At 37.0% G+C, this 288,358-nt stretch overlaps 3 protein-coding genes across 5 annotated transcripts; 1 reads left to right on the top strand and 2 right to left on the bottom strand.

Annotated features, from left to right (window-relative positions):
- The first annotated feature begins 8,088 nt into the window (after positions 1-8,088).
- Positions 8,089-38,548, top strand: LOC129371890 (versican core protein-like). The gene is made up of 14 exons (XM_055048738.1): positions 8,089-8,713; positions 9,352-9,600; positions 11,896-12,063; positions 14,766-15,181; positions 21,182-21,383; positions 23,335-23,484; positions 27,093-29,426; positions 29,524-29,637; positions 29,720-29,833; positions 32,701-32,859; positions 33,150-33,232; positions 35,606-35,750; positions 36,371-36,553; positions 36,648-38,548. Exons 1-14 carry the CDS (start codon positions 8,089-8,091, stop codon positions 36,803-36,805), a joined length of 5,100 nt encoding a protein of 1,699 aa, XP_054904713.1. The 3' UTR covers positions 36,806-38,548.
- A 1,482-nt stretch (positions 38,549-40,030) lies between these two features.
- Positions 40,031-50,453, bottom strand: LOC129371911 (hyaluronan and proteoglycan link protein 1-like). The gene is made up of 4 exons (XM_055048770.1): positions 50,209-50,453; positions 43,055-43,387; positions 41,653-41,955; positions 40,031-41,485 (listed from the first exon to the last, which is right to left on the bottom strand). The coding sequence occupies exons 1-4, from the start codon at positions 50,297-50,299 to the stop codon at positions 41,196-41,198; spliced, it is 1,017 nt and encodes a 338-aa protein (XP_054904745.1). The 5' UTR covers positions 50,300-50,453; the 3' UTR covers positions 40,031-41,195.
- A 49,653-nt stretch (positions 50,454-100,106) lies between these two features.
- LOC129371910 (EGF-like repeat and discoidin I-like domain-containing protein 3) lies at positions 100,107-224,274 on the bottom strand. 3 transcript variants are annotated; one of them, XM_055048767.1, is made up of 11 exons: positions 224,083-224,274; positions 223,871-223,957; positions 197,041-197,070; positions 189,173-189,301; positions 157,138-157,251; positions 147,894-148,075; positions 136,870-137,025; positions 136,008-136,152; positions 135,476-135,660; positions 110,602-110,757; positions 100,107-103,490 (listed from the first exon to the last, which is right to left on the bottom strand). In XM_055048767.1, exons 2-11 carry the CDS (start codon positions 223,932-223,934, stop codon positions 103,341-103,343), a joined length of 1,311 nt encoding a protein of 436 aa, XP_054904742.1. In that variant the 5' UTR covers positions 223,935-223,957; positions 224,083-224,274; the 3' UTR covers positions 100,107-103,340. The 3 variants fall into 3 exon arrangements, with proteins under 3 accessions (XP_054904742.1, XP_054904743.1, XP_054904744.1); XM_055048768.1 differs by having other exon boundaries at positions 224,126-224,274; XM_055048769.1 differs by having other exon boundaries at positions 197,041-197,067; positions 223,871-224,274.
- Between the last annotated feature and the right edge of the window lie 64,084 nt (positions 224,275-288,358).

Below are 288,358 nucleotides of genomic sequence, written 5' to 3'. Positions count from 1 at the left end.
GAAACGTCATCAGGTCCAGAGGAAAGTTCAAAATCTCCAGTTACAAGAGGAGATGGGACAAGTGAACCAACAAGTGAAATGTCTCACACACAAAGTGCATCTTCTACTGGCTCCTCATTGTTCAGCACTGAGAAGACAACAGATCTTCTACCTAGCATGACGACAGTGTTCAAACAGGTCAGACAACGAGACCTTCACTTTCCACTGTATCAGGCAGTACAGAAAGTCCTTCTGTTGCTTCTCCAGTAGATAGAGGCCAAACCATTGACATATCCACAGCAGCCTCCGCTGTTATCGAATTATCTTCATCTGATATTGTCAATGAGACAACAGGAAATTATCCAACAATTGGCACAAAGTCACCTTCAGTCTCAGAGACATACACATCTGAAACAGTGATGTGTCCAAAACTGCAGTTACGCCAGCCGTCTCACTCCTTAGCACAGCAAAACCAACATTGGCATCTCCTGAAACAGAACAAACTTTTACCACATCCCATTCTCAAACAAAACCTGCAACTGCATTTGAAATGTCAAGTTCCGCCATTACAGATAGAGGGAGCACAAATCCATATACTAGTGGATACCCTGGAGAAATGTCCAGCAAACACACTCCAAAAGGTTCCTCGTTAATCAGTCCAGAGACCACAACAGCAGAACAAGTTGGTAGCTTTTCAACAGAACAAAGAACTCTCCCTCAGTTTCATCCCTTTCTGAAAATCCAGAGATAAACCTTGGTGTTACTCCAGAATATATTGACGGTTCGGGAACTATGAGTACAGATTTGTTGACATCATCTATAACAGTTATTGATACATCTTCAAGTTTCTACAGTATTGACACAGCAACAATATCTCCTGAATCAGAGGCTTCCTCAGTGAGACCAGAACAAGGTACTTCTGGTGAAAACATCACAAAGTCTACTGACACACCCATCACTAAAACTACGGCTGGCTCTTCTGCTTTCAGTATTTTGTCCGTCTCGTCAACAAGAAAAGCGGAAACAAGTGATATTTCAAAAAAGATGTTTCTTCAGCTTCAACACTCCAGAGCACACAGGAACCATCGTTAATGTCATCTGAAACATACCAGACTTTAGCTACAGTGAATTTGCAGGAAACGTCATCAGGTCCAGAGGAAAGTTCAAAATCTCCAGTTACAAGAGGAGATGGGACAAGTGAACCAACAAGTGAAATGTCTCACACAGAAAGTGCATCTTCTACTGGCTCCTCATTGTTCAGCACTGAGAAGACAACATCTCTCTACCTAAGCATGACGACAGTGTTCAAACAGGTCAGACAACGAGACCTTCACTTTCCACTGTAACAGGCAGTACAGAAAGTTCTTCTGTTGCTTCTCCAGTAGATAGAGGCCAAACCATTGACATGTCCACAGCAGTCTCCACTGTTATCGAATTATCTTCATCTGATATTGTCAATGAGACAACAGGAAATTATCCAACAATTGGCACAAGTCACCTTCAGTCTCAGACATACACATCTGAAACAAGTGATGTGTCCAAAACTGCAGTTACGCCAGCCGTCTCACTCCTTAGCACAGCAAAACCAACATTGGCGTCTCCTGAAACAGAACAAACTTTTACCACATCCCATTCTCAAACAAAACCTGCAACTGCATATGAAATGTCAAGTTCCGCCATTACAGATAGAGGGAGCACAAATCCATATACTAGTGGATACCCTGGAGAAATGTCCAGCAACACACTCCAAAAGGTTCCTCGTTAATCAGTCCAGAGACCACAACAGCAGAACAAGTTGGTAGCTTTTCAACAGAACAAAGAACTCTCCCCTCAGTTTCATCCCTTTCTGAAAATCCAGAGATAAGCCTTGGTGTTACTCCAGAAGATATTGACGGTTCAGGAACTATGAGTACAGATTTGTTGACATCATCTATAACAGTTATTGATACATCTTCAAGTTTACACTATTGACACAGCAACAATATCTCCTGAATCAGAGGCTTCCTCAGTGAGACCAGAACAAGGTACTTCTGGTGAAAACATCACAAAGTCTACTGACACACCCATCACTAAAACTACGGCTGGCTCTTCTGCTTTCAGTATTCTGTCCGTCTCGTCAACAAGAAAAGCGGAAACAAGTGATATTTCAAAAACAGATGTTTCTTCAGCTTCAACACTCCAGAGCACACAGGAACCATCGTTAATGTCATCTGAAACATACCAGACTTTAGCTACAGTGAATTTGCAGGAAACGTCATCAGGTCCAGAGGAAAGTTCAAAATCTCCAGTTACAAGAGGAGATGGGACAAGTGAACCAACAAGTGAAATGTCTCACACACAAAGTGCATCTTCTACTGGCTCCTCATTGTTCAGCACTGAGAAGACAACAGATCTTCTACCTAAGCATGACGACAGTGTTCAAACAGGTCAGACAACGAGACCTTCACTTTCCACTGTATCAGGCAGTACAGAAAGTTCTTCTGTTGCTTCTCCAGTAGATAGAGGCCAAACCATTGACATATCCACAGCAGCCTCCGCTGTTATCGAATTATCTTCATCTGATATTGTCAATGAGACAACAGGAAATTATCCAACAATTGGCACAAAGTCACCTTCAGTCTCAGAGACATACACATCTGAAACAAGTGATGTGTCCAAAACTGCAGTTACGCCAGCCGCCTCACTCCTTAGCACAGCAAAACCAACATTGGCATCTCCTGAAACAGAACAAACTTTTACCACATCCCATTCTCAAACAAAACCTGCAACTGCATTTGAAATGTCAAGTTCCGCCATTACAGATAGAGGGAGCACAAATCCATATACTAGTGGATACCCTGGAGAAATGTCCAGCAAACACACTCCAAAAGGTTCCTCGTTAATCAGTCCAGAGACCACAACAGCAGAACAAGTTGGTAGCTTTTCAACAGAACAAAGAACTCTCCCCTCAGTTTCATCCCTTTCTGAAAATCCAGAGATAAGCCTTGGTGTTACTCCAGAAGATATTGACGGTTCAGGAACTATGAGTACAGATTTGTTGACATCATCTATAACAGTTATTGATACATCTTCAAGTTTCTACAGTATTGACACAGCAACAATATCTCCTGAATCAGAGGCTTCCTCAGTGAGACCAGAACAAGGTACTTCTGGTGAAAACATCACAAAGTCTACTGACACACCCATCACTAAAACTACGGCTGGCTCTTCTGCTTTCAGTATTCTGTCCGTCTCGTCAACAAGAAAAGCGGAAACAAGTGATATTTCAAAAACAGATGTTTCTTCAGCTTCAACACTCCAGAGCACACAGGAACCATCGTTAATGTCATCTGAAACATACCAGACTTTAGCTACAGTGAATTTGCAGGAAACGTCATCAGGTCCAGAGGAAAGTTCAAAATCTCCAGTTACAAGAGGAGATGGGACAAGTGAACCAACAAGTGAAATGTCTCACACACAAAGTGCATCTTCTACTGGCTCCTCATTGTTCAGCACTGAGAAGACAACAGATCTTCTACCTAAGCATGACGACAGTGTTCAAACAGGTCAGACAACGAGACCTTCACTTTCCACTGTATCAGGCAGTACAGAAAGTCCTTCTGTTGCTTCTCCAGTAGATAGAGGCCAAACCATTGACATATCCACAGCAGCCTCCGCTGTTATCGAATTATCTTCATCTGATATTGTCAATGAGACAACAGGAAATTATCCAACAATTGGCACAAAGTCACCTTCAGTCTCAGAGACATACACATCTGAAACAAGTGATGTGTCCAAAACTGCAGTTACGCCAGCCGCCTCACTCCTTAGCACAGCAAAACCAACATTGGCGTCTCCTGAAACAGAACAAACTTTTACCACATCCCATTCTCAAACAAACCTGCAACTGCATTTGAAATGTCAAGTTCCGCCATTACAGATAGAGGGAGCACAAATCCATATACTAGTGGATACCCTGGAGAAATGTCCAGCAAACACACTCCAAAAGGTTCCTCGTTAATCAGTCCAGAGACCACAACAGCAGAACAAGTTGGTAGCTTTTCAACAGAACAAAGAACTCTCCCCTCAGTTTCATCCCTTTCTGAAAATCCAGAGATAAGCCTTGGTGCTACTCCAGAAGATATTGACGGTTCAGGAACTATGAGTACAGATTTGTTGACATCATCTATAACAGTTATTGATACATCTTCAAGTTTACACTATTGACACAGCAACAATATCTCCTGAATCAGAGGCTTCCTCAGTGAGACCAGAACAAGGTACTTCTGGTGAAAACATCACAAAGTCTACTGACACACCCATCACTAAAACTACGGCTGGCTCTTCTGCTTTCAGTATTCTGTCCGTCTCGTCAACAAGAAAAGCGGAAACAAGTGATATTTCAAAAACAGATGTTTCTTCAGCTTCAACACTCCAGAGCACACAGGAACCATCGTTAATGTCATCTGAAACATACCAGACTTTAGCTACAGTGAATTTGCAGGAAACGTCATCAGGTCCAGAGGAAAGTTCAAAATCTCCAGTTACAAGAGGAGATGGGACAAGTGAACCAACAAGTGAAATGTCTCACACACAAAGTGCATCTTCTACTGGCTCCTCATTGTTCAGCACTGAGAAGACAACAGATCTTCTACCTAAGCATGACGACAGTGTTCAAACAGGTCAGACAACGAGACCTTCACTTTCCACTGTATCAGGCAGTACAGAAAGTTCTTCTGTTGCTTCTCCAGTAGATAGAGGCCAAACCATTGACATATCCACAGCAGCCTCCGCTGTTATCGAATTATCTTCATCTGATATTGTCAATGAGACAACAGGAAATTATCCAACAATTGGCACAAAGTCACCTTCAGTCTCAGAGACATACACATCTGAAACAAGTGATGTGTCCAAAACTGCAGTTACGCCAGCCGTCTCACTCCTTAGCACAGCAAAACCAACATTGGCATCTCCTGAAACAGAACAAACTTTTACCACATCCCATTCTCAAACAAAACCTGCAACTGCATTTGAAATGTCAAGTTCCGCCATTACAGATAGAGGGAGCACAAATCCATATACTAGTGGATACCCTGGAGAAATGTCCAGCAAACACACTCCAAAAGGTTCCTCGTTAATCAGTCCAGAGACCACAACAGCAGAACAAGTTGGTAGCTTTTCAACAGAACAAAGAACTCTCCCCTCAGTTTCATCCCTTTCTGAAAATCCAGAGATAAGCCTTGGTGTTACTCCAGAAGATATTGACGGTTCAGGAACTATGAGTACAGATTTGTTGACATCATCTATAACAGTTATTGATACATCTTCAAGTTTCTACAGTATTGACACAGCAACAATATCTCCTGAATCAGAGGCTTCCTCAGTGAGACCAGAACAAGGTACTTCTGGTGAAAACATCACAAAGTCTACTGACACACCCATCACTAAAACTACGGCTGGCTCTTCTGCTTTCAGTATTCTGTCCGTCTCGTCAACAAGAAAAGCGGAAACAAGTGATATTTCAAAAACAGATGTTTCTTCAGCTTCAACACTCCAGAGCACACAGGAACCATCGTTAATGTCATCTGAAACATACCAGACTTTAGCTACAGTGAATTTGCAGGAAACGTCATCAGGTCCAGAGGAAAGTTCAAAATCTCCAGTTACAAGAGGAGATGGGACAAGTGAACCAACAAGTGAAATGTCTCACACACAAAGTGCATCTTCTACTGGCTCCTCATTGTTCAGCACTGAGAAGACAACAGATCTTCTACCTAAGCATGACGACAGTGTTCAAACAGGTCAGACAACGAGACCTTCACTTTCCACTGTATCAGGCAGTACAGAAAGTTCTTCTGTTGCTTCTCCAGTAGATAGAGGCCAAACCATTGACATGTCCACAGCAGTCTCCACTGTTATCGAATTATCTTCATCTGATATTGTCAATGAGACAACAGGAAATTATCCAACAATTGGCACAAAGTCACCTTCAGTCTCAGAGACATACACATCTGAAACAAGTGATGTGTCCAAAACTGCAGTTACGCCAGCCGTCTCACTCCTTAGCACAGCAAAACCAACATTGGCATCTCCTGAAACAGAACAAACTTTTACCACATCCCATTCTCAAACAAAACCTGCAACTGCATTTGAAATGTCAAGTTCCGCCATTACAGATAGAGGGAGCACAAATCCATATACTAGTGGATACCCTGGAGAAATGTCCAGCAAACACACTCCAAAAGGTTCCTCGTTAATCAGTCCAGAGACCACAACAGCAGAACAAGTTGGTAGCTTTTCAACAGAACAAAGAACTCTCCCCTCAGTTTCATCCCTTTCTGAAAATCCAGAGATAAGCCTTGGTGTTACTCCAGAAGATATTGACGGTTCAGGAACTATGAGTACAGATTTGTTGACATCATCTATAACAGTTATTGATACATCTTCAAGTTTTACACTATTGACACAGCAACAATATCTCCTGAATCAGAGGCTTCCTCAGTGAGACCAGAACAAGGTACTTCTGGTGAAAACATCACAAAGTCTACTGACACACCCATCACTAAAACTACGGCTGGCTCTTCTGCTTTCAGTATTCTGTCCGTCTCGTCAACAAGAAAAGCGGAAACAAGTGATATTTCAAAAACAGATGTTTCTTCAGCTTCAACACTCCAGAGCACACAGGAACCATCGTTAATGTCATCTGAAACATACCAGACTTTAGCTACAGTGAATTTGCAGGAAACGTCATCAGGTCCAGAGGAAAGTTCAAAATCTCCAGTTACAAGAGGAGATGGGACAAGTGAACCAACAAGTGAAATGTCTCACACACAAAGTGCATCTTCTACTGGCTCCTCATTGTTCAGCACTGAGAAGACAACAGATCTTCTACCTAAGCATGACGACAGTGTTCAAACAGGTCAGACAACGAGACCTTCACTTTCCACTGTAACAGGCAGTACAGAAAGTCCTTCTGTTCCTTCTCCAGTAGATAGAGGCCAAACCATTGACATATCCACAGCAGCCTCCGCTGTTATCGAATTATCTTCATCTGATATTGTCAATGAGACAACAGGAAATTATCCAACAATTGGCACAAAGTCACCTTCAGTCTCAGAGACATACACATCTGAAACAAGTGATGTGTCCAAAACTGCAGTTACGCCAGCCGTCTCACTCCTTAGCACAGCAAAACCAACATTGGCATCTCCTGAAACAGAACAAACTTTTACCACATCCCATTCTCAAACAAAACCTGCAACTGCATTTGAAATGTCAAGTTCCGCCATTACAGATAGAGGGAGCACAAATCCATATACTAGTGGATACCCTGGAGAAATGTCCAGCAAACACACTCCAAAAGGTTCCTCGTTAATCAGTCCAGAGACCACAACAGCAGAACAAGTTGGTAGCTTTTCAACAGAACAAAGAACTCTCCCCTCAGTTTCATCCCTTTCTGAAAATCCAGAGATAAGCCTTGGTGCTACTCCAGAAGATATTGACGGTTCAGGAACTATGAGTACAGATTTGTTGACATCATCTATAACAGTTATTGATACATCTTCAAGTTTCTACAGTATTGACACAGCAACAATATCTCCTGAATCAGAGGCTTCCTCAGTGAGACCAGAACAAGGTACTTCTGGTGAAAACATCACAAAGTCTACTGACACACCCATCACTAAAACTACGGCTGGCTCTTCTGCTTTCAGTATTCTGTCCGTCTCGTCAACAAGAAAAGCGGAAACAAGTGATATTTCAAAAACAGATGTTTCTTCAGCTTCAACACTCCAGAGCACACAGGAACCATCGTTAATGTCATCTGAAACATACCAGACTTTAGCTACAGTGAATTTGCAGGAAACGTCATCAGGTCCAGAGGAAAGTTCAAAATCTCCAGTTACAAGAGGAGATGGGACAAGTGAACCAACAAGTGAAATGTCTCACACAGAAAGTGCATCTTCTACTGGCTCCTCATTGTTCAGCACTGAGAAGACAACAGATCTTCTACCTAAGCATGACGACAGTGTTCAAACAGGTCAGACAACGAGACCTTCACTTTCCACTGTAACAGGCAGTACAGAAAGTTCTTCTGTTGCTTCTCCAGTAGATAGAGGCCAAACCATTGACATGTCCACAGCAGTCTCCACTGTTATCGAATTATCTTCATCTGATATTGTCAATGAGACAACAGGAAATTATCCAACAATTGGCACAAAGTCACCTTCAGTCTCAGAGACATACACATCTGAAACAAGTGATGTGTCCAAAACTGCAGTTACGCCAGCCGCCTCACTCCTTAGCACAGCAAAACCAACATTGGCGTCTCCTGAAACAGAACAAACTTTTACCACATCCCATTCTCAAACAAAACCTGCAACTGCATTTGAAATGTCAAGTTCCGCCATTACAGATAGAGGGAGCACAAATCCATATACTAGTGGATACCCTGGAGAAATGTCCAGCAAACACACTCCAAAAGGTTCCTCGTTAATCAGTCCAGAGACCACAACAGCAGAACAAGTTGGTAGCTTTTCAACAGAACAAAGAACTCTCCCCTCAGTTTCATCCCTTTCTGAAAATCCAGAGATAAGCCTTGGTGTTACTCCAGAAGATATTGACGGTTCAGGAACTATGAGTACAGATTTGTTGACATCATCTATAACAGTTATTGATACATCTTCAAGTTTCTACAGTATTGACACAGCAACAATATCTCCTGAATCAGAGGCTTCCTCAGTGAGACCAGAACAAGGTACTTCTGGTGAAAACATCACAAAGTCTACTGACACACCCATCACTAAAACTACGGCTGGCTCTTCTGCTTTCAGTATTCTGTCCGTCTCGTCAACAAGAAAAGCGGAAACAAGTGATATTTCAAAAACAGATGTTTCTTCAGCTTCAACACTCCAGAGCACACAGGAACCATCGTTAATGTCATCTGAAACATACCAGACTTTAGCTACAGTGAATTTGCAGGAAACGTCATCAGGTCCAGAGGAAAGTTCAAAATCTCCAGTTACAAGAGGAGATGGGACAAGTGAACCAACAAGTGAAATGTCTCACACACAAAGTGCATCTTCTACTGGCTCCTCATTGTTCAGCACTGAGAAGACAACAGATCTTCTACCTAAGCATGACGACAGTGTTCAAACAGGTCAGACAACGAGACCTTCACTTTCCACTGTATCAGTACAGAAAGTTCTTCTGTTGCTTCTCCAGTAGATAGAGGCCAAACCATTGACATATCCACAGCAGCCTCCGCTGTTATCGAATTATCTTCATCTGATATTGTCAATGAGACAACAGGAAATTATCCAACAATTGGCACAAAGTCACCTTCAGTCTCAGAGACATACACATCTGAAACAAGTGATGTGTCCAAAACTGCAGTTACGCCAGCCGCCTCACTCCTTAGCACAGCAAAACCAACATTGGCGTCTCCTGAAACAGAACAAACTTTTACCACATCCCATTCTCAAACAAAACCTGCAACTGCATTTGAAATGTCAAGTTCCGCCATTACAGATAGAGGGAGCACAAATCCATATACTAGTGGATACCCTGGAGAAATGTCCAGCAAACACACTCCAAAAGGTTCCTCGTTAATCAGTCCAGAGACCACAACAGCAGAACAAGTTGGTAGCTTTTCAACAGAACAAAGAACTCTCCCCTCAGTTTCATCCCTTTCTGAAAATCCAGAGATAAGCCTTGGTGTTACTCCAGAAGATATTGACGGTTCAGGAACTATGAGTACAGATTTGTTGACATCATCTATAACAGTTATTGATACATCTTCAAGTTTCTACAGTATTGACACAGCAACAATATCTCCTGAATCAGAGGCTTCCTCAGTGAGACCAGAACAAGGTACTTCTGGTGAAAACATCACAAAGTCTACTGACACACCCATCACTAAAACTACGGCTGGCTCTTCTGCTTTCAGTATTCTGTCCGTCTCGTCAACAAGAAAGCGGAAACAAGTGATATTTCAAAAACAGATGTTTCTTCAGCTTCAACACTCCAGAGCACACAGGAACCATCGTTAATGTCATCTGAAACATACCAGACTTTAGCTACAGTGAATTTGCAGGAAACGTCATCAGGTCCAGAGGAAAGTTCAAAATCTCCAGTTACAAGAGGAGATGGGACAAGTGAACCAACAAGTGAAATGTCTCACACACAAAGTGCATCTTCTACTGGCTCCTCATTGTTCAGCACTGAGAAGACAACAGATCTTCTACCTAAGCATGACGACAGTGTTCAAACAGGTCAGACAACGAGACCTTCACTTTCCACTGTATCAGGCAGTACAGAAAGTCCTTCTGTTGCTTCTCCAGTAGATAGAGGCCAAACCATTGACATATCCACAGCAGCCTCCGCTGTTATCGAATTATCTTCATCTGATATTGTCAATGAGACAACAGGAAATTATCCAACAATTGGCACAAAGTCACCTTCAGTCTCAGAGACATACACATCTGAAACAAGTGATGTGTCCAAAACTGCAGTTACGCCAGCCGTCTCACTCCTTAGCACAGCAAAACCAACATTGGCATCTCCTGAAACAGAACAAACTTTTACCACATCCCATTCTCAAACAAAACCTGCAACTGCATTTGAAATGTCAAGTTCCGCCATTACAGATAGAGGGAGCACAAATCCATATACTAGTGGATACCCTGGAGAAATGTCCAGCAAACACACTCCAAAAGGTTCCTCGTTAATCAGTCCAGAGACCACAACAGCAGAACAAGTTGGTAGCTTTTCAACAGAACAAAGAACTCTCCCCTCAGTTTCATCCCTTTCTGAAAATCCAGAGATAAGCCTTGGTGTTACTCCAGAAGATATTGACGGTTCAGGAACTATGAGTACAGATTTGTTGACATCATCTATAACAGTTATTGATACATCTTCAAGTTTCTACAGTATTGACACAGCAACAATATCTCCTGAATCAGAGGCTTCCTCAGTGAGACCAGAACAAGGCTTCTGGTGAAAACATCACAAAGTCTACTGACACACCCATCACTAAAACTACGGCTGGCTCTTCTGCTTTCAGTATTCTGTCCGTCTCGTCAACAAGAAAAGCGGAAACAAGTGATATTTCAAAAACAGATGTTTCTTCAGCTTCAACACTCCAGAGCACACAGGAACCATCGTTAATGTCATCTGAAACATACCAGACTTTAGCTACAGTGAATTTGCAGGAAACGTCATCAGGTCCAGAGGAAAGTTCAAAATCTCCAGTTACAAGAGGAGATGGGACAAGTGAACCAACAAGTGAAATGTCTCACACACAAAGTGCATCTTCTACTGGCTCCTCATTGTTCAGCACTGAGAAGACAACAGATCTTCTACCTAAGCATGACGACAGTGTTCAAACAGGTCAGACAACGAGACCTTCACTTTCCACTGTATCAGGCAGTACAGAAAGTCCTTCTGTTGCTTCTCCAGTAGATAGAGGCCAAACCATTGACATATCCACAGCAGCCTCCGCTGTTATCGAATTATCTTCATCTGATATTGTCAATGAGACAACAGGAAATTATCCAACAATTGGCACAAAGTCACCTTCAGTCTCAGAGACATACACATCTGAAACAAGTGATGTGTCCAAAACTGCAGTTACGCCAGCCGTCTCACTCCTTAGCACAGCAAAACCAACATTGGCATCTCCTGAAACAGAACAAACTTTTACCACATCCCATTCTCAAACAAAACCTGCAACTGCATTTGAAATGTCAAGTTCCGCCATTACAGATAGAGGGAGCACAAATCCATATACTAGTGGATACCCTGGAGAAATGTCCAGCAAACACACTCCAAAAGGTTCCTCGTTAATCAGTCCAGAGACCACAACAGCAGAACAAGTTGGTAGCTTTTCAACAGAACAAAGAACTCTCCCCTCAGTTTCATCCCTTTCTGAAAATCCAGAGATAAGCCTTGGTGCTACTCCAGAAGATATTGACGGTTCAGGAACTATGAGTACAGATTTGTTGACATCATCTATAACAGTTATTGATACATCTTCAAGTTTATACAGTATTGACACAGCAACAATATCTCCTGAATCAGAGGCTTCCTCAGTGAGACCAGAACAAGGTACTTCTGGTGAAAACATCACAAAGTCTACTGACACACCCATCACTAAAACTACGGCTGGCTCTTCTGCTTTCAGTATTCTGTCCGTCTCGTCAACAAGAAAAGCGGAAACAAGTGATATTTCAAAAACAGATGTTTCTTCAGCTTCAACACTCCAGAGCACACAGGAACCATCGTTAATGTCATCTGAAACATACCAGACTTTAGCTACAGTGAATTTGCAGGAAACGTCATCAGGTCCAGAGGAAAGTTCAAAATCTCCAGTTACAAGAGGAGATGGGACAAGTAAACCAACAAGTGAAATGTCTCACACACAAAGTGCATCTTCTACTGGCTCCTCATTGTTCAGCACTGAGAAGACAACAGATCTTCTACCTAAGCATGACGACAGTGTTCAAACAGGTCAGACAACGAGACCTTCACTTTCCACTGTATCAGGCAGTACAGAAAGTTCTTCTGTTGCTTCTCCAGTAGATAGAGGCCAAACCATTGACATGTCCACAGCAGTCCGCCATGTTATCGAATTATCTTTCATCTGATATTGTCAATGAGACAACAGGAAATTATCCAACAATTGGCACAAAGTCACCTTCAGTCTCAGAGACATACACATCTGAAACAAGTGATGTGTCCAAAACTGCAGTTACGCCAGCCGTCTCACTCCTTAGCACAGCAAAACCAACATTGGCATCTCCTGAAACAGAACAAACTTTTACCACATCCCATTCTCAACAAAACCTGCAACTGCATTTGAAATGTCAAGTTCCGCCATTACAGATAGAGGGAGCACAAATCCATAACTAGTGGATACCCTGGAGAAATGTCCAGCAAACACACACTCCAAAAGGTTCCTCGTTAATCAGTCCAGAGACCACAACAGCAGAACAAGTTGGTAGCTTTTCAACAGAACAAAGAACTCTCCCTCAGTTTCATCCCTTTCTGAAAATCCAGAGATAAGCCTTGGTGTTACTCCAGAAGATATTGACGGTTCAGGAACTATGAGTACAGATTTGTTGACATCATCTATAACAGTTATTGATACATCTTCAAGTTTATACAGTATTGACACAGCAACAATATCTCCTGAATCAGAGGCTTCCTCAGTGAGACCAGACAAGGTACTTCTGGTGAAAACATCACAAAGTCTACTGACACACCCATCACTAAACTACGGCTGGCTCTTCTGCTTTCAGTATTCTGTCCGTCTCGTCAACAAGAAAGCGGAAACAAGTGATATTTCAAAAACAGATGTTTCTTCAGCTTCAACACTCCAGAGCACACAGGAACCATCGTTAATGTCATCTGAAACATACCAGACTTTAGCTACAGTGAATTTGCAGGAAACGTCATCAGGTCCAGAGGAAAGTTCAAAATCTCCAGTTACAAGAGGAGATGGGACAAGTGAACCAACAAGTGAAATGTCTCACACACAAAGTGCATCTTCTACTGGCTCCTCATTGTTCAGCACTGAGAAGACAACAGATCTTCTACCTAAGCATGACGACAGTGTTCAAACAGGTCAGACAACGAGACCTTCACTTTCCACTGTAACAGGCAGTACAGAAAGTCCTTCTGTTCCTTCTCCAGTAGATAGAGGCCAAACCATTGACATATCCACAGCAGCCTCCGCTGTTATCGAATTATCTTCATCTGATATTGTCAATGAGACAACAGGAAATTATCCAACAATTGGCACAAAGTCACCTTCAGTCTCAGAGACATACACATCTGAAACAAGTGATGTGTCCAAAACTGCAGTTACGCCAGCCGCCTCACTCCTTAGCACAGCAAAACCAACATTGGCATCTCCTGAAACAGAACAAACTTTTACCACATCCCATTCTCAAACAAAACCTGCAACTGCATTTGAAATGTCAAGTTCCGCCATTACAGATAGAGGGAGCACAAATCCATATACTAGTGGATACCCTGGAGAAATGTCCAGCAAACACACTCCAAAAGGTTCCTCGTTAATCAGTCCAGAGACCACAACAGCAGAACAAGTTGGTAGCTTTTCAACAGAACAAAGAACTCTCCCCTCAGTTTCATCCCTTTCTGAAAATCCAGAGATAAGCCTTGGTGTTACTCCAGAAGATATTGACGGTTCAGGAACTATGAGTACAGATTTGTTGACATCATCTATAACAGTTATTGATACATCTTCAAGTTTCTACAGTATTGACACAGCAACAATATCTCCTGAATCAGAGGCTTCCTCAGTGAGACCAGAACAAGGTATCTGGTGAAAACATCACAAAGTCTACTGACACACCCATCACTAAAACTACGGCTGGCTCTTCTGCTTTCAGTATTCTGTCCGTCTCGTCAACAAGAAAAGCGGAAACAAGTGATATTTCAAAAACAGATGTTTCTTCAGCTTCAACACTCCAGAGCACACAGGAACCATCGTTAATGTCATCTGAAACACCAGACTTTAGCTACAGTGAATTTGCAGGAAACGTCATCAGGTCCAGAGGAAAGTTCAAAATCTCCAGTTACAAGAGGAGATGGGACAAGTGAACCAACAAGTGAAATGTCTCACACACAAAGTGCATCTTCTACTGGCTCCTCATTGTTCAGCACTGAGAAGACAACAGATCTTCTACCTAAGCATGACGACAGTGTTCAAACAGGTCAGACAACGAGACCTTCACTTTCCACTGTAACAGGCAGTACAGAAAGTCCTTCTGTTGCTTCTCCAGTAGATAGAGGCCAAACCATTGACATATCCACAGCAGCCTCCGCTGTTATCGAATTATCTTCATCTGATATTGTCAATGAGACAACAGGAAATTATCCAACAATTGGCACAAAGTCACCTTCAGTCTCAGAGACATACACATCTGAAACAAGTGATGTGTCCAAAACTGCAGTTACGCCAGCCGTCTCACTCCTTAGCACAGCAAAACCAACATTGGCATCTCCTGAAACAGAACAAACTTTTACCACATCCCATTCTCAAACAAAACCTGCAACTGCATTTGAAATGTCAAGTTCCGCCATTACAGATAGAGGGAGCACAAATCCATATACTAGTGGATACCCTGGAGAAATGTCCAGCAAACACACTCCAAAAGGTTCCTCGTTAATCAGTCCAGAGACCACAACAGCAGAACAAGTTGGTAGCTTTTCAACAGAACAAAGAACTCTCCCCTCAGTTTCATCCCTTTCTGAAAATCCAGAGATAAGCCTTGTGTTACTCCAGAAGATATTGACGGTTCAGGAACTATGAGTACAGATTTGTTGACATCATCTATAACAGTTATTGATACATCTTCAAGTTTCTACAGTATTGACACAGCAACAATATCTCCTGAATCAGAGGCTTCCTCAGTGAGACCAGAAAAGTACTTCTGGTGAAAACATCACAAAGTCTACTGACACAACCATCACTAAAACTACGGCTGGCTCTTCTGCTTTCAGTATTCTGTCCATCTCGTCAACAAGAAAAGCGGAAACAAGTGATATTTCAAAAACAGATGTTTCTTCAGCTTCAACACTCCAGAGCACACAGGAACCATCGTTAATGTCATCTGAAACATACCAGACTTTAGCTACAGTGAATTTGCAGGAACGTCATCAGGTCCAGAGGAAAGTTCAAAATCTCCAGTTACAAGAGGAGATGGGACAAGTGAACCAACAAGTGAAATGTCTCACACACAAAGTGCATCTTCTACTGGCTCCTCATTGTTCAGCACTGAGAAGACAACAGATCTTCTACCTAAGCATGACGACAGTGTTCAAACAGGTCAGACAACGAGACCTTCACTTTCCACTGTATCAGGCAGTACAGAAAGTCCTTCTGTTGCTTCTCCAGTAGATAGAGGCCAAACCATTGACATATCCACAGCAGCCTCCGCTGTTATCGAATTATCTTCATCTGATATTGTCAATGAGACAACAGGAAATTATCCAACAATTGGCACAAAGTCACCTTCAGTCTCAGAGACATACACATCTGAAACAAGTGATGTGTCCAAAACTGCAGTTACGCCAGCCGTCTCACTCCTTAGCACAGCAAAACCAACATTGGCGTCTCCTGAAACAGAACAAACTTTTACCACATCCCATTCTCAAACAAAACCTGCAACTGCATTTGAATGTCAAGTTCCGCCATTACAGATAGAGGGAGCACAAATCCATATACTAGTGGATACCCTGGAGAAATGTCCAGCAAACACACTCCAAAAGGTTCCTCGTTAATCAGTCAGAGACCACAACAGCAGAACAAGTTGGTAGCTTTCAACAGAACAAAGAACTCTACCCTCAGTTTCATCCCTTTCTGAAATCCAGAGATAATGGTGTTACTCCAGAATATATTGACGGTTCAGGAACTATGAGTACAGATTTGTTGACATCATCTATAACAGTTATTGATACATCTTCAAGTTTCTACAGTATTGACACAGCAACAATATCTCCTGAATCAGAGGCTTCCTCAGTGAGACCAGAACAAGGTACTTCTGGTGAAACATCACAAAGTCTACTGACACACCCATCACTAAAACTACGGCTGGCTCTTCTGCTTTCAGTATTCTGTCCATCTCGTCAACAAGAAAAGCGGAAACAAGTGATATTTCAAAAACAGATGTTTCTTCAGCTTCAACACTCCAGAGCACACAGGAACCATCGTTAATGTCATCTGAAACATACCAGACTTTAGCTACAGTGAATTTGCAGGAAACGTCATCAGGTCCAGAGGAAAGTTCAAAATCTCCAGTTACAAGAGGAGATGGGACAAGTGAACCAACAAGTGAAATGTCTCACACACAAAGTGCATCTTCTACTGGCTCCTCATTGTTCAGCACTGAGAAGACAACAGATCTTCTACCTAAGCATGACGACAGTGTTCAAACAACAGGTCAGACAACGAGACCTTCACTTTCCACTGTAACAGGCAGTACAGAAAGTTCTTCTGTTGTTCTCCAGTAGATAGAGGCCAAACCATTGACATGTCCACAGCAGTCTCCACTGTTATCGAATTATCTTCATCTGATATTGTCAATGAGACAACAGGAAATTATCCAACAATTGGCACAAAGTCACCTTCAGTCTCAGAGACATACACATCTGAAACAAGTGATGTGTCCAAAAATGCAGTTACGCCAGCCGTCTCACTCCTTAGCACAGCAAAACCAACATTGGCGTCTCCTGAAACAGAACAAACTTTTACCACATCCCATTCTCAAACAAAACCTGCAACTGCATTTGAAATGTCAAGTTCCGCCATTACAGATAGAGGGAGCACAAATCCATATACTAGTGGATACCCTGGAGAAATGTCCAGCAAACACACTCCAAAAGGTTCCTCGTTAATCAGTCCAGAGACCACAACAGCAGAACAAGTTGGTAGCTTTTCAACAGAACAAAGAACTCTCCCCTCAGTTTCATCCCTTTCTGAAAATCCAGAGATAAGCCTTGGTGCTACTCCAGAAGATATTGACGGTTCAGGAACTATGAGTACAGATTTGTTGACATCATCTATAACAGTTATTGATACATCTTCAAGTTTATACACTATTGACACAGCAACAATATCTCCTGAATCAGAGGCTTCCTCAGTGAGACCAGAACAAGGTACTTCTGGTGAAAACATCACAAAGTCTACTGACACACCCATCACTAAAACTACGGCTGGCTCTTCTGCTTTCAGTATTCTGTCCGTCTCGTCGACAAGAAAGCGGAAACAAGTGATATTTCAAAAACAGATGTTTCTTCAGCTTCAACACTCCAGAGCACACAGGAACCATCGTTAATGTCATCTGAAAACATACCAGACTTTAGCTACAGTGAATTTGCAGGAAACGTCATCAGGTCCAGAGGAAAGTTCAAAATCTCCAGTTACAAGAGGAGATGGGACAAGTGAACCAACAAGTGAAATGTCTCACACAGAAAGTGCATCTTCTACTGGCTCCTCATTGTTCAGCACTGAGAAGACAACCTATCTTCTACCTAAGCATGACGACAGTGTTCAAACAGGTCAGACAACGAGACCTTCACTTTCCACTGTAACAGGCAGTACAGAAAGTTCTTCTGTTGCTTCTCCAGTAGATAGAGGCCAAACCATTGACATGTCCACAGCAGTCTCCACTGTTATCGAATTATCTTCATCTGATATTGTCAATGAGACAACAGGAAATTATCCAACAATTGGCACAAAGTCACCTTCAGTCTCAGACACATACACATCTGAAACAAGTGATGTGTCCAAAAACTGCAGTTACGCCAGCCGTCTCACTCCTTAGCACAGCAAACCAACATTGGCGTCTCCTGAAACAGAACAAACTTTTACCACATCCCATTCGCAAACAAAACCTGCAACTGCATTTGAAATGTCAAGTTCCGCCATTACAGATAGAGGGAGCACAAATCCATATACTAGTGGATACCCTGGAGAAATGTCCAGCAAACACACTCCAAAAGGTTCCTCGTTAATCAGTCCAGAGACCACAACAGCAGAACAAGTTGGTAGCTTTTCAACAGAACAAAGAACTCTCCCCTCAGTTTCATCCCTTTCTGAAAATCCAGAGATAAGCCTTGGTGTTACTCCAGAAGATATTGACGGTTCAGGAACTATGAGTACAGATTTGTTGACATCATCTATAACAGTTATTGATACATCTTCAAGTTTCTACAGTATTGACACAGCAACAATATCTCCTGAATCAGAGGCTTCCTCAGTGAGACTAGAACAAGGTACTTCTGGTGAAAACATCACAAAGTCTACTGACACACCCATCACTAAAACTACGGCTGGCTCTTCTGCTTTCAGTATTCTGTCCGTCTCGTCAACAAGAAACGCGGAAACAAGTGATATTTCAAAAACAGATGTTTCTTCAGCTTCAACACTCCAGAGCACACAGGAACCATCGTTAATGTCATCTGAAACATACCAGACTTTAGCTACAGTGAATTTGCAGGAAACGTCATCAGGTCCAGAGGAAAGTTCAAAATCTCCAGTTACAAGAGGAGATGGGACAAGTGAACCAACAAGTGAAATGTCTCACACACAAAGTGCATCTTCTACTGGCTCCTCATTGTTCAGCACTGAGAAGACAACAGATCTTCTACCTAAGCATGACGACAGTGTTCAAACAGGTCAGACAACGAGACCTTCACTTTCCACTGTAACAGGCAGTACAGAAAGTCCTTCTATTGCTTCTCCAGTAGATAGAGGTCAAACCATTGACATATCCACAGCAGCCTCCGCTGTTATCGAATTATCTTCATCTGATATTGTCAATGAGACAACAGGAAATTATCCAACAATTGGCACAAAGTCACCTTCAGTCTCAGAGACATACACATCTGAAACAAGTGATGTGTCCAAAACTGCAGTTACGCCAGCCGTCTCACTCCTTAGCACAGCAAAACCAACATTGGCGTCTCCTGAAACAGAACAAACTTTTACCACATCCCATTCTCAAGCAAAATCTGCAGCTTCATTTGAAATGTCAATTTCCGCCAGTACAGATAGAGGAAGCACAAATCCATATACTAGTGGATACCCTGGAGAAATGTCCAGCAAACACACTCCAAAAGGTTCCTCGTTAATCAGTCCAGAGACCACAACAGCAGAACAAGTTGGTAGCTTTTCAACAGAACAAAGAACTCTACCCTCAGTTTCATCCCTTTCTGAAAATCCAGAGATAAGCCTTGGTGTTACTCCAGAAGATATTGACGGTTCAGGAACTATGAGTACAGATTTGTTGACATCATCTATAACAGTTATTGATACATCTTCAAGTTTATACACTATTGACACAGCAACAATATCTCCTGAATCAGAGGCTTCCTCAGTGAGACCAGAACAAGGCACTTCTGGTGAAAACATCACAAAGTCTACTGACACACCCATCACTAAAACTACGGCTGGCTCTTCTGCTTTCAGTATTCTGTCCGTCTCGTCAACAAGAAAAGCGGAAACAAGTGATATTTCAAAAACAGATGTTTCTTCAGCTTCAACACTCCAGAGCACACAGGAACCATCGTTAATGTCATCTGAAACATACCAGACTTTAGCTACAGTGAATTTGCAGGAAACGTCATCAGGTCCAGAGGAAAGTTCAAAATCTCCAGTTACAAGAGGAGATGGGACAAGTGAACCAACAAGTGAAATGTCTCACACACAAAGTGCATCTTCTACTGGCTCCTCATTGTTCAGCACTGAGAAGACAACAGATCTTCTACCTAAACATGACGACAGTGTTCAAACAGGTCAGACAACGAGACCTTCACTTTCCACTGTATCAGGCAGTACAGAAAGTTCTTCTGTTGCTTCTCCAGTAGATAGAGGCCAAACCATTGACATGTCCACAGCAGTTGCCACTGTTATCGAATTATCTTCATCTGATATTGTCAATGAGACAACAGGAAATTATCCAACAATTGGCACAAAGTCACCTTCAGTCTCAGAGACATACACATCTGAAACAAGTGATGTGTCCAAAACTGCAGTTACGCCAGCCGTCTCACTCCTTAGCACAGCAAAACCAACATTGGCGTCTCCTGAAACAGAACAAACTTTTACCACATCCCATTCTCAAACAAAACCTGCAACTGCATTTGAAATGTCAACTTCCGCCATTACAGATAGAGGGAGCACAAATCCATATACTAGTGGATACCCTGGAGAAATGTCCAGCAAACAAACTCCAAAAGGATCCTCGTTAATCAGTCCAGAGACCACAACAGCAGAACAAGTTGGTAGCTTTTCAACAGAACAAAGAACTCTCGCCTCAGTTTCATCCTTTTCTGAAAATCCAGAGATAAGCCTTGGTGATACTCCAGAAGATATTGATGGTTCAGGAACTATGAGTACAGATTTGTTGACATCATCTATAACAGTTATTGATACATCTTCAAGTTTCTACAGTATTTACACAGCAACAATATCTCCTGAATCAGAGGCTTCCTCAGTGAGACCAGAACAAGGCACTTCTGGTGAAAACATCACAAAGTCTACTGACACACCCATCACTAAAACTATGGCTGGCTCTTCTCTTTCCGTCTGTCCGTCTCGTCAACAAGAAAAGCGGAAACAAGTGATATTTCAAAAACAGATGTTTCTTCAGCGGCAACACAGGAACCATCGTTAATGTCATCTGAAACATATCAGACTTTAGCTACAGTGAATTTGCAGGAAACGTCATCAGGTCCAGAGGAAAGTTCAAAATCTCCAGTTACAAGAGGAGATGGGACAAGTGAACCAACAAGTGAAATGTCTCACACACAAAGTGCATCTTCTACTGGCTCCTCATTGTTCAGCACTGAGAAGACAACCTATCTTCTACCTAAGCATGACGACAGTGTTCAAACAGGTCAGACAACGAGACCTTCACTTTCCACTGTAACAGGCAGTACAGAAAGTTCTTCTGTTGCTTCTCCAGTAGATAGAGGCCAAACCATTGACATGTCCACAGCAGTCTCCACTGTTATCGAATTATCTTCATCTGATATTGTCAATGAGACAAACAGGAATTATCCAACAATTGGCACAAAGTCACCTTCAGTCTCAGACACATACACATCTGAAACAAGTGATGTGTCCAAAACTGCAGTTACGCCAGCCGCCTCACTCCTTAGCACAGCAAAATCAACATTGGCGTCTCCTGAAACAGAACAAACTTTTACCACATCCCATTCTCAAACAAAACCTGCAACTGCATTTGAAATGTCAAGTTCCGCCATTACAGATAGAGGGAGCACAAATCCATATACTAGTGGATACCCTGGAGAAATGTCCAGCAAACACACTCCAAAAGGTTCCTCGTTAATCAGTCCAGAGACCACAACAGCAGAACAAGTTGGTAGCTTTTCAACAGAACAAAGAACTCTACCCTCAGTTTCATCCCTTTCTGAAAATCCAGAGATAAGCCTTGGTGTTACTCCAGAAGATATTGACGGTTCAGGAACTATGAGTACAGATTTGTTGACATCATCTATAACAGTTATTGATACATCTTCAAGTTTATACACTATTGACAGCAACAATATCTCCTGAATCAGAGGCTTCCTCAGTGACACCAGAACAAGGTACTTCTGGTGAAAACATCACAAAGTCTACTGACACACCATCACTAAAACTACGGCTGGCTCTTCTGCTTTCAGTATTCTGTCCGTCTCGTCAACAAGAAAAGCGGAAACAAGTGATATTTCAAAAACAGATGTTTCTTCAGCTTCAACACTCAGAGTACACAGGAACCATCGTTAATGTCATCTGAAACATACCAGACTTTAGCTACAGTGAATTTGCAGGAAACGTCATCAGGTCCAGAGGAAAGTTCAAAATCTCCAGTTACAAGAGGAGATGGTGAACCAACAAGTGAAATGTCTCACACACAAAGTGCATCTTCTACTGGCTCCTCATTGTTCAGCACTGAGAAGACAACAGATCTTCTACCTAAGCATGACGACAGTGTTCAAACAGGTCAGACAACGAGACCTTCACTTTCCACTGTATCAGGCAGTACAGAAAGTTCTTCTGTTGCTTCTCCAGTAGATAGAGGCCAAACCATTGACATGTCCACAGCAGTTGCCACTGTTATCGAATTATCTTCATCTGATATTGTCAATGAGACAACAAAATTATCCAACAATTGGCACAAAGTCACCTTCAGTCTCAGAGACATACACATCTGAAACAAGTGATGTGTCCAAAACTGCAGTTACGCCAGCCGTCTCACTCCTTAGCACAGCAAAACCAACATTGGCGTCTCCTGAAACAGAACAAACTTTTACCACATCCCATTCTCAAACAAAACCTGCAACTGCATTGAAATGTCAAGTTCCGCCATTACAGATAGAGGGAGCACAAATCCATACTAGTGGATACCCTGGAGAAATGTCCAGCAAACACTCCAAAAGGTTCCTCGTTAATCAGTCCAGAGACCACAAAAGCAGAACAAGTTGGTAGCTTTTCAACAGAACAAAGAACTCTTGCCTCAGTTTCATCCCTTTCTGAAAATCCAGAGATAAGCCTTGGTGCTACTCCAGAAGATATTGATGTTTCAGGAACTATGAGTACAGATTTGTTGACATCATCTATAACAGTTATTGATACATCTTCAAGTTTCTACAGTATTGACACAGCAACAATATCTCCTGAATCAGAGGCTTCCTCAGTGAGACCAGAACAAGGCACTTCTGGTGAAAACATCACAAAGTCTACTGACACACCCATCACTAAAACTACGGCTGGCTCTTCTGCTTTCAGTATTCTGTCCGTCTCGTCAACAAGAAAAGCGGAAACAAGTGATATTTCAAAAACAGATGTTTCTTCAGCTTCAACACTCCAGAGCACACAGGAACCATCGTTAATGTCATCTGAAACATATCAGACTTTAGCTACAGTGAATTTGCAGGAACGTCATCAGGTCCAGAGGAAAGTTCAAAATCTCCAGTTACAAGGAGATGGGACAAGTGAACCAACAAGTGAAATGTCTCACACACAAAGTGCATCTTCTACTGGCTCCTCATTGTTCAGCACTGAGACAACAGATCTTCTACCTAAGCATGACGACAGTGTTCAAACAGGTCAGACAACGAGACCTTCACTTTCCACTGTATCAGGCAGTACAGAAAGTTCTTCTGTTGCTTCTCCAGTAGATAGAGGCCAAACCATTGACATGTCCACAGCAGTCGCCACTGATATCGAATTATCTTCATCTGATATTGTCAATGAGACAACGCAATCTCCTGAAACTATGACGACTAAAATAAGCACAGATCCTGAAACTTCTGGAGAAGGCTCTGATGCTTTTCCTGTCAAGTCACTTGTGACCATTGCAACTGCATTCCCAACATCTGCTGTCTCTGACCCAAACCCATGAGCCCATCAACGCTTTCTCCGATTACTCCATCTATCTCATCATCAACAACTCCGTATGATCAGTATGAAGAAATGAATACAAAGATTTCAATTTTGGAATCCCTTCCTGTATTGAGTGGATCACTTATTCATCCTGACACAGCTTCGAAGCTCATTATCACAGATACAGAACATGCCGCACATTCTAATGTCACTGCTGAGTCAATGACGACAACAGGAAATTATCCAACAATTGGCACAAAGTCACCTTCAGTCTCAGAGACATACACATCTGAAACAAGTGATGTGTCCAAAACTGCAGTTACGCCAGCCGTCTCACTCCTTAGCACAGCAAAACCAACATTGGCGTCTCCTGAAACAGAACAAACGTTTACCACATCCCATTCTCAAGCAAATCTGCAGCTTCATTTGAAATGTCAATTTCCGCCATTACAGATAGAGGGAGCACAAATCCATATACTAGTGGATACCCTGGAGAAATGTCCAGCAAACACACTCCAAAAGGTTCCTCGTTAATCAGTCCAGAGACCACAACAGCAGAACAAGTTGGTAGCTTTTCAACAGAACAAAGAACTCTACCCTCAGTTTCATCCCTTTCTGAAAATCCAGAGATAAGCCTTGGTGTTACTCCAGAAGATATTGACGGTTCAGGAACTATGAGTACAGATTTGTTGACATCATCTATAACAGTTATTGATACATCTTCAAGTTTCTACAGTATTGACACAGCAACAATATCTCCTGAATCAGAGGCTTCCTCAGTGAGACCAGAACAAGGCACTTCTGGTGAAAACATCACAAAGTCTACTGACACACCCATCACTAAAACTACGGCTGGCTCTTCTGCTTTCAGTATTCTGTCCGTCTCGTCAACAAGAAAAGCGGAAACAAGTGATATTTCAAAAACAGATGTTTCTTCAGCTTCAACACTCCAGAGCACACAGGAACCATCGTTAATGTCATCTGAAACATACCAGACTTTAGCTACAGTGAATTTGCAGGAAACGTCATCAGGTCCAGAGGAAAGTTCAAAATCTCCAGTTACAAGAGGAGATGGGACAAGTGAACCAACAAGTGAAATGTCTCACACACAAAGTGCATCTTCTACTGGCTCCTCATTGTTCAGCACTGAGAGACAACAGATCTTCTACCTAAGCATGACGACAGTGTTCAAACAGGTCAGACAACGAGACCTTCACTTTCCACTGTAACAGGCAGTACAGAAAGTTCTTCTGTTGCTTCTCCAGTAGATAGAGGCCAAACCATTGACATGTCCACAGCAGTTGCCACTGTTATCAAATTATCTTCATCTGATATTGTCAATGAGACAACAGGAAATTATCCAACAATTGGCACAAAGTCACCTTCAGTCTCAGAGACATACACATCTGAAACAAGTGATGTGTCCAAAACTGCAGTTACGCCAGCCGCCTCACTCCTTAGCACAGCAAAATCAACATTGTCGTCTCCTGAAACAGAACAAACTTTACCACATCCCATTCTCAAACAAAACCTGCAACTGCATTTGAAATGTCAACTTCCGCCATTACAGATAGAGGGAGCACAAATCCATATACTAGTGGATACCCTGGAGAAATGTCCAGCAACACACTCCAAAAGGTTCCTCGTTAATCAGTCCAGAGACCACAAAAGCAGAACAAGTTGGTAGCTTTTCAACAGAACAAAGAACTCTCCCCTCAGTTTCATCCCTTTCTGAAAATCCAGAGATAAGCCTTGGTGCTACTCCAGAAGATATTGATGGTTCAGGAACTATGAGTACAGATTTGTTGACATCATCTATAACAGTTATTGATACATCTTCAAGTTTCTACAGTATTGACACAGCAACAATATCTCCTGAATCAGAGGCTTCCTCAGTGAGACCAGAACAAGGTACTTATGGTGAAAACATCACAAAGTATACTGACACACCCATCACTAAAACTATGGCTGGCTCTTCTGCTTTCAGTATTCTGTCCGTCTCGTCAACAAGAAAAACGGAAACAAGTGATATTTCAAAAACAGATGTTTCTTCAGCTTCAACACTCCAGAGCACACAGGAACCATCGTTAATGTCATCTGAAACATATCAGACTTTAGCTACAGTGAATTTGCAGGAAACGTCATCAGGTCCAGAGGAAAGTTCAAAATCTCCAGTTACAAGAGGAGATGGGACAAGTGAACCAACAAGTGAAATGTCTCACACACAAAGTGCATCTTCTACTGGCTCCTCATTGTTCAGCACTGAGAAGACAACAGATCTTCTACCTAAGCATGACGACAGTGTTCAAACAGGTCAGACAACGAGACCTTCACTTTCCACTGTAACAGGCAGTACAGAAAGTTCTTCTGTTGCTTCTCCAGTAGATAGAGGCCAAACCATTGATATGTCCACAGCAGTCTCCACTGTTATCGAATTATCTTCATCTGATATTGTCAATGAGACAACGCAATCTCCTGAAACTATGACGACTAAAATAAGCACAGATCCTGAAACTTCTGGAGAAGGCTCTGATGCTTTTCCTGTCAAGTCACTTGTGACCATTGCAACTGCATTCCCAACATCTGCTGTCTCTGACCCAAACCCCATGAGCCCATCAACGCTTTCTCCGATTACTCCATCTATCTCATCATCCACAACTTCGTATGATCAGTATGAAGAAATGAATACAAAGATTTCAATTTTGGAATCCCTTCCTGTATTGAGTGGATCACTTATTCATCCTGACACAGCTTCGAAGCTCATTATCACAGATACAGAACATGCCGCACATTCTAATGTCACTGCTGAGTCAATGATGACAACAGGAAATTATCCAACAATTGGCACAAAGTCACCTTCAGTCTCACACATACACATCTGAAACAAGTGATGTGTCCAAAACTGCAGTTACGCCAGCCGTCTCACTCCTTAGCACAGCAAAACCAACATTGGCGTCTCCTGAAACAGAACAAACTTTTACCACATCCCATTCTCAAGCAAAATCTGCAGCTTCATTTGAAATGTCAATTTCCGCCAGTACAGATAGAGGAAGCACAAATCCATATACTAGTGGATACCCTGGAGAAATGTCCAGCAAACACACTCCAAAAGGTTCCTCGTTAATCAGTCCAGAGACAACAACAGCAGAACAAGTTGGTAGCTTTTCAACAGAACAAAGAACTCTCCCCTCAGTTTCATCCCTTTCTGAAAATCCAGAGATAAGCCTTGGTGCTACTCCAGAAGATATTGACGGTTCAGGAACTATGAGTACAGATTTGTTGACATCATCTATAACAGTTATTGATACATCTTCAAGTTTCTACAGTATTGACACAGCAACAATATCTCCTGAATCAGAGGCTTCCTCAGTGAGACCAGAACGAGGTACTTCTGGTGAAAACATCACAAAGTCTACTGACACACCCATCACTAAAACTACGGCTGGCTCTTCTGCTTTCAGTATTCTGTCCGTCTCATCAACAAGAAAAGCGGAAACAAGTGATATTTCAAAAACTAATGTCCATACAGTAAACAACGACAACGAAAAGGCCATGCCTCAGACAACTTCTGAATCTGTTGGATTGTTTTCATTTATTTCATCATTTGAAGTCACTACAAGATTGAGCACTTATGAGCCTAACTTTTCTTTTACCAATGAAGAGGTGTTATCTCCTGAGACTGTTGATTTCAATGAGATGAAGAATTCAGCCTTTGGAGGATCTTTAGACATAAATTACACTAGTCCTAAAATACAAACAGAAGCTCAGCAACCCTTTCTTGAAACGTCTGCCCCGGCAATCAGTCCGGCAAGCTTATCAGATGCAAGGCACACTGAACTGACCACAAAATCTCACAATGACTTTTTTGTTGCTACAGATGAGGCTGAAACAAATGAGACTATGAGTCGATCATTAACAAGTTTTTCTGGTACACAACCCACGTTGACAAACAAAGAGACTACCGTTGTTGCCCTGGGTATTGGAAATGGTTCTTCTGATGCCAACCGCAATGAGTCAACATTTCAACCAGTTTCTAATTCTCTTTTTACTCCAAGATCAATATTTAATTTGAAACATTCCCACATCCCTGATGCTACTGGCTCTGTCACATTTACCCTCCCTCCCTCCACATTAGAATTGGCCACATCTTCTTCTACTGTGACTGAGAAACCAGTTGATTTTTCTTTGAGCAGCACCGTTCACTCAGTTTCCTCAATGTCAGTGTATAAGGAAAAAGATAGTTCAGATCATGGCTCAACAACTCTTGAAAGCTTATCTCCAGGAAATACACTTCCTCCTATACAGGCGTCTAGTACAATAAAATTAACAACTCACAAATCAAAATCATCTTCAGGCTTTACTTTAACAGATCATAGGACTGTAGGTGACCAAACCTTTGATATACTTACCTCAGACCAAGCCATGACCAACAATGCCACATTTGGAGTTACGTCAAATGAAACAGAAACCTTTGTTTCAGTTGAAACATTTGATGAACAGGTTTCCAAAAAAGGAGTTGAACAGTTGTCAAGTACAGAAACCCCCCTCAGTTTTGAACCAATAAATCATTCAGATCCAAGAACAAAAAGTCCAGATACAGATGGAGTGCCGACAGAAGAGGAAGCAACACAACCGTCTCATAGAACAGAGTATGTTATAAATGATCACACAGTTAATAGTTCTAGCAGTGATAGAAAATATATCCTATCAAAATCTACACCATCTACTGGTATTAGATATCACAATAACAAAGAACAACAGGTTGTAATTATGCCGAGTCACGACAAAACTGAGACTGGACATACAGCCCAAACTACTACTTTTTCAGAGAATTTCTCTGAAGAATTATCACCAGCCACAATTTACCCAATGCCTACAAATCATGAAAAACTTCCGGTTGAAGAATCAACCAGTTTTCATCCAGGTGATTATTCTTTGAGTCCAGTTGATTATGCTTTAGCAAGTCATGTGACAGCTCTCCCAAATCTAATTTCTGATGCAAACATTGGAAAACCATCATCCCCACAGAATAGCTTTTATCCTGAAAATGATCATTTTGCCCCAGTCAGTGGTACAGAAAACCAAAAACTTCTTCCATCTGTTTCTCAGTATAATGAAACCGCAGAATCAAACGCTAGTAATGAGGATATTTCCACCCTGTCCAAAGCATCTTCAAGTGAGTCTTCCCAGACTATATTCAAGTCAACTGCTACAACAATATCAAAGATAGAATTAATTAACCTTGAAAGCACCTTAGGGAGAACAATCAGTACAATTGATATCAGTACAGGTCATGAAGAAACTACCACAAGTGTTTATGGAGAATTAACAACATCAACAACACAATCACCAAACCAGGAAGAATTAGTTTCATCTTTAGCCACACAACCTTCATCCTTTTCTGAGGAAAAAGAAAAAGACGACAGGAAAATGTCAACATTTCCATTCCTTAATGGAAGAGACCCAGCAACAGAAGAAAGAACAACCCCCTCTGTCCAAATAAGACTGGATGTGGGCCACACAGTTGTTGGCGAGACTGTGGAAATTTCTGGTACCTTTTATTCAATTTATTTATTTTTTTTATCAATACAGCAAAGTGTTTATGCTCATAGAATTTTGCCTAAGTCTTTATAATTTCTACTCAACAGGAATGTATTCATGTAAGGAGAACATTTGTCTGAATGGAGGATCTTGCTTCAAGACTGGCAGCATCTATTCATGTAGCTGTTCTCCAGGTTACACTGGTCATCAGTGTGAAACAGGTATGACATTGGCCAATACTAGAAATTTTCTATCACATAAACTGGAAATTTACACCCTTGTTTTGACTGTGTTGTTCCCCAGACATTGATGAGTGCCAGTCAAATCCATGCCGTAATGGAGGCACATGTGTTGATGGGCTGGCTTCCTTTACATGTGTGTGTCTCCCAAGCTACTCTGGGCTTTACTGTGAGGAAGGTAAGTTCATTTTGAAGGGTTTCTCCTTGCCAACAAAGTCTGGTTATTAGAAATGCAACTTCCTCATCTTGTTGAGTATAGGTATTTATATGACATGATGGATTAATACATTTTTGAACAGCTTCTTTTGGGACTTACAATAAACTACTTATGATTCTAATACCATATGAACAAACCAGAAATTAAGTTAGTCTTATTCTAGATCCACCACTGACCGATGGTAAACAACGCCGTCTCATGTTTTGTTGTGTATATTTGGCTATCTATGACCTCCCTTTGGTGTCAGATAGTTGATATTTTTTGCATTTGTTACTACAGATACAGAGGTTGTTCAGAGAGAAAAACAGTCTCAATGTCAATTCAGAAATATGCCCACAGGTACCTACAAGGCTGAACAAAATTTTGAAATGCTTGCAAAAGATATTATTTAGAGCCTGAAAATAATCTGTTTTGCTGTGCATTCAACATCAATTCAGACAGTACAGGCTTTTGAATTTAGATAAAAATATCATAAAAAAAATTATATCCTAAACTTAGCTTTTTATCCCCATAATCAAGCTGTTTGTTTGGCAGTTAGTAATTTTTACAACTCATCAAATTAAGGAGTCTTAAAAATGCATGCAACAAATTTCACATTATTTCTCTGAAAATTCCAGATCACATTTAATTTCAATTTCAGCCAGTTGACTAACATTACTGTGAACCTTAATTTAACCAGAATAACAATGAACGGTGTCCAGTCCGACTTTATTTTTTTGAGTCTTATAGCCATGTGTACACAATATGAGTATTCACTACTTGTTTAAGGCCAATTTTACAGTCAGATCTACTTGGTCCCATTTAAACAAACTGAACTTATGTCCTTGAATAGTGTGATTTAGGTAGATGTGATATTAATTATGTCGTGGATCAAACAATCTAAAACTGATCATCTAAATACTGATGCTGTTTGTTTGCTTTTAGTGCGGTTACCAGTCAACCAAGGACAGTGAAAGTGAGCCGAAGGGATGAGCAGATTTTGCTCATATATTTTATAATCATGTGTGATCTGGAAAATGTTTTAAATCTTTCACAGCATCTGCATAACCCAGCAGTATGTCATAGTATGCCATTTTTTATTTTTTTTTATTTTGCTAAAACAAAATAAGTGCACAATATCTCATTTCGGATATCTAAAATGCAATTGGAAATTAGAGATAGATGTATTGTTTTGATTAAGTGTTAAAATGCCTTGCCACAGTAGCTTGAAATTTATTCAGTCCAGCATCTTCCAAAAGTTTCCCAAATGAATCAAACAGTTTTGTCTAATTTTAAGAGTGACCCACATCAGATGAACTTGGATTTTTTTTTTTTTTACCTTAATCCTCTTAGTCCCTAACCCTCTCATTCGGAATCTTGAGTAAAAGTGCTTAAAGCACCAGTCAACCACGCACAGTGCTTAAAGCACTTTTACTCAAGTTACTTAAGGCCTAACATTAAATTTTCAGAGATTTTAATATTTAAAATATAGAAGTTTGCCAAGCCAAGGCTAAGTTCAGGCAAAAGTATGATGTGCACAGATTTTACTCATCATGTTTTGCTCATCATATTTTCTTCCCTTCCTTTTTCTCTGTGTCCTTGCAAGATTACCGTAACTGTTCAACAACACAAACTTGATCAGAAATGTGTCAGAATGACCAGTGATGTGATGGCACACTAAACTAGTTCTCTTCACCGATGACTGTTTTACACTTCGGGACTTTCCTTATTCCTCAACGACCCTTTGCTCTCACGTTACATTAATTTACACCAGGACAAGACGTTACTTCAGAATTATAACTCAGCTTGCCTGGATTTTTTTCCATTCGCAAGAAACTTTCCAAAGACAACTGATCTGTTTCTTACTCATTTTGCTATTTATGTGGCCTCAATGTTGGCGCGCAAAACGTAGCTAAGAGAATACGGTTAAAGGGTTTTCAAAATAAAAGATCCTCCAGATCTTTTATGCATAAATCGATCTGAAGATCAGTTTTATGCATCTTCAGATATTGCATAAAATGAAAATATTTAATTATTTCTTTTACCAATTGGTCCACGGGCCGGAGGTCGGGAATGACTTATTTAGACAATTATCACTTTGAGGCTCATTGGATGATTTTTCTCACTTAGTAAACATGAAAAGCAAATTTTTGACTATTTCAACACACTGGGTTTCCATTTAAATCTTCACAACACATGTTGGACAAAGAAAAAACAAGAAGAAAATATTTATGACGGATTTCTCCCAACTAGCCTACACCCTAAATTTTGTGTGGATAGGCCCTCTTTGATTTCCGCCCACCCACATTATGTACCCAGATTCAGCTGTGTGGAAATATGTTGCCAAATGAAACGAGGGAACAACTAGTTCATGAAATAACATTAAAGTACGCTTGTAATACCTTTGGGGGTTTTGTTGTTGTTTCAGTAAGTGAAATATAGAGTGGTATGTGCAGAGTGACGCAAAAGTATACAAAACTCTGCCAAAATTACAAGTTTTCGGGAGAGGAATAATTAAAGTGATGATAGTTATAGATTTTTTTGACACTTCTGATTTGTACATTTGATTCCTACAGTTAAAGCCAACATTCAGAGATGAAAAGAGATTCATTGAAAATAATCTCACTTATGTTCTTTACATTTTCATAAAAATATAAAGAAGACATTCTCATTTTAGTCTTGAATGACCATAGTTGGCTTTATCTATACGTCCCTCTTTGTAAATTATGCAGTGTTACACATGTTTTCAAGTTCCAAGAGAGATTGGTGTTTTGTTAAAATAGGCACTTAAGTTATAAATTCTATAGTTCCTTCACACTAAAACTCCATCTCATCTTCTTTTCCACCAGATACTGAAATATGTGACTATGGTTGGCACAAGTTTCAAGGTCATTGCTACAGATTCTTCCCCCAGAGGAAAGGTTGGGACTCTGCAGAACGAGAGTGCCGCATTCAGGGAGCTCATCTCACCAGCATCCTTTCCCATGAAGAACAACAGTTTGTCAACCGTAAGCAGCACATTTATTTTATATAGAAAGTCCCTATGTCCAGGAACATGCTTTGCTTCATCATAATGTTTGCTGTTCATGAGAAAAGGGAAACGACATCAGGTATTTAATAAGTGCACAAAAAAAAAAGCCCAAACAGTGGCAGAACATATTGTGCAGGAAATAAAACAGACTGTAAAAATGCCTGTGATATCTTTATTTATTTATTTTTCCATTTTGTAACTGCACATTCTGAAAATTAGAAAATAAAAAACAATTGTAATCAGCTGTTTTTCCATCCTAAATGGCAGGTCTTGGACAGGATTACCAGTGGGTTGGCCTGAATGATAAGATGTTTGACAATGACTTCCGCTGGACTGATGGCAGCCCTGTGGTAAGACACTGACTTCTGACATATATCATTCTCCTTAAACATGGCCGTGTAAATATTTGGAAGTGATACAGATGACGGAGGGTGTGATCTAGGGAGAGTTGCTCCTTTAAGTGAGCTCTGGTTCCTTTCTCATGACTCTCACTCTTCTCCAGCTTGTATCCCTACACCCCTGTGACTATTCTGGTATTAAACCTGATGTAGATGAGGCTGTAAGGCACCTCTAAGTCACATTATGAGTAAAAGTCCACTCTATGGAAATCAGTTGGTCCAATAAGTGAAATTGAGAAACGTAGGCAAGGAAGGGTGCTTATTTTTCATGAAAGCACTGTTTACAAAACAGCTTAATCAGTGCATCACAAAAGTATTCACATTGAAATGTTTTACATTTTATGAGTTGGAATCCCAAACCACATAATGTATTATTCTAAAATTGGGCTTCCTTTATAGAAACAGATAAAAAATATGTGGACATTTTATATTTTTTTATAGGAATTATTCTGCATATCATCTTCTGTTATTGGATTTTGCTTATGACTTATGTGCTTATGTAAATGTCTTACCTCATTGTATTTTTTAGTTAAACACCAGTTTTTAACCATAAAAGTCATTGGTGCACTTTGATTCACAAAAGTTTGGCTCTTTGCCCAAGAATTTGTGTTTGTCTCTTACATTATGTCACGTAAACACATAAGGGAGATTGGCGCAGGTCAAAGTTGATGTCAAGATGGATGGAGCTAAAAAGAGGGCAATCTTGGAAGAAAACTTGCTTGAGGCTGCAAAAGTTTAAAACCAGGGGAGAATATAATTGTCTATGAGAACAGTGATCTTAAAGCTATAGCCATATGGACATAATTTTAAACAGTTTGTGGCATACATATTTCTTTCATTCTACAATGTGAATTTTATGCAGCAGTGAGTTTAATAAAGCCAATGTTGAAACAAACTCTAAGTACTTAAATAGGCTGTTTTCTACAAGCAGAGCATAAATGCAGACTACACTTTTCAGATGTAAAATTGGGATGAAACTCGGTGGTACATTATTTTGTGCTATAACAAAAAATTACTAATGTACATTGAAGTTTATGTTTGTAATTGACAATGCAAAATGTTGAAAGTGCATTTTTGCTGCAATTCCAGGTACTTTACAGAATAAAACCTCATTTCTTTCTCCATTTAATGTGATGATCCCACAAAAGTGGAGGTGCAGAGGAAGCTGAAAGGTAGCCTAAGGGTTAATAGATAAACAGTGACCAATTTGGAGGTGATGAGGTTGTGAATGAGGTTGTGTGAAAGGGTCTGGCAGGCGTGGAATTTTATGGTTCCTCTTTATCCTTTCTCCCTCCTGAGAGAACCCACCAAGCAGGCAGTGACATGGGGGAAGGGCCACCAAACAGACACACAGATGGACAGCACCTGTGCTCAAATTTAGGTTGGAAAAAAAAAATTGTCTTGAAGCACCCAAGGGCTTAAGTGGGTGGTCAACTCAACTCAATCTGTATAAATAGGATATTTTTAAACTGTGAAATTGTATTTAGAGGAAATCTGGTAATGCTAAGAAAGAGAACTGAAAAGATACTTGTTGAAATATCTTAGAATGCATGTTCAGATCAGGTTGGGGAGTTTGAATATTTTAATTGAGATGCAGACTTGTCAGGCAGTTGACGGGTCAGCCATTTGTTGGTCTGAGGTGAGCAGAGTAGGAAGTCAGAGTATGTTTGTTAACCATAATGACAGAGCTCCAGACCCTAGAGGGATGATGGCAAGAGATTGTGTGAAGGGTGGGGGGTCGTCACAGCTTTGAAGAAAGTGTTTGAACCTTGGACATGCTGAAAGACTACAGTTAGTATCAACTGCAGCCTAAATGGCTCTCAGCTTCACAGCTGTGTGTATACTGCATGGACACTCATACGCACATGTAGTGCTTTTTGCTGGCAAAAATCATAGGCATTCAACTGCTTGATGAAAAGTGTTCACAAAAAAATGTATAGTGCAACAACATGGATGCCAAACATACCACGGAGATAAAGTCACAATGTGATGGTATGTGGTTGTAGGCCCAATAGCTTTTTTAAAACGTTGTGACAAATTTGAAAAGCAAACTGGCTTTGCTGAGTCTAGGAGGCTCAAGTTAACACTGAGTTTACCCAGAGAGATCCAGCTTCCCCCTCTTGTGGACATTGACCAAATTGCAGTGGCTACAAAATCCTGATAAGAAAGGACAGTTTTTATTGGTGAAAAGAGCGTGCATGCCTGTTTATAGTCATACATCTGACATAACATTTGTGATTAAATGTGCCACCACAGAGCAACATTTTTAGCACAGATTTGTAGATCCTTGGAGGTTAAATATGAAATTCTCTGTTCAATTTTTAGCAATATGAAAACTGGAGGCCCAACCAGCCTGACAGCTTCTTTTCATCCGGAGAGGACTGTGTGGTGATGATTTGGCATGAGGGTGGCCAGTGGAACGATGTCCCATGCAACTATCACCTAACCTTCACATGCAAGAAAGGCACAGGTAATGAAAGAAAACTTTTTTATATCACACAACTTGCTAAAAAATGAAAACAATAATGTATCTTGTCATTGAATCTGATTCCCTGAAAGCAGAAAAAAAAGTAGTACATAATCTTCCTGCTATCCATATAACAAAACATTCATTTTTCTAATCTCTAAAACATTTTCTAGTTTATTGAGAAGCAAAAATAGATATGTTATTATTTTGATACCTTACTCACAAAATACAAAATGAACATTTTGTAAGACTACTAGATTGACTACTAAGACTACTAGATTGAGTGATCTTTTTAAAAATTCCATAAGTTTGGGGGAAATGTTTGGAGTAACACCGGGAGCGTGACAAGTTTGCTAGCTAACTGGTCAAATTAGCCACTGTAGTAACTACAGTACAACCAGCTATTTAAGAGATATGTTACTTGTAACTTGACTTTTGCAACTTGTCTTACATTGTTATGGGTTATTGCTTCTTTATGTAACCAGGTTATGTTACTAGTGGCTAGTAACATATGCGGATTTATTTGCACAGACTACATCCTTATGCTGCAAGGATTTTTAAAAATGTTACACACTTATTTGTTTGTTTCCTTAATAAAGTAATGTCACCCTTTGTTTTTCCAGTGGCCTGCAGCCAGCCTCCTGTAGTTGAAAATGCACGTACCTTTGGTGGAAAGCGGGAGAGGTATGAAATCAACACACTGGTGAGGTACCAGTGTCGAAATGGGTTCATTCAGAGACATGTTCCAACCATCCGCTGCCGTGGCGACGGACGGTGGGATACACCTAAAATCACCTGTATAAGCCGTAAGTATAATTATTAATCCTGCAAATGTAAGAATTTGCTCAAGATTTTGAAATTGTCTTATTTTCAGGAAATAAAACCCATTTTCTCTTTCAGCGTCGAGCTACCAGAGGTCCTTCATGAGGAGACATCAACCCCATGCTCTATACAGTATCAATAATTTCAAAAAATGGCAGGATGAGACCTTGCGCCACCACCATCAGCGCAACTGGGGAAGGAGAGACAGAACAGTACAAAAGAGGACAAAGCAATGATTTCCAAGAGGAATCAAGAACACTTGCCTGATGGTTGGAAGAAAGGAAGACCAGAAAAAAAAAATGCGTTAAAAAAAGCTCATCAACAGAAACCGAGGATAAACTGCAAGTTCCTTGTATTTACAATGACGATAACATCTTATAAAGTGCCTTTGAAATAATTTTAGCTGATGATTCATTTCAAGAAAGACTGCTACATTCATAGTGAGGACAAACTCTTTCAGCTGGCTTCTGGAAGCACAATGAGCTGTCTAATTTGATATTCTTTTATGTTTTTTTTTTTTTCATTTTATGTTGACTAATTCTATGAAACATTTATTGTTGCTGTCTGATGAATCAACTGTGCTATTTAAAGCCAATGCGACTGTCCAACATCTATAGAAAGAACATAATACAACTTATGTCACATAAAAATAATTTATTTTGTCGTCCTGTTTAATGTTGAAATGCATGAATGCATACGCATAAATATGCTTTCTCAATTTAATCAAAGACGCTAAATGTCATGAGTTGTAGTTTTTTCTCAGATTACAAATAGGGCTAATAATTAGAACAGTCCACAAGATCTTTGTTTTTTTAATATAAAGAGAAACTTTTTTCTTCACGAACAATAGACTAAAAAGGCTTGAAAAACATTGCTTGAAAGTATTTTCACAGGCAGTAACAACAAATAGCCTTTTTCTCACAGGGGAAATCTATTTGGTGGCAGCTTTCAAAGGTTTGAATTACCAGCTTTCCCTGTTTTCTTCTTATAAGCAACATTTATGTACATGTATGTATCGACAGAAGGTTCCAAATATTACTGGCCTCACTTTTTGTATGATACAGTTTTGAAAGGTTCCTCTCTGAGTACCTATTGACAAAACCTTTAAACGCAGACAGAAACTGATGTCATTCTATTTAAAAATGAGGGAAAAACCAACATGTGTAGCTCAAGCAGCCTGGATTTCTATTCAGCTCACAATCTTTGGTACACCATGTTTACATAACTGTTCTGCTGTTAATTGTCACACATGAAAAACAATCTTTTTTTCATGTGTTTTGCTTGTGTTTCACCATAAAAAAAATTCCTTTTAAAGTTTTCTTTTACTTTTTTTTTTTAAACTGTGCTTCACTGCTTTTGCTGCACATCAAATCATCCATTGAGAGAATGTATTTTTGTGAAACACTCAGAGACTTGAACACTAAAGCTGTTGGGGTGGAAGAGATACAAATAATTTATTTTCAAGCTGCTTTTTATCTCCTCGTGTGTTTTATACTGACAAGTAAAATGTGTTGATGTCACTGGTCCCAGGAGTGCTCTTTTTATGTGTATGTTCAATAGAAGACAAGACATGCTCAGAATGTCTAAACCTGATGCAATAAAGACAGAAATTTACTCATTTTATGCAGTTTAATCAGTTTATATCTCTTAATACCACAGTGAACCAAGAGACATGGAGGGCATAATAAGCAATAATTTTGTTCTGAAATAGTGACAAAATCAATTTTTACATGTGAATGGCTGTGTCTCTGCAACAGTTCTATTGGAGCGATGTTGCTTTATTTGGTCTGCCTGTGAATGTTTAAGTGCGTTTTTGCCCTATTGTGCACATAATATCATTTTATATTTATATAACAACTTTTTTTTTCTACTTTACAATGTGAATATATGAGATGTTTGTGAATTGTTTTATTTTTAAGAGTAAACTGTTTTTCCTTCTTTAACTCACCAAAGAACCAAATAAATATATGGATGTGTGATCATTTAGTTTGGTCCTTTATAATGTGTTTTAACATTGATGGTTTCTATTTCTTCACAGTGACTTATGAATTAGATATATGCTGGCCTTGCACAGGTTTCACCACCAGGTAGTGCTATTTGACTGAAATCCTTGGGCTTCCTCTCTGCTTGCATAGCATGTAGGGATTTAAATTTCAGTTTGAATCAAAAAAAATAACATAACAGTTTTTACAGCAATTCAGTGCCATTCAAATATAAGTGTATTGCAGAAGAAGGTTCAAATCCACGATCCTTTCTGTTATACAGAGAGGAATTAGAATTACTTTAGTGGTACAGAAAAGCATTACCTTGAATAAAGAGTTCTTGCTTTCTCGTAAACAAAGCAATTTTTAGGTTTTCAGTTTCTTTTCTGGCACAGCGCACTGTTACTGCTGAATTAACATTTAACCGGTTGATGCAAACGGTCCATGAGTTAACAGATGTTTATCACTTTAAAAGCTCAGTTTGCTGCCAAACAAGGCTTGACTTGTGATCAAGGACTTCTCCAAGGTTCCTGAGAGGGTAGTAGACTGGTAATCGTGTCATGAAATGCTGATGTCACAGTGGAAAATCTTACATCCCTTTGCCTGTGCAAGACTCTTTGGGGTTTATCAAGATTTCCAATTTTCTTTTAGAAAGGAAATGCACTCAGACCACGTCGGTGTAGACATGCAACACAGACATAAGCCCCAACCAACATGTCAATACTGTGTAATTCATGATTACATTTTGGGCAGTGTTGCTTCAGCAGGCTAGCTGAAAAGCTTGCATCACATTTTATTGATTGATACCAAGGAATGGAACTAAATATAAAAAGAAGGTTGTTTTTCTCTTGCAGTTCATTATTATTCACTCGTCTGCTCAAACAATAATCTTACATGTAAACAAAAACTGTAAGTATTTTCTAAATCATTTCAAAATACTTTTTTAAAAACTGTTTTAAAAGTCTGTCGTATTTTGCGCGTATTAACAGCGCACCACAACATATTCAGATTTTGTGACTTTTACCACGGGAATCCATTATGTATTTCAGTGTAGGAGTGTTGATTGATAACAGGTTCTACAAATTGAGCTGCAGCTTCTCCAGAATGACCATGGACCTTTAGGCTGCTTCTCTCATTATGACTCACTACTAACTGCAAATTAACTTCAGAAAGCAATTGGTGGTACTAGATTTTCAAATCAAACTATCAAACTAAAAGGCGAGAAATACAAATATCCACTATTTTTGTTTTTATTGGTGACGTTCAAGAAATTTTCCTCCATTCACAGTTCAACACCACTTTTTGTTGCTGTTTGTCATGTTGGACTTTGTGTTTGCAATGTGACAATATTTAAAGTGTGAATCGTTTTGCAAAAAGTTTTACATCATATCTATAACCGTCTGGTTTGTTGCTTTTAATTTCTGCATTCCAACATAAGATATGTTAATATATTTTTCAGTCAAGGAAACCCTGGAAAAAGCATTTTTAAAAGTTATATTTTTATTTTTAATTGCAACATTGTGAAACGGTACATGGTGTCATACAAAAATATCTTCATATTTTGTATGTCAAAGTGTGAGCAAATAAACATCTGCTCTACGTACAATATCTCAATAATCAAAGTTATAAAAACATTAAAAAGAAGAAAAAGACAAAACAAAATTTTCACTTGTCTTAATCACAACTGCACGTTTTAATAACTACTGATTGCTATCTTTAGGTGTTTTAAGTTTAGTTCTATATCAGATCGAAGGAGGATTATATGCTTTTCTTGCACAGTAAGTAGGAAAAAGCAAAATCTTTATATAGTAAAAAAGAAAAATCTGCAAGTAAGTCTGTAATTTGAACCATTTCTTTTCAAGAAACAGTGTAAAGTTATCAAAAATGACCAAATGTAAAAAAAAAAAAAAAAAAAAGTTAAATATTTATGTTAGATAATGGAAACAATGAATTGGAGTTAAACACTAACATCTGGACATTTGTCATTTCTTCCTAATCAAACAGAAATGCAGAACATATATATATATATATATAAAGAAGGAAACATCCATCAAATCTCTTTGCGGTTGACTTTCTCACAGCTTTTCTGGTCAAAGATACATTTTTGAGGTTTTGTAAATACATGTATGTTAATGTATATTAGAAAACAGCAATGAATCTAACTGGTTCCTTTTTGCAGTAATCTATGAACCAATAGCTCAACACCTGTAGGCTTGTTATGTTTATCACATTGAAATCAATTTATTTTGTTGATATGAATGCTTATGCAAAATAAAAATAGCATTGCTCAAGACACACTTGAAAGCAGCACACATTCTTTGAGCATAATTGCAGCCAAACCTTGAAAATGACACTTTTGTCAAAGACATACATTTTCAATTTTGCCCTTTACTAAACAGTCTTAATCAAGAGTGAACAGATAGAAATAAACAGAAAATATGCCCTAATTGCTTGTTACATTCTGTTGTTTATTGGATACTGATTTAGATTGCATGACACTAACATAAAAGCTATTATGGCATCGGAAAGGTAAGAAATTTGGACTATTTAAAATCCAACTCAATCTGCTTTAAAATTTTTTTTTTTTATGGCTGTTGTTGCTGCTCTTTGGTGTCTGTGGTTCACCTGCATGTTTTTCATTCTCTCACTCCTCAGCCTTGAAGCAGTAGACACCAAAAGACTTAACCTTTTTGTCTGGGAATCCAACAAAGCGCACTGCAGCCTCTGTGGGACTGCAGTTCTTCCGGGGCCTGGAAATAGGGTAGCGCACGCTTCCATCAGCCAACCAGCCAGCATCGCAGCGATCGTAGCCCTCGAGCTTCCAGGCGGCATACATCTGGCCAACCTTCGCAATCTCTGCATCGTCTTCTTGGCACGCCTGCACAGCCTCGTCAAAACTCAGCCTGTCTGGCTGGACCAACCAATAGAAACGACCTGGTAGCAGAGACAGCAAAAAAAAAAAAAAAAAAAAAACTGCTCAGAACTTCTTTTAATGTTTATGCATGCCTTGATAGGAAGGCTGTTTTTTCTGCATGTGAAATGAAATTTAATATATAAAGCTTTTACTGCAACTTGAAAATAAGATGGAGAAAAGAGCCTACCTTGGAGTTTGGAAGCAAAACAGAACACATCAAAGCGGCTCATCTGCTTGTTTCTGAAGCCATAGCTTCTGAGACCAGGGCTGCTGTTGACGCCGCCACAGGGTTGTCTGGGTTTGGTGATTGGATACTGTACAGTACCGTCATTCAGCCAACCAGCATTACACCAGTCCAGACCCTCTTTCCAGGCCTCTAGCAGCTGATCAAAGGAGGCAATTACAGCATCCTGACTTTCACAGGACTGCACAGCGTCATCAAAATTCAGGTTGTACCGCCCACGATGGGGAGAGTATGGGAATACAACACCTAAAAGACATGGAAAATGCTGTAGCAGAATATCCAAACCTTAGATTATTCTGTATTTGGAGCAACAGAACACATATTGTTTGGTAAGAGTTAAATGTTTATGATTATTTCTAATTTATTTACAGACTCAGTCAAGTCTGCACATATCTTATCACTTTAGAACCAATTTCTTTCAAACATGAATGCTTGAAAGCTTTTTAAGTAGCAATTAGCAATACATTAGGACACTCGAGATTGGTGTCCAGCAGATTGGTGTTCAATCTAGTACAACCCTCAAGATATGATTTATTTGTATGAAGTTAAACAATAATTTGTGTATTACAAACCACAAGTAGCAAAGTAGAAAAGATTTAAATGTATTTCTTTCAAAAGGTTCAAGATAGGTTTCAACACGGTTCCTCCAATACTATGAAACTCTACCATTCTCAACTTGATAATGCTGACTTGCTGGCTTTCTTTGGAGTGGATTTGTTCTAACACTCAACTATATTGTTGTAGGTAATTGTACCTCCAACACAATGACAATACTACTGAGGGAAATATGAGATTTGCTATTTGGACTAAGTGTGCTTGAAGATATTAGCATCGAGCTGCTAATTATTGCAGATTGGAGGTATATTTATTAAATTACTTTTGTCAGCTGGGGTTTTCTTCGATTTTGGTTTTGGTCTAAAAGTCTGTTCTTTATTGTCCAAAACAATCAAGGAAAGACAAAGACATCAGTTCCTCTGTTAACAGTCCTATGTTTCAATTGGCTATGTTTCATTCCCAGATCATTCAGACCCCTTCAAACCCCATTGAGCTGTTGTTTTGTTCCAATGTCCTTGTGAGGTTGGAATTAAATCTGAGAATAATGTTACATTGCACAAAACCATGTTCCAGTTGGAAGCTAGTTAGCCAGTGGGACTGGTGTAACCATACATACACCAGTTTTATATTAAATCCAAAACCCAGAAGAAATGTAAGGTGCAGAAAAGAGACATAACCCTACAGCCAGATGTAAATCCGGATTCTAGACATGCATTATAAATTATAAGCGGAATAGCCATTTATAAGCTGTTGATAAAGTGAATTAGTGTGTTCCTAAAACAGCATTTACCTTCAGTGAGACCATTTTCAACCTCTAAAATTACATCTTGAATAATGTCTTCCATCCCATTCATGATCTCACAGCGGTACCTTCCCATGTCCTCCTTGGAGACATCAGTTAACACCAAGGAGGCATCACCATTTTCTATGTCTAACAAAGAGGCACGGTTTTCAAAGTTTCCATAAGTCCTCTTGTGTAAACCCATGGATATAAGCACATCCTCATTTTGGGATTGATCTTCTCCCACTTTGATCCATGTGACTTTCAGACTTCCATAGAAAAACGTTTCCTCTGGCTGAAGTCTGCAGGGCAGGGTGACGTTTCCACCCAGCTCAGTCTTGACTAAAAAAGAGGAAAACATACAAAATAAAACAATATGTTAATCATACTTTGACTTTTAAAGTCTAAATGCAACCTTACTGCGAACATAGTTAAATCAAGAACTACACCAGCCTGAGTTTAAAGCCTGTGTGTAACCATAATTTGAAGTAGAGCATATGGTACAAACTACAAAACCAACCAAAACATGATCATCAATCTCAACTGTAAAGGCTGTGCAAGGAAACCATTAATCAGAGAAGCAGTCTGGAGATCCACACTTTTTGAAGAAATCTGTAAGGAGTTCAAATGAGCCACCAAACAGCAAAGAGTAAAAGAAAACACTACCGCTGAAGTGGTCACAAAATATGGAAAAGAACCTTGCAGGTTCTGCTTAGGGTGTCAAATCTGGCCTTGATAGACGGTGGCAGAACCCCAGTGGAGTAGCAGCTTTTGAGGCTTTGAAGGAGTTGATATAGGGGCAAAGCTTCTCAATCAAGCAAGACAATCATAGTAAACATACAGTTAGAGATAAATTACTTCCATCAACTAGGAGACACATAATACTGTGTGTGGAAAACAGTGATTACTTCATTGTGATTATAACTGAGTCAAGTAACTGTGTTACTTTAAGTTGTTATAGAAATACTCTATATATGAAACACATATAATCATGATGTAAAGATGAAACAGTTTGATTTTACATAATATGGGCCCTTTAAAGTTGATAGAGATCTACCACTTGAAACTTGCAGAGGTTATACAAAATATTAAATCAAATACAGGCTGAACTAGAAATGCATATATTGAATATATAAATTTTAATTTTCTTCTATCAGTCTGCTTTCATTTCACAATCATGCACATTGTTTTCATCTGTCATGTTAAAATCCAAATAAAATAGATTGAGGTTTGTGATAAAACGTGAAAAAGCTTGAGAGAAAAACTTTTGCCTGGTACTTCACAAACACTCTGTCCGTTGTTGAAAGATAAAAATGTAGAGCCATGCAGTGCACATGTTTGAAGACTTCTCTTGCCATTAAGTATTACATTCTGGAGTGCAAGTTTTACTGGGTTTCAGGCAGTCTGCAGTCCCTGGAATCAATCCTCTTCTTCAGTCTCCTTCCTGTGGCTGTCAGCTTTGGCAAGTGCAAGCTTTTGTTTCCTCAGCATTAGCTTCCAAAATGAAAACCTTTCCTTTTATGCACTCCATCTGATTTATGTTAAGTGTATTAAACATCTAATGAAGAACAGAAATATTTTCCTCAGGGCACTGCTTCCAAATCCTCACTGTCCAACCAACGCCACTCCTTAAGCTCCAAATCATGTCATCTTTTTCTCACCAATGGTTCCCATCATCTCCTTGGCCTCGCTGTTTAGACCTCACAGGGCTTGCTTACTTAAGAAGACCCCAGCCAGCAAGTGTTGTCCGAACCCAAGATATTACAAACAGCAGATGAACAGATGTCATGGACCTCTGACTTCACTCCACCTCAAACAGTTCTAAGCACATAAGGCTGTGTCATTCTGTCTTGCAAATCCAAGACAGATGATAGATCCATCCATGCTGTATTGATTGTGTTTGTCTAGTTTTCTGATCTTTGGTATAAACAATACCTATCTGTAAAATGACAGGTTTTATTTTTCTGGGAAAAGGATTCACTGCATCAATACATTCATAAAATAACTTAACATCCCTCTTCCTACCAGCCAGATCCTCCTGCCAACCTACACCCATAAACTCCCAATTCACACACAAGTCGTGTCTGTCTGATTAGTTTTGTTCTCCGTTTCTGCTTGAAGATGCCAGAATCTGTCTTGATGTTTCGTACCAAAACCATGTCTGGAATACTGGCTCTTCACAGCGAAAGGAACCTTGTCCTCCTGGATATAACAGGAAAGAAAAAAGGTTATTGGCTGTCTGCCTTAAGCTCTGCTCATTTCAAAACCTTTTCTCAGCATACACACACATGTAGACCAAGTGGTAGAAATAAGCTTCCAAAATACCCCACATCCAAACTTTGCTAGCTTCTTATGTTTTGTGTTACTGTTTGTTTTTATTTCCCAGCTTTCTGACTGCCTGGCAGCCTTGATGTGTTTCACATGGGTCTTGTTAACCTTGCTTTCCTTCATGTTATCGTCTCTCTTAGGCAAAAAATGTATACCAGTTAGTCCAATTATTGCCTTAGCAAGGTATGTTTTAATCAACATACCTTGACTTCAAACACAACTAATCTCCTAAAGTCCTGCTGCAGATGTTTAAAATTTGGGATTTAACCTAACATAAAACCAAACTTAATTTTTCATATTTTCATCACAACATATTAGGCGTCTGCCCTAAGCATGTTTGTAATTTTTTATCTTTGTGCTTGTTTTCATGTCTGTCCTGAATTTCAGTCTCATCTCTTGATTTGAAACTCACATATAATCTGTCCTAACACAATTAATCTATTCCAGAATAGTCATACAAAAGTGACATTTGAGATCTTTGGTAAAAAGCATTGATGAAAAAAATAATATCTAGGTCAATCCGACTTATCACATTTTACATTTTGTTTTTCATCCTAAGCTTGTGTTTATTAGTCACTGCTTCTTTTACAAACTGCAACACCTTCCAAGTAGTCAGCAAGATGCCAAGCATTTTATGAGCTATGAAGAGCCCTGCAGCTGCTTATTACTGATGTTTTTCAAAGAACTTGAATGTTTACAAGCTGGACGAAGATGGCTTTTGGCCTTTTTGCAAGTTAGAAATGACTCAACTCCTCCTGCCTGCTAAATTCTCTGCATGGGTAACTGTGGCAAGTGGAGTGACTGAAGACATGAGCAATCCAGAATAACTAACTGACTCATCAAAGCGCTACAGAAAAACATGACGTTAGTTAGCATCACCTCACTTAATGTGACGCCACCAACTTTACTGCCAACTCAAAACTTGAGGAAATTTGAGAAGACAAAGGGCTTCTTTGTACTGTCTTAGTTGACGCACTGTTAAGTCCAAATCAGAAATCCAGCTTCTACATCTGGTTTGTAAGTCTGAAACATGAGATGTAAGGAGCATTATAGTACCACTAAAGTGAGTCTTAGACTGGGGTGAAAACATGCTCTGCTGCAGTCACACAAATTTAAAAGTACCTTTTCGGCATAATTCTAGAAAAAAATAATTGACAACTTCATTAACTTATTTCTAAGTAAATAGATTCTTAATTAGCATGACATTTTCACACTGAGTAATCCACAAGATAAAAAAATATTATTCAATTAATTAGATGTTGAAGCTGCTGAAGTTGGATACAGATATGCTATTATATTTCTAAATGTTTAAGTGAGTCACATGGGGGAAATATAAAATTTAAACAATACAATTTCACCATAAACTCATCAAAGACCTCTGGCAGAGGGATCAAAAGAAGAGTAGGAAGAGTTGTCTGAGGGCTGAGAACCATTTGAAGAAAGTCTCAGAAAGGTCTGGTCTCTTTTTTTTGTAAACAATAAGCAATGCACTCCAGCATTCCTTCACATAAACACATTGCATAAGACTCCACAAGAAAGAGCAAGATAAGATAAAAAATGCTGCTGCAGAACAGTTGGACAGCCCAAGACCAAAACAGAACTTTTCACACATTTTTGTAGAATACATGGCATTGCACCATAATCCCAAATGTAAATATAAATAGAGGTGGAAACATAATCATATGCAAAGAAAAAAAAAGCAAAAAAAAAAAACAAAAAAACCCCACATTTTACTGGTACACTGAATGTAACTGAAAGAAGGATGAATTGAGAAATGTGCTAGGACATTCTTTGTAAAAATCTGAAAATAAAACAAGTCAGAATGATTATTTCAAACAGGCCAAATGGGGCTTTGATCGCTTAAATCTAGGAAAATGGAGGACATCATGCCAGTTCTAACGTCCTTATACTGGATCCCCATAGTTCAGAGAGGAGACCTTAAAATACTTGTTAGTTTGTAAATCCCTGATTGGCTTAGCACCAAAATACTATTGTTTACTGTATTTGTAATGCATAATACAGAAAATGCATTTGTAAGAATAGGTATGAATCTCATTTCAACAATCCATATGGCAGCTTTCTCAACATGTTATTCTCAAGACATCTTAAAGCTGTATTGTTTTAAAAATTTCAATAAGTGTTTTCAACAATTATTCCCTATGTTCTTTTACTTTTGTACATATAGAGTATTTTAATTTATAGACCAAATTTTGGTGGTTTCTTTATAAGTTCAGTGGTTATGGTGGTTGATACTGGCGTCTGGTTTAGATTTCATATCAGGAGTCCCTGTTAAACTATATTTACAGAGAAAACCTTGATGTGTTTTAGGACTTCCTTTTCCCACCGCTGAAACGGGCTGAGGGGAGTTATGTTTTTGAGACTTTGGTACCAGACAGAGACGGAGACATTAAAAGTAATTCCACGCTCTCTTCTGCTACCAAGGTCACCCCTGCAGAGAATGCTACTCTGATCACACAGGGAACATTTTGCTTGTAAAGCAATAGCCTGTGGGGTGTACCTTCATTCTTGCAGAAGTGGAGCCATTCTTTCGCCGACACACTTAACCCTCTAAAGCCAATTGCAGTCCTAAATGGTTTCATTTCAGATAAAAATGTGTGGTCAGTAGAACAAACATTTTTTTAAAGATGTAGATGCTAATGAAAACACAGCTAAGAACTAAGTGAACTAATGTGTGTAGGAATAAAGTAATCAAGACCTACTCACATTTTATTACCAAGCACAATTCTCTTTCACTCTGTAAAAACGCTGCATTAGCACATAATTGGAACCATCTGTTTCTTTGCAACGCTAAACTCTATCTTCCCAACATTGCCAGGTTCCAAGTCAAACTATTTTTCTGTATCCTAAAGCTGCGATGTTTTCATTTTGGAGTAGAATGACTAAATCTGGCCCAAATTTCCCCTTTAAAAAAAGCATCCAAGCATCATATAAACATCTTGATGTTTGTATGAGAGTATGTGTGCAGTGTGCCACACCCTTTTGTCAGAGAAGCAACTCATGAGATGACTTACAACATCCCAGAGCTTTGCTGTCCTCTGCTGCCAGCCAATTTGTGCTCAAGCGGAGAAAGGATTATTAACAAGCACAGCTGGGACAAACACAGCAAGCCAAGTCCTCCCCACTAATTCCAATAGTGTCTCCAGTGCTCTGTCCTGCAGAGCAAGCGCATATATAGTGTCTCTATGAGCACAATATGTGTGAACATGAGCTCACATGTGCAGTCAACATCAATTAGAGTTGGTTGTAGAATTTCACTACAATCAAATGATTATAAATGCAGGAGATTAAATGTGGTTCCATCGTCTCATTTCTGAGCCTAAACACGAATTGAACCCACCCATCGCCCAGTTCCAGCCAAGACCATTTTTTCCCACCAACTCCTAGCAACTGGGCCATGGCTCGGTAACCAAAAGCTACAGTAAGCATTCGACTTAACAGACTATTACCTCACAGGGAAAGACATAGTCATCTGGCTAGCATTCAGCATGGGACTCTATACATTTGGCTGTGGGTCGTTAATCTTTCCTCTACTCTTGTCAGGCTGCCTGTTGCCTTGACTCTTTTCCAAAAAATCCCAATGCTGCAGTGAGTCAGACGGTGTGAGGAAGCAGGCAACACCCCAATGATCAGACAGGGAGCTCTTACTACAAAAAATATGGCCCACAAATTACTTACTGAGCTGGCTGCAGATGAACAACGGCTATTGCACAATAAAGAACTAGGAGGCATTTAATAATATTTAGATACACGTATGCACACGCACAAAATGCTATGACATCACAGGCCTGTGAGAGAAATTTAAAGTGGATAAAAAAAAGGCCCAATCCCCTTATAGAGTGAAACACTTCTCTCAACAGGGTGGCCTTCTCCTCTGCTGCTTGGAAGACAGACAACGGAGAAATCCTTAGTTTCCCACTTACTGAGTCAGCTTGCTGGCTGCTAAAGAAGCATTGAATATCACTCAGCTTGCACAGCAAAAGGGAATTTCTGACTTCCCCTCTTTCTCTTTGCAGCACAAAAGCAGTTGCCCAATTTTGTAGCTCAGAGTTTCATCTGTAAACTCAAGGTGTCTTCCTGTGAGGAGAGGTAAATTGCACATTTCTGCATCCTCGTTAGTTCAATCCCTGTCAATTTGAAGCTCCACTACAAACATACACGTTACCATTTTAACTCTAGCAACTCTAGTCTACTCATAAATAAACTACTCTTACCTTTGTAATGAACCCTGGCATTTATTATGAGATGAAATAGTCATGCAGTGCTCAAGTCTTAATTCTAAATATTTATTTAATTAAATACTATTTTCTGAAAATGAATATGCAAGATTTCTATCAGTTGTCTACAGCAAATGATAGACAACTGAAATAAAAAAGACAGTTATTCTTTTACTGTTTAGCATTTCAGTGACCAAATAACAACCTCCACTAGCTCAGTTTCAAAGGTCTAGACAAGGTTCAATACCTGATACTAGCAGAAAAATTCTCATTCAGCAGAATGATAATTGTTGCATTGAATGACAGGATAATTTATTCACCAGCCACTGGGTAACGTGGTGGTCTGTATGCAAGTCAGTGAGTGAATGGTGAGTCACAGTATGTGTGGGTGTGTGGGTTACCCCAGAGACTAATCTGTTACACACTTCTACAATGGCCATGTTGATGCACAAGTTTATAGAGTGGTACCATTTTTACAAAGATTTAGCATCTGCCTGAACTTCTATATAGGCAGGTTTGTTCAAAAATAAATACATGAAATATCTACAATTAAAACAAAGCCATTGCATTTGCAAAATGTCTGCGTCATGTTAAACTTACCTGACATAAGGAGGGCAGGAGTTGCAGTTTGACAGTATGCACTGCCAGCCAGGGCCAGGGAAATCATTGTGATGCACAGGAGGCTTATCATTTTCTGTATTGTCCTCAGTTATTGCAAAGTAAAATAGTTCTTTAAAAAAAAAAAATCTGAAGATGCACTTTCAAAAATCTAATTTTCTGACAATTCTTTTTCTATTTTACCTGTTTTTGTTTCTGCAGCAGCTGTCTGCAGTGCTACTGGAAATTTTGAGCTCTGCGGAGGTCCAGACAAATGCCTTTTATTGTAGCCTAGCATGGTAGAGACCACTCCTCCTCCCCTCAGCCCATCACCCTGCATAGCTCTTTACCGGCTCCCTTTTGGCACATCTTGTATGAAAAAAGTCCCCTCCTTTCCCCCTTGGAGAAACAGAGAAACAGCTACACATTGTGAACCAGCTGAAAATGGTCCAAAGTAATAGGCATGCAAAATAATAAACCTTGAAGAGTTCTTGTGTAAAAGTAGATATAGTTAGGTAATAAAAGCAATCTGTTATTCCCACCAAATCTTGCTGTCTGGACTGAATTAGTTTGCATGAAATATTTTTGCAACCTCCAGATCAGAATTTTTACTGTTAAACCAAAAGCCTCTCACAAAACTTCTTGATATCAACATATGGACATTTCAGCTTTTGAACGTTACTTCAATTCTCAAAGGCTAAAAGAAAGATCTGAAGCAATTGAGAGATTAAATATAGGAGCCTATTATGCTCTTTTGTCTACTCCAATGATATGGAAAGAGAACAGAGGTAAAAGTATCATTTACTCTGTAAATGATACAGAGTGCTGTTAATGTTACTAACAGCACATCAATTGTGTTTTTGATTATATTTACCATTGCAGTAAGTAACTTTCATAAACAAGATAATTTTTACACATTTTTTTACATAACCATTTTCTGACAGTATAACATGAGACAGATAATTTGTGAGAAAATCGAGCTCATCTACCTCCTGTCTGTGGTCCTGCTGCAATCAGAAACGACCAATCAGAGGCAGGAGGACGGTCTCACTCCTGTCAATCACTCTCATATACCAGCTGCTCAAAGTGCTAATGGTGGAGAAACAATTCACTGAAAACGGTTTAACTTGTTTCATAGGTTGCCAACGAGCCAGAGCATTCATGGCACGCTGTGGTTTTGGGAAAAATCTGTATCATAGCAGAGAGAGGAAGTGGCAGGTATGAGAAGCACACACACATGGTTGATTGACAGCTTTTAGACCTTCCTCCTGGAACTCATTGTTTTTTTTTCTGACTGACGGATGTAGTTCTGCAGACGGGTCAAGCACCAGAGGGAGACAGAGGAGTTTTTTTTTGTTTTTACAAATTTTTTGTTGCATATTATACTGTCAAGACAGTGTCAGTTTTAAAAAACGTATAAAAAAAATCCTACTTATAAAAGCTACGTACTACCGTTTTAAATGGTGATTTACAGTTATAAGCAAATAAATCCCTGCATATGTTTCGATGCTAACACACAATTTAACAGAATGGATTTAACAAAGATGTCCATTCTTTCCAGTTTGACCAGTTTCACCCACTTTCAACTCACTTATCTGTTCACAAAACCCTGAAATTAGGATTGATTTACTTTCACGCCTTCATTTCTTTCAGCTTTTTAATTTGATATGTGCACTTAAAAAATTCAAACTCAAAAGATTAATAGAAAAATTGGCTGTAGCTATTTACTACTGATCTTATATTCGTTCAGTATATTTATAATTAAAATGTCTTCATTGAGGCCTGCATGTTGACATCTCTATGTTGACCTGCAATGGATTAATGACCTTTCCAGGGCGTCCCATGCCTTTCACCCTTTGACCTCTGGAGACAGGTAGCAGTTTCTTGTTTGTGTGCATAAACATGGTGAATAGAACAGAAAAGTATCTTTGAAAAGTATGTAAATATATACTCAAACCCTTCTGAGTCGGAGCATTATAAAAGGGATCATTAAAATTCATCCTGAAAGTTGTACTTTTGTCTTAAAGATAATTGTTTTCTTGATTGTTTTCACTTCTCCTTTCTTTTTTCTCCTGTTTTCATGAACATCTTAGACTAAGAATATGATCCACAACCTTCCTGAAACAAATGTCTACTTGCAGTGGTCTCTGAAAGAGGGTGATGCTGCAAAAGGAACAGTGTATTGATTTTGCTTCTCTGCACTTCACCATGCTGAAGGTATTACAGCTCCGTGCTGAAGTTAAATTATTTTCTTTTCTTTTACTCTATGTTCCCTCTGCCCCATCTGTCAGTACTTTGGTCCGAGAGCAGATGACAGCATGACTCATGGTGTGCCCTAATGCATTCTCCATAAACATGTATGTCCAAACTTACAGGTTAAATCCTCAAACTCCAGGTAGAGGGGAAAAACTAAAGGGATCAATCAATGTCACAACTCCACAAGACTGCTTCATGAACAGCATTGTTCAGCCATGACAGTGATGGGAATATGCCCGACTTTTTCCAAAAGACCATGGGTTCTATTTCATCCTTACTGACCGCCAGAGGCAGTGCTTAAAGCGCTGAATGATCACTCTTGCACATTCGAGTATGTTATATCAAAATGATCACGTGTGACCCTCAGTGATGCCACCAAGTCTATATAGTCATGTGACAATGACACCTCAGTCCCTTTTTATCTTCTCGCATGCAGGCTGAACTTGTGGTAAGACATTTGATTTTTTGCTAGTTGCTGGTAGCCTCGAGACTACAGTCGGAGCTGTGAGGATCATCTTGCCCTCCAGAGGCTGCGCAAGCTGCTCTTTGATACAACTTTGTTCTTCAATTGGTAAGTTGTTTTTTCTTCTTTAATTGGCGGGAGTCGAGTCGGGTTCACTTCCTGTGTCTAGCTCATCATTTGCATTTCAGGTGCCATATTCACGTGTCACCGTACTGATGATTCCCAATGAGGTAAACTAAGAAGTTGTTCTATTTCAGTGTGATCTTTGATTTGCTCTTAGAATGAAACTCCCCTATAACAAGAAAAGCATCCAGTAGGACTTGGCTCAGTCTTAGCAGCTATTTGCTGTGACCTAATGAGGGTTTAAGAAGCCAGAAATACAGAAGCACACATCCTGCTATTTTTATCCTAAAGAAAAAGTACATTGGCAGAAACTGGGATACTGTGTCAGATGGTTGACCTAGAAGTTAGGTTTAAATCTCAAACCAATCATAACACCAAGTCTACAGCAACTAGAAGTCATGATGAAAGATATGTTTGTCCAGTTACTGTGAAATAATGTTACAGAATGTGTAAATTGTTCCTGTGCTGTGCCCTTCAGATTATCTATAACAGTAAGGCAGAAATCATCCCTGATTCTTTTTGTATGTTAACTCTCGATATAACAGCTAACAAATAGAAACAAAAAACATGTAGCTGGAGCAAAAATAAAACAGCAACATTATGTATGCTTACCCATAAGGATATGGTTATGATAAGGGTGTGGTTATGACTGTGCAAATCTAAGCAGGTCTGAAATCCTGCTGTGAGAGTCTTGGGTTTGTGTCTTACTTGTTTTGTTCGGGCCAAGTTTCAAGGACATGAGCACATTCACAGCTGGCTTTCTGCTGGCTCAATTTCCCGCCTCAAGCCAGGTGGTATAATTCTTGTTAACATACATCAGCTCTTTGGGGTCTTGAATGCTGAATGGATGTGACGCTGTGTAGCATCTGAAGTGACTGTCAAGACCCCTGGGAGTCCTCATATATAAACTCCCACATTACAGTGGACAGGAAAAAGTCAGAACTGAAAAAGCAGTGATGTTAAACACATTTCACTTCTGCCACTGCCAAACATGTGTCTCTCGTTAAAGGCAACAGAACCACACGTAAATGAACTTGGAAACATTTCTGAGGATCAAGTAGAGACACATGGCTGTTTGCTCCTGGTAATTAAGCATCAAACTTAGTAAATGGGACTTTACGGGGTTTTAGTGGGATTAGAAACAAGAAGAGATTAGTAGGCCACTTGTGTCTTTATGATTATGTTGACAATTTTCTGTGTTTTTAAACTTAGGTGGATTAGTCTAGTAGGACAGGATGTCTATGCATACCACCCTTATTAAAACGTAAGCCAAACACTGGATTAAGACCATGACTATGTTTTTCACAAAAAATTGACTTTTTTCAACAGGCCAAAAAATAGAAATGTTAAGTGAACATGAATAGTACATATCAATGGTGCTTTACAAAACCATCCCTACCCCTTGAAAAGGCCCACATTTTCTCATTTTACAGCTACTATCCTTCATGTAATTTAAGAAACTTCATGTCATAGACTAACACAGTTTAGAGCATAATTGTGACAAATGGTAGAGAAATTGCACATCCTTTAATTCATTTATCTATCTATTTATTTACAAATACAATATTCAGATATACATACACAAAAATGTGTATGTTTGACACATTTTTATCCAACTCTGTCATGTCGTAAAAAAAATCCCTTCAAAAGTCAAATCTTTAATGAAGTGAATCTGTGTGCAATTTTATTTTGGACTAATTACAGCTCCTCTGTTAATTATTATGTCAACAGCATCATTAATACCAAGGCACACACAGGAATAAGGCAGAAATGGAGCAGAAGTTTAAAGGAGGGCTAAGTTCAAGCATGATATGCAAAGCTTTGCACAACTTATAAAGGTGAGTATCATTCAGTCAGTCATCTGAAAATGTAAATGTCATGGCTAAACTCCAAACAAAGAGACATGTTCATCCAAAAAAAGAAAAAAAAATTGACAGACTGTAAAACAGCTGAGAGACCCATGGCAACTTATCATGCAAAGACTCTACTTTGAATAATCGCCTTGAGAACAAAGAACTTACCTGCAATAGTTTTGCTACTAAAACTGTCCAGTTTGTCTGCTCGGGCAAGAACTCTGCTAAAGTAAGCATTTCCTAAATGGATTATTTTCCTGGGACAAAAAAAAAAAGCTACATTCTGCTGCTTTTCTTGTTCATCTGTGGTTTTCATTGATGGTTTTCCTAAAACCCTGTTTTGAACAGACCAGGACTCTTGAACCCAATCTCTCGTCAGCAGAAGAAGGAATAGCCCGAGTTTTGTGTTGTGGCAAAATAGATATGAAGTCTGGGAAAATATGTTTTCTGGAACAAAATTACTTCGACAACTGTGCAACCACAGGAAGTGTATTATATCATAGCTCTACCGTAGCAATGACTGCAATTCTACATGAAAGTAAAACAGTAAAAGTTCATTTACAGTCAGCTTAAATTTTTAGTGAAGAGCTTCAAATATTTTCACAAGATAACTCAAATTATGTATTGTGCTGTCAGGCATTTGTTTCTGGGTCACACTTTGTTCCTTCTGCGTCCATCTGGCTGTGATCTGGCTGCTTGTTGCCAAGCTTTCACTTGGGGTTCATGGGCATACAACTCCCACATCAACAACAGCTGCAAAGGGCTGAGAAAACTTGCCACCATAACACAAATGTAACAATTGCACAATTGATAAAACTTTTATAATAATTATTTGCTTTAAACGTGGTAGGTGACTGAAGGGTTCCTTGGAAAAGTATTTATACGCATTTTTCTTTATCAGATTTTGTCACAAATAATCACAAACCTCTCAACATCTTCTGGAGATTTTATGGCTTATTCAAAAGCTACACTATTTAGAAGTGAAATAGCATGGGATTGAGAAAAACAGTGCATATAACAAACGACTTACAAATAAAAATGTGAAAACTGCACTAGAGTTACAACCTTTAGAGTCATTGTCTTGTTGGAAGAGAATCGTTCCTGTTTCAAGTCTTTTGTAACTTTTAACATATTTTCTTCCAGAATTTCTCTTCATTTAGCTGCAGTGATTTTCCTATTTTTAAGACTATATTTGCTACTATTGGCACTTATTCAAAAGTAATATAGCAGGAAAGAGGCATATCACTTTCTGCCTCAAGCAGGAAGACATGAGGCAAAGAAACTGAGGACAGGACTCAAACTCAAGACAGACACGTTGAGGTCTGTAGCTTCTGGCGCTAACCATTGCGCCACAGGGTATCCCAGTAGCACCATGTGACTTATTTTCTCATCAAATATTATTACTTCTCTAACCGTACTCAAGAAAACTTTTCTCACACCATGATAATGTCTAATCTATGTTTCAGTGGTAATAGTGAGTTCAAAGTGATGTGTGTAAAGTAAACCTGTTTTCTTTGACTCTTGGTTTTTGTTCACTCTAAGAATAAAAAGAACTCAAAGAAATACAACACACTACGGTGACTCCTTTTGCTTATTAGGAGACTTTTACAAGTAATATTTGGCACTCGGTTACTAGGAGTATAACCAACGGAATTGAATATCTATGCATGCCAAATCTATGATTTTTATTTGTAAAATTACTAAATAAATGAAATAACATATTCTGTTTTTTACCCAAATTTGGGTTGGTTTATCACATACAATCCATTCAAAAATATAAAATCATGTAGAAATACAGATACTTTTTGCAAGACAGTGAACATGTAGGTAAGCAAAAAGGATCCATGGAAACTTGATGAAATTACTGTATGTTTTCAAAGCCCACAAATTTCCCTTTGGGTTGCTTTTATAGCCCACATTGGCCCAGAAAGAGAAATTTACAGTTGCACTGAGAAATGAGTGTGCTCAGTGGAGATCATTTATGGGAATCCGACCTGCAACGAGTTTTCTTCTGGTAAAAGTGCAAAAACTCTTAAGTTTAATAGAGTAACTTGAAATGAGTCATTACATCCTCTCTTAATAGGTTGCACTGTCTTTACTATTCTGCTTATTTTTTTTGCAAAATCATCGAAAGATATTGTACTTAACAACAGTTACATAGAGTTGAGGTAAATCACATGGTCTACAAACAAATGCCATTGGATGGATTGTGGTTTAAAACTAGGCAATAAGAAAATGGAATATCCAATTGCAATTGAGATATTAAAGGACTGAGCCCAAAGAAATAGAGAAGACTACTACAGAGATGGTGAATTATTGTACCCTCAACAATTTAATGATTAACCCAGAAGCAAGTATAAAAGTCTTGAGTTTATTTTGTATTTGACTGATTTAAGATTCTTTTACAAAGTCTTGCAGTTTGGAGAGGTTTCAGGCTCCCAACTGGAGTTTCCTCCAAGGACATGGGTGGAGTCCTTCAGCCACCTGGCATTGTGAATAACAGAAATCAAATTAGTTTTCTGCTATGATGTTTGTATTTGGCACACAACGAAGAAACACCATTATGCTCCTTTGTGAGAGTGAATCAGCCAATACATCATGGTCTTAAGAAACCATATCTGTTTCTAGTTCAGAAAGAAAACAGGCCTTTTCTTTTTTACAGTTGTTTGCAGATTTGAAGCAGATGGTGTTCTTACTGAAAGTGTAGCAATTTTTTTTTATTTTTTATAAAAAGCAAAATTAGATGTTTTTGTTCCTTAAACAGGAAGTCCTGTGATTTAGACAGATGAAGCATAACCTGCATTACAGAGGGAGCTGTGTAGGAGAGGCAAATGAATCTTCAAGTAAAATACAGCAGCTATTTCCCAAGACGCTCATGAAGAAAAATTATAAAAACTATATTTTATTAATGTGAAGACCTGTGGGACATAAATGGGAATTTAATTTTCCACAAGTGAAAAACTGATGGAACAATCACATGCAGAATGACAGAAAGCTTCAAAATAAACTGTAAAATGTTTTTCAAGACATGTATTTGCTAAAGATCAGTAATTACTCAACACCAGTTTCTTGATCTTTATTTGATTAGGCATAAAACCCATTTAGTCAGCCAAGAATAGTGGAAAACTGATGTTAGCCTTCCACACACTGCAGAGTTCTGGTGAGGACAAATATTTAGATTTAGCAGAACTTATCACACAACAGAACAAAATCAAATCTGAGAGAGAAGTATCAGAGGGAATTTTAGCACTACATTTAACTGACTCCTTTTTTAACAATTTTATGTACAAATTATTCTTAACTTAAGAAATAGAAATGGAAAATAGAGAATTTCTCCGGTTAAAATCAGTGCATTTATATAGTGCCAATTCACAACGAATGTCATGTTAAGGCACTTTGCAAAAAAGTCATTTCAGTTCAATTGCAAATCACATGCAATTAATCTTGGTTATTAAACAGTAGACTAAGCTCAGTGAAATGTTCAAATTGGTTTGAATATTGCCTTTAAGCATTTACACCTCCTGGCTGAGCATGCAGTGACAATCACTTGCACCAGAGTGCAAGCATGTAATGACAGTAGAGAGGAAAAACCTCTCTTTAATAGGAAGAAACCTGCACAGTACGATTAGCCAACAGAGGAGATACACTGAAAGAAACAGATTAACTCATGCAGAAGTGCTTTCTGTTTTCATGAAAGTAAAAACATTAAGAGCAGGAGAGGGAGAATGTTTAGTCATTAATGCTCTCCTCCAGGAAGGTATCATAGCCAAGCAGAATGCCAGACCGGGTGTAGTATGGAGAGGGAAAGAAACATATAGTTAGCAATTGAAATAACAACAGAAGTGGAAGAAGAAAGTCAGGAAGGTTTTTCACTGAAGCTATTAGCTGTATTGTTTTTTCAAACCCCCTAATTCTTAGATGTGGGTGCAACAGATGTTTCATGATGAAATCAGACCACAGTATGTGTATTAAACATCAAAGAACTTGTTCCTTAGTTCAAATGCAAAAGTAATTAACTTTTTTTTATTTCTTTTGAAGTAATGACTTTTTGTGGTTATCCCATGACTGTGGGTCAGTAGGTAGAGCAGTCATCTTACATTAAGAAAGTTGTCAATTCGATAAACCCACTAATCTCCATGTTGGTGTTATTGTGTTTGTACATACTGTGCTGCACTGGTGTAAATCATCTGACTATAAAAGTACTATTCAAATACATATCTCTCACCAGTCCTCTGTGAGTGACTTCAGTGCTGGCACAGCTGAAAACAGATGTGAGCAAGAACTTATACCAACTTATACGTTGTGATCAGTAAATTATATTTTAAGTCTGTAAGGGTTATTGTCAACTAATGGAACATTGTCAACTAATGGAACATTGAAAAACTGTCTAAGAAGCTATTTGCCAAGGAGAAGCAGGTGTGTGTTACTGGTAAATTATTTGTTTAGCAGTGCAATCCCATCCAAAACAGACCCATCTATGACCAATTCCCTGCCCAACCCCCTTCCTCTACCACACACCATCTTCTCCCACAGAGGATCCTTTGTGTGGATGGTAAGCAGTGTGGAAAGGGAGAAGAAGTGGGAGAAGAATGAATTTGTTCCATCCTCCTCTAAACAGACCCCTGTTTGACAGGGAATAATCCTTGGATTGAGTAAGGGTTGTAAACCCTATTAATCCCCCAGCATTGCCCGAGTAATCATCCACACTTGTCTCTTTCTCCAAGCCACAAGTTGATTTAAATTCCCACGCAAGGCATGCTATTTTACATATTGAACACTTTTTGAATTCAAGAACTTTGCAATACAAAGTAAAACAAATGGAATTAAATGACGGCAACATAAGCAGCAACAAAAGTAAAATTAACATTACATTGAAAACCCCATGCTACACAAAACAAGTTCTATTTTTTAGTTTGAAAAAAATACTTCACAAGCACATTTCCCACAGTGTATATGTCATGATGCTGTGGTCACTCCGAGGTTAAGCATAATGGTTGAAGGTCACTGTTTAAGAAACTATGGTGCCCTTTTCAGAAGACAACACCCTAAGTGTTCCTAAACTGTTTTGACTTGTTAATGTTCAAAGTCAGAATAATGACTCAAAGTTCAGGAAGATATCCTAAATACATCCTCCCAAATGAATGACTAAGCACTGTTTGGAAGGATTTGTTTTTGTGGGTATCACCACATAAATTCTCTTTATGTCTCTGTAGATTATGTATAAACCTCCTGTCTGTCCAACATGCAGAGTGTAAACATTGTTTGAACAACATTTAGCTTGTCCCAGTGCTGAGAACAGTGCAGAGCTATGGGGGTCGAGGTTTCAGGATCTGGACCACCCCACATTTCTAAGGCAAGAAACAAGCCAGACAGGAAGGCAACCCCCTACCAGCCCTCTGTTCCTTAACTCTTAAATGGACTTGGTGATTGTGTCATAGGACAGTGCCCAGCTGCTTCTGTTTTCCACTGAGGTCCCCTTGGATTCAAGCACAAGAAACATATGGGTTTAATGGAAGTCTTTAAATTGTTTACAGTTATTTCCTTTCCCATGTTCAGCTGCAGTGATAGACCTATGCTGCACAATAGGCTTTTGTCTCCTTTGAACACACAAATGAAAATTATGTCCTTTCTCTAACATTTATTGAGGCTGTGTTTGTGGCCAACTTAAAGCAAACAAATGTCTGCTTCTGTCACTGTTTTTCAATTTATTCTTTCTGACAGGAAAGGACATCTTACCAAAGTGTATCAATTGACAGCACAAAATTCTGATCCAGGATTTATCCAGCAATCACATCCAAAACAGTTCAGCATGGAGCATTTCAGAGTCCAACTGAACTGTGATTTAAGAAAACCATTATGTGTTGCATCTAGATGTTTTTCATGCCCATTCCCTAAAACTTTCTCCAATCTGTGCCTCGTCCACCTTTCCCCATTGGGACCACTGGGAAGGGGGGCAACAATCATAGACCTCATAGTCATGACAGTCATTTGTGGTTTGGCCCAAATCCTGTACTACATCATGATTTACCAAAGAGAACTTTGTGATCAATTTGTGGCAAGTAAAAGTATTTCTATTCAACTCAATTCAAACCATAAGAACTCTAAAATTCAGTATATCAGTTGCACAAATAATTTCACCATTGTGCAGCGTGAAAGAAGGATCATGGGGTTAATTAAGTAAAATAAAATTTTTTGAGCTTTACATCATGTTACATTTGTTATACAACCTCATCAAAAACTGCAGTCTTGCCTTCATTCTTTCATGAATGTTTGAGAAATCCTTTAAAGACAATTGCAACCAAATGAGTTTTTAGTTTAGACTTAAGGTAACTCGGCATTTCTGTACCTTTCTATAAATTTAATCCAGATTAGATGAGATTAGATCTTCAGTACTTGCTATAACATAGTCATCTACAGAATTCATTTATATATCCCTCCAGAGCAATGATGGTTCCCATCAAAAAGGGTCAAATTCTCAATGTCAGTAGTTACTCTCTCCTTTGAGGTTTTTGCTTGAAAAGAAAAACTCCCAAAGATTAAAACAAAAGTCCCAAAGGTTGGACATCATGCAAAGTTTCTACCCAGCCAGAAACAAAACTTATTGGCTACTGAACATCCATCTGTTTCCAGTCTATTTCCTCAGCCTTTCCCACCAACTTTCGGTACCGTGACCAAAACCCACTGTCATGACAAATTTGTCTTAGTTTAATGCCAAAGATATTATTGAAGCTCTTAAGGTGAAAAAAAACAATGTTTGAGAAGAGCAGAAAAATTCAAAACACTGAAGTCTGTTTCTTGCATTACTTGGACTAGTAAAAACAACTTTAGGGAAGATTTTTCTTCATCAAAGATAAAAAATCATTTAATTTAGTTTTAGACTTTATCCAAGCAGAAATTTTAATCCCCAATTCTTATCATTTAAAGCTATTTCCTGTGCAATTCAGTTTTCCAGCGCTATAGTGTCGCATGCATAAGATAAAACGTTAAAAGATAGGGTGCCATATAAAGATTAAACATTTGCCATATAAAAATGTTACAGTTAGTCACGCATTTGAATATATAGAGGTTCAACCACATATAATTCTCTTCAGCATCGAATTGACTTGTCACCTTTTTATGTTTTGGTCATAATCCAGCCCTGAGTTCACAGGAATCTTTATAAAATACTTTTAAGAGCAAATACAGTTGTGGCCATTTTATTTAACTGGCAGATGATTGATTTTATGCAAACTTTATTGACTCACTGTTGTTACCGTGAAGCAGAAAGTTATTCATATCCATGGCAGATTTAGATTTTTACGGATGTGTATTGCTGCCACAGAGGAAAAATACATTTTTGAACTCCATCACATAAAAAAAATCATATATTGTACAAATGTGATAAATATATTGCACACACATAATGTTATTATTTCAACGTAATAATAATAATTCCGTTATTAATTATTATTATTAACATATTCCAGCGCTATAGTTATTACCAAATTGCTCTTGGACTGTTAAACAAAGTTACTCTAGGAGGAAGCTTTATTTCCATTCTTTTAGGCAAAATTAAGTATTTGGATCAGAGGCAATTGACTTTATCCCACATGTACCAAATAGTCTGGATAGGCATTCAATAAATACAGTAACTCCGTTCCAGTTCTCTGCAAATCTGAAACATCTTGCTGAAGAAGGACAGTCCTTAATATTCTAATTGGACCTAAATACTTGTTTTTCTGCCCATCAGGTCAGCCTGACTAAACAAGCCCATGGTCTCAGTTAAATCCATTTTACAAGGTATCGCTACCACTTTTTTGGGTACTTTGCACCTTTTTTCACCAGTTAAACTTCTCTTATCATAATTCAGTAAAATTTCTATATGGGTGCAAACTTACTGGCTGAATAAAATCTGGACTTGCGAAGCACAATTCTTCTTTAAAACTCTTTCGCTCTTGTAATTCATCCAGAATCTCCTGGCTAACATTTTCCAAGTGGCTACGATCGTTAAAATACCTCTAACAGGCATTTTGGAAGTGCAAATTAGTTTTTTGTAATCAAGTACATCTTCTCTGACTATTGGAAACATTTTAGTCGATAGCATTTAATCTATTCTGAAGATCAATAACAGACACCATAAAAACCAAAATGTTCAGGTTTTTATGTAAGAGTTTCTTTCCGTCTCATAGTTTTGTCTACGGTTAATTGCTTTTCACTAGATTGTTCACTACTTCATCAAAGCAAACCTACTCAAACAGATTTTACCATGTTGAGCTTAAATGGTCTACATAATCAACAGATGTTTTTATTTCACATTGACCGCAGTGAGAGGAAGAATACTTGTTTTCCCAGCAGCTGAGGGGAGAGTCTGGGTCACGTTGGCTCATGTACTGTAGAGCATTGACATGATTCAGCATAGACAGAGCCAACACTTGTGTCTGTCACGTCTAGATCGCTTAGCATTTGTTGAATAACCTTGAAGACAAATTTACGTTGCGTGAAATAGAGCTCAGCAAACCTCAGTCGAATTGTAATGTCTCGTAGTCTTTTTATGATCATCTGTCCTTTCAGTTGTCATATTTCTACCATTTTTCAGATAAGAGATGATATGAAACATGGAACTTCTAAAATTTCTTATTTGAACATTTTGGTAATTTGAAAAAAATGTGCATTATAAGTATTTTTTATATTTGAAAATGTCATAAAAGTTAAGAACTTATTGCTTGAAGCTATTAGTTTGATATTTTCTATATATTTGGGAGGGATTGCAGGAAAAAGAAAAGCACCCTGTTTTGCAACTAATCTGACATTTTCTTCAGGATACTTTAGAAACTAAAGTGTTGGCATCGAAAGAAACGACTCTGCCGCACTTCTGCAAGTGATTCACTTCAACACTGTTCCATTGTTACAAAAGTGAGAGGACTAAAACATTTGTTACCACTTATCTTCAAGGAGTCCCAGATGTTTTGTAAACCATCAAGCTGCCAACGGCAATATGAAATACTTATTCAAATGTTGCTCCTGGGGGATGTAGGTCTGATGACCTTTTGAGAATATCAGCATGAGGGGTTACAAATAAATCCTTTATTCCAATTAACTCTCATGTCTGTATTAGCAGTGTTCAGTGGTTATAGAAGTTCTCTGCAAGATGAATCTGACAATCCACTTGCAACTCTCACAAGCTCATTGCTCTCCTTTGATTCCATTATCTAACCATATACAATGCAAGCTAATAAAAAACTCTATGTATTCTCGCACAATTCTTCATCTCTCACCTTATGTACTTTGGATTTTCCTTAATGGTGCATTTCCCATTTGAAGCTATTAGAAAGTATAACTAAACTGCAAGAGTTAAACTTCTTCTGATACTGTACAATAAATAACTTGAAGACTAATCCTATAAAATTTACACTTTCAACATTATTATTATTATTATTATTATTATTATTATTATTATTATTATTATTATTTTAGATTCAGAAACATAAAAATCTTAAAGGCATGAAGCATGAATGAATCATGATCAACTCTTTAACATTTTCTGATGCAGTAATGTGAAAACATTACTTTATTTAGTTTTCTGAAATAAAAAGAACCTTTCAAGTCCCAAACACTTCAATATGTAAATACTGACTTAATTTATACGTTTGTCATCTGGAAATCTCATGCACATATTGGTTTTGTAATTTTATGAGAATGTATGAAACAGACTTGTGGCCACTCTTAGCAGCACAGAAACTAGATATAGTGATTACTTGGTGGGTTATAAAGAAGAAAAAAGCAGAGGAAAGAGTACACAGCACAGTTCAAACAGTTACTTCTCATATAACCAGAGCAGAGTAAACAGTCTGACTGCCATTGTGGCAGAGTCCAGACAGCTATCAACAGGATCGTTTAAGTAAACAGGGAAGTGCTAAACACTGGATGTGCTGCTAGACATTTCTCATTTAGGCCACTATGGTAAAACAGATTTAGAAATTTGGATGTTTTCTTCTATGACAGAGGAAAAAATAAAAAAAATGCATTGCATCAAAAAACTCGAAGAATTGAGACTTCCCAAAATTCAATTCAATCTCATTTGTAGACATTTTAAGTTTGATGCTTCATTTCAACAGACTGTCTAACATTAAGCTTATAAAGTTCGAATGTTCTCCAAACTTTAATTTGCTGAAAATCTTAATAGCAGAAAAGTAAAAAAAAAAATGTAGCCTATTTCAGTCAAACCTTAGTAACACGTAAATGTCCCACTGTTTTTCCAGTAAATCATTTCTGAGAGTGCAAGTATGGCAGCCACCAAAATGACACGTATTAAAATGTGTCATTAATCTTTCCTTTGCCTCTCTTGGGGGATTTCTCATACATATTGCAACACGACGGCTGTGTCATTTCCTTTGGAATATTTTATTATGCATCACTAATGCATATACTGCACCTGTCTGACTGTTGAACAAGACCCCAAGCATCCAGGTCAACTTGAATATCATGACACAAAACTTTGTCCAGTATTATTCCTCTGCAGCCAAAACTAGATCAACATCTTTATCAAAATGGTACAGATTTAACATTCTGTCCCATAAAAAGAATAAGACTTTTATTTTGACAGTAATTTTTGAGTTTTGCTTTGAAAGTGCTTTTTGCGACCCTTAACCCATCATGATTAAAATTTGCTCGGGGCTACTCCCATCACTAATAAACAGAGTACTATCAGTAAACCCTTCCATCCTGTGAAGGTTCAGCAAAGAATGTACGATAAAGCAAAAACACTTTATGTGATGTTGCTGGTCAGCGGTTCTTCCACTCGTGTTGGAATAAAAACTGGATTACACTTCCAAGCAGATTATGAGTCTCGTGAACTTTTTATTGTGTAGCTGAATACCCAAAGATTTGTTTGGAATCCTGGACATTTTTTCTTTTATATATTTTGTAAAGTGCTAAAAAAATGCTAAATCTATTCACTGTAGCTGAGCCTTTCTATAAAGCATCCACAAATAATGTTTAACAAAAAAGAATAGATGCTTTTATTCCCCCTTTGCATGCTAATAAAATGCACCGGTGACATATTTAAGGGTTCTGAGGTGCAAATAGGTGATGCATTATCCTCCCTCCAGTTCTGACACAGACAGACCATGTTCCTTAATGTATGTTGTAGTCTTTACGGACCTGTAACTCAAACGTATGGTAGTGGAAAGGATATTACGCTTTATTAGTCAAACAAACAGTCTTTTGTTTTGATTTGACAATTTCCTGTCTGCTCTTGTGCATTGGATTTATGTCTTAATGAAACAATGTCATGGAAACCTGCACTGTATTATTTGTAGGATACATATGAGTTACTTTTCTTCTTTTTTATTGAACAGACCTGACATTTTCTTCCCATCTCTTCAAAACATTCTGTTTCATTTTAGTCATCCTTCTGTCTGTTTAAATAACAAACTCACATGATGCATTTATGCAAATAGTGGTAATTACTTACAATTCACAAGATGTTAAAAATCATAAATTAACTTGTTTTTTTCAACTTCATAAAATATTCTGTTCTCAACAAAAAAATTGGATGCATCGTTCACAGCTGACATGTGGCAATTTTTTTGTTAAGTATTCTGGCCTAAACGCCCCTGTAATTCCTTGAGCAAATTCCCAGTGTAACTTGTGGCCTATCAGCATCTGGGTGAGGAGCGAAGATGGATCGCAGAAGTATCAGCCAACAAAACACCCACAGAAAGCTTGACGAGGCTTAAAGACTGCGCAGGCATGACTAACACTTACCCTGATTCACAAAAGCTGGGGTTAGGTTTTAGGGGGCCAGCCAGATTTCTGCATGCCTTCAACATATGTTTGTCAACGCAAATATATATTGTGCATACCAGAGTTAGTGATGGTGATGAAAAATGGATATAATGTGTGATGAGTGGGGCTGCACAGTGGCGCAGTGGGTAGCGCTGTTGCCTTGCAGCAAGAAGGTCCTGGGTTCGATTCCCGGCCCAGGGTCTTTCTGCACAGAGTTTGCATGTTCTCCCTGTGCATGCGTGGTTTCTCTCTGGGTTCTCCGGCTTCCTCCCACAGTCCAAAAACATGACTGTCAGGTTGATTGGGCTTTCCAAATTCTCCTTAGGTGTAAGTGCATGGTTTTGTCTCTCTGTGTTGCCCTGTGACAGACTGGCGACCTGTCGAGAACAACACCTCTCGCCCGGAACGCAGCTGGAGATAGGCACCAGCACCTCCCGACCCCGTTAGGGAGAACGGTGCTCAGAAAATGGATGGATGTGTGTTGAGTGCATTGAACGTTTCTATATCATAATTCTTTATGATTTATGATATACAGTAACATCTGGATTTTTGTCCAGGACCCATTAAGGTGTTCTTTCCTGAATTCTTCTTTTGAAAATCCTTGTGCTAATTTTGTCTATCATATTGTTTGTCACATCAAACACAACCATTCTGTGTCTTAAGAATTGCCTTTTGTAAGCTTGTTGAAAATTGCTGGCTGGTGATATTCATAATTTATTGACTCAAATATTTTAATGAGATCATTGGGATATCCCTTGGATTATCTGAACACTCTGATTCATGCAGGATCATGATGGGGGGGCTGGTGTTCACCTCTGGTTAACCAGCGAGAGGTGGACCTGTTCTCCACTGGTGACCTGTGGAGAACAGGTCACCAGTCCTCCACAGGTCAACACAGAAACGGACAGAACAAACAACCATACAAAAACACACACACCCAAAAACAAGAACATGCAGAGGGGGAACATGCCAGGACTCAAACCCAGGAGCCCTTTTCCTTCAAGGCAACACTTGAAGGAACACGCTTTGTACTCCATGTTGGGGTATTACATTAACAAATTTGTGAAGATATGCATTTTGTATGTGTTGAGTCGCTGCATTGTTGCATCTTCCCCTTGATTGTCCCCAGTTGTCTCCAGTTTTCCTGACTCCTCCCTTGTGTATTTAACCCCACCTGTGTCCTTGTTGTGTCAGTTATTGTATGTCGTGTTCCAGTCGTTTCCAGTGCTACCAGTTCCAAGCCTCATTGCTCACCTGTGCTGTCGGGACTTCAGTAAACTTCTTGATCTACATTATACCACCATTTTGCACTTTCGCCTGGAGGTGAAAAATGGTCCATCCCACCACATCCGTCTTCTCCACAAACTACTCTAAAATCATCCAAACTTGTACTTACACAACATTGACTTACATGGACTGAAAGTATTTGGCTGTTGATTCCTCAAAATCAAGTGATATCCCAACTTGGTCATTTCAAACCCAAATTTCTTAGTTTACTAATAGTACTTATTAATAGTTTTTAATTGCCTAACAAGGTCGTTATTTCTAACTCTATAGTCAACAAATGAATGCCAGCTTGGAGATTGGGTTACACATGTTCACATTGAATACAAAATGCTTCCCTAAGGAAGTATCTGGGTTATAATAATTGGAATCTAATATCAAAACAAATTCACATGGTTCAAAGACAGACCTTCCTCTGGCTCATATATGCATCTAATGACCATCTTCCCTGTGTGTGGCCATGATTCAAAGCAATCAGACTATCAGCCATGAAATCAATTTTTATTTTCTTATCATTAAAAACATAAATGTATGAATTTAGGTTTTGTTATTTTTTTCCTGAAAGAAAACGGCAAAACTATGTATACTCTGTACTTTATGGTTGGGCCACAGAGAGAACAAACCTGTGCTATTTCAAAGTTAATTCAAGCAATTGAGCAAAGACCTGGTCTTAGAAGTTATGAGCAATGAAAGAGAATAATTGAAAAGCAACCCTGAAGGGTACAAGATTGTTTCTAAGCATGACCAAAAAAAAAAAAAGGAAAAAAAACATGGCATCAGCAACAAGAGTTTATGGTTCACCACAAAAAATGAAATGACATTTCTGAAGGCTTGTGCCTGGCTCCTGCAGCAGAGTCATGACAAATGAGGGAACACTGAGAGGAATCCAGGTGACATTCTTTGGCTGGCTGCCTTTTCTCTGCCCACCCAGGGGAGTAATTTCACACTGTTGAGAGGCTCCTGTGCACATTTTTCAAACTGAGGAAGGAAGCAGCTGAGACTGAAGGGTAGCATTTGATTTCCCATGTGTGTGCCTGATGATATGCTCAAGTTTTGAGAATTTACATGAACTGTGTTGCTCCAGAGTTTTCCGGAACCATGGAAACAACTTCATAAGATGAGTAAAAAAAGAAAAAAAGAAAAACGAAAAGGAGATAGAAACTGCATCTACTCTGCTGATTTTGGCAGGAAAAGCCTTTTCTCTTCCTTCTGTGCCCTTTTGGATTGCACACTTTCTTTACTCTGTAGAGGATTTGGAAGAAAAGTGGAAAATGACAAGGGAATACACAGCGGGAGTTTCAGACAGTGGGGCTGATAGCGGTGCTGCCTTTATTTTGAGTGAATTCTCACATGGATTATCTTTGGTTATGCTTCAGGTCTTTGACAGGTCAACTTTGCAGAACTGCTTTGTTTTTCTTTCCAAAGATAGAAGCTATGAAATGTCTTATCATCAAAGATAACAATAGTCCCGACACTAAAGCTTGCAATAAATTATCATTTTATATCAACAATCTGAAAGCACTTCAGAGTAACTCATTGACTCTCTCACAAAACTTGTAATCATGAGATTTTTAAACTCTACTTTACCACATTTTTATCATGTGGCCATAACATACAAATAACTAGATTTACCATATGACCAGGTATGAAGAAATAAAACAAATTGGGAGTTAATTAGATAAATGACTCCCTCACAGCTTACTTGCCTAATTCAAGAAGAAAATAAACAAGAGTGAGAAAACTTCAAACTCAAAAATCAATTACATGTAGGCTTGGCTTTCACTCTGATATTTGCTCTTGCATGCATTTCCATCTGACAGATCAGAGAACAACCACCATGTGCAGCATTTGCAAATAAACAACTTGACCCAACTGCGCTAAGTAAACAACCATTTTCATTGATGTGGAATCTGAATGAAATCAAAGACTCCTGCTGGAGAAATATTGCATCACAAGATTACAAGAATACAAATCTGTTTCTCAGCTGTGTTTTCAGATTTTAATTAAATAAAAGTCCTTTTCAAGATTTGCGCTATGTAAAATATACATTCATCAGGAACTGTACAGTGTTTATTACTTTTTACGTCTTGCCAATCAGATAGAGGGAGATAGTCTCCACCCAAAAGAGCTATATTCCACATTTATTGGAGTTTGTGGCTATTCAGACAAAATGGAAGTCGAGTCAAAGCTCACAGATAATTAGACATTGAATGAAGATGACTAAGTGGAAGACTTGAGTCAATATCTAGTTTCTCTGTGCACATAAATTCTTCCTGCCTTAAAATCTCAGCTGATTTTTCTGATTTTTTTTTTCTCTCCCTTTTCCCTTCGTTTGAGTAAATCAGCCCTAAAATACAAGACTTGATGTGTTTTCTGTGGAAACAAACTGTTACCATGTGCTTTTGAAAACGTGGCAGATAAAAAAAAATTAACTGACATCTGGTGGGTTCAAAGCTACATGACAACAGGAAGCAGCCACCATTTTCTTTTCTTTTTTGACTTGCTGATCCACTGCAGATTTTAGATTGTTGCAGATAAGATTACTCAGGGTTGTTTGTCAACAAGCAGACACTACACACAGACACACACGCATACACGCACACACACACACACACGCACACGCACACGCACACACACACACACACACACACACACCCCCCCCCCCCCCCCCCCCCCCCCCCCCCCCCACCCCCCCCCCCCACACACACACACACCCACACACCACACACACACACACACACACACACACACACACACACACACACACACATTCTGTATTTCTAGCTATACAAAGATTTACATTGACTTCCATTAATTTTTCATTCATTTCTGTAGCCTAACCCTGACCTTTACCCTAAAACTAATGAGTATGGGTACATGTCCAACCCTAAGCATAAACCCAATTCATAGACCTTACCGCTATCTCAATAACAGCACTTCTTCCTATGACATCTGGGCTTTGGGCCCCATAAAGAGCAATTGGTCCCCACAACATAGTACTTGTTAGGATAATTTTCAAACTGTTAAGAAAAGAAAAGGACATCCTCCTTTTCTTACCCACACATAAAAATGCTTTAGAAACTTATTGCAAACCTTGTGGTAAGATTTGAAGTCACATTAAAACTCTGAATGCCATCTCTCATTCTTTCCTCTTAATGAACCCTTATTTCATTTTGCTTCCGGTTGTTGTCCAGACTTCATTTTTATCTGAAGGGTCATATCCTTTACCACAGGGATAATATCTCCTTGTGTCTTGGTACCGGGGTTGACTATTGTAACATACACTATAATGTAAGATAATGCCACAAGTTATAATCATATACACCAAGTATAAAAGATAGGCAGAAGGCCAAAAACAAGAATGTGAAGTTATCTGCGTATGTTGTGTAAAGAGAAAATATCTTTGGCACAGGGGGATGCTTGTCAAAAGAATAAAGTTTTCCTTGTTAATGATGATAGCATGCCGCTACTCTATAGTACTTTTGAAAGGGATAACACATTAAAAAACTCCAAGAAAAGTTCTAGATTGAGTTTTACTCTACACATTTGCATCTAACTTCTGAATGAGGTTTAAACAGCAGGTGTCTGTATAGATTATGTGCTCAGAAATAGTTAGGTCTACTTCAACATTAACAAATACTTAAAATAGCAACTTGTCAAAATATACAGGTGGATCATAATGAGTCGGAATCTGTTGCTTCTGTAGTCAATGCCTCAAAAGGATGTTGAAACAAAGGTAATTTGTAAGAGTTTAAAGCAAACTCAAATCCCATGGACTGTACTTGACAGCTGTGCTTCCAAAGCAACCACACAAGACTCAAAAAAAAGAAAAAACACACACAGACTAGTCCACAAGATGGACTAGCCACATCTGAACCAGAGGCAACGTCAAAAGTCTCACCTGGGCGTATGTGAAAATGCACTGGAAAACACTGCATAACCCAAATTGCTTGAGTTCCAGCATAAAATTTTCACAAGCATTTTAAGATCTATGCCATCTGGAATTGGTCCCCTGTTTTAAATCAAGTGTAAAGTCAGCAGTGCTGTCTACCAAGAAAATTCAGAGCACATCATGCTTCCCTCTACAAAGAAGCTTTGTGGAAATGCTGATTTCATTTTCCAGCAGGACTTGGAACACTTTTACTCACTTTTCCAAAACTATCCACAACGTAAAAAGCACCAAGTAACTTTGCTTGATCAGTCAGTAAACCAGCCTTACCTTTACATAGCTCTTGAGTGAAAGACTAAAGACATCAGACTGTTGATGAGTTGGAGATAGCTGCTATAGCAATCTATGATTTTTGAACATTTTAACTTAACTACTAAGACAAATGACTTCTCAGTTATATATAATTTACTGACATGAAACTGTACAGTATATTTCTTTTCATTTTTGCAGAACGCAATGAAAGTTGTGAGTGTGATAAATTGATGTCAGAATTTTATAACTTTTAAATGTACAAAAAATTATCCAAGAAAAGTTATGACAAAACTGTATGGTTTTCCTTGCAGTGATATTGATACCACCAGTTGTATTTATGACCCTTGCTATAGTGATGAAACATGTTTATTCAGATATATCACCTATAAATTAATTCTAATATCAACATAGTTGTGCTTCGTGATGGACAAGCGCGCCATTTAGTGGATATAGTCGTACCATAACCATAACCCTACACAGGATTCAGCCTGTGTCCTACCCAATGAGCGCCGGAGAGAAGCACCAGACCCCTTCACCACCCTGCAAGGACAAAAGTGTTTAGATAATGAAAGGTTGGAAGGTAGACATTTGCAGTGGCATGTAGTGAACAGCAGATGGTGCCATTGCACATATCATGTTTCTTGTTTTCCTGTCTCTCCGTGCAAAAATGTGCTTGAGTGCAGAGGTGGATCGGAAGGTGTAGGTGGATGCCATCAGTTCTCTCTGGATGTTCATTATGTGTATATACCGGTGCCTTTCTCCTGACCTTAAAGCATTTTCCTTTCTCAATCTAAAGAAGAGCAGGAACACGGTGTACCACACTCTTAACACTCCCTTTGACACCTGCAGCTCGTGTCTGCTTTTATAGGAGTCTAAATTGGAGTACATCAAAGAGGCAGATAAACAACAGAGAGGCTGGTAGGGACAGGCTTTGGGTGGGGGTGTATACTTATCAAGCGCACGGAAGACATCCAGTATGTGATGCATTGCATAATGTTATACTTGGGTGTATCATTATACAGATGCGTGCATGCTGTAACAATGCCGCAAGAAAGCCTGAGTATGATGGCATTCACTGAAGAATCAACCCTCAGATGTTTTTTGTTTTTTTTTCTTTTGGTTGGTTCAACCGAGGCTCAGTGCAGCACAGAAATGCAGATTTGTGTTTTGATATTTTTTATCTCCAGAGGCAGTGATAAAAATTATCTTAGTGGTACTGTGCTCAAGTACTGTGCATTTTAATGTACCTATTGAATATCAGGGCTGTACAGTGGAGTTGTTGTTGGGACTGTCACCTTGCAACAAGAGGTTCCTGGGTTTATGCAGTTGAAACTAGAAGTCTAAATACAAATAAAAAAAGAACACATTTACCTATTTTTCTTCAAGTTAAATCTGACCAAAATTTGCTCGTTTTAGGTCAGTCAGTATCACTAAAATTATTTAAATTTGCTAAATGTTAAAACTTAGTGAGAACAGCTTTTAGGACAGCTTCCTGAAGCTTCTCACAATAATTTATTGGTATTCTGGTTCATTCCTCCAAGCAAAATCGCCGTAAATCAGATTTGTAGGCCTTTTCACGTTTTCCCACAACTTCTCCACAGGACTGAGGTGAGAGCTTTGTGATGACCACACCAAACCATTAACTTTGTTGTCATTAAGCCACTTTATGACCACTTTGGCTGCAGCTTTAGGGTTATTGTACATTTGTAAGACCAGCAGTCTGCACCCAAGCTATAACTTTCTGGCTGTCTTTCTACACAATGTTGTTTATGAAGTGGACCAGTTTCCCCAGCAGGAAAACATCCCCGCAACATAATACTGCTACCCCCATACTTCAAAGTTAGATAGAAACATCCCCATTTTTCCTCCAAACGTAATGATGATTATTGTGGACAAATAGTATTACATTAGTTTCAACAGACTACATGTCTCCAAAAGTGGAGGTCATTGTCGCTGTCTGCATTTGCAAACAGCAACCTGGATTTTTATGTTTCTTTTGAAGCAAAGTGGCCTATCAGCCCATGTTGGTACAGGACATGTTTCACTGTGGATAAGGACACTGTCTTACCAGCTTCAGACATAAGGTGAGATATAAGTTGAGTAGCAGACGAGGGCTATAAAAACTGTTAACGTATCCTGTTTAACACACTATTCTTTACACTAGTTGTCTTCAACAAAGTGATGGATGCTAATGTGAAAATGGTAAAGTGCATAAGCTAATTATTACTAGTGAAAAAAAAAGATCATGTAAAACATTAATATTGTGCACTGTAAACAGTTTGTTGGTTAACAAATAACGAGAAAATCTCAAAAGATATTGTGCAAGAATATTTTTTACCTGCATCCATTTTATTGCTTGGAAGACAACACACAGTAAAAATGCCAGTGGTGAATTAACACCCACAGTGTTAATTTTAACACCCATAAAGTGTCTGTATGTATCCAAGTCAGCTGGTGTTAAAGTAACACTTTTCATAGTGTTAAAAAATTGACACCCATTTTTTGTTAAATGAACACCAGATATTGTTAATATTCAACAATACTGACTGTCACATTAATATTGCAACAGTGTTAGTGTTAAAATATAATGTTAAAAGCAACACCAGTGTAGTGTTCACGTCGAAACATAATGTCCTGTTAAAAAGGAAAATAATTGACCCCACAAGGTGTCAATATCTACCAAATGCAGTGTTAAAAATATTCAAAACAATACACAGAAATGGAAAGTTCAACTTTTATTAAACCCATTTCAGTATTACAGACCTTCAATGCACAGCTCATAATGAAACAGTAGCATGGCACGATATATGTTCTTTCATCATCATCAGCTTACAGAAGGTGACTTTGGTAACAAGCACATACCTGGACCTTTGCTTTTGGAGGCAAAATCTTATTTTGACTGTTCATTTATGATGGAAGACAACTTTTCATTCTTTCAGTGGAGAAACTTTTAAATATACTGGAGCATGTGCTGAGACTGCATTACATTGTTGTTCTATTTAAAGAGACTACTTAACAACAGATCCAGTTAATGAGTTTATTTGAAAAGAGCAATAAAAAGCTGAATGAAAACTGGCTTACAGTAAATTAATAGAGGAGGAATAAAGAGCATGAATTAATGATTTGGATAGAAGTAATATGTGTTTGAAGAGTGAATAGAGGTATAAGATGAATACAGGAGAGACTGAATTTAGATATTTATAGCAATATAAATTATTTCAAGATGGATCCAGTGGCTGCAGCCATTCAGTGATTAAATGGAGCTGAGATTTCATAAATGAGCTATTTTACTCGTACGAAAATCAATCACAACTACTAAATCCACATAAAGTTGATTAAAGCTTTTATTCAGAGCTAGAAAACCAGTCCGATTCAAATGTATCTAAAAGTGCACATGTTTCTTGCCACAGTGTTAAAACATGGTGATTACAAATTCCATTAGTCAGTCTGCTGCTGTGAAATTCCTGCATAATGGTAGTTATTAAGGGCTTGCGGGTCTTTGGTCAGTCTGAAAAAGCATCAGGCGATGCTCTGCATTCTTTACCCAAAAGTCTCCCCGCTGCTCAACCCAGCTGTGAGGTCAGTGAGCTCCAACTAAAGCCTCCTCACTCACCTCAGTAAGAGGAAATTACTTCTTTTTGGCCATGATATTAAATGTACATGGTTGGTTTGATTTTAAAAGCCCCCACACAAACTCCCTCCAACACACTGGACAGCAAATAAGAGAAAGTAGTGTTATTTATTTATTTTTTTTTTTTTACATAAAATCTTATTTTCAGCTTTCACTTTGTTAATTTTTCTGGACATCAAATTTCGTTTCTGTCCTAATCCGCCACCTCATCCTCATCCTTTTTCCAAAGCAATATGATGCTTCGGAAATGATGTCAAATGATGTTCAGGAACATTATGAATTCATCCTGGTCATTCCTTCTCCAGCTCTGTAGCTCCAGCACTGCTACTTACTCCTAGCCCTGCATTATTGAACACGCTGCACCAAAGGCCAGAGGGCCAGACAGTGGGTTAGAGCCGCAGAATCAAGATCAGTTATAAGAGATAGAAAAATTTTTAAACGGGGTCAGGACCGATTTGTGACAAGCAGGCAGAAAATTTGTTAATTAGCTGCAAAGAGATCCTTTTAACATCAGCTATGCTGAGTTCAAGGACCCCAATCCATTTCAGCTAATGATAATGGAAAAAAATGAGTTACATTAGGGAGCAAATTAAACATGTTTATTCCCCTCTTGATTTTTTTAGGTCTTGTGACAATTTTTTTTTTTTGAATCAATGTAGGAAACACATTGGTCCATTAGTCCTGCTGCAACCCTAAACTATAAACATAAATAACACAGATCATCAAACATTTCCTTCTAAAGACCCAAGAGCTTCTATGCGCCTCCACACATCAATAAGCACACCATCCAATATCCTGCTTAGACCACGGAGTCACTATCTGCAATGCGCAGGTCAGGTAATGTCACACTGCTGCTTTCCCAATGTCAGATTTCTCCCTCACCACTTTGTTCCATCAGGGTGGTTTTATTCAGAGGGGTTCACTCTTGCCAGACCATGACTTTTAAGTCTGGTGTTTGATGTCAATGCTTAAAGAACTTTACATTGGAAGAACAATCACACTGAATGTCAGTTCAATTAAACCTTGTAACCTTTGCCAGGTCAGAGGGAGTGTTCATGGACAGAACTTTACTGAATTAAATGAAACTGGACAATGTCTGAAAGAAAAAAAAAACAACTAAAAGGTACAGCTTTTAAAGATTTCCTGTGTCTTTTTAATCAATTCAAGGCAAACATATTTGTAGCAGAAAAATGTACATGTTATCATGCTATAACCATTGTAGTGGGATTTTATGCAACATAACGATGCAAAATCATGCGTGGCTGTGAAGTGAACGGACATGGTTACATTGTTTTAACTTTTGTTTTTTTCCAATAAAAGTCTGAAAATTGTGACACATTTCGCTGTAAATACAGCTGCACATATTGCTGCACATATAGCTGCAATTGTTTTGACGTATGTCTTTACCAGAATTTCACACTCAGAGACATAGATAGCTTCCCATTCTACTTTGCAAAATGACTTACTAACCTTGCCATAGATTCTTATTTGCATTGATATCTTTGACTGGATCAGACTAAGAAATGAATTAGTTTGGCTCTGAATCATTCAGCAGTAGCACATGCATGTTTGGAGTTGTCCTAAAGTTGAACCTCTGCTCTAGTCTCAGATTTTTTGCAACATTTAACTTTTGTTTTCTTTTTTTCTGTTTTCTTTTAAGTTTTGGTCTCTACTTGTGAAAACACTTCCTTCATGGCTTTATTTAAACAAAACCTTTCTTCAAGCAGCTCTTCCTTCAAGGTCATATTGGATGAGTGCACAGCCAACGGATGGCCTATGAACAGGTTTTGCCAAATGAGATGAGGATCTTTGCGACTCCTTTGTCTTTATGGTGGTGTTGGTTCATTAATGTTCCAAATTATGAACATTAATGTTCATTATTCCAAATACAACACATTACAGTTTGTGCCTAAAAATAAGGACACATGCAAAAAGAATGAGGTGTGTGAGCAGTTTTGCAAGGCACTCTCTGGAGCTATCTATGTACATATTATTAAATCTAATTTTAGATTTAAGCTGGTACAGAATTACACTCTCTCTATAAGGAAACATCCTTTTGAATTGTGCACGCTTTATGAAATCCACATGAATGTGCCATCTGTGGAGCCTGGATTGCTGTTTAGCACTGACATTAAGACACACCAATTTGGCAACTCTGGCTTCAAGAAGGCGGTGTGCTAACGTCTACAGCACCCACCACAGTGTGAGAGAGAAACTTCAACCTAAATATGCAAGTATTTACAGATGAGTCATTATTCAGATGCTGCCACACGCCAGTGCACTAGATGATGAAGGCTTTAGCTTGGCACATGAGGAGACACTGAGCTGGAAAGTAAGGGTGATGACTGAACGGGCGTGTTTGCATGTGCGGCAATACCACCGGTGGTGACTGAGCTGCTCAGTATGACTGAAGGACCAGATGGAGCTACAGATAAGATCAGGTGTTTGATTTCCCCTGTCTTCTCATCTTGCAGTCGCTTCAATTGCACACACTTTGCAACTTCATTTTTAACTCCTAACATTTATGGCTGCAATTAAAATTTTTCTGCCTTTTTCAGAACTAGAAGGCCAAATTTAGAAGTATTTCAATAAAAAAATGTGGGGTGATTCAAATATCCACTGGCAAAGTGGAGATATGATAATAAAAATGATAAATGCTTTGCAGTATTTATTTTTATGATGTTTTACTGACAGAAAAACAGAAATATTAGGATGTAAAAAAAAAAAAAACATGAAACAAAAACAAGGTTAAAAATGTAGCACCAAACTTGATGTCTTCTTTGGCGTCTCATTTCGTGACATACAGAATTCATGCCTGGAGGCTGTGAGAATTTACCAATTATGTGTGGGACATGAAGCAACTCTCTTTTGACTTGGATGCAACGCATATGTTTGGCTCCACAGTCCAAACTGAAAGGAAACTCAGACTGTGCAGTCGGCTCCAGCCATATAAAAGCACCAGACGTCCAATGAACTGGCTGTACTTCCCAGCTTCACTATGAGCAGAATATTAATGATTGGCTTATACTGTATATCCGATGAGGGAACAATTTTATTGGTATGAACTGACACTCAGAATTTAATGTTGGTTGTTAAACAGAATAATTTTATGAAGAAAATATTACTTTTTCTGATGGGATTCAGAAAAAAAGAAATACTAAGCTTTTTAAGGAGAAAAAGAAGTGGCACAAATAACAGGACAAAATTTACTGTACATATAACTTAGGAAAGTTATTTTATGGAATTTCAACAGGGTCTCCAAACCTGAATTCACCAATGAATCTGCCCTACAAAATTATGTGTTTTGTAGTGGAATAGAGAGTGTTCATGTGCATGTAGGACTGTTAAGAGAAAAATGAAGCAAATTTGCTGCAAGAGTAACTGTAAGAAAAACATTTCTAAATTTAGGAAATAAAAGCTCTTTGTGCTTTGAAAGTGACCACCGTTAAAGTGTATTCTTCACAAGCTGTTCTATTTGAATTTCATAGTTTCATCACATCTGCCATGGGATAAAATCATGCCAAGCAGTAAATCATTGTGTAAATTTAGGCAAATTGAAATTCATGGCATTTGGGCACAAATGACAAGTAGAATGAAAGAGAAAATTGATCAAATTGGCAAGAATTTAATTCAGAATAGACATTTGAAGAGCATAGCTACGCGTGAAACAATAAAGTCTCCTTTGAATTTAGAATTAATTCGGAAACAAACTAAAATAGGTTCTGATGAAAGTGTACATGCTTATGGAAACTATTTTAGATGAAATAGGTGTTACAGAAAATGAATCACGAGGCCAAAGTGAACATTGGTAGAAATCAACAATGTTACAGTTTTGGGATTGTTTTTTGTATATATTTTTTTGTACTTCTGTTTGTGCAGGTTTCAGTAGTAGTTAGAAACTTGCACAAACAGCAGGGTAGCAGGGTTTATTAGCGGATAATAAACAACATATGTTCCACGCCAGACAGATATTCAAAAGGCATCCGAGTATAGGCAAGAAAGCCATCATAACCAAAACTGCGTTAGCCGAGCTGCTAAACAATCAATAAGATGTTGACGGCTGATAGCTTCTTTTCAGAACCAAATTTTAAAAAAAAATCCTACCTCTTTTCCTGTTGACTCTAAATTGGATTTGATATCCATATATCGTTTGAATCCATCCTATTGTGTAATAAACATTTATAAAATATTTTTTCTGGGATATAGCAGAATTGCATAGAAACATAAAAAACTTCCCTTGAAAACAAACACTTCTTCATAGGCATGCAAAACAGAATATATTTGTTTTAAATTCATTGTTATGTGCAAAGTTATGACTTTTGGCTTACTGAATCTCTAGCCAGACCAAAAATTGTGCACACATGAGAAAACTAAGAACTGAAAGTTGAGAGTGGTACATTTGGAGTACACTTACAGGGCTTACCCTCTGCAGTGAGGCAGGATGATAACCAAAAACCTAAAAAAGACATCAAAACAAGTAAGAAGTGTAAGATAATATATATAGAAGCTCCACAGCCAGCCTAGATATACAGCAAAAGTTCTCTAAAGCAGGAGAAAAGTCCTTTGTAGGTCAGAAAATTCTTTGATATAAAGAGTTAGTCACTCAGTCAGAGCACAGGTGACAGAAATGTATTATGCATGAGAGAGGAAGAAACGGCTGGATATAAAAAGAACCATAAGATATTCACACTTACAAATACAGTTTTACACCGTAATTCTTTATGGTAGCTTGCGCCACTTTAATAAATAGACACAGACATACACACAACTTAGTCTGTGGCATTTGAATCACATTTACATAAGAAAATAAACTGTTATGTATGCAGCATGCTCTGGCTCTCTATACATGTTTGCGTGACTTTTCTTGCATGCATAAACAACAGAGCAGCTTCTCTGAACACAGTGACTGTACCCCTCCCTCTGGCCCTGCAGGCAGACTGAGGGCTGCACTTTAGTGCCCACTGACTGTAAAGAGCAAAGTCTCTGATCTCTCCATCTGTTGTTCTGTTCACAGCCAGCCAACAAATGCTCTCGGAAAACCTTTCCAGTGATTAAAAATCACAACATGGATGTGAGCAGCTGCATGGAACATTTTCAGTCCTGGGAAATTTCTTAGTTTTTTTTATTTATTTTTTTCATTCTTTGACTTGCACTACTGACAGTGAATTAGCTTACTGTTATTGATTGCATGAGTATTTATCAACAGAAGATTAATCTTTTAAAATAAATGTAATTTGCCATTTTTCTTGAACACCCATTTGTTCATGGGCTTTCTTAAGGTCTTCATTCAAAAGTCCCATGTTCATTGTCAAGTCTCACTCTGGCTGGTTCAGTTTTAGCCAAGTTGGATTTGTTTCGTTTGGCAGTGTGTGTCTTACTATGCACAGGGATGTGGGCGTGGAATGTGGGATTACCCTGACTAGTTGACACTGTTCCTTCACAACTGATAGAAACATTTGGACCTCAAGATTTGACAATGGAATGATCAATTTTCAGCTTGCAGGATCTCCAAATAGAGACAAATTTGGCAGAGGCTTAACTGGGGAAGACCCAGTTAAAACCATGCCCATGGAGAAGTGGTTCAACTTTCTCCTGCAAAGGAATTTTCTGGTGTGAAAATAAATATTACCAGAATGATGTTTTATATCTACCTTCTTATTGTTTTATATTTTTTCTTTTACTGTTATGTATTACTTGTTCAGTGAACTTTCAAATAAAATGTGTTATTATTATTATTATTATTATTATTATTATTATTATTATTATTAGCACTACTAGTAGTAGTAGCAGTAGTAGTACAGTAGTATATAATACCCCTACATTGATACAGTAATAATTAAGTGACCTGTGAACTACAAGGATGATCTACAGCCTCCCCTTCAATAGTAAGATTAGAATGGCACAGAAAATGGCAGTATGACTTCCTGCTACATTGATGGCGGTCTTTTGATGAAATTAACTCATCAACAAGCCTAAACATAAACCACATATGTGGGCAGCAGGTTGGATGTAGCCGACATGAGAAACCAATGAATCTCTGCAAAAATTCAGACATTAAACAGATGATCAAAGAGCAAACAGAAGATTGCTTGGATACTCTTACTCTAGGCTGCCTTTGTGGGGTAGTAGCCAAAGAACTGTGTGCAGCCCCTAATAATTAGCCTTTTTACCAGCTGGACACTGTGAATCTTTCATCTGTCTCTTATCTCCAGTGCCAGACAGAGAAAAATTGTGGCCTTCACCACAGTACTTGGCTTCTTTCTTTACCCTGACCATTTCCCCTTATTAAAGTTCCATAGTACCATGTGGCCCAATGTGATACCAAAGAAGAGTGAGTCTTTTTTTTGTCAGCCTAATTCTAATTTTGCCTGATGACTTTGCCCTCACTGTGGTATTTATGGACCAGCAACTTGAAAGGTTCTTTAATCATATTAGAATTGTGATAAAGTGGTCATTGTGCTCCTCAAGTGGGGATGATTAAGAATTTATTGCAAGGTTCACACAGGGAAGACAAAATGCTGCAGTTACATAAGACGGAAAAAACTCTTAGTGGCAGCATATCACGACATAAACCAAGTAAATATAGTAACCTGCATATATTTTGCTGTTTGCAATGTCCTTGTCAATACACTTTGTTTATAGAAAAATACCTGTGATATTATAGAAATAACTTAACATTCAGAAATAAAGGATCAAGCTTCCAGATTTCAGTAAGTACTGCAATATTATAAGGTTTTTTTTTTTGCAAATTTTTACAGAATTATAATTTTAGAAAATCTATGAAATTACAATACCATTACATGATTTACTGTTTTTACTGGAGTAAGGTATTCTCCACTCTTTCCATTTTAACATCAAGTAGTATGAAGAAATAATTTCACATGATTATGAGATGTGTAAAACATATTTAAAAGGAAATAGCAAAACAAGACAAAAACAAGAAGAGAAAGTTTCACAAATATTGTTAATTTTTTTTCACTTAGATTAGTTTTGTTTCTTAGTGAAACAGACAAAAGACAACATTGTAGACAGACATATTTATCCTACTGACAACCATTTTCTGTCTGACATGATTCCCATTTAGATTTGCCTTTGACAAGCTAGTCCCAATATTTCTGTGCATTAGAATGTTTCATATCCGCTCATAGTCATTCCGCTCACAGCACAGAAATCCCAGAACACGCTACGCCAAAAACTAGAGATAAATAAGTAATGAAATCATGAGTACAGGGAAAAACAACAGCAAAAATTGAAGACAATATGAGAACACTGAGTGTACATAGAACAGAAAAAAGACAAATGAAAATGACTGCACATCTTATCTTTGAGATGTTTTATCGTCTCTCTCTCTCTCTCTCTCTCTCCCTCTCTCTCTCTCCCTCTCTCTCTCTCTCTCTCTCTCTCTCTCTCCTTTCAAAGATATAGCCTTAGTTTTCACTCAGGAGAATTACACTTTAAACGTGATCCAGCCTGTGTCACCTGATTGCAGTTTCACAAATGTTATTTTTATGAAAATGATTTTTTTTAACCTCAACTTCTTTTCCACGTCCTAATAAGATCTATGGTAAACTGGTCAACTGGGAAAATGCTAAGTTGGTGCAGGAGTGAAGTTGTTGTCGCAAAGACGGTATTTCTGTCAGCCACTTCATAATTATTTACAAAGTAAATTGCAATATCACAGCAATGTCAATGAGTATTTGAGTTTGGCTCTCAGTTTGGACTTGGTGAGAAGGTCTCTGTGCAAAATGTGTTGTTTTTTTTTTCTTGTTTGGTTTCTTATTCAGAAATGTTTCCTTATTGAATGTTTAATATACGACACCACAATTCCTATTTGCTTCAAGGTGTCTATGTTCCTTCATTTCTGTTGGTAAAAATATATATATTTTCCTTTTTTTTTCATCTACTTTAACTAGTGGCATTAGCAAAGAAAACTGTGTGAATTTTGTCTTCGGCTGTGACGTGTCCCTGACACCTTTTGTGAATGAGTCTCTGTTTAAATGTTGTGTTTTCTCCTTGCAGTCGATTCGCTGGAAGGGGTTTAAAATGATCAAGCCCCACCCACCAGGTGAGCAAGGAAGTTTGTATGAGCATCTTTGTGTTGGTGTGACTCTGAGCCTCGCTCCCGCTCCCGTTTTAATCAATGCCACTTTCTGTTCTTTTACCACCTGCTTGTGTTGTTTTGGTCTGGGAATCATAAGCTGGGTTTTCTGGTTTCTGGTTGTAGGGTGAGGCATCCTGTGAGGCAGGGTGAGGGGAATGGCTCGAATCCCACAGCCAACTGCTGGCTTCAGCCACACTTTTGTTTATTTTGCCACGATTCCCAGTACCACCTGGTTGAATAAAACCTCTTTGTTACATGTAAATTGGTCTGGACTCCTTATGTTTGTCATGTATGGACTGTAACAAAGGCATTTTCACCACATTTATGGCCAGTATTTATAAAGATTTGTAAAAATCCCTTGTAATAAATTTTGTTTGTTTATTGTAGTAGAATCTCATACCTAAAGTTTTATCAAAATCCTACTTTTAATTTGTGTATATTCATTCAGTTTGGAAATATACCATTTTAAGAAATTATTGTTTCTATACTTAAGGCATTCATAGCCTTAATAATTTGTAATGTGTATGCAGGGCATTAATGCATGCCTCTTAAAATGTAATAGGCTGCTAAATATTGCATCCAAGGTGTCCCTCGAGAGTGTGGTATTACACACATGGATATTGTGTGGCGTAGATAACCTGAACATAATGTTTGCAGATATTATCTATCTACAATTTCACAAAGCTATTGATTTTACATTTAGACGTTTGCTAAAGTTGAACAACATTCATCTTTCTATGTTGAGTTACTTTGGCTGAGATGAGAAGGTCAGATGAGACAATTTCCAACTAAGATGAATGTATTCTAATAAATGTGGCCTATATTACTGATGCTTTTTTTTTTACTTCAGCCTCAGCGTATTCATGATCACAATCCTTTCTCAGTTATGTACTTGGTATACATTTCACAGAAACAAATCTCTATAAAGCTTTTCTATTCTTAAATGTTTTTCAGCTACATAGATGTGTGCTTGCTTTTAGTAAGTGATATAGACATGCTTTTCATCTCATGAACCACACAAATGGTTCAATTGAGCAAACATTGCTTCAGGAAACAGCAACACGAAGGTAGGAACTGAACCAAAGATATCTGATAAAAGCAAATATGCTTTCAGCTTTAAAACACCAATCATCATGTATTTCTTTCTGTCTGGAGAAGAGTAAAAATCCACTCTGTCTGTGACATTTCAAGAAACATCCTGCCGTTCGTCTTGTGAAGAACTGCTGTGATATAACACTAATGAAGAGTTCAAGTCTGAACTGCTAGAATAAATTTAAATAGTCCTTGACGTAAGGTGTGAACTTCAGAGCAACACAAATGAAGCGTTAATTAGATAACAAGTGTCCTCAAGTGACACTGTTCTCTTCACTGATGATGTTTCCTTTTTTGCTGATGGTACTGTACCACATTATCACTAATGTTGCTACACTGTTGTCATTTTTAAAACAGAGGAACCATAAAGACAGTATGCATCCTAAAGGTTGTAGAAGTGCCCTTGTTATAAAACAAAAGCAGAGACTCCAAATGACTCAGTAATTAAAATGTCATTAATTTGTGGTGTCTTATCAGACCTCCCAGACAGCTCTTAATACGAGCCTGCAATGGAGATATGGTTTTGTTGTTTCTAGAAAGCGCCACATGCTCCTTCCGATTCACACATCAGCTATCTCAAAAATAGGATACGTGGCTGAAGCAGACTGCACGGCAGTTTGACAATTAACCAATTACATTTCTTCTATGCAGGACCAGGATAGGTTTGTAGAAATGGTATCCTCATGCAGATATCTCATTAAAGAAGTAAATTAGGTTTCATGATTAGTTGCTTTGATGATTCATGGCCCTTTCACTTCACGCCTTAGACACACGCTCACACATAGACGAAGGTGTGTAATGTTCGCATATATATCACAGATATTGTAAAAACAAACATTTAAAATGTGCACACACACATTTCTCGTGTCAGGCACACAGTAAGAGGGAAAGGCTGGCACATTGTCAGGCTGATATTTCTATTCTGTGTTATAACCGGAAATGCAAGCTGATATTTTTTTTTGCTACTTTCACCGTGAAACTGCTCTTCTGTAGCATGGAAATATGTGTAGAAGTCTCTATATTCTTGTTTTTATGTTTTTTTGTTACCTCTTTGTGATAAAATAAATAAAAAGTCAGTCAATATGAAGAAATCCACCAGAATGTAATACACTAATAAAAATTATGTCAGTCCACTGTCAGAACATTTAATTGTTTGTGTTTCATGCTGCTTTTATTGTCATTTTTGCAAATGTCCTTTTATTGTCCGGTACCTCAAGCAGGTGTTTTGTATTTGCATCTGTACAAAAGAGTCAAACCAATGGGGGAAATGAACTCTGGTTCGTTCAAAGTGGACCAAATGTGGTAGGTATGAAAGACCCAATGAAGGTGGTTAATGTTTTAGAATCTAAAAAGCATTTCGAAAGAAACTTTTCTTCAAAAAGAAAATATGGTATATTTTCAAGAAAATATACCAAGCTGTGGAAAAGTTGAATTCGGTTCCTGAGTGATTGCAGGTAATTTAAGGTCTAATTTATTTCTCTGAGTCCACTCTAATGTCCACTTCTCAGTGAACCCTGTAAATCTTTCTTTTATATTACTTCTATTTAGAGTAGTGTCAAACACACAGGAGATAAAGGAAACAATAGATCCGGTCGTGAGCAGAAGAAGAAAAGCCGTAGTGACACTTGTTTTCATGAATTACAGTGAGGAGAGATTTTCTCTCTGTCAGATAAGTTATCTTTGAGGCACAAGAAGGACATATTCAGTGAAAAATCACCTTAGTCATCCCCCCCCCCACACCCTTCTGTGAAGTCTGAATATAAACTATAAAGAGTTATTGAAACCTAAAGGCTGCAATGAACATTTCACATCTCTGAGTGGAATGCTGTGGTTCAACTCAGATAATAACATGATCTAGTTTATGTCTTGCAAATCTAAAGTTCTGTAAAAATTGAATGTTTTAGTTAAAATTGAACAGGGATGGCAATTTTGCCTGTAGTACATCTTTTCATCGTTAATTATATAAATTTACCTTTAAAATGCAGTTATTTTTGGTTTCTGAATGCATTTTCTTTTGTTTTTGAGAGTACAAAGGAATTTTGTGTTATTGCTTTATACTTTCCTTAAAGCTTTTACTTTGTTTTTCACAAAATGTTATGCATGAAATGTTTGTTCAAGAGTTGCTATGAACCAGTGCACGCAATGATTACTCGGTCAGAAACACTGACTTGCGGTGAGGTGCAAAGCTGGTGAGGAACTGACTTAATCATAATGAGATGTACAAATATAGACCCCCTGCATGTTATTGTTTACATAAGGAAATTTTGCGCATGTGAACAACACTGGAGGGCAAAAAGACAATTATTTTCCATGCCATCCATTGCTGTGCTGCCATAGTAGAATAATTCAGTTAACTCAATGAAACATAGAAATTTAGGCAGTATTCATATTATGTTCCACTGCAAAAAATCTTCACAAAATGTTATGCATGAAATGTTTGTTCAAGCTATGAACCAGTGCACGCAATGATTACTTGGTCAGAAACACTGACTTGCGGTTATGTAAGTGTTATTATAACACTGTAGATTATATAATGTATATAACATTGTATATACAGTGTTATATAATTTTATACATGCAAATGTAAAATATGTGATAAATATTGTTTTCCTGCTACTCTCCTCTGATTCACATGACATTGTACATGTAGGGATACAGCATTGTATTTTCCTCAAATGACCCTTCAAATCAGAGGGTCATTTCCCAAGAGCACCCCGTCGGCCAATTCCTGTATAATTTAACTGTCATACTGCATCTGCATCCATAGTGGAGCTGCTGAATCCTGAGTAGAAAAAGCTCTCATTAGTGTTCCAGCGAACTCTGATTGCTGATTGACCAGACAGAGATTGCAGGCATCAAAGCTATTTCCTCTTCCCGTTATATCCATACTACACATTTGCTTCTTCATCATCTTCCAACGCCTCTCAAGATTGATTTTGGGCACAGACTAATACCAAATATCACTTTTTTGGATGATAACTCGGTCACTCCAGTCTGTCAATTTAAACAACCAGTGAAAGAAAGAAAATGAATTCCCTTTTTTAATAAGAAAAAGACGGAATGAAACAGATGGATCGCAGCAGCCTGAGTATAGTGTTTTAATTTAAAGTACTCTGTTATGAAGTTACAATAATATTTTCACCTCTGGTAAAATTATAGCTCCATTTTTCCTTAGAAACATAATTGAAAAGAATTACCTTTCTTACTAAATGTAGATGTTGATTGATTTAGCTGACTATTTTTTTAGTAGTTACTGCAATTTATTTCAGTGTAAGTGTTTTGGTTTTCATTTTGTGTGTTCTGTCAGAATATAAGTTTCAAGTTTAATGTTGGATCCAAATTTTAATTGGTATAGATGAAGGTGCAACTGGTTTGCACATTGCTTTAAAGTTTAATTCTATACCCAAATGATTCAGTATCTGGGCATAGAATACTCAGATACTGAATCACTCATTATTGAAACTACATTTCTGGCTCATTCTGCAAAAACATGAACTTCCATTCAAGAATCAAATCTTTTTCTCCAATGAGATGTATTTTGTGTAAACATTTAAAGAGAGATGTTCACGAGCTTTCATTCATTGAATGAGTTTTTAGTGTTTTTTTAAATGTTTTTTTAGAGCTGCATAGCTGCTTCTCCATGAGAGCAACTTTAACTAGTCCTTGCTAAGTTCACCCAGGCTGGATTCATTTCTGCAAGACTCTTCTCCGTTTTTCACACTCATTTCAGGTGTGGCACAAGTCGCGGATCACATGCAAGGGATTTGACTGACAGCAGACTGGTTGGCCTGTGATTTACATCACTGCAAACTCCAAACAACAATTCAACCACCACATGACATGCCATCTGCTAGAGCTACCAGGAATGTAATTATGAGATTAATCGTGAGCAATGCCAGGGACACATGCGTCAACTTTGGATCTCATCGCCTTGTAAGCAGCACGTCTCTCGGAAGAATGGGGATGCCATGAAGAAGTGAGAAATTGCGAAGCTCTAATTGAGTTGGTGTTCTGTTGGAGTTACTTTTTTGTGATACACATTGGTCTGGTGTAATGTTAAATGCTTTTATGCTTACCATCAACATATAATGGGTTATCTTAATGCTTTTTAAACTCCTGTTGAAATCACAAAGAAGTCAACACACATTAAAAACAACCTTCCAAAGCCATCATATATTACTTTGAAAAGTACATGTCCATTTAAATATAAACTTCTAAAGTACAAGTTTTACATGGAATAAAACAATCTATGCCAAATAAAAGCCTGAGTATAAGTGCCCAAAAACCACATGGGGTGTGTTGACATGTCAAAGTTAAGGTTTTTAATAAAGAAAAATCAAAATCCTCCAAATCAAGAGGCAAAAGTATTGATTCAAAATAAATCTGCTGGTAATGGCTTTCAGCACACCCTATCAATGCAGATAAAAATGTCCAATCCACACCAACACTATTGAGAGGGGATTTGTATGCATTGTTTGATTCTAATTGGGTCCACAGGGGGCTCCAGAGTGGGCAGGCCGAGTTGAACCACCAACTGAAAAAGCTTTTTATAAGAACATTTATAAGCCTATGGGCAACAATGGACAGACACAATTGTACAATGTTGAAAAGCTTCTGCATTTATTTATAGGTCCAGAACACCATTCAACATTCACTGATAACATGCGGCTGGATCGGAGCAAACTACCTTGTGAGTATTTGTTTTCCTACAGCTACAGATAATAGGCTGGGTTTTTAAAACATATAGTCAAATTTACTGTATGAAAAATAGAAAAACTTTTTAGCCCACAGAGTCATGGACAAAGTGGGAAGCAAGTATCATCTTAAGCTTTGTTAGATATAGAGGCCTGATAATAAGTGGTTCATTTAATTGTGGTGTGTGGGAGAACGGAGCCATTTAAAGATATTGGAAGTATCTCTCAAGGACTAGAGTTAGTCACTCATGATTGAAACTACATTTCTGGCTCATCCTGAAAAAACATGAACTTCCATTCATGAATCAAATCTTTTTTGGCCTCCAACAAATGCTCTTATTGAGTTATCCTGTCGACTACTTGGCCTCAACAATGTCTTTGTTCTTGCTACTCACCCGACACAGTATGTAGCGTTCACAACTAATAATTCAACCTGAGCTGTGGATCTCTGCAAATGTTCTGGAGTAACAACTGCACTCTTCACCACAATTAATCTTTCTGATTAATTAAATCTTTGAGATCTTCACATGACAGCTGGATTCATCAAATTACACACAACTGGACTCTGTTTTACAATCAGGTGAATTGTGAAGGCAGGCAGCTACACTGGATTTGGGATTGATCAGAGTAAAGGGATCCTTTGTGAGTACAACCTGAAAAAAATATGGAAATATTCAAGGTGTATAAATGCTTTTGCAAGAAATCGTGAAACAATATAAAAAATGATCTAAATGTCTGATCAAATATGGCAACTGGATTTATTCACAAATCTTTTATTGCGACCTTTATCTTATGCTCATCACTGATGTACAGCTTAAAATATGACCCACATGTAACCCCCATAAACTGTGTGGATCTGTCTGTATGTTTTATGTGATTTTTTTTGTAGTAGACTAATAAGCACATTTAAGCAGCAGTAGAGAAGTTTTCTATTCTAGAATTACTCATAAGTGCTGCTGTGACATGAAATAATTCTGTACATTCTGTTCCGGTGAGTCTGTTTTATTTTCAGTGGCTTACTTACGCAGAATGGCTAACTTGTTGAAGCTAACCTTGCTCAGTTTTTTTAGAACTGGAAAAAAAACAACTTAACTTCAAACCAACCAGTTTGAAGTGTAGCTTTGTAAGTAGCATAGCTCTGTGAAATAAAACTGTTTTATAGTGATGTAATGTTTGTAACCATTTCTGCTAATGTTAAGTTCTTTATCACTGAGGTTCTTGGTTTATTTTAAACGCTAATTCAGTTTTCACAGAGAAAGAAGTAATTGAAAGACCTCACTGATTTCCATGTTGCATTTTTTGTGTGGCTAATATCTGAATGAGCCAGTGGACTTCCAGAAGCAGGAGGGACCCTCCGCCATCTTTGTGACTCGGACTGGTTCTCGGACTCGGACTGAACTGGTTCTGCTGGAGCTGGATCTTTTGGTTGGACCACAGTAAGCTTATTGATCAAAACGGGGGCCCCTAATTCTTTAACTTTTTTTTCATTCCACAAACTCGTCATTCATAAACATAAAAAAAAAAAAAAAAAAAAAAAACCCACCCCCCCAAAAAAAACTGACAACTTACGTGCACATTGACTGAGCTGTAAGTGGAATTTTCTCTGGACAAAAATATATTTAAGTGAGCTTTATTGGTACAATTTAGAAAACTACCCTGATTTTTGAACATTTCTATAAGGGTGAAATATTTTTCTTTTATTATTTGTTGGTAATTGGTGTTACCTGGAGAATATTTTTTTTTTGTGGCTGGGGGAGGCGGAGATAAAGATAAGTTGTTAAAACTTCTATGTGACCCAAGAGCACAAGTAAGTTTACTACCAAATTCATTGCTAATTCGATTAAGTAGTGGTTACACACATATTCAGGCATAGATCAAGATAAAAAGAAAATTCTGCGAAACCTGTAAATCTTGTTCTTTTGAAGAAGCTGTGAATCATTTGAAGCGGTATTGTTGCTTCTAGAGCACGGTGTATTAAGTAAATGAAAAATAAAGTGGTTAATTCTCATAATTGTGATTTGGCAAATTTAAGTTTTTCTTCAAGTCTTACACCACTTCTAATTAATAACTATGAGAAATGTAATTTGTAGTTTCACTGGGAAGTCTCCAATGCACACATCTCGACATTTTCAGGACTCTGAGGACCATATTCTCTGTTTCTGAAACTTTCCACCAGGCTGCAGGTATTGCCTGCAGTTCTGAATATTTTTGGACAGATTTCTGTTCAGGCATTATAAGGGTTTGAAATAGGTGTCTCTCAGAGGCTCTTGACTATTAGTTGACAAGAACTGGAAGCTCACTGGAGGTTCACTCATGTATGTTTCATACACTGCAGCAAAGTTCTTGTCACCTAGATCTCCCAGAGTGGTCATCACCCATTTATCACTCATTCAATCTGGAAATAAGGATATCATCTCCAGATGACATTTTAGTTGGTTTTCTTTCCCTCACCTTCCTATTCTGTTGTGTTTTTATCCTTGTAAATCTATTGTTTTTAACATTTACCTCCCTTGCAATGTAAAAAAAAAATAGCAGAAAACATGAGAGACTGACACATTTACAATTTAAGGCTGCCAGTATCTAAAACCAGTTCCCAGGTTAAAAGCCAGCACTGTCTTCTCTTTTGGCAGAAAACTGGAGTTGTAATTTTGTCTGGTAGCTCTATGGAGAGTTAAAGCAAGAAATAAACAATATCTCCATAAAGTTCAGGGAAAAGATTCTAGGCAGTTGCTCTGCACATTCATATTAAATATATTTTCCTGGGTTCATTAGCCGCTCTCTGAAATGTACCTCATCATTGACACAGTCTCTATTCAGACCTTGTAAAGTGCCTTTGGTGATCTAGATGTAAATAGATCAGCCTAACTACAACAATTCACATCTGGTGTTAAAGTCTGTCCTCACTGATCAGATCATGTTAGTGCATGAACACGCAACTAAACAGTTAAAACACATCCCATCAGGGTCTGCCAGCTAAGCAATAGATTCTGATTATCTAAGTCTATAATCACAGGTAATTCAGTCACTCACAATTTACCAGTAAAACATAGCTATTGCCTAATAAGAATAAAAATGTGAATACTTTCTTGTCTGGAAGAAGTCATTCAACAACAGCTACACCATGTCAACTCTATATGCCTAAGGGGATTTTCTCAATCTTAATCATTATGGTTGCAGCTTGTCCAAAATAACTAAAACAAAAGCTCTTACTGGCATTGAAAAACACAATTGCATCATTTCACTCCCCATCTCTTTGGATTTGTTTCCTTTCTGTCTGTCACACAGTTTATTGCAATGTTCTGCTGAATGTGGTTAATGCCCTAAATGGATCTTCAAAACATACAGAGCCTTTAGAATTGCTACTTTGCATCTAGGGAAAAAAAGTACTCCTTCAATCCTCGTCTTTATGTTTTGTCTATAATTTTACCTTTTTTTTGGGGGGGGGGTTTCATACCGACTAATTTTTCAAATTGACTTAAGGTTTCATGTCTTTTTATATGTCACTTTTCATTTTATGTTTGGAGATTATGTACAACATATTGGACGGTGAGAACCATATTTAAATGTACTACATGAGAGTAGTTGAGCAATTATGGCTAAAATTTTCTTCTGTTGTAGTTTGAGTTATGTGCTACAAATTCTTGACAAGATTTATTAATAGAAATGAAAGAGAATAAATAATGCATAATTTCCAGTGCTGAAGTGTCAGTGTAAAATGATATTACCACAGCAGTGACACCAGGTCCTTTGTAGGTAAATGAACCTTATGAGATCAACATTACATTATGCTTCACTCTCAGCACAGCAGGTAAGTTACAATTAGCTTTGCAAACAATCAGAACCAGCATGACAGAGACAATTTTGTTATTCTTCTTCCCAGTGACAAACATATTTTAGAGTACAATAGTTCATTAGTCTGAAGATTTTAATCTGAGCTAACACCACCTCATCAAGAAGCATTTTGCTTATAAATTTTAGGCAACAAAATGCCAATTTCTTTGAAGTAAAAATATTTTTTAATTAACAGAGATTTTTCAGATTGTTGTTTGAGTTTCAATTGTTCTCTTTTTATCTCACATTAGATTTGGTTCTTGTTCTTAAATGATAACGATTGAAATGTCTGTTCCCTTTTAGCTGTAGAACAAGAATCTTCTTTTAAAATTGTTTGCAAAGTCTCTTTGAAGGAATCAATTTACTGTATTTTTGAACTAAATTTATTGGTCATATATTGTTAAAAGACTGTGTTGAAGAATAAAAAATACAGAAAGAAGTCAGAGTAAAGGAGGAGAACATGGTTCCATCAGTTCTCCCAGGCAGCCGCTTATGGAGGCCCGCAGAGCCAAGATTCAAACCGGAGAACTACTTGCTGTGAGGTAACAGTGGCATCCAACACACCTAACAACCCATTTCAGGTGTTTTTCTATTTGTGTCCTTTGTACCTTACATTAATTCTGCAATTTCTAAAACGCTGGTAAAATTTTTACATTCTGTGACAGACAGAGGTTGAAAGCTCCAAAGAATAAAACATAGTGTAGCTGAAAGTCTTGCTCTTCCTGTTTCTTGCACCCTACATTTTCTTCCAAAATTTTCTTAACATGTCATAGAAAATACAGTTTCCATTTTAAAACCCCTCTCTGATACTGTGCCAATTCAATCATTCATTACCAAATTACACACACTCTAGTCTTGCCAACAACGCCACTAAAAAAATAAATTTATTTTTCAGAGGATGCTATTACTATTATCAATTTTTTGTAGCATTTCCTCTTCACTTCAGATCACAAATTGCTTTCTACTAATTTATTTTAGCTGCTAATGCTAGGAGTAGTTGCTCTGGTCTCATGCTTTTTGTGGTGCAATACAGCTGGGCGTTTAAGCGAAAGCCTCATATGACGAACCTCGAATAGTTTCATGCTTTCATGCTCTTTCTTAGCAATTATCATCTATTTTAAATGCTCTTAGGTACAACTGGAGCAAAAATAACATGTATCATTTTCACTAGGGGAAAAATTGTTCACACAAGATTGGCCCAGCTCTGCCAACAATACCCCCCAAAAGACTACACAAACAAGATAACAACATCATTATCGCAGAACATGTGAAACCGGTTGGCCCTCAATGCTCAATCCAAGAAACAGACAAATGCAAATGAATTTAGCCCATAAATTGAGGAGCACTGTTTACAGATTGAACAGTAGCATTGCTGTACTGTTCAAAATATAAACTACAAGGGGCCACCGAAGATTTCCCAGATGGGCCAGAACAATGACTAAGGATTTCTCATGTAGTTGTTCCATGGAATAATAATTATTACGAGTATGAGCATCAATATTTGGCCGATGGTTGATCATGGTGAAGCAGTGTCTATGGTTTTTTCTTCTGTCGGTCACTGAGAGCTCTATAATTTATCAGTTTGTTTTCAGTCACTTGAAAGAAAAATTTTCAATTGCTGTTTTTATCCCACTTGGGATTGTGAAATGTATGTCTTCAGTAGTGTGTGAGAAAATGGATGGTCTTAAAAGAAATGGGGATGGAGATAAAATTTTAATGCCTCTCAGAAAAGTATTCTAATATTTGATTCCCACACTATGCCACAAGCACTGTACAGAGTGAAAAGGAGTGGTGAGTACAATTCCCTCCGGTGTTGCTGACCACCTGCTTAGACAGGTGGTCACAGTCTTACAAACTGTGGTCTTTCGGTCATTGATCTTTCTAGCCAATTGTTGAGGCCTCCACCTAAGCCAATGTCTTCTGGAGTTTCTGACAGAGCAGCCAATTGGCTGATTTAGTTAAATGCACTGGAAAAAAACAAAGAACATGATCCTCATAGTGCCGCCTGCTTTATCCAGATGGCAGTGGGTTTGCTGAAGAAGTTGTATGACTAGGCTCTTCAACTCAAACTCCATGGCGATAAGCAAATTGTACGTGGGCCTAATATGAGCTTGTTTCCTAACTCATGTGGGCCAAAGAAGTGCTCTGCACAGGTTTTCAGGACTCTAGCCCTCACACCATCTAATACCATCTGTAGCATCTCCTGATTTGGTTGGAGACAAACTTGTAGAAAAAGAAGTCCAAGACTGAGGTGGGAGATGAAACGTCCGGGTTGTGACAGGAAAGTTGTGGATCAAAGGAGGGTGGGATGTTGGTTTGGCTGGGAACAGGAGAGAAAGAATCTGAGCTTGTTCCTGAACTGAACCTGTTGGAGAATGTGTTCACTTCATTTTCTGTATTCAGGTTCCCATCTGTCAGATCCTATATTTGCTTGAAGCCTGTAATCTTCTTCATCCCTGACCAAAGCACCTCTGATATCGCTCCCTTGTAGTTTGTTCTTTGGCTTCTTCCTGTAATTCTCTTTGCTGTCTCCAATCTTGACTTTGAGCTGTTTCAGTATTCTCCTCAATAATACTCTCTATCCCACCTTGAAGACTTTCTTTTTCTTGTTTAACAGTTCCTTCAGAACTCAGGTGATCCAGGGTTTAGCACAAATGTGTCTCGTTGTTCTGGTGGAGATTGTGTCCACAAGAACTTTATATAATTGGTGTTATGACTGTCTCGTTTTCACGACGAAAATAGGAGATCATGCCAAGAAGGAATATTTATTAAAGATCAATTATAAGGTAAATAAAAACTACAATTAATGCAATAATGCATGTATTGCATTACATGTATGTATACTTGTAAACTCAAATGTGCATGAGAAGCAGAATCCCATGCATCATACTCTGGAAGAGCAGAGATGGAGCCTAGAGAGACAGGAACGAGGAAATGGAATGTGGTTCCGATCCGTAGCACAATAACCCGAACAAGGAGGAAAAAATGAGGGTAGGCACACAACCCAGCCCACAAAGCTTAGGACTGTAGGAGCTACACACTGAGTCATAGTACTTATGTCCTCTTCATATGGCTGGCAAAGAGAAATCCAGTCTGTAATCTCAAAACTACCCTGCAGGGCTTCTTCAGCTTCTTCTGACCACTTTTTCACTGTCCTTTTCTTCACAGGTTATCTCTGAATATTTGTTCATATGGCGAGCATAGAAAAACAAGACTGTGATCTGATTTTCCCAGAGGAGCTTTTGAATTGGAGATATATGAATGCTTGACATTTGCTTAAAACAAATCCAATGTCTTGTTTTCTCTGGTGGAGCAGCTGACAAATTGTTGAAACCTTGGTAGTATAGCAGAGAGTGAGGCATGGTTAAAAACATCAGATTTTGCCATGTACAAATTGGGATGTTGGATATGTTACGACTGCTTGTCCACTTCAGTAAAACACTTATTACTGCATTCCTGATATTTGGAGTTCATCCAACTTGACAGTCAACAATCTTATATTGCCCATTATACAGGGTGATAAAAGGTAGTAAATTAAATTAGCTCAATTTAAGGCCAGTAAAAATAAGAATGCAGGCCAGTAACTAAAGGTAGTAAAAAGTAATGAATTTTCCTCATCCCTTCAAAATATTTAAAATTTTCCATTGATGACACTTATTGTATAAAACATTATAACTACCGAACTGGCAGGACCTGAGCTGTCACTGATAGACTCCAAGGTGCTGTGGTCATGTGTAGTGTCGGCACCGCCTAACGTGTTGAGACTCGCTCGTCATTTTACGAGTCGCCATGGGAAAATATAAGTTTTCACAACTTTGGCTCGATGATCCAAGATTGATCCAGGAATGATCGAAAGGGATTTTGTAAAGTATGCAGGAAAAAAATCTAAATTTGAACTGGGACAACGTGACGGTAATCAAATCACACCGACATGAGCATCCACCATTCATCAGCAGGGGATTCCTGCGCTGGTTTAGGCTCCACCGAGGAGCAGATCCTCGTTTTGTTTTTTTCTGATCTAACACAGCTGTGCTTGATTAATTTTAACGATGATCTAACAGAGTTGATGTGTTGGTCACCGAAACACTGAATTTCACTGCACATGGACATTTGTTTATTTAAACTTTTCAGTGAAATATGACACCCTTGAACCTTGATATCTAGTTTTCCTGGTGATGACAATTAGTAGCAAACTAATACTGAATTGAGAATAAAGCATCGGCTTGTGAAATTGGAATGTCATTGCATTTTACTGATATTCTTTAAAAAAACAAACAAATATCTTCTGAATTTAGGATAAGCACTAAAAATAGTGCTTTCTGTTTTTAACAAGTGCGGTTTTGGTCATGATAAAGTCACAGTTAGACCTTCAAGTAAGTGGGATAAAGTTTTGTCTTACATGATCTGTCATCTTACATAGGTCAGTGCACCAAGTGCAGCTTTCTCACAGATAGTAGATTATAATTTTTAGATTTCGTTTTTAGCCAGTGCCATTTTTTTTTTTGAAATGTTGCTAAACAGAGGAAGGAAGTCTCTGAGTTGGTAACAGTGGGGTCACTATTGATAACTACAAAACTATATTTTTGCTATGATTACATATCATCCTAACAAATGAGCAAAGTGAAGTATATTTGCAAATGTCCACCCAGCTGAACAGCTTCTAAACCCAGAGAGAATAATTGTCAAAAAAAAATTATTTTCTTACAGAAACACAGAAATCAAAGCTTTTAAATAAGAAGAAAAAAATTTGAACTCTAGGTAACATATCAATGCTAACATGCAGCCACCCTGAGAGATGCAATTCTAGAATAGACTTGAATCAGACAAAAAGCATGGCCTTTAACCGGGTTGTGGAGCTGTGGACTCAATTTTTTATTTATGTGGAGTTTCAGTAGAGGTCCCAAGAGCTTGATTGTTCAGTCCACACATGTTTTGTGGGTTTGGTAAAAACTTATGACCATGTCCTTGCTGCAGGATTCTTGGTGCTGGATTTGTTTCATTAGTTACCTAGTCTATGGATCATCAAGTTGTGTTGCATTCTGTGCTTAAATCAAGTTAGTTTACAGAGCAGGATCTTTGTGCTAATCAAACCTATCTCCTTTAGGCTATTGAGCCACAAAAAAGCACTTCAAGTGCTCTGTTCTTCACTTGAAATTACTGCCCGTCTATTACACCTCTGTCTAATTGGATTGAATTTCAGGAAGACTCTTTCACAGATTTACATGTTTTAATAAAACCACAGTGTAAATGGAGTGAGCTGATAACTAAGTGGCAGAGAAGAATTAGCAAAGTTAACTGCCCAATATTTGCATTTCCTGCTATGCAACAGTCAAATCTGCCCTTATGTGTATAAAAGGGATAGAAATACATTTTCTTTTAGTTTGAAAGTGTTTGTCAGTCTATTATGAGTGCATGGTAGGGAAAATAGCCAGAAGCAGGTTTTGGTTACAGGCTAAGTAAAATCAAAAGCAACTACTGTAATTCTTTAACAGCAGCAAATGAACAAAAAAAAAAAAAAAAAAAAAAAAAACATTTGAAGGCAAGTTTTACACATTTTCCCTGCACCCATTTTGCCACACATGGCTCTAGACAATCTATAAATATGACTTCTTAAGGTTTTCTTTGTGCCACTCTTTCATAAGGCCTAGATGTTGAGTGAACAGCAAATCTAGTTGTATAGTTGTATTGTTGACAGTCTCTCCCCTAAGCTTTTCTGATTTGTGCTGTCCTTGCCTGGCCTGTCAGTTTATGTGGACGGCCCTGTCCTGGGAGGTGTGCAGCTGTACAGTTCTCTATTTTAAGATGATGGATTAAACTGAGCTCTATGAGATATCTTAAACCTGGAAAATTGTTTTATAACCAAACCTTTCTTTCAACATGTCCCCAGCCTTATGTCAACCCTGTCTGCTGTGCATCTTGGTCTTTCTGATGCTGCTTATCTACTCAACTTCTCAGAAACTTCTGAGGGCTTCAAATACCTATACCTTCAAATACCTGTACTTACAGTATACAGAAATTAAATTCCACATAGCTGGACTCTATATACCCTTATGGTAATTTCTTGATTTCACAAAAGTCTTTAGGTAGAAGTACCGTACTGAAGGGGGATATTCTGATTTTCATTTGTAAACAGTTTGAAAACCATGCATCATCTCCAGCTTCGTTGCATTCCAGCAAGAAGGCTCTGGGTTCAAATCCTGGTCTTTCTGCGCTGTGCATGTTGACGCGAGGTTCTCTGGTTTCCTTCCACAGTCCAAAACCATGACTGCTGTGTTAAGTGGTCTCTGTTAATTGCTATTACGTGTGTGGTTGTTCCTCCTATGTGTCCTATGTGTTGCCCTGAGATGGACTAGTCATTCGTTTAGGGTGATCTCCGCCTCTCTCCCAAAGACTGAGTGAGGTGCAGCTATAGACAATGAATGGATGGATGTGTCATCACCCTTCTCCTATACAATTATGCAGTACTTTATATTGGTCTAGCAGAGAAAAACTCAACAAAATACATGAAAGTTTGTGTTTTGCAACATGACAAAATTTGAAGAAAAAAGTATGAATACATTTGAATACATATAAGGTACGTTGTCAAGTTGAAAGAAGAGCCAACACTATTTTCACACATATGTTTTTATTTGTCAAACTGAAAGAGTTTGTTTGAAGCAACATTTTTTTTTACTGTACAGTCTCTCCCCCCTATATGCAGGATTAAACCTAACCAGTGTTCAAACTGCTTACTTTTCTAGATGTAGACATAGGAGGTAAGAAACGATTTGTGAACAGATGACACAGAAATACAAAGACAGCATGGCTTCTCACTTTGCTTCCATTTTGAACATGTTAAATGAAGTTTTACAATGTGCAAGACAAACTGACAGGAGGTGTAAAGTAAAAATTAGTTACACTGCAGATATATATGAAGAAAGATTGTGTGGGGTGGACATCTTTGTTATACTGTACTGTTTTCATTTGTACATCATGCAAACGTCCTGGAAACTTTGTAGCAGCCCTGCTCCATCATACATGCTGAAAGTAAAAGCTGGTTACAAAGATTGATCAGTGCAGGTTTTGGCCACGACAGTTATTTGGCAATAAAGCATTTACGGATCACAATTTAAATAGCCCAAAAAATTGTGAGACACAATTAATGCGTTTATTCTCTGCCCACAAACCTACAGAGTGGCAGTCACTGATTCACACTAAGAACAGTTTTCACACAATGACAATCTACAGCAAAGGCGTTCAGTGTAACTTACACAAGTGAATTGTTCAAAGTCATTCCTTTAATATCAGCGACATTACAAAGTAGACGGGTATCACACAAGTGTTTAATATACTGCGTATGCTCGGATCAGCTCCACTTTTCCAACTTATTACAAACATTACTGGGAGATTTTTAACTTCAAAAAAATTTCCTGGCACAAAACCACACTACGTAAATCTTATTGAAATTTTGGACTTGTCTTGATTATTTTAGAATAGACTTCAGTAGGAAAATGTTTGGAGTCAATTTTAACTTGCAGGTTTTCAGATGAAATAATGTAAACAACTGTGGTCATTAGAGAAAAACATGCAGACAAACTATTTGGCTGTTGAGAGAACTTTTGAGAGCCGACGAACCATAAATCAAATCATTTGTGGCACATATCTGAATGTAGCACTCACTAATTTTGGCAGACCAACTTTTAACTACAGAATAGCCAACAAAGCGTGTTTTTTTTCTCACCCAAACAGTAAAAGCGACTTTATGCAGAAAAAAAAAACTGCATAAATGTAAAAGAAACAATCACACTGTTTCTTAATTTGTCACATAATAAAAAATTGTACTTTTCTCGACTTGAAAGGTAGAGAAATGAAAACCATTTCCTGAAACATCAAGCTCAATCTAATCTCTGAAGTACACTATATGTTTTCCATATGATGAGTCTCCATTTGTACAGTGTATTTGTATTGGGATAAAGGGTGTGAAATTTCAGTTCTGATGGTGCACAGTAATTTAATTTTGCTGCGATGTACCATCATAGTTTTGTAAGTTATACTTATTATCTACCCATTTTTAATGAAATTTTATTACTTTGTACAAAATCTGAGTACCTCCAATTGGTCAAATAATTTTATTAATAAAAACAGGTTTTACCCAATGCTGAGAGAGCCTCTATGTCACTCAGTCTGCAAAGGTGAGGGAATCTTTGTTGGTGTAGGCCGAATTTCTACACAACATAGTATGAAAATAAGTAATACCTGCGGCGATTTAGGACCTATGTGTGTGTGGTATGTATTCTGCCTGGTCCTTTGTGAAAAACACGTCAGCCTTTCTTAGTTGGAGATCTCGTCGCCTATTAACAGCATGTATATGTGGAAAACTGATGCTGTAATGATGTTGTTTCTCCCAAAGCAGTGCATTTCTTGTGAAATGCAAATAAAATACAAAATAGTGCAACAAAGTTATAAACTTTTGACCCGACTGGTATTATAGCACATCTGTAATGCCTATGTAATTATTCTATGTAGTTTTGTGTCCTGCAAGCATTACTTTACATAAAAGTACAGTTTTAACACAAAACCTTAAAACTTAGGTACCCTGCAATAAACACTAGAGTTCTCTATTGTTGGTATAGCCCATCATCAATGTTCGATCAAATTACACACTTTTATTAACACAGTCCTGATTTGTTTTCTTTTGAAAATTAGCAAATATTTTCTTTTCATTATAAGACATAAAAAACTTTACTATTTGATGTATGTACATTATGCTGATGACTTTAGTAATTTCTTTCCCTCATCTGCTATTTTCTGTGTACAATAAATTCATAGTATGCTTAGCTGGCCAAACATAATTCAAGTGGTAATATATGTGGGAGTATTGTGAATGATATCTATCCTGAGCTCTTGAATCAATTCATCTTAGTTCTTCAAGACAACATGAGGACGTTACAACACATTTCATAAATCTGACAAGAGAGTAGAAAAAAGGAATGAGCATGTTTTAGAAAAAGACCAGCTATAATCAGAAATAGGGAGCAACGAATCAGATAAATAAATAAAGCCCGTAAGCTTCAGTGTAAGTGCTGCAGTAGAAGTTTTTACCCGCAGTGTTTGCTTGTTGTCTCACAAAGCACTAATCTTTATAAGTTTAAAGTAATGTGTCAGAACTACTTAAAAATGCACATAAAAATATGTCCCTAATTCAAAGCTATTTGCTCTCAGGACTGGAGGTTTTTCATGATTTGTCATAATATACATTTATAATTCATGTACCATGCAGTTTCTTAATCTTTTACATATAATACAGGTATGTCAATAATATTGTGATGAATGTTTTCCTTTGAAGGTATTCATGGCTTGAAGGGGGTTCAATTATGAAATTCAAAACATGTTTCATTATATTTTCTTCCTTGGACAGTTTAGTCATGATACAAAGTTGGTTAATAATGTCCCATGAAGCACGACAGACAGTTTTAACGTCTTTGTTAAAAAGTGACACTGTACAATAGCTTCCACAGTAAAACCACAGTGAGACCCCATTGTGACCCCTAACCCTGACCCAAATATCTTACAGAAGTTCATTCCAAACAGGATGGCAATTTTTGAGAGGAATAAAAAGACAAAGATCACGCTTTTAAGTAGGAAACTGAAACAGTGAAACAGGAGGCAGGTTTGAAATCATTGTACAAAAGAACTAACAAGACCCCACCACAACCTATATGCTTATTCCTTGAAAAAAAATATTGGAAATTAATTTCTTTTTACAGGTTGAACAGTTTATGTTTTAGCAACTGCTTGATATATTCCAGTATTCCAAAGAAGAGGGGGATGATTGACAGAAAGATGGAGAAGGGAGAGACATCACTCTTGCTCTGTGCATCCCAGTATTTCTACACGCAAAGTGATCCTGCCGTACCATGACCAGGGAAGGATCCGCACAAACCGAGCGTAGACTGGGGGATCTATCACATTCTTTCTGTGTGTGTCGTTGTCAAAGTTGCCCTGGAAGACCTGAAAGAGAAGGCAACATGGGGTTAGATGTACTGACTGTAATACACACAAGTAGTGTAATGCTCAGTATGTGCACTTTATATATATATATATATATATATGATTTTTAAAAATTACCACAAATCACTTTGTGGTGAGTCTGTATATGTTAGTTTTTCAACTGAATTACACAATGTTTGCTTTTCAACAATACTTCAGTATACTGAGATGCATCTGTATGTTTTAATGGCATTTTAATGTGCTGACCATAATCATTATCTCTGTGCAACACATTTTGTTCCTCATCCATGTCATGTAAACTATCTTTATATAGTCCCTTTCTAAATTTATGAATATTCCCTTTAATAAATCTTTTAAAAATAGTTTAAGGTTTGACCATCTTAATACATATTCATCACACAGGGACACAAGCTCTCTGGTTTATTATTAAAAGGTTCAATGTGTGCTTAATGACAGCAAGATGAAGTACATTAGAAATAAGTGCATCTGCAGGGGGTTCTTCATTCAAGAATCTGATAATGTCAATTTAACACTTATTATTATGCCTGTGTAATTGGGATGTAATAGGATTCAGTCTGGTGTGGAATAGAAAAGCAGTGGGATAAATCCAAACAGGTGCTGAAAACTGGGATTTACATATTTTCACTTCATTTTAGGCTAATTCCCTTTCAAATATTCATAAGAGCATGAGAAATTTGGCAGAACCGTGATTCAGATTTTGTGTGGTTAGAGTGAATAATCGTAAAGCGTGGAGCATATTTTGCACTTCAACAGTTAAAATAATATTTAAAAAAAGACGTGACAAAAGAAATCAAATTGAACCTGTCAAAATATTTGTGGATGAGTTATAGGTTATTATAGCCTTGGAGAAGATATCTAAATTCCCTTAGGCTCACCATAAAAAAAAAAAAAAAAAAAAAAAACCTTGTAAAAATTAAAAGACGGGATAAAGTCTTGTGAATTGAGTAAATTGTCAAATTTGTCAAGACAGCTGTTTCAACAGTTGCCAAAAGTTTCATTTTGTATTAAAATACTTCTCTGAAATTATTGTGTAAAAAGCTTTCTGCCGATCTAAAATGCTTTAAAAACGCTAATGAAAGTTCAATGGAGAGGTTGCACTTTTTTAATTTTAACACTTCTTCTCCAGCTCGCTGTTAAATCCAAATCTATTTTTAAATTACTCTTTATTAAAAGCTGTGAATATATTTGTTATTTCGCTCACAGGTCAGATTTACTGGTGGGTCCAGTGCCTGCATAGGGCTGGCCCTGGCTCCTGTTATGACCCTGAACTGAAAAGATGATACTAAAGTTTTTTTCTGATGATATTTGCTGGCACAGAAACTGTAATTATTTGCTGCCCTGGAAGAATTAAATTTTTTACTGTCACAGTTTTTCTTCAACAATGAATACAAAACTCAGATTTTGTATTCATTGTTGAAGGCACTTTTAGGTTTAGCCGTATTGGGGTAGGTTCACAATTTTTATCTGCTAGATCAGAGCTCTGTAACCTTCAGCTCTGGAGCTGCAAGTGGAACTATTATGAAACATTTAAACATTGCAATGTATTTTTGTTAAATTTTTTGTGCTATTGTAGAGGAATATAATTATATAAATAGTTAAAAATTGTTTGGCTAACCTAAAAGAAATGTACTGTGTCAAATGGACTGGGTCAGTCCGACCTAGAAGTTAGGAAGGAATTCATATTTGGAGAGAAGTGGAATGACAATCACTTAAAAGAGGAAAAATGTTAACTTTAAGCTGCTGCACCTGAAAGAACCGGGCCTGGAACACCAAAAGAGTTGGAACTTTATTAAAAAAACTGATGTCAAAAGAAGAAGTCACGAGATGTTGGATTTCTGTAACGATGTAAATGTGATGTTTTGGTTCTGGGGATGAGCATTAAATCTCTTCCTGTTTTGGCAATCAGCAGAAGGAATTTGAGTCCCGTTTATTTCTTTATTTATATATTCTATGAGTTTAGGCACTTTCAATACATCCTTCAGGATGGCCTCATGAAGGAACACTGGTGCCATCCTGAAACTGCCTCCTGAATAAACTTGGTCTAGAACTGTCTCTGCTTGTGGCGTGTCTAAAAGCAAACTAAGAGGCTGCAGAACAAGATCTCAATTTTTGTCTTTGATGGGTCTAAAACTCAAAGACTTTAGGGCCACTGTAGCAGCCTGCCCTTTAGAACATAGTTAAGGCTTGAAATATCTTCATAAATATGTTGTAATGTGAAAGATAGTGTTGCTGTGAAACTTTTTTTTACTCTTTAATTGTGCATTCTTTGTAAGTAGGTGACATGAAGTAACTGTCAAGATTTTAAAGGTTTTTACTTTCAAATGAGTGGCGCGAGTTTCTATTGTTTTGGTCTGAGAGACATTGTAAACAACAAACAGCTTCATAAATGTTATTGTTTCTATGTTTTCAAGAACTTTAGGTCACTCTTTTCTCATACTTTTCATCATAATCTTTCTTCCGTGTCAAATTCAACTTGTCAGATTATTTATATCTAAGCAAGAACACATCATCACAATTTGTTCTCTTGTTTCTTCCTCTTTATCCCTTATGCAGGTGTTCTTATGCTTTGCTGTTTATATTTAGATGCTAAGTATTCACATAATTATGCATTGTGACATTCTGCGCAAATATAGTTGCAGACATTTTAATTTCCCTGTTGTTTACCCATGTTTTTTCAAATGTAACTAAAAAGATATACATAACTTCCACTGAGTTTCAGCTTTAAAACTAACTTTTTCAGTTCACTTAATAAACTCTTTTTGCATCAAGTCTATTCCTCCCTCCCAAAAAATTGGGATTAGATTTTAGGTAAAAATACAGCAAACTGTCCACAAATACAAGGTAAACTTTTAGACTTCTTTTTTCTGAACAAGTACGTAAATTTGCTGCGTTTATTTCCATTACAAACAACCAAGTAAGAGCTGAGTCATTACAGGCCTAGTAAAGGTCTCCTATGCCTAGAAGCCCATATGGTAGCACCCTGACCTAATTAGTGTCTATTGAACTGGACCTGGTCCATTTTGAAAAGAAGCAGGGCTTAAAAGAGCTCTCAATATCCCATAGAGCGTGACATTTACTATGACAATCTTTGATTAATCATCGGGTCTAATGAAAACTCTCACTATAAGAAACAGCACATATTTAAGAGGACCAGCCCTGTATAACATAGCTTGCATTAAGTCTATTTAATACAAGGAAACATATGCACAATATGTGCACTGATAATTCATATTATGATAAGCAAAAGTATGTTTTGTCAAAGTCTTCGGTGGTGTAAGGTGTAAAATGAGTCACGCGGAGCATCGCCATGACTGTAAGGTGACATCTCTAGGATATCAAAGCACAGAATGAAGGGCCGGACAGCAATAAAACCTGCAGATCCTTGAAATATGACAAGGTCCTTTTCTAGACTGTCTGGAGATGTGCACAGTTTCAGAAGCAATGGCTTTAAAATAGATTCTCTCCAGACAGATATGTGAAACAAAAAGATAATGAGAACAACAGTGGGGGAGATAAAGACAGTTATAAACAATGGAAAATTAGAAAGTATTTTGTTTTGTCAACATATTTAAGGAAACTATTTCATAGAATAAGTCTTCTCTTAAAACCAGACCAGATGTTTAGATTGCTGAAATAAAGTGAATCTCCTAACATGAAACGTCTACCAGTGTATTCTGACATTTTTAGAGGAGGCAGTTTATCAATATATGGACATGGTTTGCCACGTTAATCATCATAATCATTGCAATCAGCAGTAAGGCCTAATGATGCTGTAATCAGTGTATGAATAAGTATTTTGGTATTTCAAAAGTGACAAGCAAAGATTGCAATAATGACCACGTCTGTAGGAAGGCAACACGAGGAAATTGATAATGTAAAACAAAAAAATTTGATCTATAACTGTGTTTAATAAACATAGTTACTCATTTTGAGTTTGGAAACTCCAAACATGAGTTTCCAAACATAAAACGTGACACTTCGCACTTTAAAGAACAAAATAAAATACTTTATGTGGAATGCAGCCAGAAAGTTAAATAAAAATAAATAAAAAAAGTAATCTTTTTTCATTGTTTGAAGCTGAAATTGATATACATATGAATAATTCAACCCATACAAACTACTTTTGTGGAAAAGGAATGTTTTAATACATCCACGATACTTGAGTATTTTTGAGGAATGAATCCAAAATAGCAAGTTATGTTACAGACATTTAGGCACTTTTACTTAGATTTTGACAGCATAATTAAGCATAAATATAATTAAATTAAGATAACAGTTTACAGCGTAGGGAATATCTAACCAAATTACTCCTACTAGTTAAAAGATTATTGCCGTATCTGTCTATCTAATGCTTCATATAAAAAGACAAATGTTATATGAAACCTGAAGATCACAATTTGGCAAAAAAATTCAGATTGGTGCTGTATTTAATATGAGGTCTACTATTTATCTTAACATCTTTGGAGCACTTCGATAACTCAAGTTCAGGTTAGCTTAAAACATTTGACTTTTGGTTTTATTACACACCGCATACTATATTTTGACTCCTATACATATTGCCGAGTGGCCAAGATTTGACTGAAATCCCAGAATATACCACATTTTTCTTGAAGCATAAGATGCTATGCTTATCAGCATGAACACGTTTACATAACTTGTAACTGAACCATCACAAAAGTGGTACTGACATTAGACCACAATAACCATATTTTTGTGAATTAAAAAGGGGGGTTCCATGCATTGTGTGTCCCCAAACTAAACCAGGAATAACACAGCTTCCAGCTATTGATTTTCCTGGCTGTCGGAGTCAAAATCACAGATTCAAGGACAGGCTTTCTGCACCTCTGGGACAACAACTGTAGCACCCACTTTCCATTTTTTAAACCTGCTGGTGAAGTTAAGAGATCAGATTCCTCCAATCTGTTTCACCCTCTGCTCTGCTTCTCTCTGACATGGCTACATTGAAACAGACAAACTCAACTTTATCAACAATGGTCTGCAATCTTAGAGCTTTACAGTGTTTCTCTCTGCAAACACTCCTTTGAGTGCCTGGTAAGTGTTCTAATTTAACATATTCTGAGGCCAAGGAACATCAAAACCCAAAAATGACCATCAGAGTGAAATTTTTCAATGATTATATTTGTAATTAACCTCTAACCTGAAGGAAACTGAGGGTTCTAATGGCTAATGAACCTCATGCCACTCGTAAAACACTATTAAACACAAATCAATTACTTTTGTGCCTGGTTGGCTCCCCGTTGTCAGGCTGTGTAAATACTGACTGTCATGAAAAAGCAGTAGTGCAGGTTTAGTCAACACAGTGATGTAGGCTTGGGAAGTTTGTGTACTGAAGAAAAAGAGGAATTTTGTAATGTTTAAATTGTGGGCAGTGCTGTAACTTGTCTCGGCTACCAGTGTGGCTTTATTGGATTTGTGTGCAAAGAGAAGGCAAACAAGCTACTCTATAGATTTTGTAGAGGTCTGTTGTGTGTGTGCTGCTGAGGCTTGCTTTGACAGCATCTGTATTCCAACAGAGCCTCCTCTCTCAATCTAGATCTAACTGCCTGCAGCCTCTGCCACACAGGAGCCGGAGGGGGAAGCTGAGAAGAATACTTACAAGCCTCCACCACTGTGTTAGAGCCAGACACTCAGCCGCACACACCGGCACGCGTGCCTTCCCAGTATATCCCTGCCAAGTCAAGCATTGTGAAGCGCCAGGAGGAGCCTCGAGAGGCCAACAGCAAAATGTGTCCTCCAGCATTAATGGCTGCTTTAGCTGACTGACAGAAGAAAACATCTTCAGGAATCATAGAGTTAAACAGCCACTTGGCTCTCAGATGTCTTGCTAAACATGCCTCCCCGCTCAAAGTATGATACTCTTAAGTATCATAGGTCCTGCTCGAAATGGTGTAATAATGGAAGAGCAGATTAGTAATCTTCACAAAGAGAGATTTGCAAAATAAATTGAAATGTGCCTAGATCAAAATGGAAAAGAAATGATTGCCTTTTTGAGCTGTCACCGGTATTTTAGCCTCGTCTGCCAAGTGTTTTCGCAGAAAGCATTCCATACTCATAATTGTGAAAATCCTGCTGAGTATGCACTGGCAGCCATAGATTCTCACGAGAGTCATCAAATCATCAAGCAGCCTATTTGAACTTGAGAGGCCAAGAAATGCTTCCTGGCATGAGCTGCAGGACTGTGCACACAAATAGGATAAGTGCATAAACTGACTGGAACAATTTACTCTGTTAAGGACTGCTCTATGTTTATTAAGTTGACCCAAATAACTAGGAAACCTTGAAAAAGGAATTTTTACATTCACAAATACAGTGTGCATGAATGCAACCAAAATAAGTCTGCATTACATTTAGGTATATGTGCATTTTGCACTTTGATTCCTGCAGGCAACACATAAGAATTGCATCAAGATAAAGAAGGTTTATCTTTTAATAACACTGATAGCAAGAAAAGCTAGCACATCTCCTGCCAGCAGCATGTCTGAAAAACAAGAGGCTTTAGGTTCAGCATAAATTCTGTGGCTGCACCTTTCGTGATATGAGTAGAAAGGCTGCAGGAGCTCCATGTTGTCTCTGTGGTTATGGACGATTGCGAGAGACGTGTGAACTCCGCTGAAGAGCCATAAACAAGCCTGTCAGCATAGTACCACCTGAGCCAGGCTGACAGTGGGGTCTTATCTAATCCCAAACCCATCAGAGGCAAGAGCACAGAGCAGGCAGGATGTGTTCAAGCCCAAGATAAGAAGATGCAAACGAGTGGTGAAGAGCAGAAGGCAGCTTCCATAATGGACATCCTCCCAGCTAATAGCTGTCTTTTTTGATGTTTGTTGTTTTTTTCTGCCTAGGGTTTCTGTTCATTCTATGCTTTTAGGCTTCTGACAAGATATCCTTGTCTGTGCTCGGGTTATAAATATTTCAAACCTATTGTTCTCAGAGTACCTAGATCCATATTATGCCATTAGTCTTTTTCTATGTTTTTTATTTTTATTATTACTATTATTTTATGCTGACATGAAGATCTGTTCATGAAGAAACACTGCGGTTATTATGCAGATGCAAAACAACAACTTACCTTGTCTTTTCCTTGTTTCTGATCTTGATATACACTCCATCGCTCTCCATCGTTACTGTAAGCCAGTTTGTATGAGCCAACAAACTGGACGTGGCCAAAGTCTTTAGCTCCTTGTGTGATGATCCCTGTAACCTTGGTTGGCACAAGCAGGTCCACCTAAGAGAAGCAAAGACCACAGTGTGAGTGAAACAGAGAAAAAAAAGGGAGAAAAGCAAAACAGAATGATGGATTTCATAGCTGGAGAAATTAATCAAGTTAGGAAGTGAACTGACGTGCCCAGTTCTCACAAAACAGTCAGCATCTTTTTATTTCCCTTCAATGTCATCGGCAGATTTACTGAGAAAAGACACTGGGTGCAGTTCAAGTCAGTTTCAATTATTCACAGAATATTGAACAACAAGGCTAAGTCCACAGCCTGGCCTCAGCAAAACAGAAACTGCATGCGGCAGCAACTTCTCATACGCATTAACCATTTGGGTTAATTCTTAATGGGATCTCATTTGTTGCCTTGAACACTTAAAGTGCTTTGCAGTCTAAAATTTTATTATTTTTGTTTGTTTTTTGTTTTACCTGAAGAGTTCATCACTACCTGTCTGAGGCTAAAATATATATTAAACTGTAAAGAGCAAACAATGGTCATATCTGCCATTGTTAGCAGTGAGAGCAAAGTATTCTGCATTTATATTCCCACCGTTTTGCTTAACTTATACATTTTCACTGTGGTTGTCATGACACAACTGAAGCAAAACAGAAATAAAATTGGCAACATCACATGAATGTGTAAGAAAGACCTTTATCAAGTTCTCAACATTTGACTCTCCATCAAACTTGATTTAGCTTGAACTGTTCAGCAAAAAATGTCAATATAATTAACAATATAAAATATTTCTTTATGTGGCACAGCAAAGAAATAAGCATCAGCTTCTGAAAAAATACCAGGACAACAAGGTTCTACATGATAAATTATAAAATGTCTTCTTAATTTGCTGTGTTTTCTTTTAAGCATAAACACCCAGCATGTTGCCTCAGTCTAAAAGCTGAGTTGAGTTTTTGAAAGTTTGCGTTAAGTACGTGAGTTGCAAACAACGTGGCGTTTTAGGTAGTTCTCACATCTTTAAACTTACCTGAAGTTTCACCCGCCCCCTCTCATGCAGTGACTGTGCGCTCGCTGCGCTGTATCAGTCGCCCCTCCCCTGCCGCTTAGCAATTCTCTCACCCTTTATGCTGCCAACCGGGTGGTTGTGCAGCTTTCATAAAAAAGGCTCTCAGTTTGGAAGTAACCCCCGTCGTTCACTTGAAAGTGTCAGGTTTTAAAGTCGATATGTTCACGACCGACTCATCACTAGCGTGAAAAAAGTACAGGCTCACTGTTCAGAAATTACAGTATATTTCTTGCTAGGTTGGCTTGACAAAAACTCTTATGAAAAATGGTGATTTGTCTGAACACATTTCTAGACAGTCAACACTGGGAAGTGGGATTTTGCAAAGTTATGTAAACAAAAAGATTTTGTCAACGACCCAGGTAGCTCATTAATCCTGGTTATAGTTCTTCTGAAATTTTGAGGCCTGTTTTCTAACGCATGTTTGCAGAGAGACAACATTAGTATGGCCATATCTTCATTTCTTTTATTCATTCAATTTATTTTCCTGATATATTCAGAAAGCCTAAAATCCATACTTTCAAAGTCAGAATATAACACAAAGTATCCCCATGGAGATATTTTGTCGTGGCCCAAAATGTGTCATGCTAGCAAAGACAACGCCTAAGAGATCTCCAGCTCTACTTGCCATAAAATATTTTTCTACATTTTATTGACACAGGGTTGCAAAAATGCGTGTTGAAAATTTATTAGATTTTTATTTCTAAAACAATTGCGAGAACAATGTAGCACTTCTTTTTGTGTTGATCTGTCACTTGAAATATACGAGTAGCTGCAACAGAAATTGCAGAAAGATTTCAGGAGGTATAGATATTTTGCAAGTTACTGCATTCCTTCACCTTTCTGCAGCACGTCACACAAAATGATTATTGTTTTCAAGTACATTATGTCATATGAGTATGGGGAAACGTAAACCGTTTCAATGTGTAAAACGATCATGCAGTAATGATGATGTCGTTTTCGTCTTGTCTCTGGAGACAGGCTTTGTTTTTTCATTAATATCAGAGGACAGATCTTAAATATTTAATAGCACCGCTTGGTGATGTTGATAGGTTAGACAGTTATTCTGTGGCATTTAAACTATCAGACAAATCAGAGCAGCACCAATTTGCCACCTCCAAAAGATGGAAAATATGTCTTCACATAGACATGTCTTTTAGATCCACAGAAAGAGGTGCGAGACAAACATAAGGTTTTATTTTTTATATTTGTTTTTTAGCAGAATATGCTACATAAAATCCTGGGACAACAATACATCAAACTAATTGGCCTGGTCATGTGGCAACAAATCCTGTGTCATGCTCAAAAACAAAAAAAAAAAAAAAAAAGGGTTTTGTTAGAAAAATACTGCTGCAGGATGAACTCATGGATCCTTTTAGGTCTTGACATATTGCAGAGCACAACAGCATCCCACACAAAATTGGTGGTACTCAAAATGGCGATGTGAATATAAGATCAAGAGTGTTCATCTTTCATAAAGTTTCAGCAACACTTCAGAAGACCTTTCCCACTTATTTGACGATTAAGGTTCACTCCTGGGGCACAGTGGATGCTTTCTTGAATGCGGACCTCCTGCTGAGTATGTAAGAAGGCAAAAGAAAAAACAAAGTTTGATTCTTTGAAAGGCACCCGAGTGATTTAGCACCTAACTCTGCATTTCTGAAAGGCGCAGCTAAGAAAAGTAGGACGGCAGCTTGCGTGTGCACACCTAATAATGCTGCTGTTACAGCCATGCATTTATGCAGATGCTGCACTGTGTATATACATGCTTCATTTGATGTGAATTCACTATTCATGGAGTTTTCCCATCAAATAAATTCTGCATTCGCCTCCGTTTGCATATAAACGGAAAGCTCATTTCCGTTTCAGCTGTGGCAGCAGAGAGAGAAAAAAAATTGTGTGATGTATATGAATATATTAAAGCCACAGCTTTGTTGCAGTGACAGTAATGTCAATACAGACCCCTGGAAAAAAGGGGCAAGGAGGAAATGGTAGCAGATGCTGTAAGGTTGATACTAAGGGGCATGACACCTCGCATCAGGAGGCTCTGATTATGCTCCAGTTGCAGAGCAGAGAGGTAATCTTGTTCAACCCAAGCAGTCAAGTCTGCCACAAAAACAAAGGCACGCTTGAAGTGAAACCTGTAATTGCTGTCACAGGTAGCGGTCAAAAAATACGACCGCCCCTAGCGACGCCAGCTCTCAGCACTTTGATGGCCCAAACTGAATTACGGAGCGAGATAAGCTTGTTAAAGCAAGGTCTTTCCTCCAGTCTCCCCCCTTCATCTGTTCTTTCTTCCATCACACTCTCAAACCAAGTTGCTCCTCTGTGAGCTTTTAACCCAGACAAACTGAAATAGCAAAAAGGCGCTGGAAGGATTTTTAAATGCTTGTGGCACAGACCTTCTGAAGAAATAAACAAGCTTTTAGATCAGGATTTTAATTTCTGTCCTTAAAATCCTAAAATTGACTTAATTTAGGTTCAGTTTGTAGTTGTAGGATAAGCCAACCTTCAACTTTGACTTTTCATCTCCAAACATTTTTTTTTCTCCTGCCTACTTTATGCGTTCTGCTAAACTCATGTAGTAGTAAATGGACCTTTATTTTAGCCAAAATAGTGTGTTCTCAAAATACTAAGCTAATCTGCGAAAACATTGTTTTGCTGCCATTCAAATTTGGAATATCAGCAAAACACCGGAATGCTGCGTCGTTCTTTTTGTATCAAAAGCAGCTGCAGCTACATTGGGCTCTTTCCTTTAAATTTAGTCAAGTCAGCACCGTTTCAGAGCAAATATCATAGTAAGGTACTTCACAAAATTGATGAAAAAACCCCCAAAACTTTTATTTACTTTCATAAAAATAACCCAGTGTCAACATAAAGTTCAGTGTTGGTTTATAGAAATGTTGGGATGTCGGGTTGTTTGAGTTTAGTTTTAAAAAATTTTATTTGTGTAATTTTTGGTATTTCTTAGGTTTCGTTATTTGGTTTGCCTTAAATAAATGGAAAAAAAAAGGTTAGTTTGTCCTTCCTTAGTGATTCTAGTGACGATTTCCTTGTTTCCAGTTATTTTCTGTTCCAGTGTATCATGTTTCTTTCATCTAAGTTAATCTTTAATGCTATAATTATTTCCTGTTCCCCTGTGCCACCTTCTTCTTCTTCTCATTTTTATGGCGGTTGGCAAACAACATTAAGTGCATTACCTTCGGTGCACCTTTTCTCATCAGTCAGCCCACTGCTTCTATACCCTACTTCCCAGTATTCAAGCTCCTCTCTCTGTTACTAGTTGCCAGTTTGTCTTGTTTCCTCACCTTGTCTTTCTCTTTGTTCTGCCCTATGATTCCCTCATGTCTTCAGATTTGGATCATTTGGGTTCTCTCGGATGTAAGTTGGATTTTGTCTTTGGTTCTATTAAATACTCACTTTAATACTACGTTTGCACCTGTCTCTACCACAACATACTATGACAAGAAGAATGTTTCATTGCATGATTTATTATTATTATTGTTATTATTATTATTATTATTATTATTATTATTATTATTATCATTATTATTATTATTATTATTATTATATTTTAGAAGAAGAAAAATCAAGATTGTTTGATCTTAGACTCCCTTTCAGGCGGTGATTCTGACAGGAAAGAGCACCAGTTGTCAGTCTTGTAAAATAATTATTGTCTTATTCATAATACTAATACCAAGTTCGTCTATAGACTGAATAAAGCTTCCCATACCCAATAGAATAGAAATAAAATCAGAAGAAAACTTGTCTTTTTAAAGGGCTCTTTAAAACCCTTGAGTTGTTGTTTAGATGACACAATTTTATTGATTATAAGATTAAGTTGATTTATATACACTAAGAAAGTGATTGGATTGTCATTTGAAATTGCTGTTAAGTTGCTAAAAAGCCTCTGTATAGATATTTCTGTCAAACACCTTTACTGCATCTGCCAGAGTTGATGTATAAATTGTTTCTCTAATAACAGTGCTGCTACTATTATGAAAGGGGGAAAAAAAAAACATTATATGTGACCCTGAAAGATACAAATGAGTCCAAGTTTTCTTTAAGAATGAGGACTAAGTATGCATTTATGAAAGCAGTGCTGATTTTGCTTTCCGTGGTGAAGATCATTAAACCTTCACACTCTCAGGAGGAATGTCTCTGTGTAATACATATTTTCTGTAGATCTTCATTGCTCTCAGGGAAAAATTTGGAAATGTGTGCGCAAAACTGGCAGAGAAATAAGGAGGATGACGCTATGGTTCATCGACCACATATCAGTGTGGAGATCATTACAGCTTGAAGCTACGGCAAGAAGATGGTAATACTATCATTCAATGCATCTTTCACCATAGGAAGTTTTAATAACCTTTAGTGTGTCGATTTGCTAAATCATATATTGGAGTCCCTTACATTTAACACTTTTGCATGACTTTGTATTTATATTCAACATGAATCTTCGATGCCCAACCACAACAGTCATCATCAGGAATCATTATCGTGCCAAAACTAGCAGAAGAGCTCATAAAAGCTTCTCACATGAGTATGGCATCATTCTGACTGAATAAAGAAGTTCTGTGTCACGGATAAATGCAGAGAGTAAAACATGCACCATCCATCATAAACACACAGCAGCCGGCTGAGTGTAGAGAGTGAATATTTTCAGTCCATTAATTAAGTTCTCCTGCATGATGCAGTAAGCAGCTTTACAGTCCACGAAGTTCAAACTGCTGCAGGTTTGCATGTAATTGGTTTAACCAGAAACCTCATTAACATAGAGCTTGATATATAGGTAAAACTAAAGTCTAGCCAGAGTATGTTTCATTCATTTTTGCCTGTCTTTCAGATATCTGGTTAAAGTATCTTTTAAAAGCAAATTCACATACAAAAACTGAAACATTAGCATATAGACCCAGCCGTTGCTAATGTTGACAAGTGTCACTGCCCAGATGCCTTTCATTTGTTTGTTAAGTTAGAGGGCAGGTTTGAGTGAGTTTCCAAATTCAAAACTCGCTCAAGTCGGGCAGGTTGAACAAGCATTTATTTCAGAGAATAAATGTTCTGAAATTGATTAAATTTCAGAACATTTATTCTCTGAAATAAATGTTTCTTATTTCAGAGAATAAGAAACATTGCGGTAGTGGACATTTTGATTATGTACATTACGAGACACAGACATAAAATGAGGTACCTCAGTAAATGGAGGTGGTTTGTGCAGCCCTTGAAAACACTGTGATATTTATATGGAAAAGTTCCCTGATTTTTGTCCTCTTAATTCCATTTGCCGATCATAGGTGAGATATATTGAGCAATATTGAACTGCCCAGATTACCAGTAGCATTGCTCCAATTTGTGTGCAATGACATCAAATTGTGAGATGTGGTGCATGCCATCCTGACTAACTGTAACTACTTAGTCAGCATCTAGTTAAATCAGGATGGCATGTTGACTAACTAGATACCGTTTCCGTTTCTGATCTGACTAACTACATCTTGTAGCCGAAATAATTACTGAAATAATTATCTATGCTGATATTCCTTTGGGCTGAAAAAAACATGATCAAGATGTACATTTTTTATCTTCTTCAAATGCGGGGTTGAGTTACGGGTCAACAATTTAAGTAGAGGTACAATTTTCCCTTCCTCCATTCATTTCTCAGAAGTAGAAGAATCCCACATCAGTGATTCAGCTGCACCAGGTGCACTCCAAAACCTCCTGTCATAACTCTTCAAAGTGCCCCTATCAGATCCCAGATAGCGAGATGCATTGAGGTTAATGTCCAGAGATGGTACTCTGATGAAAATGTTTTATTTATTGTTTGATTTAGTTACCTCTGTGATGTTTTCTGTGTGTAAATTTGAAAACTTATGTGTCTGGACCAATTGGTCAACTGTGTGTAAATAGTGACAGGCAGATGGTGTAGCTGTCACTATTTTAAAAAAAACCCTTCAAAGATTGAAAATATTTGGTTAATGTGATTACAGATACATACCAATCTGCAGTCAAACTACTACAGTACAGAGTATCAGGCTTTTTCTAATCCACTAACGTATTTATTTATCTACTTCTGACACTTGCACCAAAGCATTCTTCATAAACATAGTTTGGAGTACAAACCATTCTTAAATGAGTCTGGCATGTAAATGAGCCAGATGAAGTTAAAAATACATTTTCTTTTATCTACAGTTTATTGCAGGTTGATAGAATAAGATATGAGACAATGAAGTATGACACAAGCTAAGGAGATTAAAACGATCAGATAATAAAAAAGAGATTTTTTAAAGAAAGCCAAGCGCATCAGACTTTAAATAGCCACATGAATGTTATATTCTTACTTTAAAAGCCTGAGATGATCTGTTTTATAGCTTTAGAAAGCTAAGATGCAATGTTACTAAGCTATTAGAGAATACTGAAGTACATATAAGTCAAGCATTCTGATAGTTTGCTGTTATTTCACAATGCCTGGCAGTAATAATGTAGTGGAATATGTCCTAATTTTGATTCTTAATGCCATTTCAGTGAAAATACCAAATCTTCTCAATTAACTTCTGCACATGAATGGACATTTCTCTCGGGTTAAACAACATCAATAGCTAAGAACCTACAATGATTTAAGTTATTTTTCAATCTATTCAAAGAACATAAGTAGTTTGTCAGGTTTCTATTCTACTAGAATTAGTGATAACTTCAGCAAAATGGAAGTAGTACATTCCTGAGCAAGGAAGTCTGATCAACAAAGACTAATTCGCCTTTCAAAACATCCTTTCAAACTGTAATCTAAACATGTCCCGCATACCTTGTTATGTTAATTCTATTGATACATCATAAAGAGTTGAGGTTGACCCTTACTTTCACATTGCTAATCCACCTCCAGAGATAGTCACAGAGTCATGGCAACCATGAGATATAATGGCAACTCTGGATCATGAAACGAGTCTGACACACTTAAAGACATAATGCAAAGACAGCCACAACTGCGGCTCCGGCCTTCTTATGACAAGCAGAGCAATACCACCAAAAGTGTCCATGTGATGTATGGAATATAATGATCTGCACAATTTGATGCAGTTAGCAGCACATTGACAATGACACAAAAATCTGAGAAAAAGACAAAACGTTGGCAGAGATGGCATGAGCAATCGACGTATAAATTTTAAATTGTCTTCTTGTTGAAGCTTAGACTCAAACTGAATCAACTAGGACTGATCTCTTTGCACACAGAACTAGCTGTAGAAACATAGAGCACTCCACAGTGTCGACAGAAAACAGAACGATTTACAATTCCTTCTAGTCATTGCTATATAGGAAAAATAAAACACTAACACTAAAGATAAAAATTAATGACTTTATTATAGCTAACAGATTGCACATGACCAAAAAAACCAACCAAACAAACAAACAAAAAAAAAAAAGAGTAAATGTTTGGAGTAAATAAGCCTGAGGCAGTCTCAAGCATTAGATACTACAAAATGTTCAGATGAAAGAACCTGTTGGACGACAAACCCACATGTTCAGCTTGAGAGTGAAATCAAACAAATGAAATAAAATAAGAAGGAAAAATGATTCTTTCACAGCAGAAAGCAGTTATCTTTACATTAAACTGCATGTCAATTAGTCAGCAAAAATGTGTTTAGATGCAGCAGCAGTCAGAACTTTACATACATTTAACAAACCACACTTAAAATACTTTTGGATATTTAATATTGCTTTTTAGCTGTCTGTTTTTTGCTCATGTAGAATGATATGGAATAAACAAACAAGTGATTGAATTTTATGAGCAATAACTGGAGGTACCACTTTTAATTTGTTATGGATTTCATCTACACAGGATCAAGTTCAATATAGATGCTACAACTAATATTTGAATATTTGACCCTGGCTTCTTGACCAAATTGTCTGGCATCTCTAATAAACACTAATTGGTTACAATATTCAGGAACAATAGTGGATACGCATCCAAAACCTGCAGTGGGTTTTAAATTTAGGAACACTGTATCAGGTCTAGAGCATGGTGGTGGGAGCATTATGCTGAGGATTTGTTTAGCCAGAAGTGGTTTAAAGGCTTTAGGGCTTGATAAAAAAGACTAACATTGAACTTTTGGTTTTATTTTGTATTTTTCAGGCACATATTGTCATTTTATAGCGCAGTCAAGTAACTATGTTGCCCTCAGTTACTATTAAAAAGTTGTATAGATCAAACATAGCTTCAAACAAATTTGATACCTTTAAATTTGCCTCTGCCTCTTTAAGAAGCTCCTGCTCTTTCTAGCACTTCTTCAACATGTTGTCACAATAAGGACTTCTGTTCAGCCGTTAATGATTTTTAGGAGAATTGGATTAAGACATGAGTGATGAGCTCAGCGGACTCGCAGTCCCACCAAATGTTTACTAATTGTTGCTCCTGCGAGTCTGGTGGAGCCAAGTGGGGGAAGTTTGGTTGAGGGGTGCTCTGTGAGGTGGAAGACTGGCTGGAGACTTCAGCTCCAAGGAGGAGATTTTGTGGAAGTAAGTTGTTCTTTGTGAGAGCAAGTGCTTAGGCATTCCCAAATGCCTCTCACAGGAGATTCAAGGAGTTTCTCAAACATGCATGAAAGAATCAAAGCAATTTTTGATGAGGACATAATACCTTCTGGCATTCTGACAAGAATGTGTTGTCAACTGTGTTGATTGCAACAAAACTGTAGGTTTTCTGTGCAACCAGTAAATAGAAATTTACCCAAATATTACAGAATGTGTATGCAAATATTTGAGCCTTGGACTTTGTTTGATCGAGGAAATACACAACAAATTCAAACTTCAGCCCTATTCTAGCTTTTATAAATCATTGATATTGCATGAAAACTTTAGACTTTAAATATTTTCTCTATGTAATAAATTTTAGATAAGAATAAAATCCATCTCTGACTGTTGCATAGTCTACATTTATTGTAACGCTGTTGCCAAATCTGTTAAAAAACATAGCCAAATGCAACATGAATGTTCTTGTTAAAGCTAAATGCTACACTTGTTTCAATGTATGAGAGGAAGTCCCGTGTTCCACTGCTAATTTATAACTCGTTCTCTGTGTTTCTCTTCCTTGGGGCCTATCCACCCACACAAAATCAGTGAACTCCATTTTTCATTCTCTTGGTGTTTGCTCATTTGTTTGTCTGAGACTCTCTCTCACTTAGTAATTTACCACACCATATAGTATTTGGAACCAATTTACAAATAAACAATCCTCCCACATTTGCATACTGTCCATGATCTGACTTTTGAAAAAATATTTGGTCCTTGCTTGAATTTCAGTAGACACAAACACGCAGAGACAGAAAGAGGCAGCGAGAGACAGAGACAATCTCCCCTCTAACGGTTCTTGTGATCAGTGTTTTTCCACACGGGGTGATGGGATGTCAGAAGGTATAAATGCCTGCTGAGCGCTCACACTGTGAAGGGAAGGTGTGCTGGCAGTCTGAAGTTGCCCCGGAGCATGGAGCATAGAAAAGGCAATGTCACAGTGGTAAAGCATCATAGGCAGGTCAGCTCTGACAACATTCCAGCGTGAACTTAAACATTTTCCTCCTTTTCAAATTTGACTTGTATACACTGTTCCTGAGAGCGCTGGCTGTGAAATGTAAGTCAAATGTAGATTCCTTAAAGCCAGTTCTGCGTGTTGAATTTCCCGTCAAGTTATGAGGATAAATAGTTCGGTCACAGATCAAGATGGATTGTTTGATGTATATAGAGAGAGTCACATCTCGCAGCCAAAACTGCTGGGGATATAACTGCAGGGAAAACACTCTGCAGTAACTCACAGTAAACAGCAAACTGGTGGCAGCCACAAAAATTGAAAGCAAAACAGTTGTACATGAACTGAATCATGCATTAAACATCCTCCCACTTCCTTCCTGCTTCTCTTCACTCTAATCTTCTTGCTAGCACATTTGCATAAAGAATTGCTAGTTAGCATAGCTGATGTAACATTTTTACAATATTGTAAAATGTAATATGTAATATTGTGTTCTGAGCTTTCACGTGTGATTTAATTGAATATAAAAGAAATAATATTAATAATAAACAACAGTTTGTGTGTATTTTAGTCTGTCTTTGTGGAGCTTTCAATAGCACAGGTAATTTAGGGCAGTTTGGTATACTTATGTATCGTCAGTGAAAATGTAAGATTTGAACCTATTGTCAAATAAAAGGCTGAGAAAAAATATATACCTCCCCCTACCCCAAAGAAAAAACAGAATCCAAAGTTGCAAAAAAATAAAACAAACAAATAAATAAATATTTTCCTTTTTTTTATGATTTTCTTTTTACAGTCAAGGAACACAGATATCTCTTCCCTTGACCACAAAAAAGCCATACTATTTCAGATCACCCAGCTTTTAAGGCATTACAACCTTTAACACTGCTAGTTACAAGGTGGAGAGACAAAATTCAAGTATTCTTTATGCACATAAACACTTTTTTGACTAAATAAAATTTTTCAAAAACCATATTTACATCATCAGAATCAACCGTATCAACTTCAATTAAAGCCAAACAATGATCTAAACCAAAACACAGTCAAAGCTATTTCACCTCCTTCCAGACTAGGTGGTCGATCCAGTGAGACTGATTGAACACACACGACTTTTGTCTGCAATTCTCATGACAACACATGATCACATGACCTTATACATAGCGATAGAGTGATGAGAGAAACAGCTTCAACTATTAAACTGATCAAAAGAACCACATTAAGAAATTATGTTATTTTTTAAGGATATAAATACAGCACCTGTTGGGACAAAGTGCAAGTTCACCTTTTCTGCGAACTCGCAAAGGGCAAGGTGTAAGGAAGGAGAAACATACGATGACAAAAATGGCAGAACTCCACACAAAACACACCGATCTGCTGTGATGCGACTGTATTTCTCCTTTGAAAACGTAAATCATCAAGATTTCCTTCACCATTGGCATGTTTGCTACTGTCTAAAACTTTCTTCTAAATTTGGAAACTAACTCAAAACTGCCATCTAGTGGACATAGAGTTGACCAATGAAACTGAAACAACTTCTCTGTATGGTATTTTTTGGGATTTAAAGCTTCTTTCAAAATGTTCGATCGTAATCACAAAGACAAGCTTCCATTTCACAGATCACTTTCACGTGGACTTTCACAAATCACCAACAAAGCAACAATATTCCATGTCATCTTTCAAATTTATTTCATTATTTAATTACTACTCTTGACTGAAGCACAGTGATCTCTTCTGTTAGTGACTTCTTTACAAGCTAGCTCACAGGCCTAAGAATGATAGGTTCTTAAGCCTGTTCAAGCCCCCTCACCACTTCAGTGACTGTGTGTGAGAGCTTGTAAGAGCGACATGGTTAAGATGACTCTAAAAGACTAAACCCAGTCTATTTACTATTTTTAACACTGGCAAATTTTCAAGAAACAATTTTGGAAAAACTCTAGTCTTTCAGTGAAAACATTGTCAATACTGTCATTTGTGACTGAGGGATCTCTTCAATGATGTGTGATTTGGTTTTCCATCTGTTCAAATAAATAAACAAATAAATAGCTGATCACAACACCTGGAACCTCTTTATGAGATGCTTGCACGTGTAAATTGTTGACCTGGATTTATTTGCAAAGACCATTTTTGCACTTGAAAAAAGGACAGCTTTTGAATGTGACAGGAAAATAAAAATGTTGTTCAATGCAAAGTTGTGGTGATCTGCTGGCTTGGGCTCCAACTGTACAATAAGTATAAAATCAAGGTAAAGTTGGCAATTTTATTGAGCATGGGGCCATAACAAGGAATACTACAACCTGCATATAGAGAGAGGGCAGAGTTTTCTAACTTTCACTCCACCTGGCAGCTAAATCTCGGTCCTGCATGTCCATGCTGTCTAAAAGTTCTCAAGAAGATCTATGGAGTTGTTGAAAAATACAGCTAACTTTTCTCCTGCACACCACATGCTCTCTGGTGCATACCATATACTAATTGGTGCGCACCTGTTAATATGTGGTGCACACAAGTTAGTTTGTTTTTTTCTTCAGTGTCCTTTTAGGGGCTTTGTACAAGAAAAAATAAGAAGAGTTGAAACATTTTTAAAATAAAAATGTGAAAAGCATGGCATGCATTTTTGCTTAGGTTCCTTATACACACTTATACCCTTAATTAAAAATAAAATCCAGTGCAGCTAATTGCTCACAGAAAGTCAATATCTGCAGAATGTATTAAAGACCTCAGACCATTAGAGAACAAATGGCTTAATGCATTTCCTTTTGGTTTAAGCTACCAAGATAGATCTCATAAGAACTGGAACTCAAGAGAGAAATAGTATGATTTGTCGACGACTTTGCTGTCACACCATGCATAAATTGGTATTCATACCATTTAACACTGAAATGATTAACTCAAAAGGCCTCTGACAAGCCACTCATAGCACACAGCGTTAAAACTAAGCCACACAAGTTCAGACTTCAGTTCATTGCAGAAACCAATGAAGGATATTACTTATGACAAAGGAAACATGAAGATAAATCAGACACAGTGGTTTCAATCACTTAACACAAGGGCTTAAAGTAGGAAAGCATTCCTGGAACTACTCAGGTGCCTCTGACTTTTAGTGGTTCTGAAGTGAAGTATTAGGATTCATATGCATAAAAAATGTTCCATGGCAGCACATTAGATCATTCGCATGGGGAATTTCACACACTGTTTAACGCTCACTGTGACATCTGAAGGACTTCAATTTGCAGAAGAAATTTAGACTGTCTCAGTATGTGATCTTTGAAATCAAATCTACCATTTACGAAGAAGGCAAGAAAATAATTTTCAATTAAATACAATAAAAGGGGAAATAAAATGCAAAGGCTTAAAATGTGACTTTCTCATTCTTATATTGATCCCATGTGGTTAGGGGATATTGTGGGTAGGTAAAATTGACTTTTTTCAGGTTTATATTATGTTACAATGTTATTCTGTCATCAAAACATACCTGGAGTGTTACTTTGATTCTTCTATGCACGTATGAGAAATGCTTCAATGTCTTATGACAGCCATTTGAGGATGTCTATATGCTTGCTCTCACCAAGCACCGCATTTTCACGCTCCGTAGCCTGCCTCACAGAGCAGCCCTGCCAAGCGACGTTGTCTGGAGTGTAGCAAAGAACATCTGCAGCTGATCTTTGCTAAATTCCAAAGAACATTGTAAGCAGATTAATAAAGAAACTTTGCGATAATGTGCTGAAGGTCGTGTGTCAAATAGAGCAAGAGCCTCTTAAGAGACAGATGCGTTAAATTGCAAAGTGAAATTATGTATATTCATAATTTTCATAACCTTAGGTTACATAGTTTATTGTGCTATAAGATGGCACTATGTGCCTGGCATATAAGTAATACTGCTTCTTCAAAAAAAAACTCAAATACCACTGTGCCCAAGTAGGAAATTATGAAATACTAACAAAAGTTTAATTCATGGCACAGAAGGAGTTGAAAGAAGAGGCTGGCTTAAAGTACTTATATTTATAAACCTCCAAAATAAATAGAAAATGAAAGTGCTCTGGTGCAAAAGAAATCTTCCGTCTAACTTTGGACTTCCCAGAATCAGGTGAAATTAGAAAGATGTTTTGAATCTGGCAATGTGATCAGCAGGAAACTCTGCTTGTCTAAAAAATCCCTTCTATACACTTTCAACCCAAAGATATGCATGTACACCCAGGCCCTAATCGCTGCTGCACCAATTTAACATCTGGCACATTCACTTCTGACAGTTTCTGCAGATCCTCCTGATTACAGCAGGGACTACTGCAGACTCATGGATCAATCATCTCATGATAAAGCAGATAAATGCAACCAGTGTCTGCTGATAGAGTGTGTTTTGAAAGGATAGCAGAGATGCTGAGAGAGAGATAGGGACAGAGGGAGAGATGAGGATGAGGTTGTAGTGTTGAGGGAAAACATTTTTTACTGGATAATGAAGACAAAATACTTGCATTACACAGATTCCAGACCGATACATGTAAGAGTGCAGAGGGAAGGAAGGAAAACTAAAGCAGATGGACTTACTTTCCTTTTTGAAACTTCATTTAGATGCTAATTGAATCAGCATGCTAGCTGCAGGGAAATTGAATAAAATGAAGAAAAGAAAGAGCCATATTGGGCAGGATTAAAATCAGGCTCTGGCGATAATTCCCTAATGAAATTTACATCAACAGTTATTTCAAATGAGTCCAGATTCTAAGATCCTTCCAGAATTGTTGGTTAATGTTTGCAAGCTAATTGAATTAGCAGCCATAAGACAGGAGCCATTTCAAACTGACATACCAACATTAGTTATGTCCAAATGGGTTGTGTCTTAGTTTCATGTTAGTCTCATCTGAAAATATTTTCCCAAGAAGACTTGTGTGACTCATAATGTCACAGAATACCTTTCACTGGACACACACATACACTAACAGAACCTTGCCAAATCTTAAAATGTTGCACTGATTGATCGTGGCAACAAGCTGAAAATTTAATTGTGCCTCTCTGATAGTGGGCTGGCACATCTGCCAAGACAAAACTTGGCAGCCAGAATCCAAGTCCTGGTCATCTGTTATGCTAGCTTCCAAGAGTAGCATCAGCAGATCTTGTCAAAGTTGACAGAAAACAAATACCATCATGCATTAATTAAAGTTAACTTATGCACATGCTTGCATCTTTGTTTTCAATAAATAAATTGTATACAAAATCAAAGCAAAAGTAATTAATATTGTTAATCAAATATATTCTTAAACACTACTGCAGTTACATTCAATAAATTAGAATTTGCCATTGAAGTGAAGCTTGTTTGTGACACTAAATGTAGCTTTTAAAGATAAAATTAAGTACTGAACATGATTAAGCTAAAATGTTTGTGTTAAAAATGTACTGTATTTTTTAAAACATAGAGAAGTGAGCTATAAACATCTTACTGTATTTTTGACATAAATTCAGAAAAAAAAAACAACAAAGCATAAGGGTTTCTCCTAAAAGCCTTTTGTTTATATATTTACCACTATATTACATTGCACTGAGTTGCTGTTTCAGTTTCAGTGTTCTGTGAACCATTGGTGGCACCAATTGTTCGTAACAGTGATTAAGTTAGTTGGCTCTTGTTGCTGCTTTCATCTCTGTGAAATATCATGTTTGTTCAGGCTGCACAAACCTCGACCTGGAAGGACGAAATATTGTAATTTTTGCCTTAAAAAGTTACGTTTTTCTGCCTGCTCACATTTTCAAAGATACGGTGACTAATCTAACTCCGTTTTTCTCAAACAAAACTAGAGGATTGTGAAGATCTGAAGGAATTCAATATTGGACATATAAACTGCAAAGTACGCCAAAAAATATTTGTACACCTTGAACTTTTTCCATTTTTCCATTTCATTTGATGCAGTGAAATGGAAAATTTAAGATACACAGATTTACAAAATATTGAGGTTTATGATAGCAATAAATGTAAAAAGTATGAAACTTTTGCTTCGGATTGCAATCTCGAACTCTGTGGTTATAACAGTTTGTGTAACCAGAATATTAAGTTGTCCGGTGTGTTGAAAAATGGCTTTCATATAATTTTGGCTAAATCAATATAATGTGACAGTAATACCAAATGGTGAACTTAAGAGGATACCTTCTGTATGCTGCAGACTGAAGGACAAAAAATATAACTCACCCTACTGAATCTTTTACAAAATATTGTATCTTTTCATCCAAGGACGTTTAGAACTGTATTATACAGTTGTTCTTCAAATAAATCTAATAATTATGTTATTGAAGTTAATAGGAATTAGACTTCCTTCAACCTTTCCTTAAAATTATCCTTCCTTTTCAGACTTCAGAGATAAAAATTTATATCACAGTAAAAATCAACAAAAAAAGCACAGTATTGCAGTATCTATAGCTTTTACATAAACCATATGTATATGTAAATGACCAAATAATACTCTTATTTAATCTCATGCTATGCACATGCTCATAACCCGAGCAGAAATCCATTGAGCATCACATCTATTTATTATTGCTTCTAGCCTGTTATGCACATGAGTTGAGACAACAATCTATGTGAAAAATCAAAAATGTTCAGGATGAAATGTAGAAGAGTTGCACTACATCAGCAGCATGGTAATGTACAGATGTTGATCTGAAGGGATATTTTGAATTTAACTCGAACATCATTTATGTGCTCTTAAACAAGTATTTAGGTGATTGAAAAGAGGATTTATCTTTTGCCAACCGATTCATACAAATGTCAAATGATAAAATACCATAAACCATTTCTCCTGCTCTCCTTGTTTCCATTCACAGCCAAAGTAAGCTTTTTTTCCCCTTTTCTACTAACCCTGTAACAGACTCGTGATTGACTCAGGCATTGACCTTTTATCATAACTATTTGAGCAGAATCCATCCAAAGACCTTGAAGAGGATTAAACTGATCCAGGAATCAACAGATCCATAAAGGTTTCTGTTTCAGAAATAATTATGGATAAAAGTTGCAGGATCTCTGGTGATTCCAGGTGAATTTTTCCTCATCTTTTTCAATCACTAGTTACACTTTGTGAATGTTCTTTGCTAACTCAAACAGTCTTTTTTTTATGTGAAGCAGAATTCAGCTTGCCTACCAGCATTTTCCTCTGCCTTGACGCTCTTTTAATATCTCACTGGTTCAGGACTCATTGCTGGGCCTTGTCTGTTTTCCAGTGATTCTTTAGCAAACTGAACCTCTGCCTTCTTGCAAGTAGGCTACGGTTCGTAAACCTTTGTTTAAAACATAAATGTTTTATATGCAGCTAGCTAAAAGAAGCAAATGTTCTCTGCCAAAATAACCCTGTATTTGTTGTCATGAATATTTATTAATGAGAATAAGAAGACAGAGAGGACTCTCAAAACATGAAGAAGCAAGATAAGGCACAGTGTAGAAGAAGTCTGAATATGTTGGTTAATTTTGGATTCTTCCTCATCCATCTGATATTAAGTATTTACTGTCCACAGGTTGGAGAAGACATGATTATTCTGTCACTGTCAGGATGCTGACTGGCTCTGCGGTGGTGATATCTGCCACAGAGGACCAACCGAAAGCTTGATGTTATCGAGCTTTGTCTCATGAATTAAACATATGCAGTTGCCCTTATTGACCAATGTTTTATGACTTTTATTCCTACCTCTTATATATTCCTAGTTGTTCAAATGGATTAGAACTTAACAAATGTTTATTTTTATCAGGAAAGTTTTTCCAATAAATACTATTTAAGGATGTATCTTCAAAGAATCAACCAAACCTGTAATTAAAGTACAGTCTTGCTTTTTATGATCAAACTTAATGTCCACCTACTTCACTTAGGTCTTACAGGAAGCCCCTCAACATGGACTGCAAACATTAATGAATAAACAAATAGATGAGTTGATAACAGTTTTTTTTTATTCATTGCATCTGTAAAGCATCATCACAAGAATAACTAAAAATAATCACATTCAGTGACCATCAAGATCACCGTGTACCATTTCCTGCCGACTTCAAAGGTTGCAGTGAGTGTGTTCAAGCAATGGTTGTTCACTAATAGTAATGAAATTAGTGTTACTGAGCTCAGATAGAACTTTTTTATGCCACCAAAGCAGGATTACTTCCTGTTAACATGCTGAGCAGTATTTTCCAACAAGAGTAAAACTGTCTTTTGATGTCTGCATTACATTCATGTTTCTAAATGCTCATCAGCATTGAATGACAAAAGAAAAAAAAAAAATATATCCTCAACAAATTCAACAACTGAGAGATGGGGAAAAAAAGATTTTGTGTTATTCTGAAAGAAAAAGAAAGGATTCCTGGCTGAACATTGTTGAGTCAAACTTCTTTGGATTTCAAACTATATAATTCATAGTGAGACATATATAGTGAGACCATATATTTATCGAGAGTGATGACAACGCTAAGGGGAATCAATTCTGCAAGTAGGAAATAGGCTGTGAGCACCGGCTGCAAAATAACCTATAGCTTTATGAGTTGCAATAGGTGACTGGAAAACAGACGAGGATGATGGAAACACTGAAAGAGACAACTCCACCAAGTCGAGTCATATTATAATGTAGGCCTATAACTAAGATACAACTGTGCAAGATACCAATTGCTGGTCACTGAAGTGAGCATTTTAGACTCTTTCCCTTAAGAGTTTGTCTAAGAAATGATTCAAACTTGCATGGAATCAACAAAAGTAAAAACAAAAAAAGGCTTTTAGTGATAAAAATCCTTTTTTTTTAAAAAAAGAAAATCCCAAAAGTGCTCTCAGTAGCTTAGCAGTCACTTCATTGGGGCTCATAGTCTCCAGAGACGACTCACTGCATAGACACTTTTGGCCTAAGGCAGCAAATAAATGGCTCCAACCCAATTCTGTCATACAGCTGTTGCATGTTCTAAGGATTGCTAACTTCTGCCTGTAAAACTTGCTCATCTATTGTGGTGCTGTTTGTTGTGTTACATCCTCCTTGTACATTTCATATAAATTCTTAAAACTATTAGAGTGTTTTAGCAGTGGAAAAATTCATCACCACACAAAAGTTTAAGATCTTGGTCATTCAGGATGATAAATCAGTAACATTTATTGTCTCCAGTTCAGGAGTGGCTAACAACAGTAGACGCCCATGTCCAGTATACGTTGCACTACAAGCCCTATGAATCTCCCTTTTGCTTAAGGCACTTTTCTTTCCTCTCTATTTGCTTCTACTCATCTTTTTATTCTTTTTATTTACCACAAATTAGTGTTTGGTGGTTTGACCAAGAGCCTGTGGAACAATTCCCTGAAATCGCAAAGATGGGTCACTTTAGTCATGTCTCTTCCCTTTGCTTCCCTGTCGCTGTTTTTAATCCCCCGCTGTGCTTTCTTTTTGGTCCTCTATGTGCCTGCAGAGAATCCCTTTGATCCCAATGTGCCATTTACCTTGTAAACCGTTTTCTTTCTTCCAGCATCTTCCTGAGAAATCTTCCATGCTTGGAATTCTCTAGTCATGTCTATTCTGCAAATATTGCTTGATGTTTGCACACATTTCTGAGATCATCTTAATTTCTTGCAGATCTCACAGATTAACGACACAACAATATTTGCAAAAATCTTTCAATAACCATCAATTTTTACTCAGGTAATTAAAAAAATACAAATTTATCGAAACTAAGAAAATTCAAAATTTACATGTCACGTTGAGAATATGATCTCTGTGCCGAAAGATGCCTGTGACAGAAGCAGAACTGTCTATAAATCTGGCATGTGGTTAAAACAAATACCCTTTCAGTAAAGGGTATAAATCCTTTATCTACAAACAAACAATATAATGCAGGAGTTTAGCTAAATTATGACAAATGGTTGTGTGGAACTTGATTTGCTTTAATGTTTACTTGGAAATTACTATTTTGTCATAAATCTACCATCTGTATGCAGGCCATTCACACATACAGTCAACAATTTCACACAAACTCTGTTGTCATCATTGGAAGCATGAGGGGATTATCCGGGTGCCACAGACACGCAAAACACATATTTATCACTTTAGGGAGATAAGTGGCTGTGAAAACTTCTGAGGCAAACGATAACTAATGGACCACCAGCAGGAAATTATGATCAAGTCTTGTTTTGTAACCTTTGCAAGCTGTAAATAATTTTGACAGGTTGGAAATGACGTGATGCAGTTTGTTCTGGTAGTGTTTTTCACAAGGCCATGCCTACAAAACGATTTACATTCCAGTTAATATGCAACACTGCAGTGTTGTGGACTACGGAGTTTGTGAAAGATGATCATATTTTCTGTGATTTTTCAAATGAACAACTCTCTTTTCACCTTACCCAACATGGGTTGAACACTCATCACTCAGGGTTTTTGTTTGTTTGTTTTCAAGATACTGTTGCTGTGTGTTTGGATCAGCTGTCTGCTGTGTGCAAGTGAGTCAGAAGAAGCAGGTAGGTTCACTTGTTTAGAACTGCCACAGGCATTACGTACTTTTCTGTGTACTCATATCATTCTCACGACCTATTATTGGAAAAGTGCATCCCCCTCCACCCTGCTTTAGAGGTAACCATTTAAACTGAAAGCTCATGCTGAGCTATGCCTGCAGACAGGGATCTGCATGTAATCTGTGCAGAGTGGAGGAAAGGAAGAGGAGCAGCTGGCAGAGGGAAACTGGAATACCTTCTGTAAAGCTGAGCTTTATCAAATCATTAGACAGGGACCCAAATCAGAGTCAAAATCCTGGACGACATATTGGGCTAAAACCATCAATCCATTCCCAATTTCAGACATTGGGTCATATGTTGGTTGTTTTTATAGTGATAATGACTGAAGAGAAAACTAAAGCTTTTCAGCAGTCACTATTTACTGGACATTGAAAAATATTGTTTTATTTTCTTTCTATTTTCTTCAAAACTGTTTTGAAGACTGTTAAGTTGTGTGCTCCATAAATGCCTTCATTTCACCCCCCCCCCCTCCAACTCATTTTGTGCAGCTCTGCAGATAAAAGGAAAATAATATATATTATCATCAATCTGATGTGATGTAAATGTTGCTAATTTAATTAAACACAGAGGCACAAATTCCAGCAGAAAAGTGTTATTCATATTAACATATAATATCATGACTATCAGTAGCACTAAATGTCAAAGTAAAAGCCTTTTAGGAACAGAACAAAGGAACAGTTGCTTCACCTCAGCGTCTGACATCACAGCTCCTGTCACAGCTTTTCTTTCTTTTTTTTTTTAGTTTTTTACATGAATAAAATCACATACTGGAGTAAGATAAGAACCAAAACAAACTGGATGAGAGCATCTCCACTAATGTAAAAATAGTTAATGATTAGCATAACACCCATGAGAAAACTAAAGAGGAAACATAGTGAGTGTTAAGTGGATATTTCAGAATTCCTTTCAAAATATCACATTCAGTTCCTGCATCATTTAAAGTCTTTCAAAAACTTGTCTCTTTTATAAACCTGTGAAAAACAGAAACACGTCAGTCTACTCCAATTGATGTTCTTGTTTAGGTGAGGTCTGAGTTTCAATACAAAACTCCCCAAGCAAAAATGCTGTATAGTTGTGTTAGCAGAGGGAAAATGTGAAACATGTAATGATCTGATGCATCTCCAGCAAATTTCTCTCTGCTGTGTGGACATCTTAAGGCTCATAATTAGGTAATCAGCTTCTGGCAGCTGGAACATTTGGCAGCTATGTTTCGCAGATTCAGTCGACTCTTGAAAACATCTTCAAAGATTCTGTTTTGAGTTTCCCATTTGGGTAATTTCATCTCCAGCCGTGTCATGAAAATGTTAGCTTGGATGATACCCAGCGCATCTGGGACTCAGTTTTTGTTTTGACCTACACAGGCTGAGCAGTTCAGATGTATTTCGTCTTCAGATGTAAGCTTCTCAATCAGACTGATCGTTAAAGTCAAATGGCCTTCTTGGCAGAGGTTTGGATATATGACTAACTTTCCCTATTTGCAGGAACTTTCAACCAGTTTCATCCATCAATGAACTTAAATTATGTCTTTTAGTGTTTGCAAAAACATTCCTCCTGTTTCTATTCCATAATGCAACAACTTTTCTGATTAATAGGAATACTTATTTCATCATTAAGGCTGATTAATTCCATTAATCTGTGACACTTTAAGTCATTTAGTACTAGGGCTCTGTATTAATTATCTGCCATGGCAACCAGTTTGAAAGTAGATATCCAACATTCAATGTAACAAATGCACATAAGATGATATTTAAATGTGCAAACCACTCAACTGAAACCGTTGCATCACTATAAAAGTGAAACAGCACTCTGTGATATATGACTAGCTATGTTTGCTTTTGAGAGCCAAGACATCATATATGCCTGTGTGCAAAGACTCAGTCTTTGGAAATGGAAGCCATCGATTTTCTCACAGCATCTGTGTAGCATCTCCCCTTTCCTGTCAGCACAGCATGTAATATGAGACTCCAAGTTTTCCTTTTACCTACAGCAATCAATTTTGCTCAGCCAAGATCCATGGCATAGATTGGGCTTCTCTGAGTGCCTTTCTTCCTGAGCATACATCCCTGCATGTCATCATCCCCTGATAAGAGCTGCTAAGCATGATAATAATTACAACAAAATGTCTGAATGAACCAAATCCAATTATATCCGGCAAATCATGATGACAGCTGAATGTGAAGAGTGGCAAAGGTGTGGTGCGCTTAACTAATATTGGTATCACTTGACCTTTTTCACATTTTATCATGTTACAGTCACAATCTTTACTCTTTTAAACTGCAACTTTACATTACAGAAAAATGCTAAGTAGTGCTTATGCTTGTAATGAAATAAAAATCTGGAAGGTTTGACCTGCAGTTCAGTTCAGGCCCTGTGGGTCAATGTCATGTGAAATCCCTTTTGGCAAATCACTTCTGGCAAATCACTTCTATTCTATAGAAGTGATGGTAAAAATTTATTTTATATGTCTACCTGGGGTATATCTTTTCCGCATGTACTCCAAGTTATTATGACAGCAATGTTTGGCTCATTCTTCTTTATAAAATAGCTCAAGTTATTCACACTGGATGGAGGGCATTTGTGATAATCAGTTTCCAACACTTGCGGCACATTATCAACTGGATTTATGCCTGGACTTTGGCTTGACTATTCTATTACACAGATATCCTCCAAACTAAACTGTTAGGGTTGCTGTGAAGTCCTTTGTAGTCTATAACAGGTTTTCATCCTCAACTGAAATGTATTTAGATATTTTTACATCTCCACTCCTACTTCTCTTCTCTTCACCACTGGAGAAAAATATCCCCTACAACATAACACCCGTTTTCTCTTTATCCCCAACCTGTCTTATGTGTTTCTTAGCTTACATGGTCCTGTTTTTTCATTAATGTTATTGAACTGACATGTGAAACATGCACCGAACAGCTGAGTTTATAGGGGGATGAAATTGCATACAATCGAACCCTATTTACTAATTTTGTGAAGTGAGAAATAGGGAACATTCTTAAGGCGTTGTATGCACATTGGCATGGCCACAAACAAGATCAATAAAGCATGATCTCACTCAGATCTTTAATTTCCAACAAGGCAACCTCTTTTATCCCATTAACTTTACAGCTTGGAGCGAGATGCGGTTTCTCACCCTTAAAGAAAAGTGGATTAGCAACCTTTTATCAGGAAAAACTCCAAAACATAAGTGAGGGGATTTTAGGAATGATGTACTCCAAGTTATTATGTATCCTGAACTCTCTCAGCCTCAAGTTCACATATTGTTGAAAAAAAATCCAGAAGTCAGCATTCGTTTAGGGTTGTCTATTATCCTTTTCAATAAGCACATAATGACAAACAAATGGGATTAAGTGGTTGCAATTCAGACTGAAAACCTGGATTATGGTCAGAGATAACTAAGAGAGGCAGATAGGGTGTTAGGCTGAAAACAAGTTCACATATAAATAAACAGATAGGAGAACTTATTTCTGGGTCATTCCCCTTCCTCTCATCTTTTCCCTTGACTTTGTATGGAAATAATTCCCAACAAAGGGAGGATATCTTTAGTCTAAGATAAGAATGTATCTTTCAGCTGTATATTTTTTCTGAAAAAGTAAAGCTAAATTAATTTCCATAAGATATTATATCAGCTTTCTGCCTGGTGTTCATTTCCACCAGGCAAATTTTTCAGTAAATTACACATAGAAATAGGATATTAAAATCAGATTAAATTTTACCTGTAGCCACTGTGACTGGTCACTGTGTCCAGCTGTCCAGGCATTGACCTTGCCCTGTTTGTCCAAACGGGCTTTTCCAGGTTCCCAAGTGAACATGTCCATGTTGAGTGTTCGGAAAATGCTGGAAGCCGTGACCTGATAATCTTGCACATGGCCTGACTTCATCCCCAGTGGTTCAGAACAGCCTGAACAGAACAACAAGAGATGGGTTTGTTCCAAACTTTACATGATGTAAATTGACAAATGAAGGGATGTGAAAATAAATTGGGTTTTGTCCAGAATGTTAACATTTTCAGACTCGTCAGCACTAATCACTAGAGACTTAAAAAAATACTGCACTTTGTGATCACATGCAAATGTAATAAAGTTATTGTTAACACCATTTTACAGCAACTCCTCTTTTACAAACAGTTTGATATGAATAATTAAAGAAAACATAGTTATTTGAGTGAAATGAAGATAAGCATGGACAGGCCAATTTTACAAAAACAAGAGACTCTGATCAGTGGATCCAAAACACAGAAAAATGTACCTGTCAGCTCGCAGCCAAGCAGCTCCATGCGTAAGGTACAATGCCTCCTGCAAACTTGGGGGTAAACGCGCACAAATTGGGCTTCAATGGGAGGTGTAAAAGAGTTGGCTGATGGAGCGTTGTTGTCAACATTTCCCCTGAAAATCTGTCGAACAGGATGAAACACCCACAGATGAGGGCAGAGAGAACGGTGAAACAGATCACTTTGCTATAATGTGACAATCAATCTACTGCACTCTATAGTGTTTACCACACCGTGGACAAATTGCTGTCATCCTAGGTCAACAAGCGAGAATTACTGAAAGAAATGTACAATTTCCTGCGTCATTTGAACCTGACCATTCATAAAAATAGCAACGTATTTTAAATTAGAGCCCCAGTAATTGTTCTAGTCTTTCTTCAGAATTACTAACTGAGTATAATATACCAATATGTCTTGTAGAAGAAAAGTAAGTACAGAATTGTATTTTCTTCTTAGCTCTGGATAAATGCAAAAATAGATTTAATTATAAGAAACTCAAGGACAGTTTAACAAAGGCATGTCTTATAAATTAAATAAGATGACAGCAACCACATATTTCTGTCAAGAATGACAGAATGCTGCATGGACTATTTGAGGGCTGTTCATCCCCAAATAGTATATAAATTGAATCTTAAACTCCTGGAAGTGGATAGGTATAAAGGGCAGCGGGACGGGCCCTGTGTGCAAGCTAATTAGAAATCCATCTCATCATGTCCTCCACCTTGCCCTTCAATGATATAGTCTCTGTTCTCTGGGTGAACATGTGTATGAGTATGTATCTTCATCAATGTGTCACAGATTTAGAGGCAATTGGCAAAGATAGGCATACACGAGACTCACCATATCCTCATCTTTGCCCTTGACTTTGTATGTTCTCCAGGTCTTCCCATCATCGCTGTAGGCTACTTTGTATGACTTGACATACTCTGGGCTGCCGATACGTTTGGCACCTTGGGTAATCAGGCCTGTAACCCTCATTCTCCTCTGGAGGTTTATCTGCAGAGTTCAAAGAGAGCATACAAAAACATCAAATTGCCTCCTAATTTAATGGCTCATACACACATGCGATGGGTCTCTGCAGGCACAGACAGAGCATGCTTGTCATGGAGATCAGTTTGCCCTATTCTATTGTTTCTGTCACGGTCATCTATCTTATTCAGAAACTCTACGATCAAATGAAACATTTAATCAATTCTCAAGATCCACATTCAACTTCACCCACAATCTGCAATCAGACAATATGATGTGCAGAAGTTTGGTGAGCCAGAAGAAAGAGAGTGAAGCTACAGGAGAAGAAGGTGATTCATGGTTGCCACTGATGCTATTTGGAAACATCAAATTGAATCTAAGTGATTCAATTTGATGTACAATTTTAGGGAGTTTTACAAACATATAATCTTGACAAAGTGCATTTGTCAAGATGCACTTTGTCAAAAAACACAGAAAAACACAGAAAAACTTGTGTTTTTCTGTTTTATTTACAGCATGCTTGTCATTTTTAATACAAACAACATATGCATCTTGGTGGTGGAACGGTATATGCAGTGATTGTTTTATAAATGACAGACAGACAAAAAGCAGATAGTGGGCATAAGCTCAAGAAGTATCTCCTTCTAAAAGAGAGAAGAATGGTGCCGTGATGCCATGACAATAAAAAAAAAAAAAAATCTAAAATAAACTAATGAGGCATTATTGAAAACTATCGAAAAATATATAATAGTCAGAGTAACAGTGTCATCGCCTACACAGACTACCTGCGACAAACTGACAGGCAAACACTTCACTACTAATCCAGGCATTGTCATTGAGTCTCAATGACAGCTCAGTCTGCATGGAGAGTATAATAATGTTATAATTATAATCAATAATGCTAAGCTCAGAGATTGGTATTATCAAATGCTTGTCCTTTGGCACTAAATCACATGATGAAAAGATGCTTAAATGCTGCTAAGTACCGTGATTAAATTCAAGATGGTGTTAGATAATTTAGTTACATTCAGATGTGATCCAGCTTGTTCGACAAGAGCATGGAAAAGAAGAGCCAGGCAGTAGTTTAGGTAGCATGAAAGGCTATTTTAGGAGAAAAATATTTAGTGAGATTAAAGGCGCTATTAAAATTGTTTTGTGATTTAGTTTCCATCCCGAATCTTCAAAAATCTACAGTGGTATTCTGAAAAGGAAAGAAGGCAAAGCACAACCTTTATTTACAGTAAATTTCTTGTTTGGTACAGTTTTGTGACATCATTTTTTATATTTTTCTTTGTTGGCTAGACAATGAGAATAATTAACTCAAAATTATATTTAGTATTGAAAAGAAAAAACATTTTGATCACAGTTCCTTGCAGAACATAAAAACAAACTGCTTTAGCATAAACAATGACGTTCTGTTCACATGTCAGGAGCCCATTACCAAACAGCATATTGAATTTGCAGCTGTCAAGCAAAAAATCTAATCTAGCTCAAAAATATAGTTGCTGTTTTGGTGGGGAATTTGCTTACTATACTTTTTTTTTTTTTTTTAAATAAAGTTTCTGCTTTCCACATAAGCTCCAAAAATAAAATCTTGTCAAAATGTAGCACATGGTTGTTTGTCTCTGTATAACATAATGTGATAGACTGCCCGTCCAAGCTGTTTACCACATGTCTTCAAGGCATTCTTGAATAACTTATAGAAGACTCAACTCATCACATTTACAGTACTTAGTACTCAAGTTGACAGCGTTATGTGAAACAACCATGTTTTTTTACACAGTTTCATCACAATCTGTCATAGCTTGTTGAAAATAATGCCATGTAGTGTGAAATTCTGGCAAGCTTATGAAAATGTGAGAAAGCTGATGTCAGTTGATGACAACTCTCATCTTCTGATAAAAATGTGAAGGCCTCTGGGAGGTTGAAGGAGTGGTGCCTTGGTGAAGTGCTGAGAAAATCCTCACAGACAATAGTTGGAGAGGAAGATATACAAAGTCCTCACCTTAATACAGAAAAGTCTACCTTTGAGCAATGGTTGCAATCCTGTACAATATTTATGAAACGCATCCAGCACTTGCAGAATTGACTGGCACCCCTGGTGAACATGTGTTAAAAACCATAAAACAGAAGTACCTCGTTGCAATAGCAATTCTCTCACTAAACATCTTCCCTCTGATTTGATGGCAGCTATTAAATGGAGAAGATAAATATAAATAGAATATAAAATGAGTGAACAAGTTTTGTGTTGATCACAGAGAGAAGCGAGTTACCCACAGATATAAATACTGAACATATCACTAGTCTATCACAGGTTTACATTATAGCCATGCAGGACCAATGACCATCCACCGTTTTGGAAGGACATTAACTTTTGAAAACTCACAAAGAAAAACACGTTGACTTACTAATCAAAGCCTAACATAAAACTTTTGTTTCTTACGAAATTATTTTCAATTTGATGAGGCATTTTTTGTTATATTATCCATGCTTAAACAGAGAGTTTGACTTACAGTAGTTACATACAGTAGTTAATAGCTTCAGAAATCTGTTGACCCTCACTTTTACATTCGTGGCATTTCTTTGCTCTTTTCCATTTTCTCCATAGAGCCTCGTTCACTAATTAGACGCCTTGTCACTAAAAGGCCGCTGCTGTGTTAATTGTTGGTGATCCTTCACATGTTTAATGGCCACTCAGAAATGCACCTCTGTCACTTCAATGCTAATAGAGATTAATTTCCTAGTTTAAATTCAACATCAATAGAAGTATCACACATGTGTGGTACTGCAGGTGCATGTGCCTTTGGATGGGAAGAACAGAAGTACCTAAATGTTTGTACGAAATTAAAAAATATATATATTTGTTCGAACTCAAAAAGCCGTTGCTTGTTTTTATTCAGATTAAATCATTTTCCTTACTGTGTACAGTAAGTCTCTAAATCAGCTAAATATATTGAGACTGTGGATAATATGTAATTTCCTCCACAATCCTAAATAACTAAAAATTGGGTTACACAACTTCCTGAATTCATGTATTAAGATAGAAATCTGAAAGCCGCTGGTGCAAAGGTAATGATTTTAGTTACTTTATATTCTTCCATATTTTCACAGAGATCAGAATGCATGCTGCTACACTAAGACATATATTTTAAATGTGGTGGATAATTCCTCATTTTGCTACAGAGTGCAGACCTAGAAAACATATTGCAAAATTGAAAATGGCACTTCCTACATTTCCTTTTCTACCAATGTGCATGAAGTTTCAGTGTGTGAACGTTCACAGAAAATAATAAGCCTCTATGTAAGATATTCTTCATCAAATGATTTCTGAACTCATGGTAAAGAAAAACTCTTGTTTTCACATTATAATTCACATGCTTTTGCCTTCACTGCTGTAACCAGCTCATATTTATCATATTTGACTGAACATTTTTTGCCTCCAAGAATGCGTTAATAAATTAACAGTCCTTTGTCAAAGACTGATTAAAAAAACGAGTCATAAAATTATGAAAAATGACTGCTAAAGAGTAGAGATGGCCAATAATAAATATGACAATATTTTGCGGACTTAATAGTGAGGATACTGAAAGAGGCAAAGATATTTAAAAATTAAAAAGCCATTTTTTGTTTATACATCTGTCACTGAGTTGTGGAAAACTGTGCAAGAGTTTGATCTGTATAAACAATGCACCTATTATCCAACTGCCTTTCTATCTACACTCAATATATTGTTAACATGATTATAATGGCAGACATTACAAAATATATACTTTCAATTACAAATTAGAATGTAAATGTGACAATTATTGATGCCACATTTGTTATATTCCACAGCAGTGGAAGAGAGGCTTGAACAGCATATCATTTTCATCATACTATTGGTCTTACAGATTTGCAATCTTCCGGGTCTTCTGGTATTAAGCCAATGCATATATCTATTTTTATGGCAAGTACTACACTGGTTCATACTCCCCAGTCATGCAATTGTGGCATTATTGTTGATTTTTTATTTTTAATGACACAATATTGTTGCTGAATATTTTGATAATGATTGCATCTGCAATATGTCAACATTTTCCTGACTTCAATCTGTCTAACTTGTCACAATGATAATTTGAACACTCTGTTTAACCTTTTAACATTTCTGTGAGTGATTTCAGTTGGAATGCATTAATAGCATGGAAACTAGGACTTATTGTGATTTTTAAAAAAAGCATTTTAAACAGCAAAACTAACAACGTTTTGCTATTGCATATATGTATGGAAAGCAAGCAAACATGCGTGATGCATTTCAGTTGTGCACACGCGATGTGATATTTCTAATTTTGGAACAGTGTCAACAAATGTGTGCTGCAGGCTAAATGAATAAACAGTGTAGGCATCAAGGACATTAAAAGACCATCAAACAACCTAAATATATTATTAACATGCAAAGTTTGCATGCATGAGCCTTGAAACATTATGTCTTCCCAAATGGTGCATCGAAGAAGGGATTTTTATGAAATTACATTGAAACAATGATTTAAAAGTAATAGGAACAACTGTTCGTATTCATATTTTCCATTGCCTATTTATATTTTTTAACAGGCAGAGGAATTAGTTTTTACAATAGCAGCCTTCTGGAAAAGGAGAGCTCACCTCTCATTACCTGGCTCTCATCTATTTGCATTGCTATGACCCCAAATGATTTTCATATTCAGTATAATCATGCTGACCAGCAAGAGATACTCCACACACAGACACAAGCATAGAAAGGTCAAGGATATAAGAGCACAGAAATCCACTATTTGTTGATTGCACATTGTTACAACTGCAGAATTACTCAAATAATCAGATTGTCCTTGAAACTCTGTAAAACTTCTTACACTAATGGGATATGATCTAGTAAGATCTACTTTAGTAGCTTTTTAGAAAAAAAAAAAAAAAAACTTTTACTGGAGTAAACCTTATAAAGAAATATTACTAATCTTACCTCTACCAACTGTGAGTAATTCCACTAAATAAAGAATAAACTTGGTTCACCCAACATACCAGCAAAAATATAAACTCATATTTTAAGTTTTAGTGAGACTTCTTTGAACACAAACTTTGATATTTTAATGTCATTTTTCTTCTGCTGTGCAACAAAGTGGCAAAGTGAACAATAGATATTGTTTTTGCAAGTATTATCATATCATAACATATATATATGCATTACCTACTGTAAGTATTGATTTTATATGTCATATGTAACAAAAAAAATGATTTGGAAAAGTGCTTTATCTGCTTGAAGTTGTTCTTTTGTGATTTCAGAGGAACTGGAGACAGTTGTGTAATAAAACAATGACTAAAATTAATATTCAATATAGCTTAAATGTAGTTCAAAAGCCATTAATTAAAAGTCCAGATGTAAAGATGAGAAGAATATTTAATCAGCAATGTCACAAGCAGTTCTTGTGGTTACATAGAAGTATTTTCTATGTACTTGTTTACTAACACACCAATGCTCTCAGTAGTGAAAGCCATCTGTCATCGATCAGGAGCAACTACAGCTTTATTATCTTCCCCAAGGAATTTTAGCATATATAGACACAAAAACGTAATGGGACAGTTTGCTCCAACAGCAGTGCAAAGGATGATATACACTAGCAACCACAGAACTGAGTCAAACTGATGAATACCACCCAAAGCAAATCAGGTTACAGCTCTAAGTGTTTGCAGTGTTCAGCAAATCCTTGGACCAGCATGTTCAAAAGCGTTTAGTCACTTACTGTCATGGTGCATTTGTAAAACAAAGCATAATGGAAATACTTTCTTTCAGGGTCACACTTCTGCCAAAAAACGCTACTGAAGATTTTTCATTCTACGTTGGCACCTAAAAGACCAGAAAGAAACTATTTTTTGTGACTTTTTGAGTAACAGATTGCCATATTCAATAAATTTAAGTATGGGTTCCAATGAGGCTACGTTACCACATTGAAAGTACCTTTTGAATATAACAACCTTTTAGTAGGTATCAAACATAGTTTTCATTAAGCTCACACTTCTAGTTTAGAAGTTTTTTTTCTTAGTATATTAAAAGCATAACTAACAAAATTAAAGGTTTTAAAACATCAACCTCTGTGTGAATATTCTCTATTATGAGTTTCACTTAGTAAAGAGAGACCTAATTAAATGAACCATAAAAATATTCCAGTTTATTAAATATCACTCTGTCTTTAAATGTTTTCCTTTCTAGGACAGTAAATCCTAAAATGCTAATTTTAACATTGTGATGTGACGTAAGAGTTAACATGACAAAGCAAAAAAAAAAAAAAAAAAAAAAAAGTTTTTATATTTCATTTTTTTAACCTTTAATAAGTAAACTGATTGAAAACAAATTCTCATTTACAACAACCTGTTATGTCATGATGCCCCTCCAGAAGACCCACACTATGGTAACATATTGTGGAGATACCAGCACTTTGCATTATCTACTGATTTGATTTGACTTTTGATGTGTAAAACTGTAAGACACAAACCACAGAGGTATGTTTACATATTTTATATATAATGTTGGTTTATCTCATAAAAATACCAACAAAATATACAGTATAGCAAAAATTATATGTTGCCATACAAGTTTATCTGTTTAATTAAATAGCCTGAAAAGAAAACACAAAAAAGAGGGTGTAATATTAGGAAAGTATGACCTGGTCAGTTTTGATTAGGACTTGTTTTCCCTATGATTTGACCAAGATGGCAAAACTAATAAATAATCAACAAATCAGATTAAAATAATTGCAACATATTTTCTAGTGAGTGCAAACCAGTTGTAAGAAACAATTATTGAAACTTACACAAACTGCACAATAATATCAATGGAACAAACAAAAATGTAAAACTATTTTTCTGACTTTGGTCTCACACCAATCAACCTAACTACGTAAATCCAGTCACATGAATCTGAATAAACAACAAAACCCAACGGAGCTCTGCATCCCAACATTATGTCTTTAACCATGTAACTTTCATCAAAATATGTGTACACCCGCTTAGCCGTCAGAGGTGATTTGTATTGTTTCATTTTTCCAACACAGCTGGCTGAAGCAATATCTTGCTGATATTGGTGAAACCGGCAGCATATTTCCCTTGAGTGTTCAAATGCAATTTTGCAAGCTGGATATGGCGAGGCTGTAAAAAAAAAAAAAAAAAAAAAAAAACCCTCACATTCCTTCACGACATAGGTGTGTAAACCTTTTGTAACTACAAAAAAATCAAAAACCCACAAAACAAAAATAAACGCACATTTAGTGCACATTTTCTCTAAAGCTCCATAACGTGTTAAATGATGTTGTTTTGCTTTGGTTTAAAACTGATGGAGCTCTAAGTGATGGATCTTAAATTAGATGATGTAAAATGGTTTAAGGTGATACATCAGAAAAAAACTAAAAACAACAAGCCAGAAGCAAATCTAATAAAACCTGACAAGGTTGTAACCTGACAGTATTAGCCTGTTTGCATGTCCCACATCACTCCACAAAGGCACAACACTGACTGTTTAGCCTAATGTCAGAGCATTTTCATGCCTGTAAACCTCTGCACTCACGTCTCAATTACACACGCCTTCCACAGAAACACAAAATGTCCGTACCGTTGTGTTTTATATGTGGTGTTATTAGAGTCAATGTTTTGTACTCCTTTCTTCTCACCTTTTTACAGTGTCGGATTCCTGTTTTTTATTTTGCATGTTGATTTTTATTTTATTTTCCTAATTTTCTGTTGCTTCATGTAGCTTACCTTTCCCCGCCATTATGCTGTATTGTGTCGCTTTCCTAGCATTCTTCTCCTTCTTTTACTGTTCACTGTCTATCACGTATTTGAAGAACAGTGTTTTTCTGATTCAAAGCTTTCTTTAATGGCAAGTTATTCAAGACTTTTTCAACCTAGCTAAAACATACAAACAAATTCAAACGGGGACTCAAAAATAAAATTCAAGTGTTTTCAGGTTTTATTCTCCTGTATGGAGGACTGACCTGTCTGTGGGCTGAAAATGGGGGTGATTCAAATCTAAGGAGAGCATTCTGGACACCTTGATGTTCTGGTAAATTTCTCATGAATATTAGGTAATAAAACATAACACAATAATTAATTTCTTATTGGAAAAAAAATGTTATTCTTTAATGCATTGGTTTTGATCTTGAAATTATGGTGAAAATGTTTATATTGTTTCAAGAAAGCTTTATGTTTTTCTTATTTTCTGTGTTAATATGGAAGTTTGTTGACTGCTTACTGTGTCTGTTTTGATTTGCTTTCCTGCTGTCTGCTCAATATTAACTGTTGCCACCACTTTGTTTGTACAGCTTAGTCTCTCTCCCTTTTTGTTGCTCTGTCATATCTACCTGGGCAGAACATTGAGTGCTCCCCTGTTTAAGACTCTTCAACTTTAATTGTTTATGATGAATATTTCATTGAATTTTGGTCATGGGATTGTAACCAGATCTTGTGGTGGCTGAATGAAATTATAAAATTTGGATTAGTATCATACTCAAACTTCTGTTTTGTTTTTTGGCATGATCAGACTTGCTTATGGTAATATCTGTATGTGCATTCCCACTCAGACATTTTGCACTGTACATTGTTTTGGTCATACTTCCTTAGCTTTGCTTTATTGTTAGAACTATGCTTTCATAAAATAAAACAAGATGCACAATTCTTTAAAATAGGAATTTTATTTGATTGATTTAAAGAACTTTGCTTCTTGTTTTGTGATGAGGATAAACCCTAAATTTGTTTTTCAAGCACAAATCACTTAGGATAACGCTGGTTAATCTGTCACTTTGGTGATGCTGTCAGAAACTCCTGAGTCTGGAGAATTGTGCAGCTGCTGTCACAGTTAATTTATGAGTTCATGACTGTGACTGTATGAAGATGGAGATCACAACTCTGAAAAATGATTGGCAAATATTCTTCGCTTTTAAAATTGTGAGCTGTGTCATAGTAAGTTAGTGATTTTTCACTGATTGTCCATTTCATGCTTTTGAAATCGAAAGATTAACATCAGTGATATTTGCTTCAAAAGTTGTTTTTCTTCAGTTGTTTTTTTTACCTTTTGTCAAGTGCAGAATGTACCTGTGATGCAATGGCTTTTTAGACATGCTGAGATTTTCAAACCATTTTTTCAAAGACCTATTTTCTGTACTGAGAAAACAAGATGGAAAAACTGTCTGAACAATAGAGACATAAAGGTGTGAGAGTTTTCTAAATTATCTGTTACTTTGGTAAAATATATACTTTTGCCTCAAAGAATAAATCCAGCTTGCAATATGAAATACTACATTATTTGGGGATTACAACATACATGATACTTAGAAATGGTTTTGAGAAAACTAAGAATCCCCATTTTTTGATTTACACAGACTAAATAAAGGCTTCACAAACCAAAAAAGTTCTGTATTGATGACTCTCAAGTTAATGTTCAAAAATTGAGTCTCTCGCAAAAAGAAAAAGAAAAAAATGACTATGCACTGTTTATGAAGTCATAGAGGTCTCATCGATTTCTCTTAAACCATTGTCTCATACAGTGAACACAAACTATCTGAGGGTTGGATTTGGAAAAGGGCACAAACAAGGGTGGCTATTTGCAACTCCTATTGATCTTTTTTGTGCTTTGAAAATAAGCACTGCCTAATAGCAGCAAGAATGTTAACTTCAACAAAGGCAGAGAAAAAGAAGAATTTTAAACACCAGCGCTTGTTTTGCAATAAATATGGATATCTTTTCCCATTTGTATGCTTGTTGTAGATGAAAGCCCTGTAGGAGGTTACTGAAACACTGTGGTAAAAGAAGTTGTGATTTTAACATGAATATTACACTGTTAGAACTTGGATCAAACATCAAATGTATCACAAATTGTCCACTAATTTACAGAGCAAACTTCACACATTTAAAAAAAAGAACTCATCATTTCAGTGTAATCAATTATTTCTATTTTGAGCGTCTTAAGTTTTAACCTTAAATCTCTAATTATTATCCAGAATATCAAGTTATTGAGGTATAAATTATAAGTTAGATTTATGAAATGTCACATTTAGGTAAGCTGTATAGGAGTGGGGCCCACCTCACAAGAGAAGATACCACGTGATTTCCGGGTTACAACATAAAGGATACTGCAAAAAGATTTTATAATTTTCTACAATAAGACAATATTTAACCTTAGTTCAAGAAAAACTTTTTTTTTGGTCAATACAAACTGGCTAAAGGTTTCATAATTGAAAATGTACTAAATTGAAGACTGACATTAAGATGCAAGACCTGACTACATATGACAATATATATATATATATATATTTATATATATGTATATATATATATATATATATATATATATATATATATATATATATATATATATATATATATATATATATATATATATATATATATATATATTTTTTTTTTCACAAATCTTTTGCAGTTCAGACATCAGACAGTTACCGTGGTTGGGTACTCTCGATGAGTTACAGTATGTACTTCAGATAATAACTGCAGAGAGCCACGGCCTTCAGTGTTAAAACTAAACTGTTTAAAAAAACATAAGAGACTTTGCTTATATTGCAATAGCTTTTTTGAGATTGGAGTCAAGAATTAATTCAGATTGAACTTAATTTCTAATTAAAATGACTTGAACACGTCAAATGTTTGAACAAGTCAATCACTTTCATAACTGACTTCTGCATCTGTTCTGCACTCTATGAAGCCCTTTTAATGGATCTTTCTAAGTGTGGAATCAACTTTCAAATACAAGTAAAACTTTACTATTTAAAGACACAACCAACTAGGGGCCTGTATTTAATTAAGACTGCACCTGCTCTAATTTAGTTTTCTCAAGCCCTGAGCTGGCTTTGCGTGTTGGCCATCCTGTCACTGTGCTTTACCTGGATCCATGGCCATCTGTCATTCTCGGCAGCCGTCCAGGCGTTGACCAGGCCCTTCTTGTTGAGGCGTGCAAAGTATGGGTACCACTTCTGCAAGCCAAAGAGAGCACGGTGGGTGGAGGAGGCTGTTATCTGTTGGTTGGAGATTATACCGCCCTCCATGCCCAGTGGTCCAGAACATTCTGGGAAAAGAAAGGAGGAAAGACAGATGAAGCTTTCAAATCTTGCAAATAGTGCAAGCAAACTACATTTGATTTTCCAAATACACCACAAGAGTGCAGCTGTAAAATTACTGAGTTTCTCTGCCATATGATGTTTTATTCCACTCTTTTATTCCCAAGAAAAACTGCAAACTGCTATTTTTCTGCTATTTTCTGTGCAACCCACAATTAAAAACTCGTTTCTCTAATCTTTGTCCCTATGTCTCAATAACTTGGATAATCGTGAAAAAGGTCATTTCTTTCAGCATCTCACTTCGAAAATTGATGCTCAAGTATGAAATAGAATCATTACATTCAGAGGGATACATTTCTAGTGTTTATTATGGCTATTTAATTAATATGGCTTACAGCTAAGGAAAACTCCCATTTTCTTTTTCAGAAAATTTGAATTAATGGTGGAAAAAAAATCACATCATAATTTTCTGCAGTAAAGTCACAATCACAATTTTATCAAGGTTTTCCTACATAAAATCATAGCTCTTAAGGACAAAAAGAAACACCATCTCTCAGTGCAAGGAGAATTTATAATCATATTCCTTTCTGCTACATATGTCAAGCAGAACATTAAAAAAATGTCGCTTTCAAAACAAATAGTAGCTGCAAAACAGAGTTAGCATCTATATGACGGGTTTTTGCCTTTGACATTCACAAGGCAAGCTTTGTTTATCTGTGACAATAAATGTAGGTTTACCTCAAAACAAGAAACTTCCCAATGTTTTAAATACAGCAAAGTCCTGAAAAGCTCAAACTGGAAACAATGAAAGTTGTACGTTCACATTTTACAAAACTATTTGAAAGATTTTTCATATTGTTTTTCTATCGAGAACAAAGTCCTTATTATTTTTCTCCACATAAAATGTGGCTAAGGCTGCCCAACTCTTTTCTTTTTATTTGTACAATGTTAAGCTTCTTACCATTCACAGCAATCAAGTGAGAAAGAAAAGAGACACGAATCTTTAAGTAAGAGAACATCCGGTTGTGTTTTCAGCCTAAATCCTGGCTGTCCGAGCATGCTATGTATTTCATTAAATATGCCTGCAGTAAAATAAAAAAGGCAACTTGGTAATTTCAAGACACTTAGGTATGAGACAGAGTCAGGGAGGCACATCTTTTACACAATTAATAAGAAGATTTAACAAATTATTCACTTGGAAAACAGGTTTTCTTTGCTTTTGCTTCCTTCATGAACATAGAAGATTTTCTAAATTTATACAAGCTAAACCGTTTTTTTTCCTCCAAAATGAACCATTTTCAATCCATACAGTTTAATCTTGAAAGTTACAAAATAACTTTAAAGACACCAATAAGACATCATCCTAAAAGAGCTCTTAACATTGAAACACTTCAGCTTTGGCATGAGTGTTGGTTCAATTTGGCTCATTGGCTTAAAAGTATAAGGCGTCACTATAGTTAAGAATCTGCCAACCTGAAATAACAGCTCTAATAAAATTGTTCCCTTCAGTGCCTCATCATAAAAAGCTTTATTTAAGATATTTTACTTTTTCACCCATAATTGGTAATAAACTGCATTCACATTCAACACATTTTAATTCAGTCTTTAAGCTAAGGAAAAGCCTGGTATCTTTTTGCTTCCTCAAGCTGACAAAATAGCTCCCGCCATAAACAGCATCCCAGCTTTACTGCGGGCTTAGGCATATTATTTGTGACAGATGCTTAAGTTTTAATTAGACCATAAGTCATGTAAATAGTTGCCTTAAGTGCAAAGGATTATAGCTCGGAATAGATTTTTTGTTTAGAAGTAAAATCATTATATGCTGTATTCTTAGCAATAATGTCAGTTCTCTCCTGAAATGTTTAAGGTAAATCAAGTGTGAAAGACATCACAACAAATAAATGCTACTGGTGCTTTCCATTAGCTCATATACTTTGACTATCGTTGGTGGAATAATTCAGTTCATTCAGTCTGAAGAAGGATACAGGTAGTTATTGTTTTTTTCCTAGATCTTGTTCAGTGGCAATACTCACTGTTTCAGTATATGCAACATTTAGTTCTCACTGACCGCTACAAGTCATGGAAAGGAAACTGAAAATAAACCTAAAAAACAAATTTAATTCAGTTCAATTCATACAGCTGAACTTTGTTCAAGAATGAATGCCTGCATATCAATACATTGCAATATAAATTAATAATTTATATTTCAATATTGGAAGACTTGTGATTGAGTTACAGCTGATGAAAACCCAAAGTTCACTAATAACAGTCTTCCTAGAAAATTGATTATATCTTCAAGAAGGCTGAGGAAGCGTTGGGGGCTAAATGGGATTTCTAGATGACTGTTCTGACTTGGGACTTAAGTAAACAGGCTGGGCCATGAGATGGCATGGCTCCCCAAACCATTGCTGACTTTGGAAATCTGAATAATGGGCCTCAAGCAATCATTAATAAGTCATAAGAACATCGATTTTTGGTGATAGATGTTTTTGTGAAGTGTGCTGTCTCTAAATATAGCATATTTAACTTATTTGACTACTGTCTGCTAGTGTATTTCTGGCTACCAATACTTAAACAAATCTGCTCTAAGCTACAAAAGAAGGAGAAGACGTAATTAACTTCAACGTTTCCCAAAAGAATGTAGGTATGTCATAGTCAGACTTTAGTCAGAGCCCAGGTGGAATAAACAGACTGAAGTGAAAACTGCAAATGAACTGTGTCCATGCAAAGCAGCCTTAAGGGGATGCCTGAAGCGATGGCCACTGGAAAGCTATGATGGACCCTTCACTATTAAAACAAAACTCCTACGGAATTTCAAACTCTGTGCTCACACACAGAGGGAACAAACTCACACCAGCAGACAATGAAACTGGCAGCACAGAGAGCTGTAAGGCAGCTTTAACCATGCAGGAAAGTCAAGAGTGAGGGAAGAATGGAACAATGAAAACAACTTATCCAGCTGCTAAAACTGTAGGGTCTTAGTCAACAGGAAGTCTTGGGAGACACTGAGTAATGTCTGAAGAGAGTCAAGGGACTATTCACTATAGACTGTAGGAGAGGTAAGAGAATATCCAATTGTATATAGTGTGTGGCCCTGTATTTGATACTCTGTAAGACCATTTTTTCCCCAACAAATACTGCTGCTTCTGGGGCCCAAAGCTAAGGCCCCAAAAGAAGTACTGTGTTTGGGTTATGTGTGAGGTTCATGACTAAAGTATGAACTGAGTTTACGTTAGGTTTAGAGATTTATATGTACTGATAATGGTTTGGTTTAGGGTAACAGCCAGGGTTAGACTGTAAAAATAAACGAAAGTCAATGAAAAGTCCCTGCAAAGATAGGGAAACATAAAAAGAGTATGCATGTGTATGCGTGTGTGTGTGTGTGTGTGTACACTGAGTTGAGAGATGTGTTCATGCATTCCAGCATGGCAAATCAATCTTGCTTCAGTGGTTCATTCTATGTGACTCACTGCTTCCAGACTGGTGTAGGTGGATACACAGGCTTCCTGCTGGAGCTCTGAGATCCAGCTGATTTTTCAATATCAGATAGATCAACTTAATTTGAACCTCTTCAAAAGTCTGAATATAGGCAGCTTTTATTTTTGTACGTGCTATCTCTATTGCAATTAAAGGCTTGAAAATATGAATATCTTTGTAGGATGTTTCGAAGCTCTTTTGTCATAAATAAGCCTGCACATACTAATGATATGTTAGTGTGAATTCCCACAAATTCTGACTCATGATTCATTACATTTCCTCAATTAACTGTCTTTATGCTAAAGAGCTAAAATAAAGCACAAATTAGTTTACATTTATTTTTTCCCCCAATAAATATATATCTACCATTTTTCAACTGTAATGAGCAAGCTGGCTGTCACTTAGGAAGCCTAATGGTGTGTTTGAAGACTGAAGTATTAATTCAAGCAGTGCATATATTTATTTGAGCATGAAATTATTTCACAGAAAATTGCATTTGTAAAAACAATATATATCAACACGTTTCCAGAGCTACATAAGTGGCTTTGAACTGCAAGTCCACAAAGGTTCAAGACTGCTAGTAATTAGGAAAAGTGTACTGGAAAACTGAGAAACATAATTCTCTCCCATGACAATAAGAATGCATTATTTAAATACCTTATGCATAACTTTGGAGCATGAGAAACACATCCTAATGTCACAATCTCAAATGTGAATGTTTACTCTATCAAAAGGGCCAATAACAAATAGTAGAGGACTTCAATTGTGCCACCACTTGTAAGTAATTTGGATGTTTATCTAGCGGTGCTCTGTGCCACAAAGAGGACTGGATTTACAAGCATCCTTTGGCCAACATTTTTAAATCAGGGAACCTGTCTTGCATTCAAATGATCTTCAAATTTGCAAGATTCTGGATTTCCTGATCTGGCAATCCCTTGCTTCAGTGGGAGAAAGCCACACCAGCCACAGCAGTGGTTCAGCTGCACCAGACCACAGTCCAACTCAGGAATGATACTCGCATAAGAATTTTATTATTATTATTATTATTATTATTATTATTATTGATTTAGTCAAAGGGTAATGCTGAGATAATATTTGCTTCATATTCACATGCTGATGGTGGCAAGCTCCTGGATTGCAGCCACAGCTAACCTGGGGCGGTCTGAAAGAAGCAAGGTTGCCATGAACTGGCATGTCTGACCACCACCAGCAGGCAACACTGGTGAAGTGTCTTGGTCAAGGACACAACAACTAAGATATATGAAGCAGGGAACCCACCAATTATAGGATGAAGTGCTACCATCATTGCACATTTTTGAAAATATGATGATCTCTGCTCGTTTTTCTCAATACAAATACAAACAGAACCGATGTAAAATAGAGATGGGGCGACCGCAACCACGCCCTGTAGGGCAAAAAGGCCTTTAGTGAGCTGCCTAACAAATTTTTCTTCCAATTTAATATCCTTGAAACCGTTCAAATTTTTCCACAGTTACCAATTCAATAGAAAGATAACCCAGAATTATTTGAACTAGTTATAATTTATCTTTCAAAAAGTGCCTGAAAATTATTTGCAAGCAAATTATAACGGACGATTCTCAAACATATTTTTATGAAAGTTAAGTTAGTCCAAGTTGCAAAACTGAAAAAAAAACTCCTTCATGTTTCAATACACTTTTTAAGCATTACACGGTCCATTAGAGTTTTGTGATTGAGTTCTAACTCATACACCATGATGACATTCAGGATGCTTTTATTTATTTAATTTTCTAGCAGTGATTTGATAGATTCGATTTGGAGGAATCATATTACATATGTGATACACATGTTACTTGATCCTTTCATACATGTAGTGCTATTTTATTTTGGTCCATCACAAAAAATTCTAAACAAATATGTTTGTGGCCCTATGTGATAAAATGTGAAGAATAGTTTAGAGACATGAAGGCTTTTTAACTGTAATGCATAGTGAAACAAGTCGAAGTAGGTATTCCCCATTTGATTGGTTTTAAGTGTGTGCCTCCAATAGGCTTGCTCCCATTGGCTGTGGTAGTTCTTAATGTGCTAACTCTGAAATTCTGCAAGTGAAAAACAAGGGTCTTTTTTTTTTCTGCACAGGCTGACATATTGGACTTATGTTATGCTGTGTCACCATAATATAATATTTGCCTAGATACTTTACCTCTTTGGTAGCACTCTCATGAGATATAATATGTGGATGTTGTGACAAGACACCACTGCAAAGCGACATTCCTTTTCACCTTGTGGCAATGATGGGCCAGTCTTAACGAGCTGCCTGCCAGTCGTTCGTCAGAGCAGCAGAGGCAGCCAGCCCCCGGGCCTTGCCCTGCTGCCCTCTGAGCATATATCAGCCTCACGGTAGCTCACGTCGCTAGCACCAACACTGGCGCGCAGTGACAGCTGAATCCATCTCCCACAAGCTCTGCCTAGACCCTAGCAAATTACTACCCAACTGAAATTAATGCCAACATAATAATACGAATGAGCATGCAGTAAGAGTTAATAAGGGAAAGAATGATAAACAGATGAAACAGATGTCAGCCATATTGTGAGGCTTCAACAGGTGACAAATGAGGTTGGGAAAAAGGAAAGAAAAATATGTGCTGTTAAGGTTTCAAATCTGATAGGCAATTGACAGTTACTTTTTTTTTTAACAAAATAGCAAAAAAGGAGGAAAAAAAGTTACATTCCCTAAGATTATTAGTCAAAGATACCCTAGCAAAGGATAGGATATCTTCCTATATATTAATATTCTTCAATCAGATGCTATTTCTGCAAAATTATATTGAAAAACAGTTTTCCTTACATGCTCGATTGAGTCATTACATTCAGGACAATGTAGGACAGTTTGTAAGCGATTATTTCAGTAAGATTATACGATGATTATACTTTGTTTCTTGCATATCTAACAGTGGTTTGTCGAGGCAGCTAAAAGACCTGATGCTACTTTTTACTTTTCATTTTTATTAGCTCAGAGAGCTTTACTAAAACACAGATCTCTGTCACAATATGACAAGCAACAGTGACAACTTCACCAACAAAGAAGTATAGAGTGTAAAAATGCATTATTTGCACAAACCGTTGCCCACACACAGTGTGGGCCTATGGAACAAATCAGAGAAGAAGACATGTGTTTGTATCAGATGCATATATCAGATATTCAATCAGTTAAACAGTCTTCATCTTCTCCAGAAAGAATAAACCAAACTAACAGCCCTCACAAGAAGATCCTGTTCTTTTAAAGGCAGTACATTTTGATGACATTTTGTTTTTCTTGGATGCGAAAAGGGAACATCCTAAGGTTGGAACACAACCAATCCTTGGCTCTCACATGTCTGGGAAACATGATTTATCAGTTATATCAGCCGCATTTTTCTGGATTTGCAGAAAGAAAAACTGTTTTGTTACACAGCCACACCTGATCTCCTCCACCGACATACATTTTCCTCACAAGTCTAATTTTATCTGACACCTCAACATTCATATGCCTGAGAGTGAATCTCAAAAGGTCAGTGTTATAAATCTTTATCATATCAAAGCACGGTAGACGCTTTCTAAATCTATTCATCTAGGATTTGATTTACACACAGACTATTTGATATTTTATTATATTTTCACTAAATGCACAATTTGATTAGAGAAAATTTACAAAATTAAGTTTTTTTACACCTTAGTGCAATTTTACTTTAGTACTTTTTAAATAAAAATAAGTAAAATAATAAATTAGAAAAAGAAGACAAAGAATTGTTGGTGGGAAATAACAAATAAATAAAAATAATCAAAAAAATATGAACACCAGAAAAAGCAAAAGCTGCTCAGACTGGTCAATGTATAAATAGATACTAAACAGCCATTTGACTCCACTCACTTAAACATATTAAGCACTAAAGCATTGTGAAACACGACAACCCCTCACAATCATGTCCACCTCAAGTTTAATGATGATAAATAATCACATATTACTTCCCATCTTGGGGTAGGAAGAAAAAGAGGCAAATAAATCACCAACTTTTGATCTGATATTCTGACCAACAAGAATATTTCACATGTTAAATTTATATGGCTGGTAATCTTGTTTCCTATTTCAATCTATAAGGACTTTCACTTGGCATAGTACTCTGCAGCTGTAGCCCATTTGCTTCAAGATTTGGCATGTTATACATTCAGATATGCTTGGTTGCAACAAGTGGTTATTAAAGCTACTGTTGCCACCTTATCATCTCAAGGCAATCTGGCTGTTTTCATTTGACTGCTGGCATCAAGAAGGCATTTTAATACACACAACTGCTGCACACTGGATATTTTTTTCATTTTGTACCATTCAGAAGTAGATCTGCAATTTTCAGATTACTCAGACCAGGCCATCTGGCAACAGCAATTAAGAGAAAGTAATTTAAGTCCCTATTCAGCTGCTCAGTTTGAACCTCAGTAAGTCGTCTTCACATCTAAATGGCTAAATGTATTTTATTTTTCACATGTGATTAGTTAATTTTCTATTTGTGTTGTGTAAATAAAGATGAGTACCTAATAAAGTGGCCAGCGAACTCTATCCAATGCTTGTTTTAATAACCTTCTTTCTAATGAATAAACACATTTTTGTGAAGTGGTTATCCAGTAAATGGACATGGCTGTAATAAATCATGAAACAAAACTGATGTTATTTCCTCTCTGTGGATAGAGTCCCTAAGTGGTTTTTCAAAAATATTTCAGCTTAAAGCATTCAGCTCCACAATGAATAACCTTACCAAAAAAGAAGCGCAAGTACAACATTCAAGTCGTTTTGTCTGCTTGGATGAGGTTGGTCATGTGGTATTTGTTTGGCTACATGATGGTGCTGCAGCACATGATTGTGGGAAAAGACAAAACTGTGTGGGAAAGAAAATCAAATATATATTTTTTAACACATTCCCTGAGTTCTCAAAGATTTGATTTGGTTTACTTGGAGAAGCAGAATTTGGACATGTATATATTTCATACACAAACCAAATGGTTAGCTTTAAATTACACAGCATATTTTTGCTAACCACATTTTAAGATGGATTCATGAGACCTTATCTTCAGAAAAAATGACATTTTGCAGGATGTCAGGATTAAAATTTTCAGTGTACATCCAAAACTGCTATTGAGTTCATATAATGGAATTTCTTTGACATGTGTTAGGTGCAAGAGGAAATCAAACATCACAAGCTCCACATCCATATTTTTGCAGCTGAAAAGTAATCTGCGTGAGAGCCGATGTGGTTGCTGTGTTCAGCACTTGTGTTGTTGCTAGATAGAGACACACAAATCCTCTACATAAAAGAGATGGATAAAATGAGAAGAGAAACCTGTACAAAAATAAATGGGGAAGAAAAGTGAAGATTAACACAGTTAATTATTTTTCCTGTCTCACAGCCTATGCCTTTAATAGGAAGGTAAGCAGAAATGTATGAACTTGGTTTCATTAAATAATGGGCATCTGGTAGAAGCACTATCAATTGATGTGCAAAATAGATGGCTTTATTAAAGACAGAAAACTGATTTCATTAACAAACTTAAAATTCCAAAGACGTGAAAATAAAACATCACTTACTGTATTGACAATTCCTTCCCATGTACTCCCCTGGGCATTCACAAGAGTAGTTAGCAACCTGATCAGTGCAAATTCCCCCATTCTTACAAGGATCCTTTTCACATTCATTGATATCTAGAGGAGAGGAAAGACAAGAAACACAAAAGCATATTCCTTTAGTTTACTAGCACAGACAATCAGACATAATAGGCTTCATGCAGATTAAAATAAAATGCATAGAACCATCTGACTTTTGTTAGTGTTGCTTGATTTGTGGAGACCTTCATACAAATAAATCACCAAATGACACCTTGATTGAATTTTAATGCAACATGTTTAATCCAAGTTTTAATCTGCATCTGTTCACCCTGTGTACTACTTCAAAAGAATATCTCAGGGATTTGTCACTTCAATTTCTGTCCTGCCTATTTTTCTCAGTTCAGCTGATACAAACTTAAATTGACAAGCTGCCCTGGCAGATGCCCGTTATTTTACACAATCATCTGGGAGTTTTGTTTTGTCTGGTGATATTCAAACCAAGAACCGTGACAACAACAGCAGGGTTGGCAGAGCCCAATTTATACCTACTGTTGAGCATCTTGTGTAAAAATAAAAAGAAAAAAAGAAAAACTGTGATAGAAAAACATATCAATCATATCAGTTCATTCACCTATCAAAGTAGAAAAAATGTCATCTAAGACATTTACAGTTGAAACTAGAAGTTTACGTATGCTGAACAAACATAAAAAAAAATTTTCTCACTGTTTCAAGGTAAATCGGATCAAACAATTTAGTCAAGGTCAAAATCAAATGACCTTGGCTTAGGTCATTGAGATTTACCAAAATTATTTCTATTTGCAGAATACCACAATATATAGAAAATAATATTTAACAGATATATTTATTAATGTTTTCAAGATCACAAGTTTATAGTTTGACAGTTTGCTTGAAATTTGGAGCATTCCTTCTGTCAGAATTAGAGTAGCTGAGTCAGTTTCTCTCACTTACACATTTCAGATCTGCCCACAAATTTTCAGTAGGATCAACTTTGTGATGCTCATGCTAAAAAAAATGACTTTGCTGTCTTTAAGCCACTTTGTTTTCACTTTGGCTGTATAAATATGTTTACTGTCCATTTGAGAGACCAATTTTATACTGAGCTTTAACTTCCCAGCTGATATGTTTAGACATCTATATTTCCCCTTAATGTTCTTCCTTCATGATGTCGTCTAATTTTATTAAATAAACCAGTTCCTTCTTTCAGAACAGCCCTAATTCTTGTTACCAGGTTTACAAACACACAACCTTGACTCTGGCAGCATCACACACAATAACCTAGCAGTCAACAAAGCAATTTCTTTAGGTACAATTTTTAAATCTTGAGAGCAACAATTATGATACATATCGTTAAAGATTTAAAGATGTTGTTTTTTTTAATGAGTTTGGTTAAGGAATAAAAAGCTGTTGAGAACCACTTGGGGTGGTTTATATAAACAATATCTAAAGAACATCCTGGAAGTTGCCATATATTATTCATAAATGTTTTGCATTTGAAGTTAATGTTGTCGATGCAATGTATAAACATAGGTTTTTTTGTGAGGACAAAAAAATAATCTGTTCCATACTTTATTTAAAAAAAAAACAAACAAAAAAAAACACTGTGTTTGTGCTCTTTTCCTATGCAGAAAGAAATAGTCCTATCCAAATACCAAGACTGAAATGAAAAAGGGAATTTAGCATCTTTGACAGTTGTTCTTCGTCAAGCTAACTAATTTCATTTAATTCAAGTATCACAGAGATGTATGAGAGCAGAACAGAGTGCCAGTGGTCAACTGTCCTCAATAACAGCCATGTGAAATAACTCTCATTCAAAGGTGACAGAACTTGAACCCAACTCCATCACACATATTTTCACTGCGTTGTTATAAGCATGGATAAGAGCATGAAATGACAGCAGTGATTTAAATGGGGAGGGATGGAATGAAGTGAACTTTCAGTCACTTCTGAATAAATTTGTAATGATTTCCAAATTTGCCTGTGGCTGCAAAAGACTTAATCCTCTAAAACATACCTTGAGCAGTGTGGGACTCAAAGGTGCAGTTTGGATTCATGAATATGTAACTAGGTCATAGATTTAGAAAGCTTAAGGAACTGAAAAATGATCTCATCTCTCTGAGATCCTAAATCAGTCGGGCACTTTTGTAGTGTTCTTTATTTATTTTATTTTTTCAGAAATGTCTTACAGTCTTATCTTTGAACATAACCATCTGTGACCAGAGAAACTGATGTGTTCAATTTGTAACCCAAGACAACACTAAAAAAAGTTAATTGCTGAAGAAGTAGTTTTTAAAATAATGACATATATATTAGAACAAATATTCCTTCTTACTAGATAGAGTAGAATCATGTCAAAGTCAAGAGTTTTAAGTGCATCCATCTGTCTGCTGCTTTAGAGAATAAACAATATGACAGATTTTTAAAGATAGCGGTCCAAAGTCACATAGATACAAGAGACTGAAATGGTGTTGAAGGTATTTAAGCATTTTCTGTAATTATACTTAATTTTTAAAGTTTTTATAAAATGAGACGAAAAAGCTCAAGATATTTCATCCCTAGATTGTAGTTATATTTATAGGATTTACTTCAGTCTCAGTTGTTTTCATTTTGTCTTGACAAATTGTTTGTCTTCCTTTTTGATGTTTTTCACCATTTCCGAAAACATTTTCAAACCTCCAACCTATATAAAGAAAGTTCGAATTTCCACACTTTTATATATGGCAACATTTTTATTATCAATTGGGTAATAAAAGGAAACTGCATTTTACCCAGAAAAGGGCATTTTTCTTAGGTTTTGTCATACTGGACATGCCGGATGTCAGAAGCTAATTTTCTTATCTTTAAACTGTGTTATTTGATGCACTCATCCAGAACCACAGCGCTGCTGCACCAGATAAAACATGAACAATCTTGCAAAATAGAAGCTCCAGACAGAAAAGCAGGCCTCCTATACAATAAAATCCAAAACGCATGTTTGCACTTGCAGCCTGATTTGAGAACTTTATAGTATGTGTAACAATGTCTACTTCAGAGCAGTGAAATAAATTGAGTTCAATTTCAGTAAAATATATTCAGCAATAATCATTTGGTCATATTTTTCTAGTTGTGTTCTACAAATCCACTTTTCAAACTAATGACCAAAATATTTAATATAAGAAAAAAAAAAACACACACACCTGGTCCAAAGTCTTGATGTATTTTAGGAATCAAGTCAAAAGCAATGCTTTATTTACATTGGCTCACACACAATCCAAGCCATCGATTCATCCATCCATTATCTGAGCATCTCATCTCTCTACATTCAGCAGTCACGCAAATCAATTTCTTTGAAATTTTGCTTGTACTTAAGTGCAATGCAAAGAAGATTTTTTTAACAGAAATGTAAGCTATGGCCAGCATAAGGAAAAATGTTGACTTGATGTCCATCAAAACACTCAGTGAAACAGTGGACAAGAAGAGCAAGCTAAGATGCAGCTAAACCACATTAGTGCAGACAAGTTTTTGATTAATGCGCTTTTCTTATGTGTTCTGTGAAGCACTTTGTGATTTTATCAGTGAAAGTCACCATACGAAGAAAATTTTACTTGCTTACTTTTGTGTGTTATGCAACATGGAAATGTTATAAGTTTGAGTTTTTTATCACCTTTCCTAAGTTATAATCATGATGATAGCAGAGACAAACATCACATTTTCACTCTGATTGTAAAATAAGTCAACATTTTCTCAAAGCATCACATACAGCTATGAAGAAAAGTAAATTAAAATCTTTTTATCTGAGAGTCTGGATTTAGAGTTACATTTGTTTCATAATCTGAATCCTGCACAGTTTAAGATGGTCTGATTTCAGACCATCATGGGTTCATTTTCATTTCATTCTTTATTGCTGCGGTGACATTTGGTACACGTGTACTACAAGGGTTTGTTCATCTTAACATCACCTCTAGCTGTAATTATATAATTTGTTATTTATTTAACTATTCTGTAGAGCGGGGTCGCTTATGTCCATTCCTCCAGAGCTACCGTCCAACAACTTTCAGCTGGATCCCTGCTCCAACACACCTGAATCAAATGAATGGCTCGTAACCAGGCAGGTTCAGAGCTGAATGACTGCTTGTGGTAAATTCAACCATTTGATCCCAGCCTGTTGGAGTAAATGTTGAAGGACTGTAGCTCTCGAGGTCTGGACTTGAGCACACCTGCTGTAGACAAATGTGGTTAAAACATTTTGTTTTCAATATTATTATTGCTTCCATCGATTTTTCTGACATTAGATTAAACAACAAACCATTTATATGGAGAAATTAGAAGGAAGCTAATCCAGAGGGATGCAGTCTGACAGACATGAAGGTTTGCAATAATTTTCAACTGTGAAAAATAACTCCAGGACATTCAGAAAAAACATTAGATAAATTTTTCTGAAGCTTTTCATTTATTTTACTGCCAGACCTAAAATAGCCCTTATTTAAGCAGTTATGGTGAAAATAATAAAAATTAAAACAGTTATTAAGTAGAACTCTTGTGAGCATGCCTTTCTGACACAACCCCACAATAAATTGCACAGAGATATTTGCTTTCTTCTAATTACCAGGTGGAGCAATAAAAACAAAATGTGATTTTATGGCCATTTAATAGAACACTGAGGAAAACATATTCTTGGTGCTGAGTGCCTGCAGAGCCATTTCACACTGAGGAGTTTAAGGTTTACGATAAACAAATTTAGTAAAACGCTCCCTAGGCAGATCAAGAATTCCTCAGTGCAAGTTGGAGAAAGTCAAAAAAATGCAATCACTTTAAAGGCCGCTGATAAAACAGCACAAGCCACTTCTATTTCATTTTAGCAATAATACCACTTTCTTATATGATGTGCTTGTCAAATTTCAGTTCATATTCTTCTTTGCTCAGACCACCAGGATCAAATGTGGATGAAAGCCAGATGAAGAGGCCACTCTAACAACCTGAAGCACCACAACCCATTGAAGGAGAGACAAGCTAGCTCATCTTGTTGCACTTTCGTGAGAAACCATCAGCCCCAGGAGATCAGTATGGGGAAGGTGAGACTTGCCACTAAATCAAGTGAAAAAAAGGGAATTACTTCACTTGATGCAGTTAAATCAATCTGCTGCAAATTAGAAATGGGACTAAAAGCATGGAAGAGGAGAGATGGAAACGAACGCAAAGATGGAAGATGAAACTTAGAGAAAAATACACAGGTGTGTAGATTAGTAGTGTGGGTAAATAAACTAAGTTTACTGTTGCTTAACACCATCAATGTGACAAAGCCAGAGAGGTCCTTAAAGCATTAGTTCTCTGCGACTCAGTTACTACTCTAAATGTAAGTGTTTTTTAATCAACGCATCAAAGATCATAAAATCAAGCTCTTGCAACTAAGAGGTTCAGTTTATCGACAGTTGTAACAATTTAACAACGTGGCTCTTCTAAAGATTTTCTACAATGGATGGACACATTAAACAGTAAAAAAACATGGCTGTTAAATAGAGTGGATTTCTTTAAACATCCCCTAATAATAGTGACAGTAAATAAAGGTTTTTTTGTTGTTGTTGGTTTTATGCCATTATCAAATTTAATTAACATCCACGAGGTTCATCAGCTTTACAGTCCATTGTATTTCTGTTTGCTTTCAGCTAAATTAAAAGTTGTTCTGAATTAAATCAAATATCACCTACAAATATCATGGAAACCTACAAGACAACTATGCTCTATTAATACCAATGTATGTAAGATCAGAACCAGTCCAAATTAATTCGAAATGTTAAATTCATGATAAAAATCCAACCATTCATATCATTTCTAATTTAAAAACATGCATTACAACAGTAATATATTTATATTGTGCTAGAGATAAAATCAGATAATCACAAATTGGTCAAAAAAATTAATCTAAAACTAATGGTACACTCATATCTTCCTTTGAATGCTGCCGCATTGAAAACTGCATGGTACATAGGTTGAGATGAAGAAGGTATGTAAAATATTAAATCTTGTCACTTCTTTGAAGTATGTTGCTGCTGAATAGTGCATGTGTACTGAGATTAAGGAGAAGAAGCTGAAAGTTTCAAACTGATCCATTACATCACTCTTGCAATGTTTCTTCATATTAAAAAAAATAAAGTGGCCAAATGGAAATAAAATATCAATGCTCTGTACGTGCTCCCAAAAGTTCAAGAAAACTTACTGGAGGTCAGCTTCATTGTTATGTTCAAGTATTGCACAGTATCATATGTAATGTTGATATTAGCACATTGCTTCAAATGTGTGGTAGTCATGCAGTGTGAAAGCTGCGGGACTCTTGCAGCAGAATTTCCCAAAAACTCCATGGCTGCCTGACTTATCTGGCGATCAAATTATGTCTGCTACAGTGGTAATATGAAGAAGGCTGATGCTGTAGAGTTATTTTCCTAAGGCAGAACATTTCCTTAAACCATTGAAATGTTAGACAGATATACATTTCTGAGACAGGACTAAAACGTCTGCGTACACTTGGTTCAGTGATGAACAAACTTCAAACAATAAAAATATTGATAGAAACAAAAAAGATCTTGTTTTATCGCTCTCTTAAATAACCCCCTTTGTCTGACAATGGCATGTTAAACATAAGGGTTTAAAAGAAAAAAACAAGCTTTTCAGTGCTTCACAGTAAAGCTCTCATCAATTCTCTGTATTGGCCTGTTACCTGGATTTACTCCTCTGCTGCACCTCAAATGTCTCAATTGAGCAATAATGAAAGCAATGAATTGTGCTGTATGTCAAGAAGTATCTTTTGCAGTGAGAGCTAAATTGACTGAGTTGTGTCCAGGGAGCAGCAGGAAAAAGGGTTGCAAAGGGAGGGGGGTCACCGGTGTGCTCACCTCCTCAGCTCCTGCACCTGCCACTGGCACACAAACACAAAGACCAACAAATTAGATTTCCACTTCATTCACCTGTAAAGGTATTGTGTTTAATGGTGGGGAGTGGGGGTGGTTGAAGGTTACTCTAAAACAGTGTAAGGACAATCTCCATCCATCTCCATCCACTGTGTCGACTGACAGTCAAAGATAAAGCAATTGTAATTTTCAAAGCTGGGTTTTATTTAGATCTGTTTTAATTGGAATATATGCAGATTCATGTAATTGCTTTGGAAAGTCTAAACAGCCCCAAACAATACCATAAATCACACAAGTGTTTGAAATAAATACCAGCTAATAGCTTGTAATCCTCTCACACTCATAAAGCCCCCAAACTTAATTAGCTAAATGAAAGGTAGCGTCCCTGCAGTATTGCTTCTACATCGCAGCCACTTCATTCATTAAATTACACTCAGAGGCCGGGTAAAGCTCAATAAAGACTGTTTTATTCTTTGACAAAACATTCAGCCATACAGTTTAGAGATAGTGCAGAGCATGAGTCAGAGAATTACAGAAACCTATATTGATATATTACATGTACTGATGCATAATTATCTCCAGGGGAGTAAAATCATTTTTCCTTTTCCCATTAAAAAGCAGACTGATTTGTCTTTTGATCATTCTGATTCAACCCTATGCCTTTAGGTATCGATAGATAGGCAGCTAGGTTTTTATGCCTATTGTGTAATTAATCCCAACAGCTAAACATTATTGGAAGTAATGATCTTTTTTTTTTCAATAATATTTAAAATTTTGCCAGTATTGGCAGACTGCTAATTTTGATGGACAGTGATTCAAATGGCAACCAGACAGAAACCTAGAAGACCAAATAAATTCATCAGGAAAACCAGATGGATGATTTGAAATACTAAACAGGATTTATTAAAATTGTCTGTGACATATCCTAATGAAATCATATGTATATACCATTATATCTTCAATATTACTACAAATAGCAATATTTGGAATATTACAGCATTTCCATGTGTCCCTTACATGGTTTGCAAAACAACAGAGGACTTATTATGGCTTTCTTTTAGCAATGACTTTTTTGCCACTCTTCTATTATGTCATACTGGTGGTATGTCTAACAGTTGTCCTGTCAACAAATTTTCAATCTGAACTGTAGTTTTATTTTTTGTAACTTTGCTTGCCCAGTCTGTCACTCTAAAACTGGATGGCAGCGTTTTCGCCGTCATCCAGCTGTCCCTTACACTTTACATTTTTAGATGTTCAACAGTGCTACATCAGATGCTCAAATCTTGAAATATTATTGTATAACCCTTCCTTTATATTTCTCCATCATCTGTCTGGTTTGTCCACTGGTCATCGTGAGGTTAAAGGACAGACATACTAAATTGCATACAGTGAAATGAATAAATAACTTTCTCAGTCAGATCATGTTTGATTTTATATCAGCACAACAGGGATTAAAAACAAATGTATGACACTTTTTTTAGATCTTCATTTGTAAAACAACAAGAAATAGTGATAGGATACCTTACAGTTTGTGGTCACAACAGTGAAAAAGATTTAAGGGTTATGAACAGTTTTGCAAGGTACCATGTACTGTAAACTATCAATGTAATAAAAAACTGACAATATTGCTTGTTTGCTCAAAAAACAATGGAGTAAGGCGCAATGAAATAAAAATAGACAAAAAGATTACTGTGTTGTTGTAGAAGTGTTTGGTCTGGCCTGGGTATTCCTGCTCATAATGTTGACATTCCTCATTCTTCACACTTAGTTTTAAACACTATTAAACAAAAAACATCAGTGTGTGCAAAGAACACAATTTTGACTTTACAGATAAAAAAAAGTGTGCCCCGTGTATTTAATCACAGTATCTTGAATGCGTTGCTCTCCTTAGTTTAAATTTCATAACTGGAATAGTCTGTTTAGTCTGCATTTCATAAGCCTTGAACATCCAGTATTGTCAGCACACCTTGTCTCAGATGAATATAATTTTATGTTGAAAAGATCTGTAAAGCTACTGAACTCAGAGGTGTTGACTTGTTCTCAAAAGTGCATCTTCTGGTCAACCAGCCTCAGATGTTTTGTTTGACAGGTCCTGGAGCAGTGAAATGTGTCTAGTCCTCACAATATGAGGTCGACACATGCCCTGTCTCGACAGGTTGAGTCAAATATAGAAGAAACAACAAGGAAGTGTCTGTCTTCACTGACAACCCACGCTTGTCAGTTCTCCCTTGCTATTTCCCGTGTCACTGAAGCGGCTATCATCTCATAAGACAGGATTTGTTTCTGGGCTCTGATGGAGTCACGTAACCTCACAGCCCCGAACTATGTTATCACACTGATATATGTGAGGTCCAACATAGTCATCTCTGTTGAGCATGAGCATTGATTCTAGTGATGTATCTAAAAATTATTCTTTTAATCATGACATAACCTTGATAGAGTCACATGCTGCATGATTCAAGAGAGGTGAGCATGTATGAGGTAGTGAATGTAGGATTAGGACTGGTGTATTGCAAGGACATGTTCTCTGAAGTGGGATTAGCCTAGCAAGAAGTTATTCACAGTGGCACTCCAGAAGCCCTTGAAAAGACATCTTAGGATGCATTGCAGAGAGGCTTGAGTATCAGAGGAGCAAAACACTCATCATGCAGACTGGGGGATCCGGCAGAGCTGGGATGTGCAGAATGTGAAGAGCCCTCAGCTTGGGAGCACAATGACATTCAGAGGAAAGCCTTAAGTGTCATTTTAAGCTCAGAGATGGAGGCTCAGTAGCAGGTGTGTGAGGGGAATTAGGATCTCAGACAACAAAGCCAAAGCCAAAAGCTCCTTAACATCACCAAAACACCCTAAATTTAATACCTAAATGACATGCAGGTAAATTGTGTAAGGAGGTGACAGGCAAACAGGAAGATGGCTGCTACTCTGAGGCTTTATCTGCTTTAATATCTGCTGTTGAGGGAATAGTGTTTGACAATTAAATGAAATAAAAAAAGGACAAAATGACAAACACTAATAGCATTTACCCTCACAACTTTGCACATGTCAGTGTGGCTTTATTAATCTCAAAGTTTTGCAGATACTTTAGCAGAGGTTAATCCTTAGAAACAGAGCATGAGCCATTTGAAAACAGATTTCTTAACATGTAAGGAAGGATTCCTCATGTTAAGGCAAATGTTTAAGGACCAACACAGTTGAAAGTTCAACTACAGAGATGAGCAGTTTGGAAAAACAAAAAGGTAATATCAAACCTCCACCCTATCAAACTAAACTATTCTGAACAAAAATCTATGAAGTTCAAGACTAATGAGAACTCAAAAACACTTCTTTAGTGGTTTTTGTTGTGGTAATCTTGAACTTGATTTTTTTTGCACTTTGCTAAATTCAACAATATTTTATTTCCCATTTTGTGTTTTGGAGTTTCTGTTTTTGTGCACAGTAACACTAATCTGTAAAACCAAGAAGTACAATTGCAACTAATAAAATGATCACAACAAATTATTCTTTGACTTTTTCAGTCAAAATGCTAATGAAATAGGGAATGCAACATAAGCAATATGGGTGGGGAGTAAAATGCACCAACGTTGATTCATAAAATTCTGAATCCATTCACAAATATCAAAGCTCAATTTCCTTAATGTTAATTGCTTGACCGATGTTGAAGGGAAACAAACTGAAAAAGCCAAGCTCCAAGATAATTCATGGTGAGTTCATGGCAGAGTTACAAGTTACAGTTTAGCAAAGAATATGACCACTGCCTTCTGCACACACACACAAAAAAACCTGAGTTTGGGTAATATGAACTTGAATCTGTGATGTGTATTTCCATGCGGAGGAAGGAGAAAAATATTCCGTGGCACCAGTCATCAGTAATCACAAGACCACTAGGCCACTGTTGTTTTGAAAGGAAACAGGTCTTTAACTTTATGGTGCACACTTTTAACCCAAGATAAAGCATCCAATATCTGACATATTTCATTGGCACAATCTAGGCATCATTAAAGGATGTGGGCAACAAAGCTGTGAAATGTGCGCTACTGCCACAGAATCTTAAATCACCTTAACTGCACATGTCATCACCGCTGAGTAGCAGCTTAGCATCTTGTTTGTTACAAGCAAGAGCAGAGAAAGAGAGTCAAAAGGATGCAAAGATGAACCAACGTTGGAGGACTGGCAAACTGACAACGCACATGGTTGTTGATGGTAATTACACAGTTGTGAGATTCAAGTTTTAACATCTGGCTTTGTATTTCAGTTTAACTGCTGCAACAATAATATTAGTTTTTTTTTCTGTGAAAGATTCAGGTGCATTATTTATCTTTATTGTTCTGGCCAAAATATGCAATGTTTGTAGAAGCTGGTGACTCATTTGTCCTCTAATCTCACTGCAAGGCTCAAAACATCTTTAACATAAACAAAGGAAAAAGAAACATTAAAGGGCAAAATGTGGAATTAAGCTGCCACAAAGAGTTTAACAAGAAATTAAACATCTTAAGAAAATTTTACATTACAATTTATATCTATTGAAACAAAAAGAATGGGTTAGATTGTGAATCAATTACACAAGGTTTTCTACAGAATTATGTTGCCCAATTACAATGCATGATTGGTTTCAACAAAGTCAATTACACATAGATTTTATTCATACATTTCCTTCCTGACCTTTCTTTTGTGGCTACTGAACAAAAGAGAGCGCTGCATGAATACTTGAGGAAACGGTGTTCAAAAGACTAGATTTTATTTTTTCCAGTTAAATCTAAGACAACACATCAAGCTAAAACAAAATAGACACTTTATAAAATACAAATATAATGTTCGACATTTAAAATGACCATCAACCTTGTAAACGGCAGTGAAAGAACGTCATCAATAGTGAAATCAGAATGTTACTAATTGATTCACACTGGTTGTACTGAATTAATGCAGCTCTGTGTCGTCAGGCAGAACGTTTTCCAGCATTCTGCTTTGACTTTCAGTGACAGCCAAAAGCCCCGGGCAAGGCTGGGCGAGAGTTTTCTTTTCTCCCATCTGGGATTTGGAGTCGCATCTCTATTTATGCGCTGGCCATCTGCCAACAGGTCCATCCTTACTGCAGGGGCCAAGAAGTAGCAATACAGCTAAAATGACCGAGGAAGACCTTACACAATTAGGCCATGGTAACAGCTCGTTCCCTACAATTCATACACATCAACTATAGAGCAGGTGAATGAGTACTAATGGGCTCAAAAGACATATATATATATATATATATATATATATATATATATATATATATATATATATATATATATATATATATGTATATATATATATATATATATATATATATATATATATATATATATATATATATATATATATATATATATATATATATTGAGCTGACTGGATAGCTCAATACATAAGGCATCAGTATATCACCCGAGAGGGCAGGGTTCGAATCCAGTCTGGGTCCTTAGGCAAGACCCTTCAAGCTACTGCCTACCTCATACCATGAGAGATACTAAGTTGCATAAACAAGGTCTGCGGCAGGTGTTGGGGAACCAGAGCACCTTGATGACAAATGGGCTACTGGAACAAGACGAAAATGGGCGAGAGATGAAAATGTGGATCTGTTGGAATGCTACTACTCAAGTAACCCTAGTGAGAGAGGTTACATGCAAAGACTGGGGAAGGAATGGTTACTTCGACATCCCCAGTCAACACTAAGCGCTAAACAACTAGTAGCTCAGTGTTCCAACATCCGCAAACGGCAACTGCTATCACAACTTGAGATTGACGAGATACAACACAAATGCTACGGCAAAAGGGAGGAACCCGGATGTCAGAACTGTGGGGACTTAACTACAAGTCCCCACCCAGTGAGGGGATACACGGCCCCAATGAGCGAAACAGAGCTGAACGAGACAGCTGCTGACCTGAGAGAGAGAATCATGACCCGAATGACAACCAGGCCTCCCCGGCGCCAATTACAACGGCTGAGTGAAGTACCATCTGAAAGTCTCATTGAGAATGTGAATGCAGCATTGAGAACGATCCCTACCAACACCATAACAGAAACCAATGAGCTGATCTACAACTCAGCATCAGTGATCCTTGAGATACTTGGCTATAAGAGCAACCATGAGACCCAATACCCACCATGGAAAAGACGGTTAGAGGCTAAAATCAAGGTAACAAGGAGGGAAGTGAGCCAACTGTCAGAGCTCCACAAGGGTGCAATGAAAAGACCAGTACCCAGATAGTACAGGCAGATGCCCATACCTGAAGCACTCGAGACTGCCAAACAGAGGCTCCAAGCCTTGTCCAGCCGCCTAAAGAGATACACAAGGGAGAATGAATCCAGAAGGATTAACCGGCTCTTCTCCACTCAACCAGCTAAGGTGTACTCTCAATGGCAGGGTAACGATAACAACAGAGCAGACCCACCAAGGCTGGAGACGGAACAATACTGGAAAGGCATATGGGAAAGGGAGGCGTCCCACAACAGCAATGCACAGTGGCTGATCTCTCTACGAGAGGACCACAGCAACCTCCCTGAGCAAGCCCCGGTAACCATCACTGTGACAGATGTTCAAGAAAGAGTCTCAGGTATGAAAAACTGGACAGCACCAGGGCCTGACATGATCCATGCCTACTGGCTAAAGAAACTCACTGCTCTCCATGAGCGACTGGCAGGCCAAATGAACCAGCTGCTACAAAGTGGGACTCACCCTGAATGGTTAACTGAAGGGCGGACAATCCTAATCCAGAAGGATCCATCAAAGGGTCCAGTCCCACCCAACTACCGACCAATAACCTGCCTCTCCACAACCTGGAAGCTCATGTCAGGCATCATAGCGGCCAAGATAAGCAAACACATGGATAAACACATGAGCACGGCACAGAAGGGTATCGGTGTAAATAGCAGAGGAGCCAAACACCAACTCCTCGTAGACCGCACAGTTGCCCGAGACTGCAAAACCCGACACACCAACCTGTGCATGGCTTGGATTGATTACAAGAAAGCCTATACTTGGATCATTGCATGCTTAGAGATGTATAACATCAACAGGACTCTGAGAGCCTTCATTGCAAACTCGATGAGGCTGTGGAAAACCACCCTTGAAGCCAACTGCAAACCACTTGCACAAGTGTCCATCAAATGTGGCATATACCAAGGAGATGCTCTGTCCCCGCTACTGTTCTGCATAGGCCTGAACCCCCTCAGCCAAGTTATCAACAAGACTGGCTACAGGACAGACTCAAAAATGGGGCCAATATCAGTCACCTACTCTACATGGATGACATCAAGCTGTACGCCAAGTGTGAGCGAGACATCGACTCACTGATCCACACCACCAGGATCTACAGCACGGACATTGGGATGTCATTCGGACTAGAGAAATGTGGTCGGCTGGTCACAAAGAGGGGGAAGGTCATCCACAGAAGGGGTCTCACTCCCAGAAGGAACAATAGCAGACATAGAGGACAGTTACAAGTACCTAGGTATACCACAAGCAAATGGCAACCTCGATGAGGTCACAAGGAAAGGAGCCACAGCTAAATACCTCCAACGAATAAGGCAAGTCCTGAGAAGCCAGCTCAATGGCAAGAACAAAATCCGTGCGATAAACAGCTACGCCCTGCCAGTAATCAGATACCCTGCTGGAATAATTAGCTGGCCAAAGGAGGAGATAAAAGCCACAGATATTAAGACCAGAAAGCTACTAACAATGCATGGAGGGTTCCATCCCAAATCCAGCACGCTGAGACTGTACACGAGCCGCAAGGAAGGAGGCAGAGGACTAGTGAGTGTGAGAACCACTGTCCAGGACGAAACAACTAAGATCCATAAATACATCAGGGACAAAGCCTCAACAGACAATGTGCTCAGTGAATGTCTCAGACAACAGGGAACGGAGTTGAGCCAGAGATACCATCATGGGAGGACAAACCCCTACATGGGATGTACCACCAGCAAATAACCCAAGTGGCTGATATCAGTAAATCCTACCAATGGCTGGAAAAAGCTGGACTCAAGGACAGCACAGAGGCCCTCATCCTGGCCGCCCAGGAACAGGCCCTAAACACCAGAGCAATAGAGGCCCAGATCTACCACACCAGACAAGACCCAAGGTGTAGGTTGTGCAAGGAGGCCCCTGAGACAGTCCAGCACATCACAGCAGGGTGCAAGATACTGGCAGGGAAAGCGTACATGGAGCGACATAATCAAGTGGCAGGCATAGTGTACAGAAACATCTGTGCAGAATATGGACTGGAAACCCCAAGATCAAAGTGGGAAACACCCCCAAAGGTGGTGGAGAACGCCAGAGCTAAGATCCTGTGGGACTTCCAGATCCAGACAGACAAAATGGTAATGGCGAACCAACCAGACATTGTCGTAGTGGATAAACATCAGAGGAAAGCCGTTGTGGTAGATGTAGCAATACCAAGTGATTGCAACATCAGGAAAAAGGAGCACGAGAAACTGGAGAAATACCAGGGCCTCAGGGAAGAACTGGAGAGGGCCTGGAAGGTGAAGACCACAGTGGTACCTGTGGTCATCGGGGCCCTCGGGGCAGTAACCCCCAAACTGGAGCAGTGGCTACAACAGATCCCAGGAACAACATCAGACATCTCAGTCCAGAAATGTGCAGTCCTTGGCACAGCCAAGATACTGCGCAGAACCCTCAAGCTCCCAGGCCTCTGGTAGAGGACCCGAGCTCAGAGGATAAGAACCACCCGCGGTGGTGAGAAGGGAATTTTATATATATTTATATATATATTTTATATATTTTTATATATATATATATATATATATATATATATATATATATATATATATGTATTGAGCTATCCAGTCAGCTGACTGGATAGCTCAATACATAAGGCATCAGTATATCACCCGAGAGGGCAGGGTTCGAATCCAGTCTGGGTCCTTAGGCAAGACCCTTCAAGCTACTGCCTACCTCATACCATGAGAGATACTAAGTTGCATAACATGCCGGCTCAGACGTCGCCCGGCCAAACAAGGTCTGCGTCAGGTGTTGGGGAACCAGAGCACCTTGATGACAAATGGGCTACTGGAACAAGACGGAAATGGGCGAGAGATGAAAATGTGGATCTGTTGGAATGCTACTACTCAAGTAACCCTAGTGAGAGAGGTTACATGCAAAGACTGGGGAAGGAATGGTTACTTCGACATCCCCAGTCAACACTAAGCGCTAAACAACTAGTAGCTCAGTGTTCCAACATCCGCAAACGGCAACTGCTATCACAACTTGAGATTGACGAGATACAACACAAATGCTACGGCAAAAGGGAGGAACCCGGATGTCAGGACTGTGGGGACTTAACTACAAGTCCCCACCCAGTGAGGGGATACACGGCCCCAATGAGCGAAACAGAGCTGAACGAGACAGCTGCTGACCTGAGAGAGAGAATCATGACCCGAATGACAACCAGGCCTCCCCGGCGCCAATTACAACGGCTGAGTGAAGTACCATCAGAAAGTCTCATTGAGAATGTGAATGCAGCATTGAGAACGATCCCTACCAACACCATAACAGAAACCAATGAGCTGATCTACAACTCAGCATCAGTGATCCTTGAGATACTTGGCTATAAGAGCAACCATGAGACCCAATACCCACCATGGAAAAGACGGTTAGAGGCTAAAATCAAGGTAACAAGGAGGGAAGTGAGCCAACTGTCAGAGCTCCACAAGGGTACAATGAAAAGACCAGTACCCAGAAAGTACAGCCAGATGCCCATACCTGAAGCACTCGAGACTGCCAAACAGAGGCTCCAAGCCTTGGCCAGCCGCCTAAAGAGATACACAAGGGAGAATGAATCCAGAAGGATTAACCGGCTCTTCTCCACTCAACCAGCTAAGGTGTACTCTCAATGGCAGGGTAATAACAACAGAGCAGACCCACCAAGGCTGGAGACTGAACAATACTGGAAAGGCATATGGGAAAGGGAGGCGTCCCACAACAGCAATGCACAGTGGCTGATCTCTCTACGAGAGGACCACAGCAACCTCCCTGAGCAAGCCCCGGTAACCATCACTGTGACAGATGTTCAAGAAAGAGTCTCAGGTATGAAAAACTGGACAGCACCAGGGCCTGACATGATCCATGCCTACTGGCTAAAGAAACTCACTGCTCTCCATGAGCGACTGGCAGCCCAAATGAACCAGCTGCTACAAAGTGGGACTCACCCTGAATGGTTAACTGAAGGGCGGACAATCCTAATCCAGAAGGATCCATCAAAGGGTCCAGTCCCACCCAACTACCGACCAATAACCTGCCTCTCCACAACCTGGAAGCTCATGTCAGGCATCATAGCGGCCAAGATAAGCAAACACATGGATAAACACATGAGCACGGCACAGAAGGGTATCGGTGTAAATACCAGAGGAGCCAAACACCAACTCCTCGTAGACCGCACAGTTGCCCGAGACTGCAAAACCCGACACACCAACCTGTGCATGGCTTGGATCGATTACAAGAAAGCCTATGACTCAATGCCGCATACTTGGATCATTGAATGCCTAGAGATGTATAACATCAACAGGATTCTGAGAGCCTTCATTGCAAACTCGATGAGGCTGTGGAAAACCACCCTTGAAGCCAACTGCAAACCACTTGCACAAGTGTCCATCAAATGTGGCATATACCAAGGAGATGCCCTGTCCCCGCTACTGTTCTGCATAGGCCTGAACCCCCTCAGCCAAATTATCAACAAGACTGGCTATGGATACCGACTCAAAAATGGGGCCAACATCAGTCACCTCCTCTACATGGATGACATCAAGCTGTATGCCAAGAGTGAGCGAGACATCGACTCACTGATCCACACCACCAGGATCTACAGCACTGACATTGGAATGTCATTCGGACTAGAGAAATGTGGTCGGCTGATCACAAAGAGGGGGAAGGTGATCCACACAGAAGGAGTCTCACTCCCACAAGGAACAATAGCAGACATAGAGGACAGTTACAAGTACCTAGGTATACCACAAGCAAATGGCAACCTCGATGAGGCCACAAGGAAAGGAGCCACAGCTAAATACCTCCAACGAATAAGGCAAGTCCTGAGAAGCCAGCTCAATGGCAAGAACAAAATCCGTGCGATAAACAGCTATGCCCTGCCAGTAATCAGATACCCTGCTGGAATAATCAGCTGGCCAAAGGAGGAGATGAAAGCCACAGATATTAAGACTAGAAAGCTACTAACCATGCATGGAGGGTTCCATCCCAAATCCAGCACCCTGAGACTGTACACGAGCCGCAAGGACGGAAGAGGACTAGTGAGTGTGAGAACCACTGTCCAGGACGAAACAACTAAGATCCATAAATACATCAGGACAAAGCCTCAACAGACAATGTGCTCAGTGAATGTCTCAGACAACAGGGAACGGAGGTTGAGGTGCCAGAGATACCAACATGGGAGGACAAGCCCCTACATGGGATGTACCACCAGCAAATAACCCAAGTGGCTGATATCAGTAAATCCTACCAATGGCTGGAAAAAGCTGGACTCAAGGACAGCACAGAGGCCCTCATCCTGGCCGCCCAGGAACAGGCCCTAAACACCAGAGCAATAGAGGCCCAGATCTACCACACCAGACAAGACCCAAGGTGTAGGTTGTGCAAGGAGGCCCCTGAGACAGTCCAGCACATCACAGCAGGGTGCAAGATACTGGCAGGGAAAGCGTACATGGAGCGACATAACCAAGTGGCAGGCATAGTGTACAGAAACATCTGTGCAGAATATGGACTGGAAACCCCGAGATCAAAGTGGGAAACACCCCCAAAGGTGGTGGAGAACGCCAGAGCTAAGATCCTGTGGGACTTCCAGATCCAGACAGACAAAATGGTAATGGCGAACCAACCAGACATTGTCGTAGTGGATAAACATCAGAGGAAAGCCGTTGTGGTAGATGTAGCAATACCAAGTGATTGCAACATCAGGAAAAAGGAGCACGAGAAACTGGAGAAATACCAGGGCCTCAGGGAAGAACTGGAGAGGGCCTGGAAGGTGAAGACCACAGTGGTGCCTGTGGTCATCGGGGCCCTCGGGGCAGTAACCCCCAAACTGGAGCAGTGGCTACAACAGATCCCAGGAACAACATCAGACATCTCAGTCCAGAAATGTGCAGTCCTTGGCACAGCCAAGATACTGCGCAGAACCCTCAAGCTCCCAGGCCTCTGGTAGAGGACCCGAGCTCAGAGGATAAGAACCACCCGTGGTGGGTGAGAAGGGAATTTTTTTTTATATATATATATATATAAAATAAAAATAAAAAAAATATATATATATATATATATATATATATATATATATATATATATATATATATATATATATATATATATATATATGTCCTTACATCTATATACATATAGATGTATATATGTATACACCAAAGAAGAAACTTTCTGTTCAACACAAGAAACTTTAGTCTTAACCATAAATAAGCAATGAGCTAAATAGGTGTTATATTAAGCTAATAAGCTGAAACAGAGCTGTTCAACCTTTGGGGCAATTTTATTTGTGAAGTTTTGGGGATTCAGACTTGGAAAAATTATAAATAAAAGGGTTTTTTTGTTAGTTTGTTTGAAATCTAAAGTACATCTTGCCAAAGTCTTAGCAACTCATTATACATTCTTATTTTTCATTAGGCAAACAAAAGATGTGGGTAAAAAGATTTTTGTGAAGCATTTTAGCGTAAGTAAAAGTAGACACTCATATCCATAGGGTACCAGAAGTGCTCTGAAACACCTTCACTTCAGCTTGTTTTCATGGCTGCCCTCTGAGCAACAGATGGCGTTTACAACGCTAGGAGTCGGGGATAAAGTGCGGCAGGAAAACTGAGAAAATAGATATTCTTGGAACACCTTGTCAACAATAGTTAACTCGGTCTTCCTCCTTCTGTAAGTCTTTCTTAAGTAGAACCTGAAAGCACACAAAATCTCCACTTTACCAACAAAAAGCATTCATATTCAAACCATGCAATTGTCATGTTATATTGTCATGCCTTACAAACATCCAAAGTTGAAGAGGAAGAATTTTGACTGCACATTTTTTCTGTACATCCAGCTTAGAAAACAACATTTGAATCACAACAATCAGTAGCAGAAACCATATCAAATGCAACTTGTAAATCTGAGAACCAATGGATTTCTCTTTGTGCCTTAATTCTAAGATCACCACAGGAGTCAGCACACTGGTGGTTTCTTGGTATGGGTAAACAGTAATGAAATCTATTTGCCCAGCGTCTGACTATTGCTGCTCTGTTGTTCCAAGACTATGTTTCCACCCACCTGCTTATTCTATTTGGACGGACGCCCTTTGAGACACTACAGCTACACAGATGAGCTGTGTTCACTTTAAGTAAAACACTGAAAACACAAGAACTTTTACAGCACAAGACATTCAAACTGCATTTTTACTCGAAAGACACAAAAAAAAAAATGCATATTTTGTGGGTTGAAGTCAATCCAATTAAGAAGCTTTGAATTGTACAGTGTATTTATAGCTACATTCTGCCAAGTACTGCCAGACACAAGTGTTACAACAACAAGCCAAACTGCCCCGTGATACCGCAATTATGCCAGATTATCAATATGTTAAAAATGAATCATGCTAACCCCACAAATGTGCTGAATTAAATCAGCCTGCCATTACATTTTGAAACAACTAAGTTGCTGAGGTCTGTCAAGAATTATCAAGCCCCTCTGGTGATCAAAAGTCCACTTGATAGAGCAGTTGCATGCAAACCTAACTAAAGACAGCATAGCAGTATTGTGTGATTCTTTTTGTAAAGCATTATTTCCAACTGTTAGGAAATTAAGCAGATTTTTCAAAATATCACGGTGTGTGTTTGATAGTTATATTACACACACATATTCAATTCATGTTGAAGACTGTTGTGACTTATCAGCCCAAATACAACATACTTTACAATATTCTGGAGTTAAAAGGAACTCTTTAAGTTCGTCTTTCCTCACTATCATCAAACATTGTTTTATTTGTTATTTTTCTTGGGATAATGTTAGTCCAATTTACATTTCCTTTTAGTCAATGTGTTCCATTCCATGTTTTTAAACAGTGATTACCTGAACGCCTTGGGCAGAAAGTTCAATTTTCTATACACAGGAGGAACTCAAAACATTCTATGTGGATATAAGATAGAGTAAACAACTTTTAAAGAACCACAAAATAACAAAGTAACACCAAGAAGTTTAAAAAAGCGTTTTTGTTGCAATTAAGACACAAATACATTTTGTGTTTATGGACGTAAACTAAATATTTAGTTTTCCCACATGGTAGGACTCTGACATTAGTCATACAAATTCTGACCAAATCTGCAAAGGACAGAATGGGTGGTGAGAGATTAAACTGGTTTCTTTATCCAGTCAAAGGGCTTATGTTTTGTTCTGCTGTGGAATAAATTCATAACACAGCACCAACATTTATGAGATGTTAAACTGTTTGTGTATGATTCCACAATGCCTTTATTACACATGATTAAATAAGAATTTCCCAAGGGGATTTTATTTCACAGAGGAATAACTCTTCAATTAAAACTTAAATTTTGTGAACATTAATTTGTAATCTCATAAGCCTGATGATTCTAACTTTAGAAAAGTTAGAATCATTAGGCTTATGATTCTAAGCCTAATGATTTTTTTTTTTTTGTAGATGTAGCTCACAAGCATCTATCTTCTGCCACAATTGGAGTCTAATTTTGGTAATCAATAACTAGAGACAATTGGTTAGGGAAATTACTATTAAAACTTGTAATTTATATCAAAATTACCAAGTGGGGGGACCACCTGATTATCAGGGAAATAATAGCTAAATACTTCAGTGTCAGTCGTTGTCCATAAATGCATTTCTGGCAAGGCTTATGTTTTAAAATAATAGCTGACGGCATAAATCCAGTACTGTTTTTTTTTTTTTTTTTTTTTTTTAACACCAAGAGAATACTGGTAATTATCTTGCTGAAGACACTTATTTTAAAAATACAAGGACTTATTATAAAAAGAACTCAACCTTAAAGTTAACCACTCTAAGCAACCAACTTGTTATGCTAGTAACATTTATCTAATCACAGGAAAAGAATATAGAATGATGAAAGTAGCAAAACAGTAAAAAATACAAAAATAAGTAAGATAGTAATCAATAGAATGATGCAATGATGTCATAGTTCACCATGGATTATAAATGTTGAGAAACCAGGCTCATTTATGAGACGTTTGCAACAACTGATACTTGGTATGTATGTGAAATACCATTTTATAACGCAAACACAAAACTTTGAGATAGTAATGTTTATTTTGACAAAATTATAAATTAACCCTGTAGAGAACCAACTCTTAATTTATTCATGAGTTACCACAGTTATCAATAATCTTATCTTTTAAAATGCCAGAATGGCAACTTAAAGCACTGCAAATCACAATAGTTAGCCATTTTCTAGAGCTCACTGCACAACCAGGGAAGAGCTATGCTTAGAACGTGGCCACAGTTAGTCCAGCTGCCACTAGCTTTAAGAAATTTAGACATTTTAGAACGTTATTGAGGCTATGTTATGTAGAAAGAAAAATTTGCTCTGACGCCTGTTCATTTGGGACAGCTCTAAGCATCAAATAATACTAAAATACCATAAAAATACATCATTAAAAAAACATGAGCCGATCTTCCAAAGCTATTATTTCTGCCCAGACATTAGTTTTCCCCACAAAGTAGCTCTCTAAGATCACCACTCGTGTTGACTCCTGTCAACAGCAGTGTGCTGATGTTAGTTTAGAATGTGGGTGGTCTCAGTTCTGGTCTTAAACAATATGTAGCTCTTGGTCAGGAGTTTGTTTCCTACTAGAGGCTGGTGGTAAAAGAAGCTGCTCCCAGAATCTCTTTCTCAGTTCAGGTCCAAGAAACCGACAGAACATTTAGCAGCAGCTATGGAAGGTCAGCTTGGAAAGTTGGGACGTCCTCTTAGCTCTGGTTTGTGCAGCATCAGTGGCATCTAGCTGGCAGGTGGCCAGACTCAGTGAAACTGCATTTCTCAGCTCTCAAACAACATCAGGCTGTTTTCTTTTGTACATCGGGGGTTTTGCAGCCAGTGTTGAGTCGCTGATAGTACCTTTGGGGAACCTCTAATTTCAAGGTTCCTCCTGTAGAATTTTTAATAAAATAAAATCTATTTTTTTTTCTTTCAGGTGGATGTAGGTACCAGATACACAAACAGTAACCTGTATCGATGGAGCAAGAATCAGGCCTTCTCTAAGCCAGTCAGAAAAAGGGGGGCTTGCACACTCAGTCTCTCGGATGTCACCTTCACCAATGACCAGTGCGAGAGGAGATTCTCTCGTGATGCATTGATGCTGTGAAAAGGGCATATTTGTCCTAGCTGTGAGGTTATAAGGTCCCCATGACATCATTCCTGAAACTCCTCTTCTTCCTGTTGAAAACTGAAAGAAGGTTCATCCAGTTCACTGTGATATTAATAGTTTTCACGCCAGCCTGTGTAGTCAGTCTGTCATGGCTTGAGGCCCAACACTTTATTTCTTGTGTAAGCTCAAAACATATTGTAAAAAGGACTATTTGCTTCCTACAAATGACTTCAGTAAAACAACACTATCAAATGCTCCTGTCAGCCTAGGGGGCTCAGAAAACTGTCTATTACTCAGTCAAAGTGGATGAGAGCTCCCTTGTTGGGTTTTGTAAATGTTTGAATATACACAAAGTGCGCCCTCACAGCCTCAACAATACTGAAACAAATGCATCTCTCACTGACTTTTCTTTTTTTTCCCTATCACAAATGCACAGAAACAACTTAGATATGTTTTCTTAGGTGACAATTTTTTTGATGAAGATATTTCAAGCTGATTATTACCTGAATTCATCTTCATGACTGAACTATATCTTATTGGGATTTCACAGAAAAACACCACGCAATGTAAAATTATAAGAAACAAAGCCATCGGGTTTTGATATGTTTAAAGAAAAATTAGACAACATGTGTATATCGTAAAACTTTAATGGTAATTGCAATTAATTTTACCAACTTGTTTATTCTGACCCCACCTTTTGCCCACTGGAGGTAGGCTCCAGCCTCCCTCACGACCCGGCAAAGACAAGCATGTTAGATAAGGACTGGACGTCGGATATGTATTCTTACTGAAAGTGAAGTTATCATATCTGGACTATAATCGACACTCCTCATGCTTTGTTTTATCTTTGGAGAGATGCCTGACCTATCAGACAAACTTCTTGATTGAATTGGAAAATTCACTTTTGTGTGTTACTTTGTGTTGCTCTATCACATAACTGTTTCAATATGACAGAACCTGAAAAAGTTTGGAATATAAGAATATTGCTGAAATTCCTACAGCAAAAACTATTTAATACTGACATTTTGATTACTGTTTTCTTTCTTTTATTTCTTTCCCTACATACTTTCACACTATGCTTCACAAGGTGAGGATATATTCTGCTCTTCATCTGTGTGTGTTTTTCTTTTTTTTGCACTCTGCAGTTTTAAAACCAGAAGGAAAACATAAAAGGGGATAATTAAGTTCCACTTACTGACTTTTCTGTGAGAAACATTGCATAAAGAGGAGCTATGCTGCTTCCAGAGTCATGAGTGGGCGATGCTTTGAAAAATCAGAGAACAAATGTACAGCAGCTCAAACAACATGACTGAGAGCTCCCAGCTATATTCATCTTTCCAGATCGATCCACCAACACACTCACTGTCTCTCACAAAGAGTGTTGATGTTTAACGTCTGTCAGTATCGGTTGTTCGCTTATGGCCACTACTTTGGATGTTGACTGGGTCTCAGACCCTTGCCACAAACATTCATTTCCTCCTGTAAATACAGCTTTGTGCCCACAAACTGCGAGCAGTGGGTGGGCCTTGGGCTTATGAATGCAAAGTGGAGATGGCCCTGAAAAAGTCTTGCATTCACTGCCCAGCTTGGCATCGCACCAATATAAGAGCTGGGAGAGCCCTGAGGCAAAGTGTTCGACCTCGATCTGAGGCAACCCCATGGCGCTGGCACAATTTTACATCTGTGAGCAAAATCCCAGGCTCTTTAGTGCATTATCCAAACTGACACAGTGATATATTGTTTTTTTGATATGCTGTTAAAACTTTATCAATTAAAGTACGACAAAAATATGTTAAGTATCTGACTACATTTGAGCACAGACCAATTTATACTAAGTGAACAGACTTCTGCTAAAAAGTTATTCCTACTCATTTATGCACCAAAAGCATGACTGCCACGGAGATTAGCATAATTGCAGCAAAACTTATCAATTCTTGTAACCCAGAGGCTGGTGAAATGAAACAAATTCAAACCTGCAAGTGCAAACCTCAGGCACCATGAATAAACCAGTGCTTCTGTTTATTTGGAGAACAGTTTAACTTTTCTCCATTAAAAAAAAATAAAAAATAGAGTTTGCCCTTAATAAACTTTTCTGCCGACTTAACTTTTACGTAAATCTATCATAATCCATTAAGCTAAGCTTGCTCCAGGACTATAATGTTTTTGAAAACTTGAAGAGAACATATCCGCTTAATCAGAATTTAGCATAACTGCTTTTATTATCCAGGCGATTTTGTGGATTTGAGCAAATGAGCAACTTTCCCATGGGGCTATATACTAAATAGCGGCACCACTTTAAGAGGCTTCTCAGTGGAGATAAATAAAAACACCACAGCTTGGGCACAGCAACAATTTGGAAGATTCAGTACTGAAAAAACAGGCAATGTCAATTGTGTAGACCAAATATTGAAAGTAACAGCATTCCCGTTTGCATGTCTGTAATCTGTTAAACTTTCACAAAAAATATATATAATTTTATTATTACTGATGACATGATAACTCTTGTTACGTAAAGTATCTTAAAAATCATTCAGCACACTTGATATGTATTTAAATTTAAATTAAAAACTCCAAATGTCAATACATGCATTTATGCAACAGATAAACACAGTATTGCCCATCTGTGGAATGCAAAGAAATAGTCCAAATAACTTACTTGCAAAAAAATATTTAAATGGTGTGGTGAATTTGTATCCTACAGAGACCCCTAGGGGACATTTGAAAAAAAAAAAACTTTATTTTGCGTTTCTTCGCAATACTGTGCTGATCAGTTCATGCGGCATAATTTAATACACTAAGCCTTTTTTATGGTGGCCATTGTACTTTCTGCTTTAATACAAGGTTATGTGAGGTTTTTCCATGTTGTTCTATCTCGTTGTAAAATATCAGAAGTTTTATATCTTTTCCTTGGACAGAAAGGCACCAAAAACCTATGATATAAACAGAAACGTTCCATAAGTGGGAAAGGAATAAAAATAAGTCCTAATTTGGGCTATTTCTGAGTTATCGCGCGGTAATTAGTCATCTGACAGTTTTGATTGTGTCTGTTGTGTTCGTAGTCTGAATAGTTTAAAGCGCTGCTTTCAGTGCTGTTCCATCTTAAACCTGCAGTAAATAAATACATTTTCACAGACACAGTGATATATTGTTTGACGGCACCAAAGAGTTAATAATAATAAACACATTTTCACCGAGGCTCTATAAGAGCCATATGAATGAAATAAGTAATTATTGATATGACAGGAGCATGCAGCTTCGACACTTGGGTGGTGGGTGTGTTGATGTGGGCATGACTGTCACTAAGTATGACTTGAAAGTTAATGGCCTGCTGGTCTTTTGTGTGTGAGGAAGCAGTGAGAGGGGTGGTCAGTCCTTGAAAAGTTTGGATTATAATTATAATTAAAATGGAATAAATTGATAATTGTGACAGAACAAAGAAATGGTTTGGAGTTGATTGAAACACGGACAGATGAGATTCCCTGAGTTAACCCACTGCTATTGTGTTTATTATTATCAAGTCTTTGGTGCAAAAAGCTGATTGAAAATCGATTTACTCACTGCGTGTTTATGTCTGTTAAGGTTGAGGTGGAACTAAATACGAAAACCATCCAGACAACCAGCACAACAGAGACACAATCAAAACTGTCAGATGATTTATTACCCTCCATAATAACTCAGAAATATATATGTAAGGTTTGAATGAGGCTGTGTTATTAAAATCATTTTTTGGAATATTTTCATCTGAGAAATATATTTCAAGGATAATTTCTATAGGTTTCCATAAAATGTATGGTATAGATTCCTTTGTTTTTGTTTTGTTATTGATTTTTTTTTTTTTTGTGTGTGTCCTTAGAAGTAATTTAGACAATTGTTTGTTTACTGCATTTAAAAAGGTTAACTATTTTGCTCAGAAGAATTTCAATAATGATTAGTTACAGCTGTAAATGCAGTCATGTTGTTTCTACAAATTTGGAGGGCTGTCTACGAATTTGTAGCCACATTTTCCAGTTTTCTTCTGTATAGAAATTGTTTGGCTACTTATCTTCATTGTTTCCTTTTATCATATGAAAGTTGCTGTAATGTGGAAATATTTTTAAAAATCTCAAGATCTGAGTTCTTTGACAAGGTTTTTCAGGCCTGCATTCGATTTTTAAAGACCTGCGATGTACCATTAACATTAAAAAGCAACAGCAGAGGAACAAGCACTTTATGGTTCATCACGATCTTGGCTAGATTGACGTTAACAGAGCTGCTTCACAGTGCGAGAAAAACACCAACCACCTCAATCATGGAGAGAGGAAGTATAATCAGCAAACCCAAAAATACTCCCCTTCCTCTGAGACTGCATCGTCCTGTTGCCTGCTAACAAAGTCTCTCTCCCTTCCTTTGCAATCACAAAATACCGTATATATGCAGTCAGTTTGCAGCATCACCTCTTGTCATGCAGTGGCAGGTTTGAGAAGTGAATGTTTTTGGTGCTGGAAATCCCTTCGCTTTCTGAGCAGGCAAAAGAAATAAGTGTTTCTGAAAGAGTTTCTAAAAGCAGTGTTTTACTAATGTCAAATGTTTAAAGCTGTAGTAGGTAACTTTTATAAATATATAAATAGATTTTACATATTTGTCAAAACTGTCACTATGTACTAACTATAAAAACTATATAAACTCCCTACTGCAGCTTTAAGGATTAAAATATGCATAGGTTCCAACACCTGGGTTTCAGTACAGCCTTGGGTTGTGGGGTTGTGCATTCTTGTTTTATTAAAAATCTGTTTACACAGAGAGACTTAGAGGGCAAAAGAGGGAATAAAATTTGCCAGAAAAGAAAATGGAGTCACCATTGGATTCCTTCTTTGAAGACATTCAGTGATGCAGTGCTATACAGGGCACAAGAAAATAAGCACACAGCAAGTCTTTATAGAGTCACTTTCTCTCTTCCAGCCTGATGAAAGTCAGCCCATAGTCTGCCCCACGTGGACTGAATATCAGTTATGATTTCTCAATGCTTTCTCATGAGGTTAAAGCTGTAAAACTGGAGCTGATTTTTCATTTGACAAAAAACCCTGTCCAAGCAACAGGACAAATCAGGCAGCATGATATTGACTGTCAATCCACAATCAAATACTGGGGCAAAGCTTAAAAAAGAAAGCACTTCACACATCCTACGTTTAGCCTTAATCAATCTTGCTCTGCTGGGGTGTTTCAAGACACATTGATCGACAGCCAAGATGGAATCTGTTCAAAGAACTTGCTGGAGAAGAAAGGTTGGAGACATATTGAGGAGGAAGTTGAGTAATTGTCTTCCATGAGCAAATTTAACCAGACTACTTTGTTTTCTGCTTTTAAGCTAAATGTTTTGAAAAAAATGTGTGTAAAATTTATCCTGTGATGTACAGCAGGGATCACAAAGAAACTAAGGGGAATCAGGCAAACCACATAACATCAATCCTGTTTATATCCATCAAAACATCAAACCGTTTCTGTGGTAAAATGGCAGCAAAAAAAAAAAACTTTGCCTGGAAAAACTACTTCTCCAGCAGCTTACAAAGCATTCGCCCTTGACAGACTGAAAACGCGTCCCCGAAAAATGATCTGCAACCTCATGACGTCTGAGGCAATCAGTCCCAATCTTCACACTGTGACAGCTCATTATAGCGTTTGGCTACTCGCCCAATAACAACACACTTGTTCTCTTGTCACCACGGGGACATGACGCCACACTATTCGGAAGATAAATGACTTGGTGATAATCATGGCTCAAGCAGTGACACTAACCCGTTAACCCCGGTTTTCACAAGCATGATTGTAACTTTGATGATAATTTATATCAAAAAGGTTTGAAACTCCACACAATTCCAGATATTCCAGACTGTAGAATTACTGAAAATCCATCATTTTTGTTCTGTCTTGCAAGTGCCTGATTTTTCTTTCTCTGTATACAGGTGCCCTTCAAATGCATGCATACCTATCAAACTTACTGCCACATTACAACCAAATGCATTAACACAATTTTATTGAGCTTTTATGTAATGGACCAACTCAAAGGGGTGCATATTTATGAAGTGGAAGAATCAATTTAGTTCTTTTTTTTTTTTTTCAAAATGATACAGTATGTATTCAGTCCTTTTTTACTTAGATACTCCTAAATAAAAGTTCAGCACCAATGACCTTAAAACTAAATAACAAAAATAGTCATTCATCCATTCATTATGTATGGTCTACTAATACCAGGCCATGCAGAGACTGTTCACCTGTCTACAAGAACCATGATTCTTGATGCTGGACCCAATGTATATTTGGGGTGTTCTCTGGCTGCCCCACAACTGATTTAAACAAATAGGGGATTAACAGGCTTCTGCAGCACTTGATGCTATGCTGAAGAGGCAATGGAATAATTCAAATCAGGTGAGCTGGAGCAAGGACACATCTAAAACATGAAGGGCAATGGATCTGAGGACAGGGACAGAGAACCACTGTTCCAGGAGAAACAATAATCCTAATGCCCTGATAATTTATTGGTAGGAATTACCCTGACACAGATTTGGTTATTAATGGATTCAGGCACACTAGTTCTCATTTAAGTGTAAAGAGCATGAGGGAAATTGGCACACATTAATGTGTGTTCAGCCCATATCAAATCAGTTTTTCGCCGCCCTTAGGCTTAATAAGAAGCAATAAATGAATTATGATGCACCAGCCAATTTCCCACAGTTTGACGTGTAAATAAAGACAATGACATGCAGCTTGTACAGTGTCTCCTATTTTATGTCTTGTCACCTGAAATTGAATGCAAAAGATAACTATGATGTGAAAATACATACTGACTAAGAATACTACTGTAAAAGGCTGCTTCTCACTTTGCATTAAGTATTACAGCTGATGGTTTGAGAAACTCTTTATTCCTTTATCTCTGTGCTTATTTCTCATATTCTATTAAACAAATAAGAACACATCTGAGCACAAGGTTTGCATCATGAAACCCTCAACCCACTGCAAACTGTAAAAGTGCACATGCAGGGAAAGACAACTGTGTTATTCAAACTTCTGTGATGCTCATCGAAGCACACAAGCAGATGGGGAAGCCAGAAAACCTGGCCTATGTATGAAACGGCAGGTTGTATTGCAGATAAACACAGTCAAATACATAGTTTCAAAATTATACAATACCTTATTATTGTAGATTACATGTTATTATATTTGTTGACTTTATTTACTTCCTTTCATAAGTTCTATTTGCATTCATATGTATAGTTTGCTTGTTCTTCCGCTGCATGTGGGAGTAAAAGATGGTTTGTCCTTGTTTGTCATATATGCTGGCCCTGTTAACTGACTCATTGGTGACCCCTCCAGGGTGTATGTTGTCTCTCACCCACTGACTGCAGGAGATTAGCATTAACCTTTTCCCATGACCCTGAGTCGGATTAAGCCAGTATACATAATGGATCAGTGGATGGAGTTGACACATCTTTCATTTGTTGTTAAATTTGTTTTGCAGCCTTAATACAGAATTGAAGCTGTGAGAGTTAATGGAATTCAAAAACAACTTCTGCTTATCATTTCTTGATCTCAGTTAGAGAATAGTGAGGTTAAATTACACACAGTTGGAATCAAGTATTTCTAATAAAAATTAAAAAAAATGAAGCCCATGTTATATTTGTCTTACTTCACAATTATTATTCAACCAAATAACAAACAACAAATGAAATTTTGCAATTCAAAATATTACAAAGGCTCCACATCCTAAATAGCTGAAAATGATCAATCTATACAAGCAGAGACACTGTTTTGTTTACAAGTAAAGTGGGTTGGGGATAATTTTAAGAATTCATTTTTGTCAAGCTTTCCAGCTGCCATCACCTCCATTGATTAGTGAATGTAACCGAATACTCCATCAAGCCACAGCTACCAAACCTAAACACACTCAGTAAACAATTAGACTACAGAAAAGAAGGGCAGCAGCATGATCGTGGACATTATGTACTGAGGGAACCATCTGCTTCCATCTGGAAAATGATCCAACACAGTAAAATAAAGCAACAACAGACTGACAAACAGCTTTTATCCCGCAGCGATGGCCTACGTCACACCAACCGCACCGAGTCTTCTACACACAAAAGAAGTGAAAAAAAAAACTGAGCACAAATGTGTACATTAAACTGTGAAAAACATGACGTAAAATAACTGTGTGATCACATAACCCTTGGAGAGCCTGACTGATTTTAGACAATGTAGTTGCTATTAGTGAGAGTATCTTTCAAACTCAGTTAATTTCACTTTTTTTTTGTTATTTTTTACATGAGAACATTTCTTTCTAGTAGTCAAATTTATGTTCAACTACTTGTAATAATCTTTTTCTGAGTCATACATATTTTTATTAGCACTACTTCAACAAAGTCAACTCACTGATTCTGAACAAAAAGAAAAAAGCGAGCTCAACTTTCCTTTCTCTTCTACCAACCTCATGTTTTGCTAAGACTGGCCTCTCAAAGTTATCCAGAGCACAATGATTCAACACAGTAAAATAAATCAACAACAGATTTTAGACAATGTAGTTGCTATTAGTGAGAGTATCTTCCAAAATCTGATCCAAAAGAAAAACTGCAATATATGTTCTGGTACGCCAGTGCTGCAGAGAAAGCAGAAGTTATCTGAATCTCTACAAACAAGCTGCTTTTATTTAGTCAATTATTGATCAAGCCAAATTGAGTTTGGATGTTAAAGATAGAACACACTTACTGCGCTGGCAGTGAACTCCACTAAAGCCTTGTGGACACTTGCACACGTAACCAATGAACGTATCGCCTCTGTAAGTCTCACTGATCTCACAAGTTCCTCTGTTGTGGCAGGGGTTTGGATGACAAGGACCTGTGCAGGAGCAAAAGAAAACACATACACAGTTTAATTTTTCACATTCTCATTTACTAAGTCTACAAAAACATACTGCAACTAGGTAATATATTTACTCTGTCAAAGTGCATTGTGTTTCATTATGAACTCTGCGAGAATAAAACGAGTAAAAATGTAGACAACCTCATCCACACAGTAATTTAAGAGCCACATAAAAGAAAAGCATATAATACTTCATATAAAAACTTATTTGAAGTGAGTTTGTACACATAAATTTATTCAAAAATACCCTGTAAGATTACATGCAAGTAGAAAAAGTGTTTGACAGGCAAGTGGAAAAATATCCAACAGTAGAGGCATCATAGTTGCAGAACATTATGCACCAGTTTAAGGATGGCTACAACTGTGACTAAAAATTACTGTTTCATGTGAGAGTGGATGCTATTGTAAATTGCTGTTTATGGATCATAAAGCAATCCCAATTTTAGCAGTATTTCACCGTTAGTATTGTGAAAAAAAAAGACAAAAATTGCAGACCGAAGGTTTGATGTTTCTTACCTATGTCATGTGTAATTGAAAGGTCATATTTAACACCTGAGCTTTAGTCATCCTCACACTGCTTAGCCAAATCTATTTCAAATATGTGCTACATGGAGCTTACTTTTTGAAGTAAAACTAGAAAAAGAGAAATAATCTATCTGAAAACGAGCTCAGTCGGTGGCTGATTAGATTTATATCGGCAGCCAATTGCAATACGGCCTTTATTGCACTTATCTGCAAGACAGAAGCTATTTCCCTTCAATAAATAAAATCCACAAAGCCACTCAGGTGCCAAAAGGCTCTTCTGAGAACATCAGATCACAAAAAGCAAAACTCTCTTTGCAAACGAAGAAAATGTACCACTAGTTGTACACACTTCCCAACCATTTGTGGTTTAAAAAATAAGGAGCTTTATAGCAACCCACTAATATCATCGCATAATATTAAGTGATGATGTTAGGTAAATTAGGTAAATTTTTTACCTAATTTATTGTACATTATTTAATTGAACTGGGATAAAAGGGGATAGGTAGAAATATGTAGGGGGAAAAAGTTGATGGAAAACCTTTTGAGAGTTCCTTAAAACATCTGGCAAAAGAACACAGGAGTAGTTTCAGGAAGAGTCTGTAAAAGTCCTGGAATGACCCAGTTAGGATCATAGTGCTGTAAAGCAGTCCCAGAAGGACCTGAAAATGAAAATGTGCTGATGCTTCAGATCAAAAAAAAAATCTTTCTTCAATAAAAAAGAGAAAAGAGAAGAAAACTTCAAAGTCTGGCTGTGCCAAGCCTGTAGCATCTTTCTGGAAGAAGGGCGCCGTTGCTGCCAAAATAGTTTTAGCCATTTCAGTTAAAACTTAATAACATATTTAAACATGAACATTTACAATGAGATTAACCTTTCAAACATTTGAATGACTATGGAAATATCTTATGTCAGGATGCTTAGTCCTTGTCTTAACATTCATTAGAAATACAACAACAACAACAAATCTTTGATACCATACAGTGCTTTATAAAAGTATTCACATTCCTTGAACTCCTTCACATTACTACCGCAGACCTACAATTTTACAGATGTGATGTAATGGACTATGATGACTGCAATCATGCAGTGGAAGGAAAGAAACCCATGGTTTTCTGTTTTTTAACAATATGTGAAATGCCTTCAGTTCCTAGTCAACACATAGTGAAATCATCTTTTGCTCCATTTACAATTACAGAGTGGTTAATGCACGTCTCTACCAGTTTTCTACACCTATGGCATTAATATTGTAAGTTTGAAGCTTGAAAAATTAACCGGGTAGGTAAGAGTGTCTGGGAACATCAATGTCCAAGTCTTGGCACAGATTCTCAATTGAGTTTAGGTCTGGATTTTGACTGGATTCACATTGTAGTTCTAACTGTATGTTCAGGGTTGTTATCCTGCTGAAAGTGAACAACTGCCCCCAGGTGTATCAATGGCCCATTCATTGCTCTATTGGCACTTTAGTTTGATAAAAAGGTTGATTTTTATTACTTAACTGAATCCTAAACTGGGTGAAATGATCTTGTCTTGTTTTGTTCCTGTATTGCCCAGGAAAATCATGTAAAAGAGATTTTTGTTTTTATCATATAAGTTTGATTTTATTTTTTAACATTCTCTTCCTAATTAAACTAAAGTTACAAACAAACAAAAAATAAATAATACATTAAAGCTACACAATTCCAGCCTGCCTGCAGAAAAGAAGTGGCTGTTTATGTTTTACCTGCCCAAGTCCCTGGTCAGTACAGCTTGGCATACAAAAAAGCTGTTGTGATCCCTAATTTGCATGGGAATTCATGTTCATGGTAATTAGGTATATGCATACTGGTTGTGTACACATTGGCCCATTCATCACAACCATTGTTTTTGTTTTATTATTCAGTTGCAGGGAACAATAGCAGGGCCGTGAGTGCATAGCAAATCAGAAAAAAAAAGGAATATCTGAACACTTTCCCACTTACGAGTTTTTTTTTTTTATTCTCCTCTCCTCAAAATTACATTAAATAGATATTTTTATCAACAAACAACCAAATATACAATTAGGCACATCATGGTGACATGGTCTGAGTTATTTGCTTCATAACTAAGACTAGAAAAGCTTCTAAAGTCCATCTCTGAATGCTAGCAACAAATACATCTAAATATAAAAAAGGAAATTTATATGGGTTCAGATGGTGTCCAATATTTAATTCAAAGCTGGTAAAATATGTGTTGACATAAAAATCAAAACAAGTCAGTATTTCTTTTCTCCCCACTGCATGTTTTTTCTGAAGTTTCCTTCTTTTTGTGCCTTTTCAGCTCTGCTTTTGAAAAGGCATATGTTAGTGGTAAAAAAAATAAATAAATAAATGCTTTGACAAGGCTGTTATTTCATTCGAAGTGATAAACAACAAAACGTCCCAGGGGTGAGACTGCAGTGCTCTCTTAAGTTAGTGTGACAATTTAAAAGCCACAAGTGCAAAATTTGACAGTATCACAAAAACTTGGAGCGGTCTGAACTGCCATCTGCTGAGCCATGGAAGCTGTACGTCAATTTGAAAAAGTGTACAGTTTTGGTTGAAAAATGCATGAAAAATAGGCATCAATGCCAGGCATATTGATTTTTCTCCACTGTAGCTATAACATAATAATTCACTTATACTAAGTTTTATCTAACTGGAGGCAATGTTTTGGAGCAGCCCAACCAAGGCACTGACTTAAATTTGATTTAAAGATAAATAAAAAAATAAAAACATGGAGGGGGGTGAAGATGAGGGTGGAGGTAAAGAGGCTTTCCAACCTCAAAGATTTAAAGCTCATCACAAGCATAAATTGTCAAATTATACAGAGAAAATATGCAAAGAAACTTTGCCAGCATTTACAGAAATTTTTTGCTGCTCTATTAGCAATAAGTATTGTCTTTTGTTATTGTGGAAAAAGGCATACATATCTTTTAAGATGCAATATTTTTTGCTGAATGTTTATAAAAACATTATTTAAAATGCAATCTTTTTATTTTATTATTATCGTTTAAGATATGTCTTTTTTAAATACCTGTCAGAAACAAACTTCTTGGTTGAATGAAGATTTTCTGAGACTAAGTTTGAAGGGGTATGAATATTTGTTTATTTAAGGATTTATATAAGGATCCCCATTAGCCTCTACCATAATAGTTATTATTCTTCCTGCAGAGCTTAGCTGTAACTAAAAGTGAGTGAGGGAAAACCAGGATGAAACAAACTGAAGCTATTAGCAGTTCAGATAAGTTATTCTGAACTGCTAATAAAAGCCCCCTAAAATCAATAGTAGCAGAAGAAGAGTTTGAAGAGGAAGTGCATTCTGGACACAACTCTAACTCAAAGGTTTTGCCCATTGTCAAACATTGTGTGATTAAGCGTTCCATTAAATCATGCTTAAAGCCTGTAAAAATGGACATGCTTTCAGTCACTACCTTACAGCTCTGTTTGGCAAGTGCCACTCACACTGAGTGCAAACTGTTACGAAAGGCCAATGTGCACGAACAGGTGAAGAGATCGGTCATGTTGCCTTAAAACAACGAGTTGTGCGAGTGCACTCCCAGCGTGAATTAGTGAGAGAGCCACAGGACAATTTAAAGATTAATAGAATAAAGATGTGTAAAGCCCACACATGCATGGGGAAACATGCAAACTTGGAATACAAGTGCTGCACATCTGAATTTTGAACTTGTGAAGAAGGTCTCAGACAGCAGACACAAATATTTGTCTCCAGAAAATGTAAACACCTAACTATGTAGAATATTTTGATATCCTTCCTCAATATCAATGATCCACAAACATTAAAAGTCAATATTGGCAAAACTGGAATGCTGGAAACGTATATTGCATGTTGTGAATGGATGCTCCCTCCGCTCCTGGATGTTGTATGATGAATGAATGTGAGGTGCATGTCCAGAGGAACTATTAGAGGCTTTCTAGTGTGAATGTCAGCTGCTGCTGTCATATATACACCAATGCTCGCTCAAAGATTGATGGGATCCTGTGTCTTTTCCAGCGCTGGCTTTGTGATTTCTTTTCTGGCTGCAAAACAAAGGCCAATCAATCAGCTGCAAAAACCTGACCAATGGTTAAACATGGGAGAGCATCATCTGCTTCCTTTGAGGATCAATCAGGAGGACTTAACTTTTTCAAGGTCAAGGCCGCATGTGTAGCTTTATATGAACGCTGTCACAAACATTTTGCTGTAAATCTGACTGTACAAAAACTGCTGGTGTTCTTAGGGAGAAAACAGAATTACAGAGTCTTCTGTGGCTACAAAAAAATAAAAAATGAAAAATAGGACAGACTAGCAGGTGGCATACAAAGGCTCCAAAAACAATTTGTCAGATAATATTAATATTAAGTAAGATCACATGACTGCTAATATGATCAGTGTGCATGCTCTGTATAAGATAAACACATGAGTACTTTTGCATTATTTACTGCCCATCTGTATTGTTGGCGCTGGGTGGGCAGTAAATAATGTGTGTTTCTTCCACATTTTTTCCTTTTACTCAACTTTACATGTACAGACTAAGAGAAAACACACTATGGATAGAGACCTTTAGGCTCACTGAATTTCTGCCTATTTATCCATCTTCACTAAAGTTGACTACATTGCATCATTACCATACTTTGAAGTAATGATTGTTAAATAATATTAAGATTTTACATCATATACATAATGGTAAAATTACAATAGATGTAAACCATAGTCCTCAAACTGAATAGACAAAAATGTGTGAAGTGTATAAATGTGTTTGATAAAGCTAATAAATATATGAGACCATCACATTTTAAAATAAATTGCAGCAATACATAAATTGTTTAGTAATATTCTAATGTATTAAGACCCACGTGTGCTATTGGCTGGTTTTATTCTCTAAGAAGGACAGGTGATATTGAATTTCACAGAGGAAAAGCACTTGAAAATAAGTCTTAATCCTAACCAAGAGGAGTAAATATCATTCAGAACAGAGCTGCCCTGAATAATACTTTACTCTAGATTTTAAATGTGTTATTTCAACAAGATTTAGCAGCCAGAACTGAAGAGTCTCACTGAAAGCATAACTGAAAATGAAACTCTGCTCCGGATTTAACTAGATTTTTTCCCCCATCTTACAAAGTGCTGAGTTAATAGTGGTAAGCCAGCCTATCAAAAACCTTGTAAGCCTTTCATAAAATCTTTATTCACACACACAGACACTGAGTCTCTCTCTCACACACACAGATTTCACCTGTCTCATGAGTGTGAAATTTGTATGTAAGATCCTCTGATCTGACTGTGCACTCATCAACATCACATAGAAATCTATCATGGCCTAATTGTGTCAAATCTATTTTAACCCAGCTTCTTTTTCCTATGATGGCTTCATTGGTTCACAGGTTTCCTGGTGAATGCACCCATCCTGCACCTCCTCTGATGAAAGTTGGCACCGTACCACCAATATTACATCAAGGCTCTCAGCATGTGCCACCCCACGCCTATGCTTTTAGAGAGTTCCTGGCCTCCCATTCACAGGCTCCTTTCCCAATCTACCATTTTAACCTATCAGCATTTCACAGCGTCAAACAAAAAACACTCAGAGGTGACGGTGGTAAGAATTTTGCAGAAACTAAATTGTTTGGAATATGCCAAAAAAAAAAAATCCGAAAAGAGGGGTCATGCTGGGGATCATCCGGCAATCGAGGAGGATCGAGAGGAAAGCAAGAGTAGGAAAATGCCATGGAAATGTCAAAGCCATACCCAGCTCACCCCCAAGGGTCTCCTTAATAATAAAAAAGTCCAATTTTGAGTTGGAGTTTTGGCTAACAGAAAATACAGAGAACACCCCTCATGTCCTGAAATAAGATTGATGTGTGCAATCAAAGGATCTGATTATGCAGATTACAAATATAATGGTCTTGGAAGAGGTCCTGATTTGCTTAATTCCTCAAAACCATCAACAATAATTTGGCCTTTCATGTCAATCTGCCCTATTTTCTCCTGCAGTTGAGTTCCAGGTCAGTGGGTAGAAAATTAAAACCACCACTGGTTTTTCTTTTATTGTTTTTTAGATACATGTGGAGCTTTTGTCTGCTCAGTGGCAAAACATAACTGCAATAATAATTCAATGTTATAGATATATTTGGTGTTGAAAAAGAAGTTTTATTTAATATAATTCTTGGGTTGTGACTGAGGTCACAACAGAGGTTTCGTGTTAATATGTATGATCATGTTAAATAATGACAAAATAACTAATATCAGGTGTTTTAACTGATAATTTCCCACAATGGTTCAGTTGTTTAATTTTGTTCTCTTACATTCCTTAAGTGATTAGAATCACAGATTACACATGTTTTTGCAACAGAAAAACAAGCTATTTTGATTCCATGGGTATTATGTCGAATCCCTCTTGATTTAACCAACCTAATCTCAAGTGCGCAGCAGGGATTAAGTTTAATGAAACTTGCAGCCAAAGACAAACAGATGCTGAAGATGCAGTTAGTATGTTTGCTTTTTTCTTGCATTTACATTTTAATCGTATCAATGTTGAAGCTAAAAACTTTTTTTTTGTTTATTTTAATTTGCTGTGGTTATGCTTTCATAGAAAAATATTCACACATGTATGTTATATCATTAAAATTAGAGCAGCATCTCTTATTTACATGCTGTACTTGAACATTACTGGGGTGCTGACTTAAAACACAAAGCACCCGCTTTGTACCCAGACTGAAGTAAATGATCAATAATAATAATAATAATAATCAAGCTCTGGTTTGATAAGTCCAAATATTTTCAATTTTCTCTGGGGCACACATCTCACATAGTTATCAAAGCGAAACAAACGACTTGTGAAAATTACTCATTGACTGTTGCAGTGTCCAGCAGAGCAAGCAACACTGGACATGTGCAAAAAAGTTCATCGGGACTTAGTTTCTGAAATGCTATGTCTACAATCTCCACATGGATCGTGGATGTTTTTTTTTAAATGCTCAAGTGAACAAGAGGTGCATGAACATCTGAAAAACATTATCATCTCTCATTTTCACTCCCCATCTCCCCAGCGGTAGATTAGGAGTTTTTGTTTCTTCTTTTTTTCTGTCAACCTTAACATGGCATATAAGCAAACACACAAAGAAGCCCAAATACATAAATAAACAGAAAGCGAGTAAGTGACAGAGGCTATGTTACAAAATAATTGAAAAAACTTCCCTACCTGGAGAAGTTGGTTCCTCACCATCTGCTGCTGTATAGAGAAAAAAGGAAAAGAGAGGAAGATGAAAAAATATGTTAGCTTTATTACAACTGTGTCACAGTATTCAGGACAGTGCTTTGTATGCAACACTGCTGATCTGGCTACACTATTAACCGTATACTGCAAAGCCATATGCACATTTAGCATGCAATTCCCATGAGCATAACATATGCAAAACCAGACCTAGCTGCCATCTGTAGGATGCTGCATCAGCAAAGCAACACATTTACTAAAGCAACACGAAGTTACTCTAAATCATAACCTGGCACTGAGTCAGGCCCTACAAACTCCCACCCCCTCATTTAGATTCCCAGTCCTGGTCATTTGCATTTGACTAATAAGCATTCATCACTGAGAACCGCTGTCGGATTAGCCCCTGTGGCATTCACACTTGTTTGCTCCATCCTGAGATTTGAGGCTCTGGTCCAGTTCCACAGCTGAGATTTGGCCTGTCTACCATCATTAACAAAATCTTCAATCTCCATCATAACCCATGAAATTACTCCAAAAACTGTGCCTGCAAGCTGATACAGGGGAACTAAGCTAAGGGCATTAGATGCAGGGATATTAGAAAGATGGCATGTTTTATAGGAGGTGATAAGAAATGTAAACCAATAGATGGATGAATGGATGAACAAACAGGCGCTGAATGTACAGGATTTGCTGCTCTGTAGAACAAAATATGCATAACTTTAGCATTTATAATGCACTGACAATAACACAGCTTACCAATGCCTGCTTAATTAAACTGAATACCAAATAGATATTAGCATATAGAGGGCTTAAGACTGCATGGGACATAAAGCAAACATTAAGGCAGTTGGAGCGATTTCCAGCCATGAGGAAAGGCAGCATGGAGTGATTATTTCTTCTCTCTTCTCTCTGCCTCTTTCCTATCTGTATTTATTACATTTTCCATGTTTGAAATTGATATTATTTCAGAATTTTGTTTCCAAAAATTGAAAACAAAACAAAGCCACAACTTGGACCTTTCAAGAATTCAGTTTCAGCAGAAAGGCTGTGATGACATATCAGTCAGGACCTCTACTTAGTCTAAATCTGCTTCTTCAAATCAAGCTCCTTCATACCCATCCATCTATTTTCTAACACCCTTGTCCCTAGTGGAGTCGGGAGGGTGCCTATATCCAGCTGACGTTCTGCCACACCAAAAAAGGAAACGGTGACTCCATGTATTAAACAAACCAAATGTAATTGTGGACCACAGCCATTCACACTGCTTTGAATGTGAGTGAAAGTCTAAACCAAAGTCACACAAAGCCCGAGCACTTTGTCAGCCTCTCATGTGTCTGGCAGCAGAAGCGCCCCTCGGTGTTTCCTCATGCATTCGGGCCAGCATAATCCCCAACCAAGCCGTTCCATGTTTCGCTTCATGTCGTTTTTTTCCTGCGGTTTTTCTCCCTCCTCATGTACCATGGGGTCAAGGCAGAAACTTGAAAATTCTTAGACACGTTTCGTATACACACATAATTACACACTAGCAAATGAATAAGTGAATAAAATAAATAAATAAATAAGAGGAAAATAAAACATATGCCTCCAAGCACAGACAACGCTTCACACCCACACATAAATACACATGCAGAGAAGATAAAGAAGCAGAACATGAAGGTGTTTATTTTTTCTTTCTCTTTCTCTCCAAGTGTTGATGTAGTGAATCACAAGAAGCAAAGAACACTAGGCACACAAAACACTTGGCTGGTGTTCAACATAGATGTGTGAAATCACCCAGCATATGCTGCATCACAAGGTTTATCTCTTGTGGATAAGAGCACCTCTCTTGATTTAATATTGTCAGAAAAAAACTTTCATTTCATAATCAAACATATTACAAGTAGACTAAATTACCAAAGTTTAAAAGTCTAGTCTTGGGAGCATTGAATACAGTCCAGAAACAAAGGGAGGCTGTGCATCACACTCAAGGTGCACACTAGAGTGAAGCAATCAGATGTGGCCAGCTTAGGGCTGCTCAAGCCACTGTAGCAGTTAAACTTTGTTTCAAAGCAGTGGAAGCAAAATTTTCCCCACACCAAAACCCAAATGTCTTTTTAGCAAAAAGAATAGGCTTCCCTATAACTAAATGGCTAAAAACCAAATTGTGCACATCACTGTCATGACCACCAATAACCACTGTTGTTAGACAACAAAGAAAAACGTTTTATCTGCTCGATACAAATCTTCAAAATTGTTCAGAACTCTTCCAGGGAAAAGGTAAAGAATTGTAAAAAATGGAAAAAACAAACAAACTCAGATGCCAGGGGAAAGTTAGATACAATAGCTTTATAATGTTACCAAAAGTGAGAGGCAGAACCACATTAATTACCGTAAAGAATCAGATATTTTAGTCTTTCAATGAAATGCTCATCTATTAGCCAAACCGTGTGAGAACATTCAAAGCATTAAGATTAAAATTATCTCTTCTGTGTGATTATTCCTAATCTTTAGTGTTTTTTTTTTCTCAAGCAGACATATTTCATTCTCACATTCAAATATGAAAGCCCCTTAATCCTAAAGCCTATAAAGCCTTTGTTTTGTTTGTCCTATTCCAACTAGAGAGCATCTTCATTTGCCATATAAATTTGTGCTGCGTCAGTTTGTGAAATACCAGATAGATATTAGCATTAATATGCAATCTAATAATCCAATTCATTTTCAGACAGTGAAAAGTAATGACATATTTCTAGCCAATATTTTATGAATAAAAACTCAGCATTTCACAAATTGGAACACTGTGAACAATGGTGGTATAAAAAACTGTAGGTTGATTTAAAAGGCAGATTTGTTGGTTTGCTTGTTTCAGATCCATCTGTCTGTCAGACTGCAAGACTTCTATAATGCAATCAGAGATTTCACAGCATGAAGTTATATAAAGATGGACATTCCAGTGTCTGGGAATAATGCTGTCTACTGAGCCTGCAAAAAGCCACACAATGTGGCGAAGAGGTGAATCATCATTCTGTTTCTGTATTTAAGAACATTTTACAGGCAGCGGTGAGATGAGATGTGGTATAAAGCCTCTCCTGAAAATGCTGTATCATTTTTGAAATTATATAAAAAATTGTCACCGTACTGCTATGTGCAACCTAAAGAAATAGTCAGTAGGAATATCTCCATTGTGCTCCTCGCTCCTAAGGTTTTGTGGCTTATGACATACATTTTTAAAAATGTAACCGTACTTCAATGGCTTTAGAGAGAGCTGGGTTCTTTTTTTTTGTAGCAATCAATTAAACATTAGTGAATGTGAGTGAAGAAATAAAGCTACAGGATTGTTTATTGGATGAGGTTGTTATTTTAGGGTCAGCTGAACATAAAGGATGTTAACTAATAGTGTGCTTTATTCATACTTGGAGGTCAAAATGATAATAAGATCCAATGAAGTCAAATCTTTGAGATCCCACATAAATAAAACACAATGTAGATTGCGACTTTGAAAAGTCTTTACTTCAAATGTAAAATTCAGATTGTAGGATCAGAATGTAGTCTTAGCGAAACAAAAGCATGGAAACATCCTGCCTGAATCAGATATAGGTGGTGGTACAATGCTATGTGATGGGGAATGATTTGTTTGTATATTTTGAGCTTCTTCGTACGATGTGCACATTGATTAAACACCACTGCCTACCCGAGTTATGAAGCTGACCATGTATATCCCTTGATGACCACAGTGTATCCACTTTCTGATTGCTACCTCTGGCAATGCAACGCCCCTTATCACAAAGCTTGATTTATCTCAAGCGGATTTCTTGAACACGCCAGTCAGTTCACTGCACTCCAGTTAATTTAAATAGAGCACCTTTGTGATGTGGTGTCGCAGATGACTCATACTGTGGATCTGCAGATGAAAAATTTTCGCAACTATTTCAAGCTACCAGGTCAAAATGGACCAAAGTATCTGAGGAGTATTTCGACAATGTTATTGAATCTATGCCACGAAGTATTACGGCTCTGCTGAAAGCCAAAAAGGCGGTTCAAACTGGCATTTAGCAAAATGAACCTAATAAAATGACCAGTGAGTATACATTTGTTCATATTTAAACAAGTCTTTATAATTATTACAATTAATTTGCTATACAGCAGTAGAACTGAAATTGCATAAACTGAACAACAGAATAATTTGAACATTGCTTTTTTTTCTAATAAAAAACAGTAAAAATAGTCTTAAAAGTTCAGAATTAAATTGTTGTCAGGCACACAGTACTGTCACTGTGTGCTGCACATTAGCACTACAGATATCACCTTTTCTCATACCTCCTTCTCACAAAGCTACTCCCCAGCCCTGAACAGATGCTCCACAGGCATCTTTCTCCCACATACTATCACCCTTTAAAGTGTTTGTTCCATCACAGCCATGCTTATTAACATTAAATCATCTTGGTATGGAGTGGGTGGCTTGCTGTGAAATGACTCACAGTTACAGTACCAACAATAATTAAGGAGGCATTGTTGAGGCACTTCCTTATCATTAACTGTACCAACTAATGGCAAGGTGGTGCAGCAGAGTACCCTGCCATGTCAAATGAAGTGTTAAGTACCATCTCTTTGGTGCTTGCAAGTAAATAACCCATCCATCCTCATTTTACCTTTTGTCAGGAACAGGTTAGACCTCTATTAACAAGTGTCTCGTTGACGCATCGCTATAGAAGAAACAAGAAACACCTCATGTTAGAATTATATTCCAATTATTATTTTTTTGTCTCTGAACCCCATCTGAGTTACAAGAATGTGTTATATTCCATGTTAAGAGCTTTTTTTTTAAGAACAGTGACATTAAAGTGCAAATATTTGAAAAAAAAGACATTTAAACAAACCGTGGAATGACTAATTGTTTTCCTTCATCACTGTACTCGCCAACAGAAGCTGCTAAGTGCACAGAAGGAGTTATGAAAAAACCAATACTAAATGTGTTGAAAGAACAAATTACTGTTATAATGATTGTGAATATTTTAATGAGTGTGCGACCTTATTGCCAAATGGTAATGTGGGTACACTGATAATGAACTTGTATGGAAGAAAGCTGCTCACACTTTGTATTCTCTCCAGCAAGAACCTGCGTCTATTCTATGAGATCCCAGAGATTCACCTAGGTCAAAAGGGGAAAGCAAAATCAGCCCTGATGCGTTAAATTGGGCACTATTGGGATCTATCCGTGCAGGTAAGGAGCTTATCAAGGTACAGTCTACAAACACACTGTCTGAATAGGTGTTGACTTTTTGATAGACTGTACTTTTGTGCTTTCTGAGAAGAGATAAAACAAGAAGATGCATAAAGCCACTAATGCAACACTGTCCAATCAAGGTACCACAATTCATTCCCGGAGGTCACCCAAAATCATACCCCAGTGACACAAGAGTGAGTTTCAGGCTTTTTTTGAGGAGTCGTGCTTTCTACTTTTTATGTGTAAGTTCACAGAAATCAACTATCATTAAATGATATCTATTGCTTTATTTAATTGAGTCCCATCACAGCCTTTAACATATCTCAGATACTGCAAGGTTATAAGAATCTTTGTTGTGTCAAAATACAGGGAACAGTCCAGAGAATATTCCAAAGGATGAAAAGATCAACACTTATTTCACTAAATGTACACAAGTATGAAACACATCAGAAAATAACTTAAAGTCCCAAATAAATGGCAAAATCTAAAATACTGACAAAACATTCAGCAAATTCTAACATAGCATTTCAGAGATGCTTTATCCATAAACTTTGTACTCTCTGACGTAGGACCCAGTAATAATTCTTGGTCCAATGAATAGGTTTGCAGCTGACAGATACAATTTTAAGTCTGTTGGTTACCAAACAAACAAAAAAAATTTATTTACATTATAGAACCATAAAAAAGAGATCATCGTCAAGTAGCTATTGACACTAAAATGAATTGCTGCCTTCCGCCTCTTGTATGCAGGTCAAATTCAGAAGTGTTTGACACAACCAAACGAAACCAAATGAGCTTTTTGAATGCTGAAGCACGTGGAGTCTATTATCCAGCACAAGCTGTTCCCAGACATTTTATGGTGATTTCCACCCTTTTTGAACCTCCCACTAATGTTTACTTCAATTATTAAGCACTGAGCTCTAAAAGGTTATCTCATATTATATAAATATATGTAAAAGAAACAAAACAAAAAAAAAACAATAAAACCAAAATTAAAAAGACCTCTATATGGTTAAACAGAGATAGAGAGGATTGTGAGCTCTTATTATTTGGATAAGTTTTTATCTTAATAATTTAACACCTGCAGCATGAGAAGCTCATGAATGAACTCTGGATACACTTAATGCAAACATCTGCAGGAACTACCATGAGGGGTGCTGTAGCTTTAACTTACACATCTACATAATGAGGAGGCTTAAAGAGGGCAAAGTGTGGTTTTCATAAATCTTACATTGTAATCCTTCACTTCACAGTATATAAAAAAAATGAAAACAGTAAAATGAGTGTAATTTAAGTTGTTTTGCTATCACTGATCTTGAATTTATAAAGAAGGGTTGCTTGAAGCTCTTCATGAATATTTTTCATATGCACTGACCCGTTAAGTTCAACTGAACTCGCTGTAAAGAAAGTAATCTGCATGACAGAAAGAAATATTATAATGGGAAACCACAAATGGTGAACAGAAGTAACACTAATACGTTCACACACCCTAATGTATGATGTTCTTGGCAATAAATGAAAAGCATGTGCTTCCGAAACCAGACTTGTGATTGATGAGTTAGTGAATATTAAAAATATTCCTTAAGTGTTTGAGTTATGCTCAAGACAAGTTTGAGTTAAGACTAAGTCAAGTGTCTAAGACACCAAACTGAGTTCCAATTTCTGCTGAATATGGACATTTATTTATTTTGCAGTTATCCACATCCAATATGAAACTAGCAGACATAAAAAAAGATCATCATCAATCCACATCAAATTGTCTCTCTTCTCATTGTGTATCGTGTTGTTCACCAAATGACAAAGAATCCCAACTTGAAAGAGAAAACTGAACCTTTGTTTCCTTGCCAAGTGTGTGTATGAAGTGTAATTTGTTCACATCAAAGAGGAGAAAGCCCTGATTCACTGCACTGTATTTCACATTGTGAGTGTGAGAAGGGAGGAGGGGAGAAAACCTCGCTGCTCCTAATTGGATGTAATCGCTAGAGGGAATAAACCAGCTTTGGCCTAAGGGTGGGGGAAATGAGAAGACAAAGGAGATGTTTAGAGAAGGCTGAAAATGCAAAATTTCTCTAGAAGGCTAAAAAGACAGAGTGGTTTTAGTAAGCCAACAGAAACAGCATAATGTTCAGAAAACTTTAAATAAATAAACACAAACAAATTTGAATTAAGTAGGTCTGGTATGATGTTTTTTTTCCCTCGTGTTTGTAGGACATTGGCATGTCGCCCAGCCGTGGGAAAAAAAAAAAAAAAGAATTTCAGACAACAGTAGCACTGCACTTAAATTAATTAAATCTGAAATTAATTTAAAACATGCTGCACTACTCACTTGAAAAACCCTAACTTTACCAGAATGAACAAAGGACACCAGCCACATTAAATTTTATATTTTAATTTGTCAGCAGAAGTAAAACACCGAGGAGAAATATGGAGCCCTGACACTGTTGACAGTGATATGCAAAATGGTTTAAACAACATCTACATTTTAGATTACTTATTTTTTTCTATTTTAAATTGAATCGATTAGGTTACAGTTTCTGCTCATCTCATTGGAATCCTCTCTGCTACACTCTTCATCTCCATCTGAACCTCCTCTCTAAGATTCTGTTCACCGATGATGCAACCACACTGCAAACTAAATCTAATTAAACTTTAATTCATTTAGCCACATGATTAGGCTAGAACCTAAAAATACAGTTTATTCATTCATGTCATTCTTAAAAAAATGTACTTCATCATATATCTGTGTCAGAATGTCAATCTTACATGATCATAAAAATCAATGATGATATATATTATTAATTCTCAGTTCAGCGTAAATGACTACCATTTCAACTGACAACAAACACAGGAAACAAGTTAGTTGCATGAAAACAGAACTATTAACATGTACTATTTTCAGCACAATTATAGTCATTCCATATTTTTTAATCAATATTTACTTACTTTACTTGATTCAAACAGACAAGTTTTACAAGTGCTTCTTTCTTGAGTTTGAAGGCAAAAGGAAAAAGAAAAGTCAACAAACTTATGGGCTTCTGAGAAATCAGCAATTGACCACATAAAAGGCATGAGAGCAAGGCAGACGAACATTTTCAGAGGTTATAGGTCTTAAAATAAATAGAAGAAATCTAGATCTTTATTACAAGGGCAAGTGAAGATAACAAAAGATAAAATACATTGGTAAATCACATAAAAATGATTTATCATAACTCAAAATAGAAATTGCCCACAAAGCTCTAACTGTTGTATCTTCAGTTAAAACACAAATCATACTCATGTTAGGTCGACCTCATGTTAGGTTATTACAACATAAAACTGAACATGAATTGGTGAGTTCATGTTGAGTTATTTTTCCCACAGCTTGCTATCTTTTATAGTTAATGTCTTTGAACTCCAAAAACATCTTAGTATCGAGCTGACGAGTCTGAGGTAGGCTTTTAGATTCTTTTAGAAAAATGAATTCTGGATCAGTCTGAAAATAGTGAAAGAATTATTATTTTTTTATTTTTTTCATCTATTCCAAAATACAAATAATTGATTTACTTTCAAATTCTTAATTTAAACCAGCTTTTTATCTTCAAATGAATACATTTTATCTGCCCATAGAGTTTACAAAATACAGTATGAGGCAGGTTAGTTATTGGATGGAAAAATTGTAGCATTTTGACAAACCTTTTAATTTTTTTAACAGCTAATCTGCTCCTTCAATACTCCAGTTCCTTTACCTCAGAGGATAACAAGGCTTGTGTAGAAGAGATAATGGCAGTATTAAGCTCTAGCTGTAGCCACAAGTGATGCACAAGGGCAGGGATGTTTGGTATTCCCTTTGCTGAAACATCAAGGCCCTAATATTTGCAGCTGAGAGAGAAAGAGGGAGTCGGAGCCCTGCCTTTGACGTGTTTTTTTTTTCAAGTGTACATCAGAAATCATATGATGTTCATCATTGCAGCAATATGAGAAGATTAATTTCATCTGGTGTGATGGAGACTAGAACAAATCTTCTGCCATGCCAAAATATATGCAAAGAACTGAAATATACTATAAATCTGTGGCATTTTGACCAAAGCGTGTAAGATATATTTGAATAACAACTGAAAATTGTACCAACTCACGGACAGATAATAGGTCTCTGACAGTATTAAGTAAATTTTAAGAAGTGATTAAATGATTTCACTCTGAAAACATGTCTTATGTCTTTTTTAATCTCTTCTCCTCTACGCAAGCCAGACCACAAAATAGAGATTTTGTGAGCTCTAATGAGCATGTCTTAGAAATTTGAGCTTGATCTCTGGTCACTGAAAGGTTTGATGCTTCATTAAATGCTATTACCACCACAAAGGAACTTCTCACAAGAAATCTGGAGTCCTGGGTATTAATCAACCTCACTTGCCACAACATGCTTCCTTCTGCATCTCCTTGTCTGCTGGCTTTTCTTGCTAGTATTTCGACCTTAGAGTGGGAGTAAAGTACAGTTATTCCTAGAACGTATGTTCTCACAAGAGCCCTAAATTATCTTTATGACCATAAAAACTAAAGTACAAAGTGTGTATTTAAGCTCCAAGAAGGAACAAACAAAATGACTATACTTAGGGGTTTAAAAATGCCAAAATGTATTGCTCTTTAGTGGTAAGGTCTCAATACTGGTTGGGTCTGAGCTGGTCCCGTCTCTGCTTTCGACTGCTTTCATTACTCTGCATCCTGCCTCCGACAACCTTAAGCCCTGCAAAGGTGCACAGAGGGGTTTTGTCTCAGCGTAGGATCAATACCTCTCCTCATCATGGGCAAGGGGCAGGGATAATGCACTCAGCCCAGGGCATGCAGGGTTCACGGGATTTTCAAGCAACCTGGGACTCTGGCTCTTTTTAGGTGAATGTATAACCTGTGTATGTGTATGAACCATGAAGTCAGATGTGCAAGGGCTTTATAACTACAGAGACATATCAGATGTTGAGCTTTTTAAGGCATTATGTTCCTCTGAAATGGGAGTAAAGGGGATATTTTTTTTGCCAGGCCATGTTGTGAAGTACTTGATGTACAGTGTTTTGATTTGCCATTGTGTCTGGATTATCAATGTAATATTGATCCTCTGTCTAAAACTTTTATTCCTGATCTTCTGGTATTAAATGGAGTAAAGTTAAATTGAACATGTTCAACACAGTTCTATACATTTGAGCAATTCCTTGCAAATGTATCATAAACTTAGGAGATATTTGAGCCAAAACATCAAGAAGTCTTGAAAGCTAAACACAAACAAACCTTTTCCATTAACAAGCCTTTCCATTGGTTTTCAAAGTATACAGCTAATTATAAGACATTTCTCTAAAATCAAAAGTGTTTTTCAAGTAACTACCATTAAAACAGGAAGGCAATATCTGGATGACGATCAACCAGATTCCTCAAGAAAAGTCGACAGTTACGTGACCTATGACCCCGTCTCCTGGCTCTCATCAATCAGAAATCTTTTTCATTCCGCCTCCAAACTGCAACTGATCCAATCCATTCAGGACCATATTAATAGGATAGTATTTATTATCCCTTTCAGCCAAAATAATATGCAATTACCATGGAAGTTATGCATTTTTAACCGTGTTGGAAACTTTTGAAATTATGAAGAGTAATATGTAATAAAGCTATATCAAAGCAACATAGGAAATAGATGACAACATATACAACAAACTAGAAGAAAAATGATTGAAGGAAAGTGAAAAAAATAAACCTACTTTTAGGTTATGACTTAGATACGATCCTAACTTATATAAATGTGTACTGATGATTAGGTGTAAGAGGACTAAGTTAATAAACAATATCCTCTCTGTTGTAAATCACATCCTAGAAAGGCAGCATAACAACAACGCCCTTTGATGGATTGTGATAATTAATATCGTTCCTCAAAAAATCTATTTCAGGTCCCTACTAATTAAAACTAATATGCCTTCATAAATATTTCACCTGATTCCTATCATATGCTTCTATTCCTCACCAATTTGGCAATGTGGTATTTCATTTTAAATAATTTCAGTTTCAAAATTAAATATTTAAAAAAAGATTTTATTGGTAAATAAGCAGCAAATAATGAGAATAAAAACTGACTCAAGCCATCACATGCATGCTAATGCTAGCAGAGTTTGTGGGAAAACAACGCTTTGGGCTCTGCTGACAGTCATAATTACCAGTGCTTCCAGTATCTCTTTTGAGTGGGAGCGTCAGCATGATTGACATCTGCTTCCTTTCAGGCATCTTTTGGACACCTGACATTACAGCTTGTGGCTGAACGCAGGCTTGCAAAACACCTCTCTGTCTCTGCTCTGTCCCCCCATCTCCTCATATCCCTTCACACTCATTACAGATGCCCTAGTTTGCTTGTGAGCCAGGATATCTTGCTAGCCTCATTACAAACTTGGACACCTCCCATCTTTTGTACCCTTTTTTCCAGACAAGATCTCACACATTCGCGCTTTCATCCCAGGAGCAGCCTAAAAGATTCATGAAACATGTATGAAGAAGAAGCAGCGCTCACGTCTCATTTGAATCCTTCACACTGAAGGGAAAGACGGTGCCAGTGATGAAAAGTGTCACGTCGGATTAACCGGCAAGGAAAGTCAAACAGGGAAAGGGAAAACACATTTAATGTTACAGTTTGCGTCAATGCACAGAAATAATACATATTTAACAGCTCACAGAGGCATTTCTTTGACCCTGTTCATTAAGTGTTTTCCCTCATTAGCACTCTTGTTTCAGTGATGTTTCCCATGTAGTGTTTTGGATGAAAGGCAAATTATGGCATACAAATAATTTCTGTGACTGTGATTCACAATTCCCAAATGATGCAGCAGCATTTTACATTGAAATATTCAGCCTACCAAAATGTTTCTTAGATTTCTTTTAGGTTTCCTACAACCAATCACAGGGTTGATTAATCTATCATCCAAAATCATAATAACCATTTTTTAATGGTCACGATGCTTTGCGAAAATAACATCCTAACTTTATTGTCAAGAATAACCAATGTACACTGAAGTCAGTTTCAGATTATTTCCAAGCAAACTGGGGGGAATATTTCTCTAAATAGTATTCAAGTATAAACATCTCTTAAGGTTATAATCATCGTTTCATTTTTAAATTATGTTCAAAAGCAAGACTACTTATTGGTCAAGAGTTAGTTTGGAAGCTCAGACAGTATTAAGGTGCTGTCATAATAAAACACAAACTCTTCTTAATATCAGAAAAAAAGGGCATTGAAATAGTAGTATGGGTTCAGGTCAATTTGCCATTCTTCTCCTTATTTCAGTGTTATTTTAATGCAAAACAGTGCATGTTATACTAATAAAAAACAAACTGCAGTCATTAGAGATACATTAGTAAGGTTGTTCCTTACAGGTATAGGTGGCCAATGTCCATTGAGGTCTGAAGTGCCTATTATGTTTTTTTTCAAGGTCTATGCAATATAAAAGAGAAAAAAAAGTGCTTTGTGTTTGTTGACTGACATGCTAGTATTTAAATCCAACAGAGGATGGTCTAATTACATGTTATACCTATGTATGCATTAAGTAGACCTAGATCTCCATTATATTGAAAAAGGCCAACATAGTAGATGCTTTTGTTTGATGCATTAATTAAAATATTAAAATAAGAGTTCTTAATCTTGATGCATTTTATAAGTATGTGAATAGAATATTTTTGTTGTTGTTGTGTATTTAACCACACAATAACTAGTCAAGAGAAATCTGAAAATTCTGATCTCAATTCTGTTGTTTAGTGAATCTCAAGCAGAGATTTGTTTAACCACTGATTGCTCAGTCTCAGCTGCATTTGAGCAAATGTAGTTCATAGATTAATATGCAGAGATATCAAATCGGCAATATATCTACACACAAAAAAATATTACTTAAAAGGCAGTTTGAAATGCATGGAATCTTTATTTTAAGTATGATGTAAAAACAATAACTTTGATACTATTGGAGAACATTACAATTATAACAGGTTTCTATCGCCTAATAATTTGCTGCCAGTTTCCATGCTTTTCCTAAATCACCTTCTGAGTTTTTGCATCTTGATTGGTAGAAATATGTACCCTTTGTTACAGTGAAGGCAACAGAAGTCCATCCAACTGTCCAAATGTACCACTGGCAAGCAGAATGTTAATGCATGGTAATATCCAACCAAGTGTTTGGTTGGATATTATTTAATATCACTTTATTTGCTTTGAGAAGTGAGAGCGCTGCGCAACGCAAGTAATAACCCGGCTGGAACACAGTGAGCTAAACACTAAAATATAATTTAACGACACTTCGAGGCAGATAAATTTTCCTTGAGGAATTTTAAAAATCGAGGTACTCAAATCTCTCGAGGAATTATTTCAGCCCTAAACTATTTGGAACAAAAATCTCCCAGACAAACATTTAATTTTAATAAGCATCACTGCAGCTTGATCGGAAGAAGCACCCAAATTTATTTAGAGCATGGCGGCTTTTAACCCATTAAGACACCATGAATTAAACACAAATGCGTGCATGCCTTTAAAATGAAATATAACTACTGTGTACTTCTCCATTTTGAGTTGAATGTGATGTGACCACATTTCCCCCTCTCCAAAACACATCACACTGATTAAAGCTTTCACTGTCATATCCTTCAGTAAGAAAATAACAGCTTCTCTTGTCTGTTGTGTTGCTCCTGTCACTCATGTCAATAGGTGTCGTGTTAGATATATTTAAGAGAAAACTGATAACCAAATGATGAAAAAAAAGAAAATGATCTTAGAATCATATAATGATGCAGACACACTCCATCCACAACGAAGAAGAAAATTATTCAATTTTCTGTTGTCTTTCAATAAAGTTCACACTGGGAATACATATAGTCCTAAAATCATGGTTTGGGTCTGGGTTGCAAACCAAATGTGCCTCACTTTTCAAGATCCTACTTGGCAGGTCATTCACAGAGCAAAATTGCTTATTTGTTAAACTTAAAACTCCCAGTCAGCCCAAAATGTTAAAGAGATACTGCATGGTGTTCCTCTGCAGCATCAAAAGTATATTAAAGATGGATGGAGTTACAGAAAAAAACATCTTTTCTTATTTGTTGTCCTCATATATCAAACCCACTGGCCTAAGCTGTGCATTGTACGCACTGAAAAGGGCAAGCCTGACAAATTGAATTTTCTTGATCCTGCTTACCCACTCTTTCACTTAGCTTCCTGTTCTGCCATGACCTTCCCAGAAAGCCAGAGAGCAAAAAAAAAAAAAAAGACAAAACGCCATGTATGCATTGGTTGTATATGCGATGATGTGCCTTACTAGGTGATTATCAAACCTTCAAACATCATGCAACAGCTTCTTCTCCGTAATTCCTTGTCTGTTTTTAATCTGTGCAAAGAACATAATTTAGTCTTTGCAAATATCCTTGAAATGACTGAAGGATTTACTGCACAGTAAATACTGTGAGACAAAACTAAACAATCTCATGTCCCAATAATGTACAACCTTAATCCAAATTCCAGGCAAACCCTTGCCACTTATTTTATTTATAACATCAAACAAGATGAGTTGGATATGTTCTGTCTAAATCATACACTGGTGTGCAATGCAAATCTACTTTGTGTGTAATGCACTATGAGATGAAACAAGAGAGGATCTGAAATGCTATAAATATTCATTTTTTAATGCAGTGAACTGAGTATTTAAACTTTTAACCTCCTTTGACATCTTTTTTTTGTTAAACTCCTGCCAGTTTCAGGATTGTAATGCAACATGCTATTTTCAGAATGTACTAGCACTCCAGGCTAAAACTACTAAAGGCAGGTTAGAAAGGTCACACAAGTAAATATTTAATAAGCTTCAAACATCCGTAAATAATACACAGACAAAACCGTGGAAAGACTTAGCTTCGAAGCAAACAACAAGAAGAAAGAGAAACCTTAGCATTAGAGGGCTTAATAAATACTCTATTTGAAAATGTACTAATTTTATATAGTAATCAATACAATAATTATGACATCAAACCTTTGTATGAGGTCTATAGAACTCCAATTAACATTTAAACACTTTGTGTTTCCTGTTTCCTCATCCAATAAATGTAAGACTTATCGCTATTAACTCTTATTAGTTACTAAATCATCTACAAAATGCCAAAAAGAAATTGCTGAGAAATAAATAATTTAAGAAAAAAACCTCAGTTTGTAGTCAATGTATTCACCAGTGGCCCTCATATTGGCACAAAATAGACAGATCATGGAGGCTCATTTATTTTAGAAACGATTCCAAATGGGAAAGACTTGAAAACATTTCAAATGTATTGCTGATCTTCACGAATCCCGGCTTAGTTTTTCCACAGCCACCAAGAGTGATAATACACTGTTAAAAATGGAACAGTGACTTGCAACATCATGTTGCAAAAAATGGTTTGCAAACATAATTCAATTTGTAAATGGAAATATTATCAGTAATGGCTCTTTCTGCATTTGTCATGTATTGAGTTTTCCTTTTAGGTTGGATATGAATTCTTACTTTATAAGATTTATTAGCCTACATCATGCTGTTAGAGTCTATTTTTATGTTTCCTTGCAGAAATCAATCCGAGGTAATGATTGTGAGATTTAACTCAGCTTTTCAAATAATTTTTTTTTCCACACGATTCACGCTTAATGAGGAGAGAGACTAAACATAACACATTTTCCAGGGCTATGTTGGTTTGGATGACATTTTTTTCATAAAAAAAATAATAATACTTGAAAACTGTTTCTATAGTAAAAATATTGGTAGTGCAACAGCATCTTGGGGTCACTGAGTACAAATAACAACCATTAGATGGTCTCTACGTACCTATCAGCTGCTCAGAAGGCATGCCAGAAAAAGGCCTTTTCTGATCTACTGTATTAATTATTTTTGTGACAAGCTCACTAAATACTTCCAGGATCATGCCAGGAACAGTGTGCTTTTCTTCAATGACAACATTAACCCAACTGACTTGAGGGTGTGTCAGTTGTGCAGCAAAGGATGAAAATATAGAGAATCACTGCATGGCTACTCTTATGATAGTCCATAATACTGTGGGCCGGTTCTTCAGAAAACTCGGGGAAGCTTAGCAGAATATATGGCAATATGGACTTCTATTAAATAAAGGCATGTTCAATAAAAGAAATGAAACTGGTACTAATTAGTGCAGCACCTCTAAAAATGCATTTCTTAACGTGTTTTTTGAAATGTTTCCTTCTGATGTTTCAAGAGGGTAGACTTACATCTCTGAGGTAAAACACATCAACTGTACCCAAAATAGCAGCAATCCATTAAATATTTCCGCAGTTTCCCTGTGGAATTCGCTTTTTACAAAATACCTTTGAAATTACATAAACTATGTTGAACTCTCTGTAGGTATGATCTTTTAGTAAAACCACATTTTACATTTCTTGGACATTTCTTCTCTTCTGGGAGGAACACTTCATTCCACTCCTTTGAGTTTTATCACTTATTGGTCTGACTTACACAGGTGGTTGCAAGAGAATTTAGCTTGCCCTTGGTGATATTACGGGGTCGAAGCAAAATGAAGCCTTGGGGCAGAACAGAATATAGTCTAATAAAAAATAGCATCTCTAATGTCTGGCATGATTTTACTTTGTCCTTCCCATGTTCCTTTTCTTCCCCCCAAAAATTATACAACTCTAAATTCCTCTGTTTAAAAAAGGAAAAGAACATGACTACTTACCTATTATTTTCCCAAGGATTGTATAGGCCTACAAAATTTACAATATTACTGAAATAAAATATATAAAGAAAAAGAAGAAAGAGGTTATTAAGTTCATTTCTGCACTCTAATACTAAAAGATGCTGTAACGTCTAAATGCCGGCGGGTTCTTTTTCCACACTGGAGAATAATTTACAGTTTTTGAATGGCTCCTACTTTGATGTTTGTCGATGATTGTTTTCTGTCCGTTGAATTCCACATTAGAGTACATTTTCCTCCTGATTCACAGCCTTTTACCTTTCTCATTCTCTGGCACCATGCATCCCACGGGGTAATTTAAAACATCTGGGCTGAAGATATTTGCCTAAACACTGCACTTCACCTCTCAGTTGGTATGCCATTACCCTAAATACACCTCCTTAAAACACATCAGAGGCTTATCTATATTTAAGATAAAGCACAAGGCTCCACCAGAGCTTTCAATTCAAAATGGAGTTTATTTAAAAGAAATATCAGAAAAACTCATCTGGCTGGCATGATAAATAAAAGTGTTTTTTTGGGTTTTTTTTTTTCTTTGTGCTTTTGAAAATGAGAGAAGTATAGATTCACATCAGCAATGTGCAAAAACAGTCTGAATTGTTGCCTTAACTTTCTGCAATGACATTTCTGGGTTACATCTTCAAACTCTGCAAACAGAGACCCACGCAGAAGTGCACACACACAAAATCACAGATGCATAGCCGGCATCCGGCACCATTAGCTGAAAGATAAGTTAAAACACCAACAGTATCTTGCAAAAGTATTTACATTCTTTGAACTCTTCTATATTTTTGTCACATGATAACCAGGAACTACTTTGTTCTTTATCAAGATTTTGTGTGATGGAGTAAAAATAATCCATAATTGTAGAATGAGATTAAATTAATATATTCTTTTTAAGTTTAATTTTTGTTACAAATAAACTATTGTGTTCATTTGCAGCCAATGCTTCTCATAACATCCTTTCAATCATAACTTTCTTGTTGCCACTTTTCCATAAAGACCAGATTTGTGGAGAGCACAAATGACATTTGCCCTCCCCTCTAACATATGGATCTTTTCCGCTCCTTTACAGTTACTATGTGATTTTTGTGATTAATCCTCTCCTTGATTTGGAGCCGTTTGTTTTGTCGTGCCTGGAGGTGACATTCGTTCAGAATTAGTGAAACTAAATTAAATTCAAACTGAATCTATCAGTTTTGGGAGACAGCAATGTCCCGATAGGTTTGCGGTTGTGACATTTGCTTTCCATTTTCAGATGATGGATTAAACATTTCTCTGTGAGGGGAGTGAATACTTGAAACACTCTGTATATGTTTGTCACATCAATAAAGTTATGGTCCAAACTTTATTTTAACTTTATTTTAGGGGAGACCTTCTATGTGAAAAGAAAAAAAAAACTGTTAAGACCATTAACTGTCATCGATCCGGGATCAATGTTTACTTAATGAATCTAGAGGCCTGTATCTATTTATCTCCTATTGTTAGTGATAATTTCACCCACATGCTAAAATCAGATGTCTAAAAATGTGTTGATGTTGCAAAATCCAACTTTATCATATCAAACCAAATTTATCTGCTGTGACTTTAATTTCCACTTGGTCTGGCAATGCATCAATGTATGAAATTTGCAGCATATTTGTAATAAATACAAGCAGAATTCTACAAGCTTTGGTTTCAAACGTTTGAAAAAAAAAATCCTTTCCAAATCTTAAATCATTAGAAGTTTGAAAAAAAAATCCCTAGACACTTGAGAGCTCTTTAAAACTGTCAAGTATTCTTGGAAAGGAACATTTCAGAGATGGGAAGGATAATACTAACCCACATCAAGCACTAAAAGACTTCATGTCCTCACAGCTGAAGAACATCCCTAAAATGTGCCAATTTAGCCAGCTTTCTGTTTAAGCATGGAACATTTAATGGTTTTTGCCTCATCTAACCATTTATGCGTGGGGCATAAACTCAGAAAAGGCTACTGTGTAGTTTTAACCCCACTTTCCCAAAGCAGTACTCAGCCAGTAAAACTTAAACTGTAGCTACCCTCCTCCACAGATTTAAAGGCTGCTGTGGTTCTGCACTATAATCCAAAATCAGTTATTCTGCTTATTGATCTGTTATGAAAAGGTACACTTCTGGTAAACACTGATAAAGAAAGGCTGACGCTGGAGTGACACCACTCCAACAAATCAGTCAGGCTCAGAGCTCTGAGCAACCACTCCTACAGCAAAACAAATAAATAAACAAAATAAAATAAAGAAACAGCTGGGATACATCCTAGTGCTTGCCATGATTATTTATGTTGTTAACAAACTTAATGCTTTGACACACACTTGATCATGAAAGACGATCAATCCTCTTCACCAAAAAAGTTATGTTTACATTAATGTAATTCCTAAGCTATAAAAAAATAGAATCTTTTAATGTTTTATGAAAGGAGTTATGTTATGAATGCTTTGCACTATAAATGGTTGGACTAATTATGTTGAGTTTCTTCACAATCTCTTTCAATCTCTGTGTTTTTTGCGCCAAAGTAGAAATTCAACAAACTCCTTTAAAATAAATTCCAAGTAAAATCGAAGCACTGTTTCAATTTATGCATTACATTTTAGGATAATCAGAGATTCAGAAACTTTTAATTAGTATCCATGGCTTTTCTTTTTCTCTGTAGGTTTGGATATGATATGAGAGTCTTATTTCACTTTAAGAATGTTCATGCATTTTTATTAGGAGTGCCAATATCTGTGCCCAACAGTGTACACATCACTGTGAAAAACTTAAACTAATCTGAAAATAATTACGAAAATATTCAGTGACACTGACAGGAACAAGCCTAAAAAAAAAAAAAAAAAGGTCTAAGCACTAAAAAAGCATGGAAAAATACTTCATCATTGTTAAAGACTTCACATCACTCTGTACCACTGACAGACCAGGGCCCTATTTTATTTATTTTTTGTCAACTAACTCCCGCAACACTTTAGAATAAGAACTCACTCTCTGTCTCATCTCTGCTTTCATGCCTCCTGTCAGATCCATTCATTCTTCCCATGTTTCCAATCAGTCTTCATCCCGACTGGCAGCTAAAACAATGTCTTTCAGTGTAATTTATGTATTTTAGACACAATGGGTAAAACTGTTGAAGAAGTGTCTGTTTTAGCATTAGTTGCATATATGAGATTCTTATGTGCTGATAACAGAGTAGTTTTCACCATGCTTCAATGGCAGCATGAATTAACACACTTTAGATGAAACAAAAAGCTGGAATTATTTTAGCTGCTGCCTACATAGGGATTACAGTAAAGATATTTTCTCATACATTTAGATTTTATCATTATTTTAAAACAAAAAACAGGATACTAGATGCATTGAGTCAATAATTATACAGGTTTGCCATTTTGCTCCTTATTTAGGTCTTTTACAATTCAATTCAATGTATTTTTAAATGTTAGATTTTATTTTATTTTGCTAAATTTTATATATTGTATCACAGGTCTAATTCATATCCAAATATATAGGAATACATAAATCCAATTTACAACGATACAATCAAAGTAATGAGACTAAGTCAAACTGATTCAAGTTCATTCATAAAGGACATTATTTGATTATAATTATATCAAAATACAGTCAATATAGAGCTGATGTCTCTATAATAACAATTAGTGATCAATTGTCTGCCTAAGGAAGCCCACAGGACTGGGTCCTTGACTCTGCGTCAATTAATTATTCATAGCTAGTCAACTGCAGCTTTGATGTGCTTTTGGAAACATTTCTAACTTCCCTCTATGAGCAGGTGAATTTGTTATGTCGTAAGTCAGAGGAAAATGTCCTCCTTGAGCCAGCTGATTGGCAGTGCACAGCAACTGGTCAGAGAGGAGCAGGGCAGCAATCTTCTCGGCTCCACTGAGCTTAAGAGCTTGTGTTCACCCTGGCACTTTGACATTTTGTTGAAAGGACTGGAAGCCATGAAAACAGTTTGATAAATTATTTACTAACTTTTTAATTCTTTGTTGTGTCTTGATATTAGTAACCAGGCCATGCCTGATAACAATAAATAGACAGAAAAATGTCATATTTATCACAGAGTTAAGAATTATGGAGCCCCTTAGGGTACATTGAGAATTTTTAATTTTTTTTTGGCGTTCCCTTGCAAAACTTTTGCGTCCTTTCGCAAAACAAAAGGTTTTGCGAGGTAACGCGAAAGTATTGTGTCCCTTCGCAAAAGGCTTTGCGAGGGAACGCAAAAGAAAAAAAAAATCCCCATGTTCCCTAGGGGGCTCCGTAAAAAATAAAGCAAAATGTGATGTAAAAACTGCAATGTATTTGATTTCTCAGCTCAAACTGAGAGAATGGACTCAACCCTCTGACAGAGAAAGTGCTATCTTGTGATGAATTTGTGGTGAGCTTTTGAAAATGTTGATATCTTTAAGATTATAAAAATAAAGCAGTTAAAAAAGTGTAACTTAGCTTATGAAGGGGAGAATACTGATATTTGAGCAGACATTTCCCCATTGTCAGAAATGTCCCCACTGTGGGGCAATAAAAGGTATTTCTGTTTCTATTGATATTTCATCCTATGTGGAAACTAATGCTTCTGTCCGGTCGCTCTGGGGACTTTACTTTGAATTTAGGCTTTCACAAACAAGTGTTACTGTTGACCACTAAACTCAAACTAATCTGTATTGTTGGTATTTACAATCTGGATATTTTATTTGAACAAGCAAAGCTGTACACGAAGATTTCCAGAGTGCATATATTTCAGACAGGGATATATAAAACTTATCATCTGTTTTCTTTTTTCGCTAAACACACACTGTGAGCCTTCTCACAGTTGAGTCATTTATCACGACCCAGTGGGATTACTTAAAACCAGTGTGTGGTCTTATGAAAGCTTGAGCTAGGAGATGATAGGCTGCTCCATGTTCTTAGCAGAACAACTAATGTACACTCAACATGAACTGACACTACAAAAAGAGGACTTGTATAATCTTTTTTACTATTTTCAGGGGTCCTCTTTTTCCTGGCAGAGCCACAGTTTGAATTTTGACACCAGCTTTAATATAATGCTGGGGAGAAAAAATAAAATAAAATCACAGCTTAAACCCACCATTATAATGCTGCCTGCTGCTTTCAGTAAATGATACTTTTAACATGTCTGAACAGTTTTACAATCAATGTTTCCAGACTCGTGTGAATAAGAGCAGATAATGATTTGAAAGGGGGAAAAAACAAGAAGAGTTGTGCCTGAAAAGAAGCTATTTTTACTGCCTATAAGCCTTTTCTTCCATGAGAGGAGTTTAAACATTTCTCCTTTTTCCATTCTCTGATGTACAGACGTGGAACTGATAAGCTTCAAGTTACCTTAAAAAGCGAGAAATGAGCCTGAAGCCCAGCATAGCATTTCGAAAGGGACTGTGGACTAGTGACGTGCTTACTCAATTACTAGAGGTTAAATAAGATAGAAAGATAAAGCAAAAATATTCACATACCGATTTAGTTTCATTCCAAAATCTAACATGAAGCTGTGTTGATTTAAAGAATATATTTCAACCAACACTGTCACCTTCGTGTCATACCTTTATTAAAGCTCTTCGAATGAGTGTCCTTGAATCCCCTATAACCGTCCCCTAGTGCCCTCCTATTAAGTCGAGCATGAAATGTAGGCAGGACAGCGGAGGTCTGACTACATCACGACATAAGTAGCACTTTATCCATTAACTTGTCACCATAAGAGACAAATGACCTCACCGTCAAATATTAAGGGGATTAAGGAACATGTGCATGGACGATGAATAGCCCAATTAAGTTCCGCAAATATATCCCAAAATAATTTAAGCCCATGTCAGTGCCTCACTGTTTCCTATGCAGGACTTTCCATATGCACAGGATGGTCTCTACTGAGTCACATTGATTCCTGCGGTTATCAGGGATGGTGATCTGACAAAGTCCTGACCTTTATTCCATAATTGAAGATTGCTGCATTTAAAACCAGGATGAAGGGCATATTGGACAGAGTTTGCAAGTCGTAACCCAAAGTTCAGCCAGAACTTGCACAGGCCAAGAAATGTAACAAAGTTTCAGATAAATTTCTATTAGCTGTATATGTATTCAAGAATTAGCAATTAAATAGTAAACAAAGTCATATCTCACTGTTCAGGGAAGTGCAGAATACAAATTGTTAAATACAACAACTACTAATTATTTGGTAAATATAATCAGCATTAATCCTATTTGTTCAGCTTAATCTTGAGGCCATGGTTCTCAGTTGGAAAGAAGTGCACTACAACCTATGGGTCAAGAGTCTGTCTCTGCCTCATACAAGTGTAAATATTTTGATGTCAAGTTCGCAGCTGGTGGTAGAAAAGAGCAGGAGATGTTTAGATGGTTTAAGTTCTTCACTGCAGAAATGCTTGCAATGTTTTGTTCTGTCATAAAAAAAAACAAAATCCAACAAATAAAACAACTAGATCAGCTTCCTATTAGCTGAATTCAGCATAATGGGTGGATGGATTGATGGATGGATGGACTTGGCAGCATAAAGCACACATCAAAAATAAAGCCTTATTTTTTCCCATGTAATAACTCTCAGTGGCAGTATTTGGTAGGTGCCAACAAAGGCATGTCAAACCAATCTTTTTCAAGACTCTCCTACTCAGAAGTGTCAACAATCTGATAAAACTGAAGTCCAGTAACAGGGTCTGTATTCACACATTCAACAAGATATACAATTACTCTTGTTTGTTTTGTTTTATTTTTTAGTACACCATACATTGGAAGCATAGCAGCATTTCACTTCAACAGAACACTGAATGTTTTACAATAGTGCCAACATTATGCAGATCGATATATGAAACGCCATTTTGCTTCTGATGTGTGGTATCCCAAAAAGACCCTAAAAAATGGAACCATAGATTCAGAAAAGAAAAGTAAGGAAGACGGCGAAAAGGAGGAACTTCAAATCATTGTTTCCATTGGTCATCATCATCACTACCCAACGGCCATCAGTGCATAAACCCCTTTTTGAAGAAATTTGGATCATGTAAATCATAACATTTAATTTCACTCTTGGATTAATAAAGTAATTTTGAACTAAACTGAATTTGAAAATCCATCCAGAATTAAGCTGAAAGCGGCTATTTGGTATTCTAGCGATGACATTTCTGACTGAATGTGAAAAGGTTGAAAAAGTTTGTCTGTTTCAGAGTGAATCCATTGACCAAAACAAATTAGCAACATTACCGTTAATCATAATTCATTGAATGTGGACAATTACACTGCTAATCAAGATGGCTTACCATTTGCCTAAAAGCCTTCAATTGTACATTATTACAAAACGACCCAAATTGAAAACAAGAAAAATTCCATTAGGTCTTTGTACTGAGAGGAGAGCATCTTACATTTCCACACACTGAGTGCAACCCTGTGCTTTGTCCAAGCTTGACAGGCAGAATACCAAACAATGTGTGAGAGTCAGCACCAGCAACCAGACTATGTGATGTATTGCGCACAGACTTGGAACAATGCAGTCTGTTTTTACCTGGGGGGGCGATGTTTCTGGCACATCAATTTATTTCAGTGGCACTGTGTGACACCACCAATAGTGTTTGTTTTTTGGGCTATCTCTGAAGGCACCACCTATCATTGAGTAATGACTGCGGATACGTGAAACGTTTCCTCGGTCTACATAGGGTTTCTGGGACTCAATCTGATGTTACAGGCAATGTTTCTTCAAGAAAATTTTATCTTGTATCACGAACATTCCTTGGACATACGTACATCAGCAGATGACAGACTTTTGTTTCAGCACTTCAACTTTTTAAAGGCATTTTACTGAGATGCCAGATTGATTTTCGTTTGTTCTTTAAACTTGATCAGAAAACGGCTTTAAACAATGGTGCCCCTCCTCCACTGGTCAGCAAGCAAAAGGCACAACTTCTACATTTTTGCTTTCAAAAAAGACAAATTTGGTCAATTGGAAATGTGCGTGGTTGCATAAAACACAAGCATGGACATGAAAGAAGTGCATCCTATCTAGTGATTTTGAGTGCTGAGTATTGGACGATAAGCCAAGAGCATCAACAGTGAATTTCTCACAGGTATCTAGACACCTATGGTATTCAGAGATCTTTTTACTTGGTTTAATCAGGGCTGCCTCAAAACAGCAGGAGGTAACATTAAGTTCTTGCACTCCTAAGCTCTAAAATGAACTCCCTAAAACACTGAGTTGTGAGAAAAACCTTTACCCTTTATCTTGTAAAGCACTTTGAATTACTTGGTGAAGAAATGATACAATTAAATTTGCTTTACCTACATTTGAAACTGCAGATGCCCAATTAAGAGCTGAATGTCTGTAAAGTGGCACTTATGACCCAAGAAGATAGCATTATATCATCACATCTCCATTTTTAGACATTTTTGTTTCCTAGTGTAACTATTAATAACCCTGTTTCTGATGTGTCATTGCCACATTTCTGATTAAAATTATCAAACAGAGCATGTGACTTTGATTAATGTTCATTTTCTGAAAACATCAATTTTTCAAAGGTTTGAATCCAACAGAATGCTACATTTTAGCAGTTGTATGAAAAATAGTTGATTTTCTGTTTTAAAAAGAAACAATAATGCAAAACATTTTTTTGTGTCTAAATACCAGGAAACCTACATATTTTTACTCAAGGTTATCATACTGTGAGACTCTCATTTTGGCTTAAAGCTAGTTAGATGAATTCCACTTCATAATGTCAAAATATTTTACTGGGATTAATTAAGGTACCGCCAAGGTATATTTTTAACTCTCCGAGCCTTGGAACAAGTCGCCCCAAAGCACCAGAGCTCTGTTCTTCTCCTCCAGACTCATTTTGCCAGTCTACCAGGGAGTATTATGTTTTGCAACGGTTGACACTGAGTTGACACCGTGGCTCTGGGAGCCTTAGAAAGTCTGCTCGAGGCAGACTCCTTGTTTAGAGACCGAGGTCTGCCTGACATGTGTGACTCCTGAGGCAAGTGTGTCGTTAAATGGATAGAGACAAGGAGGATGGCATGACCCACTTCCATTAGCGCAATTGCAGACTGTTTTCCTCACATACTATCCCACAGGTATTCTGCTTTTGTGCTGACCGTGAACAATATTAAGGCAGGCAAAAGCCTAAACATTCCCAACATCCAAAGAATGGAAAGCTTAAAAGGAGAAGAGGAGGTGGATTGATTTGTAATGGATATTAAAGTGTATAGGTCAATCTATAAGCAGGTAGCAATTTCCTCTGTCGGGAAGATAGTCTGGCTGTTAATGCTAAAACTCCAGGTTAGATGTAAAGTGCCTAATTGACCTTTTTGTGATGTCATCCTGGTCAATAATATTGTAGCTACCAAGGAAGGAGCAATTTATTCTCATTTTGGTAGTTTCTCTGTTCCAATTGCAATATTTTCTGTTTTAATTTATCTGTCTTCATTTTCTCAGAAACCAGCTGGTTAAAGAGAAGGGGGTGATCGTCTAGTAGAGGCAGGTAAACCTGAACGCTCAGCATACTTTATCCAGACAGGCAGCTGATGCACATTTAGGGAAGGGAGAGCAGAAATACCCATTTTTATATGAACTCTGTGCGCCTGACGCGGTAAACATCCCTCTAGTAAAAATATGCGTGGATAAAGAAATGTTTTTATCCTTCTGACCGCATCAAAAGTGTCCTAGAAACACATGTAACCCCATTAACTAATGGGTCGTGAACGTGCGTACATATATTAACACAACGTCCATGCAGGGTGCTGCAAACCATATGGACCCACATGCCGTTTTGTGCATCTTAATTAAAATGCTAAGCACTTTTAATCTATCTTGCACACGGTCTCTTACTTCGACTCGAATAACGCAAAATGAGGTAATGACAGCTTCACTCTTCCACTCACCTTTCACACGGTGCGGGACAGCGGCGCTCAAACACAACACGATGAAAGGGAGTAGCGGTCCCATCCTCGCACAGCAACCAGGTGAGTCTTCCAAGGTTACAGGGATTGTGGTTAAAAAATAAAAAACAAAACAAAAAAAAAAACAACACACACACAAATCACACGATCAAAACTTCTCCTTCCTTCGCTCTCGCCAGGCTGCAGGGACAAACCTGGGAGATGCTGCTGTTGTATGTCCTTTCAAGGGAAAAGTACCTCCTAAGTGATAAAGTCGCCTCTGGGGTTGCGCGGAGCGGGAACAAGTGAACTGTGTTGGCTGCCTGCCGTCTGCTCCTCTGCTGATGCCACCCCGATCCTACCGCAGTGGTGAGATGTGGTGAAGAGAGCGACGTGTGCGCCCCGCGCTCCCGGACATCTGCCGTCAAGCCCTCGGGTGTCGCGAGAGTCGCTACTTCCGATCTGCATCTACAAAATAAAAGCCGATGAAGGAACATAATGCTAAATACTGTATCTAAAATCTGCAATGGAAATAAATAAATATTCCAACCTGGGTGTTTGAACCGTGCATTTTTGTTTTTTTGCTGTAATTCACAACAATATGGAGATGTTTCTTTGTTTGTTTGTTTGTTGTTTTTTTTTTTTTGTTTTTTCACAAATGGTGCTCTGAGCGACTTCTGGAAAAATAATGGAAAAAAAACAACATAATGCCAGAGGTCACAGACAATAAAAGGCAAAAACATCTCAAAGAACCTCCTGTTACAGCCACGGTGTTTGGAATCAAAAGCCAGACAGCCTTATTGTGCTGTGAATGCACAGTAAGGAACTTTAGAAAAGATGGGTCACAGTGGCAGAAGAGCAATAAGCTACACTTCAATTAAGTAACAATAGAAAACTGGGACGACAATTCAAAAAGGTTAAGTTGGACATCAAGAGATCAGAATAAAACATTTCCTGGTCACTTGAGTCTACAGTTCACTCATGACTTTCAGATAGTAATTTTTTGGCTGTTTAAAACCAATATTAATGGAATGCAGTATCTTAAACATTTCATAATCATTACATGAACTTTTTTTTTTCCACATCTACCAATAATAGAGGTTTATCTATAATAAACAAATAAATAACATAAGTTAAAGGTTAGGCTTTCATTATTTTTGCTCTACAATATTATGTTTATTGGGTGAAAAGGTTATTTAATGGTACATTTTCAACAGGGTAGTCGCTGCATAGCTCTGCTTGACACATATGTAGCGCTTTCTTTGCCACAGTCACACATCAGTGAGCACATCAGGGTCAATGTGGGTGCTGAAGCACAGTTTGACATGGGGATAAAACTCTCAATCTTAGTTAAATCTAGAAAAAAATGCCACTCTACCAACACTGAGGCTCAACTGTGACACAGCCCTGGGTTATGAATCTATAAATTTTGATTTCCAAGAGTCGTTACTTTAACTCTCCAAAGGTGCATCCACTCATTAAATAAAAATATTTGGGCTCTCCTGTCCCATCGCACTCTCTCCATGTGTGAATGGACATATCTTCAGCTGCAGGAAACTCCAAAAGCATCAAATTTCTTCTGCTCAGTTTACTCACAGCCCTTCATGGAATGTTGCTCTATTCTTTAACCAATGGACATACTGTAAATATTAGTTGATGTAATCAGAACATTTATTATGCCTTGTAGGTACAAAACATTTTTACAGTGCTCTTGTAAACATAAAGTAATTGATTCATCAATTACTTTTTAATCTAAAGGATTCTGACTGAGGAAGACAGAGCTTCCTGAGTAGACTTCTCGTTTGGTACCCTCTGCCTCTGGATCCACTACAATGCAGTTTAATGTGAAAGTGCTCTTGAGCAATATATCACACCTCGCAATTTTCAGTTTCCAATCTAAATTAATCTGTCAGCCAAATAACATAGCAAGTATATTTAAGGAATAAAAAGGTAGCACATCATAGCTCACATGAATAGTGGATGCTTGGATTCTTTACAAGGTCTCTGACTGAGTTAACCTGGAGTAACACATTGATGCTAACTATAGAAAGTGATAATTTTGTTTCTTTGAAGACGTGTTATCAGAAAAAAGTGTTTATTCACAGTTAGCAAACTGATGTTGGCTGCAGCTTGGTTCTTCTGTCTCTGCAAAACAGCCAGGAATACTCCTACACACTATTAACAATAATAGTGTGGACAGTTGTAGCAAGAAAAAGATAAAAAGAGAAATCAATATTTACTATCAATATTTATTTATTTATTTTACCATTTTATCTTGCTGTTAGACAGATGGCTTTACTGGAAATGCTGTCCTTGTGTCATTAAAGGCACCTGACTCTTTAAAAAAAAAAAAAAAAACATTAACTGTGCTGTCATTGTGCCTAACAGCATGTAGGAGATAATTGTCTACCACAGCATCGATCAATGTTTTAACATGTTTGTTTGTATCCCAGTCAAAGTGTCAAAACACTGAGGAGTCACAATGAATGCCAGCTTTACAAAGCTACATGTTAGCTGTGCCTCTGTGGTGGAGAGGAAGCTTTGCCAGCTATATAACTGATAATAGAACAATTGAGATGTAATTGACTGTGCTTGTCTTTTGTGCCATCAGGTGATACACCAGAAAAGTCAGTAGTGGTCAAAGTTAATGCCAGCATATTCTCAGTAAATTTGCTTGCATTCTCATTTTACAATTCCCACTGTGTTTCAGAGCAATAACTTAAGGTATGTGAGTACATTCAAATGAAAAAAAAGCATATGCGACTCTACAATAAAGACACATTTAATGACAATGTTACCTAGAAATTATTAAAACATAACATAGCAGTTAAATGTAATGTGCAGCCACGTTAATTTAGAGAAGAGAAATGTACAAGACATGTGTGAACATAAGTGCAACAAAAAAAAAAACAGACTATTTACAAGAAATGAACACCCTTCAATCACAAATAAGTGTAAATAACAAAATTATTGTTAGGCCTATTCATTTATAAGCCCACTTATGATCTATCTCCAACCTCTTCCTTAAACAACTCTTCATACAACTTTGCTCAACAAAAGTGAATATTCAAAACCAACTTTCTTACTTTTCCATTATGCAGCTTGTAAAACTGCATCATAGAAAAGAGCTGGGCAGAGTTTGTCACTCTGTACCCTGAAACAGACTTTAAAGAAACATTGATAGGTGGTACTGTAAATCTTTTGTCTTTAACAGGGTCTGAAGAAAGTATGTCAACTCTTAAACTAAGAATATATAATGTCTCCTTTAAACTGATGTCATCATCCAACATCCTGATGTTATCAGTCTGACCTTGAGGTGTGTCCAAGCTCATCATCATGAATCATTTAATACATCAAGTGTCCTAGGATTTAATGTAGATAAAGAGCTATGCAGCTGGCCGAGACTAATAAATCATATGAGGAAGGTATACTCAACTCTAATATCATGTTAATGAAATTCCTACAACCAAAACACCACCCACCATGGTTTCCATTTCCTGTGTCACCCTGCAACCTGATTCTGATTGGAGCTGGCAATTTCTACAAAAGGAAAAAGAAAATTACTATGGATTATTAATATTGAAAATGAAAATGTAAATAAATACATATATATTAAAATGTCATCCAAATGAAATCTGTTTACAAGTTACATGACAACATGTAACTTTATTTAGGGGACAGAACAAACATGTTGAAATTGCACAGTATCCTCAATACATCATACAGTTGTAGGAGCATCATGGGACAGGGCCTTCGGAGGGACTGGGAAATCGGTCAAAGCTTTTGGGAATATAGGTAAATATAGAATTAAATTCAAGAAAGTAGAGAAAAACTGTTAAAGGCTGCCAAACACCCGAGGTTGTGTTGAAAACTCACCTTCTATCAGTACAGTAACCCTAAAAGTTCTGCAAAAGCTACATTGAAATACTTTAAAATGTACTCTTATGGACTACTGGCCACATATTGCCAACAAATACATTGAACTGTATTGCTGTAGAAAAGAAAAGGTTCATGGAGTGTGATTCCAGAATATAAAGACATACATTAAAATGCCATGTTTTGCCAATGAAGTCGTCCAGATCTGGTTTAGAATCCAGCTGTTGAAAGAAATCATAAGTGTGCATAATAATCATGAAACTGAAACAAAGTACCTCATTAGTTTACAAGGAGCCTACAACAAAGAGAAAAACAGTTGAGAAATGGAGAATAAAGATCAAAGAAAACTAGCCAATGGCATCAAAGCTGGTGAGGCTGAGAAAAAGCCCCTTAACTTTCTCCCTCATTGCCACCTTATGCAGCAAATGCAGAAGCTATAACTGTGATCTGTAAATCCCAGTTACAATTAGTTCTATTTTGTGCTCATTTTTGCCTCTTCTACCCTTGTGCCTCCTCTGGCTTTTGTGAAAGGCAGAGATTTGGACCCTCTTTTCTCACATCCATCTTCATTTGGACCACAGGGAAGCATTTAGGATGAGCAACAGTCCGAAAATCACAGTGACCTTCTCAATGACTCATTTACTGCTGTTTTTATTGCAAGTTATGTTTAATTTCTGGTAAAAGTTTGAGTTGGAAAAAGAGTGGCAAATCCATCTTGCCTGGCAATAATTCTCACTTTGTGAAGCATAAAACATTTAATTCTTTTATCCACATAAAAAAGATTTTAGCACCATTTAGAAAAAAAATAATGAATTGACATTGGATTGAAACCAATTTGGAGAATAAAGGCTTTCAATAAAGGCAATGTTGCCTTGAAATCTACGCACTCCTCAGGATTTAATTAGGACTGTCTCTTATTAGGCTTATTAGTAGGAAACGCTTTCCAACAGTATGTTCCCTCTTCCTTCTGATCCCCTTTCCTTCTAACAAGCCCATATCTACTCACACCTTCTGTTATCTCACACATTTCCTGCTTCTTCTTGCAGTGCCTCTTTCTTTGTCTCTATAGCTCCAACAGATGTCCTAATGAAAACCACAGGAACAGAATGAAAGATACTAGTAGGGGGAATGCAGAGGTGGAAACAGGGAAAGGATGTCATAGAGCAGTTAGACCCAAGATACTAAAGGAGACAGATGAAGACGATGAAGGAGACAGAGAGCAAAGGGTATGTTGATCCAGAAAGGAAGGCAAGCAACTCTAAATTAGATGCTCTTGGAGACGAGACAGTAAATTAATTCCAAAGAGAATATTGCTTTGTAGCTTCTTCTTCCCTCCGTTCAGAGCATTGGGACACCAAGCAGAGTTATGTTGCCCTACCAGCCTTGTTCGTTTCTCTCGTCTGTTTTCTGTTAGTCCCAGGTGACGGATAGAGCTGGCATCAGCTCATGTTTTTCTCTCTTTGGCATTCCACTTAGGATTGTGCTTTTCCTGAAGCAAACATGTAGAATACTAACATTAGAGCTTCATTAGTAATACAGTTTTATTATGTTAGCACCCATCGCTGTGATATTCAGAATAAAAGCATGATATTCATGTGAACTGAAAGTCAGAGAAGCAGCTTCATTTTTAAATGTTTTTCAGTCAATAAAAATCTAAATTCTAATCATAAATTGTAACAAATAATATATAATAATTGTGTACATAGCAAAAGAAACACAAAAAATCTTTCTGCTACCTCTTAAGAGTTTGAGATGCCGACCGAAGAACAATTTCCACAGTGTGACCATCCCATAACAGCTTTATTGTTTGTTTCAGCCCCTTCCACTAAAACGTCTCCAGAGTATCAATGTTTGTCAAAGGCTCTGTCTCAATTCTCTGGACCCAGAAAACATTGTTTCAGATGGAATAAATTGCCAGAAATCATAATATGTGACTGGGTTGGTAAGAAAGTCAGGTATGTTTTTCTAATGTTCTACTCTACAGTGATTTCCTCATTCTCTGCTGCATGCATAATACAGTGACATATCAGCTTCTATTGAATTAATTTCTTTACCTTACACTGAACACAAAATCTAACATTTATTCTCCTGAACAATCACTAGATAAAGGCTAGCTATGTTGTGAAGTGATGTGCAAGTCATCATATTTAAATGTGTCAATATAAACACCTTTTTGGGGTGCATTTCTTTTGGCATGGAACAAGCTCTATGTGCTTGTAAATGAAATGCTGAACTTTACTGAAAAACCTCTAAAATTACAAAGCAGGAAGTTGATGTTTTCTCTTTGTCTTCTTCCGGAGTGAGGTGGAGAATGGAGATTATCCAATATACCATCAAGGAATATGCAGGGTGCAGCCTGGACAGGTTACCTTATTATAGGCTTAATACAGAGACATGAGTATCTAGTTTATATACTTTGAATCAACATTATTAGATTCTTTTTCTACTTTTACTCTTTCTTTTGGCTTCTTATTTTTGTTGTATTCCCTTTTAATTAATGTAAAGCACTTTAAATTGCCTTGTTGCTGAAAATGTGCTATATAAATAAAATGACCTTACCTTAAATGAAACAGCCAACAATGGATGCACACCTATTTTTAATTAGTAGTGATTATTTGCCAGATTTTTCTTACTGTAAATCCTTAATACTGTTGCAGTGAAACCTCTGCTTCTGTCAGTGTTCACCTACTGGCATGTAAGTAGACAGGCCAGTAGGGCAGACAGCTGATGAAGGGTCTTCAAATGTATGAGGTGGCTCAGAAAAGTTTTGATTACCGAAAAAAAAAAAAATCATGAAGGTAAACAATTTTTCCTGTTTGAATTTTAAAAAAGTATTTTGTACAATGTCAAACAGTTGATGAAGGGTGTTGCTGTGGATGGCATGGCTTTCTTAACACGGCACCCAGGGCAGATGGTTTTGTCACTTCTGCTTTGAAGGGGTTTTCTGTTTCTTACCCGCATGATCCATAACTACGAATGTGTGCCTTGTTGTGGTGTGCCCACTATAAAACTGTAAACAAATATAGTTGTGATAATTATGTGTGAAAAATATTGCTTTTATGGCTGCTGACTCTGAAGTTGGTGTCTAATTTACACCTTAGGAGTTGCCATTAAACAGGCTATTTTTGTGGAGTTTGTTTTATGGAGGGCAGGGCAAGTTTATTTGTGTAGCACATCGCAGCAAGACAATTCAAAATGCTTTTTATGATGAAATATGCAAACAAAAAAACATTATGCTGCATTGGTATAGTAACAAAAGTAATTAAAAGCTGGGATACAAACTATTTTAATGGTCTTTCAGTTAATGTTAATTTTAAGCAAATTGGTTTCAAGCCTTGATTCAAATGAACTCATTGCTTCAGCTTTTTTGAGCCTTCTGTAAGTTTAATCATGATGAGAAAACCATAAAACTGAAATCTGGTACTCCTTGTTTGGTTCAACGTCTGAGGATGCAGAGTACACTTGAACCAGAAGAGCTTTGACGTGGACTGACTTTTTCTGCCGTGACTTTTAATATTTTAAAACAGCGTGCAAAGGAGGAAAACCCAGACATTGCTCTCCCCAGGGACATTCCCTATCTCATTCATTCCCATGCCAGTATGGTGTAAAATTCTCTTCAGTGGCGTCTGGGTCTGCTCAGAAATTTCTTTCCAATGGAAAAAAAAAACTTCATTTTGAGGTAGACCAGAAAGTATGTTAACCTATATAGGTCTACCAAGATAAGACTAGCTTACAGAGGAAGTGCAATTCAATCATTTGAATCTGATATTCCTTTTTTCAGTCATGACCTAAATCTCATGACCATTTACATCAACTGACAGGAAATATTTTGCAGTTCTTCTTAAAACATAATATGAAGGAAAATGCATAATGAACCATCTAAGAGACTTTCTAAGAATAGCTTGACGAACAAGGAAGTGACCAGGCCTCTAAAGTTAACTTACAGGAATCAAAGAATCTGTTGTTGAAAGCTTGGTGTCAGATACCATAGCTAACCTTCAAAGGTTTTGTGAAGCCCACATCTGGACAGTTATGAAAGCAAACATGAACCTACAAATTTGATATGAGGTTGTAATGAGTCATGTTATGTTACGTTACGTCATGTTATGTTACATTATGCTATGCTATGTCATGTTATATTTTGCCAGGTAGCTGTGAAACATCTACACTGTTTGGCTCATCCTTTTGTAATTTTGCTATGTTTGAGTACAGAATACATGCAACAAATACATGCAACAAAGTTTAAGCATAGCTTTAAGGCGTTTGTAAACAGATTCCAAAATGATAAAAGGGCTTTAACAGTTTTAATGGCGAGGACAGAAAATGCACATTCATTTTTGAGAATGATAATTTAATATTATGAGTGTCCTACCTTGCATTGTTCAGACCAGATTGCTGCATTAAACACAAACAGCAGAATAGGACTGTATCTGTATACAAATCAATAAGTTTTGTTTTTGTTTTTTGTTTTTTTCCGCATGGGGGAAAGGGTTTTTTAATGTGCTATTGGGATTTGACATTAAATCCTGCCTCCAAGCTCTACTATGAACAAGACCATCACTGATTCAGTATATATATTAAAACACCCACAAGTACTACTGCTTGACATATTTTATGATATATTATTCCTCCTTGAACTTGTTTCAAATTTGCCCGTTACAATTTTATGTGATATCACAAGACAAAGAAGAAAATAATCGTTCACCATCACCACGTTTGCTAATAATAAAGGGATACGGCAAAGTACACCAGTAGAATTTAGAATGATTTTTTTAGACACTTGACATTGTAGACTGAAGCTGATTTCACTGTTTTATAAGTAGGACCAAAGTAAATATATTTAGTGTATGAATATGTCTATTTAAAGCACTTGAAATGACTGTATCTTTTGTATAAACAATGTAGAGAATTAGATGTTTTGAGCTGGTAAAATCTTGAACAGGTACTTCATAAATGAAATTAACTGAACTCATTTGAAAGCTGTCATTATGGCTGTGTGTTTAATGCTGTGCTGAAAGCTAAACCTTCACCTCAGCCACCAGGCTTGTGGAACTACTAACAGCTCTTAATTTATTATTGTATAATTATGCTCACGTTGCCTCACTTTGGGAATGGTGTGATTAGGTTTATGTACAGTGTTATTTAGCGTGTAAAAAGTTTAATTTTGACCTAATGAGGTTTTCTTCCATACCCTGTGGCAAATGTGATGCTTAATACTTTTACTCCAGCAATGACTTTCTTCTTGTCCTTCTTCCAGAGGAGAGATTTGTGTAGTGTGCAGCTGATTTTCCTTTCTACAGATGCTGCTTCCCACCTGAGCTATGAATCTCTGCTACTCTTCTAGAGTTATCAAAGATCTCTTAGCGACACAATGCTCTCCTTTTATTGCCAGTCAGTTTAGGTGGATGTCCATGTATTGGTCGGTTTTACAAACTTTCAACTTCCAAAACATTGACACTATACAAGTGCATGACACCCTTATTAATTTTCACCTTAAGCTAAAGTTCTTTTGGAGGAATCTGTCGATGTTGTATCAGTCTGTACAAAATAGCTGAAAACAACGTGTGTGGGGGATTAGTAACCCATTTACCATAAGATATCCCGTCTCTTCTTCCAGTCTTAGTCTTTATGGTTGTGGTTGTTTGTTTCCATCACAAGATCTGGCAGCATCTGTTCCAGCAGAGACAGCAATAAGCAAGATGGGTGTTGATACAAAGAAGATTCTCTCTTGTGGTGCATTACAGATGTTTGTAAAACTACGTGTTTTCAGGGATGCGGTTGCAATTAAGTAATTTGATGGATGCAAACATCACAGTGTAATTAGGGGGTGCAATTTGACTCATTCATCCAACTTGTAATATGTAAACTAGAGTGAATGGAAAATTATGTTTGTGACTCATGGAAACACTAAAACCGTAATGTTTCCATATTTTTTAAAAACGTTGGAGATTCAGCAAGATTTGTGTAATAATCTTACTTGCTGTCTGCCTTCTTCTGGAACCTTCTTTTATATCAGGGATTTGTAGCCTCTGACCCTAAAAGTCAGAGATATTCACACTGAGTTCCAACAACTGTGACTAATTATAATTTATATATAAGTGATTCTTTACAAAATGGGAAAATGATATGATCTCGCTATGTATGAAATCATTTTTCTAGATAAGTCTTGTTTTTTCACGAGGTTAGACATTGATCTTTGAAGTCGAGAAAGGACTCAGTGAGTCTCATTCGGTTCAAGAAAAGCTTGATGTTTTTCTTTCTTCCAAAACCTAAACACAGAAAACCTACATAAAGCTCCTAAAGCCATCCGCTCCACCAACGATCAAGTAGGTTTTGCGGTTTAGGAAAAAATTATTTCAGTTGGCGTGAAGGTGAAAACATCCTTTGGCTTGTAAAGGTTACTAACCCAGACACATATTTTAGTTTATTCAGCTACAAGCGAGCAGGAGCCTGAAGACCATGAGTCATAAAGCAATTTCATTTGAAATAATTTTTTCCTGATGTTGGATTCGCTTATGGTTTGATTTAAAACCCATTTTTCCCAGAGACACACAAATGGATTAGTCGCTCTGTGTGAGTGATGATGACCTTTAGGTCATGCAGTAGGTTTATTTGTGACTGACATGTGCTATAATAATACTAAAATAAATTGTGATTTTCCAAGAACTCAGAGGTCATCTACTAGGGATAATATGAGAGTCTATAAGGTTAAAAAGGTAATTATTTAGTAAACATTTTATGGTCAGTTCAGTGTTTCCATAAAACTATACGATATGTAATGTTAATATTACACATTATGTAATATTAAGGGATAATATTTTATCCCTTTCATGTTTCATAATTTTGGATTTACATGTTAGTGTGACGGAGGAGCTAGGACCTAATTAAAGAGTCTGCGTTAGCACGCCCATACACATAAACAAACACACACAAACATACACAAACACACACAATCGCTAACTTGCGTTTTGTTGCAGCTTAAACTGGTGCGATTAATCGTGGGTCACACGCCGTGTTCCTGCTTCAGTAAACATTAATCCTAATCTGTCATTTTCAAACATTTTCCAGGCTTTATTTTCAATTGGCTTGTTTCCGGATTGTGGCGCACCTGGAGAGAGTTACGTAGTGTGGTGACGTCATCAGAATGTACTGAGTGTTTGCTGTTAAATTGATTATTGTATCTTTTGGATTACAAGTTTTTTTTTCTTAGTAATTACTTTGTATACTTTAAGAATGTATTTGAGTTAGGAGTAATTGCTTAGTTTTTGTTTTGTTTTCCTGATTTGACTTTATGTGGGTGGAGCCTGTGGCTTTAAAAGCAGGGCCCTGTTCAACAGGGAGTCAGTCTGAAGCAAGACTCTGGAGAACTCACTCTGGAGGTGATGCATGCTGAACTAAAGTACTGCTGTGTTGATTTTAACCTGCCATGGATGTCTTTTGTATAAACTTTGCACGTGGCATCTTTGTTCACTGAATAGATAATACAATTCACTGAAGTGATCTCCAGCCTTGGGAAGTCTTTTTTTTTTTTATTTGTGGGTTGCCCATGTCATAAGAGAACCCCGTCACAGATAGCTAACAAAAACATTTTAAACTTGATCTTAAAATGGGAGGGAAAAGGAGAAATGGATGTTTTTTGAGAAATAAATATCTGAAAAGCATTAATTCTTCCTGACTTATTTTTCTCAGAAAATCGTCTGAATCTCGGTCAGAAGAAGAGCCTCAAATTGCTATCCGCATTTATAAAGTTACCTACATATTAAGATAAATCTGATCCTGGATTTTGACTGAACTGTTCTAACTGATGAATGTGCTTTGATATTAACCTTAACATTGCAGTTGTTCAAATGGTAATCAATTTATTCAGGCATCACAGAAAAATACATTTTGTAAATCAATAATTTCACACCAACCGTTATTTTACAGAGAGTGCAATGACTGGCAGACATACACATCAATAAGACATTTTAGAATGGAAGGAAAACTAGAAAAACATCATTACACTTGTAACTCTCAGAAATCCTAGCTTTAAAGACCATTTATATGTGTTATTTGTTTCATATCACAATTTCATGGCAATAAAAGAAACATTTCTTAGACTTAAAGTGTGTAACTTTGCATCCAGAAAGGAAGTCACTAAAACCACAAAAGAGAGGAATGTTGTACTGTTTTCTTTTTATGTTGAGGAGATGTTTTTTCTGTTTTTTATTGCCTTTCGGTTTGTATTAAGTTAAGGTCACGTTAACAAACTCAGTCTCTCTGTCCTATTTCATGTTTCAAAAACCAAGAAAAAACCTTTAATATAATTAAGTTTTTATTTTTTTTTTATTTGAGGTGTTATTTGAAGGATGCTGTGTTATTCAAACTGACAAACAATTGATAAAATGTTTTTTTTTTCCTTTTTAAAAATTAAGCTAAGCTATCAACAGAAAAAAATTACATTGCAACACAAAGCCAACTTTGCCAGAGCTTCCTCATTAACAAGGATGATTTGTTTATCTGTCACTGATTTTCAAAGTTTGTTGTTTTTTTTCCAGTATTTTATAATTGGGACCGAGATGGAACAACCTTGAATATCCGAAAGCATACATTTTTTTCTAAGTTTCTCAAAGTCTTTTTGCTAAAACAAGCCATTGATAAAGTGTCTGAAACCCATTGCTACAAGGAACCATGTGGCTACTCAGCCAAGTCCAATCATCTATCGTTTGAATCGCTACATTCAATTGTGAGCATAGGTTAAGGGGTTATTGATGAAGTATCAGCCATTGTGTGTCTACCTGAGCATGTCCACCTTATAGGGCAAATGAACAAATGAAGCCTGTCCTACATGTGGTAAATGCTCCAGGCTTTCAACCTGCATTATAATCCTCAATACCATTCCTGTCATCTGCAACTCACCTGGAAGTTTCACACAACCAAAAAGCACTGTAACCCTCTAAAAGTTCTTGTCTCAAAATCAATGTTTTTCAACCTGGTCCTAGAGACACACTGCCCTGCATGCTTTAGCCATTTCCCTGCTTCAGTGCACATGATTTCAATTGATGGCTGATTAACAGGCTTTTGCTGAATTGCTGGTAAGCATCTAAAACATGCAGGTCAGTGTGCCTTGAGAAGCAGGGATGGAAAACATTCAACCATACATTCTCCCAAACCCCTTGTATATTTGGGTGAGGTGATCAAACAGACCTGGTACTTTCTCATCAACAGAAATACAAACATCTGCTATCGATATCAAAATGCATCACCTTTGAATACCCTGCTGTCTTGGAAACTGCACAAGTAGAAACAATATCCTTCAGTCACCAAACTCAGAGCTGCAGAAAGGAAAATGCAACAAAAGATCTTGCAGATCATATAAAATTCCAGGCACTATTTTCATAATTTTTCCCTGACTAATGCAGAAAAGGCTTTCTACATTATCAAGATTCACAGTGCTACTGACACCTGGAAACATTTTCTTTTTTTACCATAAAATAGGACTTAACCTTCCTCCTTCACCACCTACCAATCTGACAGCAGACAGCTTTCCGCCAACTCAACATGCTTAATTCCTACTGAATGTGTGATCAGTGAAATATGACAACTAGGAAGGAATACTTGCCCCACTCCTAGTTAAGTAATGATTCGGCAGTATTTTAATTACCGGTATTCAGATGTTATGTAAAGGAACTACATTGGCTGTGGCTGTGTCAGAGACAGTCAGAAACTCTTCTATGTAATAGAAAAAGACAAATTCTCTAGTGCCAGTCTTCTCAAAGAAGGTGCTTGACATTTTATTTTTCCAACAGTCTTTCAGTAGTTGTGTTAGGTTTCCACAAGTTTATTTTTTTTATTCCCAGTGAACTGAAAAAGAGCTGTGACTGATGGAGTAAGAGCACCTGCCAATCCAAAGTCTGTACTACTGGTCCAGCACAGAATTTGCACTTTCATTAAAATACCAAACAAATTGTAAATATGTACAGAATATGCTCTGTACATCTCTGTTTTCTAAAGTTTAGTTTGGTAACTGCAAAGTATCGGTGAAAATAGAAGTGATCCATTCACTGAAAATCTCCATTACAACAGACAACTATTCAAACTCTATTAGTTCCTCCTGAATCTATGTGGATGTCAGTGGCGCACTGAAGGCTTGTGTGAGCCCACGCTCTGTCACCTGCTGGCTTACCAGTGTAAGTTCATGAAAAAAATATGTAAACACACATGGCTAGTTGTCAGACAGAAATCCAGAGCACCTCCCAAATTTATATCCAGCCCTTTGATGTTTCACAGAATATTTATTTTATGTTTGAATGAATTTGCAATCATTCATCTTTTCATTAAAGAGGTCATTGTGCTGCTTTACCATAGAAGTAATTGTTGCAAAAAAACAACAAAAAACTAATTTTGTTAATAGAGTGTTACTTGTGCTTTTGTTCCTTGCAGCCAAAACAATATTAAGAGTAGATTATTTCAATTGTGAAACTAACAGATAGCTTTTTTCCATGGGTGTTCTGTACTTGACAGATCGATCTACAGGAAACGTAGTGTGGCTAATATTATTGTCAGATAAGCATGATGCAAGTGACAGTGCATTTACAAGGGATCTAGGAAAACTAAGGGATAAGGATGCTGAAATAGTTTAAGATGCAGAGGAAACTGAGGACAAATAAAACAAAGTGTCAGGTATCTTGATGATCGATCAGGTCATGTTTCAGAGTGGGATTATTGTTTTTGTATTCTGTAGGTGTTTTGACGAATATTCTGTTAGCGATTCAGTCAAATATGTGGCAACATTTCTTATTTTTTTGACGTTAATTTTAAAGTGTTCAATAAATATATGGTATTATGCACGTTACATCAATAATTGCAATGTCTTAGTGCATTTTAGCTACTTCTACTTTTGAAAAGTGCATATTGCAAAAAAAGGAATAAAGAACATACATTTCTTTTCATAACCAAAAGTGGTCAAAAATACAGAGGCCAGAAATTAAGTTATTATAAACAATGCATGGAAAGGATAATTTAGGGTTAACCACAAGTTAAACAAATGCATCACGATTTCACTTGAGGTATGTGAATAATAATCTGCTTTACAACGGTGAACATGATTATGCAAGCTCAAACACATTAATTAACTAATCTGAATGCAAGCTGGACCACAAGTGTAACAGAACCTGAGCGAGGAAAAAGGTTTCTCTTGAGTCCTCAGTATCTCCACCCACACTCATCTCCATAGAAACCATGAATCTCAGGGGGCCTGCATAAAATAAAAAAGATGAACAGTTTCCGAGTCACAGTTTGGTTCTGCCTCCTTACCACAGTTAATTGCACACATGTGGGTTATGCTAGGAGTCCATATGGTTGATGCTTACATAGTTACACTCATTTCCATATTTTAACAGACAAATAGCTAATCAAACAAGTATGAATGCAAACCCATATGTTAATGCAAACACATACAACAGACATTACTTTAAACCCCTCAATATCAGACCATTTTTTATGTCAGCATTATGCAGACAGTTTTATAGGAAACTGTATTATGACAACAGCTGACAGCAGTCAGAAACGTGAACATACAAAAAAAAATCCTCATGCTTATCTGTTCATAAGTACATTAGTATGAGAAGATAAATGAAATATAATATTTAAACTAAGTCCTTAAGACAAAAAAGCTATAATTTTTACTAATTTTGTTATTAAATTGTCCATCAAGTCTAATCAATTCACACTCACAAAAAAAAAAAAAAACATGTTATTTCAGTTTTCTACCTTGATCACGGGTTCTGCCATAAGAATAGATTTTGGACGATTTTGTCACCCAGAAGAGATTTTACTCCTCTGGCTCCAGCGAATACATTTCTCTTATGTTCAACAAACCTGAGTAGCAAAAACCCACAGGATCTTCATAACAGAGCACAAGGTTTTGCAATGAATCTTCATTCTCTTCTTATTTTGAAGTTTAAGGGAATTATTGCTATTATCTCTTCATTCAGTCACAGTTCTTGTCTCAGTGATATTTTTGCAGTGATATAAGTGAAATGTTCTCAATAAAATAAAGGTTATTTTAATGCAGAGAATTAAAAATGGCAAAAATAATAAATGTGACATAAAATGAAGTCAATCGTAATTATGCAACTTGTGTATTAATATTAAAGTTCATTTCTATAAGCTTTAACAGCAGAATTTTTGTACAGCATGAATTTTAACTCTTGGATGGATAGGATTTCCATTACAAGTCAAGGCCAGGAAAGCAGTTGATTTAATTTCAATTTAATTTAGTGTAATCCTATTCTGTATAGATTAATTCATTCTAATTTAGTTCAATTAATCCCAGACTTTCTTCTTCCATATATATTTGATTTTTAGAACTTTGCAACACAACTCAGAAAATAATGACAATACAGCGCAGACTCAGTGTGCCACACAAAACACAGGAGGACGAAGGGGAAGAACAGATAAGGAACAACAACAAAAGTACATTAAGTTAGACAAATCCCTGAAGCACAATGGATTTGTCTAACTTAGTCCAAGTATGGTTCCTTAACCTTGAGAAAAAAGTCTGCCCTAGAATTTAAAACATAAGTCAAATATTCTAATGGCAATAAGTCCTGCAGTACTCTTTGCCAACGTTTAACAATCCTCTTGCACAAGTCCATTGCATCAAGATATTTTTCCTTGCAGCAAAAGTGAGTAAGCGATGCACTTTCTTTTTATCATTCAAGGTCACATTTTTGCATTTTTACAAAGGATTCATTTGTACACATATTCCTAGTATTTTGTGTATTCCACAAATGATATCAGACCAACATTTTTGCAACCACAAACATGTCAAAAACAATTTGTCAAAGTCCCAATTTATGTTCTACAGAGAGCAGAGACAAAATGGAGTCTGTTGTTTGGTAAAATATGTACTCTATGAAGAATTTTAAGTTGTATTGATTGATTGATTGGGATTTGTTTTAAGAGATTCAAATGTCAGATTTCTGGTGTGCTTTGGATCGTTGCTCACTGCATTATTAAGAATTGTGATGTTGTTAAAACAGAATAAACAAAATGTTTGCAACACCAGCTGAACACCCTGTATGGTTTTGCTTTACTTTGAGACTTCATTATATCTAAAGAGTAGTATCACATCACTTGAGTGATGTTTGGCCATTCATTTGAAATACATAAAAAAAAAATCAAACTATTATCACACTGTTATCAAGAACAGAGAAATCACTTGTGGTGATGAGTTCGAGAGGCTTTTCAAGTTAATTTAAAGTCTTCTGCTACCTTTTCTATTTGTTTACAGATCTCTAATCAAAACCAGTCCCTGGAGCCATTTCAGGCATTAGAAAATATTGTTGATGAATGTAGAAAAGGGTTATTTAGGGAGAAATAATTGAGACTCTTTATTTGTCTCATGGAAATTAAAGTGTATGAAAGCAGCTTTATTTGAAATAAATGAAGATCCAAGCTTTAGCACCACATTCGTTGTTTAATATCTCTATGTATCTGTTTGATACATAAAACCATTATTGGATATGGCAGCAAAGTCGGCATATGGCTTCAAGAAGGCTCGTCAGGCAAATGAAATGGTAATTATGACTGAGTACCACTTCAAACATCGGAAATTGATGTTTTCCTACCCATTTCATCTTTGGGATGGGTGGCTTATTTCCAAGCTATCTGCATGCATAACATCAAATCAGCACTGAGCATGTTTGGATATTCAGTTCCTGTTTTGTTTCTTTGTAATTGATTGAGTTGTCAGCTGCTCCGACTTCCATTACTCAGGTACAATTTGATTCAACTTCAAAATGGAAGTGGAAAAGATTTAATACATATTGTCACCTTTCTAAAATAAAGGTCCAAGTCATTTTTTTGCAAAAAAGCATAAATAAATAAATACTTAATGTATTTTGTGAAGAGACCTTATGTATTCATTCCACTAGATAATCATCTTTGGACATTATAATAGAATCACTTGTTATCAGAAATTATGAATTTTGATTTATTCCAGTTCATTGATCATTTATTGTAATTAAGCCACTCATTAAGTTTGGACATCTCACAGGTCTTATGTTGCATAGGGTTTTTAAATCCCAGAATGATTCAAAAACATTATTCTTGCTTTTTTCTACATCTACTGTTCCTGGAGGTCAACATAAACAACAAAAAATATATAAGTAGATCACAGAAATAAAAATATAAATTAAAAATATAAAAATATAAAAATACAAAATAGAGACCATAGAAGAAAAAAATAACTATACTGTAATGAAAAACATTTATTTCAATATGTCAAGCAACACATATACAGTAAAACACAATGATTATAACACAATATAAAATTAAAAAGAATCATTCACCCTAGTTGTTTTTTCTCCATTATATATTATTCTGTAAGTTGTTCCTTGTGAACATCACAACATGTAAAGTTAACATCTTCAAAGAATTTATATGAACATCTGAAAGTACAAATATGATTTCAGTTGAATGTCTAGTTTGGTAATTATGTACATTAGTACTAAAAATCAATTACAATGCATAATTAGCTTATCATTCACATGTAGATATGTTTATTTTAAGAAAGATTGCCTTTGCATTGTGTCCTTACAACACGTTTATCATGTCCTGTCAAATAAAATTTTCTCCAAGAATCCATTAACCAGCAGGGGGGCCAAAGAAGCTGTCATTAATTGTGAGTTTGTGGATGGACCAAAATGCAGGAGTATGGATCATGTTGACCGTTTTCATGAAAAACTTATCAAAACCACAAGAAGCTAGAGCAGAACAAAAAATAAATAAATCAGGAACAAAAGAAAGCAGGATACACAAGAGCGGAAAACAGGATCTAAAAAGGTATAACGGGAAGAACCAGCAAAGAGTGAGAGGAGCAAAAGTGTGTACGTATTGTGAGAGTGAATGGACCTGGTCTGGTTGGTTAACTGATTGCAGGTGTGAGGAGAGAGAGCGGAACGCGGGCCAAGGAGCGATGGAGAGAAAGTGGCAAACAGGGCAAAAGGAGAGTACACAAGGGACTAGGAAAAAACCTAACAATAAAGAATGAGTAGATGTACAGAACTCAATTAAACTAAGTTAAAAAGAATAACTGGAGAGAGGAAATCAACAAAAAACTAGAATCATTAAGAAAGAGCTGAACTAAAGTAAAAAAAGAAACAATCAAATAAAATATATGCCCTGATGAATCTCATCAATCAGACTAAAATACTTTTAAGCAGGTATTAACCATACTGTTAATCAAGTTCACATTTCTATTTTTGAAAATATTTATATATTCTTTGTCTTAAACCTTTTTTCATATTTAGGAGGAAAATCATCTTAACAGAAATAAAGACTTCCAAATATCCATCTGCGTGTAGTTAATCATTACAGTGTATTTTCTTAGTGACACAGTTTTTAAAATAAATTGACTTTTCAATAATATTCTAATTTATTGTATAGATGTACATATACTGACAATAAAAACACCCCCTCGTGATACACTGCCTCTCTTCCTTGCCTTTGTTCTCGTTTCTCACTCCTGGCTCACACTGACTCACTCTGGGGGCAGCATGTGAACAATACAGCACACTGGCGCCTGGTGTCAGGAGATTCGTTGCTGCGTTTGTGAAGAGACCTTATGCAAGTGTTTTGCTGTTCTTTCCATCTGTAAAATTCCAGGCCTGGTGAAGCCTTAAAACATGATGTATTATACATTTTACAATTACTTATAATGGAATCTTACTTCCTGAGTTTAAGGCAGAGAGTAACCTTACCCATTTATCCCACAGAGATTGCTGTAGCTATCTTTTCCCCATCTGCAGGACTTACTCTCTCTTAGCATTTTGAAGGATTTTCCCTCAGAACCTTGACATCCTAAGAACAATGGATGTTTATGCCCCTCAGCATTCTTTTTGTCATTTTTTATCACAGATTATTTAATGTTGGAGTTCAGAATGAGTAGTAGATCACCTTAATAAATCTTAGAAAGCCATCTTGTTGTATGAAAACATACTATATACACATCTACCATGTGTTTGCAATGTAACTAATACAACAAACTCAGCAGGTGGTTTTATTCTACTCTTTTACTTTTGATGTTGCAGATATCCCAGGTTAAGTTAAAACATATGATGTTTCATGAAAACATATTGTATAATCTGTTTCTTAAATATGATCCATGTTGTGCACAGTCTAGCACAGCAGGAAAAGCCAAAATGCCTAAGCTAAAGCAACCCTGATCCTTCATCACCATGTGTCTTCTTCCCGTAGCTGTTGCTCACTTATGCACATTATCTGCATGGGATCTTTACCCGACACGGGCCTCCACCATACAGATAAGTAACTGCTGCCCTCTGGCTTGTGATTTCTCTGTTTCCTGTTAGATCTGTGTTTGATTAATATCACTCGCTGCCTGAGAAAAGTATCCATAAAGTGTCTTTGATGATAAATGGGTGCCATGTAAACAGGAGATGTGGGGTATGTAAATAAGTTTGTCTTTGGCTGCTTGGTCCCCAGTTAGATAACGCATGACATAATTCTCTAAGCCTTGATAAGAGAAGAAATGCAGGTTTTAGGGCTAATGCAGGCATGTGGAGAATTATTTAATTTCCAAGCCAATGCAGAGTTTGTGTTTGCATTCAAAGAGATAGTGGAATTACATCTGTATGTAGTTTGCAGGCGTAAATTATATTATATTACATAATTATATTTGCCTTGCAGTCAAGGGATGGATTTATTTTCTTGGCCTGGATGAAATTTAGTATTGTTCTTTGATGAGTCAACATTAACACTTGCTCCATTTATACACTTTTTCAAATGTTTGTTATGAGAGATAGTAAAGCAACCAATTGCATGAAAATGATTCAATGAATTTAAGCATCTAAACTGGGTGAAATGACTTAATAAAGTTCAAGCTGAGTAAAATTGGTGCGCATTGTAATAGTTCTGGTTTAAAGAAAATGGCCTGAAGAGAGTATGTGTGTAGTGACATGCAGCAAAATTTATGACTGGTGAGTTACTGACTAGTGTGCAATTTGATCTATAAAACCAAAAACAGAATCTTATATTTTAGTTTTGTCTCTTGTTTAAAAAATAAAAGTAGATCATAATAACTGAACAAGAAATCCAGCGATGACACAACCATTAAAACACTATCTCATGTTTCTCTTCAACAAATATGTTAAGCTTATATCTACAGCTGCAGAAAATATTTTAATTTATGGAGTATTTAACATCTTATGGGTCCAATCACTGATGACAGATTACTTTTCAAATTCACAGTGAGGTTACATATAATTGTTCAGTTACCTTTAATGTCCCTGACAAGCACACTGATTTTATTAATAACACAGTCTGTCTGGTTTTCTCCTGATCAAGCCAAAAGTGAGGCGGCAACTAAAAAGATCAGATGATCCAATGTGAAACCCCAGAAGGGGGTCCCTCTTGTATCCCATAGCTTTCCTGTGTGAGATAATTTACAGCCTCCAAAGGGATTATGCATGAAAAAATATGGACCTATTGATTACTGAAGCGACACTTCTTACCTTAGATCAGTGGTACCCTAAGATTTTCTTCTGGACCCCCCAAAAAAGAAAAAACAAAATCAATCGGGCACACACGGTTCAACCTGACATAAAGCTATACACATATTTTGTTTTCAAACTCTACTGAAGTTTAAATTCACACTTCAGGTTGCAACAAAACAAACTACATGGAATGCTCCCAAGGCAGGAATGCCCCCGCCTTGGGGGCATTCCCCACACTTTGGGAACCACTGCCATAGAGAAACAAGCTTACCAATGTCTTTTTTCAAACAGTGACTATTTAGGTTAAACCCTTCAATTCTAACTTCAGCATATTTTTAATTTCAAAGTTCTTGTCCCCAAAAGCATTTGGAAACTATAATCTAACTTTTTTATGTTGCTTTTGGAGGAAGAGGTTCTGCATTTCTGCCTGGCCTATCAAATCATGTTGGCACAGAACTCGCTTTGCTTTGGATGATGATACTCAGAAGCTTCAGCCAGAATCTCAATATGTTTTGTTGTTGGCTTGACAACAACAAAACAGATTTTACTTTATGGAATAGAACCTGGATAAACCAGACAGCAGAAGGTTTCCCTTCCTCCCTGGTTTTTGGTGTAAATAGAAGAAAGAGGGGAAGAAAGGTTAAGACATGAAAAAAAATAATTTTGTTTTTGCTTTTTGTTATGGCTGGTGTGTACAATTCAAAAAAGAAAGTCCTAGATAAAAAGAGTCACACTTCAGTTACAAATCCAAAGACATCAGATTCGGCCTCCCAGATCGATTCTAGACTCAAATTGGACTTGAGATCTGGGACACAACTGTCATCAACAATTTTTACTTTATGTTATCAGCAGTGGAAGAATAAAAACTGAACAAGAATAGATTAGTTAAGTAAAGTATTTATTTCATCTTTTCTGAAGTATCATAGTTCACAGCACCATTAATCACAGTTCTAATAGAGGTGAAGAAAGATGCATTAATCACTGGCATTTGTAAACTATAGGTAAAAGAAGTCACTAAAGACTTGAGACCTGAGTTGGACATAGATATAATCATTCACCAAATTAAGAAATATTAATCCTAATGTGATTCAATATTCCCAAAATCGTTTGCATTAGCTAGAAAGAGACAGACATATGTACGTTTTCTGCAATTTCAAAACAAACACATATTTTACAACAAAGTAAATGTTGGTGCACATGCATATGAAATCAACCATTAAGATATATCACTCCTAATGGATTAATCTTATCAAGCAATAGTGTCAATATTTAATGGGATGATGTACATATTGAGAAATAAACAATTTTCAAGTTGTCTGTAATTAGCTTGCTAATTTAATTTTTTAAAATGTTTTTATCACCCTAAAATGAACTGTCTTTATCTATACCAGACTATACCATAGAAGTAAACCATCAAAACATAGAGACAGAGATGGTTGCTGTATTCAAAATGTCAGAATTTTAATTTATCTTAAAATGTTTATAGTCTTTTGACAAATACAAAAGCTCAAACAGCCTATGCTACTGAAAGTGCATTTTTTTTATGCATAGGTTGGTTTCTTCTCTACTTTACAACAGACTGATCCAACATCATCTAATATGGGCATCATGACCCCGAGTGCTTTAAAACTAGTCAATGTGTTTGTCACTCTTCTGCTGGACCATAGTAAATCTTTAATATGTTAAGTCAAAAAAGAGAAAAACTGTGAGAAGCCTTTTGCTGATCTTACATACGACACTGAGAGTTCTATTGTGAGTTAAAATAGGAAATTATATTTCTCCAGTTTTTAATGGAGAAATATTTAACACATATAGGCCAGTATTCAAAAATGACTTACTTCTATAAAGGTATGAATTCAGACAGTGAAAAGTACAGAACCATCTGAGCAAAACCATTCTTCTCTATATTCCTAAGAAACCAACTCATTCTCAGACTGTAGGTTCACTTGAAGTGCCAGGAAAAATCTGAAAATAGACAGGTTTTAGTTATCAGGTCCTGACTTGTGGAGCCAGCTCACAGTTTTGATTAGGGAGTTTCATACTCTAGGACAGGTGCAGGTGGTTCATCTGTACAAAGGGTCACATGAGCAACTGTGACAACCCACTGGCTGAAACTGAGAACATATTTAAAATATACTGTTAATACAATACTTGTTTAGGAGTTTTATAGGATAATAAAATGCAAGCCACCATACAGACAACTGAAAATACTATACAAAAAATATCTATCATTCACATAAATAGCAGTCAAAAATAAGCAAGGCTTTGTACTTCATGGTGTGTTTTAGTCTTGATATTTTAAATTCAAGTTGCAAGTTGAGAATAAGTTTGACTATTTTCCACAACCTTAGCACACTACTTTACCTTTGACTTCTCTAAATAAATACGTAGGATGCCAGTCTTCTGAAAATCTCCACATTAAGCTTTCTGGTTTTTTGCCCAAGCTGGCATTTTTTGGAGATAATCACATCGCTCTCTCTCTCTCTCTCTGTGCACAGAGTACCTAGTTAAAATGCTGCACTGCTGGAGGACTGCAACCGAATTCAGGAACACGGTGGCCTTACAATAAAAGCACATCTCTTCTTTTGTTTCAAGTACCAGTGCAGAATTAAGACTTTCACAAAATGAATTTCCAATTTCCATGTTAGCTCGTCTGAAGGGCTGGATTTGGTGGCCTAAGGCTAATAAACTGAGCAGGTCATTGGTGGGCTTTCCTTTTTGATAAAGGTTATTATTAGTAAGAGTCTATTAGAGTGTCTTTTGCAAAGTCTATATTTATGGTGCCATGGGTCACAGGATATATAGACTAGCTTGTCTGCTTTGCTGTGTTCTCTCTCTACTTAGTATTATTGGAAAATATACTAAGTAGAGAGAAATGCTGCTGTTATTTTGTAACCTATCTTCTTATTATATGTTTTTTTTAGAAAAAACATATAGTAAACCAACCAAAAAACTTTACTTTGTTTTCTGTTGTTTTCTGTCCAAATGGGACAGAAAACAAGGGAAAAAACTAGGTTCTAAAGCTTGTTTTTAAATGTTTCTACAGAAAAATAAATACATAAATAAGATAAATCACATCTGGTGAGATGTGATTATAAACTTATGACTCTCGCTAATTTCTGAAGTACAAAAGGCAGCTACACACCTCACATGTTGGTGATATAATAGGTATATTTGCGAATATACATATAATGTATGGCAGGGTCAAATTGCTCACTTGTGCAATATTTTTTCACACAACATAGATCAAAAGAAAATTTTGATTTCATTCCATTGCAAAACTTGAATGCAAACACAAAAATAAAATATTGTGTGTCAGCACATGTGTTTTGAAGCCTGAATGCTCACTGCACAAGTTACGTATAGCTTAATTATACACTGTATATATTCTGACCGTCAACAGAAAAGGCAATAGAAGTAAATTACTGAGCCAAAACAGTAAGAAGTAAAAGATACTAATCGTTTTCATTTGAGGGAAAACGACTAATTTCACACTGCTTTCGTGTAAATTTATAGTGCTGCGTTTGTGACTCAGTGCAGCACCATATGTGTCTCTCTGAGTCTCTTTGTAAAATCTACAATGCATGAGAAGAAATTAAGTCACCAGTAGTTGGTTCTCTGCCAGGACAGAGGACATTGGCAGGGAGGTGGACAAGCGCCACACAAATGACTGATGAGTGGCTCAAGCAGCAGCAATGTGAGAAACCTCTTATCTTGTCTGAGCAGATTTTCAGTGCTTCTCCATCTAATGGAGCAACAGTGGAGCAGACCAAAAGTTTATTGTTTCGCCTGTTTGACTTACAATAAACCATAGTAATCTCAAAAGACTGAAGCTCCCTATCCAAATTATAAATTATATTGGTGGTTCAATGGTGATCACAAAATTGATGGATTGCTAAAAGTGGAAAAAATTGATGTTTATTTAATTTTATTTGTAAATGTAACATCTGCTTGGTTTTGGAACAAGAACATTTCACAGCAGAACATTATGGCCAGAGATAAAGCACTTTACTGGCGACACATGTCCCACATCCTCCATAAACTACTGAATATCAGTCAATGCTTCAGCGCTCAACCCCAAACGGCCTAACATCACAGAAACCATCATTGCAACTATGACCACCAAAATTAGGTTTATCTTGACACAGGAAATTTGAAATAAAATACAAAAGCATTTTTGGACATTGATCTTTTTGATTGAAAATCAGAGTAAAATGTATGATTGTCAGACTTTGAAATGGCAGTGAACTTTGACCTGGAGAAAACCTCTAGAGATTTCTCATCAGTGAGAAATGATGTCAAACTGTGACAGCAAGATCTTTGTGACGTTTAATGAAATAGCAATCTGACATTCTCTGCTGCAGTCTTTTGAAGCATGCTTAGTCAGTTTCCAAATTTAATGTCACTCGGTCATGTTCTTTGAGTAGCTGTGCTATGAACTAACAATATTAGATTCAGAAGGACAATTAGGTTTCTACATTGCCTTTTAAAAGTATTCAAATCACTTGATGTTTTTTTCTGTGAAGAGGGCAAGAAATAAAATCGAGGATAAGAAGTAAAATCCACCTGATCACCAGAAAACAACCAGACTCTGAAAATCCAGAAGACCAAAGAACGTATGGTGGACTTCATAAAAAACAAAAAGGATCCTGTTCCACTCCTCATCGAGGGCATACGAGTAGCATCCGACTGGACCAGCACTGACTTAAAAAAATCATTGGCTGCCCTCTGCCCACCCTGAAGCATATTGCAACATGCTTGTAGCCTCAGGAAAACTAAAGCAATCACAGGAGACAGTCTGGCCTTTTTGAACTGCTACCCTCTGTGAGGCGCTTCACATTCAACAAGACTAACCAACGACTTCTTCTCCTGGACCATCAGAACTGCTATCAGTCATTGTCAGACACAATAAAGTAAAAACAGAATCCCATAACCTCCCAAACAAAAAAACAAAAATCTGACGCTTCTGAGCAATTTTATTTATTTTTAGGGAAGGACCTATTTATTTATTTTCTAAAATTTGCTATTCCTTAGTTATCTCAATGTTTTTTTTGTCAATTCCTGTCCTTTTAATGACAATTTTTCTTCAATGGCTAAGGGTGGTTTAGTGGGAGCAACCTCAATTCTGTTATGTTTCAGGGTGTAATGACAATAGACTCTATTCTACTCTATTCTATTCTATTCTATTCTATTCTATTCTATTCTATTCTATTCTACTGATCAGACACTTGTTAAGAAGGAACAGGGTAATGTTCTTGCTTTCACTGAAGACACATGATTATGTATTTATGTACAATTTTGAGATGCACAAATCCCACTGATTGCACTGACACGGATAATATTCTAATGAACTTTCCTTCCAGTGCGTTTAATCCCATCTTAAAAATGGCAAGAATTATTATGAGTGATTCAGTTTTGAGTTTACTTCTACCAAAATCTACTAAATCCTTGAGTTCCTCCTGTGTTGTGCATGAATGTTATTTAAACAAGTATTAGTATTAAATTTTGAGGAAATTTTAAACTATTTTTTTCATTTAAACTTTGCCTCTGGATTCTCACTCTGGTTGCAATACACTACTCTCTATGTAGACATGAGTGGTTGCTCTAAAATCAGAGCATTTAGAAAACGCTGCTGCCATTTCTTGTTGAAAAAAGTTGCAATGTTTATTTAGGAAATATTGTTTTTAGTTAAAAGAAAATAAAAAATAGACTAGCAAGTTTTGAGAATCTATATTTAAAGCATAAGGACATTTGTTCTCGCACACACAGTTTTTCATGCACTCATGACAATACTTTAACCCTGATCTCAATATTCAGGCACCAAATAGCTACACAGAACAATAGCTTCAAGAAAACAGACAACTGAAGACAAGTGGTATATTCAAGACCACTTGATAAATTGAAGACTTTATCTAGTGGTATTGTATCTGTACCTGTTTGTTCCCCCAGGCTGTCTGTCTGATGAACACAATGAACACTGTATATGCCAAAGTAAGCAGCTGCTCTGCTGTGAAATAAAATCTGAATATTTGCACCATATAACTAGTCTTTTTTCAGTTATTGTATGTACATGCATCCATACACATATATGTAAACACAAGTTTGTTTGGTATTTTGTATCTGCTCTGAAGTTAATACAGTGTTAAGCTTACAGACATTAACACATTTAATCCCACCTGCAGCAATTGTGGCCAGACATCTTTTTTTACGTCTGGAAGCTCTAAACCAATCATTTTGACTTTTGTCTGTAAGCTGCATGTAGGAAAATTAGATCAAATTCTCATATGCACCAATTCTACCAAATCTAACCGATTCTGAGTATATCCTGATTCACTTTTCTTTAACTATTATTGCTTTTTCTTTTTTTACTGGCATTACTTTCTGTCTTCTCATAATATGGGGCTACATAGTTATTTGAAACAAACTTCACATTAGATTCCCTTCTGTGCAGCAGGAATTAAAAATTATGACATTTTCTAATTATGAGCCAAACTTTCAGCATGAATATGATACTTGTGACAATGTACTTAACATTACAGTGGCAACTATGTGCAGTCTTTGCAAAACACCTGGAATACTTCAAAGGGAAATTGAGCACACTCCTCTGGAGAGTTTTGATGAAAAGACCATAGCTGGGAATCGCACTGCTCATCAGATGTAGTGCTTGTCTGCTCATACAGAACTCAAATGTGTCAAGGTAAGACATTGAAATTACATAAAGCCCTATGGGTTGTGTCTTCATACTTTTGTTTTACTTCAATGTTGGGGTGAGCAGTTCATAACCTCCTGTTATCTGTTTTTGTTAAAGAATAAATTAAGGAATTACAGAAAATTGTTCACTTTGAATCAGCACAGAGCAAATGGTCTCCAGTTACACATGAAAGTGGAATATAAAGCTACATTTATAGATACTAACAATCTGCACTGTTAGTATCTATTTTGTTGCCGTTTTCTAAGACAAATCTCTCCGTAACCACTCTGTAGTTAGAGAGGTGGAGATGACCGACTTAATCAATTTGCCTGATCAGCTCATTGTGATACTCTCTTGGCAATTTTCAAAGTACTTTAAGAAAAGCCTCTCCAATAGAATTTCTATGGTGAATAATATGCAACTTAAATCTTTCACTCAGAAAGTGTTTAGGGCCCTCAATTATCTCACTGTAAAAGTAAAAGGCAGATGAGAAACGGATGTGGGTACAATAGAGGCTGTGGACTGGGAGGCCTTGTGCAGCCCTCAAAGGTTCTGGTGTCTAACTCCTTTTGGGAGAGACAATTTAAGCTCTTTTATGGGCTACATATCTCACTCCTGAGGCCAGACACAGGATGAAAACAGTGCTGTCAGAACTCTGTATTAAATGTCAATTTGCTGTTTGATCATTTATTTTCTGTTTGTGGACTTGCCCTTATGTTTAACAGTTCTGGGGTGTAATACCTCAACAGTTTGATATAATTTGTAAGCACAAGGACTTTCTTGTTGGCACTGATTAAGGAGTTTCTGTTGATCTTTGCAACAAAAATCCCCCGTATGGATCAGTGACAAAGCCCCCGCCCTCGGTCAGTGGAAGCAGACTGTGGCTGGTATCATTCCCCTTGAAGCACAAAGCTTTGAAGGATCAGCCTTTTTCATTTTATCATCCTTGAGATCCATTCTTTACCGACCAAAGCAATTTATTTTATGTATTTTTTATATCTATACTGCTGTCAGCTGCTTATTCAGTTATGTTTTTTTTTATTTTATTATGTTTTCCAAAAACACAACTGTCAGGTTAATTGGTTTCTCTAAATTCTCCCTTGGTGTGAGTGTGAGTGTGTGTGTGTGTGTGTTGTTTGTCCTGTTTTTCTCTGTGTTGCCCTGCGACAGACTGGTGACCTGTCCAGGGTGACTCCGCCTCTTGCCCAGAACGTTAGCTGGAGATAAACCAGCACTCCTCCTGACCCCAAAAGGAATAAGGGTGTTAGAAAAAGGATGGATGGATTTTATTATATGCTGTTTGATTAGTCTGCATTTTTTGCATTGTTGCTGGGACTGCTTTTTATGTTGTCTCTGTTGGACCTGCTTTTCGAAAAAATTCAATAAATATATGTTTGAGAAAAAAGAGCTATACAAGCACAGGAATTTCTGTATTACTGTTTCACAAAAGACAGCCAGTCAAAAAATCCTATTGGATCTTTTCTCTGCAATCCCCCCTGTGTCACTATACAGTCTGGTTGTTCTATAGATTTGTTGTTCAAAATTCTTCAGATGACAAAACTTTTGTGCTTATTAACAATTTATGTTCCAATGCAGAAAAAAATATTTGCCCTAAAGCAAAATCTCCTTGTTTTTTTGTTGTTGTTTTTTCTCGTGGCACATTTCCAATTCTCTTAGGAGACACTGTGGTGGTCGACTGGGACTTCACCCTCCAGATACTATCTGTCAGAGGAGAAATCTATAGTATAATTTCTAGTGTCTTCTGGTGTGCACTGATCCCGTTTATTTCTTCAAGGACAACGCCAATGTAGTGACAACAAACAAACTGATGGCCAGCGATCATGCTGCCATTTCATCTTCCTGCAATTGCTTTTTCAGAATCACCCAAAACTTATCTGACATAATTCTTGCTTCTTCCTGGAATCCTGTAACGTCTGTCATGCTTTTCAGATCACCAGGTTAAGAGCAACGTTCTCCTCTAGATGTATGTCTTTGCTGGAAAGACAAAAATAATTATTATATCTCACTCCAGAGAAGAAACACTTGTGGCTTTGCTATTCAGTGAGAGAAATAATTTTCAATGCTTACAGCATATAATTTCCCTCAATGCCAAGTGACTTTTAAAGATTTAAACATACCAAGAGACATGGGTATAGAAATACCTACTTTCATATTTATAGATTATATGCTGAAGTGAAGTCCTTAAAGAAACACAAAGTCTCAACTGGCTTTCATGTGGTAATATTCAGTTTAATATTTCTCCACATTTCCTCTCCTTTTCACAAAGTGAAATTGTCTGTATTCTAATAAGGCACACATTACAAACACACACACACACATACACACAAACACCATCTTTTATCCTCTATGTAGTGACGGGCCAAAGAAATAAAAGGCTCCAGATATTTTCCACGAACAATATTATCCTGTCCTCTGGCAGAGGCATTATTCTATTGAAAGTTTACACTTTATATGTAAATGCCAGAAGTGATGATTATGCTATTCTAATCAAATATCCCTTTAATATTTTATAAGTTGTGGGTGGAAGGCAAAAACTAAACACTCAACCTTCTGCTTCGCTGCTTGTTGCAGCGTCGAGCTCCTGCCTCTCTGTTGGTTGCAGATGTGCAGAAAATGCTATGAGCCATTTTGATGTGACATTTCTTTGGCTCCAGATAAGTGGTTGTTACACTTTCCTAAATTAGCATGTTTATTGCTTGCTGTTGTCCTGCTATGCCTGTCTGCATATCAAGCTCTCAGTCTATACAGCCTTCCTATTGCTGGGTTCAGGAAGTTGCAGTATTGTTAAGCATGTTAAGTAGACTTCCTTTGCTCTCAGGGACTTATTCTGCTGAAGCATCAAGCTCCACTGCATGAACTATTGACATTTCTCACTTTTGCTGCTTATTCTCTTTTAACCAAATTACTGGTTAAAAGGCTTGAAGAGCCTTAAAAGAAAGTTGTACAAGAAATGATGGGTCTCTGAGGACAATATTGTGGGTAACACTTTATTTGACGGGTTGTGAATAAGACTGGCATGACACCGTCATAAACATGACATAACACCTGTCACAAATCTTCACAAATATTTATGACTGTTGTCATAAAGTGTCACTCGGTAAATCATGACATAAATTTGTCATAAAAGTATTACTGATTAAACCTTAAATAATTGTGTAGCTTTATGTTATTAAAGCTAAAGTTTAACAACCCGTCAATTAAAGTGTTACCTTATTGTGTATGTTTATCTTTATTTGTTTTTGTTCTGTGTTGCCTGAGAATTTGTGGAAGATGTGAGTCTGAATCACCTATAGATTTGAAAAGCAAAAAGGCAAAAAGAAATCTGCAGAAGTGAGGTTGAAGCTGCAGGAGGCAGCCATTTTTCACATCAGTGGACAAAAAAAATCTGTAATGACCATTTGCAGTGATGCAGTTTTAGAGAAATTCTTTTCTGTGTTTTCAGGTTTTACAGTGATAAAGACTTTTAGTCACACCTTGTTAACCCACATTTTACCTTGATCCCTTCCAAATTTGTTGCAAATTTTGAATATTTGAAGACCTCTACAGAAACCCCCCTTATCCCTTTCAACATTTTCACACTGAGAACTTAAGATGTTGACTGTAAGTTTGTTTTTTGAAGGTCATGTAAAGCAGCATTCAGTTTGGAAAATATCCATGTGATCGTTGACACGTATGACAACAAACATGATAAGGTCATCATGAGCAATGGCCTGAAAACATGTACAGGGACGCTCATGAAATGTCACAGTGCATAAGGTAGAAAGAAGTGAAGGAGGATTAAAGGCAAATCTTTGTTTTTCTGCAGTTGCATTGTTTTTTCTGCAAACGGTTGAATCTCAGTATTCTTACCTACAAAGCCTTGATGAAGAATATATACTTGTTTATAGGAGCTCCTTTGTTGTAGTTTAATATAAAAAATAAAGATTGCACAAACAGGTGAAAACAGTACAATAAACATTGTTTATTCAGTACATAATGTACAGAGACGGGGTCATGAAGAATGTTTGCTGCTGGATCAAAAACAAACACACATTGCACACATTTTGAACTCAAATCAGTTTCCAGTTACTCCACACAAATACGACATTTTTTTTTTTTTACTGCGACCTGCATTTCACTTCACATCATCAAAGTCTGCGCTCTGCTGCAAAGCTTTGCCTTCACACGAGTTTGAATATGAGACGGAGGGGGAGTTAAAGATGCCGCTGGGTCCCCCAGGTACAACGAATTAGGTCACACTACACTGAGGAATGAGGGATTTCTGTGCAAAAATACTGCAGTAATTTATGCAGGTTTTCAGGGTCTTTCTCACCACAGATCTGGGTGGTATCTAAAGATTGCCTCTTCTCCATCTTCACATACCTCAAATAAATTAGTGTTTGGGTGTATTTTTGGCACGGCTGTGATACAGTTAATTAGAACACAAGAACAATGCCTTCTCACATTTACCCGAATACACATTTTGTTTTTGTCTTAAGGTCTAAGTTCCTGAGACAACACTACATTATACATGAGGCTTAGCAGTTGTGATGGTGGAAAAAAATAATGACAGCCTGACACCCTCAGTATCCAATTTTGCTGTTGTGTTAGATGATGAAGTGCAAAAAAAAGAAAAACAAGCTTGTTGTAGCACACTACGTCGAATATCTGGCTTAAAGAAATTAAGTTGGCACTATTCACCTCTTGGAAGTTTATATTGGTTAGACTGAGCAAATAACCATTTCAAATTAGAAAGATGAAAAACTATGCAACTCAAATTAAATCGGAAGTCCAATATGTTCTTTAAAAAACAAATAGGAAGAACTCTATGATGTCAGACAGCATCATGTGTTTGTGTCTGTGTCGTAAAAGAATGTATTTTAAACAAATTTTTTTAATTGAGAGGGGTCTCAAGTCTTTCATAACACACTGTACAGCTACCCTCTTTTGTTTTATGTGGACAATGTTGCCTGATTAACAAGGCAGATGTTATCACCAGATCTTTATGGCATGGCTTGCAAAGGACACGTTGTACAGAACTCAAGCAAAGAAGTAGCTTTTGACAAAGCAGCCAAAAAACCCTGGGAATGAGGACAAGTTGTCCGTTTTTCACTAAATTCAATTTTAATGTTCTTCAGGTTTCTCATAGTAGGAACAGGAAACACAGTGCAGTGAATTGATGTGCTGACTACAGATTAATTAGATTTTTATATTTTTGGTATTTTAATATCTCAGTGTTTAAGATCATCACAAAATGTTAATATCAAACAAAGATAAGCTGAGGAGATGTAAAAAAAATAAAAATTATAATTATGACATTTACAGTATTCACCATGGATGCTCAACTAGTCCTTTGTTGTTTAATATTGCAGCTGAGTTACTTGCTATCTCCCTCAAGTATTATGGATGTTGAAGCCATAAGCATTCTAAATTGGAAATTTAAAATGAGCTAATATGCTCAGGTCAAATCTTTGTTTCTTAAAAATAAAAACATGGATTTGATTGCAGTTTATAAAGTCCTTTCTTTCTCAAGAGCATTTGGTTTGACACTAAATCTGAAAAACTGAACTGGAAGCAACAGCTCATCTTTTCAGTTGCAAACATGTCAATGTTTTCTGGTCTGATTTTGATATTTGAATCTCATTAAGATCTGTCATATATATTTTACCACATCTAGGGATGTGCGTTATTTCATGTACAATTTGGACTGTGACATTTCTGATGATCATTTTGAGAGAATACTTTCCTCACGCATGTGAATAGAAAAATACCCCTCTGTTGTTTGCTCTCTTTCTTAACCACTTTGTTGAATATTTTAAATCTCTTAAATGTCTCAAATACAAGCTGGACATTTTCTTTTGGAAATTAAAAGGACCGACATAACAGTTTTAGTCACTTTGCTAGACCAGAAAGACAAAAAAAAAAAGAAGAAATAAATGCTGTACTGATGCTAATGTATTTTTTACCTGCTGTGGTAAAAAAAAAAAAAAAAAAATCATCCTCTTTGTAGGCGGGCTGATTCTGATCTATAACAATGGCTTCAGGGTCTTACAATTCACACCAGAGCACTTTAGTGATGAATACCATTGTTCTAAAGTAAATCCCTGTGTAGGTTTCCTCAGTGGTGTTTCTCATGGTACAGAATAAATGCATATCAAACACAACCAAGTCAGGTATAAAATAAACTCATTGTGTAGTTCACAGCAGGAGAAGAAAGGAAGAAGTATGGACAGTGTGTTAGACAGTGCTGAGTGTGCTGTAGAGTATGTCATTAAATATGAAGCTTTCTCCAGTAGCTAATAGTAGAAACAGACACGCCTTCTCATTAGAGAATACTGTTGTTCTCCCTCTCCCAGACTTCACTGGTCACATTTACCTGGAACAGTTATGTAAGAAAGTAGTCAGAGCGCTACGGCAAAATGTCAGACATTTACTGGCGCATGTAAAAGCTTAAGCTGAGTTGGGATTTTACTAACTCTTCAGATGCTTGTTGTTAGAATATTTAAATTATTTTCAGCCCAGGTTTTTTTCACTAAAATATACTATAGCCCTTTCTCCTTTTTGAGACCAAATGTGGCCTGTAATCTCTTTTAGTTTGGAAAATCTTAACAGCTGTTATTATCCTGGAGTGCGACCCCATCTTTCTCTCCTTTTCTGTCTCTCTCTCTCTTCCTGGTGAGGTGAGCAAAGTGGCTTAGATGCGGTGACAGGGTAAGGATTCTTCAGCTCAGCAGTACAGATGCAGGCATTGCTTTAAGGAGCTTATGCACATTTAATGGTTGAAAAATACTTTGAAGGAACAGTGGCCAAAATGCTTGGGGAGTGAATATTTGTTGATATCAACACAAACACTACAGATGTAATCCAAAAGTGAGCAACATTGTGCGGCACCTGTGCAGCTCTTGTGAAACGTCAAACAGCAAAATAAAACAAAAGGCAGCATGAGAACAACTGTGAGGCATTGAGTGCAGTGAATACTATGAGAGCTGAATCATTGGGGTGTGGCAGTGATGCAGGAATAAAGCGCAACCCATGTATGGAGGCCTTAGTCCTCAGCATGGCCGTCACATGTTTGAGTCCCGACCCGAAGACCTTTGCTGCATGTCTCCCCCCTCTGAGTCTCACAAATCAGAAGTGTTTTAAAGGAAAGTGCCAAAGTGACAGCTTTACAGCTTTTGGTCCTTTTCCCTATACCGATTTGCTCTGCAGGTCATCTGACTGAAAAAAAAGTTCAGTAAACCTTTATTTTATTGCAAAAAAGACAAATGTAATCATTTCAAAACATTTCCCATCACCAAAAAAACAGAAACACGTTTTCAGAAATCCAATGTGCGACTGTTCCCTGGATAATAATGGATGTCAATGGTCGGAGGGAAGACTCTTTCCAGATAATAGCAATGAAAGTTGCTTATAAAAAGCACGTTCACCAAGGTAAATTCAACATCATATCTGAAAGGACAATATCTCAAACCTTAAAGCAGCTGGACTAAAGCAACAAAAAAAAAAAAAACACCGGGTTTCATTCCACCTCCAAAATATACTGTCAGCTGTGTTCTCTTATGTTGCATTTGTGCATTAAAATCAAAATAATAAATAAAGGTTACACATATCTTTATTATTATGATTATAATTACAACATTAATTATAATTAATGTTTTGCAGCAGTTGCTAATGAGATCACATTATAGATTTTTGTGTTTTCTTGTTGTTTTTTTTTACTTATGCCTTCCAACAAACACTATGAGAGTCTCGTTCTGGCCCATGCCTGCAACATACAGTATAAACTAGTGTGCCATTTTTCAAGCCACTCAAGCAAAAACTGTGTTCCAGGTCACCCAACATCTAAATTGCTCATGATCTTTCATCACTGGAAAGAGGAAAAAAAAAAAAAATGTAGAAAGCTTATTTTTAGAGCTTTGGTGTGTGATAAATTGTCTACTTGGCACTCCTTAGCTCTGGAAACAGTTGCATTTTGAGTGCTAAAATTTGACTGTATCCGGGCTTGTCGGCCTTTGTACACATTTACTCTTTCAATTAAGAGGGTAAAACTGCCCATTCAAAGCGTATCTGACGATAGTGCCGCATTTCTGTCTAAAAATACTTGAAACTTAAACAGAGAACTAGTTCTAGGTAAAGTGATCATCCTTGAGATCCCTCAAGGACGGAATAAGGATCGGTGTCCAGTATTTATCTCTGGTGGAGTCTCTGCAGGTGTCATGGATGCCTGGTTCTGGACCTACCACTCTCAAACCATGTTGATTTTGGAATTGTGCATAAATGTAGTTCTCACCAGTTTTGTGTAAAAACATGTCAACTTATAATTAATCTTTTTTTTGTAGTAATTAGTATAAATCCTCCTTTCTTCCCCTATAAACAAATAATATGACACAGAATAGTTACAGATTTGAGAAATATGCCACAGTGTGTCTGTGCATGCCAATGTATAATAATTTTGTTTGGATAATTGCTCATCTTTCAGTTCTTGTTTTTCTTCTCCTCAGTTCAATTCAGATTCAATTTAAATAATAATTAAAAAAAACTTTATTAGTCTCAACCAGACATTGAAGAGATTCATCAATAAAGAATATCTGCAATACTCTTTCTCAACTTAGGATCACTTTAGGATCACTTCAATGTGTAGTAAAATGAATTTTCACTTTCTGAAGTTAAAAATTTCTTAGAGGAACACATCCACGTCATTCCAGTTAAGTAAGATGCTTCAGACTCTCACTTAACATCTTAAAGTTGTGTGTTTGGTTTTCAAGTACACAGCTTTTGGTCCCTTTATTGATTAATGCACATATTTATTAAAGTTTTTTTTTTCTCTTTTTTCCAAAGTGGCAACCTTGCATTCTTTACACATTACATATCGAACAAACAGGTGTTTCACTATTGACAAGCCACTGACCAAAGATGCACAAAGGCACTTAGGAGCCACTTTGGCAGGAGGAGCTGAATTGGCAGGTTCTCACAAGCTGAGTTTGTGCAACCCATTCTGCTAGAAGGTTTTTACTAGGTTAAGCATACCAGGTTATGTTAATATTTTTTTGACTTAAGTCTGCTGACATGGAAAAATATCAACTCCTATGGCCTCCAGAGAAGAAACATTAGCAACATCCTGAGAGGTAAATGAATAATTGTCATATTTGCTCTGACTTTCTAACTTAAAAATTCCTTTTCAAAGTGCTAAAAACCTGTAGGTTGTGCAGACCACTGGCTGTGCTGTCACTCAAGCTCTCAAGATAAAAACTGTAAAATCAGTGATGATCTGATTTCTCCAGCCAGCTATTTCCATCGGTGAGTGTTGTCGCGTTAAGAGATGCTGAGCAAAGTGTAATGCATGAAAGCTTTGTGAGGTTTGAATTTCACTGGTGGTGAAAATTATTGAAGGAGACGTGACCCAGACACGGTGGAAAATCAATGTTCCTGCTGTCTAGTAAGTTTGCTTATACAACATCTTTTTTTGTTGTTATGTAAGTTAAATAATTAATGGCATGAGGACATCATGTCATCGCACCAGGATTGTTGTGCACACAATTCTGGAGGTTACAAGCATTGATTTGCCCAAACAAGCAAACTCAACCTGAATAAAAATCATATTCAGTGTAACACTTGGTCCTCAGCTGCAGGTGGCCAAGAAACATGTTGTCTGGCGTGCTGCCTGAAGGCATTTCTGTGGTAACTGGTAATATTGGGTTCGCCTTGTTTACTTTCTGAGAAAAACAGGAACAACAAAATTTAAACATGTTTTACCACCAATCACTTTTGCTAATGAGTAGGGAGTCTTTCCAATGACTGGTTGCTGACAGGAACCATGCTGTGTTGTTTGCCTTGATGCTATACGTATTGTTAAGTGTTCTTGTTTTAAAATGACAGCTCTGAAAATACTCTAACAATATTCCAGCTATTAAAACAGGTATGCACATTGTGTGTTTCTCCACTCTTGCATCAAGTCCTAGTGTGAATATTTCAATGTTAAAATATTTTTCTATCACCTACAAGGAGTTCAACTCATTTCCAGGATAACAAGGCATAAACACATCACCCATCTGTTTGGCTCACTTTGCATAACTCTATGTTGGAAATTAAGAATTGTTAGATTTTAACAGATAATTTACAATAGTTTGCAGATTTGATAAATTTGTAGGGTCACTTTTGTGAGCCTGCCTATAAGGTCATAGCTGACTCAGTGATTTGACAATCCTAAATATCTCCAGATAGCTAAAATCTGGTGCTTCAGCAGCTCTGTCTCCTTCAGGGGCAAGATTTCCCTAATCCTCACCCTGCTGTCCATTCAAGCTGGTGGCGTTCACCTCTTCAGCCAAATTCAAGCACCAAAAAATTTTAAGTCAATCAATAAAATTCCCTAATTGCCGTTTTCTCTCTGTGTGAGCCCCTGTTTTTTTTATCATTTGGATGGGTACAGGTTTCTATGTACCACTATTTTTATTTTTGCAAAGTTGTTCCAAAGAGAGAGAGATACTTTATCGCAGCTTTTCTTAGACACAAACCTAGTGGAATTAAAATAATTTTAAATCTAAATCTGTCATGAGTGTGAATAATTTTTGGCTGATCTCAGGCAGAGTATATTCACATTACACAGAAAGAAAGCTTTTTAGCTTTCTCTGTCTCTCAACATCATTGTGAAGGGTAAAAAAAATAATAATAATAATACTTAGATCACAGCTTGAAACCTGGATTTGATCAGTCAATACTGTGCAAGGACTATAATATGGTCTTGCTTGCCAAAGAAAATTGTTGGAATGTAAGCAGGCAGAACACAGCTGTGCCTCTTACTGCAGGTGTGTCTGACGTTATTGCAGAAAGTAAATCAACAACAGGTATCATGAGATGAGTTTTGTTGTGGACGCCTGACATCAGTATTTTCAAAATGAGGTAAACTGATATCCGAGCTGAAACCTGGAATCAGATTGGGACATGCCTACTTTCAGTTCAGATTTATAGCCTCTTTAAACTAGTGTGTGGTGTGAGATTGTGGTGAATACATTTCCCTGCATGTTTTTGATGTGAATAAAACACATTTACTCTTGAAAAATATTCAAGACACATGCATGTTTCTATTAATATAAAACAGATTCTTACCTGTTTCTGATAGCCACATGCTCAAAATTAAATCTGTTTACAATAATCCTTCATATATAGCTGTGCTATGTATTATTGTAATAAATTAGAAAATTTGGAAAAAGAGGTCCAAAATAAATCTAAAAGCACCTTTTATTGTTTAGCAGACAAACCAGTTTTGGCCTGTCCAGTATTTTCCCCCACTGCTGACAGATAATGAATAATACCCCCATAAAATAGAATAGAAAATGAAATTTCTATTAGCTCTAATTACCTTTCCCATTTATCCTTGGGACTGACATCAAGATTAATGAAGTGCTCTTCTATTTTAAGCAAGGTTATTTGAATGAGTAATTCTGCTCCTTCTCATATGGATATAAAACTTCATAAGGGCTGCAATGAGCTTTAATTGTCTTCTTATCAATATCTATTTTTTTATTTAGGATTCTAAATGATCTATATTCACTTACTTAAGCTTTTCTAAACTAAGTTTCAGGAGAACTAATGTAGTAAACTAATTAGTGAAGTTCTATATATAAAAAAAAGTTTTTTTTGTCTTATTGATTCTCCCTGTGTGGCCCAGTTTCTATTACATTTCTCAGGCTGTTCTCTTTTATCACCATCCCTGACTTTCATGTGCTCCTTTCCATCTGTGCATATTTGATGGAGGCATTCACAAAGAGAACAATTGTCCTGTTGTGTGGGCTAATGGAGCAGACTGGAGTGGAGCAGAGATGGCGAGGGAAAGTGCCAACTGTGCCCTCCTACACAATAATATTGTCATGTTAGATTAACCATCATCATGTTGGCAGAGTTGTGAATCTCCTTGAACCTTCAACCCTGCTGAAGAGCAGCCAACTGTTAATGGTATTTTTTATAGGAACTTGTTGTCTGATTCCAGTCCAGGGTGCCATCACCCCAGGCGTGTGCTCTCTGGTTTTTCAACTATTTTGGCCAGTCTGCATCATTGTGATATAACGATGTCTCGTGCGTCTTACACTTTTTTAATGTGATCATTCTGGAATTTAACACTATAAGATTAAAAGCTAGGAATGTTTGAACGTTTGCTCCAGTTTTTTTTTTTTTTTTTTTTGCAGCGTGACCTATCGCTAATGAATATATGCTTTGTTTTAGATTAGACTGTGAGATTGGAGATTGACATCTTTTTATTGCAATATATTGCAATTATCTTCAATATTTAATAAAACATATTGAGTTTACTCTAAAAAACCTTATCATATTTCACAAATACCTACCAACATATTCCACAAATACATGACACTGAATGTATCGCACTATAAGAATGTTTGATTATAGTAAATATCTCCACGATCTAAATAAGACTCAAATATGTGACATATTTTGATATATTGTTTATTCACATCATCAGATATTATACATTATGCTGTAGTTCAGAAAATTACATATTTTTTGGCAGCTAGAGTTAAAAAAAACACAAATGAGATATTAGCCTAGACACTGGCAGCAGGAGATGGCATCAGTGAAACAGCTCCAGAGGGACAAGTGGATGTAGCTTCCAATAGCCAAAGCCCGTTTAGAACAAACAGATTATCCGGTTTACTGTAATCTGCATATAATGTATTTTACTACCTCCTTTATATCCTGGGTAATCCGCTGCAATCCCATTTAATTTTGTGGGCCAATATTATTCTGTCCTCAGGCATGTATTTGTTTTGCTCTAATGAGATGAATATAATGTATGTTATCATAGAAAACATAAATTTAGTTGTTAAACCTTAATTGTGTTTTTTAAAATGATGTTTCAAAAAGAAAGAGGAAATAAATAAATTCGAGTGTTTATCTGTCATGGCGACTTTAGCTTTCACCTTGAGAAAAACACATTTTAGGAATAATAATCAGATGAAAAGGCTAATAAAAATTGCATTGCAATCACTGATTAGCATAAATTAATTTTGTCAAGATATTTTATCAAATTTAACCTCGACTAATTGTTGATTATTTCCAGAGTTGCAAACAAATAACCCATATTTTCAAGGCCAATTTATAAAACTGTAATATTGGTCACTTAGATTTGTGTTGAGGCAAACCAGACTTAAACCCAGGGGGTATTTTAAACTCTAATATATCAATGATGGGTGAGACTGAGTCAGATGAATAAGCCACATAAGCCTATTTAAGTTCATAAATCTGACCCATCTGTGTAGGAAAATCAAGGTCAGACTTGGACGACACAAAACATACCAGCGATAGCCCATCAGTACAGTCAAAATATTGCATTCATTTAAGATAAAAAGCACATAAGTGAGACTCACCGATTAAATTCATATACAAAGTCTGACTTAGCTAAAGATCAAATTACACATACTACTGTAAAGGTATACGTTTCTTAAAACCTGTGGTTTCAAATGTAAATAGCACATATCCAGTAGTTTGATCAAGGAGCCAAATTTTGAGCATAAAATTGAGTTTGAATTTAATTGCATCAAATCTATCATTTGCCTTTATTTTCTGAATTAGGTAGATGACACCCAACTTGCATGATTAGAAAGTCACTTTGGAATTTGCATTTAAGTGACAAGATACAAAAATACCAAATTTAAAATAAACATCATCAATTCCTATAAAGCACAAAGTCTTGTATCAATCCCAATACATTCGGAAGGCTTGTATTTTTATCTCAAGATAACATTCTATGCAGTTAATGGAAGCACTTATCATTTTGAAAATACTGTTGCTCGACCTCATTCTTTATCCATTAAAAGCCTGGGTCATTTATTATTACCAAATTATTATGTAACCACAATAATACATCTCAGAAATGTCAGCACTTGGATCTATTCATTTCTCAGGTGTAAAGTGCTGGAAACAAACAAGCAAAGAGGATCTATCCGTCTACAATAAATGATGCTGACCTTCATAAAAAATAATTTTAAATGCAAATCACCTCAGCAGAAGGGGGTAAACTTCATCAATAAATTCCAATAAAAAATGTCAGCCTGGCATCAATAAGTCTTTCTAGATAGTTGTTACCCATTGCATTTTGTGTTTGGTTATCTATCTTATTGGTGTATTCATTACAATGATCATCATTTTAGTGGATAGCTATAGAATGATAATTATGTTTTAACAAATTGCACACAGGGACCATAATTAATATTTTATGGATTGCATAACATCAGAACTGTCAAGCACTACTCTCTCAATGGAATTTCCTTTCAGTCAATAATCCCTGTTTTGACTTATGGCATTTATGCCTCTTCTCTGAGATTGGCCACACAATATCATCAGGGCTCCTACAAGCTTCCAAAATCCATCACTGCTTACAGTGGCATTTTAAAGTTCAGTGACAACAATTGTTCCAGCTTATCGCAAACACAGGGATAACTGGAGGAGGGGATTGGCTAGTCCATCACTTCAGGCTTTCAGGATGTCAACAGAGTTTGTTGGGATCCTATTGGGTAACTCAGTCAGAACATTTTGAACCATATAACATTTTAATAGTTTCTACAGGCATTGCATATCATTTGTAGTAATGTTTTTGTATTCGAAGATCTGTTGCTGTACATTGTTCTTGTAATTTCAATGAGTTTTTCCTAGTTGTTTTTTACAGTAGGTTTTTAGTACAACAGGACACAATGTACTAATTATGCTTATGAGTGGAGGATGTAATATGCACCTAAATGTGGAAGTTTAATTTTTTTATTTTATATAAATAGGCATAATAAACAAAAACATCTGGTCTTTGCTAAGTTGTAAATTTATACAAGTTAACAGAAGTATACAAGAGATTCCAGATTGTCAGTTGTTTTGCAAAAATACGGCCTAAATATAAAAGCTTATAGAAGACCTTTATGCAGCATTAACTAGAAGTAATAGTTTCCTTTATAGCATTGCCTCATATCACTGATGTTTGCAGATATTTATTTGAATAGAGTTCTGCCTGGGCTGGCCATTGCCTTCCTGTGTTATCCTGCTTGATTCAAATCTCATTTACAGTTCAGCCTGGGCTTTATCCCATTGACTTGGATTTGTACTGGGCCAATCTGCAAACAGGACGAGAAGTTGTGAACAATTACATACATTTTCTGTGCTTGTAGCCTGCCAGTAATTTTAGTGGCACTATATTCCTCTCCTGGCCTGGGATTGAGATTCCCCCAAGTGACTATAGAGACTGCCTTCACAGGAGCTGCTGCTCCCATGACCCAATCCTGGATAAGTGGAAAAGGAAGGACGAATGCAAGTTGTTTTGACATAGTTGTGACAGAACATGTTTTTTATGGACAATCTTGTGAAATAAACTACAATTGTTCACTTTTTTTCTATTTGTACTGTCAAAAACTTTAATATGCTAAGAATGGACAGTTGAGTCAATTATGTAGCTTTTTTCTACAATTTCTTTATGAAAAAAACAACCTCCCTCATTATAAAGTGATGCACTGGATATTTTGTAAACAGCCTTTTAAATGTTGCCAGAGTGATGGGTAGGAATTGTTGCTTATCTCAGCTCAATGCTGTTTTACTCCTTGGCATTATGTTGCATTGCACCTATGTGCTCCACACCAACAACCTGCCAAAACTCCTACTTTATATAGATATTATGACACTTAATGCAATTTATTCTCAAATAAATGTCATTGTGTTCTAAGCAGGAGTCTTAAGTTGAAAGATTGTTTAATTTCTTTTTTATTTTTTTGCTTTTTCTACATGTTGAAGTTGACACTTAAAAACAGTCTGTCACTCAGAACCTCTAAATTTCTCAATTTCTTCAAACTGTCACATCCTTCTGTAAAGGCTCAACATTTGTTGAATTGAATTGTATCGTACCAACACTAATTATACATGTAAACTGGACCATTTTGTGAAGTATGTTGCAAAGTAGCAATTCAATGGCAGACAATTGAATTTAAATTCATCAAGCTCATTTGAACTGATTGTGAGCTGTGCAGACTAGAGAAAAAGCACATTGTAGTTCTCTGTCAATAAAGACTCATAAATAAAAACACAAAATTATGCAGCCTAGATATAAAATACACATAATCAATTCCTCCTTAATTATTTAATTTAGTCACCCATAAGAAAAATATTCAGCTTAAGTTACTTACATGAATGCTCTGTCTGTTTTGAAGTGTGCTTCTCTGTTACCCAGGCATAAAGAAAACATCTGCTGTGTGTCTTTTTGCCTCTTAGCACTCCTTCTTCCTGCCATTCCTCGCATGTCTTCAAAAACCCACATCTTCTTTGCAAGTCCACTGTAATTATTACACCTCGGAGAGACAATAGACTCGTACCTCCAACTGTGCCAAATACTCTGTTGTTTTGAAAAATGTTTCAAAGACAAGTGACATGGAAACACTGACGATCGGCCAGCTGTTTTATAACCACATGGTTCCTTTGGCAGTGCCAGCACACTAAAACAAGGACATGTATTTCTCATAACTCCCCCGCTGAGTATCCAACTGTTTTTCTTGCCCTCAGAGAGCCTTTAGACCCGTTTGACCTAAAAACGGCTTAAATTTCACTCACACACATCCATGAAAGGAAACATTTGTTTCTGTATCGTACAAACAGTACATGTCCGTTTGTACACAATATCAAAATAAATATGATCTACCGTAACAAAATCTCAAGCCCCAAATGTACAAACATGTTTACTGGGATCCAAATCTGCCCCCCACATTTAAAGGAATAATCCCCACCTTTGTGCTCCGTAAGGCTTTAATATAAGAGCAGACACACATTTGCTCTCAGACAGAGATTTCCTTGGGGTCAACATGTGTGCAATGAAAAGGTAGCAGAGGAAAAGCTCAGCCATCATTCATGGGACAACTGCTGAGTAGTCTTCTACAAACCAATATAAAGCAGAGGAGCTACCTCAGCAAATCATGTCACACTGGACAGGAGGACAGCTTGACATTGAACAACAGTGGTTTCAAGCATTTTATTTATTTATCTTTTTATTATTTTCCAGTGCTCACAGCATCATCCTTGGTGACAGCTGCTTTTTTTCTGGATCTGTTGAGCTATGTATACACTCCAGCAACAGCGTTTCACCTGGCTGGGTTTTGTTGTGTTGACAGATTAATGATACAGTTCCACTGATGTGGTTATAATGGCAAATGTCTCAGTTAATGCAGTGCTCTGATAATTCAACTCCATTCCTTCTAAGTTTACCTTAAACTTGTAATTGAAAAAGTTTTCACTCTCCTGACAGGAACTGACACCCTACAATGAATATAAACAAACACTCATTGATCTGTTGTATAGGAGGGCCATTTAAGTTGATTATTTTGGGATTTCAGTCTCAGACATGGAAATGTTCTGTTAATCTTTGTGGAAAAAGTACAATAGTGAAGTTCAGTGTATGTCATTGGGATTTATACAGTAGACTGGCATCACATGGGAATAATTGATGTGTAACATGGAGTAGTTTTCTGCCCCCATGAGTAAGTCCTTTACATAATCATCTTATTTTGCAGCGTATGCTTCAGCTTGTTTATTTCCCCAATTCTACAAAAAGTCATGAACAGAATTTGTTCACAATGTAAAAAGACTCAAATCCATTCAGCCTGAACATATAGTACTGACAGAAGTTGTGATCAGAAGTTTGGCAAAACCTGTTTTTAGGCTTAGAGGTGAAATACTTTTTCACATTTGGTTCCTCATTTGTGTGGCTTTCTTTAACTAAGAACAAGGAACAATTGAAAACTGCATCTTGTTTTACTCAGGTTATTCTTTTTTTTATATTTAAACTTGCATGATGGTCTGGAACATTATAGCTTGTGTGCCAGAAAAGCACATAGTAAGCTCAAAGGGGGATTATGCATTTCACAGCAAAGATAAAAGTACAGTTGAAATATGTTTACGTACACTTTTATGAAATCATAAATATTAAACATTCTATTTCCATGGTGCAATGAGTATACGGTATACAACCTCAGCTTCTGATCAAACATCACGTTAAGCACCAAGAACATACACTTATATAACATTCACAGGGCCCTTCTATTTTAATCCACCTCCATTAAATATTTCACTTTAAAGCATCTATGACCAAGACCTAAAACTAACACGATTTAACAAGAGGAGCTTTGTGGGGATCATAGAAGACAGAAGGGAGAGCTCTGCCTCAAAGGCACAATTTGTGTTCCACTTTTAAGAGTCCTTTGCATAAAGTCTCTATTTTCAGGCATGTTTAAAATCTGCACTGGGGATGCTTCCAGGTATTTATTTTCTGAGATAAGTGTAAGTACTCATCATGCTTTTCTTGAAAATACAAAATTGTCAGTACCACAATAAGGTATTTTCCTTATAACTCCATGGAGTTTTCATGGTTGAATATAATTGTCTCAACTGTGAGTGGTTTAACTCGATTTGATATATTTTTTAAAAAGAGCTTAAAATATTTAGTTTTCAGAGCGTGAGCACCATGATTCCAATTTTACAATAAAAATTTGCTCCACAGAAGGATTCTGGGTACGTGTTTCACTGCTGGATCCCCACCAATCAATTACAGCCTTCACTTGAATGAATGAGGTGAATGGTGACAACCCACAATTATCAATGTAAGTATTTTCTGCAGTGATGAATTCTTTCTAAACCAGCATGCCTACTCAAAATGAGCTGTATCTGTGTTTGCACATCATCAGGGGAGATCAGAAAGAGGAGAGACACTTGAACACAGGCAAGCAAAGCTCTCCAATCACCAACAGGGTCTTACATTGAAGACTCAGTTGTCTGAAGTTTTCACACAACCCACTCTTGTGTTTGCATCCCATTACAGGTTCTGGGTCATATGCCGTTTCTTTTCATCAAACAACTGAAAGCCAGCCTACAGAATGGAATCCAGCCGAGGAGTTTTATGTAAATTCAGTAAAGACTCAATACTCAGCCCTCAAATTAGTAAAGTGGCTTCGCAGCTAATATGGCGGCATTACAATAAATTATCAAATGCTTCTTCTAGTCTCTACACTAATACTTAAAAAATTAAAAAAATATTACACAAACTCAAAACAAACAGGTTGATGTTATTTATTGTTATTGTTAAATCTTTATTAGCTATTTCTGTATCTTTGTTGGTCAAACACCACAGAAGTAAAGTGAGGTTAGCATTTTTATTACATGTCGCTGATTTAATTTAAACGCTTACTCTTTCGATTACAGGGGAAAAAAATCCTTTCATCCATTCACTCAGTTAAGACTCAATTGAATTGTTTTCAAATAGAGTTCAGCTATTGAACTACTGGTCGTGTTTAATTTAATCTTCATCACTAGAGGACAGCACCAGAGTTTGGTGGCTAGTATTACAGTCTCATTTGTAGCTAAAGCATATTTTTCCAAGGCAAACATTTGTCATGCTTAATGTCACATTTGTAAAACCTGAATGTCTTTTATGTTTCTGGGTCATACCTTTGATGAACTGAGTATCTGTTCACAGTGGGCTACAAGAAGGAATAAAACTAAAACTGAATTTTAGAGCTAGTGAACTGTGAAACGTATCCCGTAAGCCACAGCAGCGGTTCAGCTGTGCCAAACGTGAGTCCAGGTCAGATAGAATTATTATTATTATTATTATTATTATTATTATTATTATTATTATTATTTAGTATTTAGTATAAGGGTAATAATTTTTTAATGATTTTGTTTAATGGTAAAGCTGAGGTATTTTCTTCTCCCTTCAGCCCCGTTTCTTTGTTGATAAGCAGATCCAGAAGGAGCTGGCTTCCAGAGCAGGGCCAATGGCAGCCTGGGTGGCCCCTGCAGTGCAAAAAGGCCTTTGCATCCCAATATCTGAGGGCCAGCACATGAATCATTTAAGACTTTTGGTGAATTATGGGGATAAAAGGAGAAAATACAAGCGCTTGAGCTGCTAGCTGAAATCTTACTCTCAGAAACAAAACTTTATTGACCAGGATATTCTTTTTCCTTCTATCAAAACCTTTCAATTTTTTTTGTTAAAAATAAGAGCAGGCTGCACGTCACACCAGAACAGAAAATATTTCATCTACCCTCCTTATCACGTTTATTTAATGTACTTTGCTTTCACCCTCTGTTCAGTTTGTTGTTTAATTATTCATGAATGGTGCATAATTTATTATACACTTGGTTATGCATGACTTGTTGCCCAAGGGTGCCGTTGTTTTGTTTTTCCATCCCTTGGTGAATGTTTGAAAGCAGTGTGGAGGCATTAGTTGTAAAAAATGCTCAGTACAGCTGCCAGAAATCTGAAATGTGCCCTTGTAAACCAGAGGAGAACAGATCAACCACTCAACCACTATTCTCTCTGTTATAGCTCACTCTGTTCTAAATACTATCAGTGAAAAAACATAAAGTTTAACAATGCTGACTAATTCATGAAAAATTACTGCTATGTCATTAAAAATCAAAGAGGATGAATACAGGGCATATTGTAAATTAAGTTTTGGTTCATATGTTTGAATTTAGGTCTAGTCCAACTAGGACCTCAGAGGTTAGTAACTCTTGACACTCTTGGCTCAACGAGTAAATTGTGAAATGACAAGTTTAAATATGTTCATTGTGAGGTAACTTACAATTTGGCGTAGTTACATTGTGAATCACGAGATGAAAGGAGTTCACTGGCAGAAAATCACTTAACAATGAAATCTTGGATGTAGTATAATCATGTCATGATACCTACAGCACTCCTAGATGCTGCAGCCAATTTAAGTAATGTATTTTAACTAAAATGTAAAACTGCTTTATTTATTTTTATAACAAAAAGGTTAATAAAACTTTGTTTATCTCAAACATGTTCTTCCCGATTGTATGTAACGCTACACAAGCAGACTATTGGAATTGTGTCAACAGTTGGTTTGTATCTTAACACCATATTATCTGAATTTCATCTACCCACTTTTTGTTCTCTAGATTTGCTGTGGCAGTCAGTCAGGCATAATGAACTTCAGTTTACAAAGGAATTAATTACAATGAGTAGTGCCCTGGAGGGAATGTTGGATAAAGGCATTAGCACTCTTGTGTTCAATGCATAGCAAAAATAATCACAAACTTTTTTTTTCTTTCTAAGTAAACTAATTAACTCATTGAACATAACAGCAATGTACTGCTCTGCCGCAGAGTAAGTGAAATATTTACTGAATGTAAAGATCTGTCCTCTCAGGATCTTGATAAAGCACCTGTTCAGGATGTTAACTTAAATAGCAAATCACCTGATCATATGGCAGTGGATTTAGGGTTTTAGACGCAGTGAAGATAATTTTAAATCAAGCATCAGAATTTGCATGAAAGTGGATTTCAGTAACTTTAGGAATGGTTTTAGTGTTGGGGCTGAAAAAGCTGACCTGAGTATTTCAAATTTGTTCAACTACTGGGATTTTTATGCACAGCTACATCTTAGATTTGAAAACACTGATCCAAAAAAGAGATAATGTGTACTGAATGGTGGTTGTGTGAACTAAAATGAACAGCTGATTTCAGAGCATTTCCTTTGTTGTTTTGTAAGAGCCACAACTGAGGAGCCAAAGAACCGAGTGCGGTTCTGCGGCCATGGGTTGCAGACCTCTGCTCTAGTATTTTTTTCTAGCCTTTCTAAAGCTGCTGTCGTCTTACTTCCCACACATCCAATGAATCCAATCTGCCATGCTCAAAAATAGGATCTGACTAGGTTTCTACTGTAGAAAGTTGAAGTATTTAACATGCAGCGTTTCTACATAATATGGTGTGAGATTAAATAATTTAATTGAACCCTAAAATTGAAGTTGTACTCATATACATATATGCAGTGCTCTTACAAAATACTTTTTTGAAACGAATCCATGACATTTTCATTTTGATGACAGCTATGAATAAATGCTCAAGCATTATGCATGAATTTGATCTTTTTTTGCAGTTGTGAGAAGTTTTTGAAAACAACCCTGTATAACTCCATTTGCAATTGTATCTGTGTCCTGCTTGAAACAAAAATATTAAGCAATTTTCATTCTAGAAGCAAAAGAACCACATGCTGTGAAAAATGTGCTGGCCAATGCCTTTACTGGGTGTACAGCTTCACTGAATATTAATATGATGTACCAAAATAAAGAACACAAAAGGAAGTGCTGTGAGAAAACAATTCATCATTGAAAGAGTGAGCATGAGAAAACTATAGGTCTCTCTTTCTTTTTGTATTTGTTAAGGCTTATGCCAGCCTTGTAGCTAAAGCCATGATCGATCTGCTCAGGGCTGCCCTGCCATACTGCAGCAGCAGCTCTGGGACGTCAGTCATCGCTCAAGTCTAAGCTTGGGGTCTTGCATTCTGCTGCCACAACAATCCTCTGACTGCTGCAGGTTGCAGCAATTAAAATATTAAGCAGGAGCTGAGAAGGAGTGAAGTCTGGGTGTCTAGAAGCCGTGGAACAGTGATAAATTATCTTATGTTTATTGTCGGGCTTCTCGCACGGACTGTCCACCACTGAAACATCTAATTTGGGAAGGTATTCTGGAACTACATTCAAAAGCTTTATCTAACATCTATTCTTTACTTCTCTAAAAAGGTTAAAATAGTATTGCAGCTGCACCTAGAAGTCAGAACATTCTCTTCGCACGATAGATTGTGTGCTAGCAATAAGACAAAGGGAAGAACTCTAAACTTTAAGTCCGTCTCCAAGATCAAAATATGTGGTCAAGTACATAAAGAAATACTCAAGCATTTTTGTGTCTTGTGCCAATATTACAGGTAATAAACAAACAATTGTCTCAATCTCCTTCAGCATCATCCAGCGAATCCCTTCCCTTCATGGTGTTTGCACCTTTTGATTGGCTGAAATATTCCCCAGACCCAATTGGGAGTTGAAATATAACACTTCAGCTTCACATCCAAAGGTAGTTAAAAACCTGCGATAACTACAAGCTGTAAGAGTAAGATGGGATCATGAAGTGACTGTAACACAGAGCTCAGTCAAATATAGTCCAAATCCCTTATGATTATTGCTATGAATGAAGCTGCATCCCCCTTCGAGAATGTGATCCTGGCAAAATGAGGTTCGGTACAATGTGAAAGCTGAACAGAAAAACACCTGCAAGACAACAAAGAACGAACCAGAATGTGTCCCATTCACCAAGCACTAGCATGGCAAGACCACTTTTAAAAATTAATCACAACAAAATTGACAGTCATGAGCTCATTACAATATCACAGCTACTGACTGGTTAGCAAGAGAAAAGGGTCTCTTGCTAACCAGTCAGCTGTGACATAAATCTAGTCAGAAGTGTTCACTTATTAATTAAAGGGCAAGGTCTGCTGGTGGATGGCATGTCCCTTCAGATTCAGGACAACATGTTATATTGATCTAAGGTTATCATGTTACCATTGACAGTATAAATGTGCAACATGAGAATCTCAGTCAGTGCAGAAACCATTTCCTGATTTTTGCACTGACTGGCAGCCTTGCTAATTAGCAGGTCTTAATATAAGAGAACATTTTGATCTTTGCAGTCAAACAACCATATGGTCGAAGTCAACCTACTTCATGCTGGCTCCTTGATCTGAGCAGGGGGCATGAAGCATATGCACCAGCACATACTGTTCTAGAAGTAAGTGTGCAAGCTCCACCTAATTGTTGTGGCACTACATTTCCTTATGCATATATGGTGAGAAGCCCACATAGCCATTTTCAAAACCAGAAAAAAATGCAGGAAAAGTACTTCAACAGGCTACAGATCCTTGAAAAGAGTTTGCACATACAAAATTACATGCGAGGAAACCGTGTTCTTTTAATTAGAAGAACGGGTTATGTGGGACATACAGCCAAGCAGGAAGTAGTAATCCTGAGAGCATTTGCACCATGTGGTATGCATCCTAATTAACCAGCTATCACTTCTCCCATGTGCTATAATCGTGATGCTCCGGGTGCTCCTGTCAATTGATAAGCCAAAGCCCATAATCCGTGAAGTGACTTAGAGAGGAAAGAGAGGGTGAAATTTGTATTATTTACCATTTAGAGATCAGTCTTTAGTTGATTAGACTTCATACGTTTCCTTAGTATTTCATATCCATTATTTGTGAGCAACAATACACGGATAATAGTGTGAGCTGGAATATAATAAGCATCAGTCATTTTGACTGCTGCTATTATATCAGCCATTTTAACATCTTTTTATCATAAAGCCCACAGTGCACCGCACTACATGCACTGGAACAATGAACCTTTTTTCTGTAACAACTACGGAATGATACTCAAACTCAGTGTCAGGCCTTAATGAATGTCACAGCAGTATATCTTTATTGTAAAGAATACAAAGGGAAAATGTTATTGTGGTGAAGAAGCAAAGTGGTGCATTACAGAAACACTTCAGGGGACTACATCTTCAGCAGTGGTTCAAAGATATAGCATGTTGTTTTGTTCCAAACACACAAAATGTAGCAGAAACTGGAGAGCCATAATCTACAAAGACAGCTCACTTCAGTTTGAAATAGGCAAACTCTTCTGAACTGCGAGCAATCAAAGGACATTTTCACACCACGCTGGAACACTCATTTTAGTTTTCATCTGGTTCACAAGATTTCTGAGAATCAAAAGTTCAACTTTAATTATTTTCTCTAGGAAGGTTTGATCGATGGAACCTTTTGCCAATTGCAGAGAATTGCTATTCACTCTATTTACTTGTTTTAAAAGTTATAAATGCACCAATTCAAGTCAGTTGAACTAAAAATAATGCGGCACATTTGGATTTAGAAGGAAATAGAATAACAAATGACATTGCGAATGATTCACAGGTTTTCTGAAATAACTTTTTGCTAGTATTATGTTTACCACTATGGCTCTCTTTAAAATAACTTTGTGGCTTTGGGCAGCACACTTCTTTGCATTTGTTTCCGGAAATATTTGTAAGATTTGTTTTAATTTGGAAAACTTTACATTAGTGGACAGAAAGAAAATTATGTAGTTAGAGCTGTTTAACGTGTTGTTAGTTTTTTCAGATAAATGCATTATTGAAAGATTCATTGATTTCATTAAATAATTTCAAAAAGTGAAAAAAGTATTATTTCTTACACACAGTAATAAGTTTCAAGTATATGCAATAAATCTATTAATACATATTTTATATCACAATTGTACGATATCTAATAACCATAGCATATCTAGGCATCAGTGTATAAGCATTGTTTTCAGTATTAAATCAAATCAAATTTTATTTGTATAGCACATTTCAGCAGCAAGGCATTTCAAATTGCTTTACATCATAAACACAAAAACACAAAGTCATGCATCATGAAATAACAATACATTGTTACATATTACATTTCAAAAACAATTCTAAACAGGTGTGTTTTTAGTTGAGATTTAAAGGAAGTCAGGGTTTCTGCTGTTTCACAGTTTTCTGGAAGTTTGTTCCAAATTTTTGGTGCATAGATGCTGAAAGCTGCTTCTCCTCTCTTGGTTCTGGTTCTGGAGATGCAAAGCAGACCCGAACCAGAAGACCTGAGAGGCCTGGAAGGTTGATACAACAACAGCAGATCTTTAATGTATTGTGGTGCTAAACCGTTCAGTGATTTGTAAACTAACAACAGTATTTTAAAATCTATTCTTTGAGCTACAGGGAGCCAGTGGAGGGACTTTAAAACTGGTGTTATGTGCTCTATCTTCCTGGTTTTAGTGAGAACACAAATGCACTGGAATGAAAGAATGTACTTTCTCAAAACCTTGTCTTATAGCTATTTAAATTGAATACATACAATATTTTAACCATATAATACTGACACTAAGGTTCATTCTCTAGGTTCAATGATTTTATAGTTATCCGCATGCAGATGGGCTCATCCGTGTTCAGAAATATTCCTGAACACATCAGCAGTGAGAGGTTGTCACAGCTGTTCATGGACTGTGAATGAGCCCCGCTGGTCTGTTTCTGCAGGTTTGATTTGAATTTACCAGACAATTTCTCCTCGAGGTCCAATATTCAGGACACAGCGTGAACAAGCATTTCAGTCCTGACTTGGCTTTACAGCAAATCTCAACACATGGACATGCAAGAGTATCGCCACAGTCGAGGCAAATTATAGCTCTTGGAGGCTGTGACATGAAAAAATTGCTTGACAAATTGTTCCAGGGTCACTCCAAAGAAATGAGATGAATGAGACCCTGTGTAGATTTCTAGCTGAACTGAGGCAGAGGCATATATATCCTTCTATTTCTGGCGCTCTTATCTTTTTTTGTTTCAGTGTTTGACAGTAATTGTCACTTTCATTGTTACTTCGAGTAGATTTTTTCTGTAAAAGAACAGGGAAGTCACAGCTAATTAGCTGTTAGCTGGAATTGCTGAGAGAATAATGGTGCTTTGCAATAGTACAGAATATAAAGATATCTATCCTGAGGTGTAATATATATTTGCATCAGGGCAGCATCAAATGAAAGCTTGATCAGAAATAATGACTTCTAATGGAGCTATGCATGATACTGCGAGGCTGTCAAAGCTATTGTGTATCTTTCTAAACTGATTATAATAAATGCATTAATGCATTTCTGACACACCATTTTGAAAGTCTCTTATTTTCACCTGTTCTTGGGATGGGGATTTCAGGTAGAGTCTGTTTTACTCTACACCATCCCAGCAAGTTGTCACTTAATAATACACTCAGCAGCTCTGTTGCTCATTAACAAGCAACTCCCAAGAGGGAGAATGTGTTTTCACATACAATGTGTTTGCAATAAATAGGACAGTTGAGATGACTTACTTTTTCCATTAACATGAATCTACAAATTGGAATTGAAAATTGTATTGTATGTAAGATAAAGAATAAAAGTATGAGACTAACAATTTGATACAGTCTTGTGAACAAAGTATTTACCCCATTATAGTTTTGGTTTACTTTACTTTTGTCCAAAGAAGATGTAGCTGGAGGCAAACCTTCCAAAAATATCCATTATAGTCACATCAATACACACAAATTAGTTTTTTAAAACATCTTGGGAGTCACTAGCAAGGTAAAAACCAGCCTCTTGTTCCCTTTTTCTTCACTCAGAAGGTCTGAATCCTTGGATAGTGAGAAACAATTGCTGTTTCTCAAATCTTGGAACCTGTGAAGTTTTAAATGTTAGCCAGTTACTAATGCTGTGAAGTTTACCAGAAATTGCCTGAATTGCAAACAACAATTCCCCACTGTGAAGGGAAATGCCAAGCCAAGTAAGATGGCTGTTAATATTACTTCAGTGGAAGTGTGGCCAACTCCAAACACTTTTTCTATTGATTATTGTAATCTCCAGTTCAGGAACACTCTTCTGCTGAGCACACTGTGAGCTCTGAAAGATTATCTCTACATATGTTACAGCAGGCAGATGAAGTTGGTCCCTGATTCAATATTTGGTTATTGTGCTAATCTTGTTTAACTGGATTTTTGCAAATCCAGTTCTGTCTATTTTACCCCTGACACAATAGGAAGAGCTGGTCCGTCCAGATCTGTGATAGAACCACACTGGCCTACATGTGGACATTTGCAGAATTACATTGTATGAGTTGAAATTATTACATGGTGAATGATATCAACCTGTAAAAACAAAATCAAATCAGTATGACAACAAGATTTAATCAGAAGTGTGAAACTAAAAACACGTATGCTAAAATGCAATTACAATTACAAAACACACAAGAAAATTCTCAAATCAGCTTCGTCCATATGTGCACAGTAAGCAGGTACCAAAAGAAAAACAGGTAGTTACACCTCATGGGACGTTAACTTTTAAGAAAATGATTTGTATTTGTCGAAAAACCACTAAACTAGCAAATATTTTATGATAATGAATAATATAAAACTTACCGATTGTGTCACTCAAACCATTATGAACAAGAGGATGGCTTTGATAGTGATGTTACTCTACTACACAATACCTTGGCTCAGCTGAACATATTAGGCACTTCCTGTTTCTTCTCTCTTCTTCTATGGAACTAAAGGGAAAGACTGCTAAGAGACTTGTAATACTGAAATCAACCACTAGAGGTGACTAAAAACACACAAAATTTAACTTTAATTTGTTCCAACAATTTAATAAGTTACTAAAACACAACTATGTTGTTTAGTAGTTATTGATCAAACGGACACATTTACATTTTACTGTTAAGATTGTACTTGCTGTGCGTTATGCACTGACATTATTCTTTGTCGCTCTATGGCTTAAAACTAGAGTGGTTCTCCATAGTGTCTCAAATTGACATGCATAAAATGTGTTATGTTTTTACATAAACATACTTTTATGCTTTAATATTCCTTTTTAAATAATAAACATATTGTAATTTGAGTGAAAAGGGGAGATGAACTTAATAATAAACTTAATATTATTGAAGAATTTAGATTTTTGTTATAATACTACGTCGAATTTCACAGTAAATCTTGTTTATGAAAATTTCCATTCTGAGATCTGGTTTCAAAAATTGCCGGTGTCCGCTCTCTGGAGACGTGCAAACGCATGGCTGAACAAAAATGTAACTGTTTCTGTGAAAATCAAAACGGTTGCTGGAGTCAAAATCTAAGTTTGATGATTCCCATCATTATTTTATTTATGTAAACCTTAAACTGTCTCCAGTGGGATTAGTTTTTATAAAGACTAAAGTAGAGGGAGTGGTGTTTAATTGGACACAGAATCCAAGGCCACTTTTACTGTCTGAGTCTGTCTCAGAAGCAGCTGGCAGTGGTAGAACCCACAGACAGAAAATAATGACAATGAGGAGAAAGCAGAAACTCAAGACTTGATAAAATCTAAATTACATTGGGCTGTTAAAATATGTTAATTTCCATGACCTATTCATGCAACCAAGGATCTTTGCTAAAATAAGCACTTCTGGTAATAATTGTTTCTTACAAATAAAAAAGAAACATATTATTACATATCTTGGAATGTGTATTATTAGGTTGCTTGCAAAGAGCAGGTTGCCAATGAATTTAATCTCAATTTATGGTGGTTATTGTTATTCCAAATTATTTAGCTGCCCATGTAGAAATAGTTTTATTTGCATTTGATAAGATGAGAAGCACCCTGAATGTCTCGTCAATATAAAATAAACATAATAAACATTCAGCACTATTTAAGAAAAATGAATCAACTGAAAATCCTTCCTGTAACTACGGGAACTGTTCAGATTAGATCAGGATTAAACCTGTGTCAGCACTCAGTCTGGCAACAAAAAGTGATTTCAAATGTAGGCAGATTAGAAAAGAAAGTTCATTTTCTTCTTACAAGATGAAAACTCAAAAATGAAGCAGGACTTGCAGTTTTATGCTAATTTGCTTATTGTTATTTTTCTCTATATGACTTTTGTCTTCATGGGAAAATGTTCAAAGGTATCTGAAAGACTGGATCAAAAATAGTTGTCAAACAGTCATAAAGCCTCACTGATCCATGTTGTTACTGAATGTTCAATCATTGTCTAATTGGGACAGGATTAGCTACTTTGTTTTTTTTAAGATTGATTGGGGATGTATTTTTCAGTAAACTGGTACATCTGAGGGAAACGCCATCACAACCTGAAAAATGCTTGTCCTCAAAAAATAATTGTGTCTGATGTCAAACATAGAGATGAGCTTAGGGAAGAAGTGATGTAGTAGATCCCAGGGAGAGACGGAGCTGGTGATTCATTGTTTTGTCTTTTCAATTCACTGGAAGATACTTGAACAAAATTGTTACGTGCCATTGCAGCTTTGGAGAGGAGAATTAATTGGGTCAGTTATTGCTTCAATTCAAATCTTGCACATAAATACTTCTAATTTTGATAAAGCAGAAAGAAACTGCAGAGGAGCAAACAATTTATTCTTACCTATTGTTCTATTCGTCTCTGTGTGTCAGAAAAATGATTAATTATTGGTGCACTGCGTCCCTTTAGCAGGTGTAAACTTTGCTATCTTATCTGGTTATAGGCTATTTTTAAATTGTGGCTTAAGCATGCATCTAAATAAATCATCCCTTATCGTGGCGATTTGCACAAAAAGCCCTATTCAATCCTCTGAGAACTGTTTCTGCACCTTGCTCAGAGCTAAAGGAGGACAATGGATTAGAAATACTGACTTATGACTTTGCTTGAAGAGGACAAATTTAAGATAGAAGCAGTAAAGTTTTATCTAATTCAAAAAGGGTCAAAATATTTCCGCAACCCCACCAAAGTTAGGATAAATGTTCTGAGCAAGTTACAGAGAAACTGCATGCTTTTTGTCATCATCGCTGGATCTTTTAAAACCCTTGTTTGCAGATTGGATTCATTTAGTTGCTTTCCTAGCAAGTATCCAGCAAAGGGGTGGGGGAGGGTTGATCCTGAGTAGATTACAAATAATCTGCATTGAAATTAAATTTAAGCACCCAGTTATTGTTTTTAAAATTCATTGCAGTTGTTTATAATGCGTCATCCCACAACCAACGATGAGCTCATGTAAAACTCTTACTAACAAATTACCTTTACGTAAAAAATTCAACATTTAATAACTTTACATTTATGGCTCTTTAAATAATATATTTTTATTTATGTTTAGCTTTTAGGCTGATCCTTTTCTCCCTATAGGATTGTTGAATCCTCCTCTGTATCTATCATGCAGTGTTACATGTAAGTCCCATGCCCTTCTGCTCCTGCTCTCTGTGGACTCCATTGTGGTGACCTTCCCCTTGGCAATGTGGGTAAAATGCTGCTAGAGCTTAAATCAAGACTGTCCTAAGTCGACACTCTGGTGGCCCCTGACGCAGAGCCAGTTAAAGAAGTAATTAATCAGACTGCAGGTCTTCAATGAGGGTCCTCCATGTCAGAGTATGTAAAGTGGATCTAAAGTGCCCTAAGATGGTCAGGATAAAGCTAAAGGAAGAGAATGGAAGAGGAAAGCTCATAAAGTTCTAGTTGGATTCAAACCGTACTTCTAATCTACGTAGATAAAAAAGGCGCTTACCTGCAAAAACAGATTCATGTAGTATGGAGCCAATAAGAACTGTCAAACAAAACAAAGAAACAAACTGTAAGCTCAAAATCAATAGCCTTTTTTTTATATATATATCACTGTCACCAAGTGAGTTAGGACAGAATCGATAAGAGAAAGAAAACAGAACATGGCTAGAGATGTAGATATACATGACACTGAAGTTGTACGAAGCTTTTCTAAAGGAGAAGCAGATGCTGAGACTAAACGCCAGAATAAAGCATCTGATTTTCATAGTTTTGATCCAGCTTCATTGACGCAGTCAATGGATGCCTCACCTGCTCTCACTTTGTCAAGTTCTTGTAATTGAATTCGTCCATAGTCTCAAAAGACCCAAGGACATTTCAACTTCTTTTTTTTTTTTATATGACAGATGTCCAATAATTTCACATTTAATCTCTGCCCTGCGAGTACAAAGTATGCGAGGCAGCAAATTGATGCCTCTATAGGCAGTGAGAGACTCGATTTCTAGTGATTCTGAAATTGGATACTTATTCATTCAAATTCAGTGTCCTCATTTGAATACTGCAATGAAGCTGGGGTATGGTTCTCGTTTTAGCTTTTGCCTCATGTCTGTTCTGAAAGTTAAATGGAGCTCAAGAAACTTTGCTTCCAGGATAACGTGAAAAATACTTGCACAAAAACTTTTAATCCATCAGATTCTTATTGTAAAAAAAAAATAAAAATAAAAACAATCATCCACACATTTCCAACTTTAGAAACAAGCTGGCAACCTGATGACAAGAAACAAAAGAGATGTTTTTTTGACATAGTAATTGACTATGAGGATTCTTTAGATTTTTAATGTAGTTGTGCTTATGTGCCTGCTGATGGTTAAAATAAGGAACAACAGACCTCAAAGCAAATTATGAAATACAAACCAGTGTGTTATTATTATAGGAAGATCAGTTTCTGTTCATCAACTACTGGAACGAGTCTAACCATTTTTTTCCTGTATTCCTGAAATGCATGGTTCCAGTTACATTTTGGTAACTGTGATTAAATGTCATGATGTAGTGATGAATAGATTAATAATCACTGCTCAATCATTTTCATGTCTGTTGAGATTTCAAACAATGGATCTGCATGCAGCAGACACAAAAGTTACGATATGATCATCATCAGGTCTGACAATATTTTCGCTACGTTTAGCTTTCCTTAATCACTTAATGGCAGAAAAAAGTTAGGTTCATTTATTTATTAGTTATTTATTTGTCAGTGTAAGGATCCACAAACAAAAAATAAGTTACATTGTGTTTTTATTCCATCTGAGATTTAAGTGTTTGGTCATCCTTGCTGTGCAAAACGTTTGAACTAATGTATTGATTTTTACATTGTTTTGTTTGATTGATGTTTACCATCATCATCATCCTGTGCAACAAGATAATTCTGTGCCACGGATGTTGTCTGAGCAGTGCAGTATACAAAGGAGAGCAGAGGAGGAAGACACCCAAGACATAGGGGTGATTTATTGGGTACAAGAAGAATGCACAGTAAACCGATGGAGAGGGAACTTTTTAATGGATTCTCCGTGAAAGACAAACAACTGGGATTGTTCCTCTTCATCTTATCGAATGGATTTGGGGTCTCTAGCGCACGCCAGGTGAGCTGTCACGACCTTAACAAGCCTGGTGGTTTACAACATTTTACTCAGATATTCTGCTTTAATTTTTTTTCTGGTTTCCAACTTCTTTTTGAAGTGGAGCGCGCGAGGCAATACAATAAATATCCCACTGTTAGATTTACTTTGTCTCCAAGTTGGCTGCCGGGCCACATAAAGATTGCCAATGTCATCCTGTTGGCAGGGTGGGTGCAAGAGCAGTTCCTATAAAGCAGCATCAGCGTTGTTGCAGTAAATCAATGATACTTTAGTTGTTGTAAATATGTGAAAAAGGAGACTAGTAAAAAAATGTCTGATTTCTGAAAAGACTACATTTTCTTCAAATGTGGGCCTGGTCAGAAACTGACTGCATTATTGTCTGCTTCAGTTTGGGTAAGTCAGGAGGTGTAAAAGAAAGAGTACTGCACCACAACTTAACAAGTGTTGCTTGTTTTTATTTATTTTTTTATTACCTTGATGTAAAAAGCTAATGTTAAGTGAATTCTGACAAATCTGTCTTTAAAATGTCTGCTGATTTTGACTGGCTTCAGCTTGCTAAAATATATAAAAATTGTGGCACATTACTATCCAATACAATACAAAAATACATAAAAAAGTTTAAACACAATTTTCTAAGACAGCACTTGTTTTTATGACTCTTAAGCATGTGTTTTGATGCAAAGTGTCTGAGCGCCAGCATTTACCACCCAATGAGCCTGCTGTTTCCTCTTCTCTGCACTGTTGGTGTTTCATCAGAAAGGATGTAGGAGGTAAACAACCAGGTTAAGTGTCAATTTCAATTTCTGGTGCGAACACTCCAGAAGCTGCTCTCAGCTGCAAAAAATGTAAAACAGTAGAGTGCAACATTTTCTCATACAAACAACATATTTTTCAATTATTATCCAAGCATACAATATATTTAGTGCGTGTAGGTTACTTTCTACCTGGTAAACATGGTACTAAGAGTTTTTCTGAAGCAGTTATAAAATTGTTAAAAAGAACAAACCTTTGAACATTATTTACACCAGTGGTGAAGATGTGTTCAAAGTCTTAAAATAAATTAATCTATTATTGCAGAAGCGTAACCTTAGACTACTAACTTTTACTACATTTAATAGGTGAAAATAAATCCTATATTAACATCTCCTTAGAATCCTTAAGTCATTCTGATAATCAGGCTTAATTGAGTTTTCTCGGTGGTGTACATATTATATTACACAGATGTAATGTACATGGCCTTTAAGTAGTGCAAATGTTTATTATATTCATGAATCAGAAAATGGGTATAGAAAAACTGGCACACATCGAAACTTTACAATATCTTAAAAAGCTAATAATTAGAGAACTAATTACAAGTCTGCTATATGCATCTTTATCTATATTGCCAATAATTCCATATGTCTGATGAAGAAAAGTGTCTAGAGAGTAAAGCTGGCTCTTTGGATATATGTATGCTATAATATCAAATTTTCATTGGGACAGAGACCAGGGCTTTGCTGTGGTCACTACAAAACATCAACTTCATTTTCCTTAAGCCACTTTGTAACTAATCTGGCCGTGTGCTTGGGGTCAATTTCCACTTAGAAGATTGATTTTCTTATCATAACTTGAGATGCTTCAAAGTTTCCTTATCATGTTCTTTTTCTTGTAGTTCTGTTTATTCTGTGAAGTGCAACAGCTAAACGATGATGACAGAAGATGCTGTCACCCCCAGATTTAGTGTTTTCACTGCAAATGTTACAGTGGCCAATATAGCCAAGTTTCCAGTTTTAGTTTCATCAGATCACAGGACAAGTCTCCAAAAATTAAGGAGTTTGCATTTGCAAACTCTTTCAGTCTTTCAGTCTTCTTTGCTTCAGCTGAAGTTGGTACAGAACTCAATTCACAATGGAAAATGATGCCGTCTGATCAACTTTATCTTCAAAAGGTCTTTTGCTTTTATTCTAGTATCAATCCTTAGATTTTACACCGAAACAAAAACGTATTTCTGTTGAACAGAACAGGATGTTCTGGACATTCCCGTGTTGTTTATTACTGCATGTAACTGTTTGAACAGATTATCGCAGCACCTTTGGAAATCTGGAGATTGCATCTGAGAATGAACCAGAGTTGTGAAGATTTCCACAATACTTCTGGATGTCCAGGCTGACTTCTTTAGCCTTTTTCCTGATGTCAGACAAGGCGGCAACATGTTTCTGTTTGAGGTGTTGCCTTAAAAACGAACAAACAAAAATAGGGAATATGTAATTCCATGCCAGACAGAAAACAGTTATGTGTTTTTTCATGTGGAGTTTTAAAATATCTGATTACAACTACATATAAACAGACAATAGGAAAAATGTATGATCAGCATACCCTCCCTCAGTGAAGCAGCTTCATAAAATCTGAAAAACATTTTTTTGTACATTAGAAATTTATTTGCGTTGTTTATTGGATTTAGTGTTTGATTGACTGTATAGGCCACAATCTGAAAAGGTAGGGTGAAGAAATCCAAATATGAATAGAAATTGTCCACAAGCCCAGCACTACAATCACTTACTATTATTCTTGCTGAGATCAGTTCAGTCTCTCCAAAGCTTCCTGAAAAACCCTTGAGCACTGCAGGTTATGTGTATGAAATATAAAAGAAGTGCTGAGAACTGTTTTATTCACATGCAGACAGACTCTTGAAAACAAACTGCTGAAGGAAAAGTTAAATGATAAATGACTGTATCAAATGCCCTGCAATTGCAATACCTTGAATTGCTTGTTTCCTACTGTTTTCGATGTTTTTGTTCAATAGGATAGAAATTCGGATTGTCTTGTAGAAATACATTCTGATGACTGGAACTAAGTTGCGTAACAGGATTATGAGAATATTTGGATACAATAAAGATTTGCTCCTTGAGATAAGTAAATACTAAACAGAATGGATTAAGTATATATATTTTTTACCCTATGTTTATGCTATCATAGTGCCATTTAAAGCTCAGATAAACTGAGCAAGGAAGTGTACTTTGTGTGTGATGTCATGAATTATCACAAATATTGTAACTCAACACAACAAATAAAGAATAATTTCTGACACTCGGGAGCAACTTAAGTGAATGTTAAAGTAAAAATTGTTCAATTAAAAAAGACCTTGGATTGCCATGCTGGCATCTTCATAGGAACTGGCATTAACATGATCATAGATCTGCCGTGTGTCTCCAATTGGAGCAATGAGTGAATAGTTATTCTGAGCTGACACTGTATACGTTATAGGCTGGATTTGTGAAGCTGAGCCATTTCAGCACCAAAGGACTCTTGTCCTCCTCTCAACATGAAGCCAACTGAAAATTACACAAGAGTCGCACCATATGAGGGTCTGAGATAATCTTAAATTGGCCAAGCATACTGAACTGGGGCTCCGGTTCTATTGTATGCTAATGAGGATGGGCTCTGCAGTGACTCCACAGTACCCAGGATCAAGCATCAAAAATAAGTGGACTCCCAACTGCCTTGTTATTTTTGAAAAATGAGGAGGAATACATGGAAATGCACCAAGCCGTATCCATTATGAAAAATGACAGGTAATGATGAAAACATGACCTTTTATGCTTTTTCTATTTTTTTCTTGTAAGCTAACACAGCACATCATTCATTTAACTCAGCAGGCTTATTTAGGTTCTTTGAAGATAAAAAAAAAAAATACCCAGATGAATCAGTCAGAGAAAACCAAATTAGGAAAAAAAAGTAAAAAATTTAAAGACTGAAAATCAGAAAGCTACCATTAACGATACTGTGTTCATGGTTATTAGGTTAAAGTTGTAAGGTAAAATGTAAGCCTGAAATTTCATGTTACATTCATCTACAAGACCTATGCTTCTGATTTGCACTTTGGAAA

Source organism: Poeciliopsis prolifica, unplaced genomic scaffold (genome assembly GCF_027474105.1).
Source record: "Poeciliopsis prolifica strain line A6 unplaced genomic scaffold, Auburn_PproV2 SCAFFOLD028, whole genome shotgun sequence".
Lineage (NCBI taxonomy): Eukaryota > Metazoa > Chordata > Actinopteri > Cyprinodontiformes > Poeciliidae > Poeciliopsis > Poeciliopsis prolifica.
Note: the sequence above shows the minus strand (reverse complement) of the source record. Positions and strands in the feature narration are given on the sequence as shown.

Bases quoted from the DNA above. Each gene is read 5' to 3' on its own strand.
- LOC129371890 (XM_055048738.1), top strand. From the start codon at position 8,089: ATGTCCACAGCAGTCTCCACTGTTATCGAATTATCTTCATCTGATATT. The intron at 21,384-23,334 runs GTCAGACAACGA...TTTCAAAAACAG, and splicing joins TGACGACAGTGTTCAAACAG to ATGTTTCTTCAGCTTCAACA. The intron at 29,834-32,700 runs GTAAGTTCATTT...CTTTTCCACCAG, and splicing joins TGGGCTTTACTGTGAGGAAG to ATACTGAAATATGTGACTAT.
- LOC129371911 (XM_055048770.1), bottom strand. From the start codon at position 50,299: ATGATAAGCCTCCTGTGCATCACAATGATTTCCCTGGCCCTGGCTGGC. The intron at 43,388-50,208 runs GTAAGTTTAACA...CCTCTTTTTTAG, and splicing joins TCCTGCCCTCCTTATGTCAG to TCAAGACTGAGCTGGGTGGA. The intron at 41,956-43,054 runs GTAAATGCTGTT...CATGTCTTTTAG, and splicing joins TGAAAATGGTCTCACTGAAG to GTGTTGTATTCCCATACTCT.
- LOC129371910 (XM_055048767.1), bottom strand. From the start codon at position 223,934: ATGGGACCGCTACTCCCTTTCATCGTGTTGTGTTTGAGCGCCGCTGTC. The intron at 157,252-189,172 runs GTAAGTGTGTTC...CCTCTCCTCTAG, and splicing joins TGGAGTTCACTGCCAGCGCA to ATATCAATGAATGTGAAAAG. The intron at 135,661-136,007 runs GTACATTTTTCT...TGTTCTGTTCAG, and splicing joins GCTTGGCTGCGAGCTGACAG to GCTGTTCTGAACCACTGGGG.